Consider the following 288,358-nt stretch of genomic DNA (forward strand, 5'->3'; position numbering starts at 1 on the left):
GGAAAACTAGAAGAGAATCGAAGCATTTGAGATGTGGTGTTACAAAAGAATCCCGAAAATTAGGTGGACTGATAATACAAGAAATGAGGCGGTTCTCCACATAAACGGGGAGGAAAGAAATATATGAAAAACACTGACAGGAAGAAGCGACAGGATGCTGGGGCATCTGATAAGACATCACGGAATAACTTCCGTGGTACTACAGAGATCTGTAGAAGGTAAAAACTGCAGGGGATAACATAGATTAGAGTACATAACTGAGGACGTATTGTAAGTGCTACTCTGAGATAAAGAGGCTGACACAGGAGAGGAATTTAAAAAAAATGTTGTGTTCTGTGAGAAGACACAGAACACATAAAAGCTGATAACAAATGATAATAGCACTCCAAGTGAGGACCAACAAACACAGTTCCTTTAGATTATTGAGGAAGGATCGTAAGGAATATTGCAAATACACTAATTTATTCTGGAATAAAATTTTCTACATAGCATTCTGGTTATGAAACTTCACTTTAGATGATCATCAGTTGTTTATTTTCATGTTCGGTGCTACCAGTTTCGATCAGTAGACCATTATCAAGCCGAAGCAAAAAGTAAGCAGCTTGTCACTGCAACATTTGAAGTGAACTACGACGTAGGTAGAAAACCTTAGCTTCTGTTACAATAAATAATCTCCAAAAGACACAGAGATGTAGGTGATGCATAAAAGAGGATCATACGTTTCAAACTCACTTTCTCATTACTCTATGACTAGCAGAAACTAAAGATTGTAAAACATGTAGTTACAGTACTGTCTCCTGATAGACAGTCTGTGGTACGTTGTGTGGGGACACCCAGTGATTGTATGTGCCGGATGCAATCTCTTAAAAGGATGGGAGTGATACTAGGGAGTAATTGTTTAAGTCTGCGTAGTCTGTTTCACAAAAAGACTAGTGGGTCATGATACTGTCCTCACGATAACAATAGGTCACAGGAATAAGTTTGAGAGTTCCCAACATCAATACTGTGACTGGAGAAGTGGCCTTAACGAAAGCACATCCTTCTGTTGGACCTTTAGTTCCACCTACAGCTTGACCAGTCTGCAAACAACACACTCCTGGGGTTCAATAGACTGTAGATTATGGTCTTTGTGGCCCCTGTGTCGTGTTTCCTTCCACTCTTCATTTCATGTCTTATACTCGTGTGACCACTGTGATGTGGTCGGACAATCTGAATCTGAGAAAAGTAAGGGGTCAATATACACTGAGGTGTCACAAGTGATTGGATAGCGATATGTGGATATGCAAATGGTGGTAGGATCGCGTACACAAGGTATAAACAGACAGCACATTGCCGGAGCTGTAATTTGTACTCAAGTGATTCATGTAAAAAGGCTTCTAACGTGAACGTGATTATGGCCGCACAATAGGAATTAATAGACTTTGAACGCTGAATGTTAGTTGTAGCTAGACACATGAAACATTACACTTCGTAAATCATTACGGAATTCAGTATTTCGAGATCCACTGTGTCAAGAGTGTGCCTAGAATACCAGATTTCAGGTATTACCCATCACAACAAACTACTGATGAGGCCGACGGCCTTCCCTTAACGACAGAGAGCAGCGGCATTTGCGAATAGTTGTCAGTGCTAACAGACACGCAACACTGCGTAAAATAACTGAAGAAATCAATGTGGGACGTATCCGTTAGGACTAGTCAGCGAATTTTGGCGTTAATGGGTTAAGGCAGCAGACGACTGACACGAGTGCCTTTGCTAACAGCTCATCGCCTGCTGCGTCTCTCCTGGGCTCGTGACCATGTTGGTTGGACACCAGATGCCTGGAAAACCGTGCCCTGGTCAAATGAGTCCCGATTTCAGTTGGTAAGAGCTGATGATAGTGTTTGAGTGTGGAGCAGACCCCACGAAGCCATGGACTGGAGTCCTCAAAAAGGTGTTGTGTTACGTGTTGTGCTAGGTGGTGGTGGCTTCATAATGGTGTGGGACTGTGTTTACATGAAATGGACAGGGTCTTCTGGTCCAATTAAATCGACAATTGACTGGGAATGATTATGTTCGGCTACATGGAGAGTACACTATTGGCCATTAAAATTGCTAGACCAAGAAGAAATGCAGATGATAAACGGGTATTCATTGGACAAATATACTACACTAGAGTTGACATGTCATTACATTTTCACGCAATTTGGGTGCATAGATCCCGAGAAATCAGTACCCAGAACAACCACCTCTGGCAGTAATAACAGCCTTGATACGCCTGGGCTTTGAGTGAAACAGAACTTGCATGGCGTATACAGGTACAGCTGCCCATGCAGCTTCAACACGATACCACAGTTCATCAAGAGTAGTGACTGGCATATTGTGACGAGCCAGTTGCTCGGCCGCCATTGACCAGACGTTTTCAATTGGTGAGAGATCTGGAGAATGTGCTGGCCAGGGCAGCAGTCGGACATTTTCTGTATCCAGAAAGGCCCGTACAGGGCCTGCAACATGCGGTAGTGCATTATCCTGCTGAAACGTAAGGTTTCGCAGGGATCGAACGAAGGGTAGAGCCACGGGTGGTAACATATCTGAAATGTAACGTCCACTGTTCAAAGTGCCGTCAATGCGAACAAGAGGTGACCGAGACGTGTAACCAATGGCACCCCATACCATCCCGCCGGGTGATACGCCAGTATGCCGATGACGAATACACGCTTCCAATGTGCGTTCACCGCAATGTCGCCAAAGACGGATACGACCATCATGATGCTGTAAACAGAATCTGGATTCATCCGAAAAAAATGACGTTTTGCCATTCGTGCACCCAGGTTCGTCGTTGAGTTCCCCATCGCAGGCGCTCCTGTCTGTGATACAGCGTCAAGGGTAACTGCAGCCATGGTCTCCGAGCTGACAGTCCATGCTGCTGCAAACGTCGTCCAACTGTTCGTGCAGATGGTTGTTGTCTTACAAACGTCCGCATCTGTTGACTCAGGGATCGAGACGTGGCTGCACGATCCGTTACAGCCATGCGGGTAAGATGCCTGTCATCTCGACTGCTAGTGATACGAGGCTGTTGGGATCCAGCACGGCGTTCGGTATTACCCTCCTGAGCCCACCGATTCCATATTCTGCTAGCAGTTATTGGATCTCGACCAAAGCGAGCAGCAATGTCGCTATACGATAAACCGCAATCACGATAGGCTACGTGGTGGTTCGCATTTCCCCTCCTTACACGAAGCATCACAACAGCGTTTCACCAAGCAACGCCAGTCAACTGCTGTTTGTGTATGAGTAATCGGTTGGAAACTTTCGTCATGTCAGCACGTTGTAGGTGTCGCCACCGGCGCCAACCTTGTGTGAATGGTCTGAAAAGCTAACCATTTGCGTATCACAGCATCTTCTTCCTGTCGGTTAAATTTCGCTTCTGTAGCACGTCATCTTCGTGGTGTAGCAATTTTAATGGCCAGTAGTGTATGTGCACTCATATAAGTACTTGATGTTGCTAAACAACGATGTTATATCACTGGGTCACAGTTATTTGCGATCGGGTTGAAGCACATTCTGGACAATTCGAGCGACTGATTTGACCACCGAGATCGCCTGACATAAATTCCATCGAATATTTGTGAGACATTATGGACAGGTCAGTTCGTGCACAGAATCTTGAAGCGGCAACACTTTCGCAATTACGGACAGCTACAGAAGTGGCACGGTTCGGTATTTGTCCAGGGGATTTCTAACGATTTATGGAGTCCACGCAACGTAGAATTGCTCCACTATGCTGGGGAAATGAAGGTCCGACACGATATTAGGATGTTTCCTACGATTTTTGTCACTTCAATGTACGTTGCCTTTGTGCGGAAATCCGTGTACACACTTTATTGGTGCTTACCACATGTGCGTCATTACTCATAGAAAATTCGTCACAGTTCCCTAACCGAGCCGCCGTGCCGGCAGGTGTCGGTGCAGCCGGTGACGGAGGTGCCCGAGTTGCGGCGTGGCCTGTGGCTGCGGCGCGCGGCGGGCCGCGTGCTGCTGCTGCGGCTGCGCGCGTCGCTGAGCCGCGGCGGCGCCCCGCTGGCGGCGCTGCCGGCGCCCCGCCGCCGCTGCCACCTGGCGGGCGAGCAGCGCGCGCGCCGCTGGCTGGCCGCCGCCTACTCGCAGGCCGCCTGCCGCGGCTCCTGCCGCCTGCAGCGCGCCCTCCGCCTCTGCCGCTGCACGCCATACTTCTTCAACTACGTGCCCGGTCAGTCGCCCTCTCACCTACATGCCGAAAGCGACAGTACAAATGGTAATACGTATATTATCTTCAACAGACCTTCTTTGGGTTGTACATTGACGCAAATTTGTTCGAACTTAATAAAAGACGATAACAATATGCAGGACTAGACGAAGTAGGCTATTGTAAGAAATTACTGATCGATCCAAAACACAGAGTAAGAAGCAATAGTAGATATAAAAAGGGGCTAATGACTCAATTGTGATTCATTCTCTAATTTCTTAGTTTCATAAAAAAAACTTCAGAGCCATCAGTGTACATAGAATATCTCCATTTCCCAAAGAAAGGAGCCTCCAGAACTCAAAAATACACCTATATTCAAAATCTTTAAAAAGACAGTTCTCATACATTCAGAAATATACAAATTTAAAATGAAATTGTCTTAAAATCCACTCACAAGTCACTGTAGTGGCGATAAATAACTTGTGGAGTGACAGGCGAACCACCCCATAAGGTGTCTCCCAGCCACCAATGCCATATGCTCTTTATTATATTTTTAGTCACTAAGTTTGAAAGTATAGCTTACAAAATGTAGACAAAAAATGCTACTTTTACACTACTATTAGAATATTTAGATTTCAAATGGAGATTACAAATTTCATTTATCAAAATACCAGTATCAAAATGGGCATTTAAAAAAGGAAATCTAAAACTGCACATTTCAAATAAAAAATTTCAAAATGCGAATTTAGAAATCAAATTTGAAAATTCAGATTTACAAATGCACATTTCATAGTACACGTATCAAAATTTAGATTATAAATTCAGATTTCTAACTGAAAATTTCTTACTAAGCATTTCTAAAGTCATATTTCTAAAAGCAAATTACAGAACAGTGATTATGTATGAGAATGTAAATAAACACATTGTAAAATGAGAATTTTAAAATACAGGATTCAACATGAACTTTACAAAATGTGATGAATTCACAATTATAGTTGTTAAAAGCTTATTTCAAACAGAGATATTCTAAATGTATGTTTAAAAATACACATTTGAAATTGAATGTCAGAAAAAGTATCAAAATGGAGATTTCAAATGCAGAGTTCAAAATAATACTTTCAGCATAAAATTTTCAAAATGAGAATTTCAAAACCAAATTGCAAAATGTTCATCATGAAATCACAATTTCTAAATTTTGGCTCGAATTCCCTGCTTCATAATGCAATCTTTGATGTTAGTTAAAAAATTTTATGGCTTATAAATGGATTCAGAACCACAAAAATCTAACATAAAAGATTTGTTTTATAGCAATAAAATGCATTACCCATGTTCTAGGGAAAAGTAAAATGATATTCTAGACAAGAAAAATGTAATTCAATGCTAAGATGTAAGTTTTCTAAAAATGGCGATGTAAAAGTAATAGTTTAGTGTAGGGAAAGTGCTAAATTTGTAGAACTAATGGTGTTAAATAACCAAAATAGATTGAAGTGTAATCACAACATTGTGAAGTCAATTGATAAATGTTATTTAGGTAAAGACAAAGATACAGAAGAAGAACAGAGAGAAGAAGAAGATACAGAAGAGAAGAAAGATATAAATTGAACACATCATTATATAGTCAATTGCCAATAGTGTGTGGTAATAACGACAAGTTGAGTAATAATGAATAAAGTTTTAAATTAGAGGATATTCCTTTATAAATCCAAATATAAAAAAGGAAATCTGCTGCATTACATACAAGTTCACAATGTAAGAAAAAATGCAAGTTTAAATGGCAAGTATAAATTATAAAAGAGCTAAAAAGCTCACTGAGCCACAGTTCATTCATTTACAGACTTAGTCAGTAGAATAATTTAGTGATTTGGTTTCATCTCTATAACCAAAAAAATATTTTGATAATAACTTACATTCTATGCTCCTTATATAAAATTAAGAGAGAAAGAAATTTCTTTTCCTACAATTATAGAATTCTGAAATATTTTATTGATTAAAAATTAAATGACTGGTTTAAAGGTCAAGATCTAGAAGAACATTTAAATTTTGATAACACTTAAAGGCGATTAGAGTGAACATGATGAACATAAAAAATTCATAAAAATTTGAAGAAGCTATCTCATAATCCGGTAAGATACATTTCAGCCTTATTTATCAGTGAAAACGGTTTGTATTCACTAATTATGTCTTCTGAAGTTGAGAATTTAAATGCTTTCAATAATCAGTTTGTGAAGTAGTTTTACCTGTAAGTTGTAAATAATTTGAATGATATTCAATAATTTAAGAACATATTTGAAAGGTATTTTGTTCCCTCTGTATTTGTAAGAATTTTTTCATATTTAATGACTTTCTGTGTTCCTTACTGTACACTGTTTGGGAGAAAAATTATCCTCTGCAAAGCATCACCTTCAATCTTGTAATCAAATGCTATATTATTTTTAATGAATCAGCACTTTATAATTTGATATTTAGATCAAGTATGTCTGTTGCTGAAACATTATTAGGTTTTCTTTGAACAGATATGAAACTGAAACTACCACTTTAAATCAATCTGTTTATGAGAATCTTAGGAACGAAATTATCTCCAGACTGGAAAACTAGAAACTCAGAAATATTATTGAAAGTCAATGAATTTATCAGAAAATAAAAATTAAAATCATATCCTCCATGTTAAATCACAAACAGAAAATGCAACTGAAAACCAATGAACGTATCAAAATTTCAAAGATTAATTCAGATCTTGCAGTCAACATTAGAAATGGAATATGTTGTTCATAAACGCAGTTGAAAACACAAACAAATATTAATATCCTATATGCCAATCCAACATTAACACAACTACTAAAAGTAATGCTAAATATAATGTTACACAAACATTAACAGCTATTTTGACAATAAACACTATATGTGACGAGAAAGAATGAGAGTAAAAAGAGATAAAAATAGAGTCGACTTGGCTATAGAAATATGGTCTTTGCAGAAGGTCAATTTTTTTGTGGTTCTCTAAATACAGCTACATAACAAATCAGTGAGCGGAAGATGCAAGCAGCAAGGCAGGGTCTTCAGATCTCTTTCGAGAAAACTGAAATTACTACAAACATCAGGTCATTACCCATAGTACTAGACTGAAGAAAAAGGGAAGTTTAAAATCCTCTGAGTAAGAACCCTTACCATCTCAGATCAGAACAATGTAGATAAAACATCAAATAATCAAAGATGGATATCAGTTAATGCCAACATATGACAATACTGCATGGCAATAGAACTGGAGGCGTTATATTGTCTCATAGAGAAACTGTAAATAAGAGAAAGACACATCTTAAGAAAACGCCAGGACTCGATCAAAGAAAATGGTGCCTGCATGAGACGGCACATTAATGAACTCTGTTGACGTTTAGAAACGATGACATACATCGTTCGGAAGAAGAGAATTGCTTTCCGTGGACACACTGCCCGTATGAATCACAGAGGACTGATCTTCCGTAGCTTTCAGGAGGATGTATGCTGGATTTGGGGGTTATCATGACCATCTCCACAAGTCAGTGGACGTCACCCTTCGTCACAATCAGAAAACACATCGAGCCTTTGCACAGATATTAAGTCCACCGTTAAAATACAGTCTGTCGTGGATTTGTACCCTCTCCTTCGCTCTGAACAGCTAATGGACAAATAGCAATGGGGCATGTTCTTCTCAAAGATCGATCTCAAGGACGCCTATTTGCAACTTCCGTTGGTTGAAGTTACGAAATCCTTACTTATCATCAACACTCAAATCAGGCTGTTCGAGCATGAGCATCTCCCCTTTGTGACTGGCGTATTGTGACGAGCCAGTTGCTCGGCCACCATTGACCAGACGTTTTCAATTGGTGAGAGATCTGGAGAATGTGGTGGCCAGGGCAGCGGTCGAACATTTTTTTGTATCCAGAGAGGCCCGTGCAGGACCTGCAACATGCGGTCCTGCATTATCCTGCTGAAATGTAGGGTTTCGAAGGGATCGAATGAAGGATAGAGCCACGGGTCGTAACATATCGGAAATGTAACCTCCACTGTTCAAAGTGCCGTTAGTGAGAACAAGAGGTTACCGGGACGTGTAACCAGTGGCACCCCATACCATCACGCTGGGTGATACGCCAGCATGGCGTTGACGAATACACGCTTCAATGTGCGTTCACCGCGATGTCGCCAAACACGGATGCGACCATCATGATGCTGTAAACAGAACCTGGATTCATCCGAAAAAATGACGTTTTGTCATTCGTGCACCCAGGTTCGTCGTTGAGTACACCATCGCAGGCGCTCCTGTCTGTGATACAGCGTCAAGGGTAACTGCAGCCATAGTCTCCGAGCTGACAGTCCATGCTGCTGCAAACGTCGTCCAACTGTTCGTGCAAATGGTTGTTGTCTTACAAACGTCCGCATCTGTTGACTCAGGGATCGAGACGTGGCTGCACGATCCGTTACAGCCATGCGGGTAAGATGCCTGTCATCTCGACTGTTAGCGATACGACGCCGTTTGGATCCAGCACAGCGTTCCGTATTACCCTCGTGAACCCACCGATTCCATATTCTGCTAACGGTCATTGGATCTCGACGAACGCGAGCATCAATGTCGCGATACGATAAACTGGAATCGCGATAGGCTACAGTCCGACCTTTATCAAAGTCGGAAACGTGATGGTACGCATTTCTCCTCTTTACATGAGGCATCACAACAACGTTTCACCAGACAACGCCGGTCAACTGCTGTTTGTGTATGAGAAATCGGTTGAAAACTTTCCTCATGTCGGCACGTTGTAGGTGTCGCCACCAGCGCCTACCTTGTGTGAATTCTCTGAAAAGCTAATCATTTGCACGTAACAGCATCTTCTTCCTCTTAAATTTCGCGTCTGTTGCACGTCATCTTCGTGGTGTAGCAATTTTAATGGTCAGTAGTGTAATTTTTATGCGTACAAATTGAATGCCTTAGTCACATCAGCGACTCCCTTGGTGTTTGCCCCTTTGGCAAACATTCCAAGGCTATTCAGAAGCTCCTTCCCTAAAAAATTCCACCGAACCTCAGACTGCTCTTGGCAAGATATAATATTATCTTCGCTTAATTCCTAACGCAGCACAGATCGTGGCACCCTTGTTTACTCTCTGGAAGAAAAACGTCCCTTTTGTACGATTGTTTGGGCAAGAAACGGTTTTCCAAAAATAAAAAAACAAGTCTCGCTTAGTGACATGGCTAGTCCACTTTGAACATACGAAACCTGTGGTCCTCATGGTAGATGCCTCTTCCTATGCCACTGGTACAGTGCAGTTTCGCAAGACTGGCGCCACGGACCGTCTGATTGATTTCACATCAAAACTGCTCAACAAAGCTCAGGTAAATTGCAGTCAACTAGAGAAGGAGGCCTTGACAATCGTCTATAGTGTTTCCAAGTTTTACCAATATCTTTATGGCTGGAAATTTTTTTCTGCTCACAGACCACAAGCCTCTCAACAGTTTACTTCACTCTGCAAAATTTGAGTCGATCTGGACAGCACTACAACGTTATGCCCCTATCCTGCCAAAGTACAAATACTTTATCTTGTCTCATGGTCGGATCAGATGCGAAATTTGATTCTTCTGAGGACCCTTGGTTTCACATTGACCAGATTGAGAAAGTTCTGACTGATCACCATATAATCGTCATGCCTCAGGGAAAAATGACAGCCTTCAGCTCATTCGCCGTTTTATTCAGTTTGATACGATGTCACTCCCAAGTGATTCTCGGTTTCAGTCCAAAATCGAGTTGTGCTTCTACACTCATCAAATGAATGAACCTGGGTGTTGCCTTTACTTCATAAAGGACATTTTGGTATCAGCCATAGGAAGAAATTGGCCAGATAGCACTGCACGTGGCTGTGGGTAGACAAGGAGATTGAACACATGTTCCCGCACTGCAAGGAATGCGCTGAGAACCTCCCTGAGCCTCACCAATCCTTTTTTGACTGGACCCGACTAGACGCCCCCTGACAACGAATTCACATCGATTTTGGGGTTCACAGCGGATTGTTACAGTGGACGATTTTTCCAAGACCCCTTTTGTGGTTCCTCGGAATTCCACAAAGTCGGCCAGTACGATTCGATCTTTAGTGACTGTATTCTGCCAAGAGGGAATGATCATGACCAACAATTAACTTCAACAGATCTTGCGTGTTTCTGTAAAGCTAATGGTCCAGTGGGAAAGAGGGACAATTCGTGCCTTGACGCGCAAATGTCAAAATTAAGGCAGTCTCACTACAAAGAAAATGCTCTGCCCCTTTCTCATCAACGTTCTGTACTACTCCTCCGGCAGATAAGTAACCAGCTAAAATTCTGCATGGCAGGCTTCAGAGGATACACTGCATCTCCTCTATTCTGCTCTAAATCCCCCTCGAAATTACAGGCCACTCATAAGACGTTCTTCCGGATTTTCAACCGTGGTCATTCGTAGTAACCTGGGACTAAAGTCCAGTTTGTGGATAGAGAAGCCTACGTTATTCTAGACTATTCAGGATGCCGTCTTCACATACACCAGAATAAGCTGCGCCCTCACACGATTCCTGATCCTCCTGTAGAACTTTCTGTTCCAGAACATGCTCCAGCTGATGGTTTCTCCTCTAGGAGTCAGCATCAGTGAATTTCGTACTACCTGTTCACATCTTCAGCAGGATTCCTCAAAAGCCGAAACAGAATAATGCTATACACCAGTGAATGATCTAGAGCAGCCTCTGGGATGGCTGCCAGCAGAGTCCATGGATAACACCAAGTTTAGAGTCCCATGAAGAAGAATCGGTTCTGTAGTCCAGAGTGGGGTTGAAATCCTGATAACGGCGGTCCGAATGGTGTAGCGTCGTGGTACCTGCAGTAGACTGCCCGCACATATTCCCAAGCTGTCCCAAGGATATCGTCAGTTCAGATCGCAGGGGCACGAGATCATCGAGACTGGACCGTGGATCTGTGGAAACATGTCGCTTGGGGAATGAATCACGTAATAACATATTTTGTTACACCTGGTTGATGGTCGTGTCCAGATAAACCTTCATCCAGGTGACTGGTTGCTCAAAACAAGCAACACACTATGAACGCAGGTCGATTGGGACCGTATGAAGCTATGGGGACTCTCACCTGGGCTTTCGTGGGTCCTATGACACGAATTCAGGCCACCACGACAGCTGTCAACTATGTAAACACCAGTATGTACCAACTGCTTCCTTTCATGCTTCATGTCTTCCCTGAACGGCTGTGATTTATTCTAGGAGAATAGCTCTCTGTGTCACTTGTTGAGAATCGTAACACTGTGGAGCACGATAGTGAACTCAGTTTGATATGTTGGCCACCGTATTTACATGATCTGAACCCAAGCGATTAAATCTGGAACGCTATCGGGCGCCAGCCCCATGGCCAAAAATCACTGAACCCATAATTTACAGAATTTACGTGATATCTGGTGTTATATACAGCTACACCTCCAAACAGGCTTGTCGAAACCACATCATGTGCAATCGATGCTGTATTGCGTTCTAAATGTTCCTCACACGCTATTAAGCAGGTATTCACAGTGTTGTAGCTCATTACTGTATATTTGACTAAACAACAATAACACTGAAGGCTCTAAGTTCTAAAATCACCGATAAAAAGGAGTCTGTTGGAATATTATGTGTTCTATAAATATGCAGTCCAACTACAGACGTCTAATATTTGATTTTGGGACATCAGAAATTTTGTTCGTAACATTCATCTGTTCTACTGTAGTGTTGAAAGTGAGCATTAACTCATATTTGTGAACCAAATAATGCTCATTAATTACGTATGAATTATATGAACCATGGACCTTGCCGTTGGTGGGGAGGCTTGCGTGCCTCAGCGATACAGATGGCCGTACCGTAGGTGCAACCACAACGGAGGGGTATCTGTTGAGAGGCCAGAGAAACATGTGGTTCCTGAAGAGGGGCAGCAGCCTTTTCAGTAGTTGCAGGGGCAACAGTGTGGATGATTGACTGATCTGGCCTTGTAACTTAACCAAAACGGCCTTGCTGTGCTGGTACTGCGAACTGCTGAAAGCAAGGGGAAACTACAGCCGTAATTTTTCCCGAGGACATGCAGCTTTACTGTATGATTAAATGATGATGGCGTCCTCTTGGGTAAAATATTCCGGAGGTAAAATAGTCCCCCATTCGGATCTCCGGGCGGGGATTACTCAAGAGGACGTCATTATCAGGAGAAAGAAAACTGGCGTTCTACGGATCAGAGCGTGGAATGTCAGATCCCTTAATCGGGCAGGTAAGCTAGAAAATTTAAAAAGGGAAATGGATAGGTTAAAGTTAGATATAGTGGGAATTAGTGAAGTTCGGTAGCTGGAGGAACAAGACTTTTGGTCAGGTGATTACAGGGTTATAAATACAAAATCAAATAGGGGTAACGCAGGAGTAGGTTTAATAATGAATAAAAAAATAGGAGTGCTGGTAAGCTACTACAAACAGCATAGTGAACGCATTATTGTGGCCAAGATAGACACAAAGCCCATGCGTACTACAGTAGTACAAGTTTATATGCCAACTAGCTCTGCAGATGATGAAGAAATAGATGAAATGTATGACGAGATAAAAGAGATTATCCAGGTAGTGAAGGGAGACGAAAATTTAATAGTCATGGGTGACTGGAATTCGTCAGTAGGAAAAGGAAGAGAAGGAAACATAGTAGGTGAACATGGATTGGGGGGAAGAAATGAAAGAGGAAGCCGCCTTGTAGAATTTTGCACAGAGCATAACTTAATCATAGCTAACACTTGGTTCAAGAATCATAAAAGAAGGTTGTATACCTGGAAGAATCCTGGAGATACTAGAAGGTATCAGATAGATTATATAATGGTAAGACAGAGATTTAGAAACCAGGTTTTAAATTGTAGGACATTTCCAGGGGCAGATGTGGATTCTGACCACAATCTATTGGCTATGAACTGCAGATTGAAACTGAAGAAACTGCAAAAAGGTGGGAATTTAAGGAGATGGGACCTGGGTAAACTGAAAGAACCAGAGGTTGTAGAGAGTTTCAGGGAGAGCATAAGGGAACAATTGACAGGAATGGGCGAAGGAAATACGGTAGAAGAAGAATGGGTAGCTCTGAGGGATGAAGTAGTGAAGGCAGCAGACGATCAAGTAGGTAAAAAGACGAGGGCTAATAGATATTCCTTGGGTAACATAAGAAATATTGAATTTAATTGATGAAAGGAGAAAATATAAAAATGCAGTAAATGAAGCAGGCAAAAAGGAATACAAACGTCTCAAAAATGAGATCGACAGGAAGTGCAAAATGGCTAAGCAGGGATGGCTAGAGGACAAATGTAAGGATGTATAGGCTTGTCTCACTAGGGGTAAGATAGATACTGCCTACAGGAAAATTAAAGAGACCTTTGGAGAGAAGAGAACCACTTGTATGAATATCAAGAGCTCAGATGGCAACCCAGTTCTAAGCAAAGAAGGGAAGGCAAAAAGATGGAAGGAGTATATAGAGGGTTTATACAAGGGCGATGTACTTGAGGTCAATATTGTGGAAATGGAAGAGGATGTAGATGAAGACGAAATGGGAGATAAGATACTGCGTGAAGAGTTTGACAGAGCACTGAAAGACCTGAGTCGAAACAAGGCCCCGGGAGTAGACAACATTCCATTAGAACTACTGATGGCCTTGGGAGAGCCAGACACGACAAAACTCTACCATCTGGTGAGCAAGATGTATGAGACAGGCGAAATACCCTCAGACTTCAAGAAGAATCTAATAATTCCAATCCTCAATAAAACAGGTGCTGACAGATGTGAAAATTACCGAACTATCAGTTTAATAAGCCACAGCTGCAAAATACTAACGCGAATGCTTTACAGACGAATGGAAAAACTGGTAGAAGCCGACCTCGGGGAAGATCAGTTTGGATTCCGTAGAAATGTTGGAACACGTGAGGCAATACTAACCTTACGACTTATCTTAGAAGAAAGATTAAGAAAAGGCAAACCTACGTTTCTAGCATTTGTAGACTTAGAGAAAGCTTTTGACAATGTTAACTGGAATACTCTCTTTCAAATTCTGAAAGTGACAGGGGTAAAATACAGGGAGCGAAAGGCTATTTACAATTTGTACAGAAACCAGATGGCAGTTATAAGAGTCGAGGGGCTTGAAAGGGAAGCAGTGGTTGGGAAAGGAGTGAGACAGGGTTGTAGCCTCTCCCCGATGTTATTCAATCTGTATATTGAGCAAGCAGTAAAGGAAACAAAAGAAAAATTCGGAGTAGGTATTAAAATTAATGGAGAAGAAGTAAAAACTTTGAGGTTCGCCGATGACATTGTAATTCTGTCAGAGACAGCAAAGGACTTGGAAGAGCAGTTGAACGGAAGGGACAGTGTCTTGAAATGAGGATATAAGATGAACATCAACAAAAGCAAAACGAGGATAATAGAATGTAGTCAAATTAAATCGAATGATCCTGAGGGAATTAGATTAGGAAATGAGACACTTAAAGTAGTAAAGGAGTTTTGCTATTTAGCGAGTAAAATAACTGATGATGTCGAAGTAGAGAGGATATAAAATGTAGACTGGCAATGGCAAAGAAATCGTTTCTGAAGAAGAGAAACATCGAGTATAAATTTAAGTGTCAGGAAATCGTTTCTGAAAGTATTTGTATGGAGTGTAGCCATGTATGGAAGTGAAACATGCACGATAACTTGTTTGGACAAGAAGAGAATAGAAGCTTTCGAAATGTGGTGCTACAGAAGAATGCTGAAGATAAGGTGGGTAGATCACGTAACTAATGAGGAGGTATTGAATTGGATTGGGGAGAAGAGAAGTTCGTGGCACAACTTGACTAGAAGAAGGGATCGGTTGGTAGAACATGTTTTGAGGCATCAAGGGATCACAAATTTAGCATTGGAGGGCAGCGTGGAGGGTAAAAATCATAGAGGGAGACCAAGAGATGTATAGACTAAGCAGATTCAGAAGGATGTAGGTTGCAGTAGGTACTGGGAGATGAAGAAGCTTGCACAGGATAGAGTAGCATGGAGAGCTGCATCAAACCAGTCTCAGGACTGAAGACCACAACAACAACAACAATTACGTATACACACTGGGTATCTCTATTTGCGACTGAAGCGGCTTATAATGTCTCTCTTCGACAACAAACTTAGAAATAAGAATCTAGGGTGTCTATCACATGAGTATAAAAGCTGTAACACATATCAATGACCTGAGGCGATTTAGTTCTTCATGATATATAGGACTAAATAAGGTCTATGTACGTTTTAATATTACAAATTTTATAATGTCTCATACAATGCATGTTTTATTTTCCAGATTATCGAATTTGCAAGCTAGTGGATATTCCTTGCTTGAACAACATAAGCAGTAAGTTCCTTTCTGCAAATCAATTGCTTTATATATTATCTATTGTCTTCATCCATTCAAGCATTAATGAAGTTTCATATGACAGTTATTTAGATCAGTCTGGCTGGTCTTCACCTATGTAGGAGTCACATATTTGTGATAGCATCAGACATTTATCTCTCTTCTGTAATTTATAATACATATACTGAAAGACTTTTCGTTTGCTCTGAAACTTATTTCACCATTATTCGTAATAAATTAAATATCAACACGATATTTAGCGAACTTATTGTCAGCAAACCACAGGAAGCCGGCACAAAAGTTAAAATACTACATGAGCCCATCACACAAGGTACAATACATCAAGTGCATAATACAAACCCCTCCAGGCTCGCTGTAATGGATCGAATGTAATGTCAGCACATAATTTCATGGTTCAATTTGTTAAGTCTTAGTTCTCGTATAAGAATAATTCTTGCGAAAAGACACTACTTATTTCCTACCCCTTTCTTGTTCAATACCATCTCGTAAATAATCGTTAATGATTGCATATTCGACTTATAATTACGCTTTATTTGTATTTGTAAAGTCTGCCATTTTGGGTTTTACGTCCATAAACTCTTTGGTGAAAGGAGTTGAGTGCTTTTTCTTTTTCTTTTTTTTTTTAATGTAATACTAATCGCAGCGTGGAATGACAGAATCTGAAACATCTAAAAAGGGAAATATAAAGGCTGAACCTTAATATTGTAGTCAGTAAAGTGAAATGGAAGGAAGATAATAACTACTAGTCAGAGAAATATTAGGTGATAACAACTGCAGCAGAAAATGGTGTAATGAGAGTTGGATTCGTTATCGTCAGAATCGAAAGGAACGAGACTTCACATCAACAGTTAAAGTTCACAGCCCAGTGTCACAAGCAGATGGCGAAGAGATACGTAACTTATTTCAGGATACCAAACGGGTAATTCAGAATGTAAAGGATATAGCGCATTGGGACGTGGTAGTAGGGGAAGAAATAGAGGACAAAGTTAGAGAGAATATGTGCCTAGTAGCAGAAATGAGAGAGGAGAAAGGCTAAGTGAATTCTGCAATAAACTTCAGCTAGTAATGGTGAATACACTGTTAAAAATCAAGAGACAGAAAGTCTATTAGGAACAGGCCCGCAGGAACGAGAAGATTCCAACTGAATTACGTCATGGTGAGCCAAAAGTTTTGAAATAAAGTATTGGATTGTATCGTGTCCCCGGATGCCGCAGCTTAGTAACAGTAAAGAGGCGACAGAAGTTCAAAATAATCTGTTGAAACCATCGCACAACTGTCTCTCATTAGTCAGTACTGAGAATGTTAGGCGCCAGCTTCAAAAGTGTGATATATTTACCACAAAATGTTTCGGAGCACCCCTTTATGAGATGCTTCAAGCTTCTATGCCATTAGGCATCGCAAAAAGTAAAAATCACAGAAGTTCGACAGACAAACATAATTACAAGGAAGTAACTCCATAGAAATCTTGGGTAGCTACGGAAATACTTCAAATGATTCATGAGTGAAGGAAGTGTAAATTGTTCAGGAAGATACAGGAATGTGGCAAATAAGTCACTTAGGAATGACCTGCGGATCTTTGGTACAGAGCCGAGTGGAGGGTCTGAATCAGAGTCTGAGACGGTTCTGCGACCGTGTGGGCTGCAGATTCCTCGACTTGCGCCATAGGGTGGTGGGCTTTCGGGTTCTGCTGGATAGGTCCGGAGTCCACTACACGCAGCAAGCGGTTACACGGGTAGCAGGGGTTGTGTGGCGTGGACTGGGCGGTTTTTTAGGTTAGATGGCCTCGGGCAAGTACAGAAAGGCAACAGCCTCAAAGGGTGCGGGGCAAAGTCAGGACATGCGGGGACCAAGCAGCAATCGGTATTGTAATTGTAAACTGTCGAAGCTGCATTGGTAAGGTACCGGAACTTCAAGCGCTGATACAAAGCACCGAAGCTGAAATCGTTATAGGTACAGAAAGCTGGCTGTAGCCAGAGATAAATTCTGCTGAAATTTTTACAAAGGCACAGACGGTGTTTAGAAAGGATAGATTGCATGCAACCGGTGGTGGCGTGTTTGTCGCTGTTAGTAGTAGTTTATCCTGCAGTGAAGTAGAAGTGGATAGTTCCTGTGAATTATTATGGGTGGAGGTTACACTCAACAACCGAGCTAGGTTAATAATTGGCTCCTTTCACCGACATCCTGACTCAGCAGCATTAGTGGCAGAACAACTGAGAGAAAATTTGGAATACATTTCACGTAAATTTTCTCAGCATGTTATAGTCTTAGGTGGAGATTTCAATTTACCAGATATAGACTGGGACAATCAGATGTTTAGGACGGGTGGTAGGGACAGAGCATCGAGTGACATTTTACTGAGTGCACTATCCGAAAATTACCTCGAGCAATTAAACAGAGAACCGACTCGTGGAGATAACATCTTGGACCTACTGATAGCAAACAGACCCGACTCTGTAAGTGCGGAACAGGGACTCAGTGATCATAAGGCCGTTGCAGCATCCCTGAATATGGAAGTTAATAGGAATATAAAAAAAGGGAGGAAGGTTTATCTGTTTAGCAAGAGTAATAGAAGGCAGATTTCAGACTACCTAACAGATCAAAACGAAAATTTCTGTTCCGACACTGACAATGTTGAGTGTTTATGGAAAAAGTTCAAGGCAATCGTAAAATGCGTTTTAGACAGGTACGTGCCGAGTAAAACTGTGAGGGACGGGAAAAACCCACCGTGGTTCAACAACAAAGTTAGGAAACTACTGCGAAAGCAAAGAGAGTTTCACTCCAAATTTAAACGCAGCCAAAACCTCTCAGGCAAATAGAAGCTAAACGATGTCAAAGTTAGCGTAAGGAGGACTATGCGTGAAGCGTTCAGTGAATTCGAAAGTAAAATTCTATGTACCGGCTTGACAGAAAATCCTAGGAAGTTGTGGTCTGACGTTAAATCAGTAAGTGGCTCGAAACAGTATATCCAGACACTCCGGAATGATGATAGTATTGAAACAGAGGATGACACGTGTAAAGCTGAAATACTAAACACCTTTTTCCAAAGCTGTTTCACAGAGGAAGACCGCACTGCAGTTCCTTCTCTAAATCCTCGCACAAACGAAAAAATGGCTGATATCGAGATAAGTGTCCAAGGAAAAGAAAAGCAACTGGAATCACTCAACAGAGGAAAGTCCACTGGACATGACGGGATACCAATTAGATTCTACACAGAGTACGCGAAAGAACTTGCCCCCCTTCTAACAGCCGTGTACCGCAAGTCTCTAGAGGAGCGGAAGGTTCCAAATGATTGGAAAAGAGCACAGGTAGTCCCAGTCTTCAAGAAGGGTAGTCGAGCAGATGCGCAAAACTATAGACCTATATCTCTGACGTCGATCTGTTGTAGAATTTTAGAACATGTTTTTTGCTCGAGTATCATGTCGTTTTTGGAAACCCAGAATTTACTCTGTAGGAATCAACATGGATTCCGAAAACAGCGATCGTGTGAGACCCAACTCGCTTTATTTGTTCATGAGACCCAGAAAATATTAGATACAGGCTCCCAGGTAGATGCTATTTTCCTTGACTTCCTGAAGGCGTTCGATACAGTTCCGCACTGTCGCCTGATAAACAAGGTAAGAGCCTACGTAATATCAGACCAGCTCTGTGGCTGGATTGAAGAGTTTTTAGCAAACAGAACACAGCATGTTGTTATCAATGGAAAGACGTCTACAGACGTTAAAGTATCCTCTGGCGTGCCACAGGGGAGTGTTATGGGACCATTGCTTTTCACAATATATATAAATGACCTAGTAGATAGTGTTGGAAGTGCCATGCGGCTTTTCGCGGATGATGCTGTAGTATACAGAGAAGTTGCAGCATTAGAAAATTGTAGCGAAATGCAGGAAGATCTGCAGCGGATAGGCACTTGGTGCAGGGAGTGGCAACTCACCCTTAACATAGACAAATGTATTGTATTGCGAATACATAGAAAGAAGGATCCTTTATTTTATGATTACATGATAGCCGAAAAAACACTACTAGCAGTTACTTCTGTAAAATATCTGGGAGTGTGCGTGCGGAACGATTTGAAGTGGAATCATCATCATCATCATCATCATTTAAGACTGATTATACCTTTCAGCGTTCAGTCTGGAGCATAGTCCCCCTTATAAAATTCCTCCATGATCCCCTATTCAGTGCTAACATTGGTGCCTCTTCTGATGTTAAGCCTGTTACTTCAAAATCATTCTTAACCGAATCCGGGTACCTTCTCTTTGGTCTGCCCCGACTCCTCCTACCCTCTACTGCTGAACCCATGAGTCTCTTGGGTAACCTTGCTTCTCCCGTGCGTGTAACATGACCCCACCATCTATGCCTGTTCGCCCTGACTACTGCATCTGTAGAGTTCATTCCCAGTTTTTCTTTGATTTCTTCATTGTGGACACCCTCCTGCCGTTGTTCCCATCTACTAGTACCTGCAATCATCCTAGCTTCTTTCATATCCGTAACCTCAACCTTGTTGATAAGGTAACCTGAATCCACCCAGCTTTCGCTCCCATACATCAAAGTTAGTCGAAAGATTGAACGGTGCACAGATAACTTAGTCTTGGTACTGACTTCTTTCTTGCGGAAGAGAGTAGATCGTAGCTGAGCGCTCACTGCATTAGCTTTGCTGCACCTCGCTTCCAGTTCTTTCACTACGTTGCCATCCTGTGAGAATATGTATCCTAAGTACTTCAAACCATCCACCTGTTCTAGCTTTGTTCCTCCTATTTGGCACTCATTCCGTTTATATCTCTTTCCCACTGACATTACTTTCGTTTTGGAGATGCTAATCTTCATACCATAGTCCTTACATTTCTGATCTAGCTCTGAAATATTACTTTACAAACTTTAAATCGAATCTGCCATCACAACTAAGTCATCGTCATATGCAAGACTGCTTATTTTGTGTTCACATATCTTAATCTCACCCAGCCAGTCTATTGTTTTCAACATATGATCCATAAATAATATGAACAACAGTGGAGACAGGTTGCAGCCTTGTCTTACCCCTGAAACTACTCTGAACCATGAACTCAATTTACCGTCAACTCTAACTGCTGCCTGACTATCCATGTAAAGACCTTTAATTGCTTGCAAAAGTTTGCCTCCTATTCCATAATCTCGTAGAACAGACAATAACTTCCTCCTAGGAACCCGGTCATATGCCTTTTCTAGATCTATAAAGCATAGATACAGTTCCCTGTTCCCCTCATAGCACTTCATTATTTGCCGTAAGCTAAAGATCTGGACCTGACAACCTCTAAGAGGCCTAAACCCACACTGATTTTCATCCAATTGGTCCTCAACTAATACTCACACATTCCTTTCAACAATACCTGAGAAGATTTTACCCACAACGCTGATTAAAGAAATACCTCTGTAGTTGTTACAATCTTTTCTGTTTCCATGTTTAAAGATTGGTGTGATTACTGCTTTTGTCCAGTCTGATGGAACCTGTCCCGACTCCCAGGCCATTTCAATTATCCTGTGTAGCCATTTAAGACCTGACATTCCACTGTATTTGATGAGTTCCGACTTAATTTCATCCACCCCAGCTGCTTTATTGCACTGCAATCTATTGACCATTTTCTCCACTTCCTCAAATGTGATCCTATTTCCATCATCATTCCTATCCCTTTGTACCTCGAAATCTGAAACATTACTGATCGTATTTTCACCTACATTGAGCAACTCTTCAAAATATTCCCTCCATCTGGCCAAGCAATCCACAGGATTCACCAGCAGTTTTCCCGACCTGTCCAAAATACTTATCATTTCCTTCTTACCTCCCTTTAGAAGACTGCTAATTACACTCCAGAATGGTTTTTCAGCAGCTTGACCCAAAGTCTCCAACCTGCTTCCAAAGTCTTCCAACGATTTCATCTTGGATGCTGCAATAATCTGTTTGGCTTTGTTTCTTTCTTCAACATAACTTTCTCTGTCTACCTTAGTTCTATTATGTATCCATTTTTGATACGCCTTCTTTTTCCTTTTACAGGCTGCCTTGACTGTGTCATTCCACCAAGCTGTTTGCTTCATCCTACCTTTACACACTACTGTTCCAAGACATTCTTTATCCACTTCTAGTACTGTGTCCCTGTACCTTGTCCATTCCTTTTCCAATGACTGTAATTGACTACATTCAACTAACTGGTACCTTTCTGAGACCATTATTATGTACTTGTGCCTGATTTCCTTATCCTGAAGTTTCTCCACTCTTATTCTCCTACATATGGACCTGACCACCTGCATTTTCGGCCTCACAATCCCTATTTCACTGCAGAAGTGGAATGATCATATAAAATTAATTGTTGGTAAGGCGGGTACCAGGTTGATTGGGAGAGTCCTTAGAAAATGTAGTCCATCAACAAAGGAGGTGGCTTACAAAACACTCGTTCGACCTATACTTGAGTATTGCTCATCAGTTTGGGATCCGTACCAGATCGGGTTGACGGAGGAGATAGAGAAGATCCAAAGAAGAGCGACGCGTTTCGTCACAGGGTTATTTGGTAACCGTGATAGGGTTACGGAGATGTTTAGCAAACTCAAGTGGCAGACTCTGCAAGAAAGGCGCTCTGCATCGCGGTGTAGCTTGCTCGCCAGGCGCCAGGTTTCGAGAGGGTGCTTTTCTGGATGAGGTATCGAATATATTGCTTCCCCCTACTTATACCTCCCGAGGAGATCATGAATGTAAAATTAGAGAGATTCGAGCGCGCATGGAGGCTTTCAGACAGTCGTTCTTCCCGCGAACCATACGCGACTGGAACAGAAAAGGGAGGTAATGACAGTGGCACGTAAAGTGCCCTCCGCCACACACCGTTGGGTGGCTTGCGGAGTATAAATGTAGATGTAGATGTAGATGTAGATGAAATAAAGGTAAGTGCAGGGAAGCCAATACGAAATGACTGTAGGAAAAGCAAAAAATCGAGAAAGAAATGGTCGTCAGAAGAACTAACAGTCGTCAGCATACGGTGAAAGTATCTTCCAGTTTGCTGCTGGATCCTAAAATCAATTCGATTCAATATTTCGGTGATCCAGCTGTTCGTCATCTTTAGAAGAACGCGGGACTTATCAGCAGAAGCAGCGTTATCCTGAAGATGGCGAACAGATGGATCTCCGAAACATTGAATCGAGTTGATTTTAGGATCCGGCAGCATCCCGAAGAGACTTTCAAGACTCATAACGCCAGGAAAACCTACAAAGTGACAGCCTTCGGTGAAGTTAAAAGCAATGGTAATTCGACAGTTAAGCGCAGAGGAGAGAGCAGATTGGTGGGGAGAGTACAATGAAAGCCTCTACAAGGGAAAGACTTGTTGGAAGCCATGATGGAGGAAGAAGAAATGTGGATCGAAGACATAAGGGATCCATTACAAGACTCAGAGTTTAACAGAGTTGTGGAAGACTTGCAATCAAATAAGGCAGAAACTAAGCATAACATTCCTTCGGATTTTCTAAATCATTGGGGAAATTGGCAACGAAACGACAGGTTCGTATGTATCATCCATAACACCGGAGACATAAGATCGGACATTCGGCAAAATACCATCCACCCAATTCCAAAGTAGCAAGAACAGATAAGTACGACAATTACCGTATAACCAGCTCAACAGCTGAAGCATCAAATTTGCTGGAAAGGGTGCTGTACAGAAAAATATGACGATCAGTGTCGGTTTCGAAAAGAGTGTAGGTTGGCTATAATTTCGCATCTTACACCCACTCATCTAATACTTTGCTATGACCTACAACCACAATTAGGTATCATTTGATAGGTTGCACATCGTATACATGAATATTTAAAGAGACTGAAACTGTCACATATGCCTTGTAAATAATTGTTAATGCTTTTGCATGAAAGGTGTCAGAGTGTCTTTGTTATCAAAATGGTGTAATGAATGATTGCCTATACTAGTAGAGGTTGGAACGCCAGTGGAGATGAAACGGCAGGCGGAACTCAAGCCCTGGGTGGATGCCCACACAGATGTGTTGGTCCTGCTTCAACACAGGAAGTAGCAAAACGGACGTTGGGACACCTGAGCGCTGGAACACAATAGTCGCAGCCGGCCGGTATCGTAGCGGGACTGGAAGGATAACCGGGAACTCTGCAAATCTTGGATGCAGCTGAGAGAGCCGGCCGGTGTAGCCGTGCGGTTATGGGCGCTTCAGTCTGGAACCGCGTGACCGCTACGGTCGCAGGTTCGAATCCTGCCTCGGGCATGGATGTTTGTGATGTCCTTAGGTTAGTTAGGTTTAAGGAGTTCTAAGTTCTAGGGGACTGATGACCACAGATGTTAAGTCCCACAGTGCTCAGAGCCATTTGAACCATTAAGTGGCACCTCGGAAATCACGCAGGCTGGGTTATTTCCAAGGATTTTTACTCAGAAGTGTACCATTGCACGACTAAAGGTGTTCCCTCGTAAACTTTCCGCGCTGGACGACAAAAGACTAAGAGCAGGATTGGGCAATTGATCAGCAATGTTGGTCGGCGTTCGGAAGAATCTGTAGAGAGGGAGAATATTGTGGGGTTTAGAGAATATGATTCGCCTTCTGCAGTTATGAGGGAGAGGAGCCGAGTCTTGCTTGGAAGCCAGCGGTGGAGAGAAAGAAGTCTTCCGGTTATTAGCGCCTTTGTGTGACGGTCGCACAGTACCTGCTTTGTTGGTACAGGCAGACTTGCTGTCTTTACTCTCAGGATAGTTTACAGTTAGAACGGTTAGGCACTGTACTGTTGCGAACTTATACGATTCTGGACTTCGACTCCAGGTTGGAAGTCGTCGTTGAGTACGCAGCGTTCAGTGATTGAGAGCACTTCTTCTGCCTATACTTACGTTGAGACAATATTTGAACTCTGTCCTTGTAGCTGCGAGTTCGCATTTCTCGTCTGTAGAACACAGGGAGAGGAGAAGGCAGCATTAATTAGTCAGAGGACCGCCTTCTGCCGTCCTAGTATCTGAAAGAATATTATTTTGTGGCTGGAGTTCTTCCATCGTCTCAGACATGTACGAGAACCATCACTGAGACGAACCGGACGCAGTACATACGGTGATATTGCTAATTTCTTCCGCTTATTAGGGTTATAAAGCTAAACAGCTGTGATCATGCTAGTTTATTTCCACAGAGGTCCCACACAACCGTAGATCATCTTTGAAAATAGTGTCTTCTAGTGTTTGGTATGTATATGATGTCAGCCATTTCGCGTTATTTATGTTAGATCGCATGGCCATAAAAAGGGCAGGTTTGGGCAATTCATCAGCAATGTTCAGTCAGGAAATATAGACAATTGTAATATAAAGGATTTTTTTAAATCTACAGTAAATGTGTAATGAGAAACAACATTTATCATTTAGTATATTAGTTGCCTTAATCATTCATTTAAGTTGAGGTTGTAATTTATATGTTAAAGAGCATTAAGAGATCCTAAGATCTGCTTCAAGGGGAAGTCAGACAGGGCCAAAACATCATTTTAGCGTTCAGTTTTGCCGTTGGGCACATGCATTTTACACCCGCCTGGAGTAGCATCTTGGAAGAGAAAGGCATCAGAGAGGCAGTTCTGACGTTGCGCTGGAGAAAGCGTTCAACAGTGTAAAGTGATACAAGACGTTAAAATTCAAAGACAAGTTGGAGTAAACTGTAGGGAAATGTACAATACACTGAGGTGATGAAAGTCATAACAGATGTCCTAATATCGCGTCGGACCTCTTTTACCTGGCATAGTTCACGAACTCGACGTGGCATGGACTCAACAAGTCGTTGGAACTTCCCTGCAGAAATACTGAGCCATGCTGCTCTACAGCCGTCCATAAATGCGAAAATGTTGCCGGTGCAGGATTTGTGCTCCAACGGATCTCTCGACTTTCTCCCATAAGTTTTCGATGGGATTCATGTCGGCCGATCTGAGTTGCCAAATCATTCGCTCGAAGTGTCCAGAATGTTCTTCAAACAAATCGCCTACAGTTGTGGCCCAGTGACATGGCGCATTGTCATCCACAAAAATTTCAGCGTGGTTGGGAACATGAAGTCCATGAATGGCTGCATTGATCTCCAAGGAGCCGAACATATCCAGGACCTAGTTCATTCCGTGTGAACACAGTCCACACCATTATGGAGCCACCACCAGCTTTCACAGTGCCTTGTTGACAAGTTGGATTCACGTCCGTACCATAGCCATCAACTCATACCAATTGGAATCGGGATTCATCTGAGCAGACCAATTTTCCAGTCGCCTATGTTGCAGCCGATATGCTCACGAGCCTAGGAGAGGCGCTGCAGGCGATGTGCTGTTAGCAAATGCAATCGCGTCGGTCGTCTGCTGCCATAGCCCATTAACACCAAATTTTCCCACATTGCCCTACCAGATACGTTCGCCAGAAGTTCCATATTGATTTCTGCGGTTATTTCAGGCAGTTTTTCTATGTTACTTATAATCCGTCTTGATTGCAAAGATGTTTATTCACATGACCGGTTTCGGTTCCTCTCGAACACAGCTGTGTGTGGACGGGTTACTCCTGTAACCTAAATTGCAGATCTGAAGATAGTTTGACAGGAACCTAAACCAGTCATGTGAATAAACATTTTTGCAATGAAGACTGATTATAAGTAAAATTGTATAACCAGTGATTTCGGTATCCCATCAGAAATTATGTCTGTGTTTGAAAATATTTCACGCAGTGTTGCTTGTCTGTTAGCACTGACAACTCTACACAAAAGCTGTTACTGTCGGTCGTTAAGTGAAGGCTGTCGGTCACTGAATTGTCCATCGTGAGATTGAAATGTGTTTTTTTTTTTTTCAGTGCAGTCTTGACAATGTGGATCTACTGATTTCCGAAATGGAACATACCATGCTTCTAGCTCCAATTGCCATTCTGTGTGTGAAGTCTGTTAACTACTGTCATGCAGCCACAATCACAACCTTTCCACATGAGTCACCTGAGCACAAATGATAGCTCCGCAAAAGCACTGCCCATTTATATCTAGTACACGTGATACTACCGCCATGAACTGTGTACTGAACATATCAAATAGTTGTTAATATTTTACTACCATATAATGTGGTGGGCGGTAGTCATGTTGGTATCCTGCTGCTGCCAGGGGCTCCTCCAGATACGACTTTCATGGTCATCAGGGCTCAATTTGAAGCAGGACTTATCACAATCAATAAGATTCCAGACCGAGGACGTGTCTGAAGACGGCCTGCGAAGGGGCGGGATATCAGCCTTCCATACAGCCTGACAACCAGTAGTGATGGTCTGGAACGCCATTTTCTTTTATTGCAGGAACCCTTTGGTTGTTATTCGAGGCACCCTTACAACACAGAGGTACGTCAGTGATAATTTATGTACCATTTTATTGCCCCTAAGCAAGGCATCCTTGACTTACATTTCAGCAAGATAATGCCAGCCAGCCCACGGCTCGAGTTTGTGTCGCTTGTTTACGTGCTTTCCAAACCTTATCTTGAACAGCAAAGTCACCAGATGTCTCCCCAATCGAGAACGTTTGGAACATAATGAGCAGGGTCCTTCATGTCGGGATTTTGACTATCTAAAGTTCCAATTGGACAGAATTTGGCACAATATCCCTTATGAACCATGAACCATGGGCCTTGCCGCTGGTGGGGAGGCTTGCATGCCTCAACGATACAGATGATAGCAGTACCGTAGGTGCAACCACAATGGAGGGGTATCTGTTGAGAGGCCAGACAAACGTGTCGTTCGTGGAGAGGAGCAGCAGCCTTTTCGGTAGTTGCAGGGGCAACAGTCTGGATGATTGACTGATCTGGCCCTGTAACACTAACCAAAACGGCCTTGCTGACTGCGAACAGCTGAAAGCAAGGGGCCGGCCGCGGTGGCCGTGCGGTTCTAGGCGCTCCAGTCCGGAGCCGCACTGCTGCTACGGTCGCAGGTTCGAATCCTGCCTCGGGCATGGGTGTGTGTGATGTCCTTAGGTTAGTTAGGTTTAAGTAGTTCAAAGTTCTAGGGGACTGATGACCACAACAGTTGAGTCCCGTAGTGCTCAGAACCATTTGAACCATTTTTTTTAAAGCAAGGGGAAACTACAGCGGTAATTATTCCCGAGGGCATGCAGCTTTACTGTATAATTAAACGATGAAGGCGTCCTCTTGGGTAAAATATTCCGGAGGTGAAATAGTCACCCATTCGGATCTCCGGGCGGGGACTACTCAAGAGGACGTCGTTATCATGAGAAAGAAAACTGGCATGGCATTCCACGGATCGGAGCGTGGAATGTCAGATCCCTTAATCGGGCAGGTAGGTTAGAAAATTTAAAAAGGGAAATGGATAGGTTAAAGTTATATATAGCGGGAATTAGTGAAGTTCGGTGGCAGGAGGAACAAGACTTTTGGTCAGGTGATTACAGGGTTATAAATACAAAATCAAATAGGGGTAATGCAGGAGTAGGTTTAATAATGAATAAAAAATAGGAGTGCTAGTAAGCTACTACAAACAGCATAGTGAACGCATTATTGTGGCCATGATAGACACGAAGCCCACGCCTACTACAGTAGTACAAGTTTATATGCCAACTAGCTCTGCAGATGATGAAGAAATTGATGAAATGTATGTTGAGATAAAAGAAATTATTCAGGTAGTGAAGGGAGACGAAAATTTAATAGTCATGGATGACTGGAATTCGACAGTAGGAAATGGAAGAGAAGGAAACGTAGAAACTGAATATGGAATGGGGCTAAGAAATGAAAGAGGAAGCCGCCTGGTAGAATTTTTCACAGAGCATAACATAATCATAGCTAACACTTGGTTCAAGAATCATGAAAGAAGGCTATATACATGGAAGAACCCTGGAGATACTAAAAGGTTTCAGATAGATTATATGATGGTAAGACAGAGGTTTAGGAACCAGGTTTTAAATTGTAAGGCATTTCCAGGGGCAGATATGGACTCTGACCATAATCTATTGGTGATGAACTGTAGATTAAAACTGAAGAAACTTCAAAAAGGTGGGAATTTAAGGAGATGGGACCTGGATAAACTGAAAGAACCAGAGGTTGTACAGAGATTCAGGGAGACCATAAGGGAACAATTGATAGGAATAGGGGAAAGAAATACAGTATAAGAAGAATGGGTAGCTTTGAGGAATGAAATAGTGAAGGCAGCAGAGGATCAAGTAGGTAAAAAGACAAGGGCTAGTAGAAATACTTGGGTAACAGAAGAGATAGTGAATTTAATTGATGAAAGGAGAAAATACAAAAATGCAGTAAATGAAGCAGGCAAAAAGGAATACAAACGTCTCAAAAATGAGATCGACAGGAAGTGCAAAATGGCTAAGCAGGCATGGCTAGAGGACAAATGTAAGGATGTAGAGGCTTATCTCACGAGGAGTAAGATAGATACTGCCTACAGGAAAATTAAAGAGACCTTTGGAGAAAAGAGAACCACTTGCATGAATATCAAGAGCTCAGATGGAAACCCAGTTCTAAGCAAAGAAGGGAAAGCAGAAAGGTGGAAAGAGTATATAGTGCGTCTATACAGCGGCGATCTTCTTGAGGACAATATTATAGAAATGGAAGAGGAGGTAGATGAAGATCAAATGGAAGATATTATACTGCGTGAAGAGTTTGACAGAGCACTGAAAGACCTAAATCGAAACAAGGCCCCAGGAGTAAACAACATTCCATTAGAACTACTGACAGCCTTGGGAGATCCAGTCCTGACAAAACTCTACCATCTGGTGAGCAAGATGCATGAGACAGGCGTAATTCCCTGAGACGTCATGAAGAATATAATAATTCCAATACCAAAGAAAGCAGGTGTTGACAGATGTAAAAATTACCTGCCGCGCGGGATTAGCTGAGTGGTCTGAGGCGCTGCAGTCATGGACTGTGCGGCTGGTCGCGGCAGAGGTTCGAGTCCTCCCTCGAACATGGGTGTGTGTGTTTGTCCTCAGGATAATTTAGGTTAAGTAGTGTGTAAGCTTAGGGACTGATGACCTTAGCAGTTAAATCCCATAAGATTTCACACACATTTTTAACATTTGAAAATTACCGAACTATCCGTTTAATAAGTCACAGCTGCAAAATACTAACGCGAATTCTTTACAGACGAATGGAAAAACTGGTAGAAGCCGACCTCGGGGAAGATCAGTTTGGATTCCATAGAAATGTTGGAACACGTGAGGCAATACTGACCCTATGACTTATCTTAGAAGAAAGGTTAAGGAAAGGCCAACCTACGTTTCTAGCATTTGTAGACTTAGAGAAAGCTTTTGATAATGTTGACTGGAATACTCTCTTTCAAATTCTAAAGTTGACAGTGGTAAAATACAGGGAGCGAAAGGCTATTTACAATTTGTACAGAAACCAGATGGCAGTTATAAGAGTCGAGGGGCATGAAAGGAAAGCAGTGGTTGGGAAGGGAGTGAGACAGGGTTGTAGCCTATCCCCGACGCTATTCAATCTGTATATTGAGCAAGCAGTAAAGGAAACAAAAGAAAAGTTCGGGGTAGGTATTAACTTCCATGGAGAAGAAATAAAAACTTTGACGTTCGCCGATGACATTGTAAATCTGTCAGAGACAGCAAAGGACTTGGAAGAGCAGTTGAACGGAATGGACACTGTCTTGAAAGAAGGGTATAAGATGAACATCAACAAAAGTAAAACGAGGATAATGGAATGTATTCGAATTAAGTCGGGTGATGCTGAGGGAATTAGATTAGGAAATGAGACACTTAAAGTATTAAAGGAATTTTGCTATTTGGGGAGTAAAATAACTGATGATGGTGGATGTAGAGAGGATATAAAATGTAGACTGGCAATGGCAAGTAAAGCGTTTCTGAACAAGAAAAATTTTGTAACATCGAGTATTGATTTAAGTGTCAGGAAGTCGTTTCTGAAAGTATTTGTATGGAGAGTAGCCATGTATGGAAGTGAAACATGGACGATAAATAGTTTAGACGATAAGAGAGTGGAAGCTTTCGAAATGTAGTACTACAGAAGAATGCTGAGGATTAGATGGTTAGATCACGTAACCAATGAAGAGGTATTGAATAGGATTGGGGAGAAGAGGAGTTTGTGGCAAAACTTGACTAGAAGAAGGGCTCGGTTGGTAGGACACGTTCTGAGGCATCAAGGGATCACAAATTTAGTTCTGGAGGGCAGCGTGGAGGGTAAAAATCGTAGAGGGAGACCAAGAGATGAATACACAACGCAGATTCAGAAGGATGTAGACTGCAGTAGGTACTGGGAGACGAAGAAGCTTGCACAGGATAGAGTAGCATGGAGAGCTGCATCAAACCAGTCTCAGGACTGAAGACCACAACAACAACAACAACAACAACATCACTCAGGAAGACATCCAAGAACTCCGTAAATAAATGCTTTCCGAATAAGGGACACAGGTGGACCAACGCGTTATTGACTTGCTTAATTTCTGAAACACTCTGTCTCTCTTGAATAAAAAATCCATTGTTCCTGAAATTTTCATCATTTGTTAGTCTGTACACGTACATCACATCTACCGATTTCCGTCCCATTCCGATAATTCGTTCGTGGTGCGTCTTTTCTTTTTTAACTTACAGTGTATTTTACAACCCGGTACATGGAATGTGGGAAGTATAAACACAAAAGAGCAGGTGTTAGAACTAAAAAAGAAACACAGTAATATAGCTACTATAAGTGAAACAGAAGGAAAGTTAAATGTCACGTAAGATTTGAACCAAACCACAACGACATGTAGTGGAGTAGGGCGTAAGGAAAGAGCTCGGTGTGGCGCAGCCATATTAAAGGATCAAAAGCCGAAGAAGAAATTGTAAAGTTATTCTTACATAAACGACAAAAAGGTAGCAGCACAGTTTGAAATAGGATGAAGACATATGACAGTGATAACTACGTGCGCTCGCCAAGAAGAGAAAAAAAGCGAAGAAACGAGTTTTATAAAATAATGCCATCTGTTATAGATAAATGTATCACGAGCGACCAACTGATTATCTGCTGAGATCCGGCAGGGAATATACGTAGTACAAATGTTGTGAGGAAACGAGGACGAATTTAGGCAATCTGCACTTTCAGAAAGCTGAAATTTAGGTCAATTTCGACGGCACAACCCCGACATACAGTGATATATTCGGACCACTATCTCATAATTTAAAAATTATAATAATCGCAAAATGGAGGTAAAATAACCCAAAACACAAAGAAGAAAGTAAGGAAGTACACGTGGTGTATCTATTACAAGAATAAAGTTTAAGAACTCTGTGGAAAAGTACTTACGAAATATTTAACGGACACACCCACCGACGAAGGTGTAAATAAAGTATGGGAAGGTATAATACATGCAGTCTATGAAACTGAAAAGAAGTTTTATTAAAGAAGAGGAAGATAAGTAGTCAAGATGTTCGAGAATACGGAAACAGAAGCAAAAAAAACCAAATATATCCTGTGAGCTACATAAAGAGGAAAGAACAATTGTCAAGAAATTAACCATGAAAGCTGAAGAATAAGCGTGAGATAAGGTTGTAAGTGAGCTAAAGCATAATGCACTTGGGAGAAAGGGAATGAAACAAGTAAACAGCTTTAATGCCAATTCGAGAAGTAGACCCTATAACATTACAAGAATTAGACACAGAACTGAGATGTAAAATGTAGGGAGGCACATGCATTAGATGGAGTGGATATCGAACCAAACAGAGATAAAAAAATTGGCACAGAAGAGGAATTCGTGGCAGGCCGCTTCAGATCAGTCAAAAGAATGATGACGCAAAAAGGTCGAACTACGAAGATGTACTCAAAAGTAATGCCTCCGAATTTTTATTCTGTTCTCAATATCGGTTGAGGTATTAAATGACTTGTATACTACTCGGTCGACTTTTCTGTTTCGATGACGCTAACCGCAACCCTCCACCGCTAGAAGCCTCCGAATTGTACCGTGTAACATGGCTGTGTTTAATGTAACTATGTCGGTGCGTGAGAAACATCGTACTATAATCGAGTTTGTAACGCATAAGAGTTCGGCCATACGTGGAGCACCCTTTCCTTCAGCATAACAATGCCAGACCACGCACGAGCGGTGCGACATCTGCAACAATCCGACGCCTTGGGTTCACTTTTAACGAACATCCTCCATACCGTCCTGACTTGACCCTAACGAATTTCTTATGTTTCCAAAACTTAAAGAACTACTCCGAGAACTTCACTATGATAATGAAGAAGCGGTGGAAGCAAAGGCGACGTTGTGGCTTCGTCACCATCGTCAAACATTCTACAGTGATGGTATCAACAAACTGGTCTCTCCTTGGAGAAATGTGTTCATCGCCAGCATGATTATGTTGAGAAATAAATATGTAGAAATGAAGAATAAAAATTTAGAATGTTAATAACGTTTATTTTATTTGATAAGCTTTAAGAATTTTCACAAAAAATTCGAAACAATACTTTTTAGATATATATGTCTGAAGCGACGAATGAAAATATGTACCACGGACGAGATTCAAACCTTGCCTTGGTACAAATTTTCATTTGTCGCTTCAGTCTTTATATATACATCACAGATGTTTCCGACTTGAAAAGGTCTCTGGAAGCATATAGTTTCATGTTATTATACTAAATATAGTGGTACAGTAATTAAATTAAAAATTTTCATGTACTCCATAAATGCTGTGGAAATTTCCAAATACCTCTTTCTTGGCCACCAGTTCTAGTTAGGAAAGTATTCAAAAGAGAAGGTTGCAAAATCTGTAAAAACTGTAGAGGAATTTGTCTAATCGGTACAGAATATAAAATCTGCACTAAAATAGTAAGTAACAGATTAAAAAATATTGCAGTCTGCTAGGTGAGGAAGAAAGCGAATTTGTGAAACGTGCGAGTTAACATCCCAAAGATGTTCGGGTTCACATGCGGTTCCTCTTCGTCGAAATGTCTTGGCTCAAACTCGTCTAGGGTTTGAACCGCAAGTGTTGCATTACACGCCCGAATTAGACACTTGTGACCCTTTGGTTAAATTGTCTGGCTGATGGTAAGTTTGCGAAATTGTATGAAACGTACAACGTTAGTATAACATATAACAACAGTAGTAATAATACCGGGAACTAGATTAACGACCCATAAATGATGTAGGCGACAAAGTTGCGCTGTGGTTAGAATAATGTTTATTCAGAATGCAAACTAATAGCAAAAGTGGTCGAATTTAGAGTTACTGTAGCACTCGAGCGCATATCCATTTGGCACAGTTCGATCATTCTCAATCTCATCGTTATCTACTCGAAAAGTTAGAGTTCACACTAGGCTCGCGGCTGCTCACCGCTCAGAGGCTAAGTCCCGCGATACCACAAAACGCGAAATTTTGTAAGTCGTTTCACTTCCTAGCTGCCTAAAGACCGACCGTCCGCTTTCGTGTCTCCATCAGCACTCCTTCTGCCCGTCCCCGGCCGCATTTCCCGGGCGTCGAACATCCTCGCCGAACTGACTAGGGCAGTTCCCTTTCCTGATGCTGTCCATCTGATTGGCTACAGCTTATTCTACACTATTTTACATTTTAACATATTTAAATAATCAAAACTTGACCACTTTCACGTTCTAAATAAAGTGACGATAATATCCATTACATAATAAACGTGATATTATTTTACGTAAAACTAATACAATTTTCTTCTTAACTTTGAATGTCACGGCCAGTAGCCTTGCACCAATGTAATTTCTGATAAATAAATGAAGAAGAAAAGTAACTGCTATGCCCTAAACTTTGTTGATGTTGACAATATTTGTCATTTTAATGATGCGCTTCTATATGAAATGTCGATCGTTAAGCTCGACCAAACCGCTCAGATTTTAGAATTCAGGTCTTTGTTACAAAACGTGTTAATTTCATTATAACAGTAAATCCTAAACCATTATAGATACGATCAAAAATCAGTTTTTATTGGGATCACCGTGAAATTTTATGAAGGATGGTAGGTTAAAATTACTGTGGCTCCATTCCCTGAACTATTACATAATTAAATAGTTTTCATAAATGTTTCCGTTTATGGCCGACCTTCGGTCCACCATATTTAACACTGCTTTGTCTCCCTGGCCACAAACAGTTTCTGCGGGGCTTTCCTATGACGTAGGTTCTTGTCTGTCTCACTCGCACACTACAGTACTTAGGCCTCATTCAACACAATAGACGACTGTGAATTTCCCCATCTCGTGGCGAAGCTGTGCTCTTTGTGGCACACGGTACTGGACGACAGGGTTCGTTTCACAATTCGTGAAGGCTGACTCTTTCGGCCGTATACTTAAATGAGAGCTAAACGCCCGTTAACTCACAAAGGGCGATCCTGTATGGATAATCTTTCACCATATACAAATAGTAGAACAAAGAAGAGATAAGAGTATGAAAAAACATTTCACTTTCATAGGCTCTGATGAGGCGTATCGAATAAAATCATGGTAAATACTACAAAATAAGGGCTAACCAAACATCACATTTTGATAGCAAGGAGAATTTACAGAAATACTGATTTTGTCAACGACACGAGAATTAAAAGAAGTGAATGGATTCTAGCGAATAGAGGACTTAGACAAGGCTGTAGCTTTATCACCCTCTCTTTTTAACGTATATGTTTAAGGCGTTAAGAAGTTTCATACAAACGTAAATCATTAATAGAGGCAGGAATTAAATTATCAAATAGTGTCTATTGAAATACTCTTCTGTTTGCAGACGATGAAACGATGATTCCAGTAAATGAGACACAGCTACAGAAATCGGTATTTCTTGTAAACAATCTATTTAAATTCTGACTTTTAAATGAAAGAATGCAGTCAAATCTAAGATGGTGCTAGAAAACATTTTCCAACAAGTATCGAATTTTAAATCTCTTGGCTGTGGCGTAACTTACTGCAATGACAAGGACACTAACCAAAATGTTAGCACATTTCATGCTGTATATGGGACAATTCAAATAACTTTTAAATATAAAGTTAGAAAAGAAACGAAAAAGAAATGTTATAACGTAATGTCTTTGGTTTATGGCAGTGAAGCCTGGGTACCGACTCAAAAGCATCTGAGTAAAATATAGTCGGCAGAAATTGGTTTCTCGTATGATTTACGTAAGCCACCGTAAACCTGTATAACCGAATGCTGGGTCGTGATCCGTGCTCCGTTCCTCCCGAATGCGTTTCAATATGTCATTTAATTCGATATATTTAGCAATAACGTTACCTTAAAATATTCTGACCGAGCGAGTTGTAGCTCTGGTAGTCGGAAGGACGGCACGATCAACGAAACTAAAGTTTTCCGTCATTAGCTCAAATTTCGATATGGTGTAAAGGGATAAGCGATTTCCTTCCTCACCCTTTCGCAATAAAACATGTGCTTCCTTACTAATGACCCATTCGTCGAAGGGACGTAATTCCTAATCTTCCATCCTTCCTTTTTTAACCGTGTTGCTGGGTACTTGCTTTTATAAAAACATTATCAATTATGATCTGGAGTTGTTATATGTATCCTTTCTTGCAATAACTGCTTATGGTTCTTATGTAGAGATTATCGTCACTGTTACTGAAAATATAAGCTTTACCGAATGTTTTTGTAGCTATTTGTAGGTTCGTAATCATTGCTTGTGCAACTACGTCCCATTTATTGACTCCATTTCCTTTGAAAGGACTCTTCGGTATCTCAGGTCTGTTCCTCACCAACAGATGTTTTCTTAGTAGTTCTCTGATAAAGATTATGTAATTGTTTCACAGTTAATTTTGGTTCATCTCATTCAGTACTTCTCAAATCGTGTTTTCACCTATAGACTGCCCGACAGTTAAAAATCTGTTCCGTGTACTGCAGCGTAAGTGGATGTTTACATTAGTTCAGAAAATGAGACGACAGAAGAATACTACAATTTATTCACTGCGTCATAATGAAACACGTAACAAATTCGCACGAAGCTAGAATTTACATCTATGGAGCGCAATTGTTAACACGCTGGACAAGTGTTCAGGAGATCCCAGTCAATTTTCCCATCTTGTATATGTTTTACGCAGCACTTTAGACAAAAACCGCAATGTTTATCCTAGAATGTGAGGGACTGATTCCCTTCCCCGAACTTAAGCAGTTCGAGATTATGCCCTGTCTTTTTAACGGTCACAAGGACTAGCCGACCTAGACATCTGTGATTTCCTTAAACCGTAAACATACGCACGTATTTCTATGACGTTACGACACGCGTGGGGTACTTTTTATCCCAGTCAGAAAAATAAACGTTTTCATGAAGCAATTGAGGTAATTCGAATGTACATACGTACATCAAAACAACAGAGTATTTTGAAGGTGTATTTAATGACTTTTAAGATGTAAGCAGTCACTTCTCACAATTTAAAAAAAAAAAAAACTCAGGAAGACATTGTATTCTGGAGGGTTTGTCTTTCGATATTGTATTCTGGACAATTTGTCCTTTATGTCTCATCAGGATCATAAGAGACACATTCTATGTAAACTGAAAACTAATGTTCGATGCGTATTAATCTAGAGCAAGTGTTGCATGCAGTTTTGGTTTTCTGATCCTTTTTATGGAAACATTCCTCACATCTACTAGAAGACACTCTAGCTTTCTTCTGCCTTGGCTCTTCCACTCCACTGATGGATCCGTCAGCAGATTCGGTAAGTGAAGGCAAGCGTTTCACGGTGTTGCAGATTTTTACCGCAGTGCCATTCTTTCCTTTACATCTTGCTTGAGATATTGGTGCCACATCCTCTGAACTGTCACTATCTACCTCTTGCTCAGTATCTGTATTACGGCCACTATCTGAAATGTCATAATTTTTGCTCTCAGGCTCTTTATTCATCTCATTTTAGTCTGCACAGTGTTCTACATAGGACATCCCATGTCTTCATCATGTTCGAATCTGGCATCTATTTCCAAAGTTCAATGGCCACAGTTGCCACATTATCACACTCGCGGGGTGTATTTTACTCAGGCACTAGAAGACACGTCTCTACTCGAAAAGAACTTACACATTATTGCACGGAGGGACAGGTGGTTGGAAAGAATATAGAAGGCAATAGTTGTAGTGGGGTAGGACGTCAAACGGGACGACTTGGAGCAGGAGAGACACCACAGGAATTTTTAATTTCCAGTGTGTATGCTTTTAAAAATAAATTCAAAAAAAGTTGTCAGAATGACCAGAAAGGATTCAGGATTTACACTTATAGTGGTGGAAGTTCAAAAATATAAGAAAATATTTTTTTTTTACATTTGTATTTCATCTTTTTTTCACTTACCATTGGCTGCATTTGTTGCTATAGGTACACTTTTCTTCATAAGTAAGGGAGATTCTTCGATGAATTTTGCACAGCGTACAAATCGTACTTACAGGTGTATGAAACACTAGAATTTTCCAAATCTATTAAAAACTGAGATACTGAACTGTAAAATTTGAGTTTTTTTCTAAACATGAAGTTAAAAATGTAACAGCACATTCATTTTTTCATAAATTAAATAATTTCTAGAGTTTCATAGACCTGTAAGTATGGTTTGTATGCTATGCAAAATTCATTGAAGAATCTCCCTTACTTACGAAGAAACGTGTACCTATAGCAACAAAGGCAGCCAATATAAGTGAAAAATGATGAACTTTCACATGTAAAAAAATTATTTTGTTAGTTTTTTGAACTTCCACTGCTATGATTGTGAATCCTGAATCCTTCCTGGTCATGCTGACAAAGTTTTATGAATTTATTCGTAAAAGTATAGACAGTGGAAATTAAAATGTCCTGTGGTGTCTCTTCTGCTCCAAGACGACCCGTTTGACGTCCTACCCCCCTTAACAATTCTATCAACGTATCAAAGACACAGCGGGGTACATTTTACCCCACGCATGTGCTTACTGGTTAAATAAGCACCAGCCGACGGTTCTCCCGAGTGAACGTCCCTCAGCGGGTGCGACGTGTGTTGGCGCAGGGCTGCTGCAGGGCAGCGGCGACTCCTCCGCGTGCCCGCAGTGCCTGCCCGCCTGCGCCTCCTACTCGTATAGCGTGAGCGCCGTCGAGGAGGACAACACGCACCGCAACCAGCGCGACGGCTACCTCGACCTGCACTACGCCGACGTGGGCGCCGTCATGTACCGCCGAGACCTCACCTTCGGCACCTCCGAGTTCGTCGGTGAGTTGTGCGGAACGGTAGCCCTAGCCAGGCGAATCGCGTCGCAATTGCGGTCGCAGCACGCTTCTGGTCAAAGAATACACTGTAAATAAAAATTAAAAAAGCAGTGCTCCATGAAATAATTGTCTGAAGAGGCAGAAATCAGTAGATGTGTGATACACACTTACAGACAAACACATGATTACAATTTCAGAAAAAAATTGATGCTTCATGAAGAGTGAGACCTTCACAAATTGAACAAGTCAATAATGCGTTGGTCTGCATCTAGCCCTTATGCGAGCAGTTGTTGGACGTGTTCCTGATGGACATCGTGCCAAAATATATCCAACTGGCGCTTTAGATCGTCAAAATACCTATCCATAAAGCTCCAAATGTCCTCAACAGAGGAGAGATCCAATGACTTTGCTGGCCATGGTAGGGTTTGACAAGCACGAATACAAGCGGTAGAAACTCTTGCCGCCGACTGGCGGGCACTGTCTTGCTGAAATGTAAGTCCAGTGTGGCTTGCTAGGAAGGGCACCAAAACGGTGCTTGTGCCATTTCTCTGGCGCGTTGCGTATCCGGCACTATCGATAGCGGCTTGTATTTCTGCTTCCGTCTGGTTCGGCCTGCGCAGGCGCTGAGGCGGCTGCTGCCCTCTGGAGCGTTTTTCGCGGGGGTCGCGCGCGCTCGCCTCGGGAGTTGGATTCGCACCGAGCTGGCGGTATATTGCCTTCCGCCCCGGCACGGGGGTGTGGTCTCGTTGTTGGCGGGCCTCGTTGATTTGGGCATTGGCCAGTGTGCCGTGTTGATGATGTGGTGTAGTGGACAGCTGATGGATCCCCGCACGAGATCGCTCGAGGTTCTCAGCCTCTGAAAAGGGTGCCACGATATCGCTTGGGTTTCCGCACTCAGGAGCTGTAAGTACTGCAGGGCAGTTTTGGTGTGTGTTTGCTCTGTCCGGTCTGCGTGGCGGGGTTCGTTTCACCTTACTTCATCATACTTCAGCTTGTTCATATTTTCTGCGTGCTTCCGTTTTAGCCGGAGTCTGAGTGTCGAGTTTTCTGCTGGTGTGTAACCGGTCGTCGTCCCTGTTTCCCCGCCCGGGGGGGCACCCGTATCTGTTGGTGGGAATTATTTAGCAGCGTGTGTTTTGCGTGGACCTGGTGTGCGCACGCGCCCTGATTCCGAGTTGAAATTACTGCGGTCAGGCTGACTCGGTTGCTGGAGTGTGTGTTGTTGGTTTTCTGGCTTGCTGGGGACCGCGCGCGCGCCTGTTCCGTTTGTGATGTGGCAGCAGTCTGATATTTTTATATGTGCTTGTTAAGTTGCTAGCGATTGGTTTTAGCCTTGTGCTTACTTATTTTATTTAAATTGCTGGGCATTGTCATTTGTCTGTCTTTTTACCTTTATTGTAGTGTCAATTAAGCCTAAGACGATGTCCAAGGTGCTAGCAATTGATTTGCGCCTCGTGTGTACTTAATCCTATTTAAATTCTTGAGCATTGGCATTTGCTTGTTCTGTTACTCTTATTTATTTGTTGTACCAGTTAACCCTAAGATGATGTCAGACCTTGGTATCTGTCAACCTTATTTTGGCTACTAGCGCTCAGGTGCAATATTGCCGGGCTTATCGCGGATTTGTCATTTATTGAGAGCTTTTTATACTGTATTTTAGCAGTAGGTTTGGCAAGTGCACTTGCGTATGGTATTTATTGCGTTTACCCCTCCCCCCTCCTTCCTCCTTCGTGTAAACTGATTTGGCAAGATTGCAAGATGGCCTGTGTTATTACCTATGTAAGTTTGCCCGCTGCTGTAGTCGTAACATGTTTTGACCGGCAAGCGGCCCATGTTGGCGAAAGTATGTATGTGTTTGCGCTGTTAATGTTGGGCCTTGCCGTACATATATTTACTCATGTACCTGTTGTTGTGTTAAGGATTTTAGGGCATTTTAGCTGAGATGCCTGTTGAATATTTTATCACTATTTTAGAGAAGGTATAGGAAGGAGAAACTTCAACTGAAAATTTAATTGTAAACTATACATTTGTGCTTCACATTTAAAAATTTAACTGTATGAGGTGAAAGTATGTAGTTTAATGCACAACGATTATTTGTCAAAGTATCAAACTGTAAAGTTTGTTTGGCAGTGGTTCAAACGACACAAGTTTCTCTGTTCACATTTCACATTTTTATTACCTCATATTGTAAGCAGTTTGATTGTTTGTGTCATTGTAATTTGTGAACCATAGTGTAATTCATTACAATTAATTAATTGTTTTGGGGAAATAAACCTTCGATTGTATGTCCCCTTTTCATTAACCGAATCCCATCCAGATCGTCCGCTCAGTGCTGTAAAGTTGTCACAGATGGAAACCAAAGTGTTCATGCTATCAAATGAAATGCCACCAAAAATAGCTTCGCTGTTGCTTGTCAGGCCGACAACCAGAAATGATGGTCGGGCGTCATTTGTTTTCATAGCAGGACCACATTGGTGGTCATCCGCGGCACCATCACAGCACAGTGGTAAGTTGATGATATTCTGCCCTTCGTTTTGTTACCCTTCATGGCAAGCCATCCTGGGCCTATATTTCATGCCGACAGAACATGGCGAGAGTTTCTACTGTTTGTCTTCACGTTTGCCAAATCCTGCCTACACCAACAAGTTCGCCGGATCTATCTCCAGTTGAGAACGTTTGCAGTATTATGGCCAGGGTTCTCGAACCATTTCGGCTTTTTGACAATATACCAGAGGTGACCAACGCGTTGTTGACTTGTTCAATTTGTGGAGTTCTTTCCTTGAATAAATCACCCATTTTTTCTGTAATTATGATCATTTGTTTATCTGTACATGTACTTTACATCTGCCCGCCCAGTTGGCAGAGAGGTCTAACGCACGTCTTTCCGGACGGGAAGGAGCGTCGGTCCCCAGCACGAATGCGCTCGGTGGATTTGTGTCGAGGTCCGGTGAGCCGGCCAGTCTGTGGATGGTTTTTAGGCGGTTTTCCATCTGCCTCGGTAAATGCGGGCTGGTTCCCCCTATTCCGCCTGAGCTACACTATGTCGGCGGTTGCCGCGCAAATTAGTTCTCCACGTACGCGTACATCACGATAAGTCTACCATGCGAACATAAGGGTTACACTCGTCTGCTGTGAGACGCTCCCTGGGGGATCCACCGGGGGCCGAACCGCACAGTAACCCTGGGTTCGATGTGGGGCGGCAGAGGGGTGAAGTGGACTGCGGTAGTTGTCGTGGGGTTGCGGGCCACTATTGCTGTGGTGGGGACGGAACCTCTCCGTCGTTTTTAGGTCATCGGTTAACATAACATAACATAACATTACATCTACCGATTTCCGTCTCAGTGGTGTAATTCCTTCACAGTGCATCATTTTTTGACTAAGAGTGAAAACAGTCTTTCTACGCTACGAAACCTGCACGTGATGCAGCACATTTCCTCTATGCGGAGGAAACATATTCACGTTCGTAGCTTCCATCTCGAAGGTAGAGCAACCAAAGTTGCAAATGCATAGAAAACCCTCAGTACTTCGTGCGAGACTGCTGCATGGAAATGTAGAGTTCCGGCTCCGTGGTGTGTCATAGTTGGAGAATGCTGGCTGGGATGAAAACATATTCGTACTGTATTTGGTATCTTAATTAGTTACCAGGGTATAGTGGGTCCCTGGCCCGCAGTCATGGGAATCTTTGTATGTTCAGCAGTACAGGACGTTTCCTGGCAATGCCTATGTGCTCTTCCAGTACCTCTCGTGTACGCCAGGGCCGGTTTCCTTTTTCTAGTCGGAAGAAGCTTCCTCCAGCCTATGGAAGATGGGCGAGTCTGATGCTGCCCGTCACGAATTTCTGTTTTCATCTCAGAGAAACACCTGTAGAGTGAAAATCAATAACGGTCAACGTGCCAAAAGACTGATTCCAAGTTATTCATTTTTTGTTTTCGTTTTGACAAAAATTATTTCATTGAAAAACATCAAAAATATTTTTTATTTATTTGCTGTAGTAAGACTCGCACAACTATCGCAAAATTTTGGAAGTTCCACATATTATATCAATGAAACTAAATATTTTATTCATAAAAACGCAGGATGTGCCAAATGCCATACAGGTATCAGTAAAAATGAGACAAGTGCCAACGAAAGAAATCTCAAGCATTTATCAATTTTGTTAATAATAAACATTTTCCAGATACATTTTACAGATACAATACACTGTGATTAAATTACTTTTAATTCTTCTTTTACTTTTGTAAAGCACAAAGCAATATTAATTGATTAACTGTTCGAAAAATGTTGTTTTAGCGACTTTCCATTACGGCAGCACCTGTTGCAGATCCTTTTTCTTTTCAGCTGACAGGCTGTTTTTACGTTGTTGTGACTGTGAAACAAAGTACTTTATTATGTCAGTGATAATCCCTTTCCTGAAAGTCTTTCAGGTGTTCCAGTCTTCAAATTCGTGAAACATTTTCCTCATCTTGACGACACTATGAATTATTTGGAAGTATTTATTTACGTTGTGTTAAAAGGTGCGTCGGCTGCTTTTTTAAAATATAAAAAGGTCAGCAGGCCCTTAGGTACTTGGCTGATATTGTTAAAGTCGCGTACGATGTTCAGTCTGGTCAAAATCTCTGTCACACACTACAGACGATTACAAAGCCTTGTGGCACTTACACCGATTTAGCCTCAGCAGTGGTACGGCACATACCGCTCATACTATCTTTCGGGCCTTATGTGCACTACTACAAATGATCGTAGCTCTTAGCCCGCTTTTCGGGTTGTTGTCTACAGTACTTATCTAGGTTTTTCGGGTCTACAGTTTCTACCCTCTTCACCTCCGTCTAATACCATGGAAGTTATTCCCTGATGTCTTAACAGGTGTCCTATCATTTTGTCCCATCTTCTTGTCAGTGCTTTCCATATATTCCTTTCCTCGTCGATTGTATAGAAAACCTCCTCATTCCTTAACTTATCAGTCCATCTTATTTTCAACATTCTTCTGTAGCACCACATCTCAAATGCTCGATTCCCTTTTGTTGCGGTTTTCCCACAGCCCGTGTTTCACTAGCTTGCAGTGCTGTGCTCCAAACGTATATTTTCAGAATTTTTTCTTCAAATTAAGGCCTGTGTTTGATACTGGAAGAATTCCCTTGGCCATAAATGCCCTTTTTGCCAGTGCTACTCTGCTTCTTAAGTCCCAAAGGTGTACAAATTCTCCTTCAAGCTTACCTGACGCTATCTCCCCGCCGTATCCATTAAAGCAGCTCAGCCTGCCGCAACGGAGACACATGAGTGCATGTGTGCTGAAGCAAAATGGTCAAGGCTGGCCACCTTGGTTCCCTGCAGCCTGGCAAGGTTCACGTCATACGTTCAGCCTGCTGCACTTGATAACGGACTACGCTGTCAATCCGACGTGACTGCAGCATGGCAAACTATATTTTTGAGTAGGTGGTTTCACTGCAGCTCAGCTATCTTAACGGTGAACGGTGGGAGCAGCAAAGTGAACAAACCAAACTTAAAGAAAACTGAGAAGAAATTAAGAATTGGTGTGTGTGTTCTAGTCACGAAACAGATCCCAAGTCCAGCATGGGAAAAGTTTTCGTGTGTTTATGAAGCAGCTGAAATAAATCGTTATTTGATGAATTCTTCTCGGTTTATCAGCCGAGTGGTGGCCTCGTCTTGTCGCAACGTTTCAATGAGTTTCGTACCCATCATCTTCTGGCGAAGTGTCGGGATGCTGTGTGCTCGGTGGCTATCCAATCTGTCTGCGGATGCCGCTGCCTTCAGATCGGAGCGTTCCTGACATATTTTGTCAATTGTGGGATTCCGCGCTGCACTGAGCTGAAAACCGGTAGCCCTGTTTACTAAATTGTTGTGCAGACGTATCTCCACTGCATCTTTGAAAATCTAGTACCAGAAACCGTTGGCGCTGCACAGCTTCAGACGCTTCGCCAGAAGATGATGGGTACGAAACTCATTGGAACGTTGCGACAAGACGACGCCACCACTCGGCTGATAACCCGAGAAGAATTCATCAAATAACGATTTATTTGAAACTGCTTCATAAACACACGAAAACTTTTCCCATGCTGGACTTGGGCTCTGTTTCGTGACTGGAACATACACACCAATTCTTAATTTCTTCTTAGTCTTCCGCCAGGCGGAAGAAGAGGAGGGTGCGTCGCAGGACGACCGCATCGCCGAGGAAACCCGATGAAGAAGGCTTCAACGCGCCCTCCAGGCGCCACACAGCGAGAGCCAGGGTGTTCGAACTGGTGACGCCGGAACAGATCCATGTTGCAAACCGGTATACAGATCTGCCGGAAGTAGTCGAGACTGACGGGGACGGGACCACACCGACTACGGCTACGAAACCGCCCCGCCGCCCGCCGCCGACCACAATCCACTGGCGGGAGGGCTATGGTGAGCTGAGAGAGAAGCTCTGTCGTAAAACTGCGAAAAATGATCGCGGGAACCGACACGTACAAGGTTAGAGCAGAATGCATAAAGGACCACGCGAAAGTCATACAGCTCTGCGAAACCGAGAGGTAGCACTGCTTCACGCAGAGCACTGAACAGCTGAAGCAACTGAAGGTCGTGTTTTGCCACCTGCCGCTGAAGATGGAACCGGCATTCCTACAGCGACAGGTGGAGGAAATCGGCTTCCAGAACCGCCACGTCGGCCTGATGTGGTCGCCCAGGACCCACAGGGACATGCCTTTGTTCCTATTGGTATTGGTTGACAACGTTGACAACCAGAAAATTTATCAGGTTAACAATATTGCCGACTTAGATGTCAAAGCCGAACCACTCAGTGCGAAAGGCAGGCGAGCCCAGTGCTTGAACGGCCAGCGCAAGGACCACGTAGCAAAATATTGCAGGATGCCTGAGCGCTGCTCAAGTGCGCCGAGGAGCACCAGTCGCGTGACTGCCCAAAGAAGAAAGAGGACCGGCCGAGGTGCTGCAACTACAACGGAGACCACGTCGCCTGCTGTCGAGGATGCGCCGCATTCGAGCACGGGAAGCGCACCAGCCGCGTAAATCCGAGTCGCAGCTTCGCAGACGTCGCTAAGGGGAAGCCGGCCGCTTCCTCCGAGATGCCGGAGTCGCTCGCAGGGGAGGCTGCACCGGCACCGCAGCCGTCGCAGCTGCCATCGCCGTCGGCGCCGTCTGCAGTCGGGGGAGCAGGCTTGCCGGTGCCCGCGCCTGCGAGGAGGGTTGCCGCCCGCGCAGGGCGTTCCCAGCACGCTACTCCGCGGCCGACTACGGGAAATGTCGCGATGGAGTCAAACCTTCCCGAAACAGCGAAGGAAGACACCACAGAGCTGGGCACGCTTCTGCGGTGACGGCGGCCCTCCAGGCCGCTGCCGGGAGAAGCGAGCCTTAAAATGGATAACGACCGCCGCGCGGGATTAGCCGAGCAGTCTATGGCGCTGCGGTCATGGACTGCGCGGCTGGTCCCTGCGGAGGTTCGAGTCCTCCCTCCTTAGGACAATTTAGGTTAAGTAGTGTGTAAGCTTAGGCACTGATGACCTTAGCAGTTAAGTCCCATAAGATTTCACACACTTTTGAACATTTGGATAACGACCATATTTATTGGTTAACCATTTGCACGTTCAACGCTAGGTGATTCCACCCCCAGCAGGGCGAATTTCGCAATTCTTACGTGAAGAGGCGGTCGACATCTGCCTTGCGCCCAAGGGGGCGGCACTGCCATCTACGTAAAGAAGTCACTGCGCCACCACCAGGTCCAACTGCCGGCGCTTAATGCGCTGGAGGCCACAGGAGTGGCCGTCAACGCCACCGCCGAAAAGATTCTTTTTGTGTTGGTGTACCGGCCGCCTGGCAGACCGCTAGATGAGGCCGACTTCGACGCCGTGCTGTCATTGGAGGGGCGAGCTTTCATTGCTTGGGATTTCAACGCCAAATACACCGAATGGAACTGGGGAACTGTCAACCGCAGCTGGTAATGCCTCTCCCGCACTGTTCTCCGTAATGGCACGATCACCGTGGGTCCGTTTGACCACACGACCTTTCCTGTACGGGGACAACCGGACGAGCTCGATATTGCTCTTCTCAAGGGAATCGGGCAATTCGTGACCGCAGAGACGCGAAACGTCCTATTCTTCGATCACTTACCAGTCATTTTTGGTCTCGACGTAGTCAGAGCTTCTCTTCCAGAGAGCTGTCCTAGCTGTCGCAGGCTGGACACCGAGCGATTTCGGACGAAAGCCCTCGAACTGCTCGAAGACGCACCAAATCCCGCAGAGATAGGGGCAGACGCTGCCCTAGCACTCTTCACCCGAACAATACGAGCAGCAGATGAAGCCACGCCGAGACGTCGCCAAGGGCCACGAGACTTCTCGCGACAGCTACCGCGCCCTATTCTGGACGCGATCACCGAGAAGAACCGATTGTTTCGTGAATGGCAGCTCACTCGCCAACCAGACACGAAGCGCCGCTTAAACCGCATGAGACGGGAAATTAAGACAGCAGTCCAGCAACACTGGAACCAGGAATGGGCAGACCTTATGTCTACCCTCAATCCTGAAGATGATAGTGCATGGAGGGTGGTAAAATCCTTCCTACGCCGGCGACAGCGAATACTACCCTTACAGATCGGGAACGACTCCGCCAGCGACCCGGACGCAAAAGCCGGCGATCGGGCTGACGCATTCGCAGCGAACTTCACACCGGTGGCCGACGTCATCGACGTGCAACACATACGGCGGCTCCACGAGCAACTACCAACCTGCTTCACCGCAATGGAGGAAGGGGATGTTATCGAGAAGATAACGGAGGAAGTTCTGGTACAGCTCCACTTGCTGAACCTCAAGAAGACTGGAGGCAGCGTTACAAACCTCCTGCTGAAGAACCTTCCGCCGGGACTACACCGGCAACTTGCCGATGTTTTCAACGAGATCTTCCGATCAAGTGTCTACCTCTCTGCGTGTTTCCACGCAGAGGTTGTGGCCATTCTGAAATCCAGCAAGGACCACTCCAGGCCTCCAGCTACCGACCCATCAGCCTGCTCGCGTGCCTCTCGAAGGTTTTCGTGAGGCTGTACGCGAGAAGACTGATGCGGCACGTCACCCAGGAGGGCATCATCCCGGAAGAGCAGTTCGGGTTTCGAGAAGAACATGCCGCTTCCCATCAGTTCCTGCGGCTGGTAGAACCGGCGATTAGGGCACTGGAAGCAATGGAATACCTTGGGGCAGTGTTCCTCGAAGTCTCCAGAGTGTTTGACTCGGTGTGGCACGACGGTCTCGAGTTCAAACTTTTTGAACAATGGATATCCGCTGCTGAACCCGCAGTTGTCATTGCCACCGCAACACGACATCGCGCTATACCTAACATTGGTCCGCCCACTGTTAGTGTATGCGGCCGTGGTATGGGGGAAAGCCGCAGATGTTCATATTGTAACTCTGCAGCGGATACAGAACCGCGCTCTGAAGACTGCCATATATCTTCCAAGGCGCTACTCGACGCGCCAACTCCACGAGGACACCGGGATCCAGCTTCTCAGAGATAGGATTCGCGCCATCGCCAAGAAGTTCTACGAGAAAGCGGGCCACTCCCGCAACAGGCTCATCCGAGGACTGGGCCAACAACGTCACCACAGGCCAACCACGCATTGGCCTGACCTGCTGAGTAATTAAGTTTTACTAATTCCTCATCAGAGTGTGTCTACCTCTCCTCTTTTACAGGCTCCACCAGCAAGGACAAATCAACAAGAACGGTAACATCTATTCTCTACCTCCTAGGAACCGCAGGAATGACAATTTTGTCTAAACTGCACCATCTCGAGCGAAGGACAGGCTCGTCTTTTCAGCGTCAGCGTCAACATCCCGACACTTCCCCAGAAGATGATGGGTACGAAACTCAATGAAACGTTACGACTAGACGACGCCACCACTCGGCTGATAACACGAGAAGAATTCATCAGTGGAATACGCCGTGCAAACGCATAAATCGTTATTAGTCCCACTATGAAAATTGTGGAAAAAGTTGCTAAATAATTTCGAGAACCTCGAGTATGTTACGACACGCTTGTAAATCTGACTAACAGTTTCCTCATTCCATAACATTTTCTAAAGAGGACGAAGACTTAATGGCTGACATGTGTGTGGAAATGTGTGCTAAGAACTTGAGGCCATTTAGCCATTATAGGCTTCCTAAATTTTGACAAACTTTGCTTGAAATTGGAAAAATATATGGATCGGATTATATTAAAAACCACATTCTAATGGCATGCAACAAAGAGCAAAGAGAACTTAGTACAAAAGACAAGCGTTTTCTTTCAGACATGTACTCTTAGTTTAACATACAGGGTGTATCAAAAAGAATAATCTGATTTGCATTTCTTTATTTCTGAAACTAATAAACATATACTATGAATTTTGTTTTTTGATGAACGGAAAACTCAAAAAGCTTTTCTTCATACCTTTTCATAGGTGTTCAGTATGTCCCCCTTGAGATGCACAGCTTATGTTAGTGCGATACTCAAATTATTCGCACATTGCAGCAAGCATGTCTTGAGTTACAGCTTCCACAGCAGCTGTTATGCGATGTCTCAGTTCATTCATTGTTGTTGTTAACGGAGGCACATAAACTGAGTCTTTTATAAACCCTCACAAGAATAATCACATATAGTCAAGCCCGGTGATATTGGAGGCTAGTAATGTAGAGCTGAATCATTTGGTCCAGAGCGACCGATCTGTCGTTCAGTAATCCTTTCATTTAAAAATTCCTGCACTTCCAGATGCCAGTGTGGTGGTGCCCCATCATGTTGCAAATGAATTCGTTCGAGTCAGTCTCCTATTGTGGGATAGAAAGTTCCCAAGCATCTCGAGATATGTGCTTCCTGTAACAGTCTCCTCGCCAAAGAAAAATGGACCATACACCTTTTCTTGTGAAACTGTACAAAACACATTACATTTTGGAGAGTCCCTCTCATGTTGTACAACTTCATATGGTTGTTCCGTGGAAGAAAACTGTCATCCTCCAACTTGCCAAGAACGAAATTACAGAACTCCACGCGTTGTTGTTTGTCACCTTCACGAAGAGCTTGCAGTAGCTGAATTTTGTATGGTTTCATATGTGAAAGTCGACGCAACATACGCCAGACGGACATCGGGGATATGTTGAGCTGTCGAGCTGCAAGGGGAAGGGATTTCTACGGACTTTTTGTGAAACTATAGCGGATGCTTTCGACGTCTGTGTCAGACACTCGGGGACGGCCCGGCGATTTGCCTTTACACAAACGACCTGTTTATAGTAATTTATCACGCCATCGCCTAATGTTCTTTGCTGTAAGAGGATACACACAATAACTAGTACTAAAGTTACGCTGAACAGTTGTTACTGACCCGTATTGCGCAAAACGTAGAACACAAAACGCTTTCTGTTGTCCAGACATTTTGACTACAACTGAAGTGGGCGCACACTGCTGAAATCTAGGGGGAAGCACGTAAAACTCGAGTTTGATCTTCCCGACAGTACGCTATTCATGCATGTATCTCAAATAACATAACAGTAATGATTTTTTTTAAATCGGATGATTCTTTTTGATACAACCTGTAATACGAAAGACGAAGTTCATGTTCGCTAAAATACAGCTTTACTGTATGATTAAATGATGATGGCGTCCTCTTGGGTAAAATATTCCGGAGTTAAAATAGTCCCCCATTCGGATCTCCGGGCGTATACTACTCAAGAGGACGTCGTTATCATGAGAAAGAAAATTGGCGTTCCACGGATCGGAGCGTGGAATGTCAGATCCCTTAATCGGGCAGGTAGGTTAGAAAATTTAAAAAGGGAAATGAATAGGTTAACGTTACATATAGTGGGAATTAGTGAAGTTCGGTGGCAGGAGGAACAAGACTTTTGGGCAGGTGAATATAGGGTTATAAATACAAAATCAAATAGGAATAATGCAGGAGTAGGTTTAATAATGAATTTCAAAAAATAGAAGTGCGGGTAAGCTGCTACAAACAGCATAGTGAACGCATTATTGTGGCCAAGATAGACACGAAGCCCACGCCTACGACAGTAGTACAAGTTTATATGCCAACTAGCTCTGCAGATGACGAAGAAATTGATGAAATGTATGATGAGATAAAAGAAATTATTTAGGTAGTGAAGGGAGAGTAGGAAAAGGGAGAGAAGGAAACATAGTAGGTGAATATGGATTGGGGCTAAGAAATGAAAGAGGAAGCCGCCTTGTAGAATTTTGTGCAGAGCATAACTTAATCATAGGTAACACTTGGTTCAAGGATCATGAAAGATGGTTGTATACATGGAAGAACCCTGGAGATACTAGAAGATATCAGATCATATAATGGTAAGACAGAGATTTAGGAATCCGGTTTTAAATTGTAAGACATTTCCAGGGGCAGATGTGGCCTCTGACCACAATCTATTGGTTATGAACTGTAGATTAAAAATGAAGAAATTGCAAAAAGGTGGGAATTTAAGGAGATGGGACCTGGATAAACTGACTAAACCAGAGGTTGTACAGGGTTTCAGGGAGAGCATAAGGGAACAATTGACAGGAAAGGGGGAAAGAAATACAGTAGAATAAGAATTGATACCTTTGAGGGATGAAATAGTGAAGGCAGCAGAGGATCAAATAGGTAAAAAGACGACGGCTAGTGGAAACCCTTGGGTAACAGAAGAATTATTGAATTTAATTGATGAAAGGAGAAAATATTAAAATGCAGTAAATGAAGCAGACAAAAAGGAATACAAACGTCTCAAAAATGAGATCGACAGGAAGTGCAAAATGGCTAAGCAGGGATAGTTAGAGGACAAATGTAAGGATGTAGAGGCTTATCTCACTAGGGGTCAGATAGATACTGCCGACAGGAAAATAAAAGAGACCTTTGGAGAAAGGAGAACCACTTGCATGAATATCAAGAGCTTTGATGGAAACCCAGTTCTAAGCAAAGAAGGGAAAGCAGAAAGCCGGAAGGAGTATATAGAGGGTCTATACAATGGCGAAGTACTTGCAGACAATATTATGGAAATGGAAGAGGATGTAGATGAAGATGAAATGGGAGATATGATATTGCGTGAAGAGTTTGACACAGCACTAAAGACCTGAGTCGAAACAAGGCCCCCGCAATAGACAGCATTCCATTAGAATTACTGACAGCCTTGGGAGCGCCAGTCCTGACAAAACTCTACCATCTGGTGAGCAAGATGGATGAGACAGGCGAAATACCCTCAGACTTCAAGAAAAATATAATAATTCCAATCCCAAAGAAAGCAGGTATTGACAAATGTGAAAATTACCGAACTATCAGATTAATAAGTCACGGCTGCAAAATACTAACGCGAATTCTTTACAGATGAATGGAAAAACTGCTAGAATCCGACATCGGGGAAGATCAGTTTGGATTCCGTAGAAATGTTGGAACACGTGAGGCAATACTGACCCTACGACTTATCTTAGAAGAAAGATTAAGGAAAGGCAAACCTACGTTTCTAGCATTTGTAGACTTAGAGAAAGCTTTTGACAATGTTGACTGGAATACTCTCTGTCAAATTCTGAAGGTGGCAGGGGTAAAACATAGGGAGCGAAAGGCTATTTACAATTTGTACAGAAAGCAGTTGGCAGTTATAAGAGTCCAGGGAAGGAAGTGAGACAGGGTTGTAGCATCTCCCCGATGTTATTCAATCTGTATATTGAGCAAGCAGTAAAGGAAACAAAAGAAAAGTTCGGAGTAGCTATTAAAATCCATGGAGAAGAAATAAAACTTTGAGGTTCGCCGATGACATTGTAATTCTGTCATAGACAGCAAAGGACTTGGAAGAGCAGTTGAACGGAATGGACAGTGTCTTGAAAAGAGGGTATAAGATGAACATCAACAAGAGCAAAACGAGGATAATGGAATGTAGTCGAATTAAATCAGGTGATGCTGAGGGAATTAGATTAGGAAATGAGACACTTAAAGTAGTAAAAGAGTTTTGCGATTTGGGGAGCAAAATAACTGATGATGGTCGAAGTAGAGAGGATATAAAATGTAGACTGGCAATGGCAAGAAAAATTTGTTAACATCGAGTATAGATTTAAATGTCAGGAAGTCGTTTCTGAAAGTATTTGTATGGAGTGTAGCCATGTATAGAAGTGAAACGTGGGCGATAAATAGTTCAGACAAGAAGAGAATAGAAGCTTTCGAAATGTGGTGCTATAGAAGAATGCGGAATATTAGATTGGTAGATCACATAACTAATGAGGAGGTATTGAATAGGATTGGGGAGAAGAGAAGTTTGTGGCACAACTTGACTAGAAGAAGGGATTGGTTGGTAGGACGTGTTCTGAGACATCGAGGGATCCCCAGTTTAGTATTGGAGGGCAGCGTGGAGGGTAAAAATCGTAGAGCGAGACCAAGAGATGAATACACCAAGCAGATTCAGAAGGATGTAGGCTGCAGTAGGTACTGGGAGATGAAGAAGCTTGTACAGGAGTGAGTAGTATGGAGAGATGCATCAAACCAGTCTCATGACTGAAGACCACAACAACAACAACAACGGGCCTCGTCTTACGATACTGGAATAAAAACGTCCCAACCCTACCCGTAACACTACAATGAAAGTGTACAAAATATAACAGCTATGTATCGTAGCACCGCGGAAAGACAGGCAAGCAAGCAAGTTTGCTTTAGCTTGATTAGAATTGGCGGACCCTGTCTGTTCGGCTGATAACGTACGGCAGCTTGCCTGCCTGGCTAGGAGGCAACCATGGGCAGACTAAAAGCGTAATGTGTACACCTCTGCTCCGTCATGGATTATTTTGCTGCCTAGGTAGCATAATTCCTTAACTGCTTCTTCTCCGTGGTCCCCAATACTGATATTGAGTTTTTTGCTGTCATCCTTTGTGCTACTTCTCATTACTTTCGTCCTTCTTCGATTTATTCTCCATGCACATTCTGTACACATCCAACAGATCCTGTATTCCAATTCACTTTAAATGAAGATAGGAATGTTATTTAAATCCTTTCATCTTGATTTTAGTTCCATTCTTGAATCATTCTTTTATATCCGTCATTCATTACTCAATGTATAGATTGAACAGTAGAGGCGAAGGACTACATCGCTGTCTTAAATCTTTTTGATCAGAGCACCTCGTTCTTGGTTTTCCCGTTTTATTGTTTCCTCTTGGTTCTTGTACGTATTGTGTATTACGGTATTACAGACCCTGTGTAGTTAAGAAGCACGATGCAGTGTTCCTTCGGACGTGCATGCACAGGCACTATAATATTGTATTTATATGCCGATACCAGGCAGCGACTTTCAATTGAAATTCCTTCCCCTGTACGGGAAGGACATAATGTGTGTTCGACTAGAGGTTGTGTCAGAGGAACGATGCCTTATGGAAGTTTCCGTCTGGCCGTGAGTCGTGCTCTGGTAACCAAATGGCAAGGCCACCGTCCGTGTAAAGCAAAAATCCGGATTCGAGTCCCGGTCTGGAATAAATTTTCATTGTCGTCATTCCCTTATACAGCTGCTGGTTGTTAGTATTTGCAACTGCGAATACATTTCATATATATTATATATTACCTGTCTCTTTCTATTGCCAACCCCTACTTTTCTCCGACATTCGAAGACGTAGTTCCATTTCACATTGTCGAAAGCCTTTTCCAGGTCGACAAATCATAAGAAGGCGTCTTGATTTTTCGTCAGGTCTTGCTTTCACTATCACCCGCGGCGTCATAAATGTGTCTCTGGTACCCTGACCTATTCGAAAGCCAAACTGATCGTCATCTAACAGATTCTCAATTGTTCTTTTTCATTCTTGTGTATATTATTTTTGTCAACAACTTGGATACATGAGCTGTTAGGCTGATTGTGCTACAATTGTCGCACCTGTCGGCTCTTGCTATTTTCATAATTGTGCGGTTGATGAAAGCCTCATGGTAATCTTATGCATTCTACACGCCACCGTGAATCGTAGTTTTGTTGCCACTTCCCCCAAAAGTTTTAGAAATTCCGATGTACTCATTCCACCTGTCTGCTCTCTCTTCTTCACTTAACACTGGCATTCCCGTTGCACTCTTAATGTTACCGCCCTTACTTTTAATTTAATCGAAGGTTCTTTTGACTTTTATGTATACTGAATCAGTCCTTCCGACAATCATTTCTTTTTCGATTTCTTCACATTTCTTCATGTAGGCATTTCGCCTCGGCTTTCCTGGACTTCCTATTTATTTGATTGGTAAGGAACTTACATTTTTGATCTGTCTTCTTCCGTCGATCTTCTGTTATCCATGATTTCTTCGCAGTTTCCATCTTCAGTGATTGGCCTTTTTGGAGATGTCCATTTCTCTTCAACTGAATTGCCTCTTGAGCTGTTTGTCATCGCCGTCTCCTTAGTGCTCCTAAATGAGCTGCGGTGGAGTCCTACGAGGGAGGTTCAACGACGAGTGACCTTATCAGGAGGCAGGTATGTTCCAGCACATGTTGGGAATAAACTTCTGAAAAGTGTTAAAAGGAAACAGCATACAATAGCGGAATGTCGTTAATGCGACAGTGAAACGCCCAATCAGATTTTTGAATGCGGCTAATGAGTCTGCCAAGCAGAAAGACGTGGATGTTGAAAGACTTTCGTTGAATAGTTTTGGAGCTCGCGAAATTGAGGAGACAGCCGACGGGCCTCGCGGGCTGTGAAGGAAATTGTGTGCCCTCCGAAGCTGAAGTTGTGTTTTAAAATGGTTAAAATTTCGGAAGTCATGCGTAACTGATCTCTCGTTAGCAGCCCAGCTGTCTTTCAAATATGGAAGGAGTTGTGAATCTAAAATGCGTTTCCTGTCGCGAGATTTGAATTCTGTTTAGTCATTATACGGAAATTCTGGGCGAGTTTTGCGGTAGAGTGATGATGAATGTGTCAGCAGGAAGAAGCCTCATTCAAGAGCGTGGAATCTTTAGATACGAGGTAGTAATGTTTTATTAAAGAAACGGACTTACCAGTGTTTCATTAAATCCAATAAATTACATTTTTTCGTGAAAACGGAGAGAGTGTTGTTTTTGTGTGGTCAATAGTTGTTATTTCGAGTTTTGTTGTTGCGGATATTAACAATCGAAGATTCTAGGAGCATGCTGGAGGCGATCTATGACTTGTTATCAGTGTACTGACAACAATCCTGTGGTGGGATCTCGGAAAACTCTTGACAATTATTAGACAGTTGCAGGGCTTTTCACTGTTGCCTTCGTAATAGTGGGAACTTGAACCCTGTCGCAAATGTCAGAGCGAGGCGGGATATCCTTATTTAGTACGATTTCAACAATTTTAAAGTGCTGACAATCAATTCGAGGCTGCTCAACAGTTTTATAAGTCAACCTGCGGAGTACAGTTTTGCGCAATGGAAGGGACTGGCGGAATAAAATGCTATCTCTCTGTTTGTTAGCATTACACCGTTCACTTAATCTGTTGTATTTTATAGTGTTTCACATGGTGGCAACAGATGGTTCCATATGTAAAGTTTGAATTAACTAACTACTTTATAAATAGAGCTGTCTTGTTGTTCCTTTTTTCTAGTTTTCAAATTTAATTAAACATATAACACGTCCGAAAAATGCCCTTTTGGCTTAATATTTTCTTCCGACTGCTTCAGTTAGTCTCTCACTCACCGTACGCCGTTAAAAGGGTGTGGATTCCGTGCAATATCACAGGCTAGATTTCGTGTGACGCTAAGTAATATTCACTACATGGGCGAAAGGAACGGTTGAAGTAAACATCATCTTTAAATTCTAAATTCATGTCCATAAATTCACGATACAGGTGCTGTTGGGCATCAGAACTAGAAAACCTGTAGCTACAAGAAAATGGTTCAAATTGCTCTGAGCTCTATGGGACTTAACTTCGGAGGTCACCAGTCCCCTAGAACTTAGAACTACTTAAACCTAACTAACCTAAGGACATCACACACATCCATGCCCGAGGCAGGATTCGAACCTGCGACCGTAGCGATCGCGCGGCTCCAGACTGTAGCGCCTAGAACCGCTCGGCCACTCCGGCCGGCCCTGTAGCAACACCGTGCAGTATATTACAAACGCGGTTCGAAATTTTCACCTCCAACGTGAGTGTGGTTGTGCCTTCATTGTTCAGTTTCTGTGTTGATTCGCGTGATTAGGTCACCCTCAAATGCTAAAGCATTAGCACCACAGTCATAGTACCCTATCACAAATAATAAAAAAATGAGCGTCTTGATCATGGACTAGATTCCAGTCTACCAATCACTAGTTTCGATATTTGGTGTCCAGGTGGTGCTGCATGTTTGCATAGAATCAGCCAGAGTTCCGATGTCGGTTGACTACATAAAGACACCTCTTCCAGTACAATAAACAACATCTCTCGGAAGAATCGAAGTTGGTAGGTTGATTGGCATTAGACGCGGCCCAGTAATAAGGAGAATCTGTTGCTCATTAGCAGGTGGGATATTGGTGACGAGGAGTCGAATTAAGTTCAGTGATCATGGATCCAGGATTCTTGAAACAGTGGCAACAGCAACAGCAACTTCAAATGAAACAGCAGGAGCAACAAGAACAATTGCAAAAGCAATTCCTCGAACAACAACATGTGCAAAAGCGCAGATTATGGAACAGTAGTAGCTTATACTGCAGCAGCTCATTATGGCAGAACGACTTCCACCATCACTATTCGAGTCATTTCATCCAGAACTTGAAAACTGGGACTCGTACTACAGACTTCTGCTACTCCAAGCCAGCAAGATAAGGCTACGTTATTACAAGGCATGCTTTAATGCTATCTGATTAAACCTATGTAATGTGTCTTCTACAAGAGTTACCCCCTCTCACCAGACATGAGTGTTTGGAATTGTAAGAAATCCACAGTTTACTCTCCAATCATTACGAGCAGCAAACATATGTCATAGCAGCTAGGCCTGCATTTTTTCGTTGTCGTGAGAAGTCACATCAGTAACATGTTGCAGAGGCAGCTATCTCAAAATGCTGACCCGAAACTGTTGATTTTTGCGTGAAAAGCAAAACTGTTGACAGTCTTACGACAAATCGTTAGTGCTCAATGTAAAATTTGTATATGAACCTGAAAAAGAAGTTTGTGCAAATGGACTGAAATTAACTAATCCTACTGTCGAGGACATGTTAATAAAAGCAGCAACCTTTGAAATGTGAGATGCAAGACAGCAATATTTTGATGAAAGTGTCTTTTCTTAGGCCAGATGGCGTTCCCATTCACTTTGCAGTAAGCGTAATCGGAACTCATGGGTATTCAAATTCGTACGCTCATTTAATAACAAAGTCCAAGAACAAATCAGCAGAGGCATTTATTCGACTCAATTCTTCTAGGGCTCATCCTCGCTTATAACATTTGGACAAGGTATCATCGATGCCCAGTCGTTTTTAACATACATGTGCTCAGTGCTTACATAAGGAAACGCGTTGTGCTGTAAAGAAGAGCATATGGCGGAAGTTTACAAAGGCCGCACCGCGTTGAACCAACATCGCTGCTTCAGCGAAAAAACAGTATGAGTACAGCCGCAGCTGAACCCATTCTCGCAACCAGCACAATCAGAATGTTTTCTCTCTAGCTAACGATCAGCAATCAGTTAACAAAAGTCCTTGTTGATACTGGTTCGCCTGTTTTTGTTATAAACCAGTAAACCGAGAGTCTTTAAAAAATTGACCTCCACTTATAAAACAGCTTAAAATTTCTGATTATAAATCAGTAAATATGTTAAATATTTTACGTTAAGGTTGACAGCGAGAAAAAGTTTAGAAAATGTTTGAAATTATATTTAAAGTTTGTTGGAAGTCATTAAATGCTCTCATTATCAAAAACTGAATTTGTAATAGCCTGGGTAATTTGCGATCTGTTTTAAGCAAAAGCTAGTTTTTCACACATCTCAATGTTCATGACGTCGTATCCCCTGAATTATGACTCGTAGAGTGATATACTTTTGTAGGTACATTCAGTGGTATATTTGGATACTGTCAGGATAATGTGCTGTTCACGGAGCTCGTAGCAAAAAAGTAACAAATTAAAACGTCATACATAATGTATTAGTTTTAATCTATGAACAGCGAATATGCAGTAACCGATAAACTTTTTTCCTTCCGTCATTTTCTGAGGGGGGAGGGAGGATCAGCGAGATAAAGTTTCATAGAGCTTTAAAATTATGTTTAAAGCTTGTCGGAAGCTATTACGAGCCAGCACCTGCATCAGAATGATGATGCTGCCACTGCAGAGGACGCAGCATAACGACAGATTCCAGCCATCATCGAGAAGCACGTCAAATCCCTAGCTGGCTTATCGTCCTACCAACAAGGACACTATTGACCCAGCAAGGTTGACGGTTTGAGATACATGTTGTCAAAGACTTCACCTATGTGCGTAACAGGTGCATGCAATTAATCACATCGGCCCGCCCTCTGATGTCATGCAGAAAAAAAACGGGTGCCTTCCAGGATGAACTTACGTGGTAGAATTTGCCTCGCTGGTGATGTGAATATGCTACTGGAATGCTTACTGGATCTGCCTTCGACAACTCTTTGGACTGCTAATACTCAGATGTTGATGGACTTATCTAATCACAAACTATCTGGATTCCTCTCTTTACAACTCGGTGCAGGCTGCTCATTGAAAAGTGATAATTATTTATCCATCGGATAAACCACCTGAAATTATGCTAAATAACTCAGACCAATGTGATCAAAGTGTGTTCGTCACACTAATACTTTTGCCTTTCGCGAGATATCCTCTAAACAAGTTAGCTTCATTACAGCTTCATTGAAGCTGAATGTGTGACATTGTGGCTCATTCTACATTTATAACAACCCATTCTGCATTTATAGTGAACCCCAAGCAAGCTTGTGCGCAAGACTGGCCAGCAAAAGGGATGGCGTTGTGCAACCCCCACGCCCAGCGACCACTGAGGGAGCTTCTGCTGGCGTGTTTTTCTTTTTTTTTTTTAAATTGTTTTTTTCTGTGCAATGCAGTCATCCCGCAAAGACGGTTAAGATGGGTTATTACATACTGCTCCCGTCAGGGACAAATCACACAAATTGTAGATAACTGAAGAACAACATAGACTGCACTACAACACTGAGGTGGCAAAAGTCATGGGACACCTCCTAATATCGTGTCGGATCTCCTTCTGCACGACCTAGTGCAGCAACTCCACGTGGCATCCACTCAACAAGTCGTTTGAAGTCCCCTGCAGAAATACTGGACCACGCTGCTCTACAACTGTACATAATCTCGAAACTGTTGCCGGTATAGGATTCGTGCTCCAAGTGACCTCTCGATTATGTCCCACGATCTGGGTAGCCAAATCATTCATTCGAAGTGTGTAGAATGTTCTTCATACAAATCGTGAACAGTTGTAGCCCAGTAACATGGCGTATTGTCATCCATAAAAATTCCATCGTGGTTTGGGAACTTGAAGTCCATGAATGGCTGCAAATGATGTCCAAGTAGCCGAACGTAACGACCCAGTCTTTTTCATGTAAACACAGCCCACACATTTATGGGTGGAGCTACTACCAGTGGCAATACATATCTGTGTGTGTTGGGGGGGGGGGGGGGGCGGGTCGCACGGGCCACAATCTCACAAGATCCTAGCTTAGACGTCGCGATGGAAAAAGCAAAATTAGATTCGATGCTCAAGGTATAAGATGGCATGAGAGCTAATGCTGATAGCCACTTTGCTCGTATTGTTGAAAAGGCGAAGGTAGTTATGGAAGAGTTAGACGTGGAGATGAGTGTTTCTCGTCTTACAGGAGGACGAAGACACAGGGAAAACTGCGATCATAATGATGATGCTATGAAATATTAGAAAAGAACTGTTTTTATTCCAACACTGGACCATGTTACGACTGATATGAGAGAACGTTTTGCTGAAGATAATATCTATCAATTAAAATTCAACATATTTTTGCCCTCACAACTGCTGAAACACGACGTGACTGATTTGCCACATAAATTGAATTAGTTCTTAACTGAACTACATTTCTTTGAAGAAGATTCACTCTTTGCGATTAAAAAGGGACTAATGGGAGAGATTCTTCAATAACAGCAAACGAGCGTAAACGCCCTTATAGATCGTGATTCCGTTATGCAAGCGTTGTCTGTTTTCCCTAGATCTGACTATCCTACTTTGCACACGCTGTACAAAATGTTTGCTTCTCTACCTGCATCTATTGCTAGCGTAGAAAGAATTTTTTCAACATTGCGGCGTACGAGGACATGGCTGAGAACGACTGTGAAGGAGGATCTACTTAATGGCTTAGCTCTGTTGAACACTCAACCTGACATTGATTGTCCTATTGACGACGTAATTGACCAATTTTCCAGGAAGAATACGCGCATAGAATTCATCATTTAAGAAAGAGAACCACAATTGTAACTTTTTTATATCATAAGATGGCATTGTCTTGCATATGTGTGTAATAAGTTTAAATAAAACTTTCTTAAACCTTACGTGTGACTTGATTATTTTTTATTACGGCAAAAGTAAAGCTAGCTCAAGATATCTTTAGCGCCCTCTCCTTGAGGTTCTTCTGTACCTGCCACTGCCCACCACCAGCTTTCACACATGGGCTGGCTTCGTGGGGTCTGCGCCACACACGAACCCTACCATCAGCCCTTAACAAGTGACATCGGGATTCATCTGACCAAGGTACGGTTTTCCAGTCATCTGTGGTACAAACGATACGGTCACGAGCCCAGGAAAGGCAGTGCAGGCGATGTCGTGCTGTTAACAAAGACACTCGCGTCGAATGTCTGCTGCCGTAACCCTTTAACACCAAATTTTGTAATGCTGTCCTAACGGATACGTTCGTCGTTGGTCCCACGTTGATGTTTGCGGTTATTTCACGTGGTTTTGCTTGTCTATTAACACTGAATACTGCACTGAGCCATTAAGCGAAGGCCCTGGGCCACTGCGTTGTCCGTGATGAGAGGCAATGCCTGGAATTTGGTATTCTCGGCACTATCTTGACATCGTGAATATCGGAATACTGAATTCCCTAGCGATTTCCGAAACAAACTGTCTCATGCAACCAACTGTCGCTACCATTCCGTCTTCAAAGTCTGTTAATTCCCGCCGTGTGGTCATAATAAGGCGGAAACATTTTGAAATGATTCACCCGAGTACAAATGACAGCACCACCAATGGGCTGCCCTTTTATATCTTGTGTACGCGATCCTGTCACCACTGTATGTATGCACGTCATGTTGCTGTCTCGTAACTTTTGCCATCTCAGTGTATGTTTGTACAAAACTCCTCAGTCTCTATATTGGACCTCTACCAATTTTAAAATCCCCTCCTCTGCTCTGAGTAATTAAATCTTCTGCAGTTTAAAATGTAGTATTAGCTAGCTTATTTTAGCGGTTTTTTGCTGTATCCTTTCCTCTTGCTACGGCGTTTGCTGCATTGTGTGGAACGACTCCGTTGGTATTCGTCACTGGCTCACAGTATCACTGAGTATTGGGTTCGGTTTGTGTCTGTGCGAACAGTGTCCTAATACATGATAGGGCATTCCGTTCCAGGAATACTGTATTACAGGATGTGTTCCATAAGTGAGTTAACACCAAAGTGTGCCTCTAATCTGCAGAATGTGTTTAATAAGCACCTTGCCGATGCCAGTAGTATGAGTTAACGGAAAGGCGCTAGGGAGCCAGCGCATTACAAAAGGGTCTTCGGAGCGATATCGCTATGTATACGTGTCGCTCACTATAGCGGCCGTCAATAAAATAGCCCCCTCATGGTTGTCTCACTGTTCTGTAGCATTGCCAGTTAGAGATAATTTCAAATGTTAGTAAAAATTCCTAAAATATGTTAGACAGCTCTGTGTTCATTCTAAAATGTGATGGAGCAATTTCCAAAAACAGATTCTTGCCAGGTACGAAAAAAAGAGGATAATAAAAAACTAATGTTACAGGAAATTTTGAGGAAAAATATTTTTTTACTTCAAGATGTGGAAAAATAGAACCATTGACATATTTGGGCTGAAAATAATACATGAACAATCTCAAATTTCATAGATGAATGTTATACATATTTTATTGCGAAAAAATTAAAGTATTCGGAGGTAAAAAATTAAATTCCGTAAGAGGCGTGAAACTGTTCCGCCTGTGTAAGAAATTTCGCTGACGAAATTGCGTTGTGTTAGACATTGTTGAAACTTCCATGGAAAAAACTACCAAGAAAACTATGAAGTCAATTTTGGTAACACCTCAGTCGTTATTGCTGGATTGTGTCACGTATGAGAGCATTTTATTTGTGGGAGACGCCGTTAGCGACAGTGAGTGAGTACTTGTATGCCGTCCCCAGGATTTGGTTCCTTACTACCGAGAATGTTCCTACCTCCCGAAAATTTATTTCCATCTCTTACTGACCCTTCGTCACTGCATCCACCATCCAAATCGCTGATAAACGCTATACCAAAGAAACTGTAGGTAGCTTCAAGAAAATATTTCCGCTGAAATCGAGTAAACAATATTTTCGCGTGTGGTTTCGCTAAATTGAAGTTTTATCGAAGTATACTAAAAGACTATTGTCCTCTGCACACAGTAAGTGCATTTTACACAAAGTATCGTTCATGCTATTGCAAAGTCTCTGCATTTGATTAAAATTTTTTGTCCATCATTATTTTTTCTGTATCAAGTACTAAGTGAGCAGAGAAGATCGAGGACGGAGATTTCTGAGCCAGAAGAATTAATTTTTTTCACGGAGATAACTCACAATTTTTCTAGCCGTCGGATACTCTCCTCTTTCGTAGTATCGAAGTACAGTTCTACCCCATTAACTTCTACTCAAAGTGGTCAAATTCCGTAATTTCACTTTTCATTTGCATCCCTTTTCTGGAGAATCAAAACACGTGCTCACATCTGTACTGTTAATACGGAGTATAGTCTTTTCGGATATACCACAACGTTTTGTCGTCATTCTATGAACTGTGCAAAATTTATATTATTCCTGGCTTCTTCATTGTTGGCTAAGTCAGTACAAAAATATTCATTACGGGAGATTGGGGGAATTTGGCATAGCGGGTAAGACGAGACACGGTAATACGTCTTGTAACTGTGAGCGCTTGTCTTATCTGACCGGCGCTGCCATCCGGTGCTCAGTTAGACAAATAAGCATACAGAACGCAGGAACAGCTACTTGAAAAGTTGTAGGCGCAACAAGTAAGAGTACGTTTCGTCTTTGTTTCTTCTGATATTTGATCTCTGGTTTCTAAGAGGTAAGACATTTCTGATTTTGCTGAAACACTATTTTTTTGTTTTATGCCTGTTTCTATGCGTGAGTGTGGAACGATAGTCTTTTTTAAAAGCCATGCTTCTTGGGGTAATTTGACGCACAAAGCGTGATTACGTCATTTTACCCAATTCCACACTAATGGAAGTAGGTAGCTAAGTGATATATGATTATGAATATTTAATGGAAATCAGTATAACGTGATGCATCATTTTCATAAGAATGGTTCCTTTGTTCAAATGCCGAGGACGTACACCCTCTAAAACGCGGAGAGCTTATTGGACGGTGGGTGAATTAAGAAATGTCGTCAGTGCTGTTCATGGTGAGACTTCTATTAGACAGAGCGCCTTTCAGCATAACATACCAGAGGCAAAGATATGTGCGTAGTCTGCAGTGAATTTGGCAAGCATGGCGAGGAATGTTACTGCTGTATTTCTCTGCTTTTCTGTTTCATTCTGAATGCAGTAGGTGGGACAATCATGAAGACTACATGTTACTTCTGTCTGAAGAACCATTAATTGTTTTACAGATATTGTATTGTATCATATTGTGTTGAACTGGGGACCTGGAATCGACGGAGAAGCTTCGTCCCCGCCGTAGCTCTCAGTGGTTCACAACCCCAGAACATGCTACAGCAGTCCACTAACCAACAACCGTCCCGATTTGAACCCAGGGTTATTGTGCGGTTCGGCCCCCGTGGAGCCCCCCCCCCCCCCCCCCCTCCCTTCCTCCTGGGAACGTCTCATACCAGACGAGTGTAAACCCAAATGTTTGCGTGGTAGAGTAGTTATGGTGTACATGTACGTGGAGACAGTGTTTGCGCAGCAATCGCCAACATAGTGTAACTGAGGCGGAATAAGGGGAACGAGCCCGCATTCGCCGAGGCACACCGGACCTCGACACTAATCCGCCGGGTGGATTCGTGCCGGGGACCGGCATGCCTTCCCGCCCGGAAAGCAGTGCGTTAGACCACACGGCTAAACAGGCGGGTTTTACAGATATACAATATACCAACTACAGAGTATGCCTATAATCGAGTCTTCTTCATTTTTGTCGCTATTTTATAAAGAAACTATTGTTATTGGTTTGTATCTGTTCCATAGTTATTTAAGCTCATATTTTCCCAACTTTTTGTTAACTATGTTATTTAGTGTTTTGTTTAATAAACTTAATAGTCAATACATATATTTTGTATTACAAGATGTGTCGAATTAAATATCTTATGCCATCCCTTGCGCCAGCTTATCCGACTTTCTGCCTCATTTTACCTGGTACGTCATAATTAACAGTTTTATTCTAAAACGTATAGGTGTATATTTATAGTTTGAAGATATATTTCAAGTATGCGGCTAATGCTATACGAAAACTGAACTCTAAGAGCTATAAAAGTTATATTTAAAATGCCTTTTGTGCGCCAAATTCCCTCCTTTTCTTCCACAATTTTAGGTTGTGTTCGAGTGTCTTTTCGCTCATTACGCACATCGACTGTATGCTTTAACGTAGGCTCTTGACCAACTGTACTGTTAACAGTGTAAATGCGGCAAAGAGCTATGAGACGGGCGAATCACAGCGCTGGGAGCGGGTGTGGCCTTCAGGTGTTTTCTTGACGGCCATTTTAGCTATCTTCACCCACATGAATGTGCTTGCACGTGATGTACGTGTTTGTGTGTGCAGTGTCCATTGGCGGCGTTCTGAGTCTGTGCCTGGGCCTGAGCGTGCTGTCGCTGTTCGAACTGCTCTACCACGCCGGCTTACTGATCGCCGCGTTAGGCGCGCAGTACTGGGCACGCATGTGCAGTGCACGACCTACGGTACCGCGGAGCAGCGTACACGCTACCGTCAGCGGCAAGACAACACGTCGGGAGAACAGGAGGCCGCACCGGGCACCCACACTGCAGAGCTGGCTGCGCTGAATCAACCCCACCGTGGCCGAGTTCCTTCGCTCACTACTTCAGAAGGCGTTTTATTGAATATAGCGTCCCCCATATGTATTTTCTATTTCACATCTGTCTACAGTACATCTACATCTGCATTTATTCTCAGTATGTCATCTTATGGTATGTGTACCACTGTCACTTCCTTTTCCTCTCGCGTATGGTTCATTGGAAGAACGATTGCTCGTAATCTTCTGTTTATTGAGTAAACTTTCCTATATCAATAAGGTAACTGTATTCTGTATATCGGCTCGCATATCACACATGTGGCGCTGTGTCCCTTCTGTGATCTTCTGGGATAAACATCCGGACATTGCAAATGAGGCGTGGCGTTATTTCAGTGTCCTTCTGGCGTCAACATTTGATTCAGTTCAGCTTGCTACATTATTAACGAAAGATTCTGTTAAAGATGTACTGACGTACTAGACATTCACTCATCCTATGAGTTACTCAGCAAATAATTCAGTGGTGAACTCTGGAAAACCACTCGTACTTGTTCAGTGTCTTCAGAAATTCTCAACCCCCTTCGTATGGTACTTCACATCAACATTACCTGTTGTTCTATTTGTTGTCGCGACCATCAAAAAATGGTTCAAATGGCTCTCAGCACTATGGGACTCAACTTCTGAGGTCATTAGTCCCCTAGAACTTAGAACTAGTTAAACCTAACTAACCTAAGGACATCACAAACATCCATGCCCGAGGCAGGATTCGAACCTGCGACCGTAGCGGTCTTGCGGTTCCAGACTGCAGCGCCTTTAACCGCACGGCCACTTCGGCCGGCGTGACCATCAGTCTGAATACTGCTGTGATGCAACTCTGTACTCTTCGAGATTGTCACTTGCTAGCCTCTTCGTGTCTACGTAACTATTGCAACCTACTTTCATGTGAACCACTTTACTTTAGTCAGGCATGGCCATACTCCGCAATTAAACTCTTCTTTTAGTCAAGTTGTTCCATAAATTTCCTTTTTGCCACTGCCACATCGTCAGTTATCCGATCTACCCATCTGATCTTCAGCATTTTTCAGTAGCACGAAATTCCAAAATCTTCTACTTCCTTATCTGTTTGCCTACTACCTTTAAAATTACAAAGAGAACATTCCAGCCAGCATCGTCAAGGACTTTCCCTAAATATGTAAGTGCTATAAACGTAGCTTTGCCTTTCTTCAACCTGTCTTCCAAAATAAGTCGTAGATTCAGTATTTGTTTCCGTGTTCCTGCATCTGTAATCTTCTCCAAGACCGGCCTCTATTGGGTTTTCCATTCTTTTTAATATAATTCAGTAGAGTTTTGCACCAATTATATATTGACCCTACCTTCTCTTAAAGTGGCTCTATTCCTTTGCATTGAACTGGATTCAGTATATAATTTAAACTTATTTCTGTTTCTTTTGTTGTCGCCTTTATGCTCCACTCCAGTTAGCAACAATCGATATGCAAAACCTCACTGCTTCGAACCACCAAATCACGCATAGTTATCTCTGCATATATTGGAGGTCGTGTTATTACGTTGTGAAGTTGTAAAGTAGTTATTGGGACCAACTGTAAGTAAAAACAAGTTGGCAGAATGGTGCTGATGCTTAATGCTTTTGATTGGTGAAACTTTGACATGAGCGTTTGACAATAACGTGTTAAACCAATTACTTGAGCAAAACTGTGACTTGATATAACGACAGCGTTACTGGAACTGTCTTTGAGGATAAATCTCAATTGCTCCTTTTCTCTATAATGCGTGACACAAAGCATTAACGGATTAGAAGGACATGTTAGAGCAATGTAATACTGTAGATTGTTACTTCGTTTTATGAGTAAACTTTTTCATGTCGCACATGTGTATTTTAAAATCAAATCTTGTAGGAATAGCAAAATCCACCAACAACAAATACAAAATCACTTAGCGAAATCGAGTGGAGGGTGTCGTTTCATGTTTGCAAGGAGTCAGAATACATAAAATACAGTAGTTCAGCTTTTAGTACTGGTTGCTGTGTAGAAGTGTAATATTATTAAAAGTAATCATTAGATTACATATTATGGAAATTAATGTACTTTAATTGTTCACAAACAAAAATGAAAATTACTGAAGATGCTTATTTTTTAATGGGTACACTTGCAGGTTCGTGATTACTGTACCCAACATTACTATCTACTACTACATTTCAATAAGTTTACAATTTTTTTCTTACTCGAATTAACAGCTCAGAACTAGGTTTGGGATAGCTTAAGAGAAAAACATGGTAGGTAGACCCCCACATTTGTCATTTGTTGTTTTGTGTAATACATTTTATTACTCAGTGACAAAATTAACATTGTAATTTACAAACTCATTAAAGGAAACAGAAATCTGAGCAAAAGTTGAACAAGCTCAAATCTTTCTTTAAAAAAAATCTTTAACAATGATACTTTCAAAATCAGGAGATTAAAGTCGGAAGTACAGAGTTCCCGAAAACAAGAAAAGTTACATCAAATGAGCGTGGCTGGAAGCAGGTTAAACAGATAGTTATACCAACCAAATGAATTACAATAACAGCTGTTAAATGTGCTAACAAACTGCAAGCCTAGCTGACCGTTACACAATTGGACAGCATTCATTCAAACACCGGTTGCTCACAAGACATGCCACTGATTGTAACTACTGGAAAGCCGCTTAGCAATGCGTAACCCTTAATAAAAATCCCCTAAACAATATAATACGCAGTCGCTCAAAAAGAGCAACTGGAAAGGTATAAAATATAAACAAAAATGGTCACCCATTTATCGCAACTTAACATTAGCAACAGGGTCTAATAAATATATAATTGCCCGAACTTCAAGATAAGTCGAAGCAGATGAAACTGAAATGTACTTCAACTGGTAAAGATCACTAGAAACTTTGACGCAATCCTTAATAATTATACAATTGCCCAAAATTGAATGTAAGCAGAGAGCTACAGCAGACGGCTACCACTGCCAACAAGGAACGAGCAGCCAAATTTCGTAGCAAGTGTAGTAACTAATGACTGTGGGTCAAGGTAATGTTCAGCAGTTTACCTAGGTAAGTAACAGGCCTTAAACTTAACATGCTGAGAAGTAGTAATAAGGGTGCCAGCCTTAAAAGAACGCAGGCCGCTGTGGCCGAGCGGTTCTAGGCACTTCAGTCCGGAACTGCGCTGCTGCTACGGTCGCAGGTTCGAATCCTGTCTCAGGCATGGATGTGTGTGATGTCCTTAGGTTAGTTAGGTTTAAGTAGTTGTAATTCTAGGGGACTGATGACCTCAGATGTTAAGTCCCAAAGTGCCTAGAGTCATTTGGACCATTTGAACTTAAAAGAACATTTATAGAGGTGTAATGAGGAAAACCTCAGGCTTGGCAAACACACCTTAACCTCCTGAGCTCTTTAAATCCACGAAACGGATCTAAGAACTGCTTCCCGCATGAACGGCGACACTCCGCCGTGGCGCACATGAAACAATAACCTTTACTTGAGCCACCACGACGCAGCTGGCAGGTGCCGTGCCAACAAACAAAACGCGTCTCTGCTCCGGGCCAAGGGAACAGGAACGCGCCGTTTGCCGCCAAAGCCACCCTGCCGACACACATGAAAAGGGAACACTTATCTGCGCAAATAACGCTTCACACAACAATGTCTGGGAAGTAACAAAACAAATATATAAATTAATGGCAAGCGGGTTCCAAACGGTTACAGTTAACACTCCTTAAAATTACTAGTATTCATACCGATAATATCAATGTCTGCTGATTCAATAACGCAAACATACGCACGTACCACATTGCCTCCCACACAGATTGAGCCACTATTTATTCCCTTCACAGGGAATACTCTTACACTTGCACGAGATATGGCCTAGAACACAAACTGGAATTAAGTAGGGCCGACCGCTGGTCATGCGCTCAAACATTGGTAGACGCGTTAACATAACAGGACCCATTCCTTATAATACAGGCATGGCCTTACAATATCAAGCACTCAAAACAAGAAAACAACACATAACTCGACTTAGGTGAGAAAGAGCCGCATATTGCAGGATAGCAGCCAGGGCGTTATTGCCTCCAGTCCACACAGGCGACCTTCGAGTTAGAGTGAACGTTAAATTTGCAGAGTAGGCCTGGAACGTATCGATCAGGTTGCACGCGACGTCCGTCTCTCTTCGCTCTGTCCGCTGCTACCAACTCACAAGCGAGCCGGATAAGCTTACCGCAGACCGATTTAACCTTTCGCCGCATCCCGAGGCCCGCTCCGGACGGCGGGAGCCCCGAAAAACCACAAGTTGCCACCCACGTGACCCTCAACCGATTCACTTCTCCAGGCCCCGCCAAGCCAACAACATGCACACCTCGATCAAAAACCTTAGCTCGCGACACACGATCGACTCGACATTGGCAACCTAAGCAGTTAGTGGCGCCAGTGGCAAGCTATACCGCAAATATTAGAGCCGCCACGACTCACGAATGCCTTTTCTAAATCTCTCATTTCCTTACATTTACTTAATTCTTTGTCAGTCTCATCAGGAACATAAAGTTAATTGGTTGGTTGGTTAAAAGAAGGGGGGAATAGACCAACCTGCAAGGTCGTCGGTCCCCTGTTTCCGGTAAAATAATTATCTCCGGTAAAATAATTACATAACGGAAAGAAAAAAAGAAAGGACACGTACAGCATAATAACAGGAGAAAGGAAGAACGAGAAGAATGACAATAGGACAACTGACAGTACTATCGACAAAACAGGAAAAGAAAACCACAGAGAGAAGCAAGAAACAGGTAGAAGGGGTAAAAACAAGAGAGCAGATGACCGTGGCTGGCCGACCACGAGGAGAAAAAGGAAAAGCCAGCCACTCTGCGACACATTAAAACATCCACCCTAAAAGCATTACAGTCCAGAACACAAAGGGACAAAGCACATGCGCTAAAACTTATATAGAATGATAAAACCTACCGTCAGGTATAAAACGTAACTAAGTTAGCTAATGAGGCGTTCTCAGCTAAAATTAATGGCAACGAGTCCAGTAACTGAAGAGTCCGTCGCAGAGCAGCCAAAGAAGGACAGCTCACCAAGATATGGGCCACTGTCAGCCGGGTGCCACATCGACACTGAGGTCGGTCATCACGGCTCAGCCGTTGTGGCCGAGCGGTTCTAGGCGCTGCAGTCCGGAACCGCGCTGCTGCTACAGTCGCAGGTTCGAATCCTGCCTCAGGCATGGATGTGTGTTATGTCCTTAGGTTACTTATGTTTAACTAGTTCTAAGTCTAGGGGACTGATGACCTCAGATGTTAAGTCCCATAGTGCTTAGAGCCATTTGAACCATTTGAACCAATCGGCGCAGGAGATAGCCGTTTGTCACCCAAGCGTGGCCAATGCGGAGCGAGCAGAGAACCACAGAGTTCCTGCGAGAGGCCCGCATGCAGGACTGCCACACATTCTTAGTTTCCTTAATGGCAAGCAGTTTGTTGTGCGTGCTGAGGTTATGCCATTTCGTCTCTCATAGCCGAAAAACCTTGTGGCGTAGTAACGAACGCAGGTCAGTTGCAGGAAAGCCGATCTCCATTGCGGTTTCCGCGTAGCCTGTTTTGCCAGCCTGTTGGCAAGTTCGTTGCCTGGGATTCCGAAGTGACCTGGGGTCCAGAAAAGCACCAGACCAGGGCACAGATGGACTCCTGGATGGTCGCTACCAAAGGATGACGAAGGTAGCACTGGTCGATAGCTTGTAGGCTGCTCAAGGAGAGTGCAAAGAAGAAACGACTCCCCAGGGCGTAAACAGATGTGCTCAAGAGCATGAGATATAGCCACCAACTCGGCCGTGAAAACACTGCAGCCACTGGGCAAGGAATACTGTTCAATATGTCCTCCATGGACATATGTGAAGCGGACGTGAGCATCAGCCATCGAGCCACTGGTGTAAACCACTTCGTGGCCTCGGTACATGTCAAGAATCGAGAAGAACTGGTAGCGGTTCTGAGAGCCACGTGAAAGCGGTGGCCTAGATGTGCACCATGGAGGTGTAAGTGAATGGACCTCCAGTAAAGGTGGTAAAGGAAAGGACTCCAGTTCGGAAAGAAGGGATCAGACACAAACTGCAATTGGAAGCACTGACCTGGGCCGACGATGCAGGAGATGAACCGCCGTGGTTGGGAAAAGAAGACAGTGATTTGGATGTGCGGGAGAACTACGAACGTGTGCAACATAACTGGCCAGCAGTCGTGCGGGCCTAACCTGGAATGGAGGGACTCTGGCCTCCACAAGGACGCTGGTCACCGAACTCGTCCCAAAAACTCCTGCCACTAGGCGAACGCCACAGTGGTGCACTGGGTCGAGTAAAAGCAACGCCGAGGGCGCCGCCGAACCATAAAGCAGACTCCAATACTCAAGGCGGGACTGAGCAAGGGCTCTGTAGAGCAGCAGCAGCGTAGAGCGATCTGCACCCCAGTTGGTGTTGCTCAAGCAGTGGAGAGCATTGAGCTGCTTCCAGCACTCCCGCTTAAGCTAACAAAGGTGAGGCAGCCAAGTCAATCGGGCGTCGAAAACCAGTCCTAAGAATCGATATGTCTCCGCTACAGTGAGTGGATCGCCATTAAGGTAAAGTTCTGGTTGTGGATGAATGGTACGACGCCGACATAAATGCATAACACACGACTTTGCGGCCGAAAGCTGGAAACCGTGGGAGAGCCCATGACTGACCTCGTGGATGGCTCCCTACAGACGCCGCTAAACAACACCAGTACTGGTGGAGCAGAAGTCGTCTACACATAGAGAAGGTGAGATGGACGGCGCTACAGCTGCTGCTAGACTATTAATGGCCACCAAAAATAGAGAGACACTCAATACAGAGCCCTACAGGACCCCATTCTCCTAGATATAGGGGGAACTATGAGAGGCACGGAAAGTATGAAGCGACAGGAAATTTTGGATAAAAATCGGGAGCAGGCCTCGGATACCCCACTCGTATAATGTGCCATGTGGTGTCATACGCTTTTCATAAATCAAAAATATCGCAACCAGGCGTTGGCATCTAGAAAAGGCTGTTCGGATGGCAGCCTTGAGGGACACAAGGTTATCAGTGGTAGAGCGACCCTGGTGGAAGCCGCCCTTACGTGGAGCCAGTAAGCCACGTGACTCCAGGAACCAACCCAACTGCCGACACACCATACGTTACAGTAGCTTATAAAGAACGTTGGCGAGGCTGATGGGCCGATAGCTATCCACATCAAGCGGGTTTTTACGAGGTTTGAGCACTGGAATGATAGTGCTCTCCTGCCATTGCGAGAGAAAGACGCCATCGCACCACATCCAATTGAAGATCACGAGGAGACGTCGCTTGTAGTCAGATGAGAGATGTTTAATCATCTGACTGTCGATCCGATCTGGCCCAGGAACTGTGTCAAGGCAATGTGCAACGGCACTGAGGAGCTCCCACTCTGTAAATGGAGCGTTATAGGATTCACTGTGGCGTGTAGTAAACGAGAGGACTTTCTCTTCCAGCCGCCGCTTGAGAGTGCAAAAGGCTGGGGGTAATTCTCCAACACAGAGGCTCGGGCATAGTGCTCAGCAAAGTGCTTGGCAATCGCATTTACGTCGGTAGATAGCACGCCATTTATGTTAACACTGGCAACACCTGCTGTGGTCTGGTACCCGAAGACATGTTTGAACTTTGCCCAGATTTGAGATGTATGACTCCCAATGGTCGAGACATATCTCTCCCAACACTCCTGCTTCCGTCGTTTGATAAGTTGGCGAACCTGGGCACAGAGCTGTTTAAAGACTATGAAGTGCTCCACGGAAGGGCGCCGCTTATGCCGCTGTAGAGCTCGCCGACGCTCCTTAATTGCTTCAGCGACTTGTGGTGACCACCAAGGGACTGCCTTTCGCCAGGGGCGCCCTAAAGAGCGAGGCATCCTGTTTTCTGCCACAGAAATGCTTGTTGTAATCACCTGCTCAGCCATCATACCGATGTTACCATGTGGGGGAGATTCAACGGTGACAGCAGGAGTGAAAGTTTCCAGTTCGCCTTGTTTAAAGCCCATCTGAGCAAGCGTCCTTGGGCCTGAAGATGGGACAGTGACAGTAAGATGGGGAAGTGGTCACTGCAACACAGGTCGTCATGTGCTCTCCAGTGGATAGATGGGAGAAATCCTGGGCTGCAAACTGATAAATAAATGTCCGAGTAGCTACCATGAGCCACAGTGAAATATGTAGCGGCCCCAGTATTTAAGAGGCAGAGGTCGAACTGAGACAGTCAAGTTTCGACATCTCTGCCTCGGCCAGTAAGCATGGTGCCACCCCACAAGAGGTTATGGGCATTAAAATCTCCCAAAAGTAGGAAAAGTCTCAGAAGTGGGGACTGATATCCCTATGGTTGGGGGGGGGGGGGGGGGTTGCTCCCAGAGTAGGTGGTATGGGAGCAACAGGGAGGGAAGTGTCCCCAACATCAAGGGGGCAGGTGTAGTCTTCCAGTTCTAAGAGGCGACAGCGAATGCGAGTAACTGATGGGGCGACGACTATTCTCATAGCGGCGGTGTAACAGGGAGTCATAGCCATAGGATTTAGGTGCTCAAATTTCCTGTTAGCCTCGGTGTAGCTCAGTCGGTCCAGCGTCTTATATTCCATGATTTCCCCCTCTTTCTGTAAAATCCTGCAGTCTGGCGAGCAAGGTGAGTGTTGCTCTCCACAGCTGACACAGATGGGAGATGGGGCACATTTAGTATTGGGATATGAGGGACGTCCTCAATGTCGACATGTGACGCTGGAAGTACAGCAGGAAGGCACATGGTCAAACTTCCAGCAATTAAAGCACCGCATTAGGTGAGGTATATATGGCTTGACATCACAGCGGTAGACCATCACCTTCAACTTCTCGGGCAATGTGTCAGCCTCAAAGGACAAGATGAAGGCATTGGTGGCAACTTGATTATCCCTCTAACCCCTATGGACGCACTGGACGAAATGAACACCTCGCCGCTTTAAATTGGCGTGCAGCTCGTCGTCAGACTGCAAAAGAAGGTGCCTATGGAATATAATACCCTGGACCATATTTAAGCTCTTACGGGGTGTAATCGCAACAGAAACATCCCCCAACTTGTCAAAAGTGAGTAATGCCTGTGAAAGGGCAGAGGACGCTGTCTTTATCAAGACTGACCCAGAGCGCATTTTGGACCAGCTCTCCACCTCCCAAATCTTGTCCTCCAAATGCTCCACAAAAAACTGAGGCCTCATAGACATTAAAGGTTCCCCATCAACTCTCGTAATTACAAGGTACTGGGGTGAATAAGCTTCACTGCCATCCTTAGCCTGGCGTTCCTCCCGTGGTGTGGCCAGGGAGGGGAACGATTTGGGGTAATTTTTCTTAAAACTAAAGTTAGACTTTGCCCACTTAGAGACTGCTGGCGGCGGACCACCAGCAAGAGACAATGTACACTGTTTCATGGCGCATCATCCGCTCTGATGCCACCCTTTCCGACCAGGGGCCCTCCCCACAGGCACCACCCAGCTTCAGCAAGGGCCACATGGCAGGATGGCCATTGCCAGGAGTCTCGGTGCCCCAGGGAGATGGGCATCTACGCCACGGCATATGCGGGGAGTTGACGGCACAGGCATCAGCAGAGTGATCCCTGTGTTGTCAGGGGCTACAACCAACAGGGTACATGGCAGCCCCACTACAATGGACTGGCTACCGTGCTGGACATGAGGAGCAAAGAATTCCATGGTCCTTGTCGGCGCAGAATACGACACTGAATAGTGGGTGGAGGAAAATGCACCCAGGAAGGTGTCCTCGCTCAAGAGATGGAGGATGAGCGGGTCTGCAATGCCACAACGAGAAAGTGGGCTAAAGATCTCAGTGCACAATGCACCATGCGCGTCGATGGGGATGAAATGATGGTGATTAGGACAACACAACATCCAGTCCCTGAGCGGAAAAAATCTTCGACTCAGCCGAGAATCGAATCCGGGCCCCCCACGTAGAGGTATACAACACTTCGATAAAGTCAGGATAGTGGCTTTACTTTCAGCAGGTCATACAAAGCAAGATGTTGCCGGTCGGTTACATGTCACTTAAAGTGGCTTCTCTAAGGTGTGGAAACAGTACAGAGAGACAGGAAATGTGAACGGCAGACCTCACAGCGGTCGTCCTCGTATGACTACACCAATACCTGATCGTTTCGTCCAACTGTCGGCTCGCAGACGCCCAACATCAATTGCCAGAAATACAGGAAATGACTTCTCCCGGGTAACAGGGATTCGCATCTCAGACCAAACAGTGCTTACAAGATTTCATCATGATGGTCCTCAATCCAGAAGACCAATAAGAAGTTTTGCACTGAACTACCGGAATCGACACAATCGAAGGACCTGAGATCTTGCACGTCAGCATTGGGCTACCGCATACTAGAGTAATGACATGCTTGCTAACGACACCAGGATAACAGTGTTTCGGTATCTTCAAAGACACAGCATCAACCGATTGCATTGGCCAGCACAGTCTCCAGACATGAAGGCAATTGAGCATGCATGGGACCTGTTGAAGGTGGCCATTGCACAGCGTCTGAATCCACCTGCCGATCTTCAGGATCTCAGAGAAGCTGGTATTGAGGAGTGAGATTTCATATCCCAAGATAAACAGTCTCATCTACAGCATACTTCGTAGAGTTGAAGAACTCATCCGTGTTCAGGGAGGACATACTGGCAACTAAAAACTGAGAATCGTCATCAAGAGTTGAAGACTTTCAATGTTTTTGTTTTAGGAGAGAGTCTGCTTTATTTCTTAAGGATTTTTTGTAGCTAACCAAAATCTTTCTTGTTTTCAGAAGGAATTATGCTTATTTTATTAATAAGATATTGTTCAAACCTCGATGGGTGTACTATAAGAAGTCATTGTAGTAAACTAAGCGATATCGAAAACTTTTGTTGAGATGTATATTTAAAGCAACATTGTCAGATCATTAAATATGCATGATGTATGATTAATATTTTTATAAACAAAAGGGGCGAGTGGAGCACAATGAAAGAAATGACGAATAATAATAATAATAATCATAACAATAACAATAAACTATCGTCTCATCGGTATACCACTTAGCTCAAATCGAAACTGATGTAACTCAGATTGATCTACAACTACATTTACACTACACGAGCTAGCTTACGGCGTGTGACAAGGGGTACTTTGGTACCACTCTCACTACTCAACATCTCTGTTACAGTCGCGGATGGGCAGCGGGGAGATCAATTGTTGGTAAGCCTGCGAGCAACTCGAATGTCTCTGATTTTACATTCATGGTCTTTTCATGAGATATATGTAGTCAGGTGAATACAGGGTTATAAATACAAAATCAAATAGGGGTAATGCAGGAATAGGTTTAATAATGAATAAAAAAAAATAGGAGTGCTGGTAAGCTACTACAAACAGCATAGTGAACGTATTATAGTGGCCAAGATATACACGAAGCCCATGCCTACTACAATAGTACAAGTTTATATGCCAACTAGCTCTGCAGATGACGAAGAAATTGAAGAAATGTATGATGAGATAAAAGAAATTATTCAGGTAGTGAAGGGAGGCGAAAATTTAATAGTCATGGGTGACTGGAATTCGACAGTAAGAAAAGGGAGAGAAGGAAACATAGTAGGTGAATATGGATTCGGGCTCAGAAATGAAAGAGGAAGCCGTCTGTTAGAATTTTGCACAGAACATAACTTAATCATTGCTAACACTTGGTTCAAGAATCATAAAAGAAGGTTGTATACATGGAAGGATCCTGGAGATACTAAAAGGTATCAGATAGATTATATAATGGTAAGACAGAGATTTAGGAACCAGGTTTTAAATTGTAGGACATTTCCAGGGGCAGATGTGGACTGTAGATGAACTGTAGATTAAAACTGAAGAAATTGCAAAAAGGTGGGAATTTAAGGAGATGCGACCTGGATAAACTGACTAAACCAGAGGATGTGCGGAGTTTCAGGGACAGCATAAGGGAACAATTGACAGGAATGGGGGAAAGAAATACAGTAGAAAACGATTGGGTAACTCTGAGGGATGAAGTAGTGAAGGCAGCAGAGAATCAAGTAGGTAAAAAGACGAGGCCTAGTAGAAATCCTTGGATAACAGAAGAAATATTGAATTTACTTGATGAAAGGACAAAATATAAAAATGCAGTAAATGAAGCAGGCAAAAAGGAATACAAACGTCTCAAAAATGAGATTGACGGGAAGTGCAAATGGCTAAGCAGTCATGGCTAGAGGACAAATATAAGGACGTAGAGGCTTATCTCCCTAGGGGTAAGATAGATACAGCCTACAGGAAAATTAAAGAGACCTTTGGAGAAAAGAGAACCACTTGTATGAATATCAAGAGCTCAGATGGAAACCCAGTTCTAAGCAAAGAGGGGAAAGCAGAAAGGTGGACGGAGTATATAGAGGGTCTATACAAGGGCGATGTACTTGAGGACAATGTTATGGAAATGGAAGAGGATGTAGATGAAGATGAAATGGGAGATACGATACTGCGTGAAGAGTTTGACAGAGCACTGAAAGAACTGAGTCGAAACAAGGCCCCGGGAGTAGACAACATTCCATTAGAACTACTGACGGCCTTGGGAGAACCAGTCCTGACAAAACCCTACCATCTGGTGAGCAAGATGTATGAGACAGGCGAAATACCCTCAGACTTCAAGAAGAATATAATAATCCCAATCCCAAGGAAAGCAGATGTTGACAGATGTGAAAATTACCGAACTATCAGTTTAACAAGTCACAGCTGCAAATACTAATGCGAATTATTTACAGACGAATGGAAAAACTGGTAGAAGAGGACCTCGGGGAAGATCAGTTTGGATTCCGTAGAAATGTTGGAACACGTGAGGCAATATTGACCTAACGACTTATCTTATAAGAAAGATTAAGGAAAGGCAAACCTAAGTTTCTAGCATTTGTAGACTTAGAGAAAGCTTTTGACAATGTTGACTGGAATAACCTCTTTCAAATTCTAAAGATGGCAGGGGTAAAATACAGGGAGTAAAAGGCTATTTACAATTTGTCCAGAAACCAGATGGCAGTTATAAGAGTCGAGGGGCATGAAAGGGAATCAGTGGTTGGGAAGGGAGTGAGACAGGGTTGTAGCCTCTCCTCGATGTTATTCAATCTGTATATTGAGCAAGCAGTAAAGGAAACAAAAGAAAAGTTTGGAGTAGGTATTAAAATCCAGGGAGAAGAAATAAAAGCTTTGAGGTTCGCAGATGACATTCTAATTCTGTCAGAGACAGCAAAGGACTTGGAAGAGCAGTTGAACAGAATGGACAGTGTCTTGAAAGGAGGATATACGAGGAACATCAACAAAAGCAAAACGAGGATAATGGAATGTAGTCGAATTAGGTCGGGTGATGCTGAGGGAAATAGATTAGGAAATGAGACACTTTAAGTAGTAAAGCAGTTTTGCTATTTGGGAAGCAAAATAACTGATGATGTTCGAAGTAGAGAGGATATAAAATGTAGACTGGCAATGGCAAGGAAAGGGTTTCTGAAGAAATTTGCTAACATCGAGTATAGATTTAAGTGTCAGGAAGTCATTTCTGAAAGTATTTGTATGGAGTGTAGCCATGTATGGAAGTGAAACTTGGACAATAAATAGTTTGGACAAGAAGAGAATAGAAGCTTTCGAAATGTGGAGCTACAGAAGAATGTTGAAGATTAGGTGGGTAGATCACGTAACTAATGAGGAGGTATTGAATAGAATTGGGAAAAAGAGAATTTTGTGGCACAACTTGACTAGAAGAAGGGATCGGATGGTAGGACGTGTCCTGAGGCATCAAGGGATCACAAATTTAGCATTGGAGGGCAACATGGAGGGTAAAAACGTAGAGGGAGACCAAGAGATGAATACACTAAGCAGATTCAGAAGGATGTAGGTTGCAGTAGGTACTGGGAGATGAAGGAGCTTGCACAGGATAGATTAGCATGGAGAACAGCATCAAACCAGTCTCAGGACTGAAGACCACAACAACAACAACATGTAGCAGGGAGCAATATACTGACATATTGATTGGCTATTCTAGGAGCGAACGATGTCGGAATTTTAACAATAGACCGTAAGTTGTTGCATAACTCCTTTCTGCCACTGGAGTTAATGGGCATCTCTGTCATGCTTTCGCGTTTGCTAAATGAACGTGTTACGAAGCATGTTGTTCTTCTTTGGGGCTTTTCTATTTCCTCCATCAATCCTAGGTGGGTAGATCACGTAACTAATGAGGAGGTATTGAATAGAATTGGGGAGAAGAGAATTTTGTGGCACAACTTGACTAGAAGAAGGGATCGGATGGTAGGACGAGCAATATTCAAGTATTATTCAAACTAGGGTCTTGTAAGTTACTTCCTTTGTGGGGGGACTAGATTTCCTGAGGTTTCTTCCTGTGAATCTCAGTCTGTCATCTACCATTGCTGCGATTAGCTTTATATGGTCGTTCCACTTTAAATCATACTGTAACCATTCTCCCAGATATTTAATGGGTGATTCTCCTGCAGTCGTGTGATCGTTCAATAACAGATCATTCTGCTTATTTATGCTCAGTAACATTTGTTTATGGTGAGTACCAGCTACCATTTCCTGCGTTTCGCTGTATCTGTCTGTCACAGTAACTTTTCTATATACAACAGCTAAAAGCCACAAGAAACATCTAGCGTTATCCACTAGGTCATTTACATATATTGTGAAAAGTAATGATCGTATAATACTTGGTCCTATAATACTTGTTTGTGGTATCCATGAAGTTACTTTTGCGCCTGAATATTTCTTTCCTTGATGAATGATATAGTGTGTTCCATTTGCTAGGAACTCTTCAATCCAGCCATAAAGCTATTCTGATATTCCGTACGTTCATGCTTTGTTCCTTAGGCGACAGCCTGGAACTGTGTCGAACGCCTTCTGGAGGTTAGCCGTGCGATCTAACGCACTGCTTTCCGGGCAGGAAGGCGTCCAGGTCCCCGGCACAAATCCGCCCGGCGGATTAGAGTCGAGGTCCGGTGTGCCAGCCAGTCTGTGAATGGTTTTTAAAGCGGTTTTTCATCAGCCTAGGCGAATGCAGGCTGGTTCCCCTAATTCCGCCTCGGTTACAATATGTCGGCGATCGCTGCTCAAACACTTTCTCCACGTACACGTACACCATAATTACTCTACCTCTCAAACATTAGGGCTACACTTGTCTGGTGTGAGACGTTCCATGGGGAGGGGGGGGGGGGGGGTTAACTGGCGGCAACCGCACAATAACATTGGCTTCAGTGTGGGGCGGCAGGGGGGTGAGTGGACTGCTGTGGCCTGTTGTGGGGTTGCGTACCACTGTGGGCTAGGGCGGAGACGGACCTCTCCGTCGTTTCTAGGTCCCCAGTTCAATATAACACCATCTACTATCTTCTGGGTTTCGTGGACCAACACGATCGTTATTTTCGAAATCCATGTTGATTCTTATATGGGAGATTTCGCTCAACAGAACAGTTCTAATACACGAGTGTAAAACGTGTTTCCACAGTTCTACAACTTTCTGAGGTCAGCGGTATAGTTCTATAGTTTTATGCAACTGTTCGGTGACCCTCCTTGAAATGGATATGTACTGTGCATTTTTTCCGATCACTAGGCATGTTTCGCTATTCCCGCGACCTTACACTACTGCCAGAAGAGGAGGTAGTTATTTCACATACTCTATGTTGAATCGTATAGGCATCCCATCAAATCCAGTCGATTTTCCTCTGTTGAGCTGTTTAAGTTGATTTATTTCAACATCTGTCCTGTTACCAGGTACCTCACTTTCAACTACCTGCACGTAATTATTTCTTTCTTCACGATCCTAAGTCTTGTGACACATCCTTACACTCTCAAGACTTTGCCTTGTTTCATGCCTGTTTTTTCTACCTGCCCAGTAAAGAGTGTGCACAGCCGCTCCGTGCGAATTTGTCAATATAGAGCTCTGGCACATCTTACCAATGAACGCTGGATGCAGTCTCAAGACTTTCCCACCTAGCCTTATCTTGTACTTAGAGCCAAACCGCAAACTGTTGACTCTGCGTTTGATTCCCGCCAGAAAACTTATAGTAACATTGAAAGTTAACCTGTGAGGGTGACAATATAAAATGATTGTGAATGTATGCAAAATTTAGTTTACTGACAACCTTACTTCCCCAAAACAAAGACAGATATAAATTATGCTAAGCAAGTTATGTTTTAATACCATAAACAACTAACAGATGGTTTAACACTACAATGGACAAGGATCCTGGGTGGCAAAAGTGAGTCAAGTACTCTGGCCTAAAAACGTGGATAACGCAACCTGAATTGATCTGATGCTGAACAGAATTTGTTCAAATCTACAGAATTTTTTCTACGTAGATGCAGCTGAGAGCAAGTGGCGATTGAAATCTGTGCGCCCTGACAAGGATGGAGCAGCGGTACGTTACCCTGTTTGCCTCGCGCGGCGATGTAACTTGCAGCTGGCGAGTCGTGTGCGGCAGAGGCGAGGCCTAAGGCGGCACCGTGAATCGATCGCGGCCACGAAAGAAATGCAAAATCTCACGGTCAAGCGATCAGGCAAACGGATCGCAATTTACTCTCTACCAGAGCCCTGCAGACAGCTCTGCATACAACAAGAGGTCGCGAGTTCACACCCTGGCCTCACCTCTGCAGACGGCAGCTTGCAGCCCGCCGGATGATGCCACCCAGAGATGCAGCTCCAAGGTAACCCCCCCATAGCCACAGTGATGACGCGCCCGTGAAGTGAACGTTGGACGTAGTTTCAGCGCGTCAGTTTGCCGCTGATATTCATTGTCTTTTCATTCTCTCCGGTACTAGATGCGGGAAAAATTGCGACACGACTGCCTGCTTCGAGCCTCTGAGCTCGCTTATTTATACGTCTTTTTCCTCTGGAAGAAACAAGTGGAGAGCTCTTTACTAATTACAACGCCAGCTTTTCTCAACCCACTTCTGCCCCTACACACAGGTCACTAGGCGCTGCTATAACTGCAATATATGGGTTCTTCACGGCACTTCGGTGCCCTGTGCTATCCCAATTACTTCACATTAGTATACTGTGCCCACTGGGCCGTGCCTTCTAGCCTGCAAATGGTGTCGTAAATTTGCCTCGCAGAATCGTTTGCAAAATATCAACATTGCCCCACTTGCCATCCGATGTGCCAATCGGTCCCTTAACTGTAGCCTCCTAGCCATAACTGCGCGAAATTTTCAGTAGTCGCAGGGGATACAGTCTGGATGATTGACAGATCTGGCTTTGTAACGTTAACCAAAACGGCCTTGCTGTGCTGGTACTGCGAACGGCTGTAATTAATTGTGGCACAGCAATGCTTTATTCGATATTGTCTTAAATGTTTCGATCTGTTCTGAAGCTATTTTTATCTTAACAGATATTAAGGTTAATTTCCCTGTTACCATTTTCTCCCCTTTCTAATGTGGCTTTTGAGTGTCTACCTTGGAGCACATGGCTCCAGAAATTGTATACAATTTAGCTACTATCTTAGTTCCTCCATGGCACCAATGATTAAAGAAAAATACAGTAGAAAGGAAAAAAAACCCATCATAGGTGAAACCTAGCCCATGCATTCAGTAATGTAAATGTGATACTGCAAAATTTTGACATGCCCGACCATGAATCGACGTTTTAAGGCAAGCTAGAGATCAGTAGCAACAATGCACAAGCCTCAGCCAATACCACTATATGAATCTGAGTTTCTGTTATTTATCAAGCTTGATTTTTCATAAACTGGTTCGTGTTGCAGTTACTAAAGAACAATTTGGAAACAAAGACTGGCGCACATTTTATCACAAATGTAAATATTGACTTGTTTTCCAGGTTAGACTGCAGCTGGTACTTTCTGGTCCGTTTTCGCGATGTACTATCACCAGTGACATAGTCTCTGAATGTGGTAACCGTGTACTTCATTTTTTTCGTTCCCTGGAGGTGTTGTACGTGAAACAGAACTGTTCATCTGGCTTAACGGAATGCACAAAATTCAAACAGTAGTATTTAAGTTTATGCTATGTCCCACAATGATGGTGTTGTGTCCTGCACATGGTCGTCATTTATCGCACCTGCGTCCTTAGCTACTTACATATAGCCCTTCACACACATAAAGAAACGTGAATTGTTTTGTAATGAATATTGTGAATTGAAACCCACATAATCAACCCAGTCCTTTCACTCACTTGTCGCTCCGATGCAGAGCGGTAGAGGAGCGTTGTTACTATAGATTAAACTGGTTATTATCAATTGGTATTCAGACTGCAGATAATTTTGGAAATCATATTCTGGTTTGTTGTGGGGCTACGTGAAATATTCCCGTTGCAGCCCCTATACTTTCATGAAGTTCCGATAGGTAGCGGTGCTGCATCTAACCTTCAAAATGAGCTGCGTACCAAGCAGAGAACTTTCATTGAATTTCTTTTGGCGGAAAATCAGAGCACTGCAGATATTCATGGGCGCAGCAGACTGTTCAGCAGACTTGGCAATGAACAATAGCATGGTGAATCTGATACACGCTTCCATGCCTCGTCACCTTTGGATCAGAAGGACTGGGACAACAGGGTACTGCACATTATTCGTGGCACAACCAATTTTTAATCGCGTTTATTAAACATTGTTTTCAAGGGAGCTAATGCAGAATACTGATCATTCCTTTTAAACAATTATGAAAGACTTTAATCCTGTTTGTTATCGAACATTAAAGAGTCACACAAACACCTGCTGTACGGTAAATTACAACAATATTAATCCTTGATTGAAAACAAATTATTTAAAGAGACAGTTTCAGAGCTTGTTGTAAGAAAAATTACCAGAAATAACTAATTCTGGTTTTAGAACAAATTGTTCGGAGACGTCAGTCTGCTTATCTAAAGTAATTATTAAACATCAGACTTGGATTAGAGAAAATTACTAGTAAAGGGCTATCTTAACGGGAGGGGAAAGCATTCACACATATGATAAGCTCTGCTCTTGAGAAAGCCTCTCAGTGCCTGACAGCGTGCCCCATCGTCTCCAGAAAATTCGGGACGACTCACAAATGGGCACCCCAAGTACATGGGCTGTACCTCCCTAGAAAATAGACACAAACTGACATCCACACACATGAACATTTACCGACATTTTGGGTCTTGTCTAGTTATTTTTAAGAGACTAAAGAGCACACAGTGCCAGAACTGTTGCAACCTTCTTTAAATTTCAGGTCAGAAGAAACAATTAAACTGGGACGCATTCAAATGTATTACAGAGCCATGCAATAACCCCACTGGCGGAAATACCGCCGAAAATGCAGGGAAAGCGGCAATGATTTCACTGACCCAATTGAGTACACTATGAAATTTTACACGGGAGCTACTGAGATAAACCATTACGGAAGCTTGCCATTATAGGGTTAGCGTGAAGCTCTCTCACACAACAAGACAACACACACTAATGATTAGCTTAAAACGCCAGGAACAGTAACCTTTTAAAAACCAAAGAAGACTAAACGTAGTAAGTAAAAGACATTAGCGAAAGAACAGACACCACGTTTTTATATAACTCCTTTGCCTCCATGGGCACTGAATCCACCGCCTTCAGTGTGGATGTACAATTGGTTAATCTACTGTGAGAATCTAAAACTAGCGAACATGAGGTACATGGGCAGAGACTGCAGACAAGTGGTGGTGCTAGTTGAGAGAGTGAGTCGACCTGGGAAAGTGCGGAGACAGTGCAGTTGCGATAAGCTCCGTGTCTGGGTGGTGTACAGGTTAACAGATCTGCCTAGTAAGCAGGAGATCTCGGGTTAGAATCTTGTTCTGCCAAACATTTTCACTAATCGTCACTGATTCCACATACAGTCCTATTGCAGCTGACATCAATAACTTCTTTCCTTTCCTTTCTCCCCACTACACCTTCAATTTACATAATATGTATCAGAGCTAAGAATTCTGCTTGGTATCTGTTCTTTTAGGCACGTTTTAAAGAACAGACACGACACATTCATTTCATACTTCTACTACCAAATCCTCGAGGGTACAAAATTAACGCTTCCAAGCACAAATCGAAATGGAGTGGAGTGACTGAAGGAACAGTCTCAAAATAAACGGGAATACACACGCACAATGCTATTTCCATGGACTCTTACACGGTGAGCTTGAAGCATTAACAGCGACGAAAGTTCTTAGAGGTGCTCACTCAGCATAAATCAAAAAGGTGACGGTGAGAGTGAACAAACCCGCAGCCCCTAGCGTCCTCCTGTATGTGTGTAATGGAACTACTCCCCAAAGCAATGCCTGACGGAAGAATCTCTCGGAGATTAATGACCTACGTCTTCTGCTTGCCAGACAGTTCCACCTTGGTCCATTTATGTTGCCTTTACTAACAGCCACCAAAACAAGCTGCATGTGCTCGGTCTACACACCTCAGGATCCACCAAACAGGCCCATGTAATACAACACAGACTGACAAAGCCATTGCTCTCTGCCGTCGTTAAACCGCCCTCATTCCTCTCTCCTCACTCCAAGCACATCCACGTCCAAGTGCCTTCCGGCTGTCGTCACAGGCCATGCCTCACCCCGGCTCTCTCTGGCGAAAGATAACCACTACTGGAGCGTGATGTGAGGTATCGAAATGCGACACAACTCACAGTCGTAGGACGTGGTGTCTGACATCATCGCAACAAGGTCACACAAATCTGTCCGACGTCCTGCGTGCTGGCTGACCCCACACAGCTGTGACTCGTACAATGTTTGACAATGTTTGAACGTGTGGGCACTCTCTATGTGATCGACACGTCACAGTGAAACACCTCGCTGCTCAACTGACACACTTGTCCACTAGTTGGGGTACTAAAAGTTGTGTACCCGCTGGGTTCCTCGTCGCCTTACAGAAGACAATAAAGGGTAAAGAAGGACCATCTGTGCGGAATTGCTTGCGCATTGTGAGGCTGATCGTGACAATTTTTCGTCGAAGGCAGTCACAGGCAATGGAATGTGGATTCATCACTTTGAACTGGAAACAAAATGACAGTCCATAGAATGGCGCCACACAGCCTCTTCTCCAAAGAAAAAGTTCAAGGCCACACTCTCAGCTGGTGAAGTCATGATGACGGTTTTCTGGGACTCAGAAGGGTTATTCCGTTTTATATCCTGCCTCATGATACAACTATCAACTCTAATTTATATTGTGCTACCCTCAGAAAAATGAAGAAATGACTTCAGCGTGTTTGTCGCCACAAAAATGTGAACGAATGTCTCCTTCTGTATGATAACGCAATGCCTCACACGTGTGTGCACCCAATAGGAGCTCACAGAACTTCACAGCGCTTTTCCTCCTCATCCACCCAACAGCCCGGATCTCACACCTTCCAAATTCCGTTCGCTTAACTCACTGACAGATGCGTCCCATGGGAGGGGGTACATGGATGATGCAAAAGTCATTGGCTCCACCGTCGACCAGTAGAGACAGCATGTGGGCATACAGGCCCTTCCAATAATGTGGTGTAAGGCCGTCACATTGAACGGAGATTATATTGAAAAATAGGGTTTTTTAGCCACAGGAGTGGGGGAGAATATGGTGTATTGCAATCCTGAATAAAGCCAACCAGCTTTCAGCGAAAAAGTGTTACATTACTTCTTGGATGTTCATCAGATATTGAACTGTTTAACCCAAGTTGCAATAATTAACCCAGTATGATGAAAATCCAGCATAGAGATCAACTCAGTGTGAACCACTATTCTTGGGTGGTGACTACCCTTTGTCTTGCAAAACATCATTCCTTAGTGCATAAGGTCTTCTCACATTTGCTTAGCTTAGCCCTCATTTCACTTAACAAGTCATATTCTTTCTGATGCTTAGCAATTCCCTTAAATGACACAAGAAAATCTCCCAAAATAGGATTAACCCCCTCATTAATTTGCTCTTCTAACTTCTCTGTGGTATCATCGGAATCTCCCTGTAAAATCCGACTCAGTCCCTCCACATTCATGTTACCAGTCCTACTGACATCCCTCACTTCATACTGAAATACTGATATCCCCATAAGTCTAGGTCTTGCCTGGACCCAGCTTAAAGCCTGCTTGGCGGTTTCGGTTTGAAATGGCCATTGCTCTAAATAGAAGCGAAACTTGCCCAGAGCAAACAACACAGCCAGGACTTCCAGTACTTTTTCTTAAGAGGGGATAATCTCCATGATGCATATGACACCAGCAATCTACAGCTGCCACACCAGACAAAGAGCGGCTTCGCAAAATCAGGAATTCCAACAAGGGACTACTTGCTAGAGCATCCTTCAACTCTTCAAAAACCAGTTGTCGTGATTCCCCCAATCTAATTTGCACCTGCTCATCTGCAGTTTATTCAACACTCTGGCTATCTGAGCAAAACAATGGATAACTGTTCTAAAAAAATTACTATATCGCTAAATTTGGCTGTTACCTTAGCATTCCTAGGAAGCAAACACTCTGTCATAGCCTGAGAGTGAGCAGGGTCCATTCGAACCTCTCCCAGGGGCAAAATTTTTCTCCAAATCTATATCTACAGAAAAGCAATTTGCACTTTGAGAGTTTTAATACTTAACTCAGCCATCCTAAGCTGAACGAACACTTCCCTTGTATGCTGAACATGCTCTTTCCAATTTCGATGAAAAATTTTCAGGAGGTCGTACCCCACAGCTCTTAGATGTTTGAAAAATGTCATGATTACTACCTTGAGCTGCCGATAATGTCTTTACTTAAACTACTAGTTTCAGCTGACTGATGATGAGCAGGTTTTGAAATCATTTGATGCTGTAAGTGCATTTAAGAGCCTGATGATTGTCAATCGACCGAAACTGTTTGTTTAAATAAAGATTTTATCAGCAGCTCAAGATACAACCATTACACTATTAAAAACTCTGAAATGAGTAAATCAACAAGATAATGATACATAAACTTTCTAAGAACTCACCTGGATTGGTATCACGTGTCCTTACCACTTAACATGTACGGACAGCTCTGACAAGTTTAAAGTTCCTGTGAAACCAGGCTGTGCCAGATAAGGAGAACCTGGAAACAGTTACGTTTGGACATCAGAATAATAGCTGTTATACTTACCTAAAATATGTCAATGAGGAAGGGGTAATCTCTACTTTAGATCAAAAGAACGAACTATTACATGTAGTAAATATTTTTACTATAATCATCACAGCGGGTTCAGGTTCCATATTTGACGATGAAGGAAACATTAACACAAGAAGATCTTATTGAAGCTAACTTCAAGAAGATAACCACATGAAAATTTACAAAGCAGTTCATACACTATCGTAATCTCAAGAGAAGAACAAATACCATCGTAACTTCAAGTGCACTGAACTCAAGAAAATTTAATCCAAAATTAATACACTAACAATGTTATAAAATCACGCAGTTGACTTTACACCGACTAGTGTCCTGTAGCTGGACAATATCGTCTGTCTGCCGAATGCCTTCCTCGAATTTAGGCCCCAAGAAAACATCGCGCTATACATGGCTGACATATGGGCATGAGGGAATGGGAAAAACTACACAAATCATCTCCAATCTAAAGCAGACCTAAAGTGAACTCACTCTAGGGACTGCCACACTTAGCGTCTGAGCAATGCGGTATTTATCTTGTGCAGACTGCGGCGATAAGGACGGCCGTGGCCGGCTGTGGCATGCGTCGGCGGCGGATACATGGATGCCTCAAGAAACTGTAGACCTGACAATTCTACTCTAGCCTTGACTGCATATACAGTCGAAAAACTCTGTATTTCCCTGGCTAAATCAACTGGCTGTGTCCACTCACTAAGGCTGAGCGACGTGTACACTGTTGCCCTCAAATGTTCCACAGAACTTAACTAGCACATCTCGAAGCTCGTAATCTCCAGTCCAGAGATATTATGAGATATCAGAGCCTCTTGAACATATACAGGTGTTCACAATATAATATCCACAACAAAATGTCTTTTCCGGAACCACTACAGACTGGGATGTGCTCTGTCCAGCACACGGCCCTTCTAGGAATTACTCACTTGTAATTTCCTATATTGAGCAACCTTCCCCCATCGTAATGTGGGTTCACCTCCTGCCACAACTAGTGTCGGCCAGTGAGTGCTTTTGCTGCAACTTCGTCGTCTTTTCGCCCAATCGTGTTTCAGAAACGAGCTGGGGCGTCTCTTAGTTTCACCTGGTCCAGTGAGCGTCTGCCCTTCTTTCATTTAGCAATAAGCTTCGCCATAACAGGAGCTGTCTACTTAAACATCATGCGTTATCCTCGCCAGTATCAAGTGATTTTCGAATGGTTATCAAAATGCCGGTGACCTGCACTGTTGTATTCCTTTGTGCGTCTTCAAAATGGCCGACTGCTGCGGTCCTGAGTGCTTTCTTAAGATAAAAGTCTCACGCCCTATACATATGACTGTCATGAGAATTTTGTTTATGTCACACTGATGATGCACTTTCTGAGTTCTTGCATTTTCGCGTAAATTGAAGGACTGTGATCTCCTTTGATACCAGCCAAATGGAACCCCTGCTGTTTTAAAATGTTTACTTTATAACAGAGTGAGCCACTAGACTCGACTACTGGTGACTCATTGTTGTGCGGTTACCTCTGCCGAAAACGCCAGGTGCGGATAGCACGTCGCATCCCTAATTGATCTCCTGCGGCGATGGTTGGCTGGTTTGTGGCTTTCCTAAGTTGAGTTCCATGTTGCTGCGCCCGAGTTGGCTGAGAAGCCTCACTTACACTTTAATCCACTGCTACAGAAGTGCAACTTGTCTGTCAACTTGCATATTAGGTTTATTTTGTTAGTACCGAGTTCATGTGAGGCAGGCATGAATTAATTAATCTCCATACCATGCAAATAACGTGATTCTAACCAAAGTATGGCCTGTGGCGTATCAAATTCATCAGCTTGATAAGTAGAATCGATTTCTTGATATAAAAATTATGTTATGTGGTAAAAATTATCCTGCCACCATACAACTTGAACTAGCTGTCTGAAAATAATAAGTCTAACAACTGATATAAAACGGCAGCAACTGCATCCAGCCCAAATGGCACAAAATTAAACTCAAAACGATTCCAATCTGTGGTGACGGCCATGATATGTTTAGACCTCACATCCAAAGGAATTTGCTAAATATTTGGGAGCCAGTGAACAGCGAAAGCAGTGTGTAAATCAGGTAATCTTATGAAGAGAGGAACTACTTTCTTATTCAATACTCTATAATATCACTGGTCTCAAAATGAACTATGGTTTATACACCAAAAACGTGGATGCAGAGTATGGACATTTTTACGGACAGATGACATCTTGATATAGCATTTCCCATATTAGACCCTTTCATTTTTTTCTTGTAAGTTGGAACAAAGTATTAACTGAACACCTGACAGGGACTATATCCGTTACCTCCAATCAGTATTTAATAAAGTTAGTTACCCCAAATCTGTGTCAATCAACACATCTGTGAACGCATTGCACAATCCATTCAGTTGTACTCTTTGGCCTCGGGTAAATGATCTAACTCCACCCATCATCTGTGCCTTTCTTCCAATGCTCAGACGCCACCAGCAACACGTTATGTTGGTAAATTGAGAAGATCCCATTTTCTAAATGTAAAATGGTCCTCTCCCCAATCAAGGTTCAACCCAGTCATTCAAATGACATCGGATCCCAAAATGAAATCAGTTTACAGTCTTTTAAGAACCAGTAACTTAATCATCTATGTAAATTGACAAATTCTTAGGTTGACCTTTTCCCCAGACAAACATTAGTAATGAACCAGAATTAGCTGTAACATATCAAGGGGACATATTACTCAAATCTGCCCACCCAAACACGCTTGGTGAGATAGAAACCACGTCTCATCTAAAACAATTAACCACCACTATCGAGGAGGGCACGTATTGGTTCACTATTAATTTCACAACACACATATGGAGTCATACCTAGACACTGCATCATCATCAGGTCCCTCTATTGGCAAAAACTGACACATAATCAATTTTTCCACACTGCCATAACACGGGATAAAAGTCAAACTTAGTGTCTGCAGACCTGCTCATGCATTAAGTGCACGCAGCACATATCAAACAACAAGTATTGTGAGTAGTTGTTTGATGTCAGTAGCAGGTGGGTAATTCATACATGAACAGGTGTGCAAACGCTGAGTTTTATTTTTATCCCCTGCCATTTCAGTATGAAAAGTTGGTTACAGGTCCAATTTTTTTCCATTACATTGGCCTGAAGACGGCATAGTGTGTCACTGAAACTGTTCTCATTTGAAAAAAGAGATTTGAACACGTGGCTGAAGGTATCACCATTAATTCTCGTATACTGACCAGCTGTCGTCCCATAACCCTCCAGAAACAGAAACAGGAAAGGTGTCCCTTATTTTCTGCGGGCAATTCCGAGTAAAATGGCCTTGAACTCCATAGAGAAAATAACTGCACAATCTCCAAGATCTAATCCACCGAAAACTCATCTTTAACTGGGGATGAGGTAATCTAGCGTTCTGTTTACTCCTCTGCCCTGCCTATATATCTGGAGCCGCTAACTTCAGCAACTGAAAATAATAATCTTCTGCATTATATTCAAATTCATCCTGCTGCCTTCCACCGAAGCAGCTTCAAGCATATTATTTGCTGGAAATTCTATTTAAGCCGCTCTTTCCTGCAGTCCTTCTAGCACATTATTGTTAGCTCTGTCCTTAGTTAAAAAGCCAAATCATTTAACTGATTCAAATAATGAGCCTGCAACCTTTTACCACCTTGATCGTGAGACCACCTCATCTGCCAGAAACTTCATAAACAATTCCGTTTCCATGAAGGCCGCTGGACTGGAGCACATCCGCTGCTTACGTCCTGCTGCTCCCCTGATGTACGCCACTACCTGGCGTAGCTCCTGGTTCAACTCAGGCTCATAGCTTAGGGACCTGTTCCCTAATGACAACTTCATAGTTGTCCTCCTCGACCCGTTCATGCCAGGTACGTCCCTTCTTGATAACCATGCAACACGACACCAGAGATCACAAGGACACGGAAGCATATTACTACCTCACATTCTAAAACCAACATAATCCCCAACTATGCTCTGCGACCAGTTGTGGCACAACTGGCTGGGAAATGTGTGTGCATAAATCTATAACAATAGACAAGCATATTTATTAATCAGGATCAATAACTCCAAGTGCTTGCTAAGATTGAGTAAGTTGAGTATTCAGTGCTCAGTTCACTAAAATGTTTTTGGGTGTCCAGATACATTTCATCACCTAGTGTATGCACTCAACTTATTAATAATTGGTAACCTAAGTAAATTAGTACATTATGAGCCTCCAATAGACCATCTGTAGTAAGTGCGCCTTAACTTGGCCACCGGCCACCAAGTACTGATCTTTGAAAAAAAAAAATGGTTCAAATGGCTCTGAGCACTATGGGAATTAACTGCTGTGGTCATCAGTCCCCTAGAACTTAGAACTACTTAAACCTAACTAACCTATGGACATCACATACATCCATGCCCGAGGCAGGATTCGAACCTGCGACCGTAGCGGATCTTTGAAAGTTGGCACCATTCGAAACACTTCTTGTCGACTGTTCTCTGCTGCCGGCCGGTGTGGCCGAGCGGTTCTAAGAGCTACAGTCTGGAACTGCGCGACCGCTACGGTCGCAGGTTCGAATCCTGCCTTGGGCATGGATGTGTGAAGTCCTTAGGTTAGTTAGGTTTAAGTAGTTCTAAGTTCTAGGGGAATGATGACCTCAGAAGTTAAGTCCCATAGTGCTCAGAGCCATTTGAACCATTTGTGCTCTTCTGATTACTGCCATCGTAAGCTTCAGCAAAGTCTTGACACTGTTATTGCCTGACGAAGTGTTGTATTGCCTGTGCGAGCAAGTAATTAATTGATTAACAACACTAAATGAAATTATATTTAAATTCATAAGGCAATATGGGACATTATCACAAATGTTATTATTGTCATTTTCTTCTATTCATGTATTGTATTTCTACAGCCTTAATTTAATTTCATATTTCTTGTTAGAAGTATCTCAACCGGTCAAATACGAGTCTGGGATCAATGTATTTTGTGAATGAAATAGATTTCAAACTACTTTTATGCAACATCAGCCAGTGGTACTATAAAAAATTATGTAGCATTATCAAATGGCTACATAAACTTTATTCTAATGCCATTGATCTCAAACTTTCAGAATAACAAAAAGCCAATGAACCTCTTTGTTTCCAATACCCTTGACATGCCAAAGGCAATTAAAAAAGCTACAGTTCTTGAAAGCGGGTTTTTATTGATTCTAAGTGTAGCTCATACCGGCTGGAAGCTGTGTGCGTTGACTTAAATCTTGATGTCAGTATTGCAGTTGGGGCCGTGTTAAATGAGTATTGTGTATTGTATTGTGTTCTAAAGTGAATACTGTGCCATAAAGAAAGCCAGATCATATCAATACACACAGTGCACGTGATTGTGCAAGGATTAAAACTAATTTAAAAACTCGTTACGACTGTGGATCTGTTGCATGATGTGTGATTTCTATGCTGATTCAGTACATATCTTGTTTCTGAAGTAGTGGTTCATTCATTTTCATTTTGGGTTGATATATTCTCTTATGTGAATGGATTCTTTATATATGGGTATGCAACTGTTGTATTAATCACTAAGACATAACTGTGGGTAGTATATTGGTGTTTCAGTGATTAAGCATCAGACAGCCAAGGAGTAACTAGTAATGATTTTAATTAGCTTTCTGTTACAGGTAAACGACAATTTTCTGACATAATAAGCAGTTACTATTGGCATAGCTCTTGAATGTAGGAATTGTATGCTGAAATCCATATATTATAAAGTGTTATGTGGTTAATTGGATTGCTCATCTAGGGCCATACTGAATTGTTTTGTATTAATTATTGCCATTATTTAAAGAAAGTATTTTGTTTTGTTTAAGCCCTGTTCAAGTTTATTTGGGCCTCAATGCATCTTTGGTTTTTAATAGTCTTTTCTGTCTTGTTGATTTGATCTTTGCATGGTAAATAAAGTGGTAATAAAGATACTGGGGCCCACATCTGTACAATCCCCAGCTGTACCCCAGTCCACCTAACCTATCGCTGCAATTACAAGAGAACAGAGTTCATGTTAGACTACACCAGACCAGGTTACTAGCTGCTGATCTCGGCCGTGATAAACTGCAAATCAGTGAATTTCAGCAGTAAGAAGCAGTGTTAGTCAGATATCAAGTGCCGCAGTGCTAGACGACATAGCAAATATTTCTCTAAAATTACTCAATTTCTCCTCGAATGCGAGCCGGCAATTATACTAAAATCAAGCCATTCCTCTTCGAATGCATATTGGTATGCAAACAAAACAACTAGAACATTGTTTATGATGCTCTCTTTGCGACAACTAGCAACCAAATTGCCGAGTGCTGAAATGATTTCAGTAACGCTACGATCCACTCAGAGGAGGGACGCATTTGTCTGTCTTTGATTGCGCATGCTCTTATGTTACGTCATCAGTGCAGGCAGTAACGATGTTATGCTCTTCGTAGCATCACGTCAGTAGAGCACTACTGTTGAGCGCTGTTGGTTCGACAAAGAAGTGTCTTACAGTGCATTTTTTCTCTGAAATTGTGCGTAAAGTATTGTTCAAGCAATACAGCGAATTCTGTAGATGATTTGCTAAAGATTCCCTTTTTCAGTTTATCTTTGGAGGAGAAAGTGAGAGTTAAATAGGTAGTTAGACCAACTCAAATTTAAATCTAAATCAAAAGACTACAGAAGAAAAAGCTAGTATATCAGGAAATGTAATGTGAAAGTGTATGAAAACAGTTGGATCTGCAGGTGTGATGTTTACGGTGCACATTTTTGCTTTCGTATGGACTTCGTTTTCCGACACGTTTTTAAAAATTTGTTTTATGTTTATTTTTGTAATAGTGTAGGAGATTGGTAAAATTTTGCACGAGCCACCATTGCTAAGGAGAGACAAAAAAATTCATATAACACACAAACAACAAAATGTAGACTCTCAGCCTTAATACACTAGGCCACTTAGGTTCCTAGCTGTGTTGGCTTCTTGCTGGCCCTTTTGATATCAGCCTGGCACCGCAGAGGCTCCATTCCGCTCCCCGGTGGTGGCATTTGATGTCACCCGCCGCGCTGCGCCAAAGCCTTCTAGTAGTGCAGGTGGTGTTGGCTGCGGGCGACCTCTCCGCGACACCCTGCAAATGATGCTCGATACCTTCCACCAGCGGATGGGAAAGCAAATCTGCCTTAATTCATAGTACATGCACACATGTAAACTTACCCTGATCGATGTAAGTGATTGCAGTTGTGTTTCCTCCAACAGTCATTACGAACAGTCTGCAGGTTAATTCAAATTCCCATAGACTCCTCTTTTCGGAATGGCATTTCATTTAATGGAATGTGTATTGTTGATGTCCAATGATTGATATTGTTCTCCACATTCCACACAAAACTGGTATGGAAACGTAGCCACACCACTGGTGACTAACCTCGTTCATTAAAGTTGGATGATATTCTACACTCAGTAAATCTTATGTACACCACTGAAGACACCTGCATACTCAAAAGAATGAGGACACCAAAGAATAACACAGATGCACGCTTTGTTACGTTATCTACTACTCTGTCCAGCCACGTTAATGTGACCACCTGTCGAAAGCCTGAATAACCACCGTTTGCAACTCAGACCGCTACGAGAAGTGCAGGAAGAGAGTCAGTGAGGATCAGGAATGTACCGGCAGAGGTGTGGAGGTATTCCGACTCTGTGCCGTGGACAGCTGCGCTTTTTCTCACCTGAGTATCCACGGCGCAGACAGCCCAACCGAGATAGCACCACAGATTCTCGACCAGCTTCAGGGAGTTTGGTGCAGCTTCAGGGAGTTTGGTGCAACCTAGATAGCACCACAGATTCTAGACCAGCTTCAGGGAGTTTGGTGGATAGGGGATTACGATATCTCATCATTGTGCTGCTCCATCCACTCATTTATACTGCGAGCTGTGTGATACATCGCGTTGTTGTGCTAGTAGAAGCCAGGTGTCTAGTAGAAGCTGCACGACAGTCTCCAAGGATAACTGAAGATGTTGGAGAATGGAGAGATCACCTTGGGAATGTCCCGAAACTTTCCCCAAACCATAATGCTCCCTCCTCCGACCAGGACATTTCTGACGATGGTTGCAAAGCGCTTGCTTTCAGGTATTTTACACGATACACAGCAATGGCCGTCTGTTCAATGGAGCATAAAACGTGATTCATCTGAAAAGGCCACCTGTCGCCACCCAGCGGACATTCATTAGCGGTAATGGAGTGCGAATTCCAGCCTTCACGGCTATGAACAGCAGTCGGCCCATTCGCAGCAACTTTCGCTGAACAGACATTGTGGAGACACTTTTGATAGCTCCTTGGTTCATCTGGGCAGTCAGCTGCTCGACATTTGCACGTGTGTTCGCCTGTATACATCTCAGCAGCCCCCGCTGATCCCCGTCATCTATGACCCGTGGTGAGCCACAACTGCCTCGGCACCGGTTTTGGATAGCGCCATTTTGCCATGCACGATACCCTTTAACCATGGCTACATGCGAACAGTTTACAAACTTAGCGATATCGGAAATGCTTCCACCTTTGTCCCGAAAGCCAATGATCACGCCCTTTTGGATGTCAGAGGAATCGATACGTTTCCGCATTACGACGACTGCACTCTTTCAGCCTCCCCCCCCCCCCCCCGCCCCCTCCCACCCAACAAACATTATATACTTTCCACTGCTACTGCGTCGACCTACCGTCTGTGAGTGGTTATTGCACGTTGACGTCGAACGTAAGCAGTGCTCACATTAATGTGACTGGGCCGTGTATATGCAACACATGTGAGAAAGAAAGAGGTGTTTCACTGCACGCATCATCAAGTCACTGCGCGCCTCAAAGATTTCAGTCTAGATAAACATCCATATGATTTATTTGATATTACGGTGAAAAGGAAACATGTTGCGGATACCATCGACTTTTGACGATTGTTAACTCTTAAAAAGTTTATTCTACCACCATCAATTTCACAACGTATTTCTTAAGAGCTTTCACATGTACTACTACAATCATCACAGCTCGCCTTCTGGTGCCGAAACTTTACACTGAAAAAACTCACGTCAGATCGATAAATGCTATGCGCCGCTCGTGTGGTGTACATGGCCATGTCATTGCTGTATATGACAGTGGAAAGAGATGTAATATAACAAATTACTGAAATGGCCGCTGGAGGGGTAATACTAAAGTTTGTCTTTAGAGGGGAATGAGTAGCTTTGTTGGGCAAACCGCATAGTCTGCTCTTTTTGAACGAACCATCTCCACATTCAATCGAAATGACTTAGAAAAACCACGGAGAACATGGTAAAACAATGGTTTTAACCATTTTTACCTAATTCTGTTAACAGTTTCACTATCTATTTCTATTGGGGTTCACAATAAACACTGTATGTTTGGCAAATCCTCACACATCTATAAGCTGTGGCCGAAATAGAGCTTGTACTGAAACACGAAGTAAATTGAAAATATTATTGTTTCTTTATGTTGGGGATGGGTTTAATCTTTTATTACCGTGCCGGCCGGTGTGGCCGAGCGGTTCTAGGCGCTACAGTCTGGAACCGCGCGACCGCTACGGTCGCAGGTTCGAATCCTGCCTCTGGCATGGATGAGTGTGATGTCCTTAGGTTAGTTAGGTTTAAGTAGTTCTAAGTTCTAGGGGACTGATGACCTCAGAAGTTAAGTCCCATAGTGCTCAGAGCCATTTGAACCTTTTTTTTTTTTTTTTACGGTATATGTTAGTATCAACAAGATATTTTCATTGACGGTCTCATTACTTGTTCGTTACTGTCGGCCGTCAAATACCGCAAGATAACTATCGTGTAATAGTCAGTTCAGAATCCACCTTTATTCGCTGCTGAATATCTAAAAGGCATTTTGGAAAACCCGCTGCAAGGCAGACCACAACGATGGTCACCGCTACCTCTTTCTATCTCATCGCCAAAACTGATTGCGGCTCTCCGGCTTATCTGTTGTGATTAAACACTAAGGAAGGCCCGTGATCAGACGTTGTAATAATCCAGAGCCAACACAGCCTAGACGTTAATAAACACTGTTGAGCCTAAACATTACGATCACTGCCCACAGCGAGTCCGAATTCTGCCTGTTGGAATGGTGGGCATGTGACGCAGTAATGAAAGTATATAAACGGAGCAGAGACGAACGGGGAATCATTGTAGCCACGGCCGGATTCACAAATGGGTACTCCGCAAAAGGCGACAGCTAAGTGTTCCCATATTGACCTAATGGCATCGTCGATATTGGAGTGTGGATCGATGGAAACACGTCGCCTGGTCTGACGAATCACATTTCTTGTTACACCAGGTAGGTGCTCGTGTCCGGACATGCCATCATCTGGGCTAAAGGCTGCTCCGAACATCCATCGCCCCAGGGACGCAAGCTGATGGGGGCAATACTATGCTTTGTGGCACATAAATGCGGACTTTTCTGGGACCTGTAGTAGCGATAAAAGGTACCATAACAGCTGTGGTCTACGTGAACATTACTGCAGACTTTCTGCGTATCTTTATGCTATATGTCCCCGACGGCGATTGGAAATTTCCTCAGGATTGTTATCACAAGGCCAGAATCAGTCGTGAGTTTGTGAGCGTCATAGTGAACTCGCATTGATGTCTTGCCCACCAAAATCGCCTATCTGAACCCAGTGGAATATATCTGGAACACTATGGGGCGCTAGCTCCTCACTCACGAAGAACCAGCGCATAATTTACAGGAATTGTGTGACCTGTGCTCAGACATCTAGTGCCACATACCTCCACAAACCTACGATGATTTGTTGAATAATTGCCTCGCACATTCGCTGCTGTATTACGTTCCAAAAGTGGACCAGCTACCAATCAATTGGTCATAATATTTTATCTCATGTGTATAATGTGTGCCATGTAAGGGTACGCTACAAATTTTTGATAATGAAAGATGGAATTATTCTGGTGTCTGTAATCTTTTGTAGTGGGTACTATGTGCAAGAGCAATTGTGTCAAACATGATCATAATGGCTATGCGCGGTTCCTATGTGAAAGATGATTCCAAGTGCCATCGTAATAACGGCATCCGTGACTGAAAAAACCATTGTTGGCGGAGAGTCATGGTGAGTTTCCGTAACTGCACAGTCGATGGTCTGGTTAGAGCAAGCTGCATTTCCCATCCGGCCACAGTGGAAGAAATACCTTGTTATTCATTGTTCAGTTCAAAGCAGCAGCGTTGTGTGGAACAACAATGACAAAGTGGCACTCCACAGTGTAACCTCAAAAATATCAACATAGTCTAATATTTTTCTACAGCTCCCTTTAGTAACATGGAAGTTATTACCTGATAGGTGTCCCACCATCCTGTCCCTTCTTCTTGTCAGTGTATTTCTTACATTCCTTTCTATGTTGATTCTGCGGAATCAGTCGACCTAATTTTCAACGTTCCTCTGTAGCAGAAAATCTCAAACGCTTGGCTTCTCTACTTTATCGGTTTTCCCATAATCCATGTTTCACAACCATACAATGCTGTACTCCAAATGTACTTTTTCTGAAATTTCTTCCTCAGTTTCTGGCCTATGCATGATACTAGCAGACTTCTCTTGGCTAGAAATGCCTTTCCTACCAGTGCAAATCTGCTTCTTATGTCTTCCGTCTATATGGGTTATTTTCTTGCCTAGGAAGCAGAATTCCATATCTTCGGCTATTTTCTTGTTATCAATCCTGAAGTTTCTCGCTGTTCTTATTTCTGCTACTTCTCAATACTGTCGTTGTCTTCGGTATTCTCAATCCATATCCTGTTAATTCCAGGTAAACATCATGGTACACTCTGTACATTTACACAATCAATGAAGTCCATATACCACAACTTCTTACGCTGGAACCTTTGCGTCTGACATAACTGGATATCCGGAGAAACTGGGCAACACTGACATAATCCGTTGTGAGCAGCTGTCGAAACAGGTCTGTCACAGATATAGGTTGAGGAATTCCTGTCTCGATCAAGGCCTTAAGAAACTTGAGGCGTTGTCTGTTATAGAGCAAATCCCATAATTCTTCCTCACTTTCACTGAGGATATTAGTGTCACCAGCGAATCTTATCACCGATATCCTTTCCTGAATTTTAACTCCACTCTTCAACCTTCATTTTATTTCCGCCATTGCTTCTTCGATGTGTAGACTGAACAGAGGGGGCGAAAGACTACATCGCTGTTCTACACCCTTTTCAATCTGAACAATTCGTTCTAGGTTTTCCAGTCTTATTGTTCCCTCTTCGCTCTTGTAAGTATTGTATAGTACACAGGCCAACGATGGAAAAACTTTTTTGCTGAAAATACGTTATTCCTATGTTTTTAAGGGGAAAATCCAAATATGATACTTAAAAAGCTGTATCACCCACCATTGCTTCAAATTTTACAGTTAAATTTATTAAATTACTCAATGTTTTAAAGAATTCAACAGCTTTTACACAGTTTAAACAATTTAAAAAGGAGGTGTAATGAATGTAAATGACGTTGGTATCACTGCTGAAAAACATTTGCTGGCAAAAAGGTCGATTCTGTTTTCGTGTTAACAGATGGTGTTTTGTTTACTGTCAACCAAACCTAACTTTCCCATTTCCTGTACATATGCTCAGTACAATGTCTAATCGTGGTTGTAAAAACTCTGCTGACAGTTTTTGTTACATGTGTGGTGAATTTGTGATTACAAAACACCAAAAAACATTACAGTCTTTGTGGAAAAGGTTTATCTATCACACTTTGGATCTAAACTTGGTGATCAAGATAAATCTTGCGTGCTGCATAAAGTATGTTATGTGTGTTGAAGATGTGAGAAAATGGTCCAAAAAGGAGAAAAAAGCCTTTAAATTTGCTGTTCCTATGATGTTGAGGGACCCGAGAAAACATTCTGATGATTGCTACCTTAGCAATGTTGATATTACTGGTCATAATTCGAAAAACAAGAAGGTAATAAGCTACCCTAACCTTCCGTCCGCCATCCGACCAGTAGGGCATGGTTTAGATTTGCAGGTTCCTGAACCATCAGATGATTTAAATTCAATTCTAACAGAAGTATTTTCTGATGTACAATGTGATTTAATGAACCAGCTGGTGATGAACTTCATTGTTATGTAGAAAATCTACGGCTCAAATTGTTTACTCAGACCGAGCTTAACGATTTGGTTAGGGATCTGGGCTTATCGAAGGAAAAAGCTGAATTCCTTGGCTCTAGATTAAAAAAAAAGGACTTATTGGCAGATGGAATCAGCATATACATGTATAGAGACAGCAGCAGTTTATCAACAAGAAGGTGATTCAGTGTACTGCTCAGACATTCCCAGTATGATGAATGAGTTTGGTATTGAATACAAAAAGGGAGACTGGAGGCTGTTTATTGATTCATCCAAAACTAGTTTAAAGGCTGTTTTATTACACATTGGTAAATATGTATGCATCTATACCTGCTGGACATTCTGTACATATGAAAGAAGGCTATGAAAACCTATAAATAGTGCTAAATAAAGTAGGCTATTCTGCTCATGGTTGGATGATATGTGGAGATCTAAAAGTAACATTCATGCTCCTTGGTCAGCAAGGTGGCTTTACCAAATTTCCATGTTTCTTGTGTGAATGGGTCATCAGGGCGAGGGATCAACAATGGTGCAGAAAGAACTGGCCTGTGATGGAGTCTTTAAAACCTGGTGAGAAGAACATTCTACACAAAAACCTTTTAGATTCAAGAAACGTACTCCTACCACCTCTACATATAAAGTTAGGCCTAATGAAACCGTTTCTAAAGCCTGCCTAAGATGGACGATGTTTTAAATATCTCCGCCAAAAGTCTCCACACCTTTCAGAAGCTAAAAGAAGGCGTCTTTGTCGGACCTAACATTAGAAAATTGATGTTTGATGTTAACTTTGAATCCACAATGACATTAAATGAGAAACAAGCATGGGTATCATTAAAGCACGTCGTTACAAAGTTCTTATGATATGAAAAAGACTCGTAATTTGTTTCTATTATAACTCCAATGTTAAAGAAGTTAAAAACTTTAGGATGTTTAATGAGCCTGAAAGTTCACTTTTTGAACAGTCCTCTTGATTACTTCCCACACAATATGGGAGATGTTAGTTAGAAGCACGGAGAGCGTTTTCATCAGGACATTAAAGTGATGGAGAAAGGCTACCAAGCCGCTGGAACACCAACATGAAGGGGGGACTACTCTTGGTCACTTCACCGAGAAGTTCAGCAAGCGACTCATCGAAGAAAAAGCTACACAAGAAGCTTCAAAGAAGAAAGAGAAAGAGAATACAAACCAATTACAGCTGACAAGTAAAACCGCTATTAACGCATGTTGTTGTTTTAAGTAGCTTACTGTAAAAACAAACCATGCTTATGTTGTAACAAAGCGTTTCATTAATTTCCCCGTTTACCGTATAGTATAGGATTTATATACTATATAATAAAAAGCAATTTTCTCGAAAATTATGGGTGATATAAAAAAACTAAGGCTAGATTTAGATTCAGTTCATAAAAATCTATAAAGATCAGCTACTAAAGTAAAACAAGTTTTTCAAAATAAATTTCGTTGGCCTGTGTTATTATGACCCGTCTATCCCTGTAGCTTACCTCTATTTTTCTCAGAATTTCGAATATCTTGCACCATTTCACATCGTCTGGCGCTATTTCCAGGCCACGAATCCTACGAACGTGTCTAATTTTTCTTTAGCCTTGCTTCCATTATCAACCGCAACGTCACAATTGCCTCTCTGGTGCCTGCACCTTTCTTAAAGCCTTCGTCATTTGACAGATCCTTGATCTTCTTTTTCATTCTTCTGAATTTTATTTTTGTCAGTAACTTGGACGCATGAGCTGTTAAGCTGATTTTGTGGTAATTCTTGCACTTGTCACCTCTAGCTATCTTCAGAACTGTGTGGATGATTTTTTTTCCGAAAGTCAGAGGGTATATCGCCGGACTCACACATTCTACACACCACGTGAGTAGTTGTTTTATTGCCAATTCCCGCAATTATTTTAAAATTTATGATAGAATGATATCTATCCCTTCTGCGTTATTCGATCTTAAATCTTCCAAAGCTCTTTTACATTCGGACTCGAAGACTGGATCCCTTATCTCTTCTGCAACGACCCCTGTTTCTGCTCCTATCACGTCATCAGAAAAGTCTATCGCCTCACATAGGCCTTCCGTGTACTCTTTTCACCCACTCACTGTCTCCTCCGCATTTACAGTGAAATTCCCTCTGCACGCTTAATGTTACCGCCCTTGCTTTTAATTTCGTCAGAGACTGTTTTGACTTTTCTATATGCTGAGTCCTCCCCCCATGAACCATGGACCTTGCCGTTGGTGGGGAGGCTTGCGTGCCTCAGCGATACAGATGGCCGTACCGTAGGTGCAACCCCAACGGAGGGGTATCTGTTGAGAGGCCAGACAAACATGTGGTTCCTGAAGAGGGGCAGCAGCCTTTTCAGTAGTTGCAGGGGCAACAGTCTGGATGATTGACTGATCTGGCCTTGTAACATTAACCAAAATGGCCTTGCTGTGCTGGTACTGCGAACGGCTGAAAGCAAGGGGAAACTACAGCCGTAATTTTTCCAGAGGACATGCAGCTTTACTGTATGATTAAATGATGATGGCGTCCTCTTGGGTAAAATATTCCGGAGGTAAAATAGTCCCCCATTCGGATCTCCGGGCGGGGACTACTCAAGAGGACGTCGTTATCAGGAGAAAGAAAACTGGCATTCTACGAATGTCAGATCCCTTAATCGGGCAGGTGGGATAGAAAATTTAAAAAGGGAAATGGATAGGTTAAAGTTAGATATAGTGGGAATTAGTGAAGTTCGGTGGCAGGAGGAACAAGAGTTTTGGTCAGGTGATTACAGGGTTATAAATACAAAATCAAATAGGGGTAATGCAGGAGTAAGTTAAATAATGAATAAAAAAATAGGAGTGCGGGTTAGCTACTACAAACAGCATAGTGAACGCATTATTGTGGCCAAGATAGACACAAAGCCACGTGCCTACTACAGTAGTACAAGTTTATATGCCAACTAGCTCTGCAGATGATGAAGAAATTGATGAAATGTATGACGAGATAAAAGAAATTATTCAGGTAGTGAAGGGAGACGAAAATTTAATAGTCATGGGTGACTGAAATTCGTCAGTAGGAAAAGGGAGAGAAGGAAACATAGTAGGTGAATATGGATTGGGGGGAAGAAATGAAAGAGGAAGCCGCCTTGTAGAATTTTGCACAAAGCATAACTTAATCATAGCTAACACTTGGTTCAAGAATCATGAAAGAAGGTTGTATACCTGGAAGAATCCTGGAGATACTAAAAGGTATCAGATAGATTACATAATGGTAAGACAGAGATTTAGGAACCAGGTTTTAAATTATAAGACATTTCCAGGGGCAGATGTGGATTCTGACCACAATCTATTGGTTATGAACTGCAGATTGAAACTGAAGAAACTGCAAAAAGATGGGAATTTAAGGAGATGGGACCTGGATAAATTGAAAGAACCAGAGGTTATAGAGTGTTTCAGGGAGAGCATAAGGGAACAATTGACAGGAATGGGGGAAAGAAATACAGTAGAAGAAGAATGGGTAGCTCTGAGGGATGAAGTAGTGAAGGCAGCAGAGGATCAAGTAGGTAAAAAGACGGGGGCTAATAGAAATCCTTGGGTAACAGAAGAAATATTGAATTAAATTGATGAAAGGAGAAAATATAAAAATGCAGTAAATGAAGCAGGCAAAAAGGAATACAAACGTCTCAAAAATGAGATCGACAGGAAGTGCAAAATGGCTAAGCATGGATGGCTAGAGGACAAATGTAAGGATGTAGAGGCTTGTCTCACTAGGGGTAAGATAGATACTGCCTACAGGAAAATTAAAGAGACCTTTGGAGAGAAGAGAACCACTTTTATGAATATCAAGAGCTCAGATGGCAACCCAGTTCTAAGCAAAGAAGGGAAGGCAGAAAGGTGGAAGGAGTATATAGAGGGGCGATGTACTTGAGGACAATATCATGGAAATGGAAGAGGATGTAGATGAAGATGAAATGGGAGATAAGATACTGCGTGAAGAGTTTGACAGAGCACTGAAAGAACTGAGTCGAAACAAGGTCCCGGCAGTAGACAACATTCCATTAGAACTACTGATGATCTTGGGAGAGCCAGTCATGACAAAACTCTACCATCTGGTGAGCAAGATGTATGAGATAGGCGAAATACCCTCAGACTTCAAGAAGAATATAATAATTCCAATCCCAAAGAAAGCAGGTGTTGACAGATGTGAAAATTACCGAACTATCAGTTTAATAAGTCACAGCTGCAAAATACTAACGCGAATTCTTTACAGACGAATGGAAAAACTGGTAGAAGCGGACCTCGGGGAAGATCAGTTTGGATTCCGTAGAAATGTTGGAACACGTGAGGCAATACTAACCTTACGACTCATCTTAGAAGAAAGATTAAGAAAAGGCAAACCTACGTTTCTAGCATTTGTAGACTTAGAGAAAGCTTTTGACAACGTTAACTGGAATACTCTCTTTCAAATTCTGAAGGTGGCAGGGGTAAAATACAGGGAGCGAAAGGCTATTTACAATTTGTACAGAAACCAGATGGCAGTTATAAGAGTCGAGGGGCATGAAAGGGAAGCAGTGGTTGGGAAAGGAGTGAGACACGGTTGTAGCCTCTCCCCGATGTTATTCAATCTGTATATTGAGCAAGCAGTAAAGGAAACAAAAGAACTATTCGGAGTAGGTATTAAAATTCATGGAGAAGAAATAAAAACTTTGAGGTTCGCCGATGACATTGTAATTCTGTCAGAGACAGCAAAGGACTTGGAAGAGCAGTTGAACGGAATGGACAGTGTCTTGAAAGGAGGATATAAGATGAACATCAACAAAAGCAAAACGAGGATAATGGAATGAAGTCAAATTAAATCGGGTGATGCTGAGGGGATTAGATTAGGAAATGAGACACTTAAAGTAGTAAAGGAGTTTTGCTATTTAGGGAGTAAAATAACTGATGATGGTCGAAGTAGAGAGGATATAAAATGTAGACTGGCAATGGCAAGGAAATCGTTTCTGAAGAAGAGAAATTTGTTAACATCGAGTATAGATTTAAGTGTCAGGAAGTCGTTTATGAAAGTATTTGTATGGAGTGTAGCCATGTATGGAAGTGAAACATGGACGATAACCAGCTTGGACAAGAAGAGAATAGAAGCTTTCGAAATGTGGTGCTACAGAAGAATGCTGAAGATAAGGTGGGTAGATCACGTAACTAATGAGAAGGTATTGAATAGGATTGGGGAGAAGAGAAATTTGTGGCACAACTTGACTAGAAGAAGGGATCGGTTGGTAGGACATGTTTTGAGGCATCAAGGGATCACAAATTTAGCATTGGAGGGCAGCATGGAGGGTAAAAATCGTAGAGGGAGACCAAGAGATGAATACACTAAGCAGATTCAGAAGGATGTAGGTTGCAGTAGGTACTGGGAGATGAAGGAGCTTGCACAGGATAGATTAGCATGGAGAGCTGCATCAAACCAGTCTCAGGACTGAAGACCACAACAACAACAACAACATATGCTGAGTCCTTCCTTCGAACAATCATTTCCTTTTCAATTTCTTATCTTCTTTCACACAGCCAATTCGCCTTAGCTTCCCTGCATTTCCTTTTTATTTCATTCCTTAGTGACTCGTATTTCTGCGTTCCTCAATTTCCCAGAATATTTTTCTACTTCCCTTTATTATTGATCATCTGAAGTATTTATTCTGTTACCCGTGGTTTCTTCACAGTTACCTTCTTTGTACCTATGTTTTTCCTTACAGTTTCTGAGATTGCCTTATTAAAGATGTCCACACCTCTTCAACTGAACTTGTAACGTCCACCCTCGGGCGTACGTTAACTCTTTAAAGCCTGTACTATGATAAGTTGACGGGCTTCACCTTATAGGAAAGGATTTTAGTACATATTTTGACCGCGTGTACCTAAATGGAAGCAAAACCGGACTTATACCCAGTCAGTAACAACAATGATACGTCAAGCAAGTATAAGTGCAATTACACATTAGGACAGGTAAGAAACATACACTGCAGATGCTACTAATGGTTAATAATACGGTCGCCAGCCTAATTAGGCATTGAGTGAGTTTTTCCCTTGTACAAGTAGATGTACGTACAAGCATAACCACACGTAGTAATACTGTATTATATGGTGGATTTTAGTGCCAGAAAAATCTACTGAATTAAGATTTTCCCTTTTTGTACTAGTTTGAACAAGCTATAAATACACAACATTACACTACAATGATTACTACGAACTGCGTTTTGTCTATTGATCCGACTGAAATCGGACATAGGTCACCCTAGAAATAGCACTTTTGACACAACACACATACAATGTCAATTTTAATAATGGTAAAACACTGATAAATTTAGGTTTTATCTTGACTTTAACTTTGCTGGTCTAATCAGTGCAATCACTTCAGAATTTAAACGAGTAGAAAAGAAATGAGTGAAAGAGGGGGGGGGGGGGGGGGGACCCTGAAACTGTTATGATCACAATGTTGAAACCATTAACTATTGGAAACATTAATTACTCAAGATTTAAAAAATATGAATTATTACTCTTATTGTCCAATTACTTCCTCATTTAACTACCATTATTTTTGTCTCAAATTAATTAAACTTCCTTACTAAGTCAATTCCAAATTTATCTTAGTACTCTGTCAGACCTTTGCTCTTTACTCATATTTTCATTACCAATAATGCTCATTAAGATTCATTCTAGCATAAACAGGTCTGCAGTTAATTCTTATTAACATAAACTTTAAATCTTCATTTCGGGACACTCGGATTGCACAACATGTGGAAAGGACCCTGTCTAGGTGAGTGATTAGGATAATTCATTGATAGAACAATTCTGGTAAAAGTTAAGTTATTATTGAACTGTCAGGAACAAAATTAACACTGGTCCACACGAATACAATTCTAAAGATTCAACCTGTGCGAGTCGATGCGGCGGTTGGCGGGCGGCGACATGGCGAGACGCACAGCACACATACAATCACAGCTATGGCTCTTGATGTATCGGCACTTTGCTTCTTCTTGGCGTCGTAATCCTTTTCAATCCAGTGCCATTAGAATATAGCCATGCTGTATAGTCGTCGGACACAGCACATCCGAGGCTCAATGGAACCACTTTTTCCAGGATAGCCCCCTCAATCCGGTACATGTTCCTCAGACCGATGCCCAACTCCGACTGTACCGCTGCTGAGCCCGTTATGCCGTGCCGCGCCCGTGTGCATTTTCCCGCGCTCGCCTGCCATCCACCTTTTTCCGCTCCCCTACAGATAGGGTATTCACCAAAGGTTTTACATTCCACATATCTTAATACATTGCCTACGCATGGACCAGCCACACAATTACAATTTCAGACATGTTACAACAGATTCAACAGGGAATACACCTCAATTTTGTTATAGCATTGCTTGAAATCTGACATAAATATTAATATTCACATCTAAAGTTGTTTACATTTTCTTTAACATAATGACATGAAAAGAAAAAGAAATGAAATTAAAAGATTATGTACATTTTAATCATCGAAATTCCAAAGAAAAAATTTATTATATGTTCAGTAGTTGTTGTTACACATGCCCCTGTTTCCAGAAAATTTTACGAAGTACAAATTTTATGGGAACACTAAATTTTACATTTATACAGTTGTTCTGAATCTTTAAGTGAATGTCCAAAAAAATTTACACCACATATTTCCTTTCACTCACATTATACAGGTCTATACTTTTTAACATATCAAGAACATTTACTTGTCATTTACTAAAGTGCCTTTTGCACAGTCCAACCTCCCATCACAACATTATTAAAATAGCAAATTACTCAATTTTACTAAATTTCTCAAAGAAATAATTTCAAAATCTGGAACACAAACATTTAACTACCAAAGGAAATGCAAATATCTATATACACTATAGGATAATTTACTGCTGCTTGCATTGAATAGCAGTCCATTTCCTTATTTACTAAAAAAAAAACAAACACACCTATAATATTCAGAAAATTTACTACACGTATTTGCTGCCTATTATTGAGATTTGGGCAGTCCTTTTTACCTCATTTTACCACATCACTTGTATCACACTTACAATTCTCCTCTGACTATTTATCTGCCCACTTTAGTGTTTGGCAGTCCTTTATATTATGACTCATACACTGCCCATTTTCATTTTTTCGGCATTTACCCTTTCCTTTTCAGTCCTTTTCTCCATACATTCTTACATTTATAGTGCATTTTGTAATCTGAAACTCACATAACTACATTAGCATACTGATATTTGTATACATATACACTCCTGGAAATTGAAATAAGAACACCGTGAATTCATTGTCCCAGGAAGGGGAAACTTTATTGACACATTCCTGGGGTCAGATACATCACATGATCACACTGACAGAACCACAGGCACATAGACACAGGCAACAGAGCATGCACAATGTCGGCACTAGTACAGTGTATATCTACCTTTCGCAGCAATGCAGGCTGCTATTCTCCCATGGAGACGATCGTAGAGATGCTGGATGTAGTCCTGTGGAAGGGCTTGCCGTGCCATTTCCACCTGGCGCCTCAGTTGGACCAGCGTTCGTGCTGGACGTGCAGACCGCGTGAGACGACGCTTCATCCAGTCCCAAACATGCTCAATGGGGGACAGATCCGGAGATCTTGCTGGCCAGGGTAGTTGACTTACACCTTCTAGAGCACGTTGGGTGGCACGGGATACATGCGGACGTGCATTGTCCTGTTGGAACAGCAAGTTCCCTTGCCGGTCTAGGAATGGTAGAACGATGGGTTCGATGACGGTTTGGATGTACCGTGCACTATTCAGTGTCCCCTCGACGATCACCAGTGGTGTACGGCCAGTGTAGGAGATCGCTCCCCACACCATGATACCGGGTGTTGGCCCTGTGTGCCTCGGTCGTATGCAGTCCTGATTGTGGCGCTCACCTGCACGGCGCCAAACACCCATACGACCATCATTGGCACCAAGGCAGAAGCGACTCTCATCGCTGAAGACGACACGTCTCCATTCGTCCCTCCATTCACGCCTGTCGCGACACCACTGGAGGCGGGCTGCACGATGTTGGGGCGTGAGCGGAAGACGGCCTAACGGTGTGCGGGACCATAGCCCAGCTTCATGGAGACGGTTGCGAATGGTCCTCGCCGATACCCCAGGAGCAAGTGTCCCTAATTTGCTGGGAAGTGGCGGTGCGGTCCCCTACGGCACTGCGTAGGATCCTACGGTCTTGGCGTGCATCCGTGCGTCGCTGCGGTCCGGTCCCAGGTCGACGAGCACGTGCACCTTCCGCCGACCACTGGCGACAACATCGATGTACTGTGGAGACCTCACGCCCCACGTGTTGAGCAATTCGGCGGTACGTCCACCCGGCCTCCCGCATGCCCACTATACGCCCTCGCTCAAAGTCCGTCAACTGCACATACGGTTCACGTCCACGCTGTCGCGGCATGCTACCAGTGTTAAAGACTGCGATGGAGCTCCGTATGCCACGGCAAACTGGCTGACACCGACGGCGGCGGTGCACAAATGCTGCGCAGCTAGCGCCATTCGACGGCCAACACCGCGGTTCCTGGTGTGTCCGCTGTGCCGTGCGTGTGATCATTGCTTGTACAGCCCTCTCGCAGTGTCCGGAGCAAGTATGGTGGGTCTGACACACCGGTGTCAATGTGTTCTTTTTTCCATCTCCAGGAGTGTATTTACAGAGATTAGTTACATTTTGAATAAAATAGTTTCAGCATATGGTACAGCACATTTACTGCAAATTGTTTTCTGAGTATCCTTATGTCACTCATTTCTAGGAACATACAGTTTCAGGTCCACAACATTTCTTACACCTAAAGGTCTTTTGGATTTTGGGTAGGTCAGGTAGTAAGCATTGTCGTGTGGAATGTTCTGTATTATACATGGTCCATTATAAATATATTTAAATTTGGAAATTTCATGGTTCAGTTCACTAGACTTTCCGTGGGTTGCTTGATAGGTTCTCGGGACTTACGCCGGATAATATTGTAGAAGCCGCACAATATTTCAGCGGCTTCTACAATATTATCCGGCGTAAGTCCCGAGAACCTATCAAGCAGATGCAGCGCCGGGAAAGCCTCAAACAGCAGATTTTCGTGGGTTTTTAAAAGAACATAATCCCCAATTTTAAATTTTGAAACTTTCAGATTTTTATCGTGTCTTTCAGATCTAGATTCAGCTTTTTGCTTTGCTCTTTTTCTTACTAATTCTTTCTTTTGACTTAACCCCAAACTTGTACAAGGTGGAAACTCTAGTTTTTCCTCAATTAAACTTTTACTTCTGCTGCCTAACAAAATTTCTTCTGGTGGGAACCCAGTAGTTTCATGATGTAAGGTGTTCATGACATTCTCAAAATGCGATATAAACCTGCCCCAGACTCTAAATCATGCCCCTTCCTGTCTTTTCCACAAGATACGTTCCTGACCTGTGAACCATTTATATCTGGTGGCTTTTTCGGTTTCTGGAGTTCAAAGTCTTTGCTTACTTGAACTCGTTGCAAAATGAACACTGAGTCGTCCGGTGGCTCTTTCTTTCTGTGTTCAGTCTCAACATCTGGGTTTTGTTTTGAAGCTTCGTCATCATTAGGTACAATATCACAATTAGCTGCATCCCCCTTTTTTCGCTATTACCGAAATATTCATCATCTGAACTATCGTCAGAATCCGACCATTCTGGATCGCTTTCAGGTTGTAACATAAACGCTTTTCTGAGACCGGCACTAAGTTCTCCCTCTGCATTTTGGTCAGGCTTTAATTTTAATTCAATATCCTCTTTCGGCAAAACGGCCTCATCATCAGCTTTACTGACATCTACTGTTAATTCATATTTCGTGTAATCCTCGTGGACTTCCATTACTTTTAGGTAATCATCTGCCTCTTCCTCACGGTGCCTTTCGGTAGCAGCTTTTACTTTTGGCGGATCATTAACTGAAGTTACTTCCTCGTCAATGCTAAGGATTTCGTCCTCCAATTCCTCCCTATTTTTCACCTTCGTCCTATCGGCAGCACGCGTACTTTGCGCGGCGCTATTTACTCTCTCCTCGTTAAACTCGGGCCACGTCACCTGATCGACTTCCCTACTACCTCCTTTTTCACTAATCAACTTCCTTGCCTCATACTCCTTCTTAAAATCCTCCCACTCACATTGCTTTAGGCCCTTGTACAGATCGTCGATCTGCACACGCCAATTAATTACTTCCGCTAATTCATTCTCGCCTTTTACTTCATTGCAAACACTGCTAACCGCACCTCTCTGTGTATTCACAGTTTCATCTATTATTTCCTTCTCCACGGGATTATCACTCGTAATATATTCATCAACTCTCACGGCTATGTTCGTACCTAATGCTGCCGTATTGCTAGCGGCTTCTCTCCGAACAGCTGTTCTGCTAGGCTGGGTCGTTGCCCTCTGATGCTCCACTCGCCTGTTAACAAGTAACGCTCTGCGCGGCGGAGATGACTCATTCTAGCTCGCACCTGACGCTTGTTTCGCAACAACACGTTGCGTCGTTCCACGCCTGTCTCTAACCTGTCTCATAACTTTACTGTCAGTTCGGTAACCTTTCTTAAATCGGGGCCGGTATATATTGTCCGCTTCCGTTTGGCCCGCAACGTTCGCGGAAATCAGTTTCCCGCGTCGTTATTATTTTGCGCGGTGTATCCTCTACCGCGACCAGGATAACTTCCTCTTCCTCTGCCTCTACCTCTACCTCTCTGTATCATATTGACGCGAAACCCTTCGCCGTCATTTCTCTCGTCATTATTACGGATATTTCGGTTACCAAAATTTTGATAGTTGGCACGACTTTCGCGCCAGTGGTCTTCGTCTTCGACCCTTTCGAGAAACGCTTGGAAGCTGCGATGATTGCTTCCCACGTATCTCTTTGAATCTTCTGGAAGCTTTTTATATAGTTCCCAGATGATTTCTGAATCTGATCTTCGACCTCTTAAATGCGTCAATTTCCGGTACCAATATTCGCAGAAATCTCTCAAAGAATTCCTGCCCCTGTTATCATGAAGCTTGGCCATGATAAACTCGCGCCATAAATGATCCTGTTTTTGTTCGGACCAGTATTCTTCCGTAAACCTTTGCTTGAATTCTTCGAATGTCATTCGTTCGGTATTCAAATTAATTCCGCAGCGCTTAGCCTCACCTGCTGAGGCGCTAATTACAACGTTTATCTTTTCCTGATCAGATAAGTGTTCAGGAAATATTCTCTCGCAATGTTTGTTGAAATCTAACGGATGCCATCCGTAATGTTTCTTGGCGGGATCGAAGCGTTCCTCACCTTCTAATAGCTTCGTAATTGGTGTGCCATTACAAACAACACCAGGTCTATATTTAATTTTACTCTCTAGATCGAAAATTTTGCCTTGAATTTTCGAAGTATTTTGTTCACACTTTCGTACATATCCGGTAAATTTTTCGCCTACATCTCTCTCAGTGTCTGAAACTGCCTTTTTCAATTGCGAGATTCCGTGTTGACATTCGTTTACGATCACAGTTTTGAGACCGAAAACTTTTTCGTCTACTTTTGTTTCGACCAGAGGCTCTACTTTCTCTTGGATGTTGAGAATTTCAACATCAAATCTACTATTAATGTTGTTTATTTCCCCCTGCATAGTATCCATATTCTTATTAATTGTGTCAATTTCAAACTTCATAGTATTTACCACAGAACTTAAACTACCCACTTTTTGTTCTACCTGTTCTATTTGTTTACTAATTTTAATTCCTTGTTCTTCAACCTGTGCTTTAAGCTGACCAACTTGTTTTTTAAATTGCTCGTCAACATGTGTTTTAAGCTGATTAACCTGATTACTGACTTGTGTTTGAAGCTGATCATTCTGTGTTTTGATCTGCTCACTCTGCCCTGAAATTTGTTTGGTTAATTGTTCAAATAAATCGTTTATGCTTAAAATTTTCACACTGTTTTGTTCTACGGAATCGGTGTACTCCGATCCTACTTCAAAAGTTTCTTTCGGTTCTTTCTTTATCTGTGGAGAATCAAACATGTCAGTGGATTCATTCACATACCCACTATCATCTACAAAGTCACCTTCTGCTTCCTGTTTTGTCCCTTGCTGTGTTGGAGGCGATCTCAACCTTTCAATCTGTTCACTAACATGTTCGTGGTATTGTATGTACGCCAATTGTCTTTCGCTAACGCCATCTGTTATCTGGCCGCGTAAACTCCTGCTGCTGCCATGCGCCTCTTCCATTACGCTCGGCACATCTACTGTTTCTACATTCCTGTCCATATTGAATGCCAATTACACCTCTCCACTGTACTTGACGTTCACTGCTATTTACTTTACTGAATACTATTGCAATACGTGCCACTGAACATCCACTGCTCGGTATTCACATTAATTTGTGACCGACAACAACTGGATGTCCTGTCACCGGGAAGCCACTTGTAACGTCCACCCCCGGGCGTACGTTAACTCTTTAAAGCCTGTACTATGATAAGTTGACGGGCTTCACCTTATAGGAAAGGATTTTAGTACATATGTTGACCGCGTGTACCTAAATGGAAGCAAAACCGGACTTATACCCAGTCAGTAACAACAATGATACGTCAAGCAAGTATAAATGCAATTACACATTAGGACAGGTAAGAAACGTACACTGCAGATGCTACTAATGGTTAATAATACGGACGCCAGCCTAATTAGGCATTGATTGAGTTTTTCCCTTGTACAAGTAGATGTACATACAAGCATAACCACACGTAGTAATACTGTATTATATGGTGGATTTTAGTGCCAGAAAAATCTACTGAATTAAGATTTTCCCTTTTTGTACTAGTTTGAACAAGCTATAAATACACAACATTACACTACAATGATTACTACGAACTGCGTTTTGTCTATTGATCCGACTGAAATCGGACATAGGTCACCCTAGAAATAGCACTTTTGACACAACACACATACAATGTCAATTTTAATAATGGTAAAACACTGATAAATTTAGGTTTTATCTTGACTTTAACTTTGCTAGTCTAATCAGTGCAATCACTTCAGAATTTAAACGAGTAGAAAAGAAACGAGTGAAAGAGGGGGGGGGGGGGGGACCCTGAAACTGTTATGATCACAATGTTGAAACCATTAACTATTGGAAACATTAATTACTCAAGATTTAAAAAATATGAATTATTACTCTTATTGTCCAATTACTTCCTCATTTAACTACCATTATTTTTGTCTCAAATTAATTAAACTTCCTTACTAAGTCAATTCCAAATTTATCTTAGTACTCTTTCAGACCTTTGCTCTTTACTCATATTTTCATTACCAATAAAGCTCATTAAGATTCATTCTAGCATAAACAGGTCTGCAGTTAAGTCTTATTAACATAAACTTTAAATCTTCATTTCGGGACACTCGGATTGCACAACATGTGGAAAGGTCCCTGTCTAGGTGAGTGATTAGGATAATTCATTGATAGAACAATTCTGGTAAAAGTTAAGTTATTATTGAACTGTCAGGAACAAAATTAACACTGGTCCACACGAATACAATTCTAAAGATTCAACCTGTGCGAGTCGATGCGGCGGTTGGCGGGTGGCGATATGGCGAGACGCACAGCACACATACAATCACAGCTATGGCTCTTGATGTATCGGCACTTTGCTTCTTCTTGGCGTCGTAATCCTTTTCAATCCAGTGCCATTACAATATAGCCATGCTGTATAGTCGTCGGACACAGCACATCCGAGGCTCAATGGAACCACTTTTTCCAGGACAGCCTCCTCAATCCGGTACGTGTTCCTCAGACCGATGCCCAACTCCGACTGTACCGCTGCTGAGCCCGTTATGCCGTGCCGCGCCCGTGTGCATTTTCCCGCGCTCGCCTGCCATCCACCTTTTTCCGCTCCCCTACAGATAGGGTATTCACCAAAGGTTTTACATTCCACATATCTTAATACATTGCCTACGCGTGGACCAGCCACACAATTACAATTTCAGACATGTTACAACAGATTCAACAGGGAATACACCTCAATTTTGTTATAGCATTGCTTGAAATCTGACATAAATATTAATATTCACATCTAAAGTTGCTTACATTTTCTTTAACATAATGACATGAAAAGAAAAAGAAATGGAATTAAAACATTACGTACATTAATTCATCGAAATTCCAAAGAAAAAATTTATTATATTTTCAGTAGTTGTTGTTACAAACTGTCTTCTGAACTATTCCTTATCGTAGTATCTACAGCCTCAGAGAACGTAAAGTCCATCTCTTCATTCCTTAGCACCCTGGTATCCTACTTCTTGACATGCTGATTGTTCCTGACCGCTCTCTTAAACTTTTGCCTAGTCTTCATCACTACTAAGTAGTGATCTGATTCTGTATCTGCTCAAGGGTACGCCTTACAATCCAATATCTGATTCAGAATCTCTGCCAGACCATGATCTTATGTAACTGAAATCTTCCCATACCTCTGGGCCTTCTCCGAGTATATCTTCTCCTCTTGTGATTGTTGAACTGAGTATTCGCTAATGCTTCTTGAAATTTATTGCAGAACTCTTTGTCGGCTCTGATTTCTACTACCAAATCCATATATTTCCCCAAATCTTTCTTCCACTCCCTCCCCTACAACCGCATTCCAATCCCCCTTGACTGTTAGATTTTCATCTCCCTTTATGTACTGAATTACCCGTTCAGTACCCTCGTATACTTTATCTCATCTTGGGCTTTCGACGTCGGCATCCACAGGGTGGCAATTGTTGAACTATACGAAAAACGCGTAAATTAGTTGAAAACTGCGGCGTGCACACACTTTATTAAACATGTAAACGTCACTACAGATATTCGTATTTAGGTTGTGACATGTCCGACATGCCTGCCATCAATGGCGATGATGTGACGCAGACGAACAGCAAAATTCTACATGACCCGCTGAAGTATCAGAACATCAATGCTGTTTATAACCTCCAGAGTGTCTGTTTTCAGCTCAGCAATGGTTTTGAGGTTAATGCTGTACACCTTGTTTTCAATATAGTCCTACCAAAAGGAGGCTCACGTGTTCAGATCCGGAGAATATAGCGGCCAATCGAGACCCATGCCATTGGCCTCTGGGTACCGCACAGCCAGAATGCGGTCCCCAGAGTGCTCCTCCAGGACATAAAAAAATCTCCTGCTTCGATGGGGTCGAGCTCCTTCTTGCATGAACCACATCTTATCGATTTCAGGGATGAAATCATGTTCCGAAACCTTCTCGTACCGTTCGATAGTCACTGTGCCATCACAGAACATCGCACCGATTATTCCGTGACTGGACATTGCACACCACACATTCACCCATTGAAGGTGAAGAGACTTCTCGATGGCGAAACGCGGATTCTCAGTCCCCCCAAATGCGCCAATTTTGCTTTTTGATGAACCTATCCAAATGAAAGGGGGCTTCGTAGCTAAACCAAACAACAACACATACTAATTCCCATCACGCCCATGGCTTACCGTGCAGTTTGAACGTTCTAACGAAAACTCTTTAGAAGTTACGACGATTTTATTTCATACAGTGCAATAAATGTCACCCTGTATGTAAATTGAAGGCAGAGGGGAGAGAAAGAAGGGGAAAGGGATTACTGAAATCAGCTGCATGAGGACTTTGTATGGCATCAGGTGCGATGAGTGAAAATATGTGCCGAACCGAGATTCGAACCCAGCATCTCTTGCTTCCTAGGTGGTTGCGTTAACTACTGCGCCACAAGAACATAGCCTTTATCGCACAGGCGTGGACTATCTCGGCGCGTCTTTCGACTAACCCACGTTCCCACTTAGTGCCACTTACCCGCGGTCCCTGTCCATGTTCTCCGTGCTCGCTACTTAGAGATTCTTGCAGGAGATCGGACATAATTGTGCATCCGTACTGAATGTGGTGGATCGATTGCCCATCGAGAATAATCAGCTATATATGAATGTGTGGTGTCTGTTCTTTCAGACATGTCCAAAAGGATATACACGACGTATACACATATAGTCGGCATGCATATCTGAACAATCGTTGTCGCTGTAGGTTTGCTGTCGATTCTGATGAGAGCAACCTTAACACTGAACTGGTCACAATAACTGAGTCACTGCACTACCTTCCTGTTCATAATGAATCCTACTCCCGTTACACAATTTGTTATATAAAAGAATTTAAATGTCTCAAATAGTGAGACCTTTGTGACCTTTTTATTTTCTATCCAAGCAAGACCTTACGGCTGCCACTGTGGATTAATTTTAACATACTACTCATTTACTGGTTAATGCAGTAATATTTCGTGCTTACATTATGTCTTGTACAAATGTCTACGCTTATACAATGTAACGCCCACAATCGCACTAATAGAACAGTCTGCGCGATTTATTTTTTAAAATGGCTCTGAGCACTATGGGACTCAACTGCTGAGGTCATTAGTCCCCTAGAACTTAGAACTAGTTAAACCTAACTAACCTAAGGACATCACAAACATCCATGCCCGAGGCAGGATTCGAACCTGCGACCGTAGCGGTCTTGCGGTTCCAGACTGCGGCGCCTTTAACCGCACGGCCACTTCGGCCGGCCTCGCGATTTATTTCCTGTTTTGTAAAGTATGTAAGCTGTCTGATTAGGTTTCTAGTGCTTTATGTAGCTTCATCGACATCATCGTTACGGGCAATAGGTGGAGTCAGTTGAAGTAATGCTGAGCAACTCTTCGTTTGAACAGCGGATTTTGAGTATTAAGATAAGTAGATTGGTGATAATAACAATTAGGATATTAAGCAACATCTCATGGGAGTTTAACATGCAGAAATTTCACGTTCATACATCACGTAAGTTGTTTTGTGTCGTACCTAGGGAAACTCATCGATCAAACAAGGTTGCTGTTGTTAATGTAATTACTGGATAGTAAAATACTTTCCGACGCTTAGCGTTAATGACAAAATCGAAAGTGCTGTTCGTGAAAACTATGAAGCATGATGATTAGCTTTTTTGTCGTATTGTTACTATGTCGTACGATTATAAACAACTACTAATGTTTCCGGAGAGCTGTCTGCCAAAATTCAATAAAAAATTCGGGCAACCTTAGTATCTCTGACTTCACAAATAAAGTGAAAACTTCAAATGTAGTTTCCTATGTTCTAGGATGACCTGCTCTGCAGATCGATTGCATCATTATTTACTCGTAAGCAAAGGTAAAATTTTCAGTTTATGTCGATGTTTTCTGTGAAATTTCCCACATTTCCTCCGGTGAATTACTGATATCGTGAACGTATTTCTGACTGTCAGAGGGTAGGTTTCGAGACTTAGATACATGTTTTACTGTCGATGTCGAGTAGATACGACGGCTGACATGTCAAAGCCGACGACATTAACGCGTCGTTCTTCGTGTTTGTCGCACGCCTTGTCGGCGCCGCAATCAATAGCTGTTTCATTTTCTGTCGAAGTCAGCCAGTCCCAACAAATGACAGAGCCTTTGTGTGGCGCTGGCTCTGATTCGCATTCAAGGGGAGGCAGGCTCTTTTATGAAGGGACTCTCGCTTCGTTTTCATTCCTCAGGCCGCAAAAGCAGGGCGGCTACGGCGTAGTGCGTGCACAATTTTCTTTCTACGTAAACAAATTTAAGGGCCTTCGCATTCACACGGCTATAAGTATACCAGCTTCGCAACAGCTTGTTTCACAGTGTAGACTGCACTCCTTCCTATATTGTGAATCAACATGCGCTATCTATTGCGACAACGTAGGATGCAGAGTAAGTTATTTTAGAGGACTGATAAAAATTTGTATTTTGTGTATGTTTAATAAGTTTAAACTGCATATGACCAGTCGATGGAGCAGATGCGGATTCCCAAACGTCTAAGGAAACATTCACCTTTGTTTAATATAAATGTATATAAGAGTCAGTTAACGTCAGATGGTTCAGATTTTAAACAGAGCAACACAGTGAACTATTATAAGACATTCAAAAAATCATTTGAAGCAGTGCACACCACCAAAATTACAGCATATAGAACAGAATGCAGAACCATAGAATACTCGTCGATTACTTTAAGGTATTAAACAACTGCGATTCACCAAAAGAAGAATATAGTTTTGGTAACACAATACAAATACATCCACACTTACAAAAAAACAAAATCACTTTTTAAAGTCTTCAGACTACTGACTGGTTTCGATGTTTGGCACAACGATCTCCTCTCTTGTGCCAACTTCTTCACCTCAGAGTGGAACTTGGATTCTGCATCCTCAGTTCCATTGCCTGACAAAAAGTGTGAGTCAACCACAAGGGGAAGGGAAACGAAAATCACCTCTACGGGTTGAAAGGGTATGTGATGTTATTTCAGTTAGTACAGTATCGAGTCAGATTTACAAAGGTCTTGACAGTAAAAGCCCACTTATCAGTAAGATGTTGCACTGCCTCTGGTCAGCGTGTATGCACTGATTCGATTCAGAAGGTTGTCATAAGGCCATTGTACCCTTTCCTGAGGCAAGATAGCCAGCAGTTGTTGTAACTGTTCACTGATATCCCGGTTACTGGTACGTGGGAGTAGTTGATGCCCGAGCTGGTCCACATATCTGGGGATCTTGCAACCCATTCGAGTAGCTTAATACCTCAAAGACAGTTCATAGAGACACGTCTCAAGTGTGGGCGAGCATGGCCTGTTGAAAAATGGTACCACTAATTTGTCACATGAGAAGTAACACACGAGCAAGCAGGATGCCTGTAACGTACCGTTGTCCCGTTACAGTTCCCTCAGTCACTATCCGCTATGACCTGGATTCAAACCTGATGGCTGTCCTCACCATGACGCCAAGAGTAATACCGCTGTGCCTCTGAAAACACTGGGAGAGTGGTACTTATCCCGAGGTCGCTGCCACATTCGCCGATGATGGTCATAAGAATAGCGCAGAAACGCTTCACCACGGAAAACAGTGTGACACGATCAGAATTTCATGCTTCCCAACCATGGCACCACTCCAACCGCAGGCGTTTGTGTTCTAGTGATCATAGCAGCCTAAGCGTGAGACAGTAATTCACTAGCCTGGTTGTTGTCAGCCTCCAACCAATGGTTCGGAATGACACAGAATGTTTCAGGGAGTCCTGTGCTTATTCTCGGACTGTGGACGGTTAAACAGGAGGTCACGATGTGCTTGATGCACACTACGGCATTCCTCTACTGTGGTTGTCAAACGTGGTCGACTGGAAAGCCCACGACGAGTGTGCCTGCCCCCACGTTGCCATGCAATCTAACATCGGGCATTCGCCATACCCACAGCCTGCCATCGGATCGCCATATTGTGTACCGTGATTCGTCACTCCACACAACGTTCTGCCACTGTTCAATCGTCCAGTGTTTGCGCTCCTTAAGCATGCGAGGCGTCGTTTGGTATTTACCGGCGTGATGTGTGGCGTATGAGCAGCCGCTCTACCATGAAATCCAAATTTTCTCACCTCTCGCCTAACTGTCATAGTACTTGCAGTGGATCCTGACGCAGTTTGGAATTTCTGTGTGATGGTCTGGATAGATGTCTGTCTATTACATCTTACGGCCTTCTTCAACCTTCGGCGGTCTCTGTCAGTCAGCAGACGAGGTCTGCCTGTACGCTTATGTACTGTATATGTCCCTTCACATTTCCATTCCACTAACACATCGTAAACAGTGGACCTAGGGATGTTTAGGAGTGTGGAAATCTCGCGTACAGACGTATGGCGCAAGTGACACCTAATCACCTGACCACATTCGAATTTCGTGAGTTCCGCGGAGCACCCCATTCTGCTCTCTCACGATGTCTAATGACTACTGAGGGCGCTGGTATGGAGTACCCAGCAGTACGTGGCTGCACAATGCACCTAATATGAACGTATGTTTTTGAGGGTAACCGGATACTTTTGATCACATAGTGTATTGTAAATTACCTTTCTTTTCTTATAGCATACTCCTATTTTCATCAGAAATTCGAACATCCTGTACCATTTGATATTGTCGAAAGCTTTCTGTAGGTCGAAAAAACCCTGTGAAGATTTCTCGATTTTTCTTAAGTATTGCTTCCATAATCAAGCTCAGACCTGCCTCTCTGGTGCCATTGTCTTTTCGAAAGCCAAACTGATTGTCATCTACCATATCCTCAGTTTTATTTTCCTTTCTTCCGTATACTATTCCTGCTTGCAATTATGATGCATAAGCTGTGAGGTTGATTGTGTACTTGTTCTTGTACTCATCTGCTCTTGCCAACTTCGAGACATCGTGACTTATCTTTTTTCGGAAGTCTTCGGTCTCATAGATTCTACACACCGACATGAATAGCTGTTTTGTTGTCACTACCTCTTATGATTTTAGAAACTGCGAAAGAACGTTATTTACCTTTTCTCCGTATTTGATTGCAAGTCTTCCAAATCTCCGTTAAACTGTGATTAGTGCTGGACTCTCTATGTATTTTATATCAACTCACATTTCTTCTTCTATCACGTCAGGAGAGATGTCTTCTCTTCCATAAAGGCCGTCAGTGTACTCTTTCCACCTATATTAATATCACCGAAAGTTAGTTTCACTTTTCTTTATTCTGAATCAGCTTTCCGGCTACCACTACTTTCTTCATTTCTTCATTCTTTTCCTGCAGCCATTTCAAGTTGCCTTCCTCCAAGTCCTTTTTGTTTTATTCCTAAGTAACTTATGTTGCTGTATTTCTGTCTTTCTCTGAACATTTATTTACTTCCCTTATTCTTCGATCAATTGAAGCTAAATTTCTTTTACTGTACTTATGTTCCTCTGCTTCAGCTTCTGTGGTAGAAATTTTAGCGAAGTCTATTCCTCGTCAACTTATCATTATGCTGTGATATTCATTATCGCAGTACATACGGCGTTAGAGAACAGAAAACGCATTTCATCTTTCGTCGGTACTTCAGTATACCGCTTCTTTCACTGATTGCTCAACACGATTCACTTTAATTTCAGTCTATTAATCGTTATTAAATTGTGATCTGTGTGCTCCTAGGTACGACCTACAATCAAATTTATTATTTCAGAATCTCCGCCTGACCATGATGTTACCAGCTGGAATAGTCCTATACCTTCGGGCCTTTTGCAAGTACACCTCCACCTCTTGTGATTATTCGCCATCACGAACTGAAATTTATTGCAGAACTAAATTAGTTTTTCTACTCTGTCATTTCTACTACCAATCCCACATTCTCCCGTAGCACTTTCTTCTACTCGGTCCTTTACTGCCGCGTCCCAAGCCCCATTGATTATTACGTTATCGTCTCCCTTTATATACTGTAACACATGTTCAGTGTCCTCATATACTTTCTATACCTCTTCATCTTCTGCTTGTGACGTCGGCGTGTATATCTGAACTTTTGTGATTGATGGTTTCCTGTCGATTCTGATTAGAACAACAATATCACTGAACTGTTCACAGTAACTCATAAAGAATACTGCTCCCGTTATTTCATTTTCTACTGCGACTGATATTACACTATATTCATCTGGTCATATATCCTTATCTTTTTCGCATTTCGTTCAACTATCACTATATCTAGACTGAGCCATTGCCTTTCCTTTTCAGGCTTTCTAGCTTCCTACCACATTTAAACATCTGACATTGCACACTCAACCTCACCCTTTCGTTGGATATTCAGTCTTTTCATCTTGATCATCTCCCATTTGGCGGTCCCCTCCCGGTTATCTGAATGGGGAACTAGTGCGGAATCTTTCGTCAATGGAGAGATCGTCATGCAACTTTTTCAGTTACAGACCACATGTCCTGCGGGTGTCTTTCATACTGCGGCTGCCATTGCCTTCTTCGTACTCGTGGCGTTGTTCATTACTAATTCTTTCTCCTTTCATGCGTAGTTTCTCGCCCCAAGGACAAGAGATTCCACTGAAACTCAGTCCTCTCCTCCGATCTTTTGATAAGGCCGTTGGCAAAACCGGAAGTCTCCGGCTGCTGTGGCTTATTTGGAACATGGGGAATAGGAAGTTTTGATGACTAATGAAAGACGCCATCTCTGGACTATGTGTTTAGAGTGGATGCTGTTATCATGGATACATTCTAAGGGCAATATTATTCTGTGTTCAACGGAAATAGTTAATGAAATCTGAGCAAAAAGTAGCTTACCAGGAGAATAGACATAGATATTAATATATCCATTATAAAAAAGAGAAAGAAAACAGAGTTTAAAAATTATAGAGAAATCTCTTTGTCTTGCCAGTGATGCGTAAGATCCTGTCCACAGAAAGCACTTCTGAAGAGAGCTGTAGGAGTTCTAGAATAAAAACTAAGAGAATACCTAGTAGGTTCTGGGAATGGAAGATCTTGCTCAGAGCCAATATTAAATCTAAAGACAATAACTGAAATGAGAAAAATCAGAAAGTTCAAATATGTGATAACTTTTGCAGGTTTTTAATGGACCTAACACTGAATCGTCAGAAATGCTCCAAACATCATTACAAAGTAATTCGGGATCGACAGTAAAACAACAGGAATAATTACAGAAAGTTTAAAAAATACAACATCAAAAGTAAAATTTGCTTGCAACATCAAAAGCTTTAGAAATACAATAATGTGTAATACAAGGACATGATTTATCATCTCTACCTTTTAACTGTGCCTTAGAGAAAGTTGTTCGAGAGTGGAAGAAGTCTCTCAATACAAAGTGTGTTCAACTGGGAAGAATCCAAATGAAACCGTTATAGATCGTTTATATTTTGCAGAAAACACGGCGTTAATTACTGACGTAGCGGCTAGCGCCACTGAACAATTCGCAAAACTATGTAAACAAGCACACGAGTAGCTTAAAAATATCATTTAAAGCAATCGCAGTTTACGACGAACATCAGTGATGCCCCAAAAATTTTAAAAGTCGTGGCAACACAATATTTAAAAAAATTTAAATTCCTAGAAGAATAGATCAAGAGCAACACAAAAAAGACTAACAATAGAAAATAGAGTACATGCAACGGAAAGGACATTCCAAAACACAAAAACACATATAGCCAAATACTTTGTCGTGGAACACAAAACTAAGACATTAGATTAGATTAGATTAGATTAGACTATATTTACTTTCATTCCAATTGATCCATAGTGAGGAGGCCTCCAGGATGTAGAACATGTCAGAAAAACAATGATACATGACAAATATTTACAACTCAAACAAATAAACTAATGTACCATTCCACGGGTCCCAAGTGGAATGATCGTCATTTTTTATGAACGCTATATGAAAGAATCCTTATACAAACACTAATGCACTGAATTTAAAATAAAGATTTTTTTATTTATCAGGTAATAAACATGTAATAGAACTACTATAATACTTGAATGAGATTTTCACTCTGCAGCGGAGTGTGCGCTGATATGAAACTTCCTGGCAGATTAAAACTGTGTGCCCGACCGAGACTCGAACTCGGGACCTTTGCTTTTCGCGGGAAAGTGCTCTACCATCTGAGCTACCGAAGCACGACTCACGCCCGGCTGTCACAGCTTTACTTCTGCCAGTATCTCGTCTCCCACCTTCCAAACTTTACAGAAGCTCTCCTGCGAACCTTGCAGAACTAGCACTCCTGAAAGAAAGGAGTTTGGAAGGTAGGAGACGAGATACTGACAGAAGTAAAGCTGTGAGTGACGGGCGTGAGTCGTGCTTCGGTAGCTCAGATGGTAGAGCACTTGCCCGCGAAAGGCAAAGGTCTCGAGTTCGAGTCTCGGTCGGGCACACAGTTTTAATCTGCCAGGAAGTTACTGTAATACTTATTTACAATGAACGCATTACTGCACTGAAATTGTACAGAAGTAATATACAAGTGATTTGGTTCTACTGTGAAATTCATCAATGGAGTAGAAGGAGTCGGCCACCAATAAATCCTTTACGCTTCTCTTAAGCCGAATTTCATTGGTTGTTAAGTTTTTTATGGCTGCTTTTTTTACAAGAGCAAGGAACTTTAAATACTTGTGAAGATCATTCTTATTTCCAGCGTTGATTCCGTGAATTGAGCTGTTGTTTTGAAAAAGTTATATATTTTTAATGACAAATTTTATTAAGGAATAAATATATTGGGAAGCAGTAGTTAGTATCCCTAGTTCTCTATACAGGCTTCTGCAGGATGTTCTTGAGTTCACACCACATATAACTCGTGCTGCATGTTTTTGTGCCCGGGAAACTGTAATTTGGCTTGATGAATTACCACAAAAAATAGTCCTGTATGACATTATGGAATGAAAGTAAGCATAGTATGCCAGCTTCTTCATTTTCATAGCCCCTTTGTCTTACACATTTCGCATTTCAAATAAAGATTTGTTAAGATGCATCAGCAGTTCTGTGGTGTGCTCCTCCCAATTTAATTTATTGTCAAGCTGTAATCCCAAGAATTTAGCACTGTCCACTTCTTATATCTGCTTGTCATTGTATGTTAAGCAAATACTCGTGGGACATCCCTTACAAGTTCTGAACTGCATGTAGTGTGTTTTTTTCAAAGTTTAGTGACAAAGAATTGGCTAGGAACCAGTGATTAATGTCCACAAATATTTTATTAGCCGATCTTTCTAAGACTACAGTTGATTTGCTATTTATTGCAATGTTTGTATCATCGGCAAACAAAACGAACTTGGAAACTGGTAATGTGACTCATGAAAAGTCATTGGAATACTCAAGAAAAAGTAAGGGCCCTAAAATGGAACCTTGTGGGACCCCACATGTAATTAGCTCCCAGTTGGATGATGCCTGATAGCTTCCTAATAACACCCTTTGTTTCCTGCCAGAGATATAAGATTTGAACCATTTTGCAGCATTTTCTGTTATACCATAATATTCTAATTTACTTAAAAGGATATTGTGATTTATATAGTCAAATTCTTTTGACAGATCACTAAATATAACAGTTGCCTGCAATTTTTTGTCTAATGAATTAAGCACATTTTCACTGTAAGTGTAGACAGCCTTCTCAATATCAGAACCCTTTAGAAATCCGAACTGCGACTTTTACAGTATGTTGGTTGTAAAGCCGGTTGTACATTAAATTTTATAAAATTTTTGAGAATGCCGGCAAAAGTGAAATTGCACAGAAATTTGATGCTATATCAAACCACGGTAAGAAATCAAAACACTGAATGCGGCATAAACTAACTAAATTTTGAGATCTTCAAAACTTTGGAAAATACTTAGAGCTAAAAGAAATAGTAATACTGAATATAAATTAGGATCAAATAGACAGCTCCATTTGAAAATGGGAAATCTAGCTGATACGACGAGAAAACGAAAAGCAGAGATGTATGGATGCATTTACTGTATGGATAATAACAAACCATGCATATCTTCAACTTACTAAGCAGCTACAAATCCAAGCCTACTTGGTTCAATGAAATTGACAAAGACATGGAAAACACTGGAATTAGAATGGACATACAGGAGTTCAGGAAAGCAATAGGTTAACCAATGGAAGAAAGGGGATCTAAAAGGAAAATGAACGACAGTCTCCAAAGATACAAAATATCTGGAAGCTAAGAAAAAAAACAAGCAGACATAGTGAAAAATGATTTATTGTACCCTCCAAAGCAGTTATTCGTATAAATAATAAACCCCATAGGCAATCTAGCACATGCGTAGTTCGTTACATATGGGACAAAACGGTTGGTTATGAGTCTACAGAGACTCTAACATTCTGTGTGGTGTCTGTTGTTCTATATCGTGTCTCCCTACCACTTTCACGCAACGATGCTCTGAGCGTGTTTTGACTAGTTTGAACCTGGGACCTGTTGCTGGTAAGGAGACGCCAGACCACATATGACATGGAGAGTTCAGAAGAGTTCAGTGAGACTAGCGATGATATAACCAAATACTTGATGATTTCAGCGTCAGCTCCACTGCAGTCCCTGTAAAAGAATCTTAATACTAACAAAATTTAATGGAAGGGGTTCAAGGCTTTCCTGTTTTTAGTTAGCTGGTCAAATAACGTCGAAAAAGCAGTTAAGTTTACCATTGGAAATTTTATTCTACTCACAAAACATTGTTTATAAATTGCACTATTGATAAAAGGAAATATTTTAATACAGGATGATAAAAACCAACTGCGTTCAACAAAAATGTGAACGAATATTCCCTGAATGGGTTTCCAAGTTCTATAATGGATCGAAGGATGACCTATGCCATATCACATCTATAATCTAGATTTATGTTAAGTTTCATAAAAGAGAAAACTAACAAAATGGTCTACAGTGACCCTCAATTATCTTTAATTACTTATTTAACTTGTCGTAAATTACAGTGGCTGATGTGGCTTCTCAATAATTATATAACAGAAAAATTATCGCGTTTCAGATTTTAACTTACGTAGCAAATGTGAATACCATGAGCTTTAATTGACGATCGACACTAGTATTACGCAAAAAGGGGGTGTAACAGATGAGACTTCTGCAGTTTTGAGTGAAGCTTTATGCGCTGTCATGCGGCATCCCGTGCGTTCATTACCTTGTCGTTGGTTAGGCTGCGTCAGGGGGGCAGCGGGCGGCGCAACACCATACAGCTCGCCGTCTCGGAAGCAACTCCTTCCTAACTTCTCCTTATTACAATTTACCGAAGTTGGTTTAAAAAAAACTATCTGGCTGTGTTTTCATCTGACCAATCAGGGTCTCAATGTTAACCTTAAGCTCCGCCTACAAAAATTCTGTCTATCCAATGAGAAACGTTATACTTTTCGTGGTGGGGCAATGTTTTTAACGTTTGCGACGTAACAGAGACGTGAAAAAGTCTCACGCTAAAACTTGCAGCTGGTGTGGCCCTTTTAGTGTTATCGTAAGATCTATACTGTTCTTCTGGAGGTCTCTATCTTTTCACATGGGCTGGGGGGGGGAGTGGTCCTGGTGGTTAGCTGGCGACGTGGGTGTCCGTCCCTTATCGTAGGGCCTTCTAGCTTAACACGGTTCTGCTCTCGGCTTCTGTTCTCGTTTCTCCTCTCAGAACTGCGTCTGTCTATAAAATAAATAAAATAAAAATATTAATTATTTTATCTGTATGATTGTCTCTCCTATGAGTCGTCAGGTTTTAATTATTCGGTATCAGACGCTTGACAATGGCTTTTTCGTAAAGGCAATGTTACTCGTAGTTGACCGTGAAATAAAACTGAAATAATCGGACTTCGTGATTAAATCGTTTCCAAAGACTGCTGCGGTAGGTGCGGACTCATAATCTAAATCTCAATATTACAATAATTTGCCAGCCATGCCAAAACGTCGTACAGAGGTGATTGTCTACTAAACAAAAAATTTACACAGTTAGTTAAATCAGATATATTCAATGAATAAGCCTACAGTTCATAATCCTACTTACTTTTATAAATATAAATTCTTTTCAGAATCGAGTGCCTAGTATGGTTGCAACTCGCAGTAATTTTCTATAACATGAAATATGGCGGTGTGCCAGACAATAAACTAAAATACGTGCTTCTCGCACCACTTCAACCAGAGCTCTCCTTTCTTAATCAAACATACGAGTAACGTAATTGTGCTTTTGTTTTATCAGCGACACAGCGCTGCAGTTGTGTGCCATAGGCTTTATTTATTTGTCACTGATTATATATTTAATTAATATTTTGCGTTTCCGAGGAAACTCACGCTCGGCATGCAAATGTGCCTTTATATTGCCCCCTGAATTGCGAGGCGAAAGAACACACCTGCAGGCGAGCAATTCACCTAAAGGCACAAGAAAATCTAAGTTATCTACAACTATTTACATGACCTACATTATACACATTATACACATTATATACAAACTTTGAACGACGCGGGTGCGCCGTAAAAGTTCTTATGTTGGCAGATAGAGTGCGCGCATGCGCAGAAGCATCTGTGTGACTGCCGTTATGTCGTACAGCTAGATCACGCGGCACAGTATTGCAGTTCATATTGTTCGTGTGCGCGCGTTTCTCAGTCGTTGCACAAAGAAAATATTCAACCAAGATTACATATGAAGACTACATTCTATGACAGGTAACTTAGTTTTAAATTTACAATATTCGTTATAACACAATACAACTTAGATTGTTGAATGTTCTTAGTTACATAGTATTGTTTTGAAATACTTCAAAGAAAAATGTCCGTATGTTTCAAGTGCGTTGACCTATACACATCGTGTCGTTATCACAGTTCATATTCATGTGCTGCACAATAATTTTTTACAGGTTAGTATCGTCGTGGTAAAGTTTTTTTGATCAGAGTAACATCGTTGTATAACAACGTGATTAATACATAAGCGTGTCCATTTCCTATTTCCATTATAGTCGTTGTGATGCAGTTCGTTGTGAGTAAAAGCATTGCTTATTACAAATCAGACGTGACCCGTCGAGTAATTGGTCCACGTGCAGTTCGTTTTTTACATTCCGTGGAAGCTTCGTTGCAGAACCTCGGACGGCACATAGCTGGCGTCGATCCTTGGACAGTCCAGGTAAGAGTGTCCGTCACATTTCGAGAACATTTCATTCCCTGAAGTTCCAACCAAAATTCTTCCACCCGTCGTGTTGTTTTCTGGACAGGCACTTTGTGTCCATTTAATCCAGTTAACATCTTGAAGTTGGGTACTGTAGTAATGTCACTAGACGATGCACGAATTATTCACTTCACATTTTCAGTTTTTTGCTGAATATAGCTCACCTAAATGTTCGTAGTTATTAATCAAGGAAATCGTTCATCGCGTTTACATAGGTACGATGCATAATGAATGGCATTAACCGTTTCCTTCACATAGGTTTCTGCGTAGTTGCAGAGTTAGTAATGTTCGTTAATGTCCGTGAACAGAGGTTCACTATGCAATGTCTTTTTGGCACTCGTTTTGTTCAAATTTTTACATGATACATCAGTTAAAAAAATAAGTAATTATACATACACACGTCACATATTTTCTTAGTATAAACATAATACAGTTGCACATAAACACGTTTACATCATCATTCATAGCTATAGGTTATTACATTGTGTCACATTTGATTACATGAATTGCAGATATTTACATCCTCTTTAGCGGTTTTGCTGGGATATTATCGATGTTTTTTGTGATGTCATCTGAAATTAAGATAGGTTAGACACAACATTCATTACATCAGTAGGCAAGACCAGGCGTTTTCACTACTCAATAAATATTCAAAATAGTAAGAGAGAGAAAATGTTCGATTCCTCGCGTTTTGTGCGTGTGTGTAGAGTGTCTGTGTGGCCTTGACTACTGATAGATGCTTTTCGTGTTGAGAGATGTGCGTCTAATCTATTTCTCAAAGTAAAAGATCGCTTCACAGATGACGTCTGTCAGTTCGTCAGGTGTCATACCAAGTCAGTGGTACCTACAATAACAAATGTTCCGTGAAAAATTAATATGTCATTCACTGCTACGTAATCATAAATTTTACTTTAATATTCAGTCTTCTCGGTGGAGCCGCGGCGTTGAAAGAAAAGTTCTTCTGTCTTCAACTGCGACTCTGGAACGCTGAAATGAAAATTTCTATACTACTTATTATCTGTGTTGTAGCAACAGAGTTTTTCGAGTTGCTTAGCAATATTTTGATGGGTATGACTTTGACATTATTCAGCATGAAATGCTCTAAGATCTCGGTGTGCGTATAGCCCAATAATTTTGTTAGTTCTACGATGTTGTAACAGATACGCACCAGGGTGCGGTATGTTAACAATTATATAAGGTCCTTCATATAGCAGACGCCACTTAGCGTTGCGTCGTTTGAGTGCAACAGATTTATGATGAGTACGAAGTAGTACAAGCATTCCTACCTCGAATTTTTGTTTTCTTTTTATTATGTTTCTGTGATGTTTGTTTCGTATCTGTGCGTGATGTGTCAGCGTAGTCAACACTTCTTTTATTTTCTGTTCAGGTGTGATTTCCTTGTCTGACAACTTAGGTAATGGTTCTATCCACTGATCGTTCTGTTTGCAATTGAACATGATCTCGTTAGGTGTGTAATTTGTATCGTAAATATTTAAGTTATTGTGTACGTCTTCGAAAAGACTTAGGTAGGACACCCAATTAGTATGTTTTGATGAAATATAGGTCCTCATGAATCGATTTAATTCTCGGAAAAGTCTCTCAGTCGCGTTACATTGTGGACTAAACCTCGAAATAAATATACTTTTAATGTTATTGTCCTTCAAGAAATTTCTCCATTTGTACCCAGAGTAGTATGCTGCATTATCTGACAGAATTGCTTTAGGTTTTCCCACGTGCGTCAGGTAATCACTTGAGAATCTTCGTATTACAGCACTTGCAGTGGTGGATTTTAAAGCATAAAGTTTAACATGTTTAGAAAATATATCGTAAAACGCTAAGATATATTTGACGCCTCCAGAGCTTGCTGGATGCGGTCCACTGATGTCAGTACACAGAATTTCCAGGGGTTTACTAGGTAAAATAGAATGTAAATCTGTTTTTGTGGATAAATTCTGAGGCTTTGATTTTTGACATATGACACATGTTTTCAGTTCCCTGTAAATTTTTCTTCTCATATTGCTAAAATAACAGTATGTACTGAGCTTCGCTAAACACTTTTTTGTCCCATAATGACCCCAAACTAAGTGTGTGTGCCAAATTAAATTACGTTCAGACTCTTTGGGAATGCATACACACCAGTTAGTAGCATTTGGATGTCGGCGGTAAAATAACACATCATTGTGTAACTTGTAATACTTAGTCAAAGGATGATTGTGTTTTTCTACCAGTAATGTTATTATTTTATACCAGTGAGGATCAGATTTTTGTAATTCAGCCATGTTTCTGCACATATCAATATAATATTGGTGATACTGCTTATCTTGCATTAAGAGAATCCTGTAGTCATTTATATTTTCTAAGTCACTGTTGGTATCATTCATACCTTGTGGAAGTCTAAACAAAGTGTCTGCAATGGTGTTGTCCTTACCTCTTATGTACTTAATTTCAAAAGAGTAGTTCTGAAGTGTAACTGCCCATCGTGATAGTCTAGGATGTACAAGTTTACAAGTTAACAAAAATGTCAGGGCCTGGTGATCGGTGTAAATTACTGTATGTTTTCCAAATAAATAATAATTGAATTTCTTGAATGCCCATACTATGGAAAGTGTTTCTAACTCAGTAGTGGAGTATGTACGCTCACATTCAGTTAGAGTGCGACTCGCAAACCCAATAATTCTTATCTGTTCCTCCTCTTTATTCTTTACAACTTGAAATAAGCAACAGCCCAAGCCAGTACGTGAAGCGTCATAAGTCATACAAAAATCTAAATTGAAATCTGGATGGCTCAATATGTTAGCATTCACTAAAGCATGTTTAATTGTATTAAAGTCATTCTGGCACTGTTCCGACCAGATCCAAGCTTGATTCTTTCTGAGTAGATTTAGCAGATGTTTACTGTTCAAAAGTGGTTGTGGCAAAAAACGTCTGAAAAATGAACATAGCCCAAGGAATGATTTTAACTGCTTTTTAGTTCGAGGCCTAGGAAAGTTTCTGATAGCATCTAATTTACTGGGATCCGGACGTATGCCCTGTGAATTAATGATATGTCCTAAATACTTTATCTCACTGCAACCAAACTTTGATTTTCTAAGATTGGCTGTGACTCCAGCTTGTGCAAATTTTTTCTAAAATTCTTTGAAGTGTGTCAACGTGTTCCTTCCAAGACTGTGTAGCTATCAGTATATCATCTACATAGAGTGTGACTGTCTCAACTAAATCGTCGCCAAGCACGGTATCCAGGGTTGTAATGAATACCCCAGAGCTGACATTCAGTCCGAAGGGTAGAACACAAAACTGATAGGTTCGCCCCCCGAACATAAATGCAGTATATTTCCGAGAATCAGGAGTGATACCCACCTGCCAAAACGAATTAGCGAGATCTATTGTGGAAAAATATTTTGCATCTAGAAATTTCTGTAATTGCTCTTCTAAATTTTCAGGTTTTGTGTGAACCAGTAAAATTATTTCATTAATAGCTCGTGCGTCTAACACTAACCTAATGCTTCCATTTGATTTTTTGACAACAAGTAGAGGACTACAGTAAGGTGAGGTGGATGGTTCAATGACCTTCCAGTCTAACATTTGTTTTAATTCTTGCCACACAGCAGGTCGTTGAGATAACAGTACGTTATATGTCTTATGGTAGAAGATCTTGTGAGGCTTAACTTCAATCTTGTACACATACGTGTTGATAACACCTAATCGTTTGGTAAAAACTTGTAAATATTTGGATAACACTTCCTGTAGTTTTATACGTTCATGTACACTGAGAGCTGTAGCTTCACTTATCTTATGATCAAGCAATGTTTTCAAGTCCATTAGCTCTGCGTCAGATGAGTGTGTTTGCATGTCTTGAATGTCTTTGTCAAGTACTAACTGAACCTTGTACCCTGTACAGTGTTTGTCATGCTTTAGAGTTCTCCTGTCCAAATCAATAATAATTACCCTGCTTTTATCATTTAAAATACATTTACCTTTGGAGAAGTCTATAATGCAGTCCTTCTCGCTCATAATATCTATTCCTAATATGCAATTAGTCACAAGGTTTTGTACAACCAGGAATGGCCATTGTACGGTTCCATTACCTATTTTAACGTTTACAAAAACTTGCTTCGTAACCCTACATGACTTATTACCTAGTGCAGTAGTTATTTTACAGTTTTGGGCAGGAAACTCAGGCACAGGTTCCAATTCACACATCTTTTTATAAAAATTAAAAGATAAAACGCTCACAGCTGCACCTGTATCTAGGATAATAGTAGTTGGAATCCCACCTACTACACCAGTAGTGGATGCTAAAACAATTTCATGTGTGTTTAAACGACATTGTGTACTGTCTTGTAAAAGTTCATCTGATATATTGTTATTGTGGTTGTATCTTATAAATAAAACAGGTAGTTTTTGTTCAGAATTATTCGGCATATCATTATTCTGTTGTTCAAGTGTGGTGTCAAATAACTGATTAACATTGAAGCCGCCCCCCAAGGATTCTTCAGCCACGACCTGGGGCAAAGTAGTGACTGTTTTTAGTTTGTTGGATTAGCATTTGTACTAGGTACTGACACAGATTGAGGTTGTGCATCAGGTGTCATTTCTATTATATTCACATTCGGACATTGCCTATTATGATCTCCAAACTTTTGCGGTTGTTGTTGCTGTTGCGCATTATAACTTACCTGTCGGTCGTAAGGTATGCTCCAATTTTGTCCTGGTGGCTGCTGTGGTAAAGCAGAGTTTGAATGAAAGTACTGATCGTTACGAGTCCAACCTTGATGCTGTCTTGGCTCGTAGTTATTATTATTTCTATTTCTGTTTGTGTTTTTGTTATTACCTTTGTATCCGTTGTTACCGTTGTAGTTATTACCGCGGTGCCTTTTGTATGGATTGCCGCATGAAATGTTATTACTGTTGTAACTATTGTTTGTATTGGAATACGCGTGTTGATTTTGATTTCCGTACTGAGACGGCATGTGAGTTTGCTGTTTTTGTTGTACCGCGTATCCAACGGTGGGCGCGCCAGAATTGTGTTGGCAAGCCTGCATGTTTTGCATACCACTAGTGTAAACATTGTGGCTGCTGTTTTGCCGCGCGAAGCGCTGATCTTCAAGTAACATGTCAACCGAATCTAAAGCTGTTAAAAAATAATCTGAATCGTCATCCGGGATATGTAGGAGTTTTTCTTTAATGTTGAAAGGCAATTTGGCCTTCAACGCACGGAGTATATCTCGCGTTGCGACTGGTTCGTCTAAAAAGTGTCCCATGTTCAAGTATTTTTCAAAATATCTGCGTAAATTGCCATTTTTACTGTTAAAAGTTTCAGGTTCTAAAATTTGTCTTCTGAGTCGCTCCTGAACGGATTGCGACCAGAATTTGTTCAGAAAAGCACGCTCAAACTCACTGTACGTGGTACATACGTCAGCTTGACTGTATGCCCAGACAGCTGCATCGCCTTGGATGTAACCGACAATATATGAAATCTTTTTCCGGTCACTCCAAGTGCGTGGAAATGCGTTACTAAAAGATTTGAGAAAAATCACCGGATGAATGGTTCGTTTTTCTGGGATAAAAATCTGAAATTGCCTGTGTTTCATTAAGCTTTCGTCTTCCTTTGCATTATGATATGGATTTGTCCCACTGTAATTACTGCTATGTCCAGCTGGCGAGTAATTACGATAATGTTGCTGTGGTTTACCATGATAATAGCTTGTGTTTGTGTTTGCACACCGTGGTATGTGTTGTAGTCGTGGTGTGTTTTGTTCTTGTGTGTTTGTCGTGTGCGGTATGTGTGTGTCATACTCGAATGTATATTGGTTCCTGAACTGTGCATTTTGACTGATATTTTCGTTACATTCAGTCTGTGGTCGATCGGTGAATTGTCTCATGGGTGCAGTGACGGATTGTACTGCGTCACTGATCAGCTGTTTGTTATTAGCAATGTATTGCGCTACGGAGTCGTGCACAATTGTTGGTAAATTTTCACGTAAGAATCTATCAAAATGTTTGTCTTTGTTGACTACCCAATCATGAAATTCTTTATTAATATTTTGAAAATGAGCTGTGGCATCAGATTGTAAGATGTCAGTCAGGTGTTGTTCAACATTGTCAAATTTATTCTGTACGTCAGTAATTCGTTTTTCAAGGTTGTCATGTACTGAAGGATATGTTTGAATTTGTTCAGTAAGAACTTCACACATGACATTAAGGTTTTTTACTTGTGTCTGTAAAAGTGCTACGTCAGTTGTAGTCTTTTCTTGTCTCGTATTAAGCTGGGAAAATTTAGCACTGAGTTCAGTCATCTGTTTGGTCAGTGTGGCGTCTATAAGTTCCACACGCTTACATAAAGTGTCATTACCTGTCTTGAGTGCTATGAGATCAGATTTGATTCCGTCATTTTGTGTCTTTAACTGTTCATTTTGCGTCTGTAAGGTTGCCATGTTTTCGGCGTTTTGTTTCATTAGCATTTGTAACATGTCGGCAATGTTTACCGTTTGCAAGGCCTCTGCCCCCGCCGCGTCATTAGACGTGACGTCATGCATTAACATGGGCTCTGATTGAGACTTTGAAATTTTTGTGGTGGAAGGCCTATTGTCAAAATTTTCGTCAACACTTGCGTCAATGTTTGATGAATCGTCACTACCGGTTGCTGTCGTAAAGTCATTTTCTAACATTTGTCTCTCGTCCGAGTCGGATTGCGTCTGAATAGTACGTCTTTGCTGTTCCATTTTTGCGTATTGTTTTCTAGTTATTACCATGCCACACGTGATATATGTTTCAAGAAAATATTTGACACTGATTTTAAAATAAAATGCAGTTGAGCATGAATCGGTTGTAGCAACAATGGCTATCTGTTAATTTAAAAATATAAACTGAATTTGAGATTATTGGTAATGGCTGCTGGCCATGTTACATGATATCGTACAGAAGTCGGCCATATTGTACACTCGTGTATTGGTATTGTTGCATACGTTATTGTTTAAGGAAAAATACTGAGAATGGAATTTATCACTGAAACTGTTATGCGGAAAAGAAACACTACAGAATCTACTGAAAAGCTAATACACTGAATTATACGTCTAGTCAAGCCTGCTAATGCAAAGATGCTGCGTCTTACCTTATTTTGCTGGAAGCTTCTTTGCGTCTTCCCGCAAAATTTTATAATTGGCAAATATCTTCTGATTTTTGTTATTTCTCATATAGTCAAGTCCAGGTCCAGAAAGTTGATTTTTCACATGAAACAAAGAGAACAATGTAACAAATGACAAAATAACAAGTCCTGTCACGGTCGCCAATATAAAATAAATAAAATAAAAATATTAATTATTTTATCTGTATGATTGTCTCTCCTATGAGTCGTCAGGTTTTAATTATTCGGTATCAGACGCTTGACAATGGCTTTTTCGTAAAGGCAATGTTACTCGTAGTTGACTGTGGAATAAAACTGAAATAATCGGACTTCGTGATTAAATCGTTTCCAAAGACTGCTGCGGTAGGTGCGGACTCATAATCTAAATCTCAATATTACAATAATTTGCCAGCCATGCCAAAACGTCGTACAGAGGTGATTGTCTACTAAACAAAAAATTTACACAGTTAGTTAAATCAGATATATTCAATGAATAAGCCTACAGTTCATAATCCTACTTACTTTTATAAATATAAATTCTTTTCAGAATCGAGTGCCTAGTATGGTCGCAACTCGCAGTAATTTTCTATAACATGAAATATGGCGGTGTGCCAGACAATAAACTAAAATACGTGCTTCTCGCACCACTTCAACCAGAGCTCTCCTTTCTTAATCAAACATACGAGTAATGTAATTGTGCTTTTGTTTTATCAGCGACACAGCGCTGCAGTTGTGTGCCATAGGCTTTATTTATTTGTCACTGATTATATATTTAATTAATATTTTGCGTTTCCGAGGAAACTCACGCTCGGCATGCAAATGTGCCTTTATATGTCTCACGGTGGGAAGGTATGACATGCATTTAGGCATTCTTGTGTTAGTCTGTGGTATTCCATTTGCTCACTCGTTACTCGTATTACTTTGGTTAATTTAATGTCACGATTTATTCGGAGCTATGTGACATACTACTGGATTTGCTTATCATGTCAGGGTTTTCATGGAAGGTGTTGGATTTGCCTGACACCTTACAAGACTGTGACGATAATCTAACTGTCGCACATAGTACTAACAGCCACAGAAACAAATGGACTTTGATATTTCAGGTATTGGTAATCTGTTCGTTGAAGAATAATGTGTCCCTACTGGATATGGACTGAAATATACTACTGATCACCCTTTTTTGCCGGAAGGACACACACAGCCATCTGTTGGTGTTTTAGGAATTTTCTAGGATTTTACAGGGTTACATTACATTCATTTAAAAATTTCATAATTCGTTTTAAAATTAATATATTATTTTAATGAAGGGGAGCTGCTGCATTATTCGGCAGTGTTTAATGAAAACCTACTAACTTTTGTACGAAATCATTGTCTCACAATAAGTATTATCTCCAATTAGTATTCGGTGTAGACAGCTGTGAGGTATTCACGATTTAGTGTTATGGGAACTATGGAAGTTATAACTTCCCCATAATTGTGTGGAACCAGGGCTTCGAGGGAATGTTTGGCTGTAATTGTCTGTAATATCCCTCTTTACTGATATTCGTCTGTCTTTGGTACCCTGTTCTTCCATATAATATAGTCTTCACGTCTGATGGCACTGCATTTCGATGTACCTACGAGTGCCGTTTTGAGCGGCAGTCTTTGCTGAGTCACTGTCTGTTTCATTATACTTAACGTTAACATTTCCCTTGAGCCATGTAAATTTTACCTTCTTCCCGAGATTTTCGCTTCTCTTGAAGGCTTTCGCAAGGTCCATTATCGGTGAATTTTTTTTTTTTTTTTTTTTTTGTTAGGTAGGTTGGTTGCTATAATATTCTACTATAATCGGTAAAATTGGAAGTTCCACATTATACGCTTCGAGACATTTGCGAAGAAGACAGTGTAATACCGCCAGATCAATGTTGCTCTTTTAATATTGCGTGAAAGTTGAAGTGGCTATATATAGATTTACTTCTTTTATCTGCACTATGTTCTGAATATAATTGAAAAGAATGATTAAAAACCCGGTGATTCTTTCTGTCAATGTGTTTTGTTCCGTTATTATTGAGACGAGTCGAAGACTTAATCACAATCTAGAACGGCTCTGCGACAGATGCGAATTTTCGATCTCCGTGACTGGAGGGAGGGAGCATTGTAACACAGGCTGGCTGGTGCAGGAACCGGTGTCTCACTCTCAGTGTAAATAAATACAAATTGTTGCGCATAAATAGGTGGAAAGGCCCATTACTGTTCGACTATGCTGTTTTTTGGGAACAGTTAAATATACACGGGAAGACGCCAGGAGCCTGTAGAATGGAAGGACGCCGTAAATCTAGTTGCAGAAAAGTCAGATGCCATGCTGATTTAAACTGAAGGCTGCTAAGGAAATATAATGCAAACACAAGAAAGTAGCTTTCGAAATATTTATTGGACCGATGACGAGTATTGGTCGTCAGAATCACATTCTCATCAGGTCGTGTTTAACTTTCGAAACACCCGGAAGATGGTCTTCCTCACAGGAACGGTACATTTTTACTGTTAATTTCAGTCCATTCGCACAAAAACTATAAATTCTACTCCGATAATAATATTTACAGATTCTGAAGAACGTTCTGTCAATAAGTAATGATATGTGGCATTAAAGTCATGCAGCTGGTCCACGCAACGGAGTAAAAATAAAAATAAAGTCCTGTAATCCCAGTCTAACACAGAAACATCACATCTGCCAGTTTTCGACATTTGGTTGCAGAAATTTTGTTCTGACTCGATATCTATTGAAACACTGTACTGTTTCTTCATTGTGAAACACAGTTTTCAATATATCAACAAAATTAATATTTATCAGACTTTATAGTAGTCCGATTTAATTTAAGATTCAAATTTTAGCTCAGAAAATTACTGTGTAGCTACAAAACAGCGATTTTCTTCTGTATTTCGGTAAGTCATGTCTGCTAGCATGCTTCAGAGTGAAATATTGTAACTCATTGTGAAACGTAACTCATGCGGAAAAAAATCTCAATAACTGAGTTCAAATGCATTGTTAAACAATATATATATATATATATATATATATATATATATATATATATATATATTGAAATATAGTTTTAGAGAAAAGTTCTGTTGCAAAGTGGTGGCTGTAATCGAAAACAGGACTTGTGCCACCTATTGAGTGAAACCGCAACTGATTGCAGTTTTTGGCAGTATATTTTAGTAATAATGCGTATGCAGATTTGAAATTATTTTAGGCATATTCTGGAAATTTTGGGCAAACATCAAGTTCGTAAACACGTACTATTTAGTGAAAAGCAATAATGAATGTCATAGATGTAGTGTGAAATAGGTGCAAAATTAAAAGTGCTTTAGTGCTTGAGGATCTGTGTCTTATGATTACTATGCCCATATTCTCTAATTGAAGATTGAAGACAGAAAATTTCTACTAAGATCTGACAGATTATTACACATTGTTTGCACGGATGTATGCCACAGATTTCTGACGACAGAGACGTACCGGTAATAAAATTTGGTTAATAAAGACTGACCTCTGAAGATCCAGACAAACGGTTTTCTAGGAATCACATTGCGAACTTCTGGCTGCGCAGAGCTGGCGCACCATCACGAAAGAATTATCTGGAGCCAATGGAAATCGTTAGATATGTTGTACTTGTACAAACCAATGATTATAGTTTCAGAAAAACTGAAGATTCATTCAAGAGAATGAGCTTCACAAAAAGAGCAAGGTAATAGTGCGGTTATCTACCTGTGGCCATTATGTAAGCAGTTATTAGGCTCGATATTGATTGATAGAGTTGCTGTATGTCCTCCTCACGGATACCGCGCCGAACTCTGTCCAATTGGCGCGTTAGACCGTCAAAATCCGGAGTCGGTTGGGGGCCCTGCCCATAGTGCTGCGAACAATCCGAATTGCGGAGAGATCCGCCAGTGTACGGTTTAGCGAGCACGAATGACAAACTGTAGAAACTCTCGTCCCGAACGAGAGGGGAGTGTATTATCTTGCTGAAATGTTACCCCAGGACGACTTGCCATGAAAGGCAAGAACACGGGGTGCAGAATATCGTAGAAGTGCCACCGTGTTATAAGGGTGTTGCAGATTATAAATGAAGAGGTCCTGTCATGAAAAGAAATGGCACCTCAGATCGTCACTCCTGGTTGTCAGGTCTTGCGGTGGGTGACATCCCGGTTGGTTTTCCAACAACTTCAGGAGACTTCCCGGAACCTTCGGTCTGGAATCTCACTGACTGGAGTAGAGTTGTCTTCACTGATGAGTTCCGCTTCGAATTCAGCTCCGACGACAGGCGAAGACATGTCTGGAGACGCAAAAGACAGTGGTGAGATACTTGTTTTATCTAGAGTACGGCTGCCTATTTCTGCTTCTAATTCCTTCTAAAGTTCGAATATTCATGTTTTCCTACATAGCTCATCTTTAGGATGCCTTCAACTTACAAAATCATTGCTGAAAGTCACAGTTCATGTCAACTAACACCGTACTATCATGTTCAGAATGTAGCCTACATATGGATCGTAAGTTCTTGTTAATCAATCTGTGAATAGAAAAAGAAGAAATTTTTAGAAAAGTTGAAGTTCGGAGAGAACAAATTCCGTCTGGGATGGCAAAAGACTTGGAACGTTCAGTTTAACGGAATTATTGATACCTCGAAAAGAGGACGTCATAAACAAAACAGTCATAACCAAGTATATTAGAATGAAGCTCCGTATGCCAAAGCGAAGCATGGAGGATCATGGGCACACACAAGAAGAAAATAGGTTTTGAAAGGAAAGGGAGCAGCATAGTGTTAGGGTTTAGATAAGCAGAATCGATAACAAATGAGAAAGTACTGAAACACATCAAAGAGGAAAGAAATTTGTGGGGCAGCTTGACTAAAGGAAAGGATCGGTTGGTAGGATACATCTGAGGCATTAATGATTAGTTAACTGGATAATGGCCAGGGAAGCATGTGTGTGTGTAGATGTTGGATGTTGGAGGCAGGGGGTGGGGGGTGGGGGGGGGGGGGAAGAAAACCTAAGCTTAAAGACAATAACCAACTTCAAATGGATATAAGCTGCAGTAACTATGCAGGCCGAGATGAAAATAAAAGTGGATAAACTACCATCGGAGTGAAACTACAACAATATTTCGTACGAAAGAAGACGCTAGTAATATAAACATCTCAAGACACCTTACAGTAATAGGACATTGGAATGGTTACAATAAAATTCTCCAAGACAAGATAACCAATCAGAGAAACCTAAAACTTGTCTAAGATATATTGCAAACAAGGTGCACCTGTTCAGCAGCACATATATTCATTTGCTTCGTGCTAGAAGGATCGTCACAGCTATGCGCTGACAATCGCGCTGAACCACAAACTAAAGTTCACTTTGAGAACACTAGTCTGCTCCTATGTAAACGCAGAAATGTTTCCATTCAAAAATATATCTCGCACCTAACTGCTCGAAACTCCTTTACAAACATTGCTACTCATACCAGATGGGCTGTACTTGGATCTGAATAACAAAGTGACACACTTGTGCCAACTTGGGTGTGTTAGGGAGCGATGTTGCCGGATCGTCGTTACTTCGCGCGTAGAATGGCATTGGCAGCAACAGCTGTACGGCTTTGTGTCGGATAAGTTTGCAGGCTCCCCGTTAATGTGCAGTGTTAAGGTTGACTGGTGACTCATGACAGCTTATAACATTTCTGCACACTTTTACTGCCGGTTTCTGACATTCCGTTTCGCTAGAAATAAACTCGTCACACAGAAAAAACATCATAGCTGATACCTGCCCTTGCAGGATCAGTACTGCATTTCCCCGGAACCCAAACTGATCTTTCCCGACGTCGGCTTCTTCCAGTTTTTTTCTTTCTTCTACAAATATTTCGCGTCAGTATTTAGCAAGCATGGTGTATTAAACTGATTTTCGATACTATTCACACTTTTCAATACCCACCTTCTTTGAAATTAGTGTTATTACATTCTTCTTGAGGTCTAATGGTTTTTTCCGCTGTCTCATATGTGTTGTACATAAGGTGGAATAGTTTTGTCGGGTCTAGATCTGCCTAGGACTCCAACAGCCTTTTTTCGAATGAAGTCTTCCAGTGCTCCGTCGAATTCTTTTCTCAATATCATATTTCCCAGTTTGTCTTCATCTACTTTCTCTTCCGTTTATATAATATTGCCTTCAAGTGCGTTTGGTTGTATAGTCCTTGTAGACGTTGTTGTGCCGAATGAAGAACAGTCGTCGGTACTGTGGTGGGTTCTTGGATTTGCTTCTCGAGGAGGTCGAGTTGATGTTATCATTTGATACAGTACAAGATAATAGTATAGTCTCTCAAAGTACAACTGACTGTAATCTTAGCCGCATAGTTCTGTCTAATACAACTCTCGTACTGCCAGTTCTGTGATGAGGCGATGCTGTCGTCTGTGGCGATGATTGCAGATGGGGCTGAGCGACACTCCACTCTCACGTACTAAGTACGCCTTCCGCAGCGGTGACGTATGGAACTCTTCAGGGAGCGTGTACGCTGACGTCTCTCATTCGTGTGGCTACGCGTGGCAGCGATTGAGCTTACTTGTGGTTCCACCGCGAGGAACCACGGGGGCTCGTTCTTTGGACGACATCATACGTATTTCTTTCAGCTTTCCCTTCTTTGATTATACTGACTTTCCATTTTAGCTCTTGATATTCATACAGCTGCTTCTGTTTTTTCCGAAAGTTTCTTTAATTTTCCAGTTATATGTTACTGTCTTGCCCTAGTAAGGCATGCCTCTACATTCTTATATTTCTCGTCTAGCCATTCCTGCTTTGCCATTTTGCACTTCCTGTCAACATCCTTTTTTAGACGACTCTATTCCCTGTTGCCTGCAGCACTTGCGCATTTTTATATTTTCTCCTTTCATCAGTTACATTCAGTATTTCGTGAGTTATCCGAAATTTTTAGTGGGCTTTGTCTGTCTGCTGCCTTCACTATTTCGCCTTTCAAAACTAACCATTTGACTTCTGTTGCATTTTTCCCCTAGGTTCAAATGGCTCTGAGCACTATAGGACTTAACATATGAGGTCATCAGTCCCCTAGAACTTAGAACTACTTAAACCTAACTAACCTAAGGACATCACACACATCCACGCCCGAGGCAGGATTCGAGCCTGTGACGGTCGTGCGGTTCCAGACAGAAGTGCCTAGAACCGCTCGGCAACACCGGCAGGCTTTTTTCCCTTATTTAGTTAATCATTGTCTAATGCTCCTTAAGAAACTCTCAACTAACTCTAGTTCTTTCTATTTGTGCAGATCCCATCTCCTTAATTTCCTACCCTTTTACAGTCTCTTGAGTTTTAACCTTCAGTTCGTAACCAACAAATTATGATCAGAGTTCACCAGCTTAAAATCTGGTTTCGAAATCTCTGTTTCACCATTATGTGTTGTATTTGAAACTTTCCTGTGTCTCCAGGTCTCTTCCACACATTCAGTCTACTTATATGATTTTTAAACCAAGTATTAGCGATGATTAAATTTCTGCAAAAGTCTTCCAAGCGGCTTCCTGTTTCATTACTTTCCCTTAGTCCATGTTCACCTACAATTTTTCCCTCTCTTCCTTTTTCTACTATCGAATTCCAGCCCCCTGTCACAATTAAATTTTCGTCTTAGTTATCTGAATAATTTCTTTTGTCTCATCACATGTTCTTTCACTTTCGGCACATATGTAGAGCTAACTGACATAAACTTGTGCTGTTGTGGTGGGTGTAGCCATTATGTCTGTCTTGGCTACTATAATGCGTTCACTATGTTGTTCATAGATGCTTACCCGCATTCCTATTTTATTATTCATCAGTAGGCCTACTCCTGCAGTACCCCTATATAATTCTGTGTTTATAATTGTGTCCAGAAGATCCTTTCTTCTCGACGCAACTTTACTAATTCCCACAATATCTAACTTCAACTAGTCCCTTTCCAAATTTTCTAGCTTACCTACCGGACTAAGGGTCTAATTTTCCGTGCTCTGACCTATTGAATGCAAGTTTTGTTTTTGCTTATGACGACATCATCTTGAATAATTACCACACGGGAAGCCGAATAGGAAACTATTTTATCTCCAGAATATTTATCAAAAGCATTCCCTTATTATTTAACAACCAGTAGAGGTACAGGCCTCAAGAAATATAACGGCTATAGTTTCCCCTTGCTTTCAGCTGTACGCAGTAACAACACCATTTTAGGTAACATTACAATATCAGCTCAGTCAACTGAAAAGGTTACTGTCCCTCTTCAAAAAATAAATGTTGGTCTGGTTTCTCCAGAGATAGCTCTCCGTTGTTCATGCGCCTACAGTACAACCATATGTATCTTTGAGGCATGCGTCACCCCACCTCCATGGTTAATGAGAGGTTAGTATATGATATAAAAATATATTTAAGCAGTTTACGTTGTATAAAATTCTATGTTCCACAAGGAACTCATAGTACTTTTTGTATTAGGACGCAACGGAAAAAATTATAGAGAACGCACGGAAAAAAGTGCCAGAATTTCGCGGTTTTTTGGCTCCCCTATGTTGGCACAGGGCTCTCGTAGATGGAAAATTAGATTTTACTCTACGCACCATCTACATACAACATACAAAAGTTCATAACATTCAGACATTTTTTAAGGTCCATTGAACCAGCCAACTGGACTAACTCCTTAATCATTTGAAAGGTTTGCACAAAAATATGGAAAGACCATGAGAAATACTTGCTTCAACACAAATGCAGATGCTAGCCCCACAGCTTGCGCTCTCGTATTTGACTAGAAACGGCACTTGCACAACATTCTCGACACGTTGCAAGAGTGTTCTGTGTAGTTGTGAGTGCATTAAGTCGGAGCTAATTGAATACGAACGTGGGCAAATTGCTGGCGCTCGTATGTTGGCTGCTTCCGTAACCAAGGTAGCCTAAGTGCTTGGTGTTTCAAGAGGCACCGTATCGGAGATTCATACCGCATACAGGAAAAGACGTAAAATATCTTCTATCACCAGATCTCAGTATTATTGAGCCTTTGTGGACTACTGTGGAGAGAACGGTGCATGTTCGCTGTGCACCTCACGAAGCGCAGTGTGTCACAGCAGAGTCACAGCAGGACTGAATGTCACACTTGTGAACCCTGTCGCCACTAAAACAACACGAAGGGAGTTCCATAAGCTCGGAATTGTAGGGTGAGCTCGAATTCCAAAATCTTTCATCAGTGATGCACATGTCTGTAACAGGAAAACGTCATGCCGAAGTCATAAAATCTGTACTACGGAGAAATTTAAGAAAGTATTTTGGTTGCATGAGTCTTATTTCACATTGTTGCCAACTTCTGGCAGAGTTTAAGTCGCAATAATGAAACTTGGCAGGGGTTCGATAATGATTTGGACAACCATATCGCGATATTACATGGGCTCCTTGGTCTCTCTGCAGGGCCGCTTAATTAACAAGGAGTATGAGATCACACTGGCTGGTCAGGTCCATCCCATGAAGCAGTATTTGTTACCCAATGGTGAAGCTGTGGTCCAGGACGACAGGGCCCCGTTTGCACAGTTCGCATCGTCCAGGACTGGTTTTGTGAGCAACAGAGTGAACTCTCGCATCTTCCCTGGCTACCACAGTCAACAGATTTCAATATTGTTGAGCCTTTGTTGTCTACAGTACATAGACAACCATCAGCTGGTATCGGTAAGTACTACTAACCAACATTACTTCAACCATATACTACACCCTCCAACATTAAATATATCACAGTTTCAGAGTGATATGGCGCAAACATTTTCAAGGCATTGGGACTTGATTTGGGAGCAGACTGGCCGTAAACCTAACTGGTGTTCTGAACTTACTTTTCCCCATGTTGTTTCAGATGAATGCCCGCATGATCTCTTCAACAGAGTCATGGCTGATATCGTCACGCCTCCTTGTCTACTGAGCTGGATCATCAATACCTCGATGTCGCCTAGACGCAATTCACCTTTCTACACTCACACTGTAAGGTGTCAGGCAAATCCAACACCTCCCATGAAAACCCTGACATGATAAGCAAATCCAGTAGTATGTCACATAGCTCCGAATAAATCGTGACATTAAATTAACCAAAGTAATACGAGTAACGAGTGAGCAAATGGAATACCACAGACTAACACAAGAATGCCTAAATGCATGTCATACCTTCCCACCGTGAGACAGACGCAGTTCCGAGGGGAGAAACGAGAACAGAAGCCGAGAGCAGAACCGTGTTAAGCTGGAAGGCCCTACGATAAGGGACGGACACCCACGTCGCCAGCTAACCGCTAGGACCACACCCCAGCCGCAAGTTTTAGCGTGAGACTTTTTCGCGTCTCTGTTACGTCAGCACCATCCCCCCAGCCCATGTTAAAAGATAGAGCCCTCCAGAAGAACAGTATAGATCTTACGATAACGCTAAAAGGACCACACCAGCTGCAAGTTTTAGCGTGAGACTTTTTCGCGTCTCTGTTATGTTGCAAACTTTAAAAACATTGCTCCACCATGAAAAGTATAACGTTTCTCATTGGATAGACAGAATTTTTGTAGTCGGAGCTTAAGGTTAACATTGAGACCGTGATTGGTCAGATGAAAACACAGCCAAATAGTTTTTTAAACCAACTTCGGTAAATTGTAGTAAGGAGAAGTTAGAAGAGAGTTGCTTCCGAGACGGCGAGGTGAGCGGAGGTGTGCTGCCCGCCGCCCCCTGACGAACACCGACAAGGTAATGAACGCACGCGATGCCACATAACAGCGCATAAAGCTTCACTCAGAACTGCAGAAGTCTCATCTGTTACACCCCCTTTTTGCGTAATACTAGTGTCGATCGTCTATTAAAGCTTGTGGTGTTCACATGTGCCACTTGAAGGAAAAATCTGAAACGCGATGATTTTTCTGTTATATAGTTATTGAGAAGCCACATCAGTCACTGTAATTTACGACAAGTTAGATAAGCAATTAAAGATAATTGTGGGCCACTGTAGACCATTTTGATTGTTTTCTCTCTTGTGAAACTTAATTTAAACCTAGATTATAGATGTGATATGGCATAGGTCATCCTTCGATCCATTGTAGAACTTGGAAACCCACTCAGGGAATATTCGTTCACATTTTTGTTGAATGCAGTTGGTTTTTACCATCCTGTATTAAAATATTTCCTTTTATCAATAGTGCAATTTATAAACAATGTTTTGTGAGTAGAATAAAATTTCCAATGGTAAACTTAACTGCTTTTTCGACGTTATTTGACCAGCTAACTAAAAATAGGAAAGCCTTGAACCCCTTCCACTAAATTTAGTTAGTATTAAGATTCTTTTACAGGGAGTGCAGTGGAGCTGATGCTGAAATCATCAAGTATTTGGTTATATCATCGCTAGTCTCACTGAACTCTTCTGAATTCTACATGTCATATGTGGTCTGGCGTCTTCTTACCAGCAACAGGTCCCAGGTTCAAACTAGTCAATTCCCTAAGAAACACGCTCAGAGCGTCGTTGCGCGAAAGTGGTAGGGAGACACGATATAGAACAAACAGACACCACGCAGAATGTTAGAACACGTACATTTTGTTCTCTCCAGTTGCAACTTCTTCAGTAACAACAATAATATTTTACTGTTGCTGACGAGGGCTATATAGTAACATACTTCATAATCATCCCTTCTCATATGTGCTTATAGGTATTAACAATATAACATGTGCCATACAATATTTTGTATCTTAAACTTTCTGTTTAATATTTCTGCTTTTAGGAGAAGCCACGGAGAATGAAACTGCGCTGGATGTTTTGAAAGAATATTTGAACGTATCGTCATTGCATGGGGTCCGTTACATCGTCCAGCCTGGGGCAAACATAGTTGAGAGGTGAAGTATTTTCGTCTATTTTCAGATTAATTTTTGAGCAATTAGTTTCTCTAGAATAAGTGTCTTTCAGTCTTTCTCCTAGTACAGGAAAATAAACATTAAAAGAACAAAGTAAACCAGTAAGTTAGGAATTCGCTTTTCAAAACATACCAACAAAGTTTTGGATCTCAGTGCAATCGATATTGATGTCATTAGAGTTCAGTTCTACAAAAAGAACCAAGAGCCATCCCTGTTTTTTAACGAAGTTACCTAGATAAATCGTTGTCAACCTAAATCGAAATACGAGCAGTTCATTTACATAATGAATAAATCTGAAGATATTAAGCAGTTTCTCATTATTGTCTACCGTGACCGCGGTGGCCGTACTGGGTTTCTGGCTTTGGTTTATCAATTAGAAGTCTAAAGCTTCCAATGGCGTCGCTTTAGTTGCTGAAGATTTACGATTCTTATCCTATGTGTCTTAAATTCGAAACTAACCTCCTTCCTTCTCCTCCCCCTCCCCCCCTCCCCTCGCCACCACAATGGAGAGGTATAGATGGACAAAGCGGTTTCTCAAGTAGGCACTGTCCGGTAGTCTGCTAAATCTATTAACAGGTTGCTTCAGCTGTCTTTCCTCGGAGGATCCGATCTTCTTTAAGTTTCTCTCTCTCTCTCTCTCCCGATGCATTGTGGAGTCGAACTGGGTAGTGCGTCGGATCATTGTTGGTTGCAATGACGCTGAGGTGACGGCATGTACTGTTCAGTATAATGTGAATTACTTACGTCTAATATAGTACACGTTACTCTTCGAGTACAGGTTGTTCTTCAGCTGTCCGATCCGGCTATATTCCCATGAGATGTCAATAATATTGTGGTCTGATGGAAAACCACTTTGCCAGTATGTAAATTAGAGCGGCTACAGGTCCCCAACGACCTGGCTGCTAGCGACACCTGTCCAGCAGGCCACACACGTTCGCCACACTGCGGCACCTCAAGACCCAGGTTCTGTAGTACAAACAAGCGAAGTCAGAGAAATGATGTGCAGCATCGATGTCTTGCTGCAGAAAACACATGCGTAAAAGCTGCCAATTCACTGTTGCCTGTCAATTATTGTAAATCACCTACTAGGATAGCGCGTGATATAACCTTTCAACTGTCCAATGACGTTCCAGAATGGCACATTCGATTGCTTTGTGGCAACTGCAATAAAACTGTACAGTAGCAAGGTACTTAGGTAGGGCTAGAATAATCAAATGCCAAATATCGCTGCCCCGCACACCAGCTCCTTGAGGCCCTCGGATGTGGCTCTACCCAGAACTGTCTTTTCCAGAGTCACCCCAGAAAATGACTTTGCCACCGCCGGTCCACCTCCAAGTACAGCCTGAACAACAGCCCTGGCCGCCGCCACAATCGTCAACGCCCCGTGCTGACCGCGCACACGGCACTTGCTTATCGGACATGTTTTACGACAACAGAACGAGGTCAAATATAGAACCAATTCAGTCCGTCCCTACGATAGCAACCAGGTAATGACATAACAGTCCATAATGGTGGGCACTCAGCAGTCATCACGCATGACAATTAAAAAACATACAAAGCCAGATAATACGTACCCTCATTTAGGGTCAGACATACAACCTCTAACAACACATTCGTCTACTATTACAACAGACACCCGGAACTAGGACCCTACCTACCAACAACATTACCGATATAGCCCTGCTTATGTCTAACTAAATAGTTGTCCAATTATTTATATGACAATTCATTCACATAAGGCAGTAAAAAAAGATATAAATGCACATGAGTGAATCACTGGTTCAATCACAAGAATTTCGATACACATTCAGCTCCTAACACTGACGAATAACTGGTTTTGCTTAATCACACCGACAGTGTGAATTAATTCAAATAGAATATCTGGATAAAAATCCTAGGCCAGAATCGCTAAAATTCCTTCATTTGATGACAATTATCAGCTTATTGAAGAGCCATCTTCAGATCAGTAAAACTTTCATTACTTATGAGAAAAAATATCACTGCAGCTGTATCTTGAGAATGTCTATTGTCTCACAATACTAGTTTCCCCGGCACATTACCGCCATCCTCCGCCTCACCAGTGCCAAAAGAGTACTAGATTTACCTGGCACATTTATTGTGGAGCCCTTGTTCGTTGTACACGTGGCCTAGCTGTCCTCAGAAGTCTCTGTCGACGCCGTGTTGTTTCCATGTGTATCAGGAGCCAGGCATCACTAAGCATGTGTGTCACTCGTAATGCTACAGGAAACAAGGAAGTAGCTGCATGACGGTTGTTCTCTGACAGTACGTACCGCTATCCCGTAACTCTTATCCTCTCCGTGTAAACACAAGCACGCCATTACTCAGCATTCACAGACTTCTGTTCAGCAAGCGACTTGCAAGTGGCTACACTTAACGATCGGCGAAGCCGCCTCTTTGCCTCCAAATGCAGTGCTGTATGTCCGGCCACAGAAGACAGCAACCACTCCACATGAGAGCTCCGCCCTTGCTGACTGTCGTCTCGCCTGGTACAGTCCCGCACACCAGCTCCTTGAAGCCCTCGGACGTAGCTCTACCCAGAACTGTCTTTTCCCGTCTCACTCCCGGAAATGACTTTGTCACCGTCCGTCCACCTCCAAGCACAGCCTGAACTAATAGCCTCGGCCGCCTTCACAACCTTCACGCGCCGCGCTGGTCGTGGACGCAGCACTGTTTCTCGGAGATGCCGCTCGTTACGGCTGATCCAGCTGATTCCTGCACTGCCGCCCGCCCCTATCACCAGCTCGGCCGCGGTGGCGCTGGCATCCACCCTACTACTAAAGCTTTGTATAGGGACAGTACAGCCAACTTGCCAGTGGCCGCCATTTTGGGCCCACTGCGCTGCTGGTGATACGTTGACTTCCGCAGCATATTTAGCAGTGTATATTAAAGAAGTGTACTCAGACGTCTAATGAACTGCTAAGACTGGTCAGTGCCTTCTAACGGAACATGTCGTATATTGAACAACAAAAAATCTCAACAAATTTAAGCTAAATTAATCGAAAATCATTTGTTGTGGCGAGCATGAAACATAGTTTTTTTTCGTGATATCCTTTATTAATAGCGAAAGCAGATTTCGCAGTTCTTTCTGCAGTATTGAGTTAGAAAACCTGTTTTCGTAATTAGCGTTAAATTGGCCCGATCAATAGTCAGCCAGACGAAAGGGAACCAATATTAGTTCGCAACTGCAAAGAAAAATCCATCGCTAATTTAAAGTTCTATATGGACTTACTTCTTGTTCCTGATACTCGGTACTACGAAATTTCGCCCAATGTCTCCTTTGTTATACGAAATAAATTGTTTGATTCAAATATATATGCGAGCTACCTTAGTAAACAGAATTGATAAACGTGTCTATATGATTATGCATGCTTCATATTTTTGTCAGATCCAGCCAATAAAATTTCGTCTGCAAATTGTTTTATGACAATAGGAGAATGATTACGAAAGTACAAGAGAATACAATATTTTTAAAATGTGTTGAAATAAAGTTAGGCCTACGATCGAAACTAAGCTGTAGGAAACAGTAACAACTTTATTTGTCTGAATACAATGTACAGTATCAACCACATTGCCACAGTAATAATAGTTTTCTGGTAACATTAGTGCTTACTGAGTGAAAGGTAGTAGATTCGGAACTTGCATGGAGCAATTTTTTTTTGTACATTATATTGTATGGAACAAACTACAATTTATTATTGCGAGCATCCTAACTATAAGTCTGAATCATACTGTACAGTCAATTGGATCAAATTTTTTACCAATCATGATAACTTTGTACGGGACCACTCACTATTTTTCGTTTTATGTGCTAACAGTGGCAGTTTTATCTCTAAAATTTATATTTTGTAATTAAATTACTATTAAACCATCCTATTAGCTATTCTGACTTTTTTTTTGCTGTTAGAATGGATTGGAAATAAGTACCAGAAATGTGAAAAGGAGGCAAAGACAAACGGCCGGAAATGAATAAAATTAACTCAATGGTTGTTTCCTGTGTAACAACAAATGTTGTATGAAGCACATATTCTAGGCATATTTGCATCTGAGACTTCTGAGTGTACAACAAGCTGCATTAAAAGAAGTAATTAAAATTATACTGTACTGTTAAGTATAAAGTTGCAATTCAAGTATGCTTTTCTTTTCATTTATTTCAGTGTTTGTCGAAACGGTAGGCCTACACTATTACATGTAATAGGTACTTTAGAGAGGCAAGTCATCATCACACCAATTATTTTCGCTAAACTTACTGATAACAACGGTTTGTTAATCACTCATTAAAGTGGAGATAGCCATAATAGCGTATTTTTCGGAGGACGCTACACTAAAACGTTCAAATACCGCACTTTTCATCTTCAACAGTTAGACCTAGACACTAACTACCAAACAAAAAACAATGTTTACCTATTTCATCTTTGGTGCTGCAAAAAATACGCCTTTATAGCATTCGGTACATTACAGATTTACTAGAAACACATCATTTTTACTGGGGTTTGTCCAAAAAAATAGGCTTGAAAACGATGTACTTTTTAAAAACAAACTTGACTGGCTTTAGGCTAATCACGTATAATGATGCACCAAATCTGATCACGAAGTGAGTCAAAATACAGCAAGTCTGTTACACAGCGAATTTCAAACCTTAAGATGATTTGCACTAATGATTAAAAACTGTCATTACCGCACACGAGCGAGAGTCTATTGTGGGCTGCCAGTTGGCTTTGCTGATTTTCATCAGCCATATTCTCCTTCTTGTTGCATCTCTCCCTTCCGAAGGAATTCTGTACAGTTTTCCTCCCTTTTCGCCTCGAAACGAACAGCCAAAAGCACAGCACTGAGGCATTACTGTACTTAAAAATTCTAAAATACACAACACTTCCTATACTATTAACGCTTGGGCCCACAATGTCTTCCAATGTCACGTGACGCGGTTTCAGCCAATCCTGAACGGTGGACGGCGGCAAACGTATGCTAAAAGGATGGACGTACTTCCTTATACAGAGCTTTACCCTACGACTCACTCCGTCTGCCATCTCGTGGCACTATCGCGAAACATGAGTTGCAGGAACCTGTGGAGGCAGGGAAATCGAACGTGGCGTTGGACATGGCGCAGTACTTAGAGAAGACCACCGTCGGTTCCCATCAGTTTCCTCGCACTAAAGAGAACGACGTTAAAGAAGTCAACAGATCGGTTTCCTTTTAGCTATTTTTGTCTTTTAAAATAACGTTACCTAGTACTCAGAACAACGTCATGTAGTCTGACACTGTCTGTGGAAGTCTACGCATTTATACAAGGGCTATTCAGAAAGTAAGGTCCGATCGGTCCCTAAAAGGTAACAGTGAAAATCAAAAAGTTTCATTTGCAACATTTAGTTACACATACCAGCTACTTTTCTAAACAATCGCCTCTCCGACACATAAATCTGTCATAACGTTGTACCAACTATCCAATACCCTCCTCATAGAAGATGGACTCCTGTGCTTTCCGCCGAGTCTCTACGCTGCTGTGCAGTTCGTTGTCTGTGTCAAAATGTTGTCTTTATAGGCAGCGGTTCATGTGAGCAGAGATGAACATCAGAGGGAACCAAGTCCGGGCTGTAGGGTTGGTGTCCTTGCTATCGATAACGCTGCAGTTTGCGGCCAAGAACTATTATGAAGTAGGTAATGCATGACTGTTTCGTTATGTGGGGTTGCATGGAACATGAAATCAAGCGAAACCTTTGAGCCAACACCCATACTTAGCGGGTGACACTATTGTTCTAGGCATCTTTACTTGCTCACTGAGTGATCATAACTGGAAAGAGCTACATGATTCGATCTACAAGCTTACTAGAGACACTGTCCAACACATCTGTGCAAAGCTTCATCGGATTTTTACTGTCGTTTCCATATTATTTACATTCATTATTTCACAAGAGAAAACCTGTAGTCTGGTGCGTCTACCTAAGGCTGTAACACGCCATATAATCTTTACTTCCTCTAAAGCCTAATATTTCGATAATGTTTAACTGAAAATAATAGATTGGTAGAAACTGACCTCGAAGAAGTTCATTTGGATTCTGAGAAATGTAGGAGCCCACAAGGGCACACTGGCTCTAAGGCATTTCTTAGCAGACAGACTGAAGAAAGACAATCTTACATTTCTAGCTTTTGTAGATTTATAAATAGCTTTTGACAATGCTGACTGGAATAAACTCTTTTAAATTCTGTAAGTAGTAGTGATAAAATACAGAGAGCGAAACGTTATTTACAGCCTATACAGAAACCAGACTCCAGTTGTAAGAGTCGAAGCGCATGAAGGAGTGATACAGAGATATGTATATTGAACAGGCAGTAAAAAAACCTAAGGTAAAATTGGAAAAAAGATTTAAAAAATATGGCGAAGAAATAAAAACTTCTATAAACAAAAGTAAAACAAGGGGGGAATGGAATTTATTCGAATTTAAACAGGCAATGCTGAAAGAATTAGATTAAGAAATGAGATACGAAAAGACAGTGGTATAATGCGAGTAGGATTCGTTATGAATAGGAAGGCAGGGCATGCAGCGAGTTATTACGAACGCTCCAGCGATATGGTTGTTCCCATCAGATTCGACAGCAGACCAATGCCGAAGACAATAGTTCACATATACGTACCGAGGTCACAAGCAGTAGATGAGATAGAGAAAGTATATGAGGATACTTAATGGATAATTCAGTAGACAAAAATCTACTGATCATCGAGGATTAGAATGCGGCTATAGAGGAAGGAGTAGAAGGAGGGGTTTCAGGTGAATATGGATTTGTTCGTAGGAATGAGAGAGAAGAAAGACTCAGTTCTGCAATAAATGTCAGATGGTAATAGCGAATACTCTGTTCAAGAATCATGAAAGAAGGAGGTATACTTGGAAAAGACATAGAGCCACGAGAAGATTCCACCTGGATCACTTCACGCTCGGACATAGATTCAGAATTCAAATAAAGGATTGTAAAACGTATCCACGTGCAGCTTAGATTCAGATTACAATTTAGTAATGATGAAGACGAGATTGAAGTTTACGAGAATCGCCTGGATGAATCATGATGGATGGAAGTGGGATACCTAAGTACTGAGGAAGGATGAGAAAGTTTGAGTTTCGAGAAGGATATGGATACAGTGACAATGAACAGTAAAGTAAACAATTCAGTTGAAAGGGAGTGGACATTTCTAAAACAGGCAATAACAGACGTTGCACAGACAAAAGGAGGCACACGTGCCGTAACCACGAAGAAGCTTGGACAACAGAAAAAATACTTCAATTGATCGAAGAAGGAAGCAGTGCAAAAAAATTCAGGGAAAGTCATTGAATACAAGAATATAAATCCCTTATGAATGAAATAAATAGAAAATACTGGGCATCCAACGCGAAATTGCTGCACGAAAGATGGGAAGAAATCGAAAATGAAATTATCGTCTGGAGGACTAATGCATATATAGAAAATTCAAACCAACCTTCGGTGAAGTCAAAATCAAGGGTGATAACATTAAGAATGCAATGGGAATTTCAATGTTAAACGCAGAGGAGAGCAGATAATTGGGAAAGGAGCACTGGAGGCCTCTGTGAGGGCGAGAACTCGTCTGATGACGTGACAGAAGCACAAAAAGGAGTAGAAAGGGAAGAGTTATGGGATCCAGTATTAGAATAACAATTCAAAAGAATCGTGGGCGACTTCAGATCAAATAAGACAGAAGGGATAGATAACATTCCATTGCAATTTCTAAAATCAATGGAGAGAGTGGAAAAAAGCGACTATTCAAGTTGGTGTGTGGAATCTGGCAACGTACTGTCAGACTCCCGGGAAAATTTCATCCATACAATTCTGAAGATAGCAGGGGCAGATAAGTGCTAGAACCACTGCACAGTCAGCTAAACAGCTCATGCATCCAAGCTACTGCCAAGAATAGTATGCAGAAGGATGGAAAAGAAAACTAAGGGTATGTTAGATGATTATAAGTTTGGCTTTCCTACAGCAACAGAGATATGGTTCTGACGTTGCACTTTGTAGAGAAAGCAAGAGTGAAGAAATATGAAGACACGCTCATAGGATTTGTCAACTCATAAAAAATCGGTCAGCAGTGTCAAATGGTGGAGAATCCTCGAAATTCTGAGGAAAATAGGCTATACGAAAAAACGAGTAGCACTTAATATGTACAAGACCAAGAACGAAGTGCTTAGATTAAAAAGAATGCAAGACAGGGATGCATTCTTTCGCCCCTATTGTTCAATCTGTACATTGAATAAGCAATGAAGGAAACAAAACGAAGATTGAAGAGTGGGATTAAAATTCAGGGTGAATGGACATCAATGATAAGATATGCTGATGACATTGCTATCCTTAGTAAAAGTAAAGGAGAATTACAGGAACTGTTGAATGGAATGAACAGTCTAATAAATGTAGAATATGGATTGATAGTAACCTGGAAAAAGACGAAAATAATTAGAAACAGCAGAAATGAGAATACAGAGAAATTGAACACACAAACTGGTAACCACAAAGTAGTCGAATGCAAGGAATTATGTTACCTTTTCAGCAAAATAACCAAAAACTGACGAAGCAATGATATAAAAAGCAGGCTAGCACTAAGAAAAAGGGCATTCCTACTCAAGATAAATCTACTATTAAACATTGGTCTTAATTTTAGGAAGAAATTTCTGAGACTATACTTTTCACAGCATCGTATGGTAGTGGATCGCGGACAGTGAGAAAACTGGAGCAGAAGAGAATCGAAGTATTTCAGATGTCGTGCTATGGAAGCATGTTGAAAATTAGGTAGACTTATAAGGAATTAGAACTTTCTTCGCAGAACTCGCGGAGGGACATTATGATAGGACGTTTGTTAAGATATCAGGGAGTAATCACCATGGTACTATAGAGAGTTGTAGAGGGTAAAAAATGCAGGGGAAGAGAGAGATCGGAATACATCGGCAAGTCATTGAGGACGTGGCTTCGAAGTACTACTAATCTATGGTGAAGGCGTTAGCACAGGAGAGGAATTCGTGGCGAGCTGCATGAAACCAGCCAGAAGACTAAGGACACATATAAGAGAGGAAAGAAAGAAGGAAGGATCGTTCAATCAAGAGCAGTCTTTAGCACTAGTATCAATACCTGAGTTACAAGCAGACTATATAAAGGCAGTACAAGCTGGCCTCTTTATGTACAGACCGCCTACGGAGGAGACATCCATGAGATGGGATGTGATCGGTGCTTAAGACGGTGTCTGTTGTCTCGCACACAGGCAGCGTCGTCGGTGATGCGCGAATAGGTTTGTTTTTCTGTAATTTGTTTCCTTGCGGTCCCTACCCTTTAAAGCTTGTCAGTAGTTTAATCTCAATTATGACGATACGTACGTAAAGACAACAGAACACCCAGCCCCGAGCGAAGAAAATATCCAACCCGGCCAGGAATCGCACCTGGGCCCCCATTTCGAAGCAGTCCACCGTGCTGAGCATGCAGCTACCGAGGCGGACTGTGTAAATAGTTTGGAACTCAATACACCGGTCTGACGAGGATACAAAACCAATTTGCAATAAAACACAAAATAGATTGAACGATGTTTGTGAATAATATGCTCACCGAAGATACATTCTTTTTTCTGATCAACTAAAATTTCTCTGACTCGCTTATTGCTTGGGATACCAATTCCCATAATTGCGCGTATCGTTTTGAAATGTGCACGAAGATAACATAAGCTACTAAAAACTTGTTTTCACGCGATCAGATTTCTTGAAAAAGACGGTGAAATTTTTCGCAGTGTTCTCTTTTAGCATTAATGAACTTATTTCACTTCTCAAAAGGAGCGTTAATAGTTGCAGAAGCTCGTCCGGAAACAAAATTACAGACCACGTCTACTGCGCAGCAGCTGATGCTGCAGGAATTTCATTTGAAAATTGGAACTCATAGCTCTGCTCGCAGTCAGTCTGACAGTCACAGATGGCCGAGGAACTGCATGTCTTGCAACGTCTGCGAAGTTTGGAAGGTAGGAGACGAAGTACTGGCAGACTTGAAGCTGTGAGAGGAGGTCGTGAGTCGCTCTTAGGTAGCTCAGTTGGTAGAGCACTTGCCCGCGAAAGGCAAAGAACCCGAGCTCGAGTCTCGGTCCGGCATACAGTTTTAATCTGTCAAGAAGTTTCATACCAGCGCACACTCCGCTGCAGAGTGAAAATCTCATTCTGGATAGATGTCTTGCTGTCGTCGGTAGTCCACTCCCTGCTTGGCTGTGTCTTTAGAATGAAGCTTATTTCATGTTGAAGGATATTATCATTAAAAAAGGCTATAGGGCATACATAAAGACTTTTTGATGACGGAAATTGTTTGTAGCCATTTTGTTAAGCTACTTGTATGTACAAGACTTAGTAAGTTTGATCTGCCGGATTTTTCTGTAATTTTGTAAACAGTTTGAACACAGTCTAGAAACGTCCTGCAGTCTCGAATCAACAGTTAAAACATTTAGCGTAGTTAGCCCCTTGTGTAAATCACTGAAGGACAATTCCATTTCCCACCCTGGTTGTTATGCGATCACATTTACTTCACACAATCAGGTGATTTCGGCGATGTGCCGTTATCAATCACTTACTCATAACCTTGCAGTTCTTCACGCTCACTCCGCGTGGATGTATATAGTATACTGTTTCTTTTTCTTCTTATTCGTATTCTTCCTTGCTTTTTCCCGTTTTTCAGTGGGGTCCGCACTATTATAGGGGTTGTGGCAGTGTTAAGAAGAGTGCGTGACCTGATACCCTTTCTGACGCCATCACTACTCCCGGGACGGAATCTGTGTACGCCACCATATGATGTGTCTACAGTAAATATCATTTTCAAATGTGAGGACGTTTTCTGTGTTTGCATGGCGTGGTCCCTGGCGGGACGTGGGTACCAGTCCGGTATACACCTACTGGGATGTGGGAAACAGCCTAAAAACGACATCCAGACTGGGTCCCTCATCACTCCTCGCCGTTAACCCTGGGAGGCTTCACCTTCTCTAACTACAAAAGTGACCCGTAAACGCCCTCTGCTTTCCGGTCTAATCGGGTCTATACGTTGCACATCTGTCATTTAAATATAAGAGACGATCAAAAAACTTCCGTTTGTACGCGTTGCTGCAGCGCATACGTAACGTAGCGCGACTCTAATGCGGTTGTAGCAGTATAAGCACCGACATGTAGGCAAGGCATGGCACTCGTGTCTTGCGACGTGCGTGCAGTAAAAGCGAAAACATGAACTTCGGCGACGTTATTACGAAATGCGCGCCGGAGGACAAACGCCAGTAGACATCCATTGGAGAATCAATAACGTGTATGGGGCTGCATGTCTGTTGAAAACCACCGTCGTGGAATGGTGTGTCAAGGCGTGCTGCTGCTTCGTGATAACACACGTCCCCGTACAGCAAATGACGAAACGCAGCAGTTACGCCGACTGAAGTGGCAGACACTCGAGCACCCGCCCTCTAGTCCTGATTCCTCCCCATGCGATTACCACGCCTTCGGCCCCTTAAAAAATACGCCTTGAAGGGACAATGAATCTAGTTGGACAAGGATGTTCAGCATGCAGTTATGGCCGGCCGCTGTGGCCGAGCGGGTCTACGCGCTTTAGTCTGGAACCGCGCTGCTGCTACGGTCGCAGGTTCGAATGCTGCCTCGGGCGTGCATATGTGTGATGTCCTTAGGTTAGTTAGGTTTAAGTAGTTCTAAGTCTAGGGGACTGATGGCCTCAGATGTTAAGTCCCTTAGTGCTTAGAGCCATTTGAACCATTTGCAGTTACGGGATTCATCACGCAGCAGGACACGATGTTTACCAAACTAATATCTTTAACCTCGTGCATCGGTATGGTAGGATGATTTCCTCATTGCTCATGGCGATTTTGTTGATTGGTCGGGAACCGTTTGATCGCCCCTTATACTGTATATAACACGTGTAGTAACAGACTCGAAAGAGAACGACGTTCCATACTTGTCAACGATTTAAACAACACTACTTCCGTACTGGCACACGCATGTAAACATAAAGACTCCAGAAGTATCACAGAAAACATCGGTCTCCACGGGTTTATTCGAATCAAAAGAATCCTTGGAGGATAATGTTTTATCTGATATATCTTGAGTCTTATGTTTACTGGAAATTTGGAAATTCTTGGTAGGTTCCTATGGGACCAACCTGCTGAGGTCATCGGTCCCTACGCTTACACGCTACTTAATCTAACTAACTTACGCTAAGGACAACACACATACCCATGCCTGAGGGAGGACTCGAACCTCCGACGGGGGCAGGCGCACGGACCATGCCGAAACGTCCTAGACTGCGCGGCTACCCCGCTCGGCTTTATTTTTACGTACACATGTCCCTACTGCAGTCGTGGTATTTAAATCGTTGACGAGTAAGGGAAATTGTTTTCGTTCCAGTCTACTACGACAGCAGTCATATACACTGACAAAAAATTTCACACCAAAAAATCATTGATATAGATTAATGAAATATCGAGAATACTTTTGTGCAGGTAATATGTTTAAGTGATTAACACTGAAAGATCAAAAATTAGTATAAGAGCGAGACAAGCCATTTAAAATGTGAAGTGGTGGTACATTAACAACCAGTGTAACGGCCAGAATGTAAAATGGAAGTATGCGAACGTGCATGCGTTGTGTTGTTCAGGCGGCGGATGTCAGTTTGTGGGATGAAGTTCCATGCCTGTTGCACTTAGTCGGTCAATATAGGGATGGCTGATGCTGCTTGTGCATGATGCTACAGTTGTCGTCTGATGATGTCCAATATGTGCTCGATTGGAGACAGATCTGGTGATTGATCAGGCCAGGGCAACAAGTTGACCTCTGCAGGGCATACTGAGCTACAGCAGCGCTATAAGAACGAGCGTTATCCTGTTGGAGAAACCCCTCGAACGCTGTTTATGAATGGCAATACAACAGGACAAATCAAGTAATTGCCGTACAAATTTGCTGTCAGGATGTTTGAGACAACTACGAGAGTGCTCGTGCTGTTATATGAAATCGCACCCAAGGCTATAACTCCAGGTGTAGGTCCATGGAGGCTAGCAGCCAGACAGCGCCCCAGCTGGCCTCATTCTACCCAAACCCTGCCATCAGTGGTACCGAGGCAGAACCAGCTTTCCTCAGGAAGACACAACGGACCTCCAATGAGCTCTCATGTGATACCACTGAAGTCGCAAACGGCGGTGGTTAGGGATCAGTAGAATGCATGCTACTGGGCGTCTGACCCAGAGGTGTCCTAAAAGTGATGAATCTGTAACAGTTAGCTGTGCCACTGTAATGCCAACGGCTGCTCATACTGCTGCTGCAGATGCAGTACGTTGCGCCAGAGCCGACACGATTGTCTTCTCTCTCGGTAGTGCCAAGTGGCCGTCCTGAGGCCGGTCTTCTTGCGACCGTACATTTCGTGACCACCGCTGCCAACAGCCATGTAATCATACACAGTGGCTACACTCCTGCCAAGTCTTTCTGTAATACTGCAGAAGGAACATCTAGCTTCTCGTGAACCCATTACATGACTTCGTTAAAATTCGGCGAGGTGTTGATAATGGCGTCTTTGTCACATTTAGGGGCATTCTTGACTAACATCAGCTCACCATGTCCAGCCTCAAAGGCAACTAACGTTCTCGACCGTTGCAGCATGTATTTAAAGGAAAACCGATACGCACCAATGGTGCGACTGGCACGAAGGTTGAATAGATATCTCCCAGATGTAGAAACACGCCAACCAACTTCCGTTTATGCCACTCAACTTCTTCTTCGTATTGCATTTTTTTTTTTTGCGTCAGCATATTTAAATAACAGACCTACATATTTTAGATTCCCACGGGGTGTCTGTGTAAAAATGCCAGATTATGAGTAGGCACTGAACAGTAGCATACTGAAAAAATTAGCTTACCATATTGAAACCTACAATTATGGATGAAGGGATGTAAGGCTAAAGATTAGGCCCCATGTACCATAATATGCCATTTCTGGTTACTACTTTATTGGTATAAATACCTCTGAAACAGGTAGGTCTTTGGCGGTCACAATTCCAGTTAATTGTAATACAGATTGAGTAAGATATCAGATTTCAGTAATAGGGCAATAAAAACAGGCAGGCCTTGATTAATAAGAGTTTCAGCTAACCTAAATTGTGAAATAGATCTCAATTTAATTAAAAGGGAACGGGTAGACCTTCCATGATAAAAACTTCAGTTAAGAAAAATTATTAAATAGAAAGCAGATAGGCCTTTTTTAATGATACCTTCAGTTAAGTAAAATTACCAAACAGAAAATGGGCAGGCCTTCGATAACAACAGCTTCAGTTAAGTAAAAGTACCAAATAGAAAGCAGATAAGCCTTCTTTAATGACAGCATCAGTTAAGTAAAATTACCAAATAGGAAAAAGGCAGGCCTCTAATGACAACAGCTTCAGTTAAGTAAAATTACAAAATAGAGAGCAGACAGACTTTTTTAATGGCACCTTCCACTAAGTAAAATTACCAAATAGAAAACAGGTGGGCCTCCAATGATAACAGCTTCAGTTAAGTGAAATTACCAAATAGAAACAAACAGGCCTTCTTTAATGACACCTTCAGTTAAGTAAAATTACCAAACAAAAAACGAGCAGGCCTTCAATGTGCGGGCTTTCAAAAATAAACGAAATAATGTGGTGGCCCTCCACAACGTACCCAGGGACTCAGCGTTGAAATATTGAAAGTTTTGGCTTGTTTCGTTGTCTAGGGGCTGGGATACGTAGTTGCCACATTACAAGCCAAATACTGCTGAGTCTACTGTATACAATATGAACATACACAAGAATCGAATGATCGAAGGATCCTATCACTCGGGAATTGCGAATTTTGAACGTAACATAAACATTTAAACATGAAAGATTGCAATTAAATAAATTCTGCAGGTGCTTTTTAACGACTTTAAAAGATGAGTACGATAGCAGAAGTACCTTTCAGAATATCCTTTATTACTGTAAAACACTTATTGGTGTCGATGGTCCAGCAATTAAAGATAAGTTGAATGATAGTTATGAGCAACAACATAGCTCGCGAGATATTCGCTTCTAAACGCATACTACATCTTCACTGCAGAAGCCACAGAAATCTCACAAGTACACAAGTCGGTACTCCGAAATATTACTATCTCTCACGACCACGCAAAAACTGCTCCACTCTCCAAGTCTTTCCCGCAGCTGTCCGTTCGTCGCGCCGTACTGTCTAGCACTCTGTGTGTCCTCTCCCGTACTCTCTAGAACTCTCCGTGTCCTGTGCGACTGTCCCTCGCGCCGCCCTGTTCAGAACTCTCCCGTCCTCTCTCTGAACGATACACCTCCCGCACTTTGGTAGTCGCCTGCTCTAATAACGAGCGCTGTGACTGGCTAGAGGACTCCCGACATGTCTTCAAGCCAACGCATATTCACAAACATAATGAAACACATTCGAAATACTGGATTTACCTTTAAATAACTTGAAATTAAAAAAAATATTTATATGGCTGGACCACAAACATGCTCTAACATACATTATTAAACACACAAACAAATTAAATATGTATCAAAGGAATATAACAGATGTAAGCCAGTAGCCTAATGTCTCTGAGCTTTCTAAAACGCACTAAATAATTGACAAATTTCTTCATGAATAGTATATATGGGATATAGACAATGACGTAGATGAATAAATATATTTATAATCATGCTGCTACCGTTTTATGATGTAACTACGGAGTACTTACGGCCAGACCCCATCGATAGTAATTGGTCACTTTAACCTCCAATAACTCATGTACTGTTCAAGTTACATACGTGTAATTTATACCAATTTAGGTTTACACTAATAGCTTTCTAAAGACACATCGATCGACAAAATCGGATGAACCGTTTAGATTTTAGAAATTCGTTGCTGGGTGTTACTTCTATAATTTATCGTCAGACACGAAACTTTAAAATAATAAAGATATTGAAAATCTGATTATACCAAAGAATCGTCGTGCAAATAATGGTAATGTACATATTTCTTTTTGAGATATCATGATTCGTCTGGCTACTATTAATTTATATATGAACTGTGAAATGTCTGTCATTGAGGTTTCACAAAGTCCGCCATCTTTGGCACTCCCGGCATGTCTCCTTCATCGACACTGCGTCACCATGGAACTCCCAGCCATGCGTCGGCTGAACAACGTGCTGGGGCTACCCCTCGTGCTCAGCTAACGTTCGGCACCGCGTAGTTGCTGCCGGGCCCCGGCTTGCTGAGCGGCCCGTGAGGCCACGCCAACACCGAACTTGGAATATTTCCAGGGCGCCACAACTCGCCCGTTACATCACAGATGACAACACCTTCAGTTAAGTAAACTTACCAAAAGGAAACCAGGCAGGCCTCCAATGATAACAGTGTCAGTTAAGTGAAATTACCAAGTAGAAAGCAGACAGGCCTTCTCTAATAACACTGTCAATTAAGTAACACTAGCAAACAAAAATCAGGCAGGCCTTCAATGATAATACACTATTGGCCATTTAAATTGCTACACCACGAAGATGACGTGCTAGAGACGCGAAATTTAACCGACAGGAAGAAGATGCTGTAGTAGGCAAATGATTACCTTTTCAGTGCATTCACACAAGGTTGGAGCCGGTGGCGACACCTACAACGTGCTGACATGAGGAAAGTTTCCAACCGATTTCTCATACACAAACACCAGTTGACCGGCGTTTCCTGGTGAAAAGTTTTAGTTCAAAAAATGGCTCTGAGCACTATGGGACTTAACAACTACGGTCATCAGTCCCCTAGAATTTAGAACTACTTAAACCTAACTAAGCTAAGAACATCACACAACAACCAGTCATCACGAGGCAGAGAAAATCCCTGACCCCGCTGGAAATCGGGGAAGCGAGAACGCTACCGCACGACCACGAGCTGAAGACAATGATTTTGTGATGCCTCGTGTACGGAGTAGAAATGCTTACCATCACGTTTCCGACTTTGACAAAGGTCGGATCGTAGCCTTTCGCGATTGCGGTTTATCGCATCGTGACATTGCTGCTCGCGTTGGTCGAGATCCAATGACTGTTAACAGAATATGGAATCGGTGGGTTCAGGAGGGTAATACGGAACGCGATGCTGGATCCCAACGGCCTCCTATCACTAGCAGTCGAGATGACAGGCATCTTATCCGCATTGCTGTAACGTATCGTGCAGCCACGTCTCGATCCCTGAGTCAACAAATGGGGACGTTTGCGAGACGACAACCATCTGCACGAACAGTTCGACGATGTTTGCAGCAGCGTGGACTATCAGCTAGGAGACCATGGCTGCGGTTACCCTTGGCTCTGCATCACAGATAGGAGCGCCTGCGATGGTGTACTCAAAGACGAACCTGGGTGCACGAATGGCAAAACGTCATTTATCGGATGAATCCAGGTTCTGTTTACAGCGTCATGATGCTCGCATCCGTGTTTGGCGACATCGCGGTGAACGCACATTGGAAGCGTGTATTCGTCATCGCCATACAGGCGTATCACCTGGTGTCATGGCATGGGGTGCCATTGGTTACACGTCTCGCTCAGCTTTTGTTCGCATTGACGGCACTTTGATCCCTGCGAAACCCTACATTTCAGCAGGATACTGCACGATCGCATATTGCAGGTCCTATATGGGCCTTTCTCGATACAGAAAATGTTCGACTGCTGCCCTGGCCAGCACATTCTCCAGATCTCTCACCAACTCTTGATACCGATCGAGGTGGCGCAGTGGTTATCACACTGGACTCGCATTCTGGAGGACGACGGTTCAATTCCGCGTCCGTCATCCTGATTTAGGTTTTCCGTGATTTCCCTAAATCGCTTCAGCCAAATGTCGGGATGGTTCCTTTGAAAGGGAACGGCGGACTTCTTTCCCCATCCTTCGCTAATCTGATGAGACTGATGACATCGCAGTTTGGTGTCTTCCCCCGAAATCAACCCAACCAACTACTCTTGATGAACTGCGGTATCGTGTTGAAGCTGCACGGGCAGCTGTACCTGTACACGCCATCCAAGCTCTGTTTGACTCAACGTCCAGGCGTATCAAGACCGTTATTACGGCCACAGGTGGTTGATCTGGGTACTGATTTTTCAGGATCTATGCACCCAAAATGGGTGAAAATGTAATCTCATGTCAGTTCTAGTGTAATATATTTGTCCAATGAATACCCGTTTATCATCTGCATTTCTTCTTGCTGTAGCAGTTTTAATGGCCAGTAGTGTAGCTTCAGTTAAATAACATTACCAAATAGAAAACAGGTAGACGTTCAAGAATAACTGCTTCAGTTAAGTAACCAAGAGTTGAAATTGTCTCCTCACAAGGGCTGCACCAGAAGGGTTATACGCAAGGACAAGACTACACCAAATAGGAAGGCCAAGCGAAACTTCTTTATTTAAGTTTGTGTGTCTGTACTTAAACTGCTGAGTGACTGAAACGATGTAACTTCTACATTATTTGATTCTGCGACAGCTAAGTAAAACTGAACGTACTGATCCCACTTTCTCTTTACTTATTCTTAACATGTCAACACTGACCGACAATATTCTAGCGCAACGCATTCTGAAAGCTCAAAAAAATTACAATCTGACTTCAAATAATTAATTCAAAAGCATGGCCCTGACTAAAAAGAAATCTGAACAATAACCTATACATTTCATCAAGCACTTACCTCACAAAAATCTTCATTACGCGAACTACTGCAATACAGCGAGCGTCAATACAGCCAGCTAAATAAAAGATTCTAACTACTAAAGCAACAAACTGCTAATAGGCATGTGGTTAGCAAAGGAAAGATTTTGTTGCAAAGCAAATAATGTTTTTTTTTTTATCTTAATAATGTTACATCCAGTTCAAACACGAATATAAATCGTCATTTACATCTGGTACAAAGGTATATAATCATGAATAATATTCAACATGTACAGTCGTGCTCAAAAGTATCAGAACGACGTGAATTGCATTTCGCCTGATTCGAATGCAACCCAATAGCGCAGCTGTCTAGCAGGTCCTCTAATCGCCCCTCGGTACAGTCGTTTGACTATTGAAAATGGTTCCAACAAGTCACCACTAGAAAACATTGCTCTGTATCGCAATAACTCAAGATGTTAAGTAACATCAAGATACTACAAATATCAGGGAACTTTTCATCACAGATAAGACGGTTCTTCAGGCTTGTAAGTTCACATTTATTACAGTAAATGACATACATGAAACGTTACCACTCTCATTATTACGTCAGATAGGTAATTCATGTAGTAAGTTCGTCGTATTCATGATTTCCTCTTCAAAATAACATACCGTACTTATTATATAACACAAAATGACATTAAAAATTTAAGTTATTCACAAGCAGCTAGTTGAGAATAAGTATGGACAAATGACACGACGAACCGTCTCGTTCTGCATATGGATTCAAACCCAGGTCATGCAGACTAAGCAAAGACTTCGTGACTGACGGAAACTAACAGTCATTCCTGACTAGGCATACAGAGAGTGAAATACCTCGATTTTAGACAGTATCAGTTAGCAAATATCAGCTTTAAATTACATAACGTAAACATTGTTAAGGGACGCGAATTCCTACCCAGTATCTATTGTCCTTGTTAACGAAATACGAGAGATGTTAAATATTGCTTCTTCACAAGTAGCTTACTTGAAATGCCGTGAGGTAAAGCTTTGTGTTGGACAGGGATTCGAACCCAGAACCTAACTGGATTGTCATCGAAGCACAATCAACTGTGACATATCGGATTTTCTCGGCAGTAGCTAGATGTTTTAACTGAAATTACAAGACGAAACATTAATTTTTACTTTCCCAGAACTCCAACCTGGTACCTATCGCTGTTATATTCTAGAGAAAACGAACGTTAAAAATAGGTTTGTTATACCAGCAGCGACTTGTGAGCATGTTCGAACTAGAAATAATATGACGAAGAGTTCAGTGCTGACTGGGAATCGAGCCCCACACGTATCGTTGTTGACTGCAGACAAAGAGACGTCAGCTACCGAATTTTTCTCCACCAGCAGCTCGGAATAACATCCTTGAATTTTCAATGAATTCGCAAACAGTTCTGTGTCTCACTGGGGCTCAAAACGTCAGATACCGTTAGTGTTGACAACGAATGAAAATACATTAAAAATCAAAAATATTATCCACCAGCAGATAGCTGTTCTCATGCTAGAGCTTGATAATACATAATGAAAGCTTTAGTGCCGGGCCAGAATTCGAACCCTTTCACGCGCAATATGTGGAGATGTTGAGGAATCTGCAGTTTTGAACAAACAACAAATTGCAGTCGAGCTGTATTGTCACGAAGGGATCAAATTCCGCGTTAAGGGCGGTGTGAGTTGCATTCCCAGATCTGAACCAATTTTATCGACATACAGAAGCTCAAATAAAAGATGGAATAAGTGTCCTGTGACCCTACATAGCGTTTGTTTCGTCACTAGAAATAAACAACTAGTATAAGCAAGGTTACTGCTGATAGAGTTTCTACGTGTCGCGACTCCTGACTTTATTGTGGTTCAACCCAACGTCTACTTGGTGGAGAAGGAATATCATGTTTAATATGAATGCCAGACCACAATGCCATTATACCTTCTTCACTCGGCGAACAGAATCTGTCTCTCCTTATCAAAAATCATCAGCAGAAGTTGGAATCGAACCCAGACCACAAGTATATGAACAAAGCATCAATTTAAGAAACCACCAAATTCTCTCCTTTGTAACTCATTTTTCTATCATAACAATGTTGTGCCACACTGGATGAGAATTCTGACACACAGACTCCCTGTAGTGGTTTGCACCATTTTCAGTACATTCATTTACTTGGTTGACCGAATCGCCATGAACTAACTGCCTCGGCTACCCAGTGCATACATTCGACTCTATTTTGTAATCACCGAAATACGATCACGTAACTTCCACCTACACAGAACTGCCAACAGTGTAGGATGCATAAATTTAAACAGGAAGTGTTTCTTTCGAGTTGAGCTACTCTATTGCGCTATCTGTTTGTTAAAAAAGGCGTGCAGTGCAAAAGAAATGTTGTAACTGTCTGTCTCTCAGAAGTCTAGATCCGGCCACATGCATTATCTCACAGCACTGTGCAATGCGCAAGTTCTGGAGGAATTGTTGTTGAGTTTTGGAGGTGTTGTAGCTCTGTGTCAGCTAGTAGCGTAACGGTAAGCGTCGCACACTGTTGATAAGCCGTCGCGAGTTTGGGTACATTCACTGCTACATTTTTTAAAACGCCATTGCTGTCTGCTGAAGTTATCGACCTAATGGAACTTTGAACATAATTCCCTTCACTTCTCAACCCAAAATAGTCGGATGTGGAGAAAGGGCTAACTTCAGCGAGATTTTTTTCTTTTCAGGTTTGATAGATGGCCAGGCTGCAGATGCATCTCGAAACTTTTGTATTGTGTATGGGGAGAGCGCATCGCGCCAAAATACGTCAGTAAAGTATTTTCTACTTTAGTTGTCGCGTGGCAGTGGCATTTTATTCTTTATAAAACCTTGTTTGACAGCTTTAACTCAGAACAAGTTTTCTACATGCATGTAATCAATAAACTGCATGTGCATTGTCAGACTGTTATAGATAACATCAGAGAATTCGCTTATATCGTTGATGATTAATTTCTCTCTCATGTTAACTAATGTTTTAACAACACTAAAAGAAACCGTACGAAAATTGTGCACTGTATTATAAGAAATGAAATAAAACTACCCACGATAACCTTACGACGAATGACTGTTTCAATAAAACTGAGTATCTGTACACAAGCGTGCCTCTATCGGCACGAATTAGTAAACTACTAATCACTTAGATTTCGACTGGGTCTTTGTTCGATTGGTATGCTGTGTCATACTCAAGTGATATGCAAATGTGGCATTTCATAAATACGTAAAGTTATGTATTCCTAGAAACCCAAAATTTGTTTGTCAGCAGCGGAAAGAGGCGTTACCTGTTTTGCAGCATTGTAAGTTTTTCATCATTGCACTATGAGCCGAAAGTACTTTCTTGCGATTTTCTTATCGATGTGTGATCTGACTGCTTGTAGCTCTTTCACAGAAGGGATAAAACGTTACAGTCAGCAAGACTGGAACCGCAAACCATAACAGACGCTTTCTCTCAAGATAGCACGTTTCCACCGAGCAAGGGAAGAGGCATGCGTCTACTTCTCCTCTTACGAAACCAGTAGTCGCTAGAACTCGTAAACCGCTATTTAAAGGACGAGATTAGATGCGATTTTCACGTGCAACTACTTTCCTTGGCTGAAAACCGTAAATTTACAATCTTTTGTTACAGCTAAAGCGTTAATAATAACTCAGATTATTCAATGGAAACGACAGGAAAAATCAAGTGAATTTTGAGGCTTAATTCCGTGCACACCAGGAAGTAACTCGTCGATCAAAGAGTTGCCAAATATACCTTGCCTTGTTGCCAAATCTCAGTTACATTACCAGTAGGAAGAAGACGAACCGATGTGATTCTACAGTGGGCTGGGAAGTGACCATAGCTGACGTCTCAAAGACGCGGCTGCTACGGCCTGGAATACGTAATCCTTCTGATTCACATTTCTATATCTGGGTTTAGGGACTGGAGCGTAGTTACCAATAATACTCAGAACTGACTGAAAACTAAGCTTCATAAATCAATAACTCTCATAGTTGTTTTTATATATCTTTCGTAAGTGTACTCAAAACTAAGAAAATCATTGACGAACGTTTTCGTGCCTCGCCGATAGTCGAGCACAACAAACAAATAAAAATAAAAAAGACTGTGTGACTATGTGTGTGTGTGTGTGTGTGTGTGTGTGTGTGTGTGTGTGTGAGAGAGAGAGAGAGAGAGAGAGAGAGAAGAGAGCGAGAGTGACGGAGAGAGATAAAAATAAAAAAGAATGAAAGAGAGAGAGAGAGAGAGAGAGAGAGAGCGAGTAAAAAATTGTTGCAAATAAACTGAATCATGGTATGTAAAAAAATCTTTCATTAAAATGACATGTTCTACATCATTACGAAATGTCGTATTCATGATCTATGGAACAAGTATTAATCTAATCAAATCTAACCATATCATATTGCTGACCAGTCATGAAGAGGCACGAATTACAGAAATTTTCGCCAATATCAGTAACTAAATCTAAACTAAAAAAAAAACCAAGACGACAGTTTTTGCAATAAACTCTGGCTCCTTCAAAGACCCTTTCGTCCCTGTTAACTAACCACGAAATATGTGTGATATGCCTCCATTCAGAAGGAATAAAGTGTTCATGCATTTAAAGATGAAGCGCATGATATGAAGTTCTGTGACGGAGATACGAACCCAGCACGCAATCGGATTGTTAACTAAGTAAAATCAGATGTTACGTATCGGTTTTTCTTACCAGCTGCTAGATGTTTGAATCTAAAATAAGGATACAAATTTTTGTGCCTGAGTGACAATCGAACCGCACACCTACCGTCCTTCTTTATCATCCACGAACATAGCTTAAGTAACACTTGCTTACTCACCAACAGTAAGATGTGTGCGTGTTTGACCACAAATAACGACACCTATTGCGATTGTTGGCAACACATGAACAGACATTAAAAATGCACGTTATTTTCCACTAGCAGACTGGTATGCACGTGATAGGGCTTGAAATGAAATTATGAATATTTTTGTACTGGATCAGAATTCGAACCCACATACTTACCTGTGGAGGAGACCTAGAGAAGATGGCAGTCTTGGGAAAAGGAACGAAATGATTGAACTATCCTGTTCCGAGAGATTCAGATCCTCGAAAGATGAGATACGAATTCGAATCACAGTCCAGCAGCAAATTTTTCAACGTCTCTAGTTCAATCAAGTACAAGAAAAATAGGAGCCCTGTTTCTTCAAATGGCTATCGTTTCATCAAATAAAATAAAATTTTCTAATGTAAGTAAGTTTACTGGAGACAGTATTTCTGTTTACCATGACTTCCGCCTATGTCATTTCCCAACGTAAACCGGCTCTGCCCAATTGGTAATGAAGGAACGTGATGTTTAATGCGGATCCTGGATTATAACGTCTTTCTCTTGAGGTTACCAGAGGTAAAGTAAATCTGTTTGTGCCTCTTAAAAGTAAATGCCTCAACCCACACATTGCACCTGTGATAGTTCGTTCCTCCAGACCATTGTAGGCACATTTCCCAGCCACAGGAGTGTGCTGTAACGGATGATGTGCTTAGCTTACAAAATTAGTCACGGTGGGTGGAAAAAATGCGAGTCTATTAAATGGTTAAGTAGAAGCAATCTTCTAACGTGGAGATTATGCTATTCTTATGTCAGCAGGATGTAAAGACTTTTCTAGGCATCATAGCCTCGATGTAAAGCCATTTTGAAATATTCATTAATTTAGCAAATTTCTTAGTTCGAGAAACTCCAGTGTGAAGTGTGAAGTTACCGGATAATTCGATTATTACCGCCATTGTTACCATCATTTTCTTCATACCGTTTTTGGAACACATGTGCTTGAAGATCATTTAATGCCGTTTGGTCATTATAGAAATAGTTGCCCAAGCAGAGGTTCTTTCCCTGTCTACGGAGTCCTTTTCATGTTAATATCAAACATCAGCAATTACTCGCAGATACATTGAAACTAAAGTAATTGATGAACACGTTACTTGTTAACAAAAAGGCGCTGCCTTTCTTAATTTACTTGCGCCTAGAAATGGCTGTCGAATACTGCCAAACCAAAAGCCAAGGGATCTTAATGCCTTCCGTTGTACGTCGCTGTCAGTTCTTCCACAAGATTTGGTCGACGTGACCTGTTTCAAGTTGTGTATGGCAGAGAATGTTTTAGAAAATCAGTTGTTTTCCTTTGCAATAAACAGGGAGATTTTCATTGTAAGCTATCCAAGTTCAAAATTTTCGCATTATTAGTTCAGATTTAATATTCATTTCTATAATGTAGGAAAGTATTTCACAGTTGCAAAACCCGCATCCGACTCATTGACCTTATACTTAGTCGCTGACCATGAATTCTAGCTCAGAATGACACCAGTTTAAGTAACCTAATGTAGCGAAGACTGTTTGCCAGTCCTCTTTTTCACCGGAAAATAAGCAATTCACTCATTGGGCTCCAATAGTAGACTGTAACAGTAATTTCTGTCTGTATGCAATGCATGCGGATTGTGGAATTTAGTGGTGCTCTCTCTTCCACTTCTGTATACAATATGCCTGACCTAAACGGGTCCTTTATCATTACAGGTCCTGGGCAGTGCAACATCATACTGACAACCGTAATGTGCTTATACTGACAGCCTCACTGTTCGTTTTAGGTGATTTTGTAATCATTTAAATAGAACAACGTGACCTTCCAGTGGGAGACATTTCGTCCCCCTTTTCCTTGTGTGAAATTTGTCAGTAAGCTTTTTGCCTTCCAACCAGCGAAATGCGGCAGAGTACAGCCAGTAAACGATTCACATAACACGATTTAGTGCCGTTAAGACGATTTCTTTAAACATTGTCGTAGCTGAAGGAATTTAGTTTCTTCTTAAATCGTCTTATGCAGCAACGTTCACAGATATCTCAGATAGGAAAAGCTCTTTATCCAGGTACGAAGGTTGTGAGACGAACTTCCCACAGTTTGTGTCAGATTGATCTTCTCGTCTGGTAACACTGCATAAGTATTTTGTCTAAGAGGTATCGCAAGTAGTGTTCCTGTAGCTGTGGGAATCATTAGTTGAAAACGAGTTTAACACCAAATGTTAAAAATGATTATCAACCTGTCTGAGTTCATCCGCAAACAGAGGCGTATTTATAATACGGTAGCTAGACTGTGTATCCTTGTCTTCTTTGAGTGGGTATTGGAAGTCATTTACACACACGTATACAATACTATGAATACTTCGAATGCTGTAGCTATCGTTGCTCTCAAATCTAATTTTAGTAGATGGGAGGATACAAAGAAACAATCAGACTCATGGGTGTGGACAGAAACTAAAGGGCAGATGCGGGCACTGTGCAGATCTGCGCTTTTTCTTCTTCCGATCTATACAAATAATGTATACAAATCAGCGTATGCATTGCTTTCATAATGTTTCCCACTTGTTTAGTCTTCTAATGATGAAGTGGATCCGCACCCATGCGTCTGATTGTTTCTTTGTAACCTTCCATCTACTATCTTTGTGTGTTACTGCTCGGTGTTCAAAAAGCAATAAATTATGCCTGCTCCCACGAGGTATTAGAACGAGGTCGCAAGAAGGCTAACGAATTATAATCAAAATACGCTGAGACTCTAATTTGTCCGTCGTCATGGTGTTAAGTCGGTAGAAATAGTTGTGTATTATTGCCTGCATCACCGTCATCCTATTGCCGTCTTGTCTTTCGTTTGTGTGTTGCGCATGGTGCAGGAAACACTTGTGTTTTGCTTGCTTCTGTGACGGGTTTCAGCCCACCGAATGCGAGCAAGCTCACGAATAGACTGTCAATAATTGGAGTTACGCAATAATACAATTAAAATGTGTATTTTTACATTATGTAGCCCGATGAAAAAACTGTAAATAGATTATATGCCTACTTGCTTATTATTCGCACTTCTCGATGCTTTCCTCATAAAATAAAAAGAAAAATAAAGAGAGGGAGAGAGACAGAGAGAGAAAATAGAAATGTATTTCAAATATCAGCTCGGTGGCGCCATGTTCGTCTCGTGTTGTAAAGCAAGGATAGTTGATGGGTAGTATCTCGTTGTACTAGCGATATGTGTGGCTACTGGGGTCTTTCTTTTCTCTCTGCAAACAACCAGAACAGAATTCAGTAACAAAGAGGTAAGAAGACCTATGCAGTGCGACAATTAAACACTCAGTCTTTCTTGGTTATTTTGTTAATCCTTAACGATCGCCTGTAATGCAGTAAACATCTTTGATTACTGATTTTTTGTTACTACCTTGTCATTGTTATTCGTCACCTCACAACAGATTTCCTATCACGCACTGCTGCCGATGCACGTTACGAATGGATCAGGATGAATGGAATGTGGGATATTTCCTCACGGAGAATATACACATTTCTCTCGGCGTCTTATGTTCAGGATAATATGAAAATCTCAGTAAGAGCAGACGACAACGGGATGCCGGTGATACAGGCAATAATATCCAACTATTTCTGTCGACTTAACACCTTGACGACAGACAAATTGGCGTCTCAGTGTATTTTGATTATAATTCGTTAGCCTTCTTGCGACCTCGTTCTAATACCTCGTGGGAGCAGGTATAATATTTTGCTTTTTGAACACCGAGCAGTAACACACAAAGATAGTAGATGGAAGGATACAAAGAAACTATCAGACTCATGGGTGTCGATCCAGTTCATCATTAGAAGACTAAACAAGAGGGAAACATTACGAAAGCTATGAGTACGCTGGTTAGTATACATTATTTGTATAGATCGGAAGATGAAAAAGCGCAGATCTGCACTTTACTTTCTGTCTTAATGGACATGATTTTTCGTCTTTCTCTTCTGAATTTTCAAATGAATTGATTATTACATGGCACAGAATAATTAGTTAACTGTGTTTCTTACAGCTTCCATTCGCACCAAGATTTTTTACATTCTCGGTCAATTCATGAAATTCTACCTGTATGATCACAAGACTGCACATAGGTGCAATCGATTTCAAGGTGCATAGTGTTTGTTATCTTACTTTTTGTGACAGGTGGGCAAAGTTTATTTCCAAAAACTTTTTATTATACTGAAATAATCTTTTGTCATAAAGTAACAAGGTAAGTGTTTTATTTGTATATATTTTGCGGGAAACTGTAATCGTTATGGAAGATTATACACCTGAATGGTTGACACAAGTGGTAGGAGAAAACGCTGCATATTAACCAAATCACACGCCTCCTCTCCGTATCCAGCTATGACATGAGCATGGGATTCTCCTCACATACCGCTACAGAGCCGTTCCTAGCACAGCTGAGAACTGGCAACACCGTCACAAACATTTGGTAACACTGTGACAGTGCAATCACTTCCACGTATGGTACTGAATTGAGTCGCTCAATAAGCTTGATATTCGCTTTCCATTTGAATGACTCGTGCTATATAACCCTCATGTAAACTAAGACACTGAGACTGAAAATTCAATTTTTTGGCTAAAGAAATGCTGTTCTTCACATAAGTGACAACTTTTATTATCTTTCAAAATGGTTCAAATGGCTCTGAGCACTATGGGACTCAACTGCTGTGGTCATCAGTCCCCTAGAACTTAGAACTACTTAAACCTAACTAACCTAAGGACATCACACACATCCATGCCCGAGGCAGGATTCGAACCTGCGACCGTAGCAGTCGCACGGTTCCGGACTGCGCGCCTAGAACCGCGAGACCACCGCGGCCGGCTATTATCTTTCACGATGTGTTATGAGGCTGAGCGACCAATACCATGATGAGGGTGGTGTATTCGCAGGAGTGTGTCCGTAGCCCCGTAGTACAGCCCGTGTCTCGTGTCGCAGCGGCTCAATGAATCGTCAGTTCTAACCGTGGCAGGAGCCAGAGTGTGTGAGCTTTTTTTTCTGATTTATTTTATGGAGCTACGAATTTCCAGGAAAATTCTGTAACGAAATCGGAAGAAAAGCCTTTACACTTCAAGTCCTCTTGGTAACTCGACCCAGTAAGTTGTGTTAATGGTCATAGATCTTAGCTTTCTGACTGTCAAGCTGCTTCACAATACAAGCGTCTCTGAAGAAATTCGAATCGACCGTCAACGATACGAATTTCAATCTTGTTCTTCACATAATACATGCCAGGGTGATTAGTATGAAGGGAATGAACCTCTTGATTACTGTAGGGCCTCTATGCTAAATTTCCACAGTAGCAGTTAGGAACTCTCTGCAGACAGTTACTAACATCGGCTCTAGCGACTTACTTTTTCTCTGGGTAGCTTCAAATATGAGCAACATTGTCGCCTTAAATCCAATTGAATATTTTAAATATCACTTCTGAACAGCGTTCACTTCTCCATTAATTAATGTATAGGCCTCAAAACAAGCAATATGCCTGAGTAGCTATGTAGCAGTTTCTGAAAGGTATTGACACTATGTTTTGCATCCATTTACCAGAGGGAATCAAAGGAAGGAATCAAACACAATACACTGCATTTACTCACTGTGCCTTGATTAACACAGATGAATCCATGAAAAAAAATATTATTTGAAGAATCTCTTGTGAAAGGAAAAAGAAAAGGATATGACACTTTAGTTATAGCGCACTAGATCACAATGAAATTAAATCTGTGCCACATTGATGTATTGCGTACTAGTGTAATAAAATACCCACCAAATAAAAACGGTTTTGTGCATCTCTTGCAATAGATTGTGAAACACAAATTGTAGACAGATTTTATGGGTCACCACTCAACAACATTAAAGCATTTCACATCGTCGAGAGTGAGGAGTGGAGCAGACGTTGCCGTCAGAAGGCAGCACAGTGCCTCAGCCCCCGCCGGTAGGCAGCAAACGGGTCCCAGAGAACTCAGACACAGGCGGTGTTCAGAGGCGGATGGTCGGCCAAGGAATCTCTCGCTGAAATATTGTTGAACCAAACTGTTATTACCAATGTTACACAAAGCGAAATATTTTGTGGTTTCGCTTGCAATACACTCATAGCTTCAGCACCGATAAAGATTATGTCGACGCGTGCTCTCGGTTGCCAGATATCGTACTAGCTAGTCTTGCGTTTTACCTCAAGACTACAGTCGCAGTGAAAAATGATGCACTCAGACTGCACTCAAGACTTCCTTCAGGAAGTGACGCAGTCTACAATGTAGCCACATCGAGCATATTGCCGGACATAGAATTCTGATGAGAGCACTATTGTATTGTCCATCTTGCGGACAATTTTTTAGTTTAAGACTGTATTTACAACACATATTGCACGCTAAACACCCAGAAAAATTAACAAAACAAAATTACTTTATGAGAGCAACGTTACAGCGTTCGAAGTAGTCATAGTATTGTTTACGTGTGTGTAATGCCCACTCAATGAAGACAAGGATACACAGTCTAGCTACCGTATTATAAATACGCCTCAGTTTGCGGATGAACTCAGACAGGTTGATAATCATTTTTAATATTTGGCAGTACTGTACCCATTGGTGTTAAACTCGATTTCAACCAATGATTCCCACAGCTACAGGAACACTACCTGTGATACCTCTTAGGCAAAATACTTATGCAGTGTTACCAGACGAAAAGATCAACATGACACAAACTGTTTGAAGTTTGTCTCACAACCTTCGTACCTGGATAAAGAGATTTTCCTATTTGAGATATCTGTGAACGTTGCTGCATAAGACGATTTAAGAAGAAACTAAATTCCTTCAGCTACGACAATGTTTAAAGAAATCGTCTTAACGGCACTAAATCGTGTTATGTGAATCGCTTACTGGCCGTACTCTGCCGCATTTCGCTGGTTGGAAGGCAAAAAGCTTACTGACAAATTTCACACAAGGAAAAGGGGGACGAAATGTCTCCCACTGGAAGGTCATGTTGTTCTATTTAAATGATTACAAAATCACCTAAAACGAACAGTGAGGCTGTCAGTATAAGCACATTACTGTTGTCAGTATAATGTTGCACTGCTCAGGACCTGTAATGATAAAGGGCCCGTTTAGGTCAGGCATGTCCGCCCCAGTAGCTGAGTGGTCAGCGTGACGGATTGCCGTCCTCTGGGCCCGGGTTCGATTCCCGGCTGGGTCGGAGATTTTCTCCGCTCAGGGACTGGGTGTTGTGTTGTGTTCATCATCATTTCACCCCCATCCGGCGTGCAGGTCGCCCAATGTGGCGCCGAATGTAATAAGACCTGCGATATGGCGGCCGGACCTGCCACGCGAGGGGCCTCCCGGCCAATGACGCCAAACGCTCATTTCCAGGTCAGGCATATTGTATACAGAAGTGGAAGAGAGAGCACCACTAAATTCCACAATCCGCATGCATTGCATACAGACAGAAATTACTGTTACAGTCTACTATTGGAGTCCAATGAGTGAATTGCTTATATTCCGGTGAAAAAGAGCACTGGCAAACAGTCTTCGCTACATCAGGTTACTTAAACTGGTGTCATTCTGAGCTAGAATTCATGGTCAGCGACTAAGGTCAATGAGTCGGATGCGGGTTTTGCAGCTGAGAAATACTTTCCTACATTATAGAAATGAATATTAAATCTGAACTAATAATGCGAAAATTTTGAACTTGGATATCTTACAATGAAAATCTTTCTGTTTATTGCAAAGGAAAACAATTGATTTTCTAAAACATTCTCTGCCATACACACCTTGAAACAGGTCACATCGACCAAATCTTGTGGAAGAACTGACAGCGACGTACAACGGAAGGCAGTAAGATCCCTTGGCTTTTGGTTTGGCAGTATTCGACAGCCATTTCTAGGCGCAAGTAAATTAAGAAAGGCAGCGCCTTTTTGTTATCAAGTAACGTGTTCATCAATTACTTTAGTTTCAATGTATCTGCGAGTAATTGCTGATGTTTGATATTAACATGAAAAGGACTCCGTAGACAGGGAAAGAACCTCTGCTAGGGCAACTATTTCTATAATGACCAAACGGCATTAAATGATCTTCAAGCACATGTGTTCCAGCAACGGTATGAAGAAAATGATGGTAACAATGGCGGTAATAATCGATATATCCGGTAACTTCACACTTCACACTGGAGTTTCTCGAACTAAGAAATTTGCTGAATTAATGAATATTTCAAAATGGCTTTACATCGATGCTATGATGCCTAGAAGACTCTTTACATCCTGCTGACACGAGAATAGCATAACCTCCACGTTAGAAGATTGCTTCTACTTAAGCATTTAATAGACTCGCATTTTTTCCACCCACCGTGACTAATTTTGTAAGCTAAGCATATCATCCGTTACAGGACACTCCTGTGGCTGGGAAATGTGGCTACAATGGTCTGGAGTATCGAACTATCACAGGTGCAATGCGTGGGTTCAGGCATTTACTTTTAAGAGGCACAAACAGATTTACTTTACCTCTGGTAACCTCAAGAGAAAGACGTTATAATCCAGAATCCGCATTAAACATCACGTTCCTTCATTACCAATTGGGCAGAGCCGGTTTACGTTGGGAAATGACGTAGGCGGAAGTCATGGTAAACAGAAATACTGTCTCCAGTAAACTTACTTGCATTAGAAAATTTTATTTTATTTGATGAAACGATAGCCATTTAAAGAAACAGGGCTCCTATTTTTATTGTACCTGATTGAACTAGAGACGTTGACAAATTTGGTGCTGGACTGTGTTTCGAATTCGTATCTCATCTTTCGAGGATCTGAATCTCTCGGAACAGGATAGTTCAATCATTTCGTTCCTTTTCCCAAGACTGCCATCTTTTCTAGGTCTCCTCCAAAGGTAAGTATGTGGGTTCGAATTCTGATCCAGTACAAAAATATTCATAATTTCATTTCAAGCCCTATCACATGCATACCAGTCTGCTAATGGAAATTAACGTGTATTTTTAATGTCTGTTCATGTGTTGCCAACAATCTCAATAGGTGTCGTTATTTCTGGTCAAACACGCACACATCTTACTCATGGTGAGTAAGCAAATGTTACTTAAGCTATGTTCGTGGATGATAAAGAAGGACGGTAGGTGTGCGGTTCGATTGTCGCTCAGGCACAAAAATTTGTATCCTTATTTTAGATCAAACATCTAGCAGCTGGTAAGAAAAGCCGATACGTAACATTTGATTTTACTTAGTTAACAATCCGATTGCGTGCTGGGTTCGTATCTCCGTCACAGAACTTCATATCATGCGCTTCATCTTTAAATGCATGAACACTTTGTTCCTTCTGAATGGAGGTATATCACACATATTTCGTGGTTAGTTAACAGGGACGAAAGGGTCTTTGAAGGAGCCAGAGTTTATTACAAAAACTGTCGTCTTGTTTTTTTTTTTTTCAAGTTTAGATTTAGTTACTGATATTGGCGAAAATTTCTGTAATTCGTGCCTCTTCCTGACTAGTCAGCAAAATGATATGGTTAGATTAGATTAATACTTGTTCCGTAGATCATGAATACGACATTTCGTAATGATGTAGACAACTTCATTTTAATGAAAGATTTTTTTACATACCATGATTCAGTTTCTTTACAACAATTTTTTACTCTCTCTCTCTCTCTCTCATTCTTTTTTATTTTTATCTCTCTCCCTCACTCTCTCTCTCTCTCTCTTTCGCTCTCTCTCTCTCTCTCTCTCTCTCTCTCTCTCACACACACACACACACACACACACACACACACACATACGCACACAGTCTTTTATTATTTTTATTTGTTTGTTGTGCTCGACTATCGGCGAGGCACGAAAACGTTCGTCAATGATGTTCTTAGTTTTGAGTACACTTACGAAAGATATATAAAAACAACTATGAGAGTTACTGATTTATGAAGCTTAGTTTGCAGTCAGTTCTGAGTATTATTGGTAACTACGCTCCAGTCCCTAAACCCAGTTACAGAACTGTGAATCAGACGGATTACGTATTCCAGGACGTAGCAGCCGCGTCTTTAAGACGTCAGCTATGGTCACTTCCCAGCCCACTGTAGAATCACATCGGTTCGTCTTCTTCCTGCTTGTAATGTAACTGAGATTTGGCAACAAGGCAAGGTATATTTGGCAACTCTGTGATCGACGAGTTACTTCCTGGTGTGCTCGGAATTAAGCCTCAAAGTTCACTTGATTTTTCCTGTCATTTCCATTGAATAATCTGAGTTATTATTAACGCTTGAGCTGTAACAAAAAATTGTAAATTTACGGTTTTCAGCCCAGGAAAGTCGTTGCACGTGAAAATCGCATCTAATCTCGTCCTTTAAATAGCGGTTTACGAGTTCTAGCCACTACCGGTCTCGTAAGAGGAAAAGTGGACGCATGCTTCTTCCCTAGCTCTGTGGAAACGTGCTAACTTGAGAGAAAGCGTCTGTTATGGTTTCCGGTCCAGCCTTGCTGACTGTAACGTTTTTATCCCTTCTGTGAAAGAGCTACAAGCAGTCAGATCACAATCGATAAGGGAATCGCAAGAAAATACTTTCGGCTCATAGTGCAGTGATGAAAAACTTACAATGCTGCACAACAGGTAACGCCTCTTTCCGCTGCTGACAAACAAATTTTGGGTTTCTAGGAATACATAACTTTATTTATGAAATGCCACATTTGCATACCACTTGAGTATGACACAGCATACCAATCAAACACAGACCCAATCGAAATCTAAGTGATTCGTTCCGATAGAGGCACGCTTGTGTACAGATACGCAGTTTTATTGAAACAGACTTTCGTCGTAAGGTTATCGTGGGTAGTTTTATTTCATTTCTTATAATACAGTGCACAATTTTCGTACGGTTTCTTTTAGTGTTGTTAAAACATTAGTTAACACGAGAGAGAAATTAATCCTCAACGATATAAGCGAATTCTCTAATGTTATCTGTAACAGTCTGACAATACACATGCAGTTTATTGATTACACGCATGTAGAAAACTTGTTCTGAGTTAAAGCTGTCAAATAAGGTTTTATAAAGAATAAAATGCCACTGCCACACGACAACTAATATAGAAAATACCTTTCTGACGTATTTTGGCGCGATGCGCTCTCCCCATACATAATACCAAATATTCGAGATGCATCTGCAGTTTGGCCATCTATCAAACCTGAAAAGAACAAAATCTCGCAGAAGTTAGCCCATTTTCCACATCCGACTATTTTGGGTTGAGAAGTGAAGGGAATTATGTTCAAAGTTCCATTAGATCGATAACTTCAGCAGACAGCAGTATGGCGTTTTAAAAAATGTAGCAGTGAATGTACCCAAACTCGCGACGGCTTATCAACAGTGCGCGACGCTTACCGTTACGCTGCTTTTTTTTTTTTTAATAAATGTGTCTAGCACCGCATCGTGCTCTGAGAAAAAGAAAACAATATCTCGGCACGTTCCTACACCGAGGTAATGTATATGGGGAAAACGAAAAAAAGTGCTTCATACAGAATGCAGAAGGGTGTGTCGCTACTCTCCTTACGCTTCATCATCCAGGTACGTCTTCACGTGTATCATGTTGTTCCACCGAGAATCGAACTTAGTCATGTCAGCTCACTCAATGGCTATCTTCTCCTACCTGTTGATGATCCAGCTGCGTGGAGGGTCGCGCAGGGCACTCCCTAAGTAATTAGAAAAATACTGTCTGTATTTTGGGTTCCGTACGATCTTGCAATGACGTTCTTGTAGGTAGTTCCAAAAGTCTAATACATCTGTAGGTCCATCGTGAAATAAGTAGTGTACCGCATGCGCACGGATCCACGTGACAGCGTTGGTCTTGGCGCGCGGGAAATACTGTTGATCCGGAAATAGCAGAAACCGAGGTGTAATGTGTCCCGGAGTCACTCGTAGAAAATACGACAAAATTTGTCGCACCAAGCGCCATACGTCTTCTGCCGCGCCACATGTGAGACGGTGTTCGTCCGTGTCTGGTATCCCGCAGTCTATGCAGAGAGGCGATTCCGCCATGTTTATCTTGTGGAGGCGTGATCGGGTGATCTGTTTACCATTGACTGTGATGTACCATGTGGATCGGACGGCTGTGTCCAGTGGAATCGCGTGAATCGTCTTCCACACTACCTTCCAATTAACCTGAGGGCTTTTGGTCTCCACCATGTTTGGTGGGCGCCTCTGCTGTAGGACATGATATATATCCCGTGCCGACGCCTGTTTCGTCGGTGGTACTGCGATACGGACATAGCTGTGTTCAATGTAAAAGTTCCCGAAGGGTGGGGGTATGTCTTGCGTCGTCAGTGGGGGCATAATGGAGGGCGGAGCTAAGGACTCCAACAGCAAACCTGTCAAACTTTCCGGGTGGTGGCGCCACAGCTTGATGTGTGAGCTGACATACAGGGCCACAGCTCTGTCGTGGACATGGACTAGACCAAGACCTCCCCATTCTGGGGGAAGGGTCAGTGACTCATAACTGACTTTGAAGAGCATGCCTGTACTGACGTAGGCTCCGAATGCCGCTAATAGACGTCGAGCCATCAGTAACGGTATTGGGAGAACACGCGCTATGTGTGGAAGGCGCGATGCGAGGTAAACATTGACGAAGTGTGGAGAATATCGAGGGTCCGCAGACGAAGGTTGAAGATCTGGACCCGAATTTGTTGTAATAAGCGGCGGTAGTTAAGAGCCGCGGTGCGCCGTATGTCGTCGTGAAACTCTATTCCGAGGCATTTGATAGTGCCACGAAGCTGTAGGGGTTCGACACACGCTGGGGTCAACCCGTCTCCTATGGCCATGGCGACCGATTTGGCGACGTTGAGACAGCTGCCGGAAGCCACACCGTACCTGGTAATCCATTCTAGTGCTCTGTTGACATCGTCGCGATTGCGGAACACGAGAACCAGGTCGTCTGCATATGCTGTACAGCGAAATGTGACGTCACGTAGGGTAAGACCGGTGAGGCGTTGACGGAGACCACAGAGGAGCGGTTCCAGTGCCAGAGCATATAGTAACGTCGACAAGGGGCAGCCTTGACGGACGGAGAGGAAAATCGGGAGGGACTGCGAGAGACGCCCGTTAACGAGCACTTTGGAAGTCGCCCCTCGGAGTAGGCGCATCACGACGTCTGTGAATTGCCGTGGGTACTGCATGTGCTGGAGAACGGACGTTAGGTATGCGTGATCCACTCGATCAGAAGCTTGGCTAAAATCTAGTGATGCCAGCGCTCCCGGGATGCGGCGTGCCCTGGCTAGGGCTATTAAGTCACGGTATCGACACAGTGCTGTGTGGATGTTGTTGATACCCCCAAGGGAAGTCTGATCTGGCGAGATGACGTAAGGTAGGGTCGGTCGTAGACGGTTTGCTAATAGTCTGGTGAATATCTTCATGTCGCAGGTGACGAGTGTTAGCGGGCGGTAATCTTGTATTCGAGCCCCACCTTTAGGCTTGTGAACCGGTATAATTATTCCTTCTACGAAGGTCGCAGGGAGCGGCACCGCGGGGGACATAAGCTCCCGACAGATGTCTGTTAACTTGGGAGCCAGTAAATACTGGAAAGTTCTATAAAACTCCACAGGGAGCCCGTCGAGGCCAGGAGACTTATTCGCCGCTCCTTTACCGATGGCGTCGATAACTTCGTCTTCCGTAATGTCGTTCAATAATTCAGTTTGTAAATCCTGTGGGACAATGCCGTAAACCAGTTGTGAGACTGCTGTCACCGTCGTCGGGTCGGAACATTGAGCAGAATAAAGTCGTGCGTAATGGTCGAAGAAGGCTGCAGCAATATCGCGTTGTGTGGTGTGATGATGGCCGTCCTCAGTGGTGATGGCATGTATCAGCGCCCGTCTTCGCAGTGTACGTTCTCGGATGACGTGGTACATGGTGGGTCGTTCCGTTGCGAGTCTGTCTTGTGTCCGCGCTCGGACGATCGTCCCTTCGAGGTGTCTGCGCATATGGGCTACGATCTGTGCTTTCGCACGCTGAACTGTCAGCTGTCGTTCCGGTGTGGGTGGCAAGGAGGCGCATTCGCGAAGACGGTGAAATAAAAATCAAGGGTCTGCCGCCTCCAAGCAGCAGTCTCACGACCATACGTAATAAAGGTTCGCCGTAGGGCCGGCTTGGTGCAGGTTAACCATCAACTAATCGACGTAGGATACGTTGGGAGGCGGCGGACGCACAAACTCCACGTGTCTTCGATGTCGCGTCGACAATCCGGAGAAGCGAGATGAGCAAGGTTTAATTTCCAGGGATGTCGGCTGCGCCACACCCGTTGGCGACGAAGGGTGACGGCACATATATAGGAATCGTGATCAGAAAAGGCTACTGGCCACACCTCCGCGTCGCTCACCGTTGCCGCGAGAGAACGGGAGACGTAAATCCTATCGATGCGACTAGACGAGTGACTCGTGAAATGGGTGTATCCCGGTCTATTTCCTCGGACATGTTCCCATGTATCTACTAGCTGGAGATCGCCGATGAGTGTCCCAAGTTCGGGGCACGGTGAATGGCGTGGCAGCTGATCTTTAGGTGCTTGGGTGCAATTGAAATCGCCCCCTAATATCAAGTCATAGTGCCTGCCCTGAAAAAGCGGTGCTATTCCTTCTGCGAAGAAGAGCGATCGGTCACGACGGCGATTCGTTCCGGAAGGGGCGTACACATTGATAAACCGGACGCCTTGCACCGTTACGGCCATTCCTCTAGCGTCGGGGAGATATCGGACTTCGTCCGCCTCGAGGCCCTCTCTGAGGAGAATGGCGACTCCACTGTTAGTTGGCGAGGCCTGGGACACATGAGCCGTATAACCATACATACCCGGGAAATCGGCGACGAAGACTTCTTGGAGAAAGACAATGTCAACGTCTGCTGCATTGAGCATGTCTTGGAGCAGCGACAACTTCGTACGTGTCCGAATGGTGTTAATGTTGATGGTCGTTAAGCGATAGGTTTGTAGATCGTCTCCTGAGGTGGGGGCTGCCGTCAGTGTCGCCGTTAAAGGTGGGGCCTGTGATCTGCTGGCCGCGTCCGCGCCGTCATCTGTTGCTACTCGGGAGGGGCCGAGGTGTGGGAGGAGAGACCCCTCTCCTCATCCACCACAGCGGCCGTAGAATCGTCTTCAATGTCATCCGCCCAAGGTCCGTAAGTTAACGGTGGCTGCGGTAGAACACTTGTGGGCTGAGTGACTAAGGGTGAATCCGCAGTCGTTTCCGGTTGTATACCAACGGCGGGCGCTATGCTGACCATCCGTTTGTCCGAGGGAGCGGAATCGGGTTTGTCAAAATCAGACAAAGTGACAGGTGAGGACGATCTCGTGTCATCCATTCTCCTCGTCGTTTCGTCGGCCGTCCGGTCGTCAACTGGAGAAGACGTCCGCTGGAGGCAATCGCGTGAGGGTGTGCGACGTCGCTTTTTATGTTTTCTCGGTGACCTTTGTTTGCGGACGTGGGTTGCTGTGTCCGAAAGAGTTTGTGGTTCCCGTATAGCATCCCCCTCAGGGAGAAAGGCAGAGGTCGGTACAACCCTAGCGTCGAGTTCCATTCTCTCGTCCGAATCTTCATGTGGAGTCGATGGGCGGCGTTCTTCAACCCCTGCAGACACCGTAATGGTGTTGGTCAATCCAGGACCGGCGACAAGTGCGCATTCTAACGCTTCCTGTCTTCCGGGGGGGTTGTCGTCTGTCATGACGGTCGATCGTGTCACCTCTGCGTAATTGAGGGGGAGGGCCGTGAGCGTAGGAGGTGGTGTCGTGTCATGCAATGGAAGTTGTGTAACCCGACGTTGAATACACGCCGAGCGCACATGACTCTCCTGGCCGCAACCAGAACAAGTACGAGGTTGGCCGTCGTACATTATTATTGCTCGACAGCCACCTATGACTAAGTAGGACGGCACATGTTTCTTTAATTCATTTTTCACTTGTCGGACGCCGTTGAGGACTTGGTACGTCTCGAAGGTGTTCCATTTTTCGGCCACGTGGCTAATTACCGTCCCATAAGGGCGGAAAGCTGAGGTGACGACGTCCGGTGGTACTTCGAAAGGGAGTTCGAAGACTCTTAGTGTGCGTAATCCTAGTCCAGCATGGTCAACAGTAACCTCTCCGATGTGACCATCGGAGTGTTTGAACTTGAAAGTGTTCGCGCATCTGTTCACAACTGCGTGACATAACTCGTCATCGACCATCTTGATATAAACGACGCTGCTTGTGATGGATAGGTGGATACCGATGATGTGCTGTGTTGGTATTTGAACTTCGTCACGGATGAATCGACTTCAAAGGCTCGTGGTCGTGCGTAGTCGGGCTGGAAGCTGATCTTGATGGTAGCTTTTCTGTACGAATGAGCCATGGCGACTCAGTGTTAACGGACGCGAGTATTTGCTGCGGCGAGGAAGTAAACAAACTACGCGCGCTCGCGACTCTGCGGACGGGACCGCGACTCTGCGGACGGGACGTAAACAAGACGTCCTCGCCGCTCACCGGCCGAAAGCAGACTGACTAGCTGACACAGAGCTACAACACCTCCAAAACTCAACAACAATTCCTCCAGAACTTGCGCATTGCACAGTGCTGTGAGATAATGCATGTGGCCGGATCTAGACTTCTGAGAGACAGACAGTTACAGTATTTCTTTTGCACTGCACGACTTTTTTAACAAACAGATAGCGCAATAGAGTAGCTCAAGTCGAAAGGAACACCTCCTGTTTAAATTTATGCATCCTACACTGTTGGCAGTTCTCTGTAGGTGGAAGTTACGTGATTTTATTTCGGTAATTACAAAATAGAGTCGAATGTATGCACTGGGTAGCCGAGGCAGCTAGTTCATGGCGATTCGGTCAACCAAGTAAATGAATGTAGTGGTTCAAATGGTTCAAATGGCTCTGAGCACTATGGGACTTAACAGCTGTGGTCATCAGTCCCCTAGAACTTAGAACTACTTAAACCTAACTAACCTAAGGACAGCACACACATCCATGCCCGAGGCAGGATTCGAACCTGCGACCGTAGCAGTCGCGCGGTTCCGGACTGAGCGCCTTAACCGCGAGACTGAATGTAGTGAACATGCTGCAAACCACTACAGGGAGTCTGTGTGTCAGAATTCTCATCCTGTGTGGCGCAACATAGTTATGATAGAAAAATGAGTTACAAAGGAGAGAATTTGGTGGTTTCTTGGATTGATGCTATGTTCATATACTTGCGGTCTGGGTTCGATTCCAACTTCTGCTGATGATTTTTGATAAGGAGAGACAGATTCTGTTCTCTTCTGGCTACGCCGAGTGAAGAAGGTATAATGGCATTGTGGTCTGACATTCATATTAATCATGATATTCCTTCTCTACCAAGTAGACGTTGGGTTGAACCACAATAAAGACAGGAGTCGCGACACGTAGAAACTCTATCAACAGTAACCTTTCTTATACTAGTTATTTATTTCTAATGACGAAACAAACGCTATGTAGCGTCACAGGACACTTATTCCATCTTTTATTTGAGCTTCTGTATGTCGATAAAATTGGTTCAGATCTGGGAATGCAACTCAGACCGCCCTTAACGCGGAATTTGATCCCTTCGTGACAATAGAGCTCGACTGCAATTTGTTGTTTGTTCAAAACTGCAGATTCCTCAACATCTCCACATATTGCGCGTGAAAGGGTTCGAATCCTGGCCCGGCACTAAAGCTTTCATTATGTATTATCAAGCTCTAGCATGAGAACAGCTATCCGCTGGTGGGTAATAATTTTGATTTTTAATGTATTTTCATTCGTTGTCAACACTAACGGTATCTGACGTTTTGAGCCCCAGTGAGACACAGAACTGTTTGCGAATTCACCGAAAATTCAAGGATGTTATTCCGAGCTGCTGGTGGAGAAAAATTCCGTAGCTGACGTCTCTTTGTGTGCAGTCAACAACGATATGTGTGGGGCTCGATTCCCAGTCAGCACTGAACTCTTCGTCATATTATTTCTAGTTCGAACATGCTCACATGTCGCTGCTGGTGTAACAAACCCATTTTTAACGTTCGTTTTCTCTAGAATATAACAGCGATAGGTGCCAGGTTGGAGTTCTGGGAAAGAAAAAATTAATGTTTCGTCTCGTAATTCCAGTTAAAACATCTAGCTACTGCCGAGAAAATCCGATATGTCACAGTTGATTGTGCTTCGATGACAATCCAATTAGGTTCTGGGTTCGAATCCCTGTCCAACACAAAGCTTTACCTCACGGCATTTCAAGTAAGCTACTTGTGAAGAAGCAATATTTAACATCTCTCGTAGTTCGTTAACAAGGACAATAGATGCTGGGTGGGAATTCGCGTCCCTTAACAATGTTTACGTTATGTAATTTAAAGCTGATATTTGCTAACTGATACTGTCTAAAATCGAGGTATATCACTCTCTGTATGCCTAGTCAGGAATGACTGTTAGTTCCCGTCAGTCACGAAATCTTTGCTTAGTCTGCATGACCTGGGTTTGAATCCATTTGCAGAACGAGACGGTTCGTCGTGTCATTTGTTCATACGTATTCTCAACTAGCTGCTCGTGAATAACTTAAATTTTTAATGTCATTTTGTGTTATATAATAAGTACGGTATGGTATTTTGAAGAGGAAATTATGAATACGACGAACTTACTACGTGAATTACCTATCTGACGTAATAATAAGAGTGGTAACGTTTCATGTATGTCATTTACTGTAATAAATGTGAACTTACAAGCCTGAAGAACCGTCTTACCTGTGATGAAATGTTCCCTGATATTTGTAGTACCTTGATATTACTTAACATCTTGAGTTGTTGCGATACAGAGCAATGTTTTCTAGTGGTGACTTGTTGGAACCATTTTCAATAGTCAAACGACTGTACCGAGGGGCGATTAGAGGATCTGCTAGACAGCTGCGCTATGTGGGTTGCATTCGAATCAGGCGAAATGCAATTCAGGTCGTTCGGATACTTTTGAGCACGAGTGTACATGCACAGATCGTTAGCCTGCGCTAACACTTCAGACCTCTAACCTCCATGAATGCTAACTTCTCACATCTAACATCCATCACCACTGGCTGTTCACTTCCAACTGCTCAACAGTACTTCCATCACTGCTGGTGACTAACTTCCAGCTGCCCAGCACTAATGGCGATTAACTTCCAACGAGTCCAACCAGCCACAGAGTCACTTACGAAGAAAGCGCAATCAGAGATACAATGCAAAGCGCTACACAGCGTTGCCAACACAGAAGCAGCCCACTTACACAAAAAGGGTTACAACTAGGAAACCGGTCTTCTAAGGCTCTTTTCGTTGGGCACAGGCTGCCAAAAGAGATAATAACAGGACAGCACACGACAGATCGGGCTAGTGGCACCAGAAATTCGGAAGGCGACGCCAGGAACCCCGCCACGGCTCACATGTAAAACATATGAATGATCATAATACAGCGAACGCAACAAATGGAATTGTCTTCCAATGAATTTGTGGCTGTTGGACCGGATATGAAAAGTAATTTATCTGTCAGTCAGTCAGTAGTAACAGCCTCTGCCTATGTAAGCTATAAACGCAAGTGGTACTGATTCATAGATTAAATTCACTACGCTTGAAGTATTGTACTAACAGATCGCTGCAGACCACTCATGTTACGAAAAAAGAGAGTGTAAATAAATAATAATCTTTATTGAGGATGTAATTTTTGTATGTGGTTATACATTATACTAGTATTCAAATGGAGTGTGAAAACCCGCCTGGATAGCGAAGTGCTTTAAGGCGCCGCTTACGGGATTTTTTTTTTAAATAATAATGTTTATTACTTCTTTTATCGTTTTGTACGATGGACTTAGTCTTAATTTTGTGTCTAAACAACAAAAACTTTATGTTGTTAGTTATATCTCGGCACTTAGTCACACAGACACACGAACACATATATGTATACAATTATTTTGGGTTTTCGCCAAGACTACTTCAATAGTTTCCTGGTTGCCCGACTGCAGTCTCATCCTCCTTATCTTCTTCGTCTTAACCTGCAACTTCTTCATCGCCTTCATGTACACAGCTTCACTGTCGCACTTAGTTTGTGTCATCAGTTTTTAGTTATCAGTCTCTTCCAGCTTTTCTTGGTGCATAATATAATGTCGAGGAACATTGTCCTTTGCGCTCTTCCCATTTTCAGCTACCAACCAAATAAAATCTTCCATAACTGCATTGTTCCATCCGGTTCTTCTTTTTGTTTTGCATCTCATTAACTCAAGTGGTGAAACATAACTTGCATGATTGTGCCCAGTATCAGACTGGCGAGGCTTTCCCAGATGGAATCCGCCTCGCGCTTTACCGACGAGAGCTGGTGATCCGGCCTGCCTGGATGTAGTTTTTAGGCGGTTTCCCACGACCGAGGTGGAAAATACCGGACTTGTACATCTACTTCTACATTTCCAAACATGCTCTCCATGCAAGTGTACGGTGCGTGGTGGAGGGTACCCTGTATCATACCAGTCATTTCCTTTACTGTTCCACTCTCAAATAGAGTGAGGGAATAACGACTGTCTATACACCTCTATACGAGCCTTAATTTATTGTATTTTATCTTCTTGGTCCTTACGCGAAATGTACGTTGGCGGCAGTAGAATAGTTCTGCAGTCAGCTTCAAACGCCGGTTCTCTAAATTTTCTCAGTGGTGTTCCTCCGAAGGAACGTCGTCTTCCTTCCAGGGATTCCCATTTGAGTTCCCAAAGCATCTCCGTAATACTTGCGCGTCGCTCGACCCTACCGGTAACAAACCTAGCAGCCAGCATTTGAACTCGTTCTATGTCTTCGTTTTTTCCTACTGGTACAGATTACAAACAGTCGAGAAGCACCCAAGAATTGGTCGAGCTAGTGCCCTATAAGCGATCTCCTTTACAGACGAACCAAACTTCCCTAAAACTTTTCCAATAACCGAAGTCGACCATTCGTCTTCCCTACAGTTACGCTTGGATATTTAATCGAAGCATTACTAATGCTGTATTCGAAAATTACGGATTTGTTTTTTTCTATTCGTCCGCATAAATTTACTTTTTCTGCTTTTTATATTTATAGTTAACTGCCATTCATCACATCCAACTAGAAATTGTGTGTATGTCGTCTTGTATCCTCCTACAGTCACTCAACTTCGACACCTTGCCGTACACCACAGCCTCACCAGCAAAGAGCCGCAAATTGCTCTCACCCTGTCCCGACATAATTTATGTACGAGGCATATTCCAAAACGAAGGTCCGTTTGGTCATAAAAAAGTAAGCTCATGAGAACAGGTTTTTATTGGCACTGATATTTTAGCACATACCTGCGCTAGTTTTCCACATAACCGTTGTTCACAACTATACTTTTTCTGCAAAGCTGCACCAGCTTTTTTAATCCTTCTGTATGAAAAGTCTGCCGCCTGATGATTGAACCAGTTAGTAAAGCCAGTGTTGAGTTTATTGCCGTTTTGAAATCGTTGTCCATCCAGCCACTTTTTCAAATGCAAGAACAGGAAATAGTCGCTTAGTGAAAGGTTGGGACTGCAGGGACAGTGCTCAAAAGTTCCCAACGAAAATATTGAATCTTCTCCTTGGTTTTGGCAGCGGCATGAGGGGGTGCGTTATCGTGAATGAGGATTATGCCACACGACAGTTTCCCACTTCGTCGGTCTTGGACCGCACATCTCAGTTTGGTCAGCGTTCCACAGCTGTAATTGTTGTCCCACGGTTCATGAAATGAATCGAATGGACGCCCTTTTCGTGCCAAAGACCGGTAGCCATTATTTATCGATTAGAGAACTGAGATTGTTTAAAAAATTTTTGTTTGGCTGAACTTGAATGGCGCCTCTGCATTGACTGTTGTTTAGATTGTGCTCTGGTGTCGTCTCGTCGACTGTAATGATGGGGCTAAACTGATCACCTCCATATTCTCTGTAGCGCTCCAAAAACTGTCTTGCACTTCGCGTTCTTTGCTGTTTGTGCTGATCAGTGAGTATTTTTGGTACTCAACTCGCACACAGTTTTTGATATGCAAGCTGTTCAGTGACAATTCTGTAAACTGAAGTTTTAGCAACATTTCGGAATTCATTAACTACACATTTGTACGGTCATTTTGAAATTCTCGAGGCCATTTTCGAACTTGTTCGTCAGTCATTATTTCAAGTCGATAGACTAGGCATAACTTACAATGGATTTGAGGAGCTGAAAATTCTTTTGCCAGCAAAAATTTGCTCTCAGCGACTGAATAACGGCTACTGAATCAAACTAACACTGCAGTAGTTACCTACAGAGTCTGTAGAGAGCGTTGCATGCGAGAAACTTCATTCAGGCCACCTCAGTTAAATACTAGTCACCGGACAACAGTTTTGGAAAACGCCTATCATAAGAAAATAACAGTGTTCCTATTTCACTTTCAAGGGGAGTCTTGACGAGACCCCTGTCTCTGACTAAAGCACGCCGTCGAGGACAATATACTGTTATGAGGGTGAGCCAAATGAAAACCTTAAATTTGTACTAACAAATAGAAATTTCGCGCCGTTATCCTGTAAGTTGGTAAGCGTGCTACAAACAGCGTGCAGAATGGCCTGTGGTAGCATAGTGCAGATTCACATATGCCGTCGCAGTATCAGTATAAAGATGACCGCCCCACTTGCGACTTGCACCAGGCAAGAACAGCGTTCTGTTATTCGGTTTTTGCGTATTTAAGGTGGGAAACCTATTGAAATTCATCTACGAATGAAGTTTCAGTACGGTGATGCATGTTAGTCACAGCAGCAAGTCTACGAATGGAGTAGGAAGTTCGCAAATGGTGTGACTTCAGTGGAAGATGCTCTTCGTCCAGGTCAGGCACAACGAGTTGTGACTCCACAGAACATTGCAGCAGTTGATGCCATAGTGAAGGAAAACCTCCGAGTGACACTGAATGACATTGCAGCATGTTTACAGATTAGTCATGGGTCAGCACACCACATTGTGCATGATGTGCTCCCGTTTCACAGAGTGTCTGCAAGGTGGGTGCCACGGCAGCTGACTCCTGAAATGAGAGAACGACGTGTTGATGCTTGTGAAGAACTTCTTCGGCGTTTTGAACGAGAAGGTGATGGCTTCCTTGCAAGAATCGTTACTGGGGACGAAACCTGGGTTCACTTCCACCAACCGGAAACGAAGAGAGCGAGCAAGGAATGGTGCCATTTCTCATCACCAAAACCAAAGAAGTTACGAACAGAACCATCAGCAGGGAAGGTTATGCTGACTCTCTTTTGGGACGAAAAAGGCGTCAATTTGGAGCATTACATGCCTAGAGGAACCACTGTCACCAGTTCATCATACACAGATCTCCTAAAAAATCATCTGGGGCCTGCAATCAAATCAAAGCAACGTGGATTTCTGACAGGAGGTATCCTTTTGCAACATGACAATGCAAGGCCCCACACTGCCCGTACAACAGTTGCAACAATCACAGACCTGCATTTTGAGTGTCTTCCTCATCCACCATATTCACCAGACCTTGCCCCAAGTCATTTCAATGTGTTTGGACCACTCAAAGACGCAATGGGAGGAAAGAAGTTCCGTTCTGTTTAAGAGGTACCCCCACGCGGTGCATGAGTGGTTGCGCGTACTACCAAAAGAATTTTTTTCTAAAGGAATTTATGCACTTTGTAAGCGCTAGAGGGCTTACATTGAGCGTGGGGGAGATTATGTTGAAAAGTGATACAGCTGTGTACCACTTCTGCACAATAAATAATATTTTTAAAAAATATTTAAGGTTTTCATTTGACTCACCCTCGTACTTAACCGTACTTAACCGTCTGAATGGGCCACATTATTATAGGAAAAACAGAGTTATACTTTACCTTGAAACAGTTGGGACCGCATCCACTACATCAGACACTCTACAACTAACTGAAACGTATTTACATTGGTGCTTCGGGTTCTTATGACCTCCAGTGTTGACAGCAGAACCTCTTTAACTTCTCCCATGAACCACAAAAGCCTACGTGTCATGCAAAGCGTTAATCAACCTTTGGGCCACTCACGCACATGGGAACCTATTCTGTATGCCCGTACTTTCGGTAACAGTGTGCAGTGTCAAATGCTTCTCCTCAGGCAGACGCTACGCAGACGTTTAGAAAGCGTCCTCGTAATTTAACATGAGATGTACTCATGACGCAGACAAATGGGGTACACTGATTCCACCCCTGGATGAGTGTTGCCGTCAGGTAAGGCTTCAGACCATCCGCTGCGACTAACATTGCCCCAGCCCACATATTCTTCAACGGAAGTGAAATTTGAGGGAGCCTTTCCATTATGGGAGCCACTAATCCACAATGCTGAATTATCCACAGAACTAACGCCTTTAGACACAAGAGAATATTTAAACAGAAAAGGTTCAAAAAGAAGGAGAACTTCGCTTACTGTAGTCCGTAGCATGTTGACGCGGAATGACAAGATTCCAGCAGACAAAGAAAACGAAGGAAATTAATCGAATTTGAAATGTACTCACGAGAAAATTACACAAAGAGAGATAATGGAAGTTATTGACTGGCCACCAGGGTCCTAGAGATTCGTTACAAGGGATAGCGGGGACGGTAGCTCATACTGGCTTGGCGACTGCATGTACATTGTCAGGAACTCGTGGCGTCGACCACACGCATACGTGCCCTCAACTCTGGCGTCGTCAGTGCGACATTTTCGTGATGCGACTGAATTAATAGCAAGCCTGGACTCAGCTAATCTTACTTCAAGGTAATGAACATCGCAGAATGCGCAAATTTACATGTTAACAAAGAACTAATGAGCAACTGCTTCATGAAAAACGAATGACACAAGTCTGAGTATTGAATGAGGCGGAGTGTGGTGTCTCTGCCCATTTTATAGCCTAGCCTTATGTTTCCACAGCTAAAAGCATTACATTTCCGACGCTATAGAGAGACTCCATTGTTCTACTCCTGTTATATCTTTATGGCGAATTAGGATTCGCTGTTTTAGAGTATAAAACATATGTAGCTCTAGAGACATTCTGCAATTTGTCTGTTGCGGTAGTAAGAAAAAAAGAAGGTTGACTGTTGTAGAAGTACACCTTCAGATAATCATGACAAAGTAAAGTTTATAAATTACACTCTATCTGCCCGTAGTTTTAGTTATTTGTATGTAAACGATATGGGTGTTGCTCATCCGATTTCATTGCTCTACTGGATACTGGCAATTATTTTGTATGTAAATTGCATATAAAATTTGGATGGGGCGTATATGCCATAGAGGATTGTAGTTTTTTTTGAACATTTATTAGTGGCATTACGCAGTATCGAACAGCAACACTCCATTAAAAATTAGAACTGAGTGGCGTACTGTAGACTTTCTCTTGATGGAAATCTAAGTTGCACATCTGATCCCTTTGTTCTACTGGAGTACTTGGTATTCTTCAAATTGCATTTCAAAATCAGGAGGGTGTGTAAATGCTGTAGAAGACTGCCGTCTCTAATGAGACATTTGTTAATGGTAGGGGAGGCAGTACCACACAGATATATTCTGCTAAAACAAAGGAGACTGACAGTTGTAAATAATGGTACTTGTAGGATACTTTACTGAAAACGGGGGCTGACAGGTGTAAAGTAGATGATCTTTGCTAGCACAGACTCGAACACAGGCGACGTGGGTATTATTCTGAAGGGTATCGTAGGACTGCGTTACTTATTTAAACCTTAAACATACTTTTCCAGTAGAATTTGGATCACAGCCACAGTTTCAGTAGCACACAGTTATAGAGGCATCGAGAATATGAACACTCTCTCACTGCTGTAGTAGAGGCTAGGGCAGAAGGTAGCAGTTCTCCCACGAAGTAAACGGTGAGAGACAGGTGTGCGTCTTCTTCCCGCAGGACTTGCTGGGCGCTGCTGGTGCTGGCGGCGGCGGTGGGCGCGGCGGTGCTGGCGGCCGACCAGCTGGCCGAGTTCTCGCGCAGCCCGACGCGCACCCTGCTACAGGCGAGGCACCTGCCCGTCGGCAGCCTGCCCTTCCCCGCCGTCACGCTGTGTCCAGCCGTCAAGACCAACAGGACGCTGGCCTCACAGCTGCTCACGAGGTGCCTAAGTACCTTCTCCACGAACGGCTCACCTTAGTAGGTCTTTCGCGCCTCTTGGACCTGTTGCGCATGTTAGCTACCGAGAAAATTTGAAACCGTTGCTTTTGTATCACCCTCCGAGCTCCTGCAGTGGCGCTCGAAGTCCTATTCGCGGCAGCGGCCAGAACCACGCGCCGGTGTGCAGCACGTGAAACAAATTACGCGACAGATCGCTCCGCAGATTTACTCAGAAACGTTTTTTCGCGGGCCTCCATTAATCCACTGCATTGGCAAGCAATTAAATCAGCCTTGGTTAAGATCAAGAACTAAATGCACGTTTTAATCCTCCCCTGGAAGCGTGAAGTCAATTGAGACCCCATACCACTTTTTGCGCTTCATAACTTACCGTTCTAGATCGAAAACGTGTTCTGGCTGAATGGAATGGTCTGGTTCAAAAAGCCTCCAACTAAGTGTCAAATTCTGCCCCATAATATAATTCTGGATAAACCTGGTCCTAAAGTGGCACCCGACAGTTCACTAAAAGAAGCCTTGAATCGCGAGACAGATTTAAGATTGTCACTACCCCTACACAACAATAGATATAATTACTTACAAACGGAATATTTCATGACAGGGCTCGTCCACAAGATATTTAACAAATTTCGTTGCATGTCCGAAATCTGGACTTGTTTATTCATTACTAACCTCACGACCAAGCTTCTATGGGTAGCTCTAAGCATCGACGCCGGAAGACTCGGCTGGCGTAGAGGTAATAAATTACGAGGGCGTGCTGAAAAGAAATGCCTCCGAGTTTTCATTCTGTTCTCAGAATCAGTTGATGTATTACATGTAACACACATTAATCGGTCCTGTTTGCCGCTTCGCTGAAGCAAACTGAAGTTCTCTGCCGCCAGAGGACTCCGAATTGTAACATGTAACGTGGGGTCGTGAAAAAATGGTTCAAATGGCTCTGACCACTATGGGACTTAGTTTCTGAGGTCATCAGTCCCCTAGAACTTAGAACTAATTAAACCTAACTAACATGAGGACATCACACACATCCATGCCCGAGGGAGGATTCGAACCTGCGACCGTAGCGGTAACACCATTCCAGACTGTAGCGCCTAGAACCGCTCGGCCACTCCAGCCGGCGGGGACGTGAAATGTAGCTATCTCGGTGTACTGCGAGACCCTCACAAAACTGAAATCACGAACCTGAAGAGTTCGTCAACACACGGTGCACCCTCACCTTCAGCCTCACAATGCCAGAACTCACACATGCGCTGCGAAATCTGCAACAATCCAGAGCCTTAGGTTCTCTGCCATCGATCATTCTCCATACGGTCCCGACTTGGCTCCATCTGATCTACATCTGTTTCCAAAACTTAAAGAAAACTTTCGAGTAATTTACCTTGATATGTTGATGCGGTTCAAGTGGAGCTAAGGTAGTGGCACGGTCAACAAAGTCCAACATTCTTCTGTGACCGTATCAACAAACTGGTCTCTCGTTGGGAGAAATATGTTCGTCGGCGGGGTGAATGTATTGACAAATAAATACGAGTGAGTAAATATGAAAATTAAATATTTACAATGTTATTAACGTTTGTTTTATTTAAAAAGCTTTAAGAAATTTCACATAATAAATTCGGTGGCATTACTTTCCACCGCGCCCTTGCATATATGGGGTGTCCCAAGAAACTCAAAAAAAGTTGAGGAGGAGGTGCCTTACACCAAAAGAAGTAAACAATGGCTCTAAAGCTCATATCTTAAGGGAATGAGCAATTGATCGTTTTCGATACTATGAAACACATCTCTTCTGCAAGAAGCTCTCTGCTTTTCATATTTTGGAGTGTATGGACCAAAACAAGAAAAAGATTGTTGATAAACATGGGCCCTAAGGTGCATACTTTACAGCTATGAGCACTTATTCAGTGGAAGAGATGTGTTTCACACTACCGAAGATAACAAGTTCTCATAGCTCGTAAAGTATGTATTTTAGACCCCATGTTCACTAGACATTTTTTCTTGTTTTTGTCAATGCTTCCTCCTCCCAAGATATGGAAAGCAAAGACCTTAAAATGTAGGAGATCTGTTTCATGGTATCGAAGATGAACAAGTGCTCAGACTTCGTAATGTATGCATTTTAGAACCCTTCTTTCGTTCTTCCTACAGCCAACTGAACAGATTTGAAAGGACGATGCTAGTGGCGGGATGGTCCTTTCGGAGAATTGTCACACGATTTGCACGTGCTGCGTCAGGTGTGCAGTGATGCTGGTACCAGTGTTAAGGTGAACATTCTCACACCAGTTGTTGACGTTCTAGACGTCCACGCAGCATAGACGGCCTCTAGCATTGTCCTATCCTAAGGGCAGCAGTGGCAGATCGTACAGCTACCACAGCACAGGTAACAGGGCTTGTGAGCGCAGACGTGTCAATGCGAATTGTTGCGAACCGGTTATTAGCAGAGGGACTACGGGCAAACATACCTCTAGGCCGTCTTCCACTCACATCACGGCATCGATGTGTACGAATCGACTGGTGCCGTCAGAGGATCACTTGGAAGATGGAATGCCGCTCCGTTGTCCCAAGCGATGAAAGCAGATTCTGCCTGCACACAAACGTGTGACTTACGCCTGGTGAGCGCTGTCTCGTAGGCCTTATAACATGGGATGCCGTAAGCCACAAATCTCGTTCACTTTTGGTGTTTCTGCAGAGGAAGCTAACCAGCGTTCGGTACGTGCAGAATTTTAGACGCGGCCGGCCGGTGTGGCCGTGCGGTTCTAGACGCTTCAGTCTGGAACCGCGTGACCGCTACGGTCGCAGGTTCGAATCCTGCCTCGGGCATGTATGTGTGTGATGTACTTAGTTAGGTTTAAGTAGTTCTAAGTTCTAGGGGACTGATGACCACAGCTGTTAAGTCCCATAGTGCTCAGAGCTATTTGAACCATTTTTTGTTAGACGCGTCCTTCTGCCGTTGTTGCAACGGGAAGTTGCTGTGTTGTTCCAACAGGCCTATGCTCCACCACAGACTGCCCACGAAACTCAACTTGTTCTGAAAGACGTGCGAGAACTTCGCTGGTCAGCATGGTCCCTGCACTTGTCTCCAGCCGTGCACTTGTGCGATATGATGGGTCGAGGAAAGGCTCATTCGGCTCGTCGCCCAATAACTACGTGAACAGGTCGAGCATTCGCAATCGGTACGATCGACTGGATTCCAGAATAAGCACCCGAGAAGGCGACACCCACATACTAATATGGGTGTTTCGACATGCCTCGACACCTGCTACCTCAGAATCAGTTGTGCCGCTGATCTGTAAATGGAAGCATTTGATGTACCTCATACGCACTGTTGCAATAATAAATCTTGAGTGAATTTGAAACTTTTAAAGGGTGTACTAATTTATTTTTTGCGGCTGTGTATGTCAGTGAACTCGAGACTTTTAGAAAACAGGTCAAGTTTCGCCGCTCTCTGCACTTCCCCCTGGCGGCTTTTTACTTTATGTTTTTCCCGCCAGGTATCGCCTTCGCGCCCACCATTGCCACGAGATGTCACGTCAGATACCAGTTAAACTTCGAGCAAATAACACTACAAGAATTAAATATTCTTTATTACTATAAATTATATGCGCAAACCATCCTCGAGAATCACTCTGTCTGCTAGGGAAAACCGTATCAAAACCTCTACAGTAGTTACTCACATTAGCCGTCACTTGCAGACAGAGAAAACACGAATTTAGTAATAAGTGTAGATGTATATATTCAGCAATAGATTTCGCTCTATATTGTACCATCTTCAAGCTATAAAGACGAAATGTGTTCCTGAATAATGATAAAAAAACAAGTACGGCTGTCGCACACAATAAAATTTCTCAAACTTCCAAAAGCTCTCAGATCCGAAGAGTAAATTGAAAACAATCACTTCAGACCGGCAGTACACCATCTCTAATTGCTTTCTAGTAGCTTCCGCAGGTAATAGTCTCCATAAACAAAATAGGATCTCCATAAACAAAATAGGGTAACAATCAAAAGTTAGAAAGGAGAAAGACATACGAAAAACTCGACACTTCAAGTTTCCGCTGGAAGAAGAGGTATTCATTGTTCTCTATTAGATCTCACCTAGTCCGCCTCGTTCACTAAACAAGCTCCCATCTAGCCAAGGCCTCCAACCTCTACTTTTCATCTTATTCCTATCTACTAAGTGTACGGCCACTGAACTGTAACACTCGCCTAGAGAACGAGCAAGTGACTAAGACGAGTATAGTAAGACCAGAAACACACTTTGCTAACGTCATAATGTGTATTGCTCAACTTGAGAAGAATCGTTGAGTTTGTAAGATTACATTGCGAGAAACCACCAGTACAAGACTGTCATTCCATCGCCATATTTCAATAGAGTTTTTGCACTGAAGTACAAGCCTATATCACAATATGCAGGTTACGACATGGTTTGTTCATCCCATCGTTTTTAAAAGTAATTTGGCGTTTGATATTGGACAGCTTCAGTGCAAACGTACCCTTGGATGAGAAAACTGGCTTTCTTGAGGTATGCATATTGTCATTAAAATCCCACACAAGCTCTCTGTAGACTGATTAGCTGAGCAACGCTATCAAATCAGTACTAAAAGTTTGTTCTTCAGATTCCGTAATTATTTTAATTAAAGGGAAATCCATACTAATAATAAATCTGTAAAACTGTCGTGTCTGTCTGCCTGTTTGAACACAAATTTTTATGCTAAAAATAAAATAAAAACAGCCTCGATCGCGTTTCCAGATTTTTTATTTGTCAGCAACCGGTTTCGGCCCTTTCCTCAGACCATATTCAGGCTTTTCCCAACCATTATGGTGGCGGCAGACGGAGCGAGATCCGTAGAAGTAAAGTTATCACTAGCAACCTTACTTCTACGGATCTCGCTCACCCTGCTGTCACCAGCAGCCATAATGGTGGGGAAAAGCCTGAAGATGGTCTGAGGTCTTCACCTTTCCCGCGGCTTATCATACAACCGTAGCGAGAAATCCTATCCGGACGAAAACGCATTTCAAACCTGGTTAGATGACATCTTTAACTCACAACCAATAGGTGTGTTTTTGCGTCATCCGTCTTCTGCCGGGTTGGATGCGGTCCGCCATGAATTCCACTTCCGAGCCAACCTCTTCCTCTCAGTAGCACTTGCGATCTACGTCCTCATTTATTTGCGGGTTGTGTTCCTATATCTGTTTTCTTCTACATTTTTTACCCTCTACAACTTCCTCTAGTGTTATGGAAGTTATTCCGTGATACCTTAACAGACAGGTCACCATCCAGTGCTTTTTTCTTGTCAGTGTTCTCCATGTATTCTTTTCCTAGTCGATTCTCCGGAGAAATTCCTCACTCCTCACATTATCAGTCCACCTCATTTTCAACATTCTTCTGTAGCAAAATATCTTAAATGATTCGATTATCTTGTGTTCCAGTTTTCCCATAGTCCATATTTCACTACCATACACTACTGTGCTCCAAAAGAAGGTTCGCAAAAATTTCTGCCTCAAATTAAAACCAAAGTTTGACACTAGTAGACTCTCTTGGCGAGGAATGGCTTTTTTGCCAGTGCTAGTCTACTTTTCATGTCCTTACATTGTCCGTTACGGGTTATTATGCTACCTAGGTAGCAGAATTCCTTAACTTCATCTGCTTTGTGATCAGCAATCACGATGTCGCTGTTCTCATTCTGCTACTTTTCATTACTTACGTCTCTCTTTGGTTTAAACTCAGCCTATTTTCTGTACTAATTAGACTGTTCATTCCGTTCAGCAGATCATGTAATTCTTCTTAACTTTCACTCCGGACAGCAATGTCATCAGCGAATCGGATCATTGATATTCTTTCACCTTGAATTTTAATTCCACTCCTGAACCTTTCTTTTATTTATATTATTGCTTCTTTGCTTCTTCGATGTACAGATTTAACAGTAGAGGTGAAAGGCTACATCTTGGTCGTCCACTCTTATTATTCCCTCTTGGCTCTTGTAAATATTGTATATTACCCGTCTCTCCCTACAGCTTACCCCTATTTTTCTCAGAATTTCTAACATCTTGCTCCATTTTACATTGCCGAACGCTGTTTCCAGGTTGACAAACTCAATGAACGTTTCTTGATTTTTTTTTTCCATTCTTCTGTACATTATTCTTGTAAGCAATCTGGATGTATGGGCTGTTAAGCTGTTTGTGCGATAATTCTCGCACTTGTCGGCTCTTGCAAATTGTCGGAATTACGTAAGTGATGTTTTTTCGAAAGGCAAATGGTACATCGCCAGACCCATACATTCTACATACCAACATGAATAGTCGCTTAGCTGCCACTTCTACAGGCGTGGCCGGCCGGAGTGGCCGAGCGGTTCTAGGAGTTACAGTCTGGAACCGCGCGACCGCTACGGTCGCAGGTTCGAATCCTGCCTCGGGCATGTATGTGTGTGATTTCCTTAGGTTAGTTAGGTTTAAGTATTTCTGAGTTCTAGGAGACCGATGACCTCATCAGTTAAGTCCCATAGTGCTCAGATCCATTTGAACCAATCTACAGACGTGGATTCTGTAAACTACGTCAGCGTTGTCAGGTAGTTATAGTTAACGTGAAAGAACATGTGTTCAACAAACTAATGAAAACGCTATTAAAATAAGCACTGTACTAATACAAATGAAATACAACCATGATAACCTTACAACAAAAGTCTGTTTCAGTAAAACATAAAGTAGCTGTAAAACGGTCCTCTGCTCGTGGTCTCGCGGTAGCGTTCTCGCTTCCCGAGCACGAGGTCCCGGGTTCGATTCCCGGTGGGGTTAGTGATTTTTCCCGCCTCGAGATGACTGGGTGTTGTTCTGTCGTCTTCACCATCATCATCATTTATCCCCATCACGGTCGGTGAAAGGCAAACCACCTCCAGTAGGACCTTGCCTAGTAAACCGGTGCGGGTCTCCCGCATCGTTCCCCTACGCTCTGTAAAGAAGCATGGGACTTCATTTCATCTGTAAAACGAGCGTGCTTATATCGACATGAATTAGTACGATATTATTCACTTTGTACTCCCAAGCGGTCTGTGTTTATTTGCTGCCCTGTGTCATACCAAAATAGTATGGAAAATAAAATTGTGTATTCACAAAAACCAGAAATTGTGTCACTAAAAGCGGAAACGGTCAGTATCAACTGTACCTTATCGTAAGTTTTTCGTCCTTACACTATGTAGTACTGGAAGTATCGGGACACTTTTGATGGAGAAATTGTCTTAAGATTTCCTTAATGATTTTCGATCTGACTCCTTGTAGCTCTGTCATAGAAAGGCTAAAAATCTGGAATCATGAGCGAACTCAGCCTTCACTTAATAGGGAAATGTGTTTTCTCAGAGTCAGCAAAGAGCAGAATCTGCCCTGATAGCCGAGTGGTGGCTGCAACAGATAAATCGCAACGTGAAAGATAAGGTTAGTTCATAATTCCACACAGAACAACTTTCTGTCTCTAAACCATACATTGAGGACCTGATATCACATGTTAAGTGAAAATAACTCAAAGTATTCCATGGAAGTGCCACAAAAAATCAAGCTAATTTAGCACGATGATTCTGTGCCATCCAGAAAATAATTCGTCGATACAAAGTTGTCAAGCATATTCTATGCTGCTGTCAAGATTCAGTTATACTACCAGTAACAAGAATAGCAACAGAATGTTCACTCAGCGGGCTTGGAAGTAACTACAGCTTGGGTGTCTAAGATGCAGGTGCTGAGGACGGAAATGCCCAAAGTAAATCCCAATGGATGTTATTAGCATTCCTGTAACTAGATTTAAGGCCTAGAACATCTTTACTAATAATACTCACATTGCATCAACTGCATACTAAACATCATAAGCGCCGGCCGGTGTGGCCATGCGGTTCTAGGCGCTACAGTCTGGAACCGAGCGACCGCTACGGTCGCAGGTTCGAATCCTGCCTTGGGCATGGATGTATGTGATGTCCTTAGGTTACTTAGGTTTAAGTAGTTCTAAGTTCTAGGGGACTGATGACCACAGATGTTAAGTCCCATAGTGCTCAGAGCCATTTGAACCATTTTGAACCATCATAAGTCGACAACTGTCACAATTATTTGTGTTTTTTTGTCTTCAGCATCCTTAAAAGGGATGGTTCCTTTGAAAGGGCACGGCCGATTTCCTTCCCCATCCTTCCCTCACCCGAGCTTGCGCTCCGTCTCTAATGGCCTCGTTGTCGACGGGACGTTAAACACTAATCTCCTCCTCCTCCTCCATCCTTAAAACTCAAACACTCATTCATCAGACGCGGTTCATATTTTTCGAGTATCTCGAGTGGTTGTACTGTGAACATCTTGAGTAGGCAACACATCTTTATTATATAGACTTAGGGAATATTTTTCTTCAAATCGCTGTCATAGGTTCCAGCCCCAAACAACAGAGCACTGATTGCAAAACATGAATATCCACAGGGACACTTCGTCAGCTGTGAACAACTTTAAGTTCTAACTAACGAAAGGCTACTGTCCAGAAACCAAATGCAGTGACAGAAGATGCAGGTCGAAAAGGCTTTGAATATGAAACCAGTGACGGTATTCCAGCTTCGCCTGACATGAAAGAATAAGCAGTTGTTATCGGAACGTGCAACAAGGAACACAAAACGCTGACAGTAATGTCTAAAATAAATCTTGCTTAATCAAAACTGACATTCAATCTGTACATGTACTCGTTATGATTACAATGTATTCTCTGCTGCTGGTTTGTCGATAAAAGTGAAAAGTGCCTTTATTAAGGAGCTTTCCAACGTTCAGTACACTTAAGAGAGGAAGAAACAGTTTCATTAAGCTGAGCGTGGTGCAGAGATTTTACGCAGCACCTTCACGGAGTGTTATTAATTTAGAGCTTGTTGTTTTCTTATGAACGACACGTTTGGGCTACCGTAATACTCATATGACAGACCTGTAGTGCGACGGCACAGATGGGCGGATGGTTTTAGAATAATATGCAGAGACTATGCATACGCTGATGATTCATAACACCAAGTTACCACAACGTCAAATTATATAGCCCAGACTTAAATTTTGCCTGCGAAAGAATTGCTCAACAATAGGTGAGCAGCATGAGAAACACCACACCCCAAGCAAACTCCGACCCATTATATGCCAGTTAATCACAGCAAAACGTCTATGCTTGTATCTTTCTGCCAACAACTTAATTTCTTTCGAAGCAGACTGTGACATCGTTGTAAATTTGATAAACATGTGTTACTTTACACCACACCATGGTTCACGCCCACTTCTTCCTCCACCCACCGCAGTGTCCCATATCCGCAGATTTACATCTACACTCACCAGCTTCTTGTTGGTAGCATTTTGGCTGTCTATTATGCTGTTACTGTGAAGATTACTTTTTGTAAATACCAATATTCTGTACTGAAAAATCAGTGTTTCCATTCTTCCAGCTCCGCCAACCAAAAATAGTGGAAAAAAGCGACAGAGAAGCACCTAAGAACTAACAATTAATAATAAGTGAAGATTGGCGAACTCCACCAGTCATCTGACCATTATGAAAAGCTACTTCTTTGCCCACAGCACTGCAATCCGAACTGAGGGGTATCGTGGGACTCCGTTACTTATTTATACTTTAAACATACTTCTCCAGTGGAATTTGAATCACAGCCACAGTTTCAGTAGCACTCAGCTACAGAGGCATCGAGAATTTGAACACTCTTCATTGTTGTAGTAGAGGCTAGGGCAAAAAGTAGCAGTTTTCCCACAAAGTAAACGGTGAGGGACATTGTAACTCACGTGTAAAATAACCTTCTTGCAATCGAAAACTTAAATGTTCCAACTCACTGTCAATTAATACGCACAAACTGTTCAGAATATTTCATTAAAATTACAAGCAAATCTTTAGTGAGCTTATTATGATAAATCAGCTTCAATCCTGGAAGTCTCATTAATGAGTTACAAAATATTTCCCATATAGCACTTTATACACAAATGTCTTTTAAAAGAAAGAAGTATAGGTTTCAACATGTCATCAAGCTCAGATTGTTTCAAGGGTGTGGACGGAAATCGACCGTACCCTTTCAAAGGAACTGTCCTGGCATCTACCTGGAGCGATTTAAGGAAATCACAGAGGACCTAAAGCTAGATGGCCATATGCAGATTTCAGTTATCGTCCTCCAGAACGTGAGTCTTAATATAGAATTCGATGCATGGTATATCATTTTAACAAGTTCGTGGATTGAGGAAACGTGTGTTTCGCCATCCTTCATATAGCAGTTACGAATAATACCCATGTCGCCTGTGTTCGAGTCTGTGCTAACAAAGATCATCTACTTGACACCTGTCAGCCCCCGTTTTTAGTAAAGTATCCTGCAACTGTTAGTCTCCTTTCTTTAGCAGAATATTTCTGTGTGGTACTGCCTCCCCTACCATTAACAAATGTCTCACTAGAGACGGCAGTCTTCTACAGCATTTACACACCCTTCTGATTTTGAAATGCAATTTGAAGAATAGCAACCATTCCGGTAGAACAATGGGATCAGATGTGCAACTTAGATTTCCATCAAGAGAGAGTCTACAGTACGCCACTCAGTTCTAATTTTTAGTAGAGAGTTGCTGTTTGATACTGCCTAATGCCACTAATAAATTTTCAATAAAAACTACAATCCTCTATGGCATATACGCCCCATCCAAATTTTATATGCTATTTACTTACAAAGGATTGCCAGTATTCCAGTAGAGCAATGAAATCCGATGAGCAACATCCATATCGTTTACATACAAATAACTAAAACTACGGGCACATAGAGTGCAGTGTATAAACTTTACTTGGTAATGATTATCTGAAGGTGTACTTCTACAACAGCCAACTTTCTTTTGTTCTTACTACCGCAACAGACAAATTGCAGAATGACCCTAGCGCTACATATGTATCATACTCGAAAACAGCGAATCCTAATTCGCCATAAAGATATACACTACTGGCCATTAAAATTGTTGCACCACGAAGATGACGTGCTATAGACGAGAAATTTAGCCGACAGGAAGAAGATGCTGTGATATGCAAATCATTAGCTTTTCAGAGCATTCACACAAGGTTGGCGCCGGTGGCGACACCTACAACGTGCTGACACGAGGAAAGTTACCAGCCGATTTCTCATACACAAATAGCAGTTGACCGGCGTTGCCTGGTGAAACGTTGTTGTGATGCCTCGTGTAAGAAGGGGAAATGCGTACCATCACGTTTCCGACTTTGATAAATGTCGGATTGTAGCCTATCGCGATTGCGGTTTATCGTATCGCAACATTGCTGCTCGCGCTGGTCGAGATCCAATGACTGTTAGCTGAATATGGCATCGGTGGGTTCAGGAGGGTAATACGCAACGCCGTGCTGGATCCTAACGGCCTCGTATCAATAGCAGTCGAGATGACAGGCATCTTATCCTCATGGCTGTAACGTATCGTGCAGCCACGTCTCGATCCCTGGGTCAACAGATGGGGACGTTTGTAAGGCAACAACCACCTGCACGAACAGTTCGACGACGTTTGAAGCAGCATGGACCATCAGCTCGGAGACAATGGCTGCGGTCACCCTTGACGCTGCATCACAGACAGGAGCGCCTGCGGTGGTGTACTCAACGACGAACCTGGGTGCACGAGTGGCAAAACGTCATTTTTTCGGAACCTGGGTGCACGAGTGGCAAAACGTCATTTTTTCGGATGAATCCAGGTTCTGTTTACAGCATCATGATGGTCGCATCCGAGTTTGGCGACATCGCGGTGAACGCACATTGGAAGCATGTATTCGTCATCGCCATACTGGCGTATCATCCGGCGTAATGGCATGGGGTGCCATTGGTTACACGTCTCGGTCACCTCTTGTTCGCATTGACGGCACTTTGAACAGTGGATGTTACATTTCAGATGTGTTACGACCCGTGGCTCTACCCTTCATTCGATCCCTGCGAAACCATACATTTCAGCAGGATAATGCACGACCGCATGTTTGAGACCCTGTACGGGCCTTTCTGGATACAGAAAATGTTAGACTGCTGCCCCGGCCAGCACATTCTCCAGATATCTCACCAATTGTAAACGTCTAGTCAATGGTGGCCGAGCACCTGGCTCGTCACAATACGCCAGTCACTACTCTTGATGAACTGTGGTATCGTGTTGAAGCTGCATGGGCAGCTATACCTGTACATGCCATCCAAGCTCTGTTTGACTCAATGCCCAGGCGTATGAACGCCGTTATTACGGCCAGAGGTGGTTGTTCTGTGTACTGATTTCTCAGGATCTATGCACCCAAATTGCGTGAAAATGTAATCACATGTCAGTTCTAGCATATTTGTCCAATGAATACCCGTTTATAATCTGCATTTCTTCTTGGTGTAGCAATTTTAATGGCCAGTAGTGCAACAGGATTAGAACAATGGAGCCTCTCTATAATGTCGGAAATGTAATATGTTTAGCTGTGGAAACATAAGGCTAGGCTATAAAATGGGCGGAGACACCACACTCCACCTCATTCAATACTCAGACATGTCTCATTCGTTTTTCATGAAGCAGTTGCTCATTAGTTCTTTGTTAACATGTACATTGGCGCATGCTGCGATATTCGTTACCTTGAAGTAAGACTAGCTGAGTCCAGGCTTGCTATTAATTCAGTCACATCATGAAAATGCAGCGTTGACGACGCCAGAGTTGAGGGCACGTATGTGTGTGGTCGACGCCATGAGTTGCTGACAATGTAGGAGTACATGCAGTCGCCAAGCCAGTATGTACTACCGCCTACGTTGTACCTTACAACGAATCTCTAGGACCCTGGCGGCTAGTCAATAACTTCCATTATCTCTCAATTTTCTCGTGAGTACATTTCAAATTCGATTAATTTCCTTCGTTTTCTATACAAGTATGGCAGTTACTTTGTCTGCTGGAATGTTGTCATTCCGCGTTAAGATGCTACGGGCTACAGTAAGCGAAGTTCTCCTTCTTTTTGAAACTTTTCAGTTTAAATAATCTCTTCTGTCTGAAAGGGTTAGTTCTGTGGATATTTCAGCATTGTGGATTAGTGGCTCCCATAATCTAAAGGCTGCCTCAAATTTCATTTTCGTTGTAGAATATGAATTACTTTAAAATTTACGTTAACTGTTTCTTGTCTTTAACCATTCCATCTGTCCTATTACACTCATACAGAACGTTTCAGTAGAAGTATCTGTAGTGCGACGAGAAGCGTGACGTTGCCATGTTCATGGTGACAGGAAAAATTCTCTTAACGTAAGAAATTGTTAATCTGAGGGTAGGAAAGGAAGCGACAGTTAGGTAATCAGGCAACGTCTTTAATATTCCAGCAGTAGGATGCCGCCAGTTCGTTCACCTGACAGAGTTTGTAACATTTTGTTCAAATGGTTCAACTTAGAACTACGTAAACCTAATTAACCTAAGGACATCACACACATCCATGCCCGAGGCAGGATTGAAACCTGCGACCGTAGCAGCCGCGTGGTTCCGGACTAACATTTTGTCAAATTAATCGAACTCACAGTTTTGTGGCGGCCTCGTGTGCAGTGACTGCTACAGACTGTTGGAAGAGCCGTTTTTAAGTTGTGGGATGGCTTTTGCCTTTCCCAAATGGCTCTGAGCACTATGGGGATTAACATCTGAGGTCATCAGTCCCCTAGAACTTAGAACTACTTAAACCTAACTAAACTAAGGACATCACACACATCCATGCCCGAGGCAGGAATCGAACCTGCGACCGTAGCAGTCACGCGGTTCCAGACTGAAGCGCCTAGTACCCCTCGGCTACCGCGGCCGGCTGCCTTTCCCAAATGGGGAATATTTTTTCAATAGTTTGGCAAGGACTATAAGATGTCGGTGGGGTAGGGTAGCTTAGCAAGACGAACAACCTGACGCTGCACCACGGCGTCCGTGTTCCATGGGCATGGTCAGGATTCGAGCTCACGGACCTTGGCGGCAAGGAGTTGTGTTGCGCTGCTGTCTCCAGCATAACCCGAGCACAGAGCGAACTTGCGTGGTAGACGCCCCCAGCAGTGCTGCGTGAGGTGAGCTCCAACCACAGAGATGTTGGTCTAGGGTTGGAACCACAGTCCGGTAGCTAGCTGGTGACGTCTAGAGCTGGCAGATACCCAGTGACACAGTGGTCAGGAGGCCCGCAGTACGACCCTCGTCCCATCTGATGGTGTCTAGACCCCTTGGCAGGCAGTCTTGTCAGGATGACGGTAGAGAGGTTGCGACCTCAAAGTAGAAACCGACAATATGTCGGTTGCTGTCTAAATGGCTCGGTTATTTGATAATGCGCCTGGTCTGACGGCCAGTATTTATACATGCCAAAGAGGTTTCTTACGATGTCAAAATGTTCATGCTTTTGGTAACTAGCCAGGAACTGAATGGGAGGCAGCGGCAGTGCATATCAGATGCCACGGCAAAATGCTGTGCCAGCACATTGCTGCAGGTGTCTTTTTTATGGTATCAAACCATCGTGGCTAGGCTTCTGCCTTCAAGTTCCCAGACTATCCGCAAGTGTTCCAAAGTCACAAGATCATTTAACCACCATTGAGAACTTATCAAACTACAGAAAGATTTAGGTAGCGATAGGCGGATGAGGTTGTCCTGGATCACATGACGTTTCGCTGTCTACTAGCAGCAGGTGGTCAGCCAGCCTCCTGTGCAGGTGGTTGGAGGGAAGAGGGCTGGCGGAGCAGGCGAGCACGGCGCGCGTGGAGGCGGCGCTGGCGGCGCTGTCGCTGCAACAGTTCCCCTTCTTCAAGCGGCTGGCGCCGTTCGTGCGCGCCGCCGGCCCACTCGCCTACCACCTGCGCGACCTCAACGTCACAGACTTCATGCTCAAGGTGAGCGTGTCACTGCAGCTACCGGCACTGTTCAATGCTACGTTAGGCAATAACAATCGATACGAGTATAAATGCAGTACCTGACAAAAAATATGAAGCACGCATAAAGGGATGAGGAAACGAAATTTAACTTCATAGCTTGAGTGGGTATGTGATGTTCAGTGATTGCAATGTCGAGACAAACTTAGAAATAACTTGACAGTATGAGCCGACTTATCAGTATGACCTCTCTGGACTGGATGTGTGCACTGACTCCTTTGGGTTGCCGTTGTATCCACTCCTACGGCAAGCTGGTCCACAACTGTTTTAACTTGATATCCTCGATACTGTCTCTAGGATAGAACTGAGGTTCGAGCTGGTCCTAGACATGGTCTATTGGGCACTGAACTGGGTATCTTACAGGCCAGGGTGGGGGGGTATTTCAGTATCAGGAGGACAGTTTTTAGCAACAAGTGTCCTGTGCGGACGAACACTGCGCAGTTAAAAAGTAACATCTACATCTACATCTACATTTATACTCCGCAAGCCACCCAAAGGTGTGTGGCGGAGGGCATTTTACGTGCCACTGTCATTACCTCCCTTTCCTGTTCCAGTCGCGTATGGTTCGCGGGAAGAACGACTGTCTGAAAGCCTCCGTGCGCGCTCTAATCTCTCTAATTTTACATTCGTGATCTCCTCGGGAGGTATAAGTAGGGGGAAGCAATATATTCGATACCTCATCCAGAAACGCACCCTCTCGATACCTGGCAAGCAATCTACACCGCGATGCAGAGCGCCTCTCTTGCAGAGTCTGCCACTTGAGTTTTTTAAACATCTCCGTAACGCTATCACGGTTACCAAATAACCCTGTGACGAAACGCGCCGCTTTTCTTTGGATCTTCTCTATCTCCTCCGTCAACCCGATCTGGTACGGATCCCACACTGATGAGCAATACTCAAGTATAGGTCGAACGAGAGTTTTGTAAGCCACCTCCTTTGTTGATGGACTACATTTTCTAAGCACTCTCCCAATGAATCTCAACCTGGTACCCGCCTTACCAACAATTAATTTTATATGATCATTCCACTTCAAATCGTTCCGCACGCATACTCCCAGATATTTTACAGAAGTAACTGCTACCAGTGTTTGTTCCGCTATCATATAATCATACAATAAAGGATCCTTCTTTCTATGTATTCGCAATACATTACACCACGGTACTGTCGCATGTGAGGTAACACATCAAGATGCAGGATGTCCTCGCCATGCCGTTCTGCCGTCAGAGCTCACTTGATCAGTAGCAGCCATCACCTGAGGTCACACCCAGTCGGTCCTCACACCGTGACGCCACTTCTCTGCCTCTACAAAACATGGGAAGAATAAGGCCTCTAGCCAGGTCCCGGTGGGTGTGAACCCTTCACCACCTTGGCTTCGTGCGGCGGCCCTTGTTCAACTTGGTCTTCATTCGCTTCCTAAGGACACTACTCCAGCCTCGCTCTATGGCCTTCAGTTTCACGACCTTCATATGGAACTTCGCGATAGCACCTGTGTATACACTGACCGTGGCGTCGGGTGTGCCTCCGTCATTCGCAACGACGTTTTTCGGTATCGGCTTCCGAAGCACTGCTCAATATTTATAGCAGAGCTCTTCGCCCTGTATCAGGCGATGCAGTACATCCGGCGACACAGGCTTTTCACTTGTGTCATCTGCTCAGTCTCTGAGTGCCCTTCGAAGCCTCTGTGTGCTGTACACCGTCCTTCCCTTGTTCAACGATTCCAGGAAATCTGTCACTTCCTCACTCTTGAAGGATGTTTATGTGGTTCCTGGTCACGTCGGCCTGACGGGAAACGAGGCCGCTGACGTTGCTGCCAAGGCTGCAGTCCTAGTCCTCAGCCCGCGGGTGCCTATATTCCCTTCGATGATATCTGTGTTGCTGTCTGTCAGCAGGTGGTGTCGCTTTGTCATCACCACTTATCCTTCCGTCATCAGACAACCTCCGGAATATTAAGCCTCTCCCAGGGGCTTGGACGACCTCCTCTTGGCCCTCTCGCCGACTAGCTTGCGTATTGGGCTCTGTCTTGCTAGCCATCGCCATTTGTTAGGTGGTGATCCCCCACAACTTTGTACACATTGCACTCAACTTTTGGTAGTCCGGCATTTCCTGTCGGAATGCCCTTTTTTTAACCGCTTACGTTCTCGTTTGTGTTTTAGCGAACGACGCGCGGGCTGTTGACTGCGTTTTAGTTTCTATCGGTCGAAGCAATATGGCGAAGGCAATTTAATTTTTAGCTCTGGATCTTCGTTTCTCCACGTCTCTGCTTTTAGCTGTCTTCTCTTCCATCGATTGGGATTGACGTTTAGTCGTTTCTAGCTCCACTATTTGTCTTCATGTTCTACAGTTTTGACATGGGCGCGTATGACCCTAGTTGTTTTTGCGCCGTAAAACAAAACAAAACGTAGGTCTCCGCCATACTTGCTGCAATGGTCATCTGCGGTAGTACAGAACCTGTAATATTATTGGGCTTCCCGTCGTATGAAAGCTGTGAGTACCCTTGGAAAGGCATTCACCTAGCTGTGTATTAAATGATCAACTTATGAGATGAGACCTATTCTTTGAAAGACATTTGTCGTACATAATCACGTAACTGTAAAGATGCGCATCTAATGCGAACGCTCATATATCGACTGTGCAGTCAAAGAAACATTTTACAGAAGATGAACTGTGCGTTCCGCTTCAACTTAAATAAAAAATATGACGGTAAAAATCCTTTGTAGATCTTCAGATTTTATCGTACTTCTGCTTGTAATGCGAAAGCGTAAAGAAGGTCGTCTTTAAGCCATAAAAGTGAGCGGTCTTGCCAGCGTGCAGACAACAGTTATTGATTAATAAATAATTGTCTCGAAGGAAGGAGAAAAGTAATGACTGTAATTTGTGACAAAAACGTGAACCAAGAAGTTAGCACAGGACAGGCTGAAATCTGATCGCACCATACAGTCAGAAAATTACTTCTGTAAGTTATGCTGTTTATAAATAAGCCCTAATTGCTTGTGAGAATTATTTGAATATGTTTAGTTTTTCCAGATTTCTTATACTATACTTTTCCTTTATTTTTTTACCTCCATGTCATATTATTTTTATAAATGTCGTACAGCCTTTACTACAGCAGAGAATACTGCGTCATCCTGGTCGTAGACAGAAGGGCGCTCCTTCTCTCTATACAACTCACAGCTGCCCCATTTATTAATGATTTCATTTGCAAATGCAATTTGTGTATTGTTCATTGTTAAGGGTCCCTTAGGCAATTATAAAATTCATACCAATTATGTAAAGAAATCCGGGTTGTTCTTTTCCAAATAACAGAAGCCTTTGCGTAATCAAAAACTAGCCTCATTCTGACAACGATCAGGAGCCGACCAGAAGACGGACGTTTTCCACCGCTTTCGTGTTTCCTGTGGCAAAGTTGTGGCAAACTGGGAAAACGACATTCTAGTATATATATATATATATATATATATCTAGAACACATTGACACCTGGTGTGTCAGACCCACCATACTTGCTCCGGACACTGCGAGAGGGCTGTACAAGCAATGATCACACGCACGGCACAGCGGACACACCGGGAACCGCGGTGTTGGCCGTCGAATGGCGCTAACTGCGCAGCATTTGTGCACCGCCGCCGTCAGTGTCAGCCAGTTTGCCGTGGCATACGGAGCTCCATCGCAGTCTTTAACACTGGTAGCATGGCGCGACAGCGTGGACGTGAACCGTATGTGCAGTTGACGGACTTTGAGCGAGGGCGTATAGTGGGCATGCGGGAGGCCGGGTGGACGTACCGCCGAATTGCTCAACACGTGGGGCGTGAGGTCTCCACAGTACATCGATGTTGTCGCCAGTGGTCGGCGGAAGGTGCACGCGCCCGTCGACCTGGGACCGGACCGCAGCGACGCACGGATGCACGCCAAGACCGTAGGATCCTACGCAGTGCCGTAGGGGACCGCACCGCCACTTCCCAGCAAATTAGGGACACTGTTGCTCCTGGGGTATCGGCGAGGACCATTCGCAACCGTCTCCATGAAGCTGGGCTACGGTCCCGCACACCGTTAGGCCGTCTTCCGCTCACGCCCCAACATCGTGCAGCCCGCCTCCAGTGGTGTCGCGACAGGCGTGAATGGAGGGACGAATGGAGACGTGTCGTCTTCAGCGATGAGAGTCGCTTCTGCCTTGGTGCCAATGATGGTCGTATGCGTGTTTGGCGCCGTGCAGGTGAGCGCCACAATCAGGACTGCATACGACCGAGGCACACAGGGCCAACACCCGGCATCATGGTGTGGGGAGCGATCTCCTACACTGGCCGTACACCACTGGTGATCGTCGAGGGGACACTGAATAGTGCACGGTACATCCAAACCGTCATCGAACCCATCGTTCTACCATTCCTAGACCGGCAAGGGAACTTGCTGTTCCAACAGGACAATGCACGTGCGCATGTATCCCGTGCCACCCAACGTGCTCTAGAAGGTGTAAGTCAACTACCCTGGCCAGCAAGATCTCCTGATCTGTCCCCCATTGAGCATGTTTGGGACTGGATGAAGCGTCCTCTCACGCGGTCTGCACGTCCAGCACGAACGCTGGTCCAACTGAGGCGCCAGGTGGAAATGGCATGGCAAGCCGTTCCACAGGACTACATCCAGCAACTCTACGATCGTCTCCATGGGAGCCTGCATTGCTGCGAAAGGTGGATATACACTGTACTAGTGCCGACATTGTGCATGCTCTGTTGCCTGTGTCTATGTGCCTGTGGTTCTGTCAGTGTGATCACGTGATGTATCTGACCCCAGGAATGTGTCAATAAAGTTTCCCCTTCCTGGGACAATGAATTCACGGTGTTCTTATTTCAATTTCCAGGAGTGTATATATATCAGATTAAAATTGGATAAATTGAAATACACTTAATTTATTTTTCTTCTGTTATCATACTAGAAACCGTGATCCGTAGTTGAATATAATGGGATGCCATTCATCAGCTGCCATTTGTGTTGTCCTCATGGCAGCCTTCACATAGGGCAGTAACTCCCTACTCCGACTGCTGCTAGTTTCAGAACCATGGCGTGGCATGACAGAGAAACTTCCAGGGAGTCCATTACCTGTTACTGACAGGTTCAGTTGTGAAGTGGTTACGATGTGCTTGGTGCACAATCTGACTATCCTCCCTTGTGATTGTCAGATGTGGTTGAATGGAACCTTGACGACGAGTATGCATGCCCTCATGTCCCCATGAATGCCAACATTGGGCCGAGTGGAGTGGCCGCGTGGTTCGAGGCGCTATTTCACCGATTGCGGGGCCCCTCCAGCAGGACGTTAGAGTCCTCTCTCAGGCATGGGTGTGTGTGTTGTTCTTAGCATTAGTTAGTTTAAGTAGTATGTAAGTCTAGGGACCGATGACCTCAGCAGTTTGGTCCCTTAGGAATTCACTCACAAAATGCCAACATTGGGCTGCTGCCACATCTGAATGCCCCATAAATCTAGACATTGCATAATTCGATCTGATGGTCAAACGGAGACCCACACTGACGTGTCCACCTCTGTCAGACGTTCACAGCATACGAGCATGTGGCACCTCTCCGTCCTTTCATTGATCACTCAACATATGATGCTTCTCAAGTCCCCTTACACACCGAAGGTCTGGCAATAACACTAAATGCTAACAATACTAATGCACTCTCCTGGTCGTTCTGTCTCTCACAGAGAATAGCGACTCTATTCATTTACGTACGTTCCTCCCACCAATGCTATGTGCATGTATGAAATTACATTGACGTCCAACGATATCTTCTGTGTGTTTCACTTTTTCTGTCAAGCAGTGAACATACGGTAATACGCGATTGTTACTCATAAAGTTTTAATTACCATCTCGAGAATGTAAAGACATGTAAGTAGTTTTTTTGTTTGTTTACAGACATAAGTTTGCAGTCATTGTATAAATTGGAATCCTCTCGGTACAGTACTGTTGCAGGCCACCAAAGGGCCAAAATAAAATGGCACAGTCCATTGATAGTATGGAGTATCGTACGATAATTTGTTTGCAGCAGAAGAAAAGTTACAGCTGTGTGAGGCCACATTTCTGACGGATAAAGAAATCGTCTAGGTTTACGCTACCGCCGAAAACGAATTATCGCACAACACTCTAATGACGTTCTATGGTACTGTGACACGGGAATTCAGTGTGTACCAGGACTGCATAAATGTACCTGGAAACAAAAAAGAACTTGTTATGGAACTTTGCTTTTCGGAGATGGCAGTTAAATATTTATGACTCGTGCTCATGTGGATTCAAAACCAGACAGATGGCAGAGGATCCTAAACTGAGCATTTTGAGATAATAAGGAATGGTAATAAATGAGTAATTAGTTTCTGAAATAGCTGGTAGCGCTAAGGTGCTGTGTAACGAGCATCTGTACCAGAAAATACATTTATTTATAAAAACGAATCATGGCAATTACTGTATACATCATTTATTGTTTGGCACATTAGAGCTTCAACGTGTACAGTCAATAGGGATTTAACGCGTCTCAGCTCCTAACTGTATTGGACACACAGATATATACTAAGACAGAAAAAAGAGTATTCATTAGCCAAATTACATACTAATGGAAGAGAAGGTTCGGTCATCGGCTCAGGTCAAGCAGTGAGCCATAATTACAAAACATTATAAAAACAGTGGACAATAGTACAAATATGTACAAGTGCAGATCAAGAGAAGAGACCCCACTGGTTACAGTAACGCGTCTGGGCACAAATAATTAACTTGTTGCACAAGAAAATTTCAAGGCATGGCGCCCAACTGATATCCATTAGTCAACAATGACAGTTCACTTTACGACTGATTTTCCAATCAACTTTCGACTTAAAAATGAGAAACAATGAAGAATGTATCAATAAATTAGAACCAAAAGGCCCAGATGGCTCCCAGTAACGGAATATTTTACCCAAGCCAGTGCCAGCAATACTCCAAATTACACATCGGGATCGAGCGCCAATCAATACAGAATGTTTATACCACCAAACGATAAAACTCATAATAAAGTATAACTTGCACTCTTAGAAATTTGATAAAAAAGGGTGTATAAATACAATTAGAAGCATAATACTTCAGTGGCCTCAGCTAAGGCAAGGTTATTGATCTTGTCTATATGCTAAACGCATGTGTCAGACACAACTCGCAGTCTTTATTAATTATCTAGAATGCAAAGGGGCAAACACCACAATCGCACACAAGCGCAATGCAATTGCTCCATTCAGCCTGTGTTTTCACAGGGACAAACAGCTGCGGAGAAGCACGGCTGTCTTGCAATTTGAGTGCCGTATTTTCCAGCCAACTAAATTTGGCAACGCAGACCTCCACTCAAAGTACGACCGTTTCAGGCAGGTGCTCACAGTTTTCAAGATGAACATAACTACCATTCACAGCCGCTCGATGGCCTTCCTCTGGTCCGTGCTGAGCAGCAACTGAGCCGAGCAGCGCCAGAGAGAAGATAAAACAACGCACCAGCGCACTAGTACACTGAGCAGAGCGTTGCTTGGCAACTGGCAGGGAAGTTACATTGCGCCGTTGACTGCCTATCGAAAGCGCACGCGGCTCAGTTTCTTTATTTTTCTGTATGCCTTAAAGATAATGACATCAAAGCTAGCTATAGTCGGTTTAGAGCTGCAGCCCTTAAAACTCCCACCCCCTATTCTTTAGAGAAACCCCATTTACGAAACAGCGTCAAATGCCTGACTACAAAAGAGTTACTGTCTTAAATAGGTGACGTTAAGCACATAAGAACGACCAAGCTTTGAAAATGTTTGAATTGCGAAGTGCTCTTATCATTAACAATACTCTGGATAATTTGTAGTCAGTTTTAAGCAAAAGATAGTTTTCCACACATGTCAACATTTATTACTCCATATCTCCTGAAGTACGTGCCGTACAATTACATAATTTTGCAAGTATGTTCAGTGGATTATGTGAATACTGTCCGCAAATGTGTTACGAATAGAGTTAGTAATAAAGCAGTAATTAATTAAACCGTCATGTCTGATGCGTCAGTTTTACTGCATGAACGGTGAAAATGTTGTAAGCGGTAAAATTTTTTACTTTGTAATTTTGGGAGATATGTCAGCAAGAAAAGGTTCCGTAGGGATTTGAAATTATCTGTAAAGTTCGTTGGAAGTTGTTAGGTGGTAGCATTATCAAAAACTAGATGACTAAATCAACAATCACCATTTGCGACTGGAACAGTGCTACACAAAGTATCATCCGCCGCACATCAGAACGTGGCCTGCGAAGTACAGATGTAGAATATATTATCTGATCACAAGAATGCGGACATCTATTAGTGCACATTTATGTGGGTTGTAGCCATCCTTCGTCTTTACGACAGGTTTAACTCTGCTGGGGACACTTTCAATGAGGTGTATGAATGTCTGTCGAGGATTGGCAGTCCATTCTTCCTCAAGTGCCGACGCGAGACAGGTCAGTGTTCTCGGTATTGGGGTCTGGAACGAACCCGACATTCCAACTCTTCCCCAACGTCCGTCAGTACACGCGGTCTGCCTGGTATTGGTTTAGGTGTGGTTGTTCCATCGCGTTTCCACTTCAATCACACCACCAGCAGAAGACTAAAATTGCGGTATCGTCTATGATTTTGTCAACCACACACGGCATCCCGCGCGTGGCACACATCTCCAAGTAAGAAAATACACCTACGAAAAAAATTCGCAAGACCAAAAATAATTATTCTACAGTAATGAACCTCCAGAAATACATTTTTCCAGGTAACATATTTAAGACGTTAACACTGCAAGATCAGTAGCTGATGTAACCGCGAGAAGTCATTACAGATGTGATATGCTGGTACAATAATAACAGGTGTAACTGCCAGAATGCTGAATGTAAACATGCATATATTGTGTTGTGCAGGTGCAGGAAGTCAGTTTATGGGATGGAGTGCCATACCTGATGCATTTGGTCGATCAACACATTGACATTTAATACTGTTTGTGAGTGAGGCTGGTGTTGTCGTCCGATGATGTTCCAGATGTGCTCGACGGGAGGCTGCTCTCGTGATCGAGCAGGCCAAAGAAACATGTCGACACACTGTAAAGAATGTTGGGTCACAACAACGGTGTGGACGAGCTTTATCCTGATGGAAAACACCCCCTGGAAAGCTGTTCACGAAAGGCAGCACAACATGTCGAATCAACAGATTGACGAACAAATATGCAGTGGACTAACCAGTAGAATGCTCCTGCTGTCATGTAGCACTCCAGACCATAACTCCAGGTGTAGGTCCAGTGTGTCTACCATGCAGTCAAGTTAATGCAGGCCCTCAGCTGGCTTCCTAGCCAATACATGGTCATCACAGAACCAGATTTCATCAGACCTCCATCCTGCCCTCCTATGAACACTCGCTTGACACCCCTGAAGTCGCATATGGCGATGGTTTGGGGTCAGAGGAACGCACGCTACAGGCGTCTGGCTCGAAGCTGTCCTTGCAGTAACAGAATTGTAACAGTTCGTTGTGTCACTGTGGTGTCAACTGCTACTCGGATCGCTTCAACAGATGCAGTGCGTTGCACCAGAACCACATTCAGAAAACGATGGTCTTTCCTGTCGGTAGTGCCACGTGGCCGTCCGAACTGTAGGCCTCTTGCGGCTGCACATTCTCGTTCAGACTAAATGAGGTTCTGATAATAGCGTCATTGTCGCTTTAAACTTGACTAACTTGATTGACGTCAACCCACGACGTCCAATTTCAAAGGTAACTAACGCTCACGACCGTTACAGTGCATATTTAAAGCAAACCTGATTTGCATTCTCATAGTGGGCTACTAGCGTCACTCGTATCTGACTGACGCGAAATTTGAAGAGACGTCATCATTCAGATATAAAAACACGCCCACCAACTTTCGCTTATCTCACAAAATTCCTGTTTTTTTTTTTTAAGCCATCAGTGTAATTTAAACATGCTGCCAGCGCGAACAAAGCGTTTTGCAGTGCTCTCGGTCTTCTTATTGGTGGCAGTATGGACGCTTGCGACGATACCCAACGGTTACAGCTATGCAGTTGCACATCCAAACAGCAAATCATTTGCGACTTTGCCTGATATTGCTCATCCCTTAGGTACCTGGATTACGCAGGGTTTTGTCGGAAAAATAATAGCTCAATATGGTCATAGAGTTGAGCTGCGCATATCTGCTTTCATACACGTAACTGTAAAATAAAAGATAACTGAATAATTTAATAAAGGGATTCTATATAAACAACTGTAATTGTTGTAGACGACAGAGACTTGTGTTGAATAAAGTTTATTTGAGAAAAGGCATCTTAAATAAACGGGAAGTGGTCCTGCGATATTCAGTTAAAATATAGACAGAAAATACCTTTACCAAACGCTGTAACGTTACGCTGAGAGCCTTACGAGAATGGCAGCAAAATCCTCAAACTGAGTAGTCATCAAAAGTACGCGAAAACTAAGTTAATTTCGTGATCCTAATACGCAAATGATTCACCAGCTCAAAACAGTTCAGAGTTCAACATGATCAATCACAAACTAATACATATGATGCAAAGAGCAGTGACTCACACTCTTATCAGTTCTAAGATCTGTAAATCAATCAAGTAATGAAATTTGAAGTCCTGCTACGGAGCATATTTAGACCACTCGAAATGTAGTACCTTCAAAAGCTAAAGTTTGGTAGCGGTCATTCACTGCCCAGAATCAAACACCTCCACGATCAAATATCCCTCGTTACTACAGGCAGGTCTGCCTCCTTCCAGACTCAACACAAAGTGTGCAGAATCGCTTCCTTGAACTCCTAACTCGAGAAAATGCCAGTCTACGCTTGACTCCCGTAGTGTTCCGCTACTGTAGACTTTTCTACTGCCTGTAGGCCGTCACTATCAATAATACATCGTTCTTATGTGCTACAGACATGATATGATTCATCTTGACCACTTTCCCACATTAAACTAATATATTACAACAATACTTAAATAATGAAATGTTATAAACTTTCTGTCATATTACAACTATTTAAATAAAGAAGTGTTATAAACATTCTGTCTCACTGATGCAGTTTACAAGAATTATAAATAAAGTCCTGTGCATAAATAAATATGCTAATGTTAAATAATACAGATTGTCATTAAGCATTGTTTAAACAATTATTCACTCCTTCTTTGTGGAAGCGTCTTTTGGTTCTCTTTCCAATTGTAGTGTGCGCTAACACATGTGACTGACGACTCTCGGATTTGCGCAGTTTTTTAATAGCACTTGGAATCAATATTTAAATAAAGTTACTGGCAAAATAGTAAACTGTTCATTAAATAAAAACACAAACATGATGGAACATGAGGTAACGGTTCTGTTTTCATTTGCTGTGTAAAAATGAAGAATCTGATGTTCTGACAATCATCTGCATAGTAATGAAAAAGATACAAAAGACGTCGTAAATCATACATAAAATAGTTACGGATGAGTAACTTCCTGGAATAATAGCTACAGTGCAATGCTATCATCTGAGACATGGTATGTTGAAATCGCAAAATCGCATGAAGCGGTTCAGAGGTTCGTTGTGTAAGTATTTATTCATTATGAAATATGAATTTCTGTTGTTTTATAGAAACTGAAATGTTGTTGTGCCACTGGCTGTTCCCGATTCTTCTGAGATCGTACAAGTATTCAGATTCGCTTTAATGTGCAACTGGGACTGACTATCAGAGTTGCCCATCTTTAAGATCGTCTGACACTCCGCCATTTCCTGGAGCATTACCTGTTGCACAGAGGCTGCGAGCGTCAGCCGTCCAATTTCCCAGTGTTGGGGTTTAGCCGTTACCGGTGACACTGCTCGCCTCTGGATGTGGCTGGCCAGAAATTGCCAGCTGGCCAGACTGGCCACGCCGCGCCCTGTCCCCGTTAGTGTTCAGCCGTGCAACGAATTCGTCTCTCCTCAGTACTAGGCCTAGGTGGACAAATAACTCACCTACGTACTAGTAACGCAACGAGGTCGATATGAATACGTCAGGCCAGAGAGGTTTAAAACATTGTCCGAACGTTTTTTTTTTATGTTGATAATCAGTGTGACTTAGAAGACAATGCAGCTATTAATAAGGTGTGCCTACTGTGATAAGTATTTCTGCTTCCAGCATATTATACATTATGGACATGATCATGCCCATTTTTCAGGAACTACCAACAGTCCATTTCTTTTTACCTCCATGACTGAACATACAAACGATTAAAAAAGTGCAATGTAGTTGATGAAAGCAAATACTATGTGCAAACTTGTGATTTAAAAGGGGAAGTCAAATAAAAACCGAACACCCACCACAATGAACCAAAGGAATGGTTCCATTGAAAAATAGTCATTACACAAGCTAAGACTTTTATCCCACTAGGCGACGAGACGGCCAATTCTTGATTCATAGAATGCGTCAGCCGCTGACAGATCATAACCACACCCTACTCTTGCACTTCCTCGTCCGACTGAACCGAAGCCACGCATGTCTTTCTTCAGGTCACAGAAGAAGTGAAAATTAGAGGATGTGTGAATAGTGGTTATCATGCAACACGATGACTCCGCCCAACATTGTTCCTGGGCGATTTGATTTCATAGTGAATCAGTTTTTGGAACGTGTCTTCATGGCGCTGTGCTCTGCTTGTTCTTCCACTCTCGTGCAAAGATCCCTGCCGTCGAAGAAGGTTATCGTGACCTTACCGGAGCTTGTGTGAACAGCTCGGGATTTCTTTTGTGGTGGGGATGTGGGATGCACCCACTGTTGGCTCTACCTTTTGCCCTCTGTCTCTCGGAATGCTGTCGTACGGAATAATGCTGTTGCATGGTTTGCATGATAACAGTCGACTCGCAAACTGCCGGTCGGACGAAGGCTATACTTTAGCGATTTGGTTGAGAAACGCAGTAACATCCTCCGTATAGCCCGGATCTTTCACCGTGTGATTTTCACATCCTTGGCAACCTGAAGAAAGACATCAGTAGACGTCAGTTTCAGTCGCACGAGGAAGTCCAAGAGTTGGCGCGGTCGTGGATGCATCAGCGACTGGCACATTCTATGAAACAGGAACCCCAGAGGTATAAACATCTTAAAGCGTGCGGTAATTACTGTTGAATGAAACCATTCCATGGTTACGTTGTAGCGGGAGTTTGTTTTTCATTTGAGTGCCCCTCAATATGTGCAAAACTATTACATGTAAACTAAAACATTTTTGCAATTGTGACTGCATCTTGCATCAACTCTCTGGTAACACTAAGATCAGAGTGTTTAAAAAGGTCTTGTGAGGAGCTTACATTGGCAGTCGCTGCTGATAACTGCGCCTCTTTCCTTTTCCGATGCAGGTTCTGCCCAGCTGCAGGTCTTTCTTCCACTTGTGCTCCTGGTTGCGGCAGCGGATGAACTGCTGCGAGATGTTCCGGCTCTTGCCCACTGAGAATGGCTACTGCTACTCATTCAATACGGTCCCCGCCAAAAGTTTTGGACAGTGGTAAATAAACAGCAGCTGCACGGTAGAGGACGGATTTTCACTTATGTGCATGCGTTATACAAGGTGTTAGAAGCATAAGGGCAGATATTTCTACTGATGACTGAGCACCCTGTATTGAACAACATTACTCGATTATTTACCTCATTTGCAGACTGATAATTATAGCTATTATGAACAGTGTATTTTTAGGTTGGTTAGTACCTCCAAGTACGGGTGGCTCAAGCAAGCCATTAATGCTTATTTTCCACTGGGTAGCCTATCAGGTACTGAAGTGTGGACTCGTGGACACAAAACAGTCTACACTAACACGCAAAGTCCACTTCGTAACGCAGTTACGACAGTACAGAAAACATCAGATAGTAGATTACGTGACGTGTTTGCTCTAAGACTACTGGACCTAGAGAAAAACGACTAGCAATTTGAAGTGCGTACATTAAGGTACTAATTATCACAATATCTGTATCTATACCGTTACACACCATGTTCTAGATTTTCAACGCTTCTCTCTTTTTATGGCCGCTAAATATTTCTTTTTGTTTAGTGCTTTTGTTTTGAAAATACCTGCACATATAAAAGAAGCTACATGATACGACCCTGAAAACTCATGAACTCTTGCACTTGTATTGTATCTTGTGTACTGATCGACCGAGCAATTAAAAAAAAAAGAAAAAAAAGAAAAGAGACCACGGGAAGCTCTGCAAATGAAATATAGTAAAACGTCTGAATTGTTGAACACGTTTGTATGATAAACGTATCTGATAATCAGGTACAACACTGGTGATTTTCCCAGTTCGCTTCCAGCACTCAAAATCACAGACTCCTGAGAAGCACTCATGTTAGAAAACCTTTTAGAGTATAGATGTGGAGTACTGATGTCCATATGCCTCTTGAAAATTGACAGGCGTTGTGATATCTTAAGAATGCTGGAATAGCCAGAAGGTGAGAGAGAAATATTATTCCCCTTCGTGTAAAACTTGCTGTTTTTCTCGTTATTTGATTAAGTTGACATGCATAAGAAGCATTAAGTGTTCATTACTATAACCTGATTTTATTTTTGCTTGAACTTATACTTTTTCTTCTTTGATGAAATTTGTACCCTGAAAAGTTTGAACTACTAGTTTTTGTCCATTTCCTCGAAGGAGTATGTCCAGTTATTCTAAAATGTTGTTTTATATGTCATATGTAGTTTGATTTTTTGGAATAAGGAAAAAACGCTCGAATATTTTTCGGTTCAATACACACCGCAAAACAGGGGTAAAAAAAATGGTTCAAATGGCTCTGAGCACTATGGGACTTAACTTCTGAGGTCATCAGTCGCCTAGAACTTAGAACTAATTAAACCTAACTAACCTAAGGACATCACACACATCCATGCCCGAGGCAGGATTCGAACCTGCGACCGTAGCAGTCACGCGGTTCCAGACTGAAGCGCCTTTAACCGCACGGCCACACCGGCCGGCCTGAGGTCATCAGTCCCCTAGAACTTAGAACTACTTAAACTTAACTAACCTAAGGACATGACACACACCCATGCCCGAGGCAGGATTCTAATCTGCGACCGTAGCGGTCGCGGCGTTCCAGACTGTATCGCCTAGAACCGCTCGGCCATCTCGGCTGGCAGCAGGGGTCATTTGAGTGCATTCCGAAGCAATTATGTCATCAGACATGACACCTACAAAGGAAGCTTTTCTAATTTCCGTCCTTACCTCTTTATGGTATATTTGTAGTAGGCTGTCAAGAATCTAACTCAGAATGGCCTTAGAAGCACCTTTGTAGGCTACACTGTTTTCTAAGCGTGTCTTCAAATCTGAAGCTAGTTTAGATGCAAAATTCATTAATGCTCTCAATATATCTGGATTTACTGACTCGTCTTTCATCACATCCGCATTGTGGAGTTTTAAAGCTACCACACACACACACACACACACACACACACACACACACACACACACACATACACACACACACACACACACACACACACACAAAACTGCAGTCTGTTACACGGTGCAGACGCATTAATGTAACCACCGCCGCATTCGACGTCAACGTGCAATAACCACGTACAGACGATAGGTGGCAGCAGTGGCAGCAATGGAAGGTACATAAAGCGTGTCGGAGGTACACGAAAAACAGTGCAGTCGTCGTCACAATGCGGAAACTGCGTGACATATCATGGTCATCGGCTTTTGGGCCAAGGGTGACAGCATTCCCGAAACAGCTGAGTCTGTAAATTGTTCGCGTGGCGCCGTGGTTAAGGTTCACGTTGCGTGAAAAAACGGCGTTATCCAAAACCGGCACCGAGGCAACTGTGGTACACCATGTGTCATAGAAGACAGGGGTGAAGGACAGCTCCGGAGATGTATATGGGCGAATAGACGTGCAACTGTTGAGCAACTGACTGATCAGATGAACCAAGTGGCTACTGACAGTGTCCCCTCAACGATGGTTCAGCGAAAGCTGCTAAGTACTCATATGGGCCTCTGCAGAAAGCACCTTGTTCGTGTACCAATGCTGACTACTGTTCATTGGCGACGAAGGTTGCATTCTGCACGCCAATGCCGCTAATGGACGTCCAGTGAGTTGCGACAGGTGGCCTTTACAGCTGAATCACGTTTTATGTTCCATCGGCGTCTACGGCATGGGAAGTCTGAAAGCAAACATCTCGCAACAATCATCGGAAGGATCCAGGCAGGGGGAGAGAACGTTACAGCATACCAGACCTTTTAGCCACACGCATCCTGAGCAGACAGAGAGCGTCACGATGGGTACAGGGATTAGTTACCACAAGCCCGCTGTAGCGAGACAACAACCTCATAATTCACCAAAGATAAACACAAAATATACCTATTTAAAACAGCAGACAAAAATTTCTTTGACGTCTTTCTAAGAGACAAGCTCCAATCCTTTAAAACTATGTTATGATGGATCAGATGTGACTCAAAGAAATAGCATTGATGGTATTGATGAGCTTCATACCAAGAAAATTAATAACAAAAGGAACAGATTCGCCATGGTACACAAAACTGAAACGTTCTTTTATTGGTGCGGCAGGAATTCACAGAAGGGCCAAGCACTAGGTTCAACTTCAGTTGTGGTTGACAACATCTAGATTTATTTCTTGGAAATATTTAAACTTTCCCTTTGCAATAGAATGAATCGAAAAGCCAGTTAACAACAGCCAAAAATCACAGAGCGCCAGAAGGGTTAGAAAATTTGCTTTGAAGTTCATCTCATTTAAAAAACACTTTACGATAAGATCAACATCAATAGTCAAACAAGGGGTTTAGAACTTACTTTAAAACTCTCTTAAAAAATTTACAACAAGATCAAAATCAATAATCACCAAGTACCAGAAGGCTTAGGAATTGCTTTAAATTTTTAAGTACTGCTCAAGGTCAAGATCAATACAGAGCCTCAGAAGGCATAGAAATATTTCCATATGGTCTCGCGGTTAAGGCGCTCAGTCCGGAACCGTGCGACTGCTACGGTCGCAGGTTCGAATCTTGCCTCGGGCATGGATGTGTGCGATGTCCTTAGGTTAGTTAGGTTTAAGTAGTTCTAAGTTCTAGGAGACTGATGACCACAGAAGTTAAGTCCCATAGTCCTCAGAGCCATTTGAACCAATATTTCCATAAAGAAAATAAAAAGAACACCAACAGAAATAGATAAAGATATTTCACAATTCTACTAAAATAATCAGAGTAAATGCCTCGCTTCAAAACAACTGGTGGCTACCAGGAGTACAACAAATGTAAAAACGGTGACAGGAAGCAGGCCTGTAGGGACTCAAACGTTTTGTAAATTCGAAACAATTCCAAATATCAAAAAAAGTTTTGCGTCACCCCGGTTCCCAGAATTCCTGAAGATAGACGTTGACAGTGGATATTGTATCATAGTCACAGTCCCTCTGACTGTTCAGAGTTGTCACTAAACCCGCTCAAAGATGTAAACAACCATGCAAGAGCAGCGTCTATTAGACGGAGGGGGTCCAACAGCCGATCAGTTCCAGTCATTCCACCAGGAAGGAGGTACACGGCTCGTGTTGTCTGTAGTTCAACCATGCATATACGGTCAATCGCGTGGTTCGATCGAGTCCGCATTGTTACTTTGTGCCAGGAAGGGCTCTCAACAAGGGAATAGTCCAAGCGTCTCGGAGTGAACCAAAGCCATGTTGTTCGGACATGGAAGAGATACAGAGAGACAGGAACTGTCGATGACATGCGGTGGTGGTGGTTAGTGTTTAACGTCCCGTCGACATCGAGGTCATTAGAGACGGAGCGCAAGCTCGGGTTCGGGAAGGATTGGGATGGAAATCGGCCGTTTCCTTTCAAAGGAACCATCCCGGCAATTGCCTGAAACGATTTAGGGAAATCACGGAAAACCTAAATCAGGATGGCCGGAGACGGGATTGAACCGTCGTCCTCCCGAATGCGAGTCCAGTGTGCTAACCACTGCGCGATGACATGCCTCGCTCAGGCCGCCCAAGGGCTACTACTGCAGTGAATGACCGCTGCCTACGGATTATGGCTCGGAGGAGCCCTGACAGCAACGCCAACATGTTGAATAATGGTTTTAGTGCAGTCACAGGACGTCGTGTTACGACTCAAACTGTGCGCAATCGGCAGCATGACGCGCAACTTCACTACGGACGTCGATGGCGAGGTCTATCTTTGCAACCAAGACACCATGCAACGCGGTACAGATGGGCCCAAAAACATGCCGAACGGACCGGTCAGGATAGGCATCACGTTCTCTTCACCGATGACTGTCGCATATGCCTTCAACCAGACAATCGTCGGAGACATGTTTGGAGGCAACCCCGTCAGTCTGAGCGCCTTAGACACACTATCCAGCGAGTGTAGCAAGGTGGAGGTTCCCTGCGCTTTTGGGGTGGCATTATTTGGGGCCGACGCACATCGCTGGTGGTCATGGAAGGCACCGTAGCGGCTGTACGATTCGTGAATGTCATCCTCCGATCGATAGTGCAACCATATCAGCAGCATTTTGGCGAGGCATTCGTCTTCGTGGACGATAATTCGCGCTCCCATCGTGCACTTCTTGTGAATGACTTCCTTCAGGATAACGACGTCGCTAGAGTGGCCAGCGTGTTCTCCAGACATGAACCCTATCGAAAACACCTCGGAGATATTGAAAAGGGCTGTTTATGGACGACGTGACCCACTCACCACTCTGAGGGATCTACACCGAATCGCCATTGAGGAATGGGACAATCTGGACCGACATTGCCTTGATGAACTTGTGGATAGTATACCACGATGAATACAGGCATGCTTCAGAGCAAGAGGACGTGCTCCTGGGTATTAGCGGTACCGGTGTATACAGCAATCTGGACCACCACCTCTAAAGGTCTCGCTGTATGGTGGTACAGCACGCAATGTGTGGTTTTCATGTTCAACAAAAAGGGCGGAAATGATGTTTATCTTGATCTCTGTTTCAATTTTCTGTACAGGTTCAGGAACTCTCGGAACCGAGGTGATGCAAAACGTTTTTTGACATTACAGTTGCCTATTTTCTCCTCCCTGAATCAACCCTTAAAATTGTGCGGATCGGAAGGTTTAATGCCATCAGATAGTTACTAAAATACACCAAGTTAAATTCTATTGCAAGTTTAGTTCACCACACATACACACATATAAGCATAGGTTGGAACATAAATAGTGGCAACTACACTCCTGGAAATGGAAAAAAGAACACATTGACACCGGTGTGTCAGACCCACCATACTTGCTCCGGACACTGCGAGAGGGCTGTACAAGCAATGATCACACGCACGGCACAGCGGACACACCAGGAACCGCGGTGTTGGCCGTCGAATGGCGCTAGCTGCGCAGCATTTGTGCACCGCCGCCGTCAGTGTCAGCCAGTTTGCCGTGGCATACGGAGCTCCATCGCAGTCTTCAACACTGGTAGCATGCCGCGACAGCGCGGACGTGAACCGTATGTGCAGTTGACGGACTTTGAGCGAGGGCGTATAGTGGGCATGCGGGAGGCCGGGTGGACGTACCGCCGAATTGCTCAACACGTGGGGCGTGAGGTCTCCACAGTACATCGATGTTGTCGCCAGTGGTCGGCGGAAGGTGCACGTGCCCGTCGACCTGGGACCGGACCGCAGTGACGCACGGATGCACGCCAAGACCGTAGGATCCTACGCAGTGCCGTAGGGGACCGCACCGCCACTTCCCAGCAAATTAGGGACACTGTTGCTCCTGGGGTATGGGCGAGGACCATTCGCAACCGTCTCCATGAAGCTGGGCTACGGTCCCGCACACCGTTAGGCCGTCCTCCGCTCACGCCCCAACATCGTGCAGCCCGCCTCCAGTGGTGTCGCGACAGGCGTGAATGGAGGGACGAATGGAGACGTGTCGTCTTCAGCGATGAGAGTCGCTTCTGCCTTGGTGCCAATGATGGTCGTATGCGTGTTTGGCGCCGTGCAGGTGAGCGCCACAATCAGGACTGCATACGACCGAGGCACACAGGGCCAACACCCGGCATCATGGTGTGGGGAGCGATCTCCTACACTGGCCGTACACCACTGGTGATCGTCGAGGGGACACTGAATAGTGCACGGTACATCCAAACCGTCATCGAACCCATCGTTCTACCATTCCTAGACCGGCAAGGGAACTTGCTGTTCCAACAGGACAATGCACGTCCGCATGTATCCCGTGCCACCCAACGTGCTCTAGAAGGTGTAAGTCAACTACCCTGGCCAGCAAGATCTCCGGATCTGTCCCCCATTGAGCATGTTTGGGACTGGATGAAGCGTCGTCTCACGCGGTCTGCACGTCCAGCACGAACGCTGGTCCAACTGAGGCCCCAGGTGGAAATGGCATGGCAAGCCGTTCCACAGGACTACATCCAGCATCTCTACGATCGTCTCCATGGGAGAATAGCAGCCTGCATTGCACCGAAAGGTGGATATACACTGTACTAGTGCCGACATTGTGCATGCTCTGTTGCCTGTGTCTATGTGCCTGTGGTTCTGTCAGTGTGATCATGTGATGTATCTGACCCCAGGAATGTGTCATTAAAGTTTCCCCTTCCTGGGACAATGAATTCACGGTGTTCTTATTTCAATTTCCAGGAGTGTATATATTCACAACCGACACAAAAGAGTTACATGTTTGCACCTGTTACTGTCCTTCAAAGTAGTCACCAGCGTTGTGTAGAACCCGTAGCGATGTGGAAGGCGTAGTTGAGAGAGGCCTACTGCGGTCCATCACTGTCACTTACCTCACCCCCCCCCCCTCTCCCCCCGCTTGCAGCGACATCGACGCGTGGCGTCGGGGCGACCCCTCGTGCCGGCTGCTGTCGGCGGCGGCTGCCGGGGTGCGGTCGGCGCTGCTGGTGGCGCTGGCGGCGCAGGACCCAGGCGACGCCCTGCCCGACGGCATGCAGCGCGACGCCGGCGTCGGCGTCAGGGTACGTCTTCTCATCGACGGAGCACACCCTAAGGTCAGGGGACTTGCATTTAATAACTTAAAGAAATCACGAGGAATCTCGATGGCTGGATGATGATTTCAACCACCAGTCTACAGAAAACGAGTCCTATCTTACCATTTATGCTGTACTCTTCCTCTGTCTCAAGCGCCCAACACTCACAAATACCTGAAACTATTAAAATAGCGCATTACCTATATCCGTAGTCATTGTTGCATGTGAGGAGTCTTTGTACATAAATGGCCCCAGAGATCCGCTATAACACAACTGCAATACCTTATTTAGACAGCTCATATGATAAACCCACCTCCCCACCTATTCCACTACATTGACACACTGAAATACATATTCACCATCTAATCTTTCTCGAATATCACTTCAGCTTCACCCAAGCTACCACTTTCGTAATAACGAGCTAGCTGCATGGTACGTACACCAAATGTCAATCAAACATAAAAAAGTCCACCTGTCCAACATTAATGTCATGGTGTAAAATTCACTATACAGGGTGTAAATTTTAAGTTGACAAACCAGAATAACTCGAAAAATAAGCTTCACAAGAAAAAATGTGTAGAATCCAAACTTGATTATTTTCGAGGGGGACATCTGTGCCGCTAAAATTAGTCCGCCACCCCAGCCCTCTGGGGGTGGGGTGGGAGGCAAGTTTAAAATTTCAAATCGGAAACCCCATTTTTTATTGCAGAATCAGATTCTACATAAAAAACTACGTACATTTTGTCTGAAACATATGTTTTGATTCTTGGTAGTTGGCGCTGTAATTCAATAAAATCCATATTCTCATTTTTGCGTCCAAAATGGTTATGGAGTCAGTTTATTTAGTTAATGAGTTTACTCGTTAGTAAGTAGGATGTCTGGTTAGTTAGCTAGTCATATGATTAGGTTGATAATTGTGTGGCCACATGACCACGAAACAAACAAAACTTATCCGAATCTGCGGAACAAATTCATATTTGGGTCAACATTTGTAAAACTCTAATTCTTCTCTCTCAGACCCCGCCCTTTGGGGAGAGAGGGAGAATTTTAGTTTTAGCGAATCAAAATTTACGAAGTAAATAAGTATTTTTATTTATCCGTAACCCCTTCCCACGCAAAAATGAGAACATAGATTTTCTTGAATTACAGCGCCCACTAGCAAGAATCAAAACAAATGTTTCAGACAAAATTTACGTAGTTTTTTTATGTAGGATCTGATTCTGCAATAAAAAATGGGAGTTTCCATTCGAAATTTTGAACTGGTCTTCCCTCACCCCCAGGGGGCTGGGGTGGCGGGCTAATTTTAGCACCAGCAGTTATCCCCCTCGAAAAAAATTAACTTTGGATTCTACACATTTTTTCGTTGAAGCTTATTTTCGAGATATTCTGGTTTGTTAACTTAAAATTTACACCTCGTATAACAATAAAAGAAAGACGCATCATGAAAGAATTATTAAAATGAAACGGAAAGCGGTAGCTATGATGTACATGTACAGACAAACAAATTTATGAGTTTCAGAAAAATCAGATGATTTATTCAAGAGAAAGAGCTTCACAAACAGAGCAAGTCAATAGGTCCACTTCTGGCACTTATACAAGGAGTTCGCATTTACGTTGACAGTGTCGTTGAATGTCCTTCTGAAGGGTTTCGTGCCAAATTCTGTCCAACTGGCGAATTAGAGCATCAAAATCCCGAGCTGTTTGGAGGGCCTTGCCTTTAACACTTCGAACGTTTTCCGTTGGGGAGAGATCCATCGACCTTGCTGGCCAAGGTACGGTTTCGCAAGCATGGAGACAGGCAGTAGAAACCCTCGCCGTGTGAGAGGACGTTATCTTGCTGCAATGTAAGCCAAGGATATGGCTTGCTGTGAAGGGCAACAGAACGGGACTTAGAGAATCATCGACCTACCGCTGTGCTATAAAGTGCAGCGGATGACAACCAAAGGCGTCCTGCTATGAAAAGAAATGGCACTCCAGACTATTGTTCCTGGTTGTCGGGCCTTATGGCGGTAGATAGTCAGGTTGGTATCTCACCACGGTCCGGGAAGTCTCCAGACTTTGAATTAAGCCCCGGTGACCAGTGAAGACGTTTCTTCTGACGCCCCAAGCAGGGGTGAGTAAATAACCCACTAAACTATAGTTATATTTAAATTTCAACAGGTTCTGAAGTAAGAGGAGTGAAGCTGTCTGTCTTTGAAATATAATACAACTGCAAGTGCCAACACTGTTAAACTCAATCAAGTGATGAGGAAGGGAAATGCAGAATCAACAAGAAGGAAGCAATTAATTCATCTTACTTCCAGTCATTTCGTATTTCTCCTATGGTGTTAATTGACAAAAGAGTTTCCAATGAATACCCGTTTATCATCTGCATTTCTTCTTGGTGTAGCAATTTTAATGGCCGGTAGTGTTTGGGCCCTGGAGGAAAAATAGGTTGCCATTACTCCGCTGACAATCAAACACCTGATAGAAAATGTCCCCGGCGGAGTTCAAGCCGTCATGAAGTTCAAGTGTTGACACGCCACATACTAGCGTCCACTAACAGATCTGCAGATAGTGTTGATAAGATACAGTCGTGCAGAAAAGGCTTCTGGGTGGCGCACTGGTTGTATGCTCCCTTTGTGACGTCGCAGAAGACGGCTGGAATTTTATTGTTCTCGCCTATTGACGCGCTGACCTTTCCAACAGCTGCCCTCACAGTCGTGGATGCGACCCCGCTCTGTCCGGCAGGTGGTGGTGCACTCGCCGCTGTCGTACCCGGACCCGGGCGCGCGCGGCGCGCTGCTGTCGCCCGCAGCCGGCGGCCCCGTGCTGCGCTTCAGCGTCACGCCGCAGGTGACGCACGCGGCGGACGGCGTGCGCGGCGTGTCTTGGCGCCGGCGCGGCTGCCTGCTCTCCGACGAGTGGCCGCAGCCACACGAAGAGGCCGCTGGCGGCGGCGACGGTGACGGCGGCCGCCGCGCCTACGACGAGCGCCTCTGCCTCGCGATCTGCCGCGGCCAGCACATCCGGCGCCGCTGCGGCTGTATGCCTTACTTCTACGGTACGACAGCCCTTGTTCATCTATTCACGTGGACATTTTAGGCTCACTTTTAGAACGTAAGCGCCAGTGAACGGTAACCAACAGATGCGGTGTCCTTCTGTAGTGTGAATTCCGATGCTTTTTCTTTTAACTCACCTGGGCCTTTATTCCGAAGACCCGAAAGAACTGAGACATATTTCAGCCCAGCCAACACTAGCGCAACGATGATCATTATTTCTTTGTTTTTACACTCAGATACCGCCGTCTCTCTTTGTAACAATGCAGACTGTGATCCCCTGTCTGGTTTTACTATTCAAACACCTTTCCTGCACATAATTTTTATCGTATGGTAATTGGACACCCCAACGTGGTGATGCAACAAAACACCACAAGTACACATAGTTTGCCTACTGTATGTTTCGACCATTTCCTGACAGCAGTGTTGTGACCCAAAAAGCTGGGGCCACCTTGCAGACGGGAAGTGGGGCACAGAAGGCGTCAGTGACATAGAGGCATCTGCACTAGCATTCATTGCGTTGGTGCACAAGTCCGTACCGTATTTCTACGAGTTTAATAGACACAGCATATATACATAACAGGGGTTTCAGTCATCAATAATATATTCTCCTTCAATACTTAAAATAGTCTGCCAACAAAAAAAAAAAAAGAAAGAAAATGGTTCAAATGGCTCTGAGCACTACGGGACTTAACATCTCAGGTCATCAGTCCCCAAGAACTTATAACAGCTTAAACCTAAGGACATCACACACATCCATGCCCGAGGCAGGCTTCGAACCTGCGACAGTAGCAGCCTCGCAGTTCCAGGCTGTTTACAATGAATGGCAGCAATAATAGCTTCACCGTCGCTGTTCCACCAGATGTGTAACATCATCTTTTGTCGATCTGCGCGGTTCTTTGTACTGGGAGCTTCTGATTTTTTTGGGCTCAACTACTCCTTTCTTTTCCTTATTTTAGCATAAAGACACCATTTCCCGTCGCCAGTAACGATCCGTGTAGGTCAGGAGCCAATCGATGACGATTAAGTAGAGATACTGTATCGCCACCTGCTTATGTTTGTGATTTTGGCTTAGAGCATGCGGTGCACATACACCCAATTTTTTAATCTTCCCCAGTGCATGCAAATGTTGCACGATGGTTGAATGATCACAGTTCGTCACATTTGCCAGATCTGCAGATCTGGAATACACTGACGCGGATTATTGTTGATTAATGATTTCAAACGATCTCCATGAAACCCCGAAGGACTCAAGCATGTGGAGAATCACTAATGTCAAAACTATCCAGTCTAGAACAAGAAAATCATTTCCTTGCCGTGCTTTCTTCAGTGAAACTACCCCATGACGCATTTTTTTCTGGCTGCCTCCGCTGCCCTCACCCTTCTATTGAACACAAACAGAAGATTATGTTGGAAATGTTCCGATCCCTCCACTTCGCACTGCACTTTCTAGCATCCACAGCTCCACTCACTATATCCAAATCACAAAACGACTTTATGTAAACTCAAATAGTTACAGTGAACTACAAATAAAAGTGAGAATTGGTAAATAAACCCACACCAAAGGGAGTGGCAACATGCAAAACAAAAACTCTACCAATTATGCACCAACCTAATATTTCTCAGGTTGAGTTTACAATGTTGTAAACGTGTCAGGGTGTCGGAAAGTCGTCGGGCGTAAGCACATACCATGAAGAAGTGCTAAAGTCTCGTCACTGAATCGTGGCGTCACCATCACAGGTCCGAGGCCTACGAGAGACAGGCCGCGGCGCGTACGTCACGAAGGTAGTCCTGCGCTCGCTCGCTCGCTCAAATCAGCAGACAAACTACGTTTCTACACCTGTTAACTCGTAACTAGGCGTGTCCGTACAAACGGAAACTGAATCTTCTACTGGAATTCGCTATTATGGAATCTTACTGATATTAGTCCTATAATGATGGGAAGTACGTGGGCCTACTTATAATCTGTTACGGCTGTACTGGCGTACAATAAAATAAAATCGTGCTGAAATTATTATCAGTTGCATAAGGCACCACTTCTAGCATGTAATGAGTACTGTTAAGCAGAAGAGACTAAATGCTATAAACAAGCCGTTATAACATTTATATAGAGTATTGATCTTAAATTAAATTTTTCTGTAGTACTGTTAATCAGTAAGACTTCATAATAGCAGATTCCAGTGGAAGATGCAATTCTCGTTAGTACTTACACGCTCAGCTGCGAGTTAACAGGTTTAGCAACGCATTTTGTCTTCTGAGCTGAGCGAGCGAGCGAGTTCAGGACTACCTTCGTGACGTACACGCCACGGCCTGTCTTTCTCGTGGACCTCGCGCAGGTCAGTAAGGCACCGCCGCGGGCTGTGCTCTCGGTGATATGGGGACGGGAAGGCGTTGCCCGCCCACATGTTCTGCAGTACAGTGCGGCTCTCACCTCATTGCTACCGTAGACAGCCCATCACTTGCTCAGGTGAAAACAATAGACTATGTGGTCTAAAATGTTAGTTGTCGTGAAGACTAGGCTCTCGTCATCCACTACGGTTCGACAAAAACTGAAGCAAATGTTCATGGGCCGGTCATGGGGCTGTGCGAATGCACTGCACCTGATCGGTGTGCAAATCATCCGCAATTTACCCTCAGTGGAAGATGTCTGCTATGTCCCAGTAAGCAGCAACGGCAGATCGCCGCTGTGGTATGCGGCAGGTTGACTATTATCCTGTGTTATAGTCAGCTAGTGTGTAGCAGCCGCACCATCATCAGTCACCTTGATGCGGTGTCACTGAAGCTCAACAGACTGTCGTTCTCTCTGTTACAATGACACAGACAGAGTGGCACCGCGACTGTATGTGTATTTGAGCTCTGAAAGCCCCGTTATTTAAAGGGCCAATCCGACGCCTATGACGTGTTGGTTCTGGGTGCAAGATCGCATTTGCCCCCATTTATCAGTCTCGTCAGCGCTCCTTGCCTGGCTGTGGTAATTCAGTAATAATTCTGGATTGCTGAGTTCGGGTTTTTCTCAATGTTTGATTAATGCTGCAGCGTTCTGGCGCTGAAGTTAAGGGGGTTGGGTTGTCTGGGGTAGGAGACCGGACAGCGAGGTCATCGGACTCATCGGATTAGGGAAGGATGGGGAAGGATGTCGGCCGCGCCCTTTCAAAGGAACCATCCCAGCATTTGCCTGGAGCGATTTAGGGAAATCACGGAAAATCTAAATCAGGATGGCCGGACGCGGGAGTGAACCGTCGTCCTCCCGAATGCGATTCCAGTGTGCTAAGCACTGCGGCTGAAGTTAAGAAGTGTTGCTTCATAATAACTTATTATGTAGCAGTGCGGCGTTGCGTTTCTGCTTCCTTCACACGGATGTTGTGTGGCAAAGCTCGCCTAGTGCCCTGAAGTCTGTTACATCAGTGGTGCGTCTTACTGGCATTACGATGATACGCTAGCCCACACAGCTACCTTCCTCGGTTCTGAGCTCGTCGGGTAGGACTTTAAATAATTTAAGCATGAACAACAAATTGATTCTGTGACGTAACAGTACCCTCAAGTCTGTAATTTTTAAATAGGCCAAAAGAATTTCGTAACTCGTGAGCTAATGGACGGCAGTCTGCCGGCAGTGGTGGTGACTTGGGGACGAGCCGGCGTAATTCGCGCTGCGGCAGCATTTTTACATCCACAGGGTAAGTCGATGAACTTCCAACATCGCTTTGCTGTGTCCTGAATATTCTGTAAACCGTAGAACACGCAGTAATGGCCAAAATTATAAGAAAAGATACACTGAAATTTACTTTCGTTCGGAGTTTTCCCCTACCTCAGTCATTCAAAGTCTAGTGTTGGCTGGAAAAAGTTGTTAAAATTCGATCTAAAGATAAAATTAGAAATTACTTGTGGAGTGTGAATAGTGTCATGTATTTGAAATTGAGAAATGCCTAGTTACTCGAGGAAATTGTGGGTTCAACCGGCGGTTCGCTGAAGTTCTTACTTACTTGGTGAAGTAACTGTCGATCCTGTGGCTCTCGGAATTAAAACAGCTAGGACGTTTGAGTTATCTTTTGGAGTACTTGCAGACGAGATAAATCTAGTAACTGTCCCTGTGGGAAAGCTCTAAACAATTTTGCCGAAAAATGATGGATTTTCCAGTTCTGAACGGTGCTACGTAGATGAAGGTGAACCTGTAACAATATGTACCCCCATATACCCTCGTATTAACGTTTTTCATTTTGGAAGAATCGTAGTCTTTGACAGACAACCAAGGACTTACGAAATTTGCAATTAGACAGGTCATCTTCATTCCGAGTGCACCCGGAGACGACTTGCACAGCTGCTGACAGGAGAAACAGTGAAACGACCGGAGGGTATAGCTTTGCCTGCTACTGATGTAGCTGGTGTACCTGGTCAGTTGACAGAACAACTGATCAGGGATCCTTGTGTAGAACATAGTCCTCAAGGCAATGTTCAGAAACAAACTGAGACTCCTATGGAAATTCCTAAGAGGATGGACGAGCCGTTAACTGGCCCTAAAGTAGTGGGAACCTCTCAAATGACATCTACAGAACAAACTTGCTTATGCAAACAGAAAGGGGAACAACTGACGAACAAGATCACCACGAACCTAACACGAAATTTTGAACACCAATGAGAGTAAAAAATATGGTAAAGCTCCAAGGAACAACAAGAGCGGCTTTGCTTCGGGAAAGCGCAAAACAAATACACAAAAACTAAATGCAACTATATCAGACTGAGGAGGTTTCAGTAATGACGGTTAAGAAAAGTCAAGAAGTCAGCACGAAGACGTCTGCAAACAATACCGACGATATTGAACATCTTTCACAGAAAAAAGAACAACGGCTCAACGTGGCACCAAAGGCTCTCAACGTAAATGAGTGGGCAGCGGAAGTGTAAGACAGAGACATGGACGCTGAAATGAGGGACGTTCCAGGGACTTCCAGAAGCAATGGACATCCTTCGACAGTAACAGAAGAGGAAAAGGGATGCAAGATCATGGGTATATAGGAAACAGACAAACAGGAGGACTCTGGCACGTGTTAAAAATAAGAATATTATTACGGTATATTGAGGAAGACAGGACTACAAAAGTTGAAGATAAGAATATTAATTCCATAACACTACAACCACAAATGAGTTTATAAAACTGCCATCTTAAATATAAATCAGATCCACAATTCACTCCAGCTAAGCAACATCAAAGACCTTTTATACGCCGACGACATAAATGTCCTGCTTCAAGAGGTAGCAGAAGTCAATTTAGTAAAAGTACCTGGCTATAATATCATAGCAAATCCGGGAAGCGACTCTGACTTGGGAACTGCAATCTTAACAAAGGAAGGTTTTATTGTTCGCAATATAGAACGACTAGTGAATTGTAGGGGAATTGCTGCAATCTATAATAATACTAGAATAATAAGTATGTGAAAACCAACCTGTCTCTTATTGCAAATATTCGTTTTATTCAATGACAGCTTTCAATTGTTGTTGTAGTAGGAGTGCAGTGGGCACATGAGCGAAAATTGCTGACATCAGCACTTTTTTTCCATTGTCAGCATCCAGTATCAGGCTACAGCTGAGGCAGTTGCACTTGTTATATTCAAGGTCACCCCATCCTCTCCTCCCCTCCTTTCTCTTCCCCTCCCTCTCCCCTCCCCTTCCCTTCCCCTCCCCCACTTTGTTCATGATCAACAACATCATGCTCTCGCCCAATCGCCTGTGACGGGTCCACTATATCAGTCAACAGGGATCATTCAAGGTCTGTGCTCAGTAGTGAAAGGACCATAATTTATTATGGCATTTATCAAGTTGTGTATAAAACTGGCAAATTGGAAGGATAGACCAAAATGCTGACATACCTATCCAGATACCTAGCACTTTATCCAGATGTGAAACTACCTACTGTAAATCGATGTCTGAAAGTGTCTATTCTTGTAGGAAAAGAAGCAAGCAGTGCAGATGTAAATACACATTGTAAATAATCAGCTGACATTAAGTGTAGATCCTCACATCTCAACACCTACAATTAGATATAATAAATTCCTTTTGGAGAATTTCGTGAGTCTCGTCATTCGTACTCTTTAGTGATGAGATAGAATTATTAATAAATAATAACAATGATATAACAAAATAGAGTAACTAATGAATTTTTCCCGAGGGCATGCAGCTCTACTGTGTGGTTATGTGATGATGGCATCCTCTTGGGTAAAATATTCCGGAGGGAAAATAGTCACCCAATCGGATCTCCGGGTGGGGACTACTCAGGAAAAACAAAACTGTCATTCTATGGATCGGAGCGTGGAATGTACGATCCCTTAATCAGGCAGGTAGGTTAGAAAACTTAAAAAGGGAAATGGATAGGTTAAAGTTAGATATAATGGGAATTAGTGAAGTTCGGTGGTAGGAGGAACACGGCTTCTGGCCTGGTGAACACATGGTTATAAATACAAAATCAAACAAAGGTAATGCAGGCATAGGGTTAATAATGAGTAAAAATGTAGCTACTATGAACAGCACAGTGAATGCATTGTTGTAGCCAAGATAGACACGAAGCCCACATCCACACCAGCAGTGTAAGTTTATATGACAACTAGCTCTGCAGATGAGGAGGAGACAGAGCAGAAATGGCTAGTGTACAGATGTAAAGATGTAGAAGCATATATCACTAGGGGTAGGATAGATACTGCCTACAGGAAAATTATAGAGACCTTCGGAGAAAAGAGAATCACCTGTGCGAACAGCAAGAGCTCATATGGCGAATCAGTTTTAAGCAAAGAAGGGAAATCAGAAAGGTGGAAGGAGTATATAGAGAGTCTATGCAAGGGAAATGTTCTTAAGGGCAATCTTATAGAAATGGAAGAGACGTAGAGGAAGATGAGGAGGGAGATATGATACAGCGTGAAGAAGTTGACAAAGCACTGAAAGACTTAAGTCTAAACAAGGGACCGGGAGTAGACAACATTCCGTTAGAATTACTGGTAGCCGTGGGAGAGCCATCCACAACAAAACTCTTCCATCTGGTGAGCAACATGTATGAGACAAGCGAAATACCCTCAGACTTCAAGAAGAATATAACAATCCCAATTACAAAGCAAGCAGGTGCTGACAGGTGTGAAAATTACCAAACTATCAGTTTAACAAGTCACGGCTGCAAAATATTGTCAAGTAGAAGAAGGTGTAATTAGATGAATGACGAACACTAACTTCACTTAACGGAGGTTTATTCAGCACATGCACATATAAGAGCGCGGAGCGAACTGACTCCGGCCAGAACACATACGGTCTATATGCAATTACAGAACATTCCAGTACAATGATTCCTGACATTTGTGGATACTTTTAGAATGTACTCAAACCGAATACGGAAATAAACATTTTGCATGTTAGGTGAGTTTTGAACTCACGACCCGCCAAGCAACGGTTTAGTGTCATAACCACTCCACCGCGGTGACTATGCTACTCAGCTGCTTCTGCAACAATAGTAACACGAACCCTTTACAGAAAATGGGAAACTGGCTGAAGCCGACCTCGCGGAAGATCAGTTTGAATTCCAGAGAACATAGGTAAATGAGAGGCAATACTGGCCATACGACTTCTCATAGAAGATAGGTTTAGGGAAGGCAAACCTACGTTATAGCATTTGTAGACTCAGAGAAAGCTTTTGTCAATGTTGACTGGAACTCTCTCCTTCAAATTGTAATGGTGGCAGGGTTAAAACACAGGGAACGAAATGCTATTTGCAGTTGTTAGAGTCGAGGGGCACGAAAGGGAAGTAGTGAAAATTGGAAGTTTGTGATAAGTTCCTATGGGACCAAACTGCTGAGGTCATCGGTCCCTTGGATTATACACTATTGAACCTAACTTAAACTTACATACGCTAAGGACAACACACACACCCATGCCCGAGGGAGGACTCGAACCTCTGACAAGGGGAGCTGTGCGAACCGTGGTAAGGCACCTAAGACGCGCGGCCACCCAGCGCGGCCTGGAAGCGCTGGTTGAAAAGGGAGTGAGACAGGTTTGTAGCCTGTCACCGATGTTATTCATTCTATATATTACGCAAGCAGTAACGGAAACAAAAGAAAAATTTATAGAAGTAATGAAGGTCCAGGGAGAAGAAATAAACACTTTGAGGCTTGCCGATGACATTGTAATTCTGTCAGAGACAGCAAATGACATGAAATAGCAGTTGAACGGAATGGACAGTGTCTTGAAAGAAGGATACAAGATGAAGATCAACAAAAGGAAAACGAGGATGATGGAATTTAGTTGAATGAAATCAGCTGATGCTGAGGGAATTAAATTAGAAAATGAGACACTTACAGTAGTAAATGAGTTTTGCTATTTGGGAAGAAAAATAACGGATGATGATTGAAGCAGGGAGCATATAAAACGTAGATGGCAATGGCAAGAAAAGAGTTTCTGAAGAAGAGGTGTTTGTTAACATCAAGTATAGATTTAAGCGTCAGGAAGTCCTTTCTGAAAGTATTTGTATGGAGTGATGCTATTTATGGAAGTGAAACATGGACGATAAATAGTTTAGACAAGAAGAGAGTAGAAGCTTATGAAATGTGCTACAGAAGAATGCTGAAGATTAGATGGGTCGACCACGTAACTAATGGGGAGATACTGAAGAGAATTAGGAAGAAGACAAATTTTTGGTACAACCTGACTAAAAGAAAGGATCAGCTGGTAGGATACATTCTGAGGAATCAAGGGATCACCAATTTAGTGCTGGAGGGAAGCGTGCTGTGGTTTCTTTCTCCATGGTTTTGCCAAAAACAAAATTATTCATTAATTTACAAAAATCATTTCCAAAATCACACGTTGTGAGAGCCCCTTTTTCGGTATTTAAATCAGTGTAGTCCACCTGCGGACACTGCCTGAAGGAGTTTCCATGAGTGTTTCTAATATGTTTCATCCACAAGCGAGTCTTTGCTGGAGGATTCTGTAGTGCAGAATAAATCTTCACAGTGTTGTCATCAGCTCGGGAATGGAACTATAGGTGTTCTGCTGTGTGTGTGTGTGTCATATATATATGGGCTGGACGTGTCCGGTAAGCCTCTGACACATGTCCTTCACCAGAATCTGCAGCCACATGTAGGTTCTTTTTCACTGTCTATTTCCCTTTTTTACTGCAATTAGAACACTCCAAATGGGATAGATTGTTGAAGGCACCATCATGATTTGATAGATGTGCTGAACGTAGGTGGGGCATGTTTTTCATCCAGACATAGTGTTGCTTCTCACCATTGGGGAATAGCAACAAATCAACGTGTTAGGGGCACTGACTGGCTACTTCGGGAAAGTAAAGTGGTTCCAACTACTTTATGCTTTACTTCTTTCTGCACAGTGTGCTTCTCGACATCTTCTTCTGGCTTGTTTTTATCTACCTCCAGGCATTAAATATGAATTGGATAATCTTTGCTCTATCTCTAGAATATTGGTATGCCATCGATTTTCATGGGGATTGAGATGCCGTTGAAGTTGTGATGCCTGAAGACATTAGATATTTTGTATGTATCCATAATATGTGCATATTTTGTGTAATTTATGTCACTAGTGCGAGGGAACAATGTGAAGCGAAATTAATACCCCTCATCTAGATTCTGTATATTAACAGATTCCTGTTTAGTGGCAATATCTTTCAGGAGTGGAATAAAACCGGAATGTGCATTGACTGGGTCAAAAATGTGCGAGGACACATCGAAATGGAGTTCACAGCTGAGCACCTTGTCTGAGCCTCTTTTCCGTTTTCCTGAAAAATGGCCTATGACTCTACAATCTTTGGAGGTGGGGTGGGGGAGGGGGGGGGGGGTCGGTGGGGTTCATGAGTTCACAGTACAGAACTGCCTTGTACCAAACGGCAGGGTACTGTGTGCTGTTAACGATTTCAGGGAGCCCCCTACCCAAAATTGCTAGACAGACATTGAGAAAAATGGCAGGACTTCAGTTGCCTGCATTAGCGTCGTCAATGTAAGCTCATAAGATCCTGTCCCGAAAAGCGCCAGCAAACATGAGTAGTCCAATTAAGCTTTGTGATTTACTCAGTGATCTGTAACACAGTTGGCCATGGGATACTGCTGCTATGTACAGGCCGATGTAAATATCGGTATGGTCTAGAACGTGACAAACCAGGCTGGGGCAAATGCATCCTCTATGATGGACCCACTCATTGTGAATGCACAATTGTCGAGGGACCAAGCTGAGGCGACAAATGCATTATAGTCGGACCTGCCCATGGTGTTGTCATTGTTGCCACAAGTTCACCTCTGACTCGTTCTAATACTCTTGCAATGGAAGAAGCGAAACTGGTACATTGATCAGCCAAAATATTACGACCCCCTACTTAATAGCCACTATGGATAACGTAAGCAATGTGTCATAACATGGATAACAGCAGCAACATACCACGGCATGGAAGCAATGAGGCTTTTCTAGGTTGCTGGAGGGAACTGGTACCACATTTGCACATACAAGTCACCTAATTTCCGTAAATTCTGGGGAGGGGGGGGGGAGGTGATGAACTCTGACTCCACATTCAGTCACATCCCAAATGTGTTCATCAAGTCTACGCCTTGCGAGTTGACAGACCACAACATCGATTGGAACTAGGCACTATGTTTCTCAAACCACTCCATCACGCTCCTGACCTTCTGACATGGCACATTATCTTGTTGGAAAATGCAACTGCCGTTGCACGAATAACAGCAGCAATTCCTCATGACACGGAAGCAATGAGACTTTGTTAGATCGCTCGAGGGGTTAGCATCACATCCGCACACACAAGACATCTGATTCTCATAAATTACGGGGAAGAGGGTGTGGGTCTGATGCCATGTTCAGTCACATCCCAGATGTATTCATCAGGTTCATACCTGGCGAGATGAGAGGCCAGCACATCAATTGTAACTAGCCACTGTGCTCCTCAAACCAGTCCATCACACTCCTGGCCTTGTGACATGGGGCATTATCGTGTTGAAAAAACGCAAGGGAAACATGTTAATCATGAAAGGGTGTACGTGGTCTGCAACCAGTGTACAATACTCCTTGGGTGTCATGGCGCCTTCCACGAGCTCTACTGGACCCATGGATGAGCATGTGAATGTTACCCAGACTATAAAGAAGCCACTGCCAGCTTGTCTCCATCCTGCAGAATATGTGTCAAAGGGCTGTTCCCCTGGAAGACTACAGATTCGCGCCCTCTCATGCAATGCTCTGCCACGGCGCCAGCGTCACAAATCGGTAATAGCACATTCTTCTTCTTCTTCACCTCTTCTGCCGCCTACTTTTGTGTGTGGGATTTTTTTCTGACTTTCAGTTACCGGTTTAAAGGATTCACAGAGAAGGTCTTGCTGCAACTGCTCGAATTTCAACAGTCGTAATTTATGCCGAATAACTTTCTGTGTCTTAGCAAGTTTACCTGTTATTGACGTGTTATTGTATACTAAAGTGGTTTAGAGATAGCATACAACTTATATATACTCTGAAACTACTAGTCTTGTGTTGACATCATCAATTTTTCCATCGACGTACAGTTCATGTCATTGGATTCTATGATTTAACATCTCACCTTTTGTAGTTACTACCTTGATAAGGCTGTCCAGTTCTGTTAATTTTGTGTTAACTGCTTAAATGTTTGCATCAATGTAAAAAGTCATGTTTGGTCTGCACACCACCCCCTCAGAATGAGTGCATGGCATGTGTGCGAATTTGTCCATTGTAAACAATTTACTTACCCAGTTGTGTATTGGTACACAATCGTTCAAAAAGTATCTCCTGAAAGTTTCGTCTACATCGTCCATATTCAGTTTTCTGGTTTTTTTGATAACCAGAAACCCACACTGTGCATGATTACGGCAGTTCACGCACATGGCTATAAATTCATTGAATGTCATTTCAGTTCCTACATGCACTTGGTAAATATGTTTTATATTCATATTACCCTGTTTAAATGCGATAACAGAGTTTGCATGATCCAGTACCAATTGTTCTGAAATCCTGGAATATGTCTGGCTTAAATAAAAGACAAAGGCTTTCATACAATGGCCAAAATAAAAATATTTACCTATCTTTTGAATCCCGCCTGGGTAGGCGGTGCGTGGGTCTGCTCCTGTGAACTGCTTCTGTAATATAGGCCGAGAGTGAAGGAAGCGAGAAGAAGCAGGAGAGGTGAAGCACTTCAGTACTGCATGTAACTGTAACTCTTTTAATAGAGTCAAAAACACAAGTAAATATCAATCGCATGCATAACTTTGGCTAGGATGAGCACGTAGGTGTGAAGCTGTAGTCCATGTCTAATCCTATGAAGTTAGGATGACTGTTCTGTATAATCTCAAAAGTAACAAATATTCGTTGCTGTCCAAACTTCAACTGAAAGTAACTAATACAAAGTCTCAATAGCAAGCTAGCCCATTCGGTAGTAGAAGTGGTTTCCAGGCCGTCTGCTCTTGATGAAAGATGGCCGAAATCCAGACGGCACTGGTGAATAACAAATTTACTAACATAAATTTTCATCAATTACCAAATGGGCAAAATTAAGCAATTTTTACATGAATAAGAAGCAACAAGAAGTCTACAGGCTCACATCATATTATTTAAGAAATTGCTGACTATATAGCAAAAGTTTAACCAACATCGAAATTACCCAGAATTTTAGTATTAACAGCGATTTATATCAAAGTAAAATATTTAAAAAAAAGGCTGCATGATTCACAGAATTACTAATTATTCAGCGAAAGCTTAGCCACATGAAATCTGTCCAGTACCGTTTAAATAAAATTTTGTATTTAAAAGAAACGCGCCACTGCGCTCATAGAATCATTAACTGCCAAGTGTAACTTATCCAACATGAAAATTCGTTGAGAATAATTTAAAGAAAAATTTAAGAAAAATGTGTCACATCGCTCATTCGAATTATTAATTACAAAGTGAAAGCTTGGGGCGATGATTTTTCTCCGCTCGGGGACTGAGTGTTGTGTTGTCCTTACATTTGCATTGTCATAATTTACGTTACTATTTTGACACAGCTGCAGTGATGCGGTCAGGAAGCAAGTGAATTAAAAAAAATCGACTTAACTATTAAAGCACAGTAGATACTCCGTAGGTACAGATAGATACAGTCATAAGCCTACAGCAGTACAGCCGTCATTGGCTAAAGATAAAATTGATGTAGAGACGTCCCAAGAAAGATCAGTCCGTAAAACATGTTCCGATATCAGGCTTAGAAATGAACAGTCACAGTGCCGTCCAAGAGAAAACAAGTCCGTAACATCTACCGGCTAACTGTGAACCCAGAAGAAAAAGACACATTTGAACAGTTATCGGGTATCCGACCGGGAACTGTTTAAATTGGAAATACGCCGGGAAAACTTCAGATCGCATAAAAAGACACATTGTTTGTGATTTTTTACTTATTTTTATTTTCATTTTTCCTGCCTATTTTTCATTGTCTAGGCATAGCTGATTGCTCCAGTAACGATTCATTGAAGTGTAAAGGACATTTCAATCAACACCAAGCGAGCCGATAGTGTGGCAAAAGGATTCGCAATTGCGGAAATTCGTAAGGGGGTTTCCAGTTGCAGTATTTACCCTACTACCAGGGAAATTACCCGTAACCCTGGTCGGAACCATGGCATGGGAACTACCTTTCATTTGATTCTGGGGCCATCTGTCACAGATAAAAAAACTGGATGCCCAATGTATAGGTGAAAATGCTTTTGTTTATGTGTGTACAGGTAAGGTCGATAATCTGCAACATGTGTGCAGTGTTCCCGTGTCAGCTGACGATAAACCTTTGTGATTGAGAGCTGCAGAGCCGGTCCTTTTACGGGCAGAACACTGCCAGAAATGTGGTACAAGACACGAATAATTCTAGCTTCATATCGCAGTCTAATGACGAAAGCAAAAGTTTAATGGTTCAGAAAGCGCTGAGAATTTTAAATTTTCAACAGATTTCTGCTCTTACGATGCAGAACGTACCGTCAATAATATTTGAGTCAGTAATAGACACATCTGAATCACATCCACATATGTTATAATTTCGACTTGGTGTTAGTCGCTTTATGACCCGTTGTGAATTCCATACAAAGCCTTGCTTCTAGAATCGACATAAACTGATAAATTCTTATTTTAAAGTTCTCAGTCACAAAATAACTGCTCGTCCAATACCAGACATTTCGCATAAACAACCTTTGTGCAATAAACGTAGTTATTCTCTTGGTTTTATGTCTATATACCAGGGTTGGAACTTAAATAGTGGCAACTACACTCCTGGAAATGGAAAAAAGAACACCGGTGTGTCAGACCCACCATACTTGCTCCGGACACTGCGAGAGGGCTGTACAAGCAATGATCACACGCACGGCACAGCGGACACACCAGGAACCGCGGTGTTGGCCGACGAAAGGCGCTAGCTGCGCAGCATTTGTGCACCACCGCCGTCAGTGTCAGCCAGTTTGCCGTGGCATACGGAGCTCCATCGCAGTCTTTAACACTGGTAGCATGCCGCGACAGCGTGGACGTGAACCGTATGTGCAGTTGACGGACTTTGAGCGAGGGCGTATAGTGGGCATGCGGGAGGCCGGGTGGACGTACCGCCGAATTGCTCAACACGTGGGGCGTGAGGTCTCCACAGTACATCGATGTTGTCGCCAGTTGTCGGCGGAAGGTGCACGTGCCCGTCGACCTGGGACCGGACCGCAGCGACGCACGGATGCACGCCAAGACCGTAGGATCCTACGCAGTGCCGTAGGGGACCGCACCGCCACTTCCCAGCAAATTAGGGACACTGTTGCTCCTGGGGTATCGGCGAGGACCATTCGCAACCATCTCCATGAAGCTGGGCTACGGTCCCGCACACCGTTAGGCCGTCTTCCGCTCACGCCCCAACATCATGCAGCCCGCCTCCAGTGGTGTCGCGACAGGCGTGAATGGAGGGACGAATGGAGACGTGTCGTCTTCAGCGATGAGAGTCGCTTCTGCCTTGGTGCCAATGATGGTCGTATGCGTGTTTGGCGCCGTGCAGGTGAGCGCCACAATCAGGACTGCATACGACCGAGGCACACAGGGCCAACACCCGGCATCATGGTGTGGGGAGCGATCTCCTACACTGGCCGTACACCACTGGTGATCGTCGAGGGGACACTGAATAGTGCACGGTACATCCAAACCGTCATCGAACCCATCGTTCTACCATTCCTAGACCGGCAAGGGAACTTGCTGTTCCAACAGGACAATGCACGTCCGCATGTATCCCGTGCCACCCAACGTGCTCTAGAAGGTGTAAGTCAACTACCCTGGCCAGCAAGATCTCCGGATCTGTCCCCCATTGAGCATGTTTGGGACTGGATGAAGCGTCGTCTCACGCGGTCTGCACGTCCAGCACGAACGCTGGTCCAACTGAGGCGCCAGGTGGAAATGGCATGGCAAGCCGTTCCACAGGACTACATCCAGCATCTCTACGATCGTCTCCATGGGAGAATAGCAGCCTGCATTGCTGCGAAGGGTGGATATACACTGTACTAGTGCCGACATTGTGCATGCTCTGTTGCCTGTGTCTATGTGCCTGTGGTTCTGTCAGTGTGATCATGTGATGTATCTGACCCCAGGAATGTGTCAATAAAGTTTCCCCTTCCTGGGACAATGAATTCACGGTGTTCTTATTTCAATTTCCAGGAGTGTATATATTCACATCCGATACAAAAGAGTTACATGTTTGCACCTGTTACTGTCCTGTAAAGTAGTCAACAGCGTTGTGTAGAACCCGTTGCCAGCGATGTGGAAGGCGTAGTACACCGTTAGCAGAGCCTGTTCTGTTGATGGTGCGAATGGAGCGGTCTACTGCCTGTCGAATCTCTGGAACAGTTGTGAAGCGAATGCCACGAAGTGGTTCCTTCATCTTCGGAATCAAACCAGAGTCACAAGGACTTAAGTCCGGGGAGTATGGTGGATGGTATAGTGCTTCCCAGTCCCATCGACCGAACAGAGCAGCCAAAGCTTGCGCTGTATGCGCTCGCGCATTGTCATGCAAAATGATGGGGGGTTGCGCAGAAAGTGTCGCCGCTTCTTTCGCAAAGCTGTTCGTAGCTGGTGCTCCAAACACGAACAGTAATACTGTGCATTGACGGTCTGCCGTGGAGGAACATAATGCGTTAGGATAACACCATCACAGTCATACACGAGAATCACCATAACTTTAGACCGCTCCTTTCGCACCATCAACAGAACAGGCTCTGCTAACGGTGTATTACGCCTGCCACATCGCTGGCAACGGGTTCTACACAGTGCTGGTGACTACTTTTAAGGACAGTAACAGGTGCAAACATGTAACTCTTTTGTATCGGTTGTGAATAAATAGTTGCCACTATTTAAGTTCCAACCCTCGTATTAAAGGCAATGTACTGACTGACTGACTGAGCATCGCCCAGCCCAAATCGCTAAGAATGAAACTTGTAAGGCGTCGATCTCGTGCTGTAGGTGTGGTTTAAAAACGTATTTCTTAAAATTCCATCCCTAAGAGGGTGAAATAGGGGATGAAGGTTGTTTTTTTTATTTTATTTATTTATTTAATTTTTTTGAACATGTCGCTATTAAGACAATTTTGAAGGTAGACCTACGAAAATTGACATTTGATTTCTCGGTCAGAAATCAAAGAAATACAGGTTACAGCATTTTTTGAAATTTAACCCTAAGGGGTTGAAATAGTGAGTGAAAGCCTTTTTGAAAATATATCATTATTTAAGAAATACGAAAGTATTTTAAAGCTACGTCTACGAACATTGCTATTTGACTTCTCGGTTACAAATAAAACAATACATGTTTCAGTGTTTTTAAAAACTGAACCCCCAATATAAGAGAAGAGATTTTTTTCTGAAAATGTTTTATTATGAAAGCTTTTTTAAAGCTAAATCCATGAAAATTTCGATTTGGCTTTTCAGTTAGAAATAAAACATACGCACATCACTGTTTTTGAAATTCAACCCCTAAGCGGGTGAAACAGAGGGCCAAACGTTTTATGAAAATATTTCATTGCGAAAGCATTTTAAAGCTAATTTATTGAAAATTGGCTTCTCGGTTAGAGATGAAAAAATAAGGGTTTCTTTGTTTTTGGAAATTCAACCGCTAAGGGGATGAAATAGGGTCAGACTGTTTCACTGACTCATCATCGACCAGCCCAAGCCGCTAACGACAGAAAATTGGAGTTTGGAGAGGGTGTGGATCTTACACTGTAGGGATCGTTTAAGAAGGGATAGTCCGAAATTTCGCACCTTAGGGGTGAAGTAGGGGACGAAAGGCTTTTTGAAAGTATGATAAAATATTCTCGGGTTGACAGCCGATGCATTGTTCTCCAGATAATTCGTTGTTCTCCAGATAGAGAACAAGGCATTAACTCGGCTGTCAACCCAAGACGATTTTATAGTCAAGATTCGCCGAGAAAACCTGCATTCTCATATTTTTGAAAATATGTCACTTTTAAGGGAGTTCTGAAGCTAGAAGTACGAAATCCAGTAGATGGTCTCTCTGTCAGAAAGTAAAAAATACTTGGTTTAGAGTTTTTTGCAAATTCGACCACTAAGGGGGTAAATAGTGGCTGAAAGATTTATTAAAATAAATAATTACTAAAGAAATTCTAAACGATTTTTAAGGCTACATCTGTGGTAACTGGTATTTGACTTCTCGGTCAGAAATGAAGAAAAAGTACGTATTACTGTGTTTGTGGAAATTAAAACTCTAAGAGAGTGCAATAGGGGATGAAAATTTTTAAGAAAATGTTTCGTTACATTAAAAAATTTTAAACCTAAATTTATTAAAATTGGTATTTCATTCATATATATATATATATATATATATATATATATATATATATATATATATATAATCACGAAATAAGCGTCAAACGAAAAAACTACAAAGAATGAAACTCGTATAGCTTGAAGGTGGAAACCAGATGGCGCTATGGTTGGCCCCCTAGATGGCGCTGCCATAGGTCAAACGGATATCAACTGGGTTTTTTAAAATAGGAACCCCCATTTTTATTACATATTCGTGTAGTACGTAAAGAAATGTGAATATTTTAGTTGTAATAGTCACAAACATATGGTTCACAATTTTAGACGAACAGTTGGTATCGGGTAGGTTTTTTAAATTAAAATACAGAACGTAGTACGTTTGAACATTTTATTTCGGTTGTTCCAATGTGATACATGTACCTTTGTGAACTTACCATTTCTGAGAACGCATGCTGTTACAGCGTGATTACCTGTAAACACCACATTAATGCAATAAATGCTCAAAATGACGTCCGTCAACCTCAATGCATTTGGCAATACGTGTAACGACATTCCTCTCAACAGCGAGTAGTTCGCCTTCCGTAATGTTCGCACATGCATTGACAATGCGCTGACGCATGTTGTCAGGCGTTGCCGGTGGATCACGATAGCAAATATCCTTCAATTTTCCCCTTAGAAAGAAATCCGGGGACGTCAGATCCGGTGAACGTGCTTCGATGACCAATCCACCTGCCATGAAATATGCTATTCAATACCGCTTCAACAGTACACGAGCTATGTGCCGGACATCTGTCATGTTGTAAGTACATCGCCACTCTATCATGCAGTGAAACATCTTTTAGTTAACATCGGTAGAACATTACGTAGGAAGCCAGCATACATTGCACCATTTAGACTGCCGTCGATAAAATGGGGGCCAATTATCCTTCCTCCCATAATGCCGCACCATAGATTAACCCGCCAAGGTCGCTGATGTTCCACTTGTCGCAGCCATCAGTAGTGCATATTATGCCGGTTTACATTACTGCTGTTTGTGAATGACGCTTCGTCACTAAATAGAATGCGTGCAAAAAATCTGTCATCGTCCCGTAATTTCCCCGGTGCCCAGAGGCAGAACTGTACACGACGTTCAAAGTCGTCGCAATGCAATGCCTGGTGCGTAGAAATACGGTACGGGTGCGTTTTTGAGATTCCGATTCTCGCACAGTTTGTCTGCTACTGATGTGCGGATTAGGCGCGACAGCAGCTAAAACACCTACTTGGGCATCATTTGTTGCAGGTCGTGGATAACGTTTCTCTTGTGGCTGAACACTTCCATATATATTTGTGTGTGTGTGTGTGTGTGTGTGTGTGTGTACGTAAAGGAATATTTGTTAAGGGATGAAAGTTGCTATGGAAATATCTGCACGACAACGCAAAAGGCATAATTAATAAAAACTTTGGACTCTATGTACCATAATCGCTTTTTGGCCAGAAGTACATTCGGAAAAGATCATGTTTATGTGGCCTTAATTAGTGTAAAAAGTTTAGATGGTGTTGCATTTTGTGAACAACATAAAAATTCGATTAAATAAAAAATAACCTTCAAATCATACAGTCTACGCGAGCGAAGCAGCGTGCGCTAAACTAGTTCTAAACAAAAAGGAGACCAACGAAAGAACTACCTTTCAGGATAGTTTTAAATAAAGAATAATAGTGGTAAAAGTTTAGAATACACTGATGGTTGATGTATTGAAATGATGGCGTTGTATTAATTTTTAGGTGTGTCCATTGATGAGAGATTAAATTGGAAGAAACACATTGATGATCTGCTGAAACGTTTGAGTTCAGCTACTTATGCAATAAGGGTCATTGCAAATTTTGGTGATAAACATCTTAGTAAAGTAGCTTACTACGCCTATTTTCACTCATTGCTTTCATATGGCATCATATTTTGGGGGAATTCATCACTGAGGAATAAAGTGTTTATTGCACAAAAGCGTGTAATCAGAATAATAGCTGGAGTCCACCCAAGATCATCCTGCAGACATTTGTTTAAGGATCTATGGATATTCACAGTAGCTTCTCAGTATATATACTCTCTTAAGAAATTTGTTATTAACAACCAAACCCAATTCAGAAGTAATAGCAGTGTGCATAACTACAATACTAGGAGAAAGGATGATCTTCACTATTCAAGATTAAATCTAACTTTGGCACAGAAAGGGGTGAATTATACTGGCACTAAAGTCTTTGGTCACTTACCCAATAGTATCAAAAGTCTGACAGATAACCAACAAGTATTTAAGAAGAAATTAAAAGAATTTCTGAATGACAACTCCTTCTAGTCCATAGAGGAATTTTTAGATATAAATTAAGAAAAAAAATATTTAAAAAATGAAAAAAATAAAAAAAATAAAAACAAAAAAACAAAAAATAAAGTTGTTATATTAACTTAAGTATGATGTTAAATTAACCTAATTATGTCATGTATTAGAAAATTCGACTCGTTCCACATCATTACGAAATATCGTATTCATGATCCATGGAACTAGTATTAATCTAATCTAATCTAATCTAATCTAATCTAATCTAATGGAAAACTTTTCATTCTTTCAGTTTACCTACTCTTTGGCCTCACTGTATCTTCAGTAATAAATAATTAAACAAAAAACAGCAGTTACTGGGTCCATCAACCGTGCTCTTCCAAACAAAATACTGCCCGCTTCCTGTCAGGCACAAACTAGTTAAGTAACTAATTTCCCAGACCCAGATATTTGCATGAATTTGTTGATTAGAGTTGCGCTTCACTGATATTATAGCAGACCACTGGGTTTTTGCGTTTTGTGAAGTGGACAGTTTTATGTTTCTGCACATTCCGAAATCTTATCGAGATCTGTCTGAATACTTGTGCAGCTTCGTTTCTGACAGTACTTCATCGAACAGTATTCAGCGTAAAAAGCCTTGGGTTACTGTTAATACGTCTGCCATGTCATTAACATACAACATGAACAGCAAGGTTTCCAGCACACGTGATGTTCCATGTACATCCGTTGACGACTCTCCATCCAAGATATCATGCTGCATCCTCCCTACCAAGGAATCCTCCATCCAGTTATAAAATTGGTTTCATATCTTGTTCATCGTAATTTCGTTAAGAAGCATTGGTGTGTTATTGAGTCAAATGGTTTTCGTAAATCAAGACATATAAATCAAGACATACTGCATCTACCTGACTGCCATGATTCCTGACATCCAGATAAGAAAATTGCTAGTGTGGTTTTTGCACGATCAGTGTCCGCAGAATCCACAGTGGCTGTCATGCAGAAGGTCATTCTCTTCGAGATACCAAATTTTGTTTGGGTTGTACTTTGGAAATAAAATAAAAACTAGATATACAGTATGAATAAAAATTTAAAAGCTGATGTACATGTCAATGTGCCGGCCTTTGGTGGCCGAGCGGTTCTAGGCGCTCGGGCATGGATGTGTGTGATGTCCTTAGGTTAGTTAGATTTAAATGGTTCTAAGTTCTAGGGGACTGACGACCTGAGATGTTAAGTCCTATAGCGCTCGGAACCATTTTTTGAACATGTCAATGTGATGCATGGTAATGAGAGTTGATTACAAACAAAAATGTGAAGCATGACACCTTAGATTGCAGAGGTGAGATTTTCAATTGAGTTAACTGGTTTCATAAGTGAAGGCTAAAGAGGACTGAAAATAGAAGGCCTTAATTTCAAAGTCCAAGAAAGTAAGAAAAAATTGTTCAACGTGTAGAAATAATGGAAACAAAACTCTAAAAATATCCTACTATGAACCAAATGGAAGAAGATATTTAGGAAACAAGGACTGGTGAGGCTCATCATTCTGTAAAGACATATTGGTAATATAGATGCAAGGGGAAAGAAGGATGCCGGCCGGGGTGGCCGAGCGGTTCTAGGCGCTACAGTCTGGAACCGCGCGACCGCTACAGTCGCAGGTTCGAATCCTGCCTCGGGCATGGATGTGTGTGATGTCCTTAGGTTAGTTAGGTTTAAGTAGTTTTAAGTTCTAGGGGACTGATGACCTCAGCAGTTAAGTCCCATAGTGCTCAGAGCCATTTAAACCATTTTTGAAAGAAGGATAAGAAGAAGAAGAAGAAAAGAGTAACATGAAACAGACCAACCACATAATGTAGCGCAACCATTCGTTTCATAAGTGGGACACTGGATAACACTGATTAAGGCATGATCTGACAAAAAATTTCATGGCTGTCAAAAATCACGCAAAGGAAATGCGAGATTTGTAAATGTCTGTTAGCGCTACAAACGTAGCTACTGCACTTCATTGACCTTCATGATAAACGTTACGTTCTTAATTATAATATGCATCTTTTAAGGTGATTGCAGTCTCACTACAATATGATGAACGAAAGTTACCAGAACAGTTCACACTTTAGTAATACAATGGTAAACAGCAGGCCGTGCGACAGGAATAAATGAATATGAAAAATCATCTCTAATATTCCAACAACTGCTAATGTATTTTAGCAACTCGACTTCTTGTTCGTTACTGTGCATTGTGGATCTGAACATCGATTTGTAATTATAACAATCGAATTTGAATCGTCAAACATATACACTTCTGTAGAATCAAGTACGGCATCTCTGCAAGTTACACCGTAGTCACATATACCCCATTTACTGAAAAATATGTGCATAGAACGGGCCACTTAATTTTCAAGACGGGGAGTGCTATCTTCGATGTGAAAGTACCATGTGATGGCCGCGAGTCATCAGGTAATGCACTTAAATAACAAACAAATAACGAAGGAAATCCAAATCAGGGACAGCATTTTGAGATACTACTTCATGCAACTGATTTGAGAAGTCAATTGAACAAAATAACACATGCCCTCCGAGTGCACAAACGACACATGTTAAGTAAAATGCAAATACGTCCTGGTCGTCCGTACAAAGTTTCCGTACACGACACAAAACATATAAGAAGCTAAAATGATTGGGAGAGTGAATCGACTATAATGAATCTACTGTAATACTTCGGATTAAGTGAGTAAAGTCAGATTCTGTACCAAGCCTCATAGCTACTAACCTCACAAAGACACAAAACTTTCGTAACGGCACGTGAAACTTAAGTCAACTTGCGCTGTTTATACATCGAAAAAACCACAGTCTCAAAAATGTATTATTCAGAAATAACGTTTAGTCATGCAACTACCTCTGAATTATTAAACATCTGCTTATAAATAATATATATTTGACACTGAAGCTTGTTTCATATCTGTAACGTATGTAACTTTTGTTTTAACAAATATCTGTGCTGGGAAATGGTTTCTGACCTAAAACGGTCGCACAATAAAGAATAAGTAGAACAGCAGTTTAAGGTGTTAAATAACGTCACTTGGACACCATCTAATTGTAAACAAAGAGTAGAGGACCGTAGAAGTGTTATAAAAATAAACCAAAGCAAAACTACAGCTTGTTCTGCTTCATGCATCCAGCGTTGAAAGTTGCAAAACAAGTTACAAGTAATCGACTCCAGGCATCAAAATGGGATGAATGTATAATACAAAAGTACGAGTGCAAGAGCGTAGCGAAAACAGAAAAAAAATGATAACGTCTCAGTTCCAATAGCGTACAAATGTAAAAAGTATAATAATATAAATTGTCATATAAGTTCGGATAATGAAAATACACTGTTAACATTGTAGCAAAATGAATTTATCTCTTGGAAAACTCTAGTGCTCTTTTGTATATGCCAGAGAAACCAAATGTTTCCGGTTCTACCTACCGCTTATTTACCGCAACAGATTAAAATTTTCCTGTGTCTAAGGCAGATCAGTATTGTTTTACGGAGCAGACAGTTATGTGTCAGCTGGGTAGTTAACACGATGCTACTCAAGTACAAGGGCTCCAGAAGCAGTATACTCGTATGCTCGCATTCGATACGTATTTTCACACGGTCTGCGACATGACAAGCGTTTTGTACAATGAGTTGGGCAGATTCGACGTGAATTTACAAATACCATGCTAGACTGTAATCTGGCATGACTCGCAAAGCAGCTCAACTACAAATGGCAGCAGAAGCAGCAACTTGACCCAGAATAGTAACGCAAGGTGTCAGTAAGCGTCTAGCTGATGGCCGTATTCATTCAACCAAGCTGCTGTCCTAATGTTCCTCGTATCGACTTTAAAGCCTGACATGAGAGTGTGAATAGAGACAAATCATATGCTGTGCTGAGAGAAAAGGGAATGCCTGAGAATATTCACAATGATTTGCACCAACGGGATTCACTGGCATGTTTTCTTTCTGATGCAGCAGTGGAACATGCGGCGAGAGAAGTTAACATGCTGCCAAGGTGGGCTGTCTTCCAGAAACCGTTGCAAATATTATTATTCGCCGATGACGTGTAGTCGCAAGACCTCGGAAATAGGAGTCATTTGTTGCACTATAACAGGTTGCTAAGAACACGGAACTGACCGCCAGCCAGTCAAGACAGAGTATATGGCTTTTGGAAGAGCACACGTCAGAAACATGGCAAAGTGAATAACTTTATCGGATTGTACATTTGAGAAAATCGAAGAGTTTAAATACCATGATCGATGTGACGTACAACAACAATATCTCGTGCGAAGTTAAACAATGGATAATGGCAGCCAATAGAGATTATTTTGCTCTAATAGTACTAGTTTTTTCAAGTTCTTAGTTCGCACCACTATATTAACAAGAAATGCGGCCACTAACAGTAGGTGAAAACAACATGCTGTATAGCTTTGGAAGAGATGTACTCTTCAGAATGGTAGGCCGCTGCTGCGAAAGTTGGAGGTGAAGAAAACGATACGACAATGAGCTTTATGCCAAATATAAAGAGCCACTTGTCACAAAAATAGTAAGGTCAGCAATACCGAGGTGGGTCGGCAAAGTGGCACGGATGGGTGATGAAGAGATGCCGAGAAGATACCAACGCGAAATCCCAGAGCGCAAAGGCGACGTCACCGATGAAAACCAAGTAGATAAATAGTGTCAAAGAAGACTTACGTTGAATGGGATACAGGAATTGGAAAGCACTGCATGGAATTGAAACATTTGGTGGAATATCTTACAAGAGGCGAAGTTACACAATGGGCTGTAGAGCCACGTTAGAAGAAGAAGAGGAAGAAGAAAAAGAAGAGGTTTCTCGCCGTAGATAATCCCAAAAGTAATCCAATATGTATTTACGATGCTTACTACTAAAGTTAAACAGTAACAGTAATGATATGTAGCATTTAACAAGCGCTTGAAGTAATTTATGCATAATACTCGTTCATCAACTTCAATCCAGATTCTTGTCAATCGAATTTTTTGTCAACAACCTGTATAGAATTTTCTCGTTAAAGAATGAACAATAATATGCAGCGTTTGCACAATGTTGTTTAACATTTTTACATTCTCGAGGTTGCTTTCAATTTGCTATTTATGACGTTAGAATATTACAAACGTTGTTCATTACATAGATTTGATCGCATTCATCGTTTTTCACGTAATCAGATGAGTAAATATCTTGCTCTTTACGTACTTAACTATTTACAACACTATAGAGATAAGGCTTTTCTTCGACAGATATGACTGTGAAGCATTCCAACTTTTCTGATCAGTCGATACACGATAATTGTATGTCAGGAAGACACACATGGTGTATTTCTTCCTTTCAGGTGGAGCTCCTGTGTGCGACCTAATACAGATGCTGTGCGTCGCCGCAATCGACGGTGAGTTCGCTTTTCAAAACTGAAATCTCTCAGATGGCATCGAGCTTTTAGTTAAAACTGACAAATATATGACCAAAATACGCGCACAACTTTGTGATGTACTATTTACTCTAACAAATAATACAATCAATATTTTCGACTCGCAGTTTACTGACGATGGTGGGACCCACTCCCACACTACACTGTAACGAAAAAAATTTGTTAAGCCCACGTTTGAAAGCTATTTCCATGTGGTATCTTTTTTTAGGTATTCTTAGGACAAACCATTTGTAACGAAGAACTTATTTGGGGCGATCGAGAAGATTTCTGGTACGCCTCGGCAGCTGTGTGGTCACCAACCGAAGGGGCCCGGGCTTGATTCCCGGGCGGGTGGAGATTTTCTCCGCTCGGGGACTGGGTGTAGTGCTATCATCGTAACTGACAGTCCACTCCTGATAGTGCCGTAAGGGCACGTCCCGAAAACAAAATCCATTTGAGGGCGTAGTTGTAGCACATCTCCAACGAAGTGCAACTCCAAGGCGGGTATGTAAGTACAGACGTATAGGAAAGGGGTTTATATGGTCACCGAACGGAAGTTTCACTAATTTGCGTTAGTTACATTTTTTATTGTGAATAGTACACGAACTGGAACGTTCCTTTCGTCTGTTCTTCACACCATCCATAGCATTGCATCATATTCCATGTGATTTAAACGAAAGCGTTTGCTGGCTGGCCTCCGTTACTTCTCTGCAGTACAACACTATCCAATCAGTTTAAATAAGGATCGCTTTAACCCACAAAACAAGGTTAAGCTTTTCATTACTTCAAAGTAAATAGTTAAAAGCCATGCACAAGCCAGTCGCCTCTAGAAAAATCTCCAACTGCGACAACTAGCCTGTAATATATTCCCCGCTAACCAAACTGCTGCATCCCACTGGCTCCTAGCAGCTTTCACCGACGGTCACCACAGCAACAAACACAGGACTGCAGCTCACAGTCATCAAGGAAAGACTGATCCCAAAACACCACACTCAAATTTGTACGAAAACGCACCATCCAGCTAGATACGAACGGAAACACTCCCCCAGAAAACGGAACAGTTCTATCTGATATTCACCCCTGCACGCGATAACGTGCTTTCGTCGTTTCTCAACTTATTCAACGACCAATACTTCGAAGAGACTGATAGTGTCACAGTGGGTCGTCCCTTATCACCAACGTGGCCAAGCATCGAGCAAGGTGGGGCAGTTGTTAGCACTGTAGCTACACCACCGTTTAAGATAGGAAAAAGATTCGATGTAATATATCTAAGCGCACAAGTCACAGCCAGGCGCAGGCCTATTAACAGTAAGTTACACTTACCAGCGGTTGTGAAGTAGAATGGAGGCCACAGGGCCATAGAACCACTGAAAAGAGTAAACGCAGGGGTTTGTATGGCGCAAGTTACAGGCAGAAGGATCCCACTGGCCCAACTTAGGTTTTATGAGCACCTGACTCGGAGTGACGCATTAGCGAAACAGAGGCACGCACCCACGTACAAATAGGTGCCGATTTTCTAATGAAGGGATTCAAGTGTGGCAGCTTTCCTGGATGGTAGGGCGTGTCACACTACTGGCTAAATGCAGCAGCAGATGGGGCGCCAGCGTTCCAGTCCACGGCAGGTTGCTGGTTCGACCCTCTGAGGCCAACATGAGGTCCGTAGCCAGCCAGCAGCGGGCCACTCGACGGCGTGCTACCGCGGACAATCCCGTTGACTCCCATCACATGCCAGAGGCAAATTGAGGCGAGGGCCACAGATTTGGCTGTCGGATCGCAGGCGCTTGTTGTTAACCACGACGGCAAAGAACCACACAGCGGGCCACCCTGCGGCTCCCAGCGAGTGGCGCTGAGGCAACGGAGACGAAGGCCGCTGAGTCATCTGCCGGTACATCCTGACGTTGTCAAAACTCCAAGGCTGTACACGGCTGGCAGGCTGCAGTACGATGCAGGGGTTGCTGAGGCAGCCATTCCGTGCCAAGCCTTTTCACAGACAGCAAATTTACCTTTCCAAGGTATGACAAGCTTCTTCAAGTTCTAAGGAAGGAAAATTTATCAGTCATTGTGGTCGTGGAGTAGTTTAATGCTTTCCCTATTAATGACACGCCCTAAGTAACTGAGACCGGGTGTAAAAAACTTACACTTTCTACACTTACAACACGGACCACTGTCCTCTAGCGCCTGAAACACTGTTCTTTCCAGATTGCTCCCAAGACAATTAAATCAGCAAGGTAAGTTGCACACTTGGGATATGGCGAACTTTCTGCTCAATAAAACGCTAAAAATTCCTGGTGCTGACGCAACTTGGTAAACTTGTAGAGACCAAACAGCATATTACTAACGAACAACTGCTGTGACTCATGATTGAGGGGCAACCGCAGATAGGTATCTCTCAAATCAGGCTTCGAAGACTAGTGTCCACCAGCCAACCTCGCCAGTAACTACTCTATTCGAGTGAGTGGATAAACCTCTATCTCACTTTGGCCATTATTAATGGATTCAAAATCGCTACACAGCCGAATTGCGCAATCGGGCTTTTTAACCACAACTAACAGCGTTGCCCAATGACTCAGTTCTGCAGACGAAATAATTCGTAAGTCCTGAAGCCTGTTTAATTTAGCTTCAATGAAAGCTCTCAGGGAAAACTGCGAAGGTGGCGCACTGCGAAATTAAGGTGTTATGGACGGCTTAAGCTGAATGTTAGCAATAAAATCTCTTGCTTTACCCAACGTTGACTCAAGTAACTGTTTATCTGGCTGAAAAACCCACTCAAGGTCGTGAAGAGAAATAACTGGAGACACAAAATTAAGGTGATCAACAGCTCGGAAATCAAATACTGTAAAAGCGACCGACACAAAAATATTCGACGCCAAGGTAGAATCGAGCACTAATAATGTTACTTGGCGCTCCACATTTTTATATTTTGCTGCCACAACCAACCCCTCAACGGAATGCGTTGGCAGCTGCAAGAAACCACTGTTTTGGTAACTGATTGTCCTGTGGGGCTACGTAGCTCCCTACACGTAGCCACATAGGCTAACGAGGCCGCAGCCGCAGTATCAAACTGCAACTCATCGGGGCATACCAAAATAAACAGTTGCAGCACAAGCCTACGAGCCGTTCCCCGGATGTGTGAGCTTGGCGCGGAAAGCAAGTTAGTGTACAAATGAGCAATACTGCGAATACTACGTGGCACAGACGGCAGCAATTTAGCCCTTGTGGTTGAACTTTAAAAAAACTGTAGTTAAATGTGGACATCTCTGCCACTTCTGCTGGGTGCGGCAACCGGGGCAAGCCCTAGAATCTAACAAGGGAACCTCCCCATCGCACCCCCCTCAGATTTAGTTGTAAGTTGGCACAGTGGATAGGCCTTGACAAACTGAACACAGATCAATGGAGAAAACAGGAAGACGTTGTGTGGAACTGTGAAAAAATAAGCAAAATATACAAACTGAGTAGTCCACACATCGCATAGGCAACATCAAGGATAGTGTGAGCTCAGGAGCGTCGTGGTCCTGTGGTAGCGTGAGCAGGTGCTGAACGAAAAGTCCTTGGTTCCAGTTTTCCCTTGAGTGAAAATTTTATTTTCTTTATTTTTGCATAGTTATTATCTGTCCGTTCGTTCATTGACGTCTCTGTTCACTGTAATAAGTTTAGTGTCTGTGTTTTGCGACCGCATCGCAAATCCGTGCGATTAGTAGACGAAACGACGTGCCTCTCCAATGGGAACTGAAAACATTTGATAGCAAGGTCATAGGTCAACCGATTCCTCCACAGGAAAACACATCTGATATATTCTATACGACACTGGTGACGGCATGTGCGTCACATGACAGGAATATGTTGTCGACCCACCTAACTTGTACACTTGGCGAATGGGTAAAAAGATTCTTCTACCTTGCCCGATTTAGGTTTTCTTGTGGATGTGATAATCACTCCCAAAAAAGTGATGAAAACATAAGAGTTTGTCACATAAAATGAAAATAAAAAATCAAACTTTTCACTCGATGTAAGATTTGAACCAAGGACCTTTCGTTCCGCAGCTGCTCACGTTACCACGAGACCACGCTGCTCCTACGTTCCTACTGTCCTTGAGTTGCCTATCTTCCCATGAACTACTCAGTTTGTATATTTTGCTTATTTTTTCACAGTTCCACACAACTTCTTCCTGTTTTCTCAATTGATCTGTTTTCAGTTTTTAAAGGTCTATCCACTGTGCCAACTTATAACTAAATCTGAGGGGGGTGCGATGGGGAGGTTCCCCTGTAAGGAACCGCCCGACGCCTAATGAGGACGGCCATTAGTGTCTACCGCACTGGAGCAAGAACTGGGACAACCACTAGGAACCCGGGCCGACGACGGGGAGAACTGATCTCTGCATCTGCATCCACCGTATTAAGGTGCTTAATCGAACGGCGGCGAGAGTAAAAGTGACCCAAGCACGTCATACCCAGGGAACGAGACCCTGCTTTTGTTCCGACAACGTACGCCGGGAATAACTATAATCCACTTCCGCTATGCGGCTTTCATCAATAAAAGCTTCCTGAGACGCTGTCGAAAGCTCTTATGACCATACTAACAGTGCCACGTCAACTACAGAAGGGTCAGACGACTCTATCTCCTTCACCTGAAAGGACTTATCTTGAGCGAAGCGAATAATTTCATTGCGCATACTGGAGTCTGCGTAAAATACGCCACATTCGCTACCATCATCGGGGCAAACCCTGTAATTTCGTTATCCGTTCCGTGTATGACTGTTAACAAGCTTTTGTCGCTGATTTAACTTAGGGCGTACTGCCACAATATACAATTTACGCTCAAAATGAGCAGTCAACAACTCGCAAATTTCAACGAAGCTGAGTCCATGTGCGCAAAAAGCTTTTGCACCAAATTTTGAAGAAATGATCTCTAAGAAAGAAGGAGTACAGTCATATCTGCAGTGTCAGTCACTTCTCTTACCTTGTAGTAAAGCAAGGAACGTCTCAGGTAGTTGTCCCACATCTGTATCTATGTCAAGGGTCCGAAAGCTGGAGGGTGGCCAGAGTCGGCGGCGCCTGTTCTCGCGGTTGCTCTCGAGATGCCAACAGCTATAGAGGCCCAGCATGTTGTTGATGCAGTTGCTGCTGCCGTTGCAATAGGAGCACCTGTTGCTATAAATCTATAGAGCGGTCATCCATAACGATGCATCCCGACCGTTGCACACTTGAATCAGGCTCTTCACCAATTTACTACACGGAGATGACAAGTCATGGGATACCTCCTAATTCGTGTCGGGCCTCCTCTTGCCTGGCGTAGTGCAAGAAATCGATGGGTATGGACTCAACAAGTCGTTGGAGATCTCCTCCACAAATACTAAGCCATGCTGCCTCTGCAGTCGTCCATAATTGCGAAACTGTTGTTGGTCCAGGATTTTGTGCACGAACTGACCTCTCGCTTGTGTCTCATTAATGTCCGTTGGGATTCATGCCGGGCGATCTGGGTGACCAAATCATTCTCTCGAATTGTTCAGTATGTTCTTCAAACTAATGGAGAAACATTGTGGCCCAGTGACATGGTGCATTGTCATCCATAAAAAATCCATCGTTGTTTGGTAAAATGAAGTCCATGAATGGCTGCAGATGGTCTCCAAGTAGCCAAACATAGCCATTTCCAATCAATTATCGAGTCAGTTGGACCGGAGGACACTGTCCATTCCATGAAAACACAGCCCACATCACCATGGGGCCACCATCAGCTCACATAATACCTTGTTGAAACTTGGCTCTATGGCTCCGTTGTGTCTGCGCCACACTCCACCATCAGCTCTTACAAACTGAAATCGGCACTCATCCGACCAGGCCGCGGTTCTCCAGTCGCCTAGGTTCAAACCGATATGGTCAGGATCCCAGGAGAGGCGCTGCAGGCGATGTCGCGCTCTTAGCAATGGCACTCGAGTCGGTCGTCTGCTGCCATAGCCCATTAATGCCAAATTTCGTCGTACATCCCACATTGATTTCTGAGATTATTTCATGTAGTGTTGCTTGTCTGTCACCACTGACAACGCAAGTACTGCTGCCTTTGGTCGGTAAGTGAAGGCACTCGGTCATTTTGTTGTCTGTGTTGAGAGGTATTGTCTGAAATGTGATATTCTCCTCACACTCTTGACGCTGCAGATCACGGAATATTGAATACCCTAACGATTGCCGACATGAAATGTCCCATGCGTCTAGCTCCAACTACCATCCCCCGTTCATGGTCTGCTAATTCTCGTCGAGCGGCCATAATCACGTTGGAAATCACATGTATCACATGAGTACAAATGACAGCGCTACCAATGCGCTGCCCTTTTATACCTTGTGTACACGATACTACCGCCATCAGTATATATGCATTTCTCTGCTTTACGAATTTTGTCACATCGGTGCATATCCTTGACGCGCCAAGTGTTCAATAGCAGGAATTATAACCTCCTAAGAGCAAAAGCCAGTCGAGACCAGAACAAAAGCCAGAACGTCAATGTGAAGAACGGGCAAGGCGTTCAATCTCCCCTCAGACAACGTAGAACGTAGGTACGATTTTAGTCTTTTAAGAGCCGAAAACGAGGGTTCTGCTAAACAATTTGTAAGTGCCATACATAGAAATATTCTAAAGGCAATGTCAACATTCGGAAACACGGACTGTAACCTCTCTTTTTGCAAAACTGTACTCATTCCGAATGGTATATCACTAACCTCTGAAGATTTCAAAAGTTCCACGAAATGTACACATTCACTAGGGAATGAAGGCTCTATATCTGTGTCATATGACGCCTGGAGTTTTTCAGCAATACCATTAGGTGAACTGTTCTTAAGGTTATTGAAAACTCTGGAAGAGTCCAACAGTGTTCTGTAGCTTTCCTTCCTCCTCACCAATCCGGTGTACAAGTTATCGAGTACTGGGAGAAATGTTTCGACTCTAAATTTTTCCCTTCCAGTCAAAAAACTTTCTTCAGAGTCCGCTTCTTCGTCATCATGAAGTTTGCGTTTTCGTGATCTTTTAAAGTTGCATTCATAGTCTACATCAGTCACAATCTCCATGGATTTATTTTCGTAATAGTCGACCATGCCACTAATAGATGCAATAAAACCTACAAATTATTCATGTAATTCATGCACTATTTTAGTATCAGTATGTACACTTTGCAATTTCAGATTTGCACTGTTAAATCTCTTGAGTATGTCCTTCCAAACTGTCATCATGACTATTGTTTCTAGTGTGCTGAGCTGATTTACTAAAGCTGAAGCCTCGTTTCGCACAAGTGGTTTCTCAAACGTATTATTGGCAATATGTGTGAGGGCATTGATAACGCCCGCCCACTGTTCATATAGACTTACACATGCTTCCTATCTTGCTGACCAACGTGTTTTTGATAAACTTTTTACCGTTATGCTTCTTGGTTTCATGAAAGAAAGAAGTTAGTCTCAGCGCTGTGCAGAAGCAGAGAAAATATTATAAAGGTTTTGCACTACATTGAAAAATGAACATGCTTCCCGACAAAAGCTTGCAGCACTAGTGCTGTAGTAGTTATTTTCTTGATGTAACTGAACAGTTACGTAAAAGGGCAATAAAAACTGTTAAATGAAATAAAGCGTGCTTACCTCAAGGTCACTGACAAGCGCGCCTCAGGTGGTACAGACTTCCTCCATCCCGTTTTCTTGTTTTGTTATTTCGGTACTATTGCTTGAAGTAGTGCGTCAAAACTATTCTTACTCATTCGATAATACTGAAAGCATTTATTTCGGTGATTTTGTAATTCTTCATGTGATTTGTAAAACTGGGCGTTCACAGTCTTTGACCTGCAATTAGATGCACTCTGCAACGATATTTGCGCTGATTTCTCTTTCTTCTTCGTAGTAAAAGAGCGTCCATACAAGCGGTTTCTATGAAACCCATGGCTGTACTGAGAATGGTTGCCGTTTTCCTGTCGCTGTGTGCGCTACATAATACACTTCCACGACGACGGTTATTCAGTCGCGTCAACTGAATAATCGCCTGTGCGCACCTAGCCTGTCTTTTGAAATGTAGTTTTACGCAAGAGCGTTGAAGACTAGTCTGGTAGATAGACTAGAAGAAGGGATAAATTGACGTGAAGGAATAGTTAATTTGATAATGGAAGGAAGTGTGTGTGTGTGTGTGTGTGTGTGTGTGTGTGTGTGTGTGTGCGTGTCACTGTGTGTGTGTGTGTATGTGTGAGTATCGTAAGAAGGCTGAAGTGGCTGTAGGTTACAGTAGACATACGACGGGATACGCAGCCGTGGAGAGCTATATCGAACTATTCTTCGACGTAAAGACCACACCGCATTGGTACAACTATTGACACAACTCACGTAGAATCTACATCAAATTATTCTTCGAAGTAACGACCACAACATACAACTATTGGTGCAACTCATACGTAATACTTGAAGAAAGCTCTCCCTAGAGTGCCACTAGCGACGGACACACGGAACTCTCATTTATTTGCTGATCTTACACTTTGGGTTGTAATTATTTTGTTATATTTATCAGCCTCGGGGAACACAAACGGTATCATAGTCTGTTTCGACTTAGCAAGTCATCAACAGGTCATATGTTGTCAGTCTTTAATAGTAGTTAGATTTAACTGTGTTAAATTTCCTGACAGATTACAACTGTGTGGCTGACCGAAACTCGAATTCGCGACCTTTGCCTTTCGCAGGCAAGTGCGCTACCGAGTGAGCTAACCAAGCACGACTTACGACCCGTCCTCACAGTTTTACTCCCGTGAAAGGCAAAGATCCCGAGTTCGAGTTTCGGTCTGGCACACAGTTTTCATCTGCCAGGAAGTTTTATATCAGCTCACACTCCGCTGCAGACTGAAAATTTCTTTCTACATTTAGCTGTAGTTCCATAGTGGCTGCTTAGTGGACACTTGGCGACTGCCGATGGCCAGTTAGCTAATCGCGGATCACATCTGCGGTCGACATCATTTAACCCACATCAGATTTTTTACGGCATTTCACTTTTGGGACGGCATGTCTTAAATTAATTTTGTTTTGTGAATAGCTTTAATTTTATATTTACTACTGAAAAGTTACCACCGTCGTACGATTACGTAGTTAACTGTAGCCTTCAGTCCCAACAATAAAGAGAGCAGAAGTGTTTAAGCAGTGAACGCCTCTGCTGGTCACAACACTTCCGCTACAGTGTTGCCAACTTAGTGGATTTTCCACTAACACTGGTGGTTTCTGCCCTTGTTTTAAAGGCGAAATATTGCTTCTAGTGGCTGGTGGATTTTATAATGGTTTAGTAGAATTCAGTTTCACTTTCTGAAAATACGATCCCTCAACCACTAAGCTACTTATATATTTCGAAATATGTTATTTCTACTTTATTTGATATCAGGAGTATTTAAGTTTTACTGCGAAGACAACACTGGTGCGTTACAATGTGACATCAGTCGAACCAACAAACTCGATAGACTACTTGCGGCGATTCCCTGTAGAATGAACGGTATTTAGTAACACCTGGTTATAGTTCATTTTCCACTGGGAATAAAAAATAAAAAGGAAGAAGCAAGACTTGCATTATTCACAGCCATGCATATTAGTACTTGCAGTCGATCATTTAGGAGAGGTAATTAATCAGTCTTGAAAAAGATATCAAAAACGATCAGTTGCACCGTACTAAATGCACCTCAGTTATAAAAAACGTGGTAGTACCGCATTTCACTGACGTTCTAAAACAAGATTGCGAAGATCAATCATTTAGCTTATTAACTCATGAATCTACTGATACTGTTGTATATAAATCCTTGCGACTGATTATAGTTTATTACTGTAAGTTACACCAAAAAATAGTATCTACATACCTTGACCTTGCTGAACTGCACGAGTATAATGCTTAAGGTAGTGTCTCTGCTATAAAGAAGACACTTCAACGATTCGATTTGCGACTTGGAAATTTAATGGACGTTGGTACAGGTAATGCCTCTGTCATGGTTGTAGTAAATAACGGAGTATTTATGAAGTCGAAAGAAAAGGTAACACACCTGATTTTAGTACGTTGCTTGTGGCATTCCCTGCAACTGGCTGTTTCAGCTGCTGCAAAAGAATTTTTACCGAGAAATTTGGAGTTTTTAATTGAGGAGACATATGATTGGTTTAGTCGCTCCTCTTCCAGTCAATATCTTTATAAGGAGCTATTCAAAATCATCAACGATGGACAAAAAACCGTTAAAAATCGTTCCAGCGGCCAGGCAAGGTGCTTATGAATAGAATCCGCTGTATCAAGAATACACATGCAATGGTCAGAGCTAAAAACACATTTTTGCACAGTTAAAGTGTCCGAAAGTTGTCACATGTTAGAGTTATTGCACACTATGTATGCGAACGAGGTTAATTTCTCCTATATTTAATTTTATATCCAATATTAATTGAAATAAACAGAATAAATAAAATGTTCGAGGTGAAAGATACAGATCACACTAAACTCTTTGATGAGTTGACCAACCTGATACATACGCTTGTCAGCAAAGCTACGTTGCCTGCAAATAAAGTTAATTTTTTTACTCAAAATATTCGTCATTTCGTTGATCGAAGAAAATATATGGGATTCCGCTTTGAAAAACAGTTCCTTGAAATGAGAGGAAAAAGAGTACCACGGGAAGACGACGAAATGTTGCGTAATCGATGCATAACATTTATAGTAAGATTGATTGAAGAAATAAAAAACAGGCTACTAGAAAATTTAACATTGATGAAAAAAATTTCCAGAATAAGTATTGAACAAACTCTCAATCACAACAAAGAAAATTGATATAATGGCTCAGTTCAATAAAAGTGTAGAATTTACAGCAGGAGTGAATGATCAGTGGCGACAGATTCATATACTGAACTGGAACGGAACCAAAGACACCAAAAAATTTTGGGATGATGTTTTGCATTTCAAAGATACTCAAGGGGAATCCAGATTTGAGGAATTAGTGACTTTTACAATTACTCTCCTAATACTGCCTCATTCCAATGCCGATGTTGAGAGACTGTTTAGCAGTATGAATGTAATAAAAAAGAAGCAGAGAAATAGAATGAAGTTAAATCTCTTTAACTGCTATATTAAGAATAACCTGTGGTTTGAGGTTGGAAGGAATATGCTGCAACGATTATGAAATTCCAATAAAAGTTGTAAAACAAATCGGTACCAAGGAATCGTATCAATATGAAACCGACCACGATGATGATGCAGACAAAAATGATTCATCCGAAGAAGATGAATTCATTTAAATAATTAGGAGTTGTTATAGAACTTTTTGTATGTTCCTGACCTTGACTTGCTGATTTATTTATTGTATGTTCATTTAATGACTGTGAATATTTTATTACTTAATAATAAAGGAAACTAATTCCTAATATACTTATTCTTTTTTTTCATAATAATTAAAAGAAATTTTAGTGGAAATTTTAGCGATTATGAGAGTACGGGCATCTTTTTTAGTGGTTTTCTCTTGGTTTTTTGCACTTGGAACTGGTGGAAAACTCACTTCAACTGTTGGCAACACTGTTCTGCTGTGCACCGTACTTATATGCCCGTTTGTTTATAAAAGTTAGTTAGATTTTTTATTCCTTCTCCTACAATTTTATTAACCTCATTCTTCTTTCATTCTAAACAGCTTTCTGATGATGACTTCCTCGGAAATCGAAACCAGTTGCGATACCGTTTCTACGACGCGAGGCTAAAAAAATGTAATGAAAGAATTTTGTTTGCACGGCTACGTTCCGTACCTAAACCGCGCATAGAGTTTTTAACATTTGATCGTGACTGTAGCTCTACATTGTTGATGATAATGTCTCGAGTATTTATGTTACTTTTATTTGTTTATTTATCTATCCCGGAAAGGTTAAGATCATCAGGCCCTTTCTTACAGGCGTTCAACAAATTTTACTTTATTTTATTAACGACACACCTTTGTAAAGAGACTTACATTTAATATGGACTATAACAACTATATATGATTATAACATAAAAATGGAAAACAGTTGTAATTGCATTAGAAAGAAAGGTCAGTTTATATTAATTTATCAAACGTAAAACAATGAAGACAGATTAAAGTCAGGCACTAGAAACAACAGACGTGACAGACATTTTGAGTAAGAGAGAAACGTAAAAGATTTCGAGTAATGAAGAGGGGAGAAATGAAAGCAGCGTGGCTGATTGAGGAACTAAAAACAAGAATAAGCTTGACTGTGGAAAGATGCAAGGATTTACTTTACTGCCTAATAGGATGGAAACTGAGCAAATGTGTTTCTACTATCATCGCCGAATGCGGACGTCATAATCGAGATGACTGCATTGTCCGCATAGCGGGAGGCATTGACTTTGCATCACCTGGAAAGTCCCCCTGGTGGCGTCACCTAGGCGGAATGTGCGCGCGCTTCCTTCCTCTTCCAGTTGGGTTACGCAGCTGGTTGGCAGATATTTTCGTCCTTTCCAAGGCTATCGCTTTACAATTGCTGTTTACAGCCATGTTCAAAATTTAAGGCTATATCTGTGATACTGAATCGTAACCTGTCCCTAAGTTGCGATCTCTCCGGGGTGAACGTCACTACTTTCGGTTTATCCGCCTTGAAACTTATTTAATTTTCTGTCGCCCGTTGTCCTGTAATTGCAAGTTCTCGTTGCATTCTTTGTACTACTGCGTTTACCCTCCTGGTGCTGGTAATGAGAATGGTGTCATCCGCAGATTGGGCCAAGATTACCTGTGATAGAATGGGAAAGTCGTTTACGTTGAGAATGAAGACGGTCGGTGACAGTACCTAATCTTGCGGAATACTCTGTTGTAAACGTCTTGCGCTTGATGTTTTGTTGCCAGCCATGACAAAAGAAAAACTATCTGTCCCTTAAGAAGCTGTCCACTAGTTTCACGTAGCAATTCGGTATTGCCCCTATTCGTGGAGCTTCGCCAATAGCCGACCTTTCCACGCTTACGTCTAAAAACACTATTCACTTGAGGGTACCACTTTCAGTCATGAAATTTAAGGAAATGTTGCGCCAGATGCAAGTATTAAACACGCAAAGTTGATACTCGGCGCGGTGGCTGATGGGAGCGACTGCAAAGGCATTTCTCATGTATAGCCGCTCCCATCAGACAGCGCGCCGAGTTTCAACTTCGTTTGCACGCTTAATACATAATTCAAATACACCATAATCGCTTTTGTTCTCTCCAATGTTGTCCATATAATACTAAGAAATCTGTACAAAGTTGCTTAATACCTTACTTCGTTTTAACCACAACGAACTAGCATTTATCCGTAACAATCGAAGATTTAAAAAAAATATGCTCATTACATTAATGACTTTCTCAGGTTCACTTACCCGGACATTTCTCACACAAACAAAACTGATACGTAAGTGCTCTGCGTAACAAAGCGCTGTGTGACTGTCATGTAGCAACTCTTTGGCTTTCACAGTGTCCTCTTGAGATGTTTGATTCTCCAGGTAACAGATGTTACAAGCAGTTGATGGTGGCCAGGACGGACAGGTCGAGACGTTTAACACCAGCGACTCTTGCTGAGAGATAACACTTGTAACCATGAACAAAGTCTGAAGTAAACTTCCAACTAGTGTTGAAGTGCATGACATGCAGTGTATCAACACACAATAGGAGTATTTCGAAATCTCTTGTTTCCATTGGCTTGCTGTAAAATTCAACTGGACATAAACTTATTTTTGATTTGCTAACTCACATCCTCCGCGTCACCAATTACTTGCTGTCAATTTTCTCTACAATTTTCCCATACTAACATAGACTTACCAAAAAATGTCCCCTCTAACGTCACTCCAGAGTAATGCCTTAGTTTGCCGGTGCGTTGTGCACTACAGTCCGAAGACTGATTTGATGCAGTTCTCCACGGTACTGGAAACTGTGGAAATCTGTTCATTTCTGCAATCCTACAGCAACCTGTGTCACTTTGAAACTGTTTGCATTGATCTCTCTTTACAGTTTTTACATCCATACTTCCCTCCATTACCATACTGTCAACTCTTTGATATCTCAAGATGTGTCCTATCAAATGATCTCTTCTTTTACAAAATTTGGGTCATAAACTTTCTTTCTCCTCAGGTCGATTCAGTACCTCACTGGTTAGCCGATCTACACATATAATGTTAAGCATTCTTCTCTAGAACTACATTTCAGAGACTTCTATTCTCTTCTTCTCTGAACTGCTCATCGCCCACGTTTCATTTCCGGTCAAGGCTACACTCCGAAAAAATGCCTTCAGAAAAAACTGCCTAGTATTTAAATTTACATAAAAAGTAAACAATTTTTTGATAAGTATTCTTCTTGCGTTTACCAGTCTGCGTTTTATATCCTTTCTACTTAGTTCATGGTCATCCCCTCAATTACATTTAGTATGTTAATCCTTAATCTATTTCCTTCAGCATCACCTTATTTAATTAGACAACATTTCGCTATCCTTATTTTTATTTCGGTTGATGTTCATCTTGTAATCGGTTTGCAAGACAAGGCATTCCGTTGAGCTGACCTTCAATGACCTTCGTCGTTTCTGCCAGAATTACGCTGTGGGTGGCAAATCTTAAATTTTTGTTTCTTTTTATGAACTTCAAATCGCTTTCCAAGTTTCTCCGTCGATTCCGTTACAGCTTCTTTAATATTCAAACAAGCGGATAGGCTACTGCGCAGTCTCACTACCTTCACAGTTACTGCCTTCCGCCGTCCCTCCCGATTCTTAGTTTCCATGTCCCATTCTTTCGTAATGTTCATGCTCCTTTATCACATATGCAGTTAGTCCGTTCTCCACTAGCCTGGAGACTTCACAGTCAACCAGTGTGAGATCCGTCCCATAACTTTATTGATGTACTCCTTTCTGCATTTCATTTTCATAAATGCCTATTATGACCTAATCGCCAGAACACAGAAAAGTCGTAAAATTTACACTCTCAACAATAAAAGCGTCGTCTCCAGATTTAACTATTTTTTATGACTGCGTGAATATAAACATTAAAAAGTCTAGGTGAAAGTAAACACCCTTCTCTGGTTCCTCGATTAATACTTCTGAGATTGATTTACATCTTTCAGGATCGTCATGCGTAAAACACGTCCCTAGCCCCTCTTATCTAGGTCATTGTATCCCTACGGCACCGTTCACATGCACGTCAGAAACGTCGTAACCAAAAAGTTGCACGAATATGGATGGGTACTGTTACCTAATGTTCACTGCAATACCGACATGAGTCCATCATACTTTGGATGCAACAGTAAAGCACCTTACGCAATGTGATTTGGTCATTGACCATCATGGAGACTATGTTGAACAACTGCAAATATACGTTCTAAAATAAATAATTATGTAGAGAAAATGGCTCTGAGCACTATGGGACTTAACATCTGAGGTCATCAGTCCCCTAGACTTAGAACTACCAAACCTAATTACCTAAGAACATCACACACTTCCGTGCCCGAGGCAGGATTCGAACCTGCGACCGTAGCAGCAGCGCGGTTCCGGACTGAAGCGCCTAGAACCGCTCGGCCACAACTGCTGGCAAACTATGTTGATAAACCAAAATATTTTGCCATAAACTGCAGTACAATATCAAAGAAGAGAGACGTCACGTTGCTAAGAATGCGGAACACGAACGAAGAAATCACATGTTTGACAAATGCGACAGTAGCTCCAAATAAGAAACGTTAGAACTCGAATAAATCAGATGTGGAACCTGCTTTGCAGTAATTGGTTGATTTGTCGCTATATTTGTCGACATATATTTTACGTAATATCCTCATCGTCCTCAGAAAAAAACCTGTAAGGCTATTGTTACATTGCCACTCAGAAGTCAAACCGACTAAATCCATTTTTTTTTTTAAATTTCCTGCTTTTGATTACGGAAAACTCACAAACATATATATTTTCAGAGACCAAAGCGTTTAACTCCATTCATTAATTCTTGTATCAGTTGAGAACAAAACATTGAGTTGCCACGGAAACTGAAAATTTTGTTACATCTTTTGGAGGTCAAAGTGTCTAACACCACTTTTCTTATATGTATTTTTAAAGCGTTTGCATCTCCGTATTTAAATATTCCCTTTGCCCTCCTTAATACTGACTTTACATGATCGCCTCATTTCACATCGCTTTTAATATTACCTCTAAATGCTTATAAGCATATCTAACAACATGAATTGCGCGTTATAAATGAGAATAGTATATATACAACTTTGGGTGTCATGATTTCAGTACTAACAAACGGTCCGTGTATGTTTGACCCGAAACAGAAGGCGTCACAAGAAGGAGCTATAAACAATACTGCAGTGCCTGTCTTCTTTTTAACACGGACACAGTAATATCGTATTTATCTGCCGATACAAGGCAGCAACTTTCAATTAAAAGGTCTTCTCCATAACGGGAATTAAATAGTGTGTGTATAAGTACAGGATGTGACACAGGAACGCCATATCGAAATTTGGGAGCGACCGCGAGTCGTGCACGGATAGCCAAAACGATTAAGGCGACCACTCGTGTAAAGCTTGAAACGCGTGTTCGAGTTCCGGTCTGGCACAAATTTTCGTTGTCATCATTCCCTTACATAGTTGACCGTGGTTCATATTCTCAACTGTGAACACGTTTCATATAAGTAGCTACATCCCTCAAACAACTCATAACAAACAAAAAAAGATCACAGACATATTCTGACCTACTCAAATAATTGCACGGGCAGAATCGAGACATAAAAACAGTGTTAACCATGATGAAGCTACTACAAAGTTATGCAATAAAAGCGAATGTTACTGATTTAAAAAGTTTTACACCTCGATACAATCTGCCAAATGACTCCGACTGAAGTGTAGCTGAATCTAAAGTGAGAAAGACACAAAACGTCTTCCCACCAGAAGATTGATACAATATAATTCATTACCGAGAAGCAAAGAAGTAGTTGAAATGAATCATAATGATTTTTTTTGTCTACAAAGATCTTTGAAGACGCCATGGTCAAGTGTCAGAGAGCTACGATGTCATTTATTGTGATTATTAGCCACATAAGAAGTTGATGTGAAATAAAAAATGACATTTTTCGGTTGACAGTGTGACTAACTCCTGAAAAAGCAGAAATGTTACATTGTTCTCTTTTTCAGCGAAATTATAAGCACCACAGTAACATTATGATGAGTAGGAAATTGAATTATAATTGAAGCTGAATTTTCAATATGCACTTAAAAATCGGTTTTCCCAGGTTCTATGCACTGGAGTGAGTCAGTTTGGTCTCTCACACAATATAAGTCAAGAACTCATCAATCCGAAGATTGTTTTGAACACCACAGTGCTCTACTCGACATGGTTCAGTTGGACGTGGTATGCCATTCCCATCCTTCAACTTTTGAACTGAGGTAGCCACGCAATTATAGGGAGACCTACAGCTAAACGTCTATTCCGAACCACGATGTAACTCGGAAAACGGCCATAAATCGTTGGAGATTTCAGTTTTTTTAATAGTCGTTCTTGCACATAAACTGATAATTTGATTTTCACACATTTACCACTATAAATATCGTAACAACTGATCCTGGTCTCTTACGAGAATCCTCCCTAGCCACTGGCACTGCTGCTTTTCCATCAAGTTTGTGCATTTTTCATCACTTAGATCATGGATTTCTTTACCTTATTTACTACTTGCTCGTTCATAGTGATGGCAGTAGTTGCCTCAGGTTGCTGCCTAATTTAGCCATGTGTCTCTCTGCTTGTAAATTCCACCTTAAGGCATGGAAGTATTTACTATAATTGGCTTCTGTTTTTATTAGGCCCATTTCCATCTCCATTCTATCAATTACTAATTTACATGGCCCTGAGGTGAGATCAATATTTCCCTCTCTCCGATGAAGGAACTCCATCCCTAAAATGCAGTCTGCAACCAGAGAATCTATTATTAGGAATGTGTCTGAAGTCGATAATCTGCTATTTTAATAGCCAATTAGGTTTGGCAATTCACACATTGCTATCTTTGCCTGTTGCATCTAGAATCCAACAGTTACCAATGGAAAGGGTAGGCACATCTATATCTTCATACACTTTTTAAGTCAGTCGGGATCACGCCGCCACAGCACCTGTGTGTAAAACAATCGTGGTTGGTATATTCCCTCTAATGCGGACTGTGACATTGTCTTGTGTCGACTGCCGCAGTCAGTAGTGTCAGAGTATAGATCGTCTCAAGTGCTACATCGTTCATCACAAATAATCAGTTGCATTGGTTGGATAGTGTCCCTACTCCATCACTCGGCCACCATTTTGAGGCTTAATGTGATCACATTTAGTTTCCTTGCTCAGTTCTCATCATCTGCCACATACGTATCTGTAGTGAAACCATGCCAATTTTGGTTTGCGTGGTACCACTGTGAATGAGCATGCCACCGATTGTTATTACTGTAATTCGAGCAATCCATATTATACTTGTTATTATGATGTTTCTGTTTTACACATACGGAAATTATTACCATGGAGCTGATCGTTATCATTATTCTGGTTATTACAGCGCTGCTCTCCTGGCGCATTACGATGACAATTATGGTTTGCACGGTGGTTTTGCTCTGTACTGTGGTTGTTGTTATTGTCGTTACATCTCACGCCTTCGCATATTAATTCGATAGACTCTACAATATACATGAATTCCTACACATTGGTCAATTCTTCCTAGATGAGTGAGGCCGGTTTTCCCTTTATTCTCAACACATCTGGGGTCGACAAAGGGTTACCCCAACACCCAATCTTGTGTTGGCATGCCTGAAATGGTTCTAGGTTAAAAAGCTCTTTTTGTAGTTGTTTCTGCACTCCAGCAGACCAATTTTTGACTAGAAAACTACTTTCAAATTAGTTACGTGTCCTGCAATATTCTGGTAGCTCTGTAGCCCATAAAGCTCCCTCACGCTAGATAAAACCACTGACAAATACTATTCTTTCTGCATCTGATCAAGGTCACTACATTACTCCACGAAATGATTTTATGAACATAAGAGGGAGAATATTTATGTTGTCTGACACAAACACTTAAAAACTGCTGTATTAATTTTTCCTACATCATCATAGAAGCACAGGGTGGCACAACCCCCATATTGCACAGCAAAATTTGCGATAATGGAGTTTATAACTTACCTATACTCTCATGTATATGTAAGATTTTATTGTGACACGTGTACATTATGTTTTACTGTCAGTTGAAACAAATCATCAAATCTGGAGATCAATACTTATCGATAGAATACAGATAGTTACAATCTGATTCCTGTGACACAAGTGCTTGTTACTGTGAACAACAACCAAAAGGTAAAAAAATGGTAATAAACCAAGGTTAGGTTTCATTGTAGATAGCTATAATTTTCAATACCAGATTTTAGTTAAAATAAAATTAGATTGCAGAATAAAACTGTCGTCACCACCAAAAATAAGCAAAAGTTAAATTTGATGAACGTTGGTAAAGAGTTTGAAATCATGCACATACATGGCAAAGACAAAACAGCAACTTGACAAAATTCGCACATGTTAGCTTACATGTAAAAGACACACATGAGATGAACAAAAAAGACATTACATTGGAATGTGATGACGTTAGCAACCATAATGATCAGCAATGATAATCACTGATTAAAAACACTTTATGAAAACCATAATGTGTTATGTACTTCACTATAATGCCGTATGTCTGAAAATATGCTCAATCGAGACAAAACCTGATTATTATTCTTTATTTATGACTTTGCAAATGATTAATGCCGTAATAACTCATCAATGACAACAACTATTTTTCGGTACTAAAGTTATGTAGATGTATACATGTAATATCATTCACACAGTGTAACGTAATTCAAAAACCTACATTAACTGCATCAGAGCCAGCATACTTTTTTCACAGATAATGAATTCCAGTCAAATGATTTTTAATTTAAGCAGATTGTTTGCAGTTGTAATGCACTATTATCTGAACCACTGTAGTTACTACTGATTTTGAACACAATAATCAGTTGATTCAAAATCAACTGTAAATTAAGTATATTTGGCTTATTTTTACTATTTCTTTCACTTGTAACTTTCTTGGAATTTATAGCGAAAAGATACGATGGCTAACGACTCAGTTCAATGAAGTTTATCTCGACAAATTTGTTCTTTGTCGCTGGCATGCTTATTACACAGCTACGAAACACTAGCTGGATCTCGCTTTGCAGTGCATTGCTTTTGGTGTGAAATAGTGCTTATTATGACATCCATTATTGGCAACAGGCTCTTCTTGATTAGCGAGCAGTTTGGAGAAATTTTGGGTCATGTAGTAGTCTTCCTTACTTCCAAAACTTTCTTACAACCATATTCTATGCCCACATACTTGCTAGACCAATTATAATTTGCCTGGCCACGTATTACAACATTTTCGATGCAAAATACTCTGGCATTTGCGGGTCAACGCGTACTTTGCAATTAATTCTTTGCCTTTAACTCTACAATTGCGTTCACTCACACCAACGATGTTACTGTACATGAAAGATATTCTCTGTGCTGTGTATAATAAAATCTTATCTGACATGAGCAGCGTGATACTACAATGATTTTAGTTACTTGATAAGTCAAGTAGCTGAAAAACACGCGAGGTGCTGGGTTCTAGTGCTACAGTACCTCACATTTTCACATTTTATTGATTTTTGTTGTTACTTACGCATTCAGTGGAACATTGAAACATATAAGATCGCAGGTAAAGATAAGCACAAGATAAGCCATTGCAAATGTAAAATGCTGGTGCATTAGTAACTGGTATAACCGTCAAAATGTTGAATGCAAGCATGCAAACGTGGGTGCATTGTGTTGTACAGGTGCCAGGTGCCAGTTTGTGAGATGAAAGTCCATGCCTCTCTTGCACCTAGTCAGTCAGGGACAGTTAAAGCTGTTTCTGTCTGATGCTGGAGCTGTCGTCCGATGATGCCCCATATGTGTTCGAATGGAGACAGATCTGGTGATCGAGCAGGCCAAGCAACATGTTGACACTCTGTAGAGCATGTTGTGTTACAACTGTTGTATGTGGCGAGCGTTATACTGTTGGAAAACATCCCCTGGAGTGCTGTACGTGAATGGCAGCACAACAGGTGATATCGCCAGACTGACGTACAGTTCTCAGTCAGGGTGCATGAGACACCACGAGAATGCTCCTGCAATCATAAAAAATCGCACCCCAGACCAGTACTCCATGTGTAGGCACAGTTTGTCTAGCATGCAGGCAACTTGACTGCAGGCCCTAAACTGACCTTCTAACCAACGTACCGCTATCACTGGCACCGGGGCAGAACTAATTTTCATCATAAAATACAACATACCTCCACCCTGCTCTCTTATGAACTCTCACTTGACGTTACTGAAGTTTCAAATGGCATTTTGCCTTTCCTTTGCTAACAACCTCCTGAAATACATTTATACAATCATAACACCATTATTTACTTAACGTCATATAGATGTCTGACTTTTGTTGGCCAATCTTTTATTAGATTTCTATCCACAAATTACTTTTACATACATTTTGTCCTCCCACCAGCATAGGTAACTAGTTCGCTACCATGTAGTGTACTCATTCCACTTCTCTGTTTTTTTTGTAAAATTATATTTCCGAAATTTCGCTGCCTTTCTGTGTTTTATTGTGTGTGCATTTTATTTCACCTGCAACATAAATAATTGTATACCAAAAGATCCTGAGGAAGATCACAGCAGAGGGGTCGAAACGTCGAACATTTTAGAAGAAACATGACGTGGCCTAATAACCCAGAAGATTTTAACTTCAGTGACAATGGCCACGAAAGCCTGCAGACTTACATAAAACATAAATAAAAGTCTTAATATTTTGAAACTTACTTCACTATCACACCATGATTCAATCACTGTTTCTACCAATTTTATTCATGTACCATTTAGGTTTTAACTATTTTCACATGAAAGAATCGTTATCTATTTACAAACATAATTTTATGTTTCATATTCATTTTTACTTATTCATTTGCACTACAGACATTAATTATCTCTACTCTGGTAACGCTTCAGATCGATTGTGTTACACATACCTAATCTTTTGCCCGACTGAGGTTATCCCAGATAGCAGGCATTAGGGTGAAGACAATTGTGAATAAATTAGAGTTTTGAGATTTTGTTACCTGTCTCACTAGACTTGTTACGATTTTGAACTTCGCTGCTATCAAATCTTTATCAGGTCTTCTAATTCTTGCTTAAGCAGGATTGTGCATTTTCTCTTTCAGCAGTTATTTCTTTTGTACAATGTCTAAGTACTGTTGTGGTGGAAAATTTATCAACTCCTTCACCACATTTTTCGGTTTAACATTTAACATAATCTCCCTCAAAGTAAATCTGGTATTCTTGTGCGACATCGACTTCATGACTTCTTCTACGTCAGACAGATATTTGCCCCATGTCATATGGTTCTTGTGAAATATGTCCTGAAGTACCTACTTGTTTCCCACACATAGTATACAGAAGGGTTCGATGGGTAGTCGCCTGAAGTCCTGGGTAATGGACCATAATGGTCTGTCACCAGGATTTCTAAATTATCTTTGGGCCAGACGCTTTGCATTGGACCACAACTAGTCACATTCTCTACTTTTACATTCTGACATTATAACACGATCTAATCCTCTTAGTTACTTTCCTGTCTGTATGGACCAATGCTACAGATTTATCTATTTTATTTACACACTTTTTGGTCCACAGTGACCAAAAGCCGAATGGAAATAGTCTATTAAGTCTGACTCATATTTAGACCGTCAACATACACATCATTCTTTACTATTCACGTTGTTTCTCGCGTACACACCACCATCATAAATTTTATATTACTTTTCGTAAATGCTCATGTTTTTCATCCTTAGCAGCAAAATCGCTTTTAACGGACTAGATTTTAGTCTTCAATGTTGGTAGAAGCATATGTGTTTACATACACTCAATTTTCTTCCATCGTTGCACATCCTTGAAATATATTATTTTAAACATTCCCTCCATATCTCCCCTGTTAATTGTACCATCAGGATTATGTAGTAGCCTTGATATTGCATCAGCCACCTAATTGTATTCACCTTTTATATAGCATATTTCATAATGAAATTGTTGTATATACAACACTTGCCTGGTCAGCATATACAACGACCACCTGGACAAGCTCTAGTGCAGCGCCAGCCAGTGTGGCCGTGCGGTTCTAGGCGCTTCAGTCAGGAACCGCGTGACCGCTACGGTCGCAGGTTCGAATCCTGCCTCGGGCATGGATGTGTGTGATGTCCTTAGGTTAGTTAGGTTTAAGTAGTTCTAAGTTCTAGGGGACTGATGACCTCAAAGTTAAGTCCCTTAGTGCTCAGAGCCATTTGAACCATTTTTTTCTAGTGCAGCGGACAACATGTCTTTAAAAATATCAGTCGTCAGGGTGTACTACAACCCTACTTCCCGACAACAGCCGCTGATACTCTTTCGCAAATAGTGGAACACCCTTCATATTTGGATAGAAAGCGATTGTGTGACATTCTTTGGTTGGTTGGTTGGTTGGTTGATTTGGGGCACGGACCAAACAGCGAGGTTCTTGGTCCAATCGGGTTAAAGGGGAATGGGGAAGCAAGTCGGCCGTGACCTTTCAAAGGAACCATCCTGGCATTTGCCTGAAGCGATTTAGGGAAATCATGGAATACCCACATCAGGATGACTGGACCCGGGTTTTGAACCGTTGTCCTTCCAAATGCGAGCCCAGTGTGTTAAGTA

General features: G+C 42.5%; 1 protein-coding gene across 1 annotated transcript; it reads left to right on the forward strand.

The window, feature by feature from the left end:
* Nucleotides 1-45,813: 45,813 nt before the first annotated feature.
* LOC124795791 lies at nucleotides 45,814-239,114 on the forward strand. The gene is made up of 6 exons (XM_047259871.1): nucleotides 45,814-46,058; nucleotides 199,992-200,231; nucleotides 214,837-215,044; nucleotides 228,427-228,572; nucleotides 235,862-236,018; nucleotides 238,719-239,114. Exons 1-6 carry the CDS (start codon nucleotides 45,814-45,816, stop codon nucleotides 239,112-239,114), a joined length of 1,392 nt encoding a protein of 463 aa, XP_047115827.1.
* The last annotated feature ends 49,244 nt before the right edge of the window (nucleotides 239,115-288,358 follow it).

This window comes from Schistocerca piceifrons, chromosome 4 (genome assembly GCF_021461385.2).
Source record: "Schistocerca piceifrons isolate TAMUIC-IGC-003096 chromosome 4, iqSchPice1.1, whole genome shotgun sequence".
Lineage (NCBI taxonomy): Eukaryota > Metazoa > Arthropoda > Insecta > Orthoptera > Acrididae > Schistocerca > Schistocerca piceifrons.

Coding starts and splice junctions, on each gene's coding strand:
- LOC124795791 (XM_047259871.1), top strand. CDS start 45,814: ATGCCGGAGTCGCTCGCAGGGGAGGCTGCACCGGCACCGCAGCCGTCG. Junction 200,232..214,836: donor TCCACGAACGGCTCACCTTA/GTAGGTCTTTCG, acceptor GCTGTCTACTAG/CAGCAGGTGGTCAGCCAGCC. Junction 228,573..235,861: donor GCCAAAAGTTTTGGACAGTG/GTAAATAAACAG, acceptor CCCCGCTTGCAG/CGACATCGACGCGTGGCGTC.